The following is a 272,374-nucleotide window of genomic DNA, read 5'->3' on the forward strand; positions in this document are numbered from 1 at the left end:
CAAAAAAACTTGACAGTGACAGACCACAAACCTTTGAATGATAATATATATAGTTTTTAAGCAAGTTTTGTCTGGGAAAAAAACAGGTTATTGTCAGTGAAAGGGGTGGTTGATCACAGAGCTTGAGGAGTGGGAACAATCTCATCAAACTGCCATGGATGGGTGGATGAGCAATGGAGGGCATGTGTGTAATCACCACAGACATCCGTTTATTTTTACCCAACCCTAATGGAAGATTGTATTTTGGCCTGATATTTTGAGATTTCGTACAAGTGAATGGTTTACCTTCAAGAGCTTTGGATGGCGCTGCTGATCTCAAATAAAAATCCTAAAAGAGTGACAAACACTGCTTTTACGTAGGCCTACACTACAGAGTGAAATTCAGATCATTCCTGTAGTGAGGCGACACTGATTAGATTTTTCTTCTTTATTTAGTAAAACTCTGACTGTAGCGTACCCCAAAGCCATTAATAGCCATTTTATGGGAACACTGTTTGAAATGACTTCCTCTGCTTTGGGGCACTAAAGGAATTGATATTAATCAGCATTAACTTTCAGTGCAACAGTGGTTCGATGTCTAAGGGAATTAAAGGTACGCTATCTTTGCTGAAGAACTGAGGTCAAAGGATCAATAATGTGACGCTGAGTGATGCTTTATGGGAAACTGATTAATGGGCAGCAATTGTGCTGATCTCACCTTGAATTGAAGCAGACACACACTCTGGGAGACAGGGCATAATGGGCCCAAGTGCAAAAACACACTGTGAGGCTAAATCATAATATAACCAGGATTTTAGGGTTACGTTTACTTTTCGTTGTATGATCATTTTAACATGTATGTTGCTTTTTCGTTTATATGTAAGCTGTCGTTTAATTTGTGCATAATAGTATTGTGCTGACTTTTTTTAGGCTTCGCTGCACTCCAGATATTGAAAGAAGTGTTAAATGAGGTCTGCATATTTGTCACACATTTAAAAATGGAGACTAAGGGAAATTGGCTGTTGTAATGAGGAGCGTAGAGCGTATTCAGTCTTTTGGAGTGTAAAGACATGCATGTACATCTGTGGTGCAGCTTTACAGAGGGGAAGGAGCCCTTCAGGCACACAACAAAGGGGCTCTTCGGGCTGGGTGATAAAATAGACATGCTGAAAGAGATTGATGCGTATGGGGGGTGTAGTCTTTGGCTCACAGGGACAGCGCTCCCTTCTTGGATTGTTTCTCTTTCTTCCTGTCTCCTCCTCCAACTCTCCCTTTTTCTTTTATTTAGACAGATAAGACTGTCTTAATGGTCAGTTTCTTAAATCCAGCAGCTTTACTCATGTTGTGCATCTGTACTGCCACACATACTTTACCAATAAGAGACTGCAAATGTTAGAGGCTAAGATGGAGAATAGCAGTATGAATGATAATGATAAAATCACAAAGAAGCAAATTAGCAGACTGATGCTATTAGGCAAATGCATATATACAATAAAGACTGGTGTGTTTTTATCATTTTACGTCTTTTTTTCTCATGTTTTTATTCTGACTTTATTGACAGGATTTACAGAGGGTGCTGTCCTTTCCTCCATATCCAGGGGATTATTTGCACCCAGTGGTGTACGCCTGCACTGCAGTGATGCTGCTCTGCCTGCTGATTTCTATCATAACATACATTGTACACCACAGGTATGTGCTTTATTGCAATTAAGCTGCACCAGTGGCCTAAATGATTAAATACAGTATGGATTTGAAAAATAAGCTCTGTGGTTTGTGATTAGTTTATTAGAGTTAAGGATGTACTGATACTGAAATTCTGGCCAGTGTTATATCATATATACTACTTGGGGTCGGTAAGACTTTTTTGACAGAAGTCATTTATGCTCAACAAGGCTGTTTTTGTTTCATCAAAAATCCAATAAAACCAGTAATATTTTGAAATATTATTACAATTTTAAATAACTGCTGTTTGTTTGGGTATATTTAAAATATTTAGTTGTTTCCTGTGATGGCAAAATGAATTTTCAGCTGCCATTACTCCAGTCTTCAGTGTCACATTATCTTTCAGAAATCATTCTAACATCATAATAATATAATAAATCATTTTGGGATGCTTATTAGACTGTCCTTAAAGACTTTGGTTACTAGACAAGTGTGGTTTTGTGTGAAATGTGTGTAAAAACTCAAAAGCTTCATGTTGGACACAGTATGAAAATCATTGCTTTGGTATAAATGGATAAATTAAGAATCCTAATTTTAAGCAGAAATTAGTTTGAAATGAATTCACAGTCAAATAAACATCAGTCAATAAATACCTATAGGCGTTATAGATATTTGCATAATATAATATATTTGTTTTGGTCCAGTTTAATTCTGCAGCCGAATTTCAGCAATGACATTTAGTGTTAATGAGTAATGAAATCTAGTGAAATGTTGTATTTTCCATGCTACCTTTTGCATTGTTAAACCGTTTACAGTTAAATAGTTTTCAGTTTTCCTCTACTCAAAACATGCTATTTGTAACACCAGTACTAACACTGGAAGGTCACAGTCGGGAATGTTTTTGGGACAGACTGCCACCATAGTGCTGTGATCCTGAGTCAGACCGCCAATATTTATAGTATCATCACCCCTGACTGTCACAGATATTTCCAGTGAGTAATGCTTGCTCTGTGGAGAAGGGGCCACTTCTAACCTTAGAGGGACAATGCCAAATTTAGTGAGCCGCTCTACTTCGAGACACTTTGCAGACGGGTGAAAAAGATTCTTTAGTCATAGCATTTTGCTTCAAAGGCAGTTACTTGTTCCCTTTAGTTGTAAGCTGTTTATATATTACTCATGGCGTAACTGTTTCTTCATCTGATATGAGTGTGTGTGTGTGTGTTTGTGTGTCTCTGCAGCATAATCCGAATCAGCAGGAAAGGATGGCACATGCTCCTCAACTTCCTCTTCCACACTGCCATGACGTTTGGGGTGTTTGCAGGAGGCATCAACCAGATCAAGTACCCTGTGATCTGTCAAGTGGTAAGTCTCCCAGTTCTCTACCCTGTTTCTTTGGCCTGAGTGAACCACATTATTCATGCCCTGTGTCTGTGGCTCTCAGCTCAGAGTCACTAGCATATGGCCTCTTTGACTCCTGAATTGGCATGGTCGCCATTTACTAAGGCACAGAGGGCTTTGTTTGGCACGGCTGCCCAGTGTTGAGAGACTAATGCACTGGGGTTCTAGGATTGCCATGGCCTTTCAAAGTGTAGCACTTATTCTTTCATCAAAGACCATTTCCAGCCTGGACCAGTGAGTTAGATTAATTTGATTATGTTTATAGCTGCACGCTTATTAAACATATTTTAGTTAATGATAGCAGTTGATTCACTGGCAGTGAAGCTTAAGAATTAAAAGCATCAGATTTATGATTGGAGGCATAATGAGCATAAATCTGAGATGCAGCCTAAACACAGTATATATACACCGGTGCGGTGAAGGTAAAATACTGCATGCAATACTGTCATATTTGTCCACTTTCACACTAATAAAGAATTAAAAGAAAAATGACATTTGTTAAAATATATCAAATTATAACATAACCATATTAGAAATAGAATTGTGAATATCAATCGATCTTGTTTGTTTGTTCATTTGTGACAGACTTTGCTTTTGTAGTTAATTTCATTTATCCACCTTTTTATAGTGAGACTATGGGTAGGGGAGTATGGGGATGTTCCACTCAAAATGACTGAAATGAATAATTTAAAATCATAAGGTTGCTATTGGTATTTTAATATGTATTACAAGAATTACAATGGTATAACAAGTATATCTCTGTTAAAACTTTTCAGTCCTCTGCATTATTTTCCTCATTTCTTATTTCCGTGAAATCTTCACATCTCTTTTCAGGTTTGTTTTCACACTGATTCTTTAAAATGTAATTGCCTCCTCTTTTCACTTCTAATCTGGTAAATACAATATTTGTTATCTGTTAAATGAACAGAAATTTCTTTGAAATATTCTCACTCATTGTTATTATTAATGAGCAATTTTGATTAAAGCAACACATTTTACATAACATAGACATATAACTATAGTGATATTTAAAAGGTGTATGATATTGTTGACTGGAATAATCAAGCTTTTGGAGTTATTCATGATATGTTGAAAGTAATTTGTTAATGTTTTGTACACTTTTAAATTTCCTTGATCGATGGTGTGTAGAATAATGTCACCTCATTGTACCCAGTATTTAAAAATGCTTATTGCGTTCATAGAGCGAACCTTTTGCTGATTGTTTACAGTGTAATGGAAGTTACTACCATAATTCATGCAAAGCATCATGGGGCATAGGAAAAAGGTGGAGAAATATTTCTTCAATTTCAGTTCATTTTAATTCTACTTTCTTCAAATAAAATTTTTAAATGTGTCCTGTTTGCTACAAATTGCTTAAATTAAATGAAGGAATTGAATTGGTGTTTAAAAAGGAGTTACATTCTTGAAAATAGGTCAGGTTCAGTACTGTAACTGTTGTAAAAAATGACTGATAGAGGAAATTTGATTGAAGGAAACTGCAGTTAAGTCGCACGATAGAAAATATAGTGTTTCATTGCTGGATGATGTCAAATGAAGGCATGTGCCAGGTGAGGACAGAGAGCAAATGAAGAGAAATATGCCAGCATTTGGCCAGCATTTGGCCAACTGAATGGGACAATGTGGTATTTTAGCACTGCCATGCGTTTCTTCCCTAGGTGTATAGCCAGAGTTGGACAAACAGTGTGATACAGAGGAGCACTTGTGGCCAAATGATGCCGATATGATAAGAATTGTCTCCATAGCTGTTCTAATTGTGTATGTGTGGCAATGAATGTATTTTCTGGATAAATGTAGATGCTTTATTTTGTTGTGCAGTACAGTGCCCTCTCAAACAAGCAGGCATGGGCCCATGCCCAAGTGGTGGGCATCAGAGGGAGGGAGGCACGAGTCATACCATGACAGATGCAGCTAAATTAGATCTGAATCTTAATATTTTTGTGATCAAATGTTCTCATTATGTCACAAAATATGTATAATGATTAATGTTAAAAGAAACATTTGCAACCATAATAAAAGCACACTTTGTTCTTTGTGAGTTTTGAGAATTTGTGGTATATACCATATGCATACCAGTGCTGCTTTCTGTGTAAAAAAATAAACAAAAAAAATAAAATCCCTGAAATACAAGATACACTACCGTTGACAGGTTTGGGGTCAGTAGGATTTTTGTTTTCAAAGAATTCAATACTTTTATTCAACATGGATGCATTCAACTCTTAACTTTTGAGTGATAGTAGTTTGAATCTGTAACAGTCTTGTACTGCTAATAGGTTTTAGTGTTTTTAGGGTCAGTGTGTTTTGATGAGTGTGAATGTTTGCTGTTTGAAAAGTTGATTTTGAGACCTGTATGAAGTATTTGGCCCTTAACTGCTGTGTCAAGTTATGTGGTCCTAATTCTAATTATGTGGTTTCTCATTATATTTATGTGAGTTTGCCCTTACATTTATTTATAGAGTATTTGCATTTTCCTAGATATAAACAAAAAATAATAATTTCACGTTCACTTATTACACATTTACACACAGCTTTTTAAAAAGCATGGCAGACAGTCACATCACATAGTTTACATTCAGTGCCCATATAAACGTCATATATATCCTATATGAATGAATGGATGGGTCAGTTGGATGCAGTATGCGCATTGGAGCAAAGAGGACAACAGCATGACCGCTGTCTGAGGAGGATTACCTCAAACTCCCCTCAGTGCATCCTTCCTCAAACAGACACACACACACACTGCTGCTTTAGTTTTCTGTGCCAGTCGACTCTCTACGAGTAAGCTTTCAGTGTTTAATGTTTCATCTTGTTCATTGACAGGTTGGCATTATCTTGCACTACTCCTCCCTCTCTAGCATGCTATGGCTGCTCTTCACTGCCAGGAATATTTGCAAGGAGGTGTGCAAGGCTCCACCCATACCTCAGGACAGGGACCCTCCCAACCAACCACGCCCTAAAGCCACCATCTTCAGGTACACAGCATGAAGACTATGAATTTACTAAAGTTTGAGAATTCTGATTTAATTGTGGCTCTTATTGAATACAGAGTTTGTTTCATTAAAGAGTTGAGTTGATAGATACAATATATGTACACTACCATTCAAAGGTTTGGGGTCAGTAAGATTTGTTCTTTGTTTTTTTAAAGTCTTTTATGCTCACCAAAGCTGTATTTATTAATCAAAAGTACAGTAAAACAGGAACATTGTAAAATATTATAACAATTAAAATTGTTTTCTATTTTAATATATTTAAATTTTCTGTGATGGCATTGTTTAATTTTTCAGCAGCTGTTATTCTAGCCTTGAGTGTCACATGATCCTTTGGAAATAATTCCTATATGCTCATTTGTTGCTCAGAAATTATTTATCATTGTCAATATCAATACTGAACACTGTTCTGCACAATTAAGCAGTGCTGCTTAATATTTTTGTGGAAACCATTATAATTTTTTCAGGATTATTTGAATAGAATATTCAGAAGAACAACATTTATTTGAAATAGAAATCTTTTGTAACATTATAAATGACTTTACTGTCACTTTTGATTTCATTCCTAAATAAGGATATTTATTTATTCATTCTTTTTTTTTTTTTAATCAACCCCAAACTTTTCACAGTAGTGCAATTCTTTTAATTTAATTGGTATGCAATGTATTTGCTGTTTGGGAAAATATCTCTAGACAAAAATCTCACATCTCTAGACAAAATAAAAAAGATTTTACCCTCATATTGTCAGGTTTTATCTGGTCAGTGGTGGGATCCCTCTAATTATAGTGGGCGTTACGGCTGCTGTTAGCTTGGACAACTACGGTAGCAGAGATGACGCTCCTTAGTAAGTATCATATGTACTGGTAGTGCCCAATTAGATGTCAATTAGATGTTGATTGTAATATGTTTACTTGGTTTTCAGTAAGCCAGTAAAAATCACAAATGTCACTGATTCTGGGAGATGTATCTTAATTAATGCTATAAATTACCACAAGGTCTGTAATTAGACCTAGAGTGGTATCGACACTGTCAGTTTAATCATTGTCTCTGTGTTGCAGCTGTTGGATGGCTTGGGAGCCCAGTCTTGGGGGCTTTTATGGACCCACTGCCTTCTTGGTCTTGGTAATGTGCATCTACTTTCTATGGACATTCGTGCAGCTAAAGCAGCACCCGGAGCGCAAGTATGAGCTCAAGGCCATGACCGAAGAACAGCAGCGTCTAGCTGTAACTGAAATCGGCCATTGCCACGCTGTCAGCGGAGAACCAGGTGAGCACGGCGATCACACAGGCTGCACAGCCATCACAGCCTCCATGCTGGCCAACGAACACTCTTTCAAAGCTCAGCTGAGGGCCACCGCCTTTACTCTCTTCCTCTTCCTGGCCACCTGGGTTTTCGGAGCGCTGGCCATATCACAGGGCCATTTTCTAGACATGATCTTCAGCTGCCTATACGGAGCATTTTCAGTCACACTGGGGCTTTTTCTGCTGATTCAGCACTGTGCGAAACGTGACGATGTGTGGCACCGGTGGTGGGCCTGTTGCCCCAAAAAACCAAAGGTGGAGGTCAATGGAGAACCAGCGGGGAGCACTGATCCCCCTACTCAAATTCACAGCCATACGCCATCCCATGGGCAGAACCCAATCCACTGCCAGGTCGACTCGTCCTGCCCAGGTAAACCACTGCTTTCCCCGCACCTACGCTCCCCTTTGCCACACTGCAAGTTGGGTACTCTGCCCTCCACCCAAAACCACACGAGCACCTGCTGTGCCACCCTTCACAGCCCCTCTTCCTTAATAGGGAGCACGACTCACCCGCAGTCCCTCCCTGATGAACTCCGGCCAACCCTTCCCTTGCAAAGCTGCCTGAAGGACAGGTCTAAGACTCGTTCCTTCAACCGGCCTCGGCCCTGCCTCAGGGACTATTCTTATCACATGACCTCCACCAGCATGGACGGCAGCGTGCACAGCTCCCACCTGGACAGCCCCCACAGCGTGCACCTGGACAACCCTCTCATCTGCCACACGTCCCACTTGGACACTCAACTCTCTTGTCACAGCCCCCACCCAGACAACCAGCTGCGCTGCCCCAGTCCCAGTCCTCACCTCGAGAGTCTGGCTTCGCACAACCTTCACGATAGCCTCTCCTGCCATTGCGCACACTTGGAAAGCCAGCTCTCCTGCCACAGACACATGTGCTGTGCCAAAGCAGACCCATTCTCGAGTATATGCTGCCATAAAGCTGACCCATTTGTCAGCCCTTGCCAGGCGGAGGATCCTGACATGGGTCCGCTGGTGTACAGTTGTGCAAAAATAGCCGATAAAGAGGACGAAACCATGCTACATTTGGATATAACCCCGCCGAAGGCCACTCTGTCGTGCTCCCAGGCCACGCTCAGCAGGAAAGGCACCCTCAGCCAGAGAGGGACGCTGAGTCGGAACAGTAGTCAGCATGAGGACTACTTACTAACCTCTGATTCCACAGGTAACATTAGGACTGGACCCTGGAAAAATGAGACAACCGTGTAGGCCTGTGAATGACGTGCTAACCTGTTTCTCTCGCCTGAGCTAAACTACTGTGTAGTCCCAGGGCTGTTACCCAAAGGCCCTCTCTTCTTTGAGCTAAGCTACTGTGTAGTCCCTCTGCTGTGCTTCCCCTCTCTCACCCACTCATATACCTTCTCTTCCCCTTTAAAGAGGTTTGAACCTCTGCTTACCTCTTCTCAGACTTCATCTCATGTCTCATCCCAGCTCCATTCGGTTTGTCCTCTTGCCGTTTTGATATGGCAGCAAAGATCACATGCCATACATTTTAATTTGGATGATTTTTTTATAATCAAACTGATTTTTGTACATGTGTTTTTGGGTATGGTAACATAATGTGAAATTATGTCGTTGTGGATGTGTGTGAATGTGTGCGTTTAGTAGGTGAGAAAGTACTGAGTGCATGTGTTTGTGTCTATTTGCATGTGACAACATGCTTGTGTGTATATAGATAGCACGATTTCCATTTGTGCAAGAAAAGTAAGTTTTAGAGCCAAAATCTCCCACATTTGTGTTTAGCCTTTTAATAAAAAAAATGCTAAATGGATCGCCAAGTGTGAAAACACCAGCACTTAATTAGATTTTTACTTTTAAGGAAAACTGTGAATTCTCACTAATGAAAATAAGATTTATTGATGAACATATATGTGTTACAGTATATGTGCCAAACAGTATAATAATTAAAATGCAACTCTTAAAACTGAGATCTACCCCAAAGTACGAATTAGTCTGTGATTATGTGGATAATGGTGTGTGGTTGTCACAACTAAGCTGTCATTTCATCTACAGATATAAAAACATCAAACAAATAGGCTCCCTGTGTTTCCATGGTGACAAATCATGAAGAGAGGTGCCCAGTCAGAATACATTTTGAACTGCACATGTGATGTATGCACATACAGTATTTAGTTACTGACAATGAGGCGCATATCAGTTCAAATCAATGGCCTTACAGAACGTATTAGTTTTGCATTTATCAAAAGTCTTATGTTGCACTAATGCATTAAAGCATGCTCACCATAATGTAGGAAACAATCATTTACATGCCTAACGAGCAACATATAGCTACATATATTCATGTGATTGACAGGAACATGCATAGCTTACTGGAAACACTCGTTTATTTATTCTGAGGCAAAAAAAAAACAAAAAATGGAGGGCTTCGCTTTCTACATTAGAAGAAAGGATTCTCATTTACAGTTTATATCACTGTGCCAACTCACCTTGCTCACAATAATTGTCTGATTTAACATAATGGAAGCTCATCTGTCAAACGAGCAGTGAGTAAATGAAGACAAAAAGGAAAAAAATGTGTCTCTGCCAACTCATATTGTAAATAATTATCAGGCACGTTGATTCAAAACAAGTAAATCAAGAATAAAATGGAATCTGAACACTAAATTGCATAGCCATTTCAATGACACATGAGAGCAAATTACCAGAATTTTTACATTTCATTGAAATTAATATGTGATTTATTTATTAAATTCTATTTATTCTTCATTTAATAGTTTTAAATTGGCACACCCGATTTACAGTATATAAATTGGCGCAGATGCAACTGTCTTTTTAAAACTTAATATATGATTTGGAGTGCATATTCTGTTTTATTCCTAATTTAAATGGAGATAAACACATGATCACACTTGAAATATGCCAATAGCTACATGTATCTATTTCAATTTTTAAGGGGTAATTAATTTTTTGACTACCATGTGATCATATTTGTCTAATTTTGTTCTTAATAATATGTGGCATTATTTAATCAGAATGCCAAACGAAGAGTAATGTGAAACATTTGGAAGATTCCTTATGTGGTTTATGTTGGGTGTCTTTGTGAGCTCAGGGATCATGTTGCATTTACAACTACACAAGATATACATTTGCATGAAATTAATATTGGCTGTTGACCCCAGAGTGTTTCACCATCCAATTAAAATTATATATATATATATATATATATGTATATATGTATGTGTATACAAATTTCTCAATATAACTCAAATTGCCCTTCAGCTGCCAACCCATGCTTTCTTCAGATGTGTAGCACATGGATACTATCAAGCCCTCTCTTGAATACTTGGAAATGAAATTTCTAGCTGCCTGATTTACCATGTGTTGTGCTTAATCTTTACCCACACGACCCACCTTTCATTTATAGCAAATGAAAAACTGCAGACATTTTTTGGTCAGTACATGTGCTCTGACCTGACCCAAAGCCTTTTTTTTTTTTTTTTACATTTGTCACAATTTTCAATAAATGTATTTTATCACCTGATGCTGTGGTCCTGTTCTCTTGCTCTCTTTTCAGAGGCTTCAAAGTAGTGAGCGAAAATGCAATGCATAATGCCCAAAGTTGGCTGAGTGCTTCCCTAACTAGATCTATTTCTCATTCCGTCCATTCGCAGTGTTGTGTGAAGGCCAGTGCGCTTTGTCAAAATCATTCCTGAATTCGGCAGGAAGAAAAGGCATCAACTTCGCCTTGAGTCGGGCGTGTACTTATCGTGCCTGCGTCTCAGCTCTTGCTGACAGTCTTCAGAGCTGCAGGGCCTGGACGATTGTTTATTCATCAGTCCTCCCCGTTCTGCAGCTGATCCCTGCTCACGCATTCTGTTGTCAAGGATTCTGACATCATCTCGGAACTGTAGGAACCAACAGATGATGAAGAACTGCCAGCATGTCCTTACTCAACCTGTAAAGGAGTTTTTAGCCTTCCAACTAAACAGCTGTGAGAGGTTACCACTGGCACACGCTTGGAAACTTTTCAATGTTTCATACTGAACATTTGCTGCAACACTTAGTTGCCCACAAGGTTTCTTGAGGTTGTGACTAGTAGACTTCTCGAAACAGAAAAAAACCCCCTTTATGTTTAATTGAAGAGGTCTTAAGTCTACTTAGAAACGTGTAAGAATTCAAATCAACAAGAAAAGGAGAAGAATTAAGGAGCAAACGTAGGCCATTCGTTAAAGTGGAAGACAAACGGCAAAAAGCATTCAAGCTAAACAATGAATTCACACAGCTAAATGGGATTTAAGCAGTGTTGCGTTCACTGAGTAACCCACCAGGTGTTGTTAAAATGATACTAGACGAGCATTGCACTCCTCGCTTCCATCTGCTGTTGGATTTCAACACTGAGATTACAGGCCTGACAGAATCAGATCAGGTAGTTTTTGTGTCAGTTGATGTTTGATAAACCTGCATTTTTTACTAAAACTTTGGAGGGGTTAATCTTAAGGAAAGTATTTTGTTTGTTCGATAACGAGGATGAAATATGTGCATTGTGCCGATAATTTAACGATTCTATTTAAAACATACTGTTGTGGAACAAGGAAGTTAACGGGTTAATTAAATAAAGGCATAGTTCACCCAAAAATAAAAATGACCCCATGATTTAATTACCCTATTGTTTCAATCAAAGGAAAACCAGTCTCCTCTCGGCTTATATCGAAATCCTCCGACATTTTTCTTTACAAATTTTTGTTTTGTACTTTTAATTCATGACTGGTGTTTTGTTTTGTTTTGTTTTGCGCTTGCCCACTACGCCTTCAGCCAACGTCATCTGCTAAAACACCACTCTCATGAGTACGACAGTCAGTGGAAGCTTTTTTACGTTTTATAAAGTTTTAATTATGGAATATTTTTCTTACACAAACGCATTGATTGACTTCAGAAGACCCCCCCCCCCAGATTTTTAATCTCTAAAATATGCATTTTCATGTGTGACATGCTTGCAGTGTTTTACTTTTCAAAGTTCTTAATGTTTATGCGATCAGTCCTTGTGCTTTCAAATCCTTTTTTCTTTTATTTCATTGTTGCACTGACGTCTTGTGAACTAAAATTTTTCTTCAGTCAAATAAATTTGATGTACTTTTAGTTAAATTAACATTTTAGGCTAGTTAAATTAACATTTTAGGCTATAAAAAATGTTGACTATATTTAAATTGTTTTGCTAAAGACAAAATATTACTAATAAAAAATGACTCATGAAATTTATTGTAAATTATTTATCTGTGCACATAATTACTTTTTTACATTCATGTGACCTCATCATTAAGCAAAAATATCAGTGCCTCTCCCCTTTTTAATGACATCTCTTCCTTGATTGGAAAGAAAAGTTGGTCGCAATTTCAGATTTAGGTGACTCAATCAAACATTGCTTAGTCATTATATGACAGTCAGTCCACAGCACTTGGATAGTTCTCAGTGTTTGAGCACCACTACAAAATTACAATTACTTCACCCTTTGACATTACTTATTTAGAGTTTCAAGGGACGGTGTGACCTATTTATTTTGAGCCTTATATAGAGGCAGGCGTACGCTTACTCCCTGATGTTCTGGTATGGTTTGAGTGGTAATGGACAGAACGCACAACTCAAGTCAGATGACATACTATCAGAGAGAGTGGGAGGTGGAGGAAGCAGTGAAAACGAGGTACCGAAGAGGAAGGAGGATAAATAGATCCATAGGTGGGGGAAGGCACAGGACTGGAATAGAACAGTGTGGTGAGCTGGATACGTGGACAGGTGTCTTATAAATAGCTTTCTTTGCTTAAAATTTAAGGATGGTTCTTTTTTAAGCGATTCTTGGCCATATGATGTCACATGAGGTAAGATATATCTATATATGTGTAGGGTATATATAAAGAGAGAGAAAGATGTATATATTTTAAATCGAAAATTTACCCACAGGTAAGTTTGGGCAGAAAACTCAGAGTGGCTTGTTGCTGGTATTTTTACTGGTATTTAATAATAATTCCATTTCAAAATACATTACATACAGTGCCCTCCATAAGTACTGGAACAGTAAAGACAAAATTGTTCTGTTGGCTGTGGAGTCCTCTCCAGCTGGTGAAATTCATGTTCAGTCGGATTTAAATCTGGAGATTGACTTGGGCAATATTAGACTTTCCATTTCTTTGCCCTTATAAATTCCTTGACTGAACTGGCAGGGTGTTTGGGGTCATTGTCCTGATGGAATATGAAGCACTTCCCAATGAATCTGGTGGCATTTTCTTGAATATTGGTAGGCAAGATGGTTTTGTACCCTTCCAAATTCATTCTGCTACTGTCATCATTCATTAAGTCATCAGTAAAGTTGAGAGGACCTGTTCCAGAGGCAACCATGCATGCCCATGCCATGACACCACCTCCACCACGCTTTACAGATGAGGCTGTATGCTTGTGATCATTGCAGTTCCCTTTTTTTCTCCACATTTTTGCTTTCCCATCACTTAGATAAAGGTTTGTCTTTGTCTCATCGGTCCATAAACACAGTTCCAAAACTGTTCTGGCTCACCTTTGTGCTTTTTTGCAAACTCTAATCTTGCCTTTCTATTTTTGGTGCTGGTCAGAGGTTTGCATCTTGCTGTGTAGCATCTGTAATTCTGTGTCAAAGTCTCCTGAGGACAGTAAATTGTCAGAGCATCACCCTTTCTGGAAGTTGTTGGTGATTTTACAGACACATCTTTTAGGGTTCATTTACATAGCTTTTATGATTTGTCTGTCATCAACTACTGTTGTTTTCTCAGCTGATCAGGTCGTTGTTGGCTGCTGGTGGTTTCCAAACTCTTGATTTCTCCATGCCCTTTTGTTTTTGCTAGAGCTCTAACTGACTTCCTCTTTTCTTTTAGCATCCAAATTGCTTGCTTTTCTCTCAAAGTCAGCTCCCTCGTCTTCATCCTGGTTTGTGTGTGTCATCATCGATTGCAAGATTCAGAATACAGAAGTAATGGATATAACTGATACGACACATTCCCTGCTTTTAATATCTGAAGAATTAATGCAACAGGACACAGCTGATCACTTAGAAAGACCTGTGAGGCAACTGTTCCAATACTTATGCTCACATCAGATAGAGGGATGAAACTCTGAAAGTGCTGAAGTTCTTAGCTGGTAAAACATCTATGTGTTGAATCACCCAATAATAAAATGTGACATTCTTTAGTTTTGTCTCATACTCATCTTTTAATCATATTTGTAAATGTCTTGACTCCACAGCCAACAGAGCAATTTGTCTTTACTGTTCCAATACTTTTGGAGGGCACTGTATATACAGGTCCTTCTCAAAAAATTAGCATATTGTGATAAAGTTCATTATTTTCTGTAATGTACTGATAAACATTAGACTTTCATATATTTTAGATTCATTACAACACAACTGAAGTAGTTCAAGCCTTTTATTGTTTTAATATCGATGATTTTGGCATACAGCTCATGAAAACCCAAAATTCCTATCTCAAAAAATTAGCATATTTTTAGCAAGGTTCTCTAAACGAGCTATTAACCTAATCATCTGAATCAACTAATTAACTCTAAACACCTGCAAAAGATTCCTGAGGCTTTTAAAAACTCCCAGCCTGGTTCATTACTCAAAACCGCAATCATGGGTAAGACTGCCGACCTGACTGCTGTCCAGAAGGCCATCATTGACACCCTCAAGCAAGAGGGTAAGACACAGAAAGAAATTTCTGAACGAATAGGCTGTTCCCAGAGTGCTGTATCAAGGCACCTCAGTGGGAAGTCTGTGGGAAGGAAAAAGTGTGGCAGAAAACGCAGCACAACGAGAAGAGGTGACCGGACCCTGAGGAAGATTGTGGAGAAGGACCGATTTCAGACCTTGGGGGACCTGCGGAAGCAGTGGACTGAGTCTGGAGTAGAAACATCCAGAGGCACCGTGTACAGGCGTGTGCAGGAAATGGGCTACAGGTGCCACATTCCCCAGGTCAAGCCACTTTTGAACCAGAAACAGCGGCAGAAGAGCCTGACCTGGGCTACAGAGAAGCAGCACTGGACTGTTGCTCAGTGGTCCAAAGTACTTTTTTCGGATGAAAGCAAATTTTGCATGTCATTCGGAAATCAAGGTGCCAGAGTCTGGAGGAAGACTGGGGAGAGGGAAATGCCTGAAGTCCAGTGTCAAGTACCCACAGTCAGTGATGCTGGTGTTGGTCCACTGTGTTTTATCAAGGGCAGGGTCAATGCAGCTAGCTATCAGGAGATTTTGGAGCACTTCATGCTTCCATCTGCTGAAAAGCTTTATGGAGATGAAGATTTCATTTTTCAGCACGACCTGGCACCTGCTCACAGTGCCAAAACCACTGGTAAATGGTTTACTGACCATGGTATTACTGTGCTCAATTGGCCTGCCAACTCTCCTGACCTGAAACCCATAGAGAATCTGTGGGATATTGTGAAGAGAAAGTTGAGAGACGCAAGACCCAACACTCTGGATGAGCTTAAGGCCGCTATCGAAGCATCCTGGGCCTCCATAACACCTCAGCAGTGCCACAGGCTGATTGCCTCCATGCCACGCCGCATTGAAGCAGTCATTTCTGCAAAAGGATTCCCGACCAAGTATTGAGTGCATAAATGAACATAATGGCCATTCTTTTATTGGTCGGATGAAATATGCTAATTTTTTGAGATAGGAATTTTGGGTTTTCATGAGCTGTATGCCAAAATCATCAATATTAAAACAATAAAAGGCTTGAACTACTTCAGTTGTGTTGTAATGAATCTAAAATATATGAAAGTCTAATGTTTATCAGTACATTACAGAAAATAATGAACTTTATGACAATATGCTAATGTTTTGAGAAGGACCTGTAGATATATATACTAAAATAGCATATTCTGTTAAATAACGCAATGATGACTGTATAACAATAGCTTAATCAGTGCTATCCTCCTCTTTTTCCTTCCTTTTCTCATCTTTGTGTGTTAATGCTTCATTTCTGAAGGAATGGGCTGCCATCTCTCTTTCCCGCAGGCCACTTCATGGCTTGAACCACTTCAATGGCAGGAAGTCAGAGGCAGTCTGCAGACAGCTCTGGTACAAGCCTGACCTATTTAAATCCTGTCAAAGCAGGTGGACATGTCTCTCACTTTCCTGCTCAGTGAGGGTCCACGGATTTTGTATCAATTGGTTGATCCCAAACTAATCAGTCAGTCACAGATCTGGGATCTGTTTGATTATGGATATTATGTGATCCACTCATGAGGCTATAAGTCTCCCCTATACATCTCTTCAATACCCCATTTATCACAAATATCCTCATAGTGACAAAGGATAATGACTCACGGCAAATCATAGCCTGGGTAAAGATTTTGCCCTCATTATCATGACTTAGCCTTTATGAGAATGAAGGTGAAAGCCGAACCATGGTCTGGTAAATTAGAGTGTGTATGGGACAGCATCTAAAATAGGAAAATAAATACATTCATTTGGAGTGTCATGTACTGTTAAACTCTATACATATATAGATTCTCATGTTTCATTTGATACATAACATAGCATGACTCTCTGCACAAAATAGGCCATTGTCATTGGAATATATGAAAAGGCCCAGACATTTGTTGGAATAATAAGAAACCACATTTTATTAGAAGAGATATTTAACTAATACCTTGCTTAAAAACTTGTATATTTCTATTTATCAATGCCATTCTATATTTTATTCATGTTCATTAAAAAAACACTATACTTGCATACATCCAGGCAAATGACAACTATATATATTGAAGGAATTTTTTATATTTTAAATTAATGTAAAAAAAGTATTATTACACATGTTGACCAAAACAATGGTTTTATATTTTTCAACAAACTGACATACAATTTTTATTCAGTTTAGGGTTACTAAACTGTGGCTAGCAAATATAAGAACATTAAAGTGATTAGTGAATGTACAGTACTAAATGATGCAATAAAAGTAAACTTTGCAGTTAGAAGCTGCTGTCCTGTGAGAGATGTATGAATTATATTACCATACAGTAGCTCACAGATTGGCATAAAGATCTCTGAAAGAGTTCATCAGTTGTACATCTGCAACATTAGTGAATATTTGCAAATAAAGTGAATGAATTATACTATTGGATTAATAATCTCAGACCAAACAGCAAAAATGGCATTGATAAACATACATTTGCTCTATTGTGAATTCCATAGAAGTGTAGCTGACGCCACAAAAATGTAGAGAATACATTTCTTGCCAGAGGAAAAATGCCTGTGTTTGCACCATACTGCTGAATACCAATGAAGTCAATATTATGCCAATGTGCCAGTAAAACACCTTCTGCATGACAATATACAGGGCTGTCCAAACTCAGTCCTGGAGGGCCAGTGTCCTGCAGAGTTTAGCTCCAACTTGCCTCAACACACCTGCATGGAAGCTTCTAGTATTCCTAGTAAGAGCTTGATTAGCTGCTTCAGGTGTGTTTAATTAGGGTTGGAGCTAAACTCTGCAGGACACCAGCCCTCCAGGTCCGAGTTTGGACAGCCCTGCATTATAAAGACAATGCTATTTTACTAACCTAATGCAATACTGCCATCTAGAGGTGAGTGATCCCTTACAACATCTGCCTGCCAGACCAGATTTAAATTAACATACAAGTGCCAAGGGTGATAAAAGTGTCAAGAATTTTTAGTCATAAAAAATAACCATCTTCTTCAAAGGTATTTACATTTATTAAAGAAGGAACTGCAAGGAGGTAAATACAGTACAATATAGTGTCAACCTGGTGCATCACATTTTAGGCACTTAGCATAAAAAAATAAACTTGTCTCTCAGATCCCAATAAAACCTGTGTGACATGGGCATTACAACAAGGAAGAACGTTTTTGCTTGAGGACAAACATTATTTGGTTGACAGGTGTCTGAGTGAGGACTATATTTTTGCTCATTCATGGTGTGACATACTTGTTTCAAGCTGGTCCATTTGAGCTGAATATTAGTCAAATGTTATGGTTTGCATAAATAGTTCCACTACTTCACATGTATAACAGTGATTGTCGTGTCACAAAGAGGGCGACAAACATACTGAGTGAATATTGAAAATAAAACTTTATAGGCCAACAACATAGTTCTCACATGTTAGAAACAAAGTTAAATGACTGAACATGGGAAAGTAAAGCTTCAGAAAATCCACTGATTTATTCGGACAACTATAAAACTCTGAACACTAGCTACTTAAATCAAGGATGGATTATTACCTCTCTGCCATCAAAGCTTCTTTCAAGCACAATGGACAAAGACCAATTAATGGACACAGACAAATGAAGACATTGTCCTAACAGTTACAGAGATCTCTCGGGGAGACTTAAGTGTGGCAGATCGGAGCACTTGTGGGGTGTTTATCTATATTTAACAAGAAATTATCTTTTTATAATCCTCAAAAATGAGCAAACTCACATAGATTTAAAAGCACCATTGAGTACACCGTCAGCTCTGGACAGTGTTGACATTTAAAACAATAGTTGTATTAAATTTCTAGTAAACCGTGCTTTTAATGCAAAGGATATATTGAATGTTATAATTCAAATAACCATCTCAGCTGTGTTTTGATAAGTTTTAAACTTTCAACCAATTGTTTCTATGAAACAAACCCATTTTGAAAAGACTTGATATTAGGGCTATCAATGAGAATATAGTGTCTGAAACCTCAACTCCTAATTTTGTGGTTTATAAATCAGTTGAAAACAAAAATCAATGTAGCGAGGATAAATAGGTCACAACTTTCAATCTTTGAACTCTACTAAGCACACAAGAATCTTACAAATCTGGACTTTACCATGGAAAAACAGACCCTCTTGTTAAAACTTTGAGGCAGAATGAGGCACTCAAGTATCACAGAAACGAAAATACAGTTAGTGTTTGGTTGGCTATTTGAGGTTTGTTGGCTTGCATCTCAATACGTCATGTTTTATGTTTTATAGTAAAGCATAATAGTACATTACTTCATTTCAAATAAGTAAAAGGACAACAAAAGCACCAAAGCCATAACTGACAGATGTAGGTTCAGAATATCTTTACAGAGAAAAATTCCAACTACAGCATTATAAAGTCCATTATTGCTACTGAAATGACACCGGGTCTGAACTGACATAATGAAGGGAGATGCATGGTACCAGCGAAACATGAAACTGACCCAAATAAACAACATGAGAACAAATACTGCGTATTAATGGCAAACCACCTCAAAGCACACAACATTTTAACAGGATGGTTTCCACAGGAACCAGTTGGGCATGTTTTTAGGCAATATCATGTGTGTCACAATTCCTAAATAATATTTAAAGGGAGGGTTCACCCTTAAAATTCAATCATCATTTACTCACCCTCATGTCACATCAAACCTTTATGAAGATATTTAAAAAAATGTCCACAGAATGAAATTCAGCGGGGTCTGATGTTTTAGACCCCATTGACTTCAATTGCATGGATAAAACTGGTGATACAGTTTTCAGAAAGCTTTTTTGTGTTTAACATAAGAAAAAGCTGTACGGTTTTGGAATGACATGAGGGTGAGAAAAAGGCCATTTTTATTTCTGGGTGAACTATTTCTTTAAAATTTGCAAATCAAATTTGATTTCTTTGAAAAGATCCAAAGGACATTAATTGGAAATTAAAATTGGTTCAGTGATGTAGGTATGACAATGTAGCCAACTTAAACTGTACTTAGATGGTACATAAAAATCTACAATCAAACACAGATTACTTTTTTTTATAAACTGGACCATTCACTCATTCATTCAAAAATGATGGAATTACCTGAGAATTCAATTCAATTGTCTGCAATAAAAGAGGTCTATAAGAGACAGCACCATCTTATACCAGTGATCTTTCTGCTTGCACCATAAACATACAGTGTGTCCAGTTTTCACAGTTCCGTTCTATACACACTCGAGGGTTTTGATTTAAATATACAAGGGTGAAAATTATTTACATACAAACTTGTTTCAGGTACCAAACTCTTCTCTATTACACTATACCCTTTAAAAGATTCTGAAGAAAAATCTATGGAAAAATAATATCAACAGGTTAACTGTTATCTTACTGTACTATAAAAAAAAGAAGAAAATATTAAAAAAACAAATCTGTTTTCTACAATGATGGATGGCATTTGGCCCAATCCAGGGGCTCTTCTAGTTGCATTAGAACAGCTTATTCCAGTCTCTTGTTGCCTCCATTAGATGCCGTTGACCATGGCCAATCCAGTCCTCTTGGTTGTTGAAAACTCGGCCGCAAAACCAGCAACAAAATGTCAACTGCTGCTCTGAACCAGCAGATGAGGACCTCACCACCTCATATTTATTTCTGCTAGTCTTTTTTAACTTCAGTTTCAGTATGAATCTCTCTTGAACAGCACCTCCTACTGGCCTTGATCTTTCACCCCCACTGCCATTGGAAGCATTCTGCTTTGAAAGTGTCCTTGGAGACTCCGACAGGGCTTTAACTGTATTTTGGGACAGTGCCACCTTGAGAACTTCACCTTTGTATTTGTTCACTGACCTCATGATGCTGGCAACTTCAGGAATGTCTGCATCCGGATGGTTCAGCACAACCACAGGCTGGTTACGCCGGGGACATTTGATTTCTTGAAGTGGGCTAAAGGGACAGAGCCTCAGCGTTCTCACAACATCTTTCGCAACAGGCTCCCAAATTGAGGTAGCGTCTTTCTCGGCCGACGACTTGCTCGAGATTCTCCTCATTTTGGAGGAGCTCTCCAGCATTTCCTCAAACAAAGCCCTTCGCATCCGTTTCCTTTGGCTTCGTGGACGGATGGAACAGGGAGCAAGTGGCGACTTCTGTAATGCTACATCGTGATCAGCCCCGCTTTTGATTTGAACATTGGACTGGGATAGAATATGTTTAAGCTGGGATGCAGGGATGAGTTTATGAATGAGACCTTGTGAATTAGTAGAGGTTTTAAGTCCTGTCGACACATTGGTTAAAGATTTATTTGAGGACATTAACAAACAAGGTGACTGTAGAGAGCTTGTGGCAAGGTATACAGATTTTTTGGCTGTGGTGTATGGAGCAGTGGAGAGAAATCTAGTGCCGTTGGGACCTCTTAATATCTTAAGGAAAACCCTGTTTTTGCCAGCATCGTTCACTTGGTTGCCCTGGTTCAAAGTTTTCCCGTCTGAATTGTTTAAAAGTATACCTGACTTGGCAGGAGAAATATATCTAACCAAGTAAGCTTGTCTCCCAGCCTGCAAGGGACTGGTTTTATCTGCAGCATTCACAGGCATGGCCAATACAGGACGAGTTCCAAGTACAGTCTTAGAACTTGAACCACTTGACTCGCTACTAACCGGGGTAACAGGGAGTGGTCTCTGAACCAAATAACAAGTCTGTGGCACATTGGTCGCCTGTTCTCCGGATGAGGACTTGACAGCACCTGATAAGAGAAGAGATGTTTTAAAAGCAGAAGCATTGACAAAGTAGCGGTTTCCACTGCCACTTGGTGCCATCTGTGCAGATGCTTGACCTTTTGTTTCAAGATTTGAACTTTGTGCAGACATGCCGATTCTGCCTCCGTTTAAAGTGAGAGCTACTCCCGTAGCCTTGCTGGCCATCTCAATCCCAGGTTTCACATAAGACACATTAATTTTGGGGGAACAGGACTTAGTAATTAGCTTGAACCCAGCTCCACTTTTCAGCTGAACTGGCACGGCATATGGAGTGTCTGTAGTTTGAAGGAACATCTGCTGTTTTCCTTCAGGTGTCTGCAAGATCCGAAGTGTGGTTTTGGTCGGTCTAGCAGTTTCTTGTACTGTTGCTGAAGACCTCATTCTATCTTTCTCAAGTTGCTGGCTGATTATGGCGTCTGAGTGCTTTTCAAGTATCTTGCCCAAAACAGCCGCACTATTCACGCTTGCTGTGGTGTTCTCGCTCGCAAAGGTGATGCCTTCTTGTTTCTTCTCTCGTGCTGATGAACAAGCTGCTTCTCCTTTTTCTGGAAGCACAGGCATGAGTGAATCATCGACAGTAGCTATGCACTCATCGACCTCAATATCACTATCTGACACTCTCTCTAATGCTTTCTCTCTACTTTCAGAGACCAGATCACTCTCATTAGCCCCTCCCTTGCTATCTTCTTCAGTTGGAAGAGGTGATACTGGCAGAGTTAAGCTCCAATCACCAAAATCCTCCTCGCACTCTTCTTCCTCCAGCCCCTGCGGTGAGTCTTCCTCAGGCAGCAATGAATCAGGAGAGCTCCCGGAAGTGTCTTTAGAATAATTGTGGAAACTAAAGACCTCTTGACTTGGGGAATTGAGCAAGTTATTTTCAACTTCTGCGTTACTATCTTTGGCTTCAGTTGATGCACTTTTACTAGTTTCATTTTGTGCGTTTGCCTCTGTGGTTTTGTTTTTAGTTATTTCAGAGGACTTTACAACACTACTGCCTGAGGCTGGAGTCTCACTCGAGTCAGAATGAGCATTTGGGAAAAACTGAAAGCTCTCTCCAACTTCTGCGGTAGAGGTCTTAATGTCAATCATCTTGCATAAGGTCTCAACTTTGTCAGAATCAGAATCCTGCCCTTCTTTAGTCCCTAAATCAAAGATGGTCTTTTTGACAGGACTTTTAATAGGGAAGTTTGGTTCAGTGCTATTCTCACATGGTTCCTGGATAAGAGATTCTTCCAACATCACTGAAAATGTTGCATCTACAGTTGTTTTTGATGGAAGTTTAGGTTTCAGGATATCATTGTTTGTGGACTTGCCTTCTACAGACATTTCAAGGTCTGATTTTGAATCAGTAACTGCATCAGGACGTGTGGTTTCATCAGCAGACAGCTGTGATCCTGAGGGTTCATCCATAACTGAAGCTAACGCTTTAGCTTCACATTTAGATGAATTTACTTGAGCCATCTGCAAATCTGAAAGTGTGGCCTCAGAATCAGTGGAGGAAAGCTCTTTAGTTGAAACAAGTGTGCTGGCTGTCTGGATATCATCAGTGGAGCATTTCTCACTCGAACAGAGAAAAGATACCTCATGAAGATGAGGCGATGACCTTCCATTGGATTGACGGCTCTGACACAGGGAAAGTGCAGCATCTTTTGATGCTGTAGACAGTACTTCAACACTATGCGAGATTTCAGTATCGTCATTATTAACCTGCCCTGCTTTAGCTTTCCTTGCACTCTCAAAGCTAACTTTGTGCTCCTCTGTCGGGGGAAGATGGTTGCCAATGTGATTTTCAACTTCCTGTGACTCATCTTTTATTGAAGATATCTCATTTGATTCTCCAGACTCTAAACTGAGGAGAGATCCTATGCTTGGTGAGGATGAAGTGCAGGGGCTTCTGGTTATTTTATCTTCATCGTCACCAAGGTGTGAATCAGAAACCTCATTTTCAGTGGATTCCTCTTGTTTTGTCGGTATGACTTTTAGAACTAAATGTTTTTTACCATCTACCATCTTAAAGCCCATGACTTTAGTGGTGCAGTTTGGTGGAATAGAAATTTTATTTTTCACCATAAGGACAGTCAGTCCATTGCTGTTGGTTGAATTCAGAAGTCCTGGACTAATCTCATGCTCTTGTAACTTTGGTTGTGGCGTTGTTGATGGAATGAGGTGTAAAGTTTGCGGCTCACTTTTTAGGGGAGACTTTGTCCATTTAACACTCTCTTTTTTAACCCCAACTGCTCTTTCAAGGAACTGCTGGGTATCCTCCAAGGTTTTTTCAGGATTAAACAACCTGCCGTTATGATCAAGCAGACCTACACCAGGAATTGAGTTACGTTTTGGTATCCACTGCGAGGAGACTGGAGGAGACTTTTTAAGCAACCGTTTTAATCCAGGTGAATTAACTCCAGAACTGTCCTCATTATTTCTCCACTTGTTCATTTCCTCACCGTGTGCCACAGTGAGATGTTTGCTCAGATAATCTCTGCGACCTGCACTATAGCCACAAATCTGACAAGAGAAAGGAAAAGTCCCAGAATGCACCATGTTATGCCTCTGTAGCTCCCCTTGTGTGGAGCTAGTATGTGGACATTTCACACATTTGTGATTACGTTCGTTGTGATGATGGATGTGTTGAACAAAGGTTCCTGCATCTCTGGTGGAGAACTCACACTTTTTACAGAGAAACTGTCCATTACGGCTGTGGCAGTTGGTAAAGTGCCTGGTGAGCAAAAGAAGCGAATACTGCACCCCATCGTTGCAAATCTCACACGTGACCAAAGTGTTTCGATGTCCGATGCGATGTCGCTGAAGAGATGAGAATTCATTGGTGACAAACAAGCACAGATCACAAGGATAAGTTGGAAGAGTCCCCTTGTGTGTTCCTTGAAAATGCTTCAGCAAGTCGTTAGGGCTGTAAGTGGTGTCGTCTTTGCATTCAGAGCAACAAAAACTCAGTATTTTTCCAGAGAAGACTGCACCCTGCTGCATCTTACATGGAGTCTTTCCAGAAGCTTTGCCATCTGTGTGAAGATTTTCAGTGGCTGACTCCTCAGGGGGTGTTTCATCTTGGTCACAATGTTCATTGCAAGAGGCTGTCTCTGGAAGCTGATGTGCCAAATCGAGAGGCAAAGTGTGGTCCAATGAGGTGTTATCATCCTGGCTCAGGTCATGGCTTTCAGGGGGATCATCTGATGTCATCAGGTCAACCTCCATGCTTTAGAATAAAGGCTTCTGCAATATTAAAAAAAGAAACAAGCATTATTATATTGTAATATGGAAATAATACTACTGCACAATTAATGTTTACAGCATTTAAGGAAAATTACCCCTTTAGTAAAAGCTACTATGCTTTAATTTAATGCAACATGTTGAGTGTATACGCTTTGCAATACTAGTATTTGTTTAAAAAATGACAGGCTACATCATTTTGCTTTTAAAGCTGGTTGTCTTGGCATTTCCATCAAGAAAGAAGGACAGACATATTTCAACGCCATTCACCTCAATTCCTTACATGCTAAAAAACTATAGCCTAAGCAGCCTTTAAGTTGTATACTGAATAAGAGGTATAAAAAGCTTTTAGTCATAAAAGCATTTCTATGAAAATATTATGAGCCCATGTGGATTTAGGTCTATCAATTTTTTTAATATTCTACAAATTCTGTGAAAGTCTGTGGAGCATTCTGCAGATTTCCATATAATTTGTGTGTTTCAGAGATGTTCAGAACAGTATACTATCATACCACACCTATTACTGCTGCGGTTCATAGCTTGTATACTATGTATGGCATGCCAATGTTCTGTAAATACATGCATGGTTTCCTACATTTTCCAAAATGAGTAGTACACTGTTTACAATGCTGAATATAGCACTCCAGTGTAAAGAATGAACCAGAGGAAGACATTCCAAATGCAAATTTCTTACATATTTGTGTCTTGACTCATTATTGAACTGCCAAATGTTAGGAGGACATTTTTTTTTACACAAAATTAGAAATGCAAAATATCTATTTTTATTTCCAAGATGATAAATGGATGCAATGTAATGATTCCATGTCACAAATGTATTTGGGTCACCTAACAACTGCTCTAATATTATTTAATAAATTAAATGTTGTTTACTGTAGGGAAAATGCCTAGTATCTCACTATGAGAAATTCTAACTCAGTCTGTACAATGTAACAATGTCTAAATACGTCAATACCCATCAAATCAAATATATACATTTTTTTGTAAAGATTTGACAAATATGTTGTGATTCAAACAATTCTACAACAATCAGTACAATTGGTTGTGATCAAAATTTTCTTTTGAGTCAAGGGTAAGAGAGTTGTTGATATACTTTACACATAGTTTTCAAACTGTATAATGAAAGTGAAAATTGTCTTGATTTCATGTGATCATTTTTACATGGCTGGTGTAAACTGGTTCATTACTACAACAGTTTAATTCAAGTTTGCAAGCAAGCATGTGAAACCTCATAATACACAGAATTTTTAAAACAAAATATTCAAAGGGTCTATTATTAATGTAGTTTAAGATTGCACATATAAACGTGCCATTAGTCAAATGTGTGGACAGCGGGGAATCCAGAAACTAATGTTTAAAATTTTTAATAACATTAAGTATTAACTTATTGATTCACCGTATCAATTAAGATTTAAAAGTATTTTTACATCACATGAAAAAAAAAGTGTGTTATTTTCTATTAGATCTTGTTAACCAAGCAAGAAGTTTGATGAACTGTGACTTATTTAAAACTTTAGAAGATACATTTATTTAACTGGTCTATCTAAATACTCAGGTTAAATTGATTCATATTTGTATGATGACCTCCATACACCTTTTTATAATCTAGAATGAAGGAAAACACTAAACACTGTTAGAAAGTGGGTGTAACTAAGATATGAAGTGATGCATGGCACATAATTTCATATGTAAACAAGTGTGAACTTCATCAGCATGACCGTAATCTCATGCACATCTTTGTCACAAACAGAGTTGATTTATCTCTAAGTTACTCGTTTTCCTCAAATGCTATATTAGCCAAACTTTTGACCAGGAATTCATTACTTCACAATCACTCCACAGATGCACAAACTTTTTAAAAACATCAAACAAACTAGCAACACTCAACAACTAAGTCGTCCATCTGCGAATGATTAAAGTCGGTTATTTAAATGAAGTTGACATCCACCAACTTTGCGCGGATTCGCACAATGCACATTCAACTAAAGGAAGTGCTTTGTCAATCGACTCAACACGATAATTATGGCCGTGCATTTCTGGATGCACACCGACTATCCAGCTACTCTCTTAGCGAACACGTCTACAAATGTCACTCAAAGTCATTCACTCATAAGCCATGTTATTTATCCACATCAACAAAAATAAAGCAAGTCGCCCCCACCCACGCTGGATGTAATCAAACGATTAAAAACAAAGAAGTCAACGCAGGAGCACACTACTCAAAAAAGTCACCGTTATAGTTGAATTAAATGCCATTATGTCTTAATTAATACTGCTGTTTTAAATAAGCGCAGTTTGGAGAAATTTACCTCTTTTTTCTCTTTAGACTGGCAGGTCGGCGACGGCAGCCATGACAGTTCCATCCGGGTTCCGCTCCCTTCGCTGCGCGTGAGGCAGGACCTCAGAGCGGATGAATATGGATTACCTGAAAGACTCATTAGGTCGTCTTTACCAACAAATATTTCGCTTTAAACCTCGAAACAAAGTATATAAATGGAATATAATACTCATTTGATTAATTCATGAATATAACGTGTTGTTTAAAGTAAAGTCCATGCAGTTCTCCCTCTGTATTAGAAGCAGTTAAGTCCATGCTTAAAAGTGGCCATGCATGCTGCTGTTTTGTGGACTCGAGGGACGCCATGACTCACTCTGGATCATGGTGCGCCATCTTGACCTACAATATCATAACATAATGACTAATTTACACACATAACAATTTTACACAAAGCAAGCTAAATTTGCAACGATGAAAAAATCGGACAAACAATTTCCTTATTGCAACTTGGGATTTATCACATTATATTAGATACTTTTCCATGATAGTTATCTAAAAGATTTATGTAACAAATGCTCACAACTCAGGGTAATTATTTTCAAAATAAATAAATGAATACTACAATTAATGTCAATGCAAATTAGTGCTGTCAAACGATTAATCGTGATTAATCGCATCCAAAATACAAGTTTTTGTTTGCATAATATATGTGTGTGTACTGTGTATATTTATTATGTATATATAAATACAAACACCCATGCATATATTTAAGAAAAATATGTTTATGTAAATATATATATTTATATATAATATAAAATATAAGAATATGAATATATAAATGCATATACGAACATATTTTCAAAATATATACTGTATGTGTGTATTTATATACATAATAAATGTACACAGTTCACAAAAACTTTTTATTTTGGATGCGATTAATCGTTTGACAGCACTAATGCAAATATATTCCTAATACTTTTATATTTTGTTCCACAATATATATATATATATATAAATGTTATTAGCTAAATAACTATCACAATGATTGAAGTTCACAAATCAAACAAACATTATCCTTGCATTTCAACTTACAACGCCACAATTCATATTTAAGGTATTAACTTCAGATCTAGAATAAATGATGACCAGGGTCAGAAATTCACCAGAAGGTCACCAAAGATGACAAAACTGCCTTAATATATTTATATTTAATATTTAAAATGCTATTTTGATATATTTCAGAAATAGACTGAAATGTCTGCTTGCTATAACTGTATTACTGTATTATTGTAATTGTTACTGTATTATAATATTCTAAATTCAATAAAAGTTATCATAAACTTTGTAAGGTATGTAAAATCAATTGATCAAAATCAAATGTAAAGACAATTAAAATGTATGTAACATACTGAAAAATATGGTAACATACCTCCAAATATATTTATTTTAAAAGTAGTAAGCAGTAATACTTTGATACACATTGATCAAGTGTTTGTTATGAACAACAAAAGAGGATGAATGAATGAATGAAGTGTAAATTAAGGTGTGGCATGCGTGACTTGTCCATTAGAGATCATAGAGCCCACTGACTTCAATTTGAGATATTATTATTGTTTGTCACTGTATAGGCCATAATTATTCTAAGATCCAGAATGAGGAAAGATGACCAAGATCAGAAATTCACCAGGCCTTGGGGCAATAAGGTGACCAAATGTGACAAAAACGACGTGCCTATTGAAAATATTAGGGATTTTATATATTTCATAATATTTTGTTCATAGTATTAATTTGTCACTACTAAATGCATGTACTTGAATTTGTATTAATTGTCACTACTAAACACAAAACATGGAGCACATTATGTATTATTTGTTAGAAATCATATGTCCATATTAAGGTAAAAAAGAAAATCAATTCCAAAAAACAAATATAAGTAAAAAAAATTAAATAATAAAATTTCTGACATTCAGCTATATTTCGTTGTCTGATCTTTAAGCAGAGTCCAACTGTTTGTGTACACAAATAACTGTTAGTTGTGTTATTTATTTATTTATTCATTTATTTTTATTTATCTTGCATAGAAAATATTTGAATCAGGAACATGTGAAATTTACAAAAAAATATACTAATGTTAAGTCCGTAGGGATGAAGGTTTAATATTATTTTTAATATTATTATTATTCTTGAATTTGTTTTGCTATTGTTTACAAAGGTGTGGGTGTGGTTGAATGCTCCATGTCTCTCTCCTTTTTCTTTTTCAGGGTAAATCACCACCACCTGTAGCTCATTTGTGAGAGCGTGCCTGAGACCAAGAGGATATAGGGGCAGTCCGAACTTTGCTAGGAGACACACTTCTCTCCTGTTCCAGACTGAACTTTGTGCTCGTTTTTCATGTAGACACAATAGTTGTGTATTAGCAGTGATTAACTGAGTTTCAGCATGAGCTGTTGGTGGATATTGTTCCAGGTTGAGATTGAGCAAGAGGTATTGTGGCTCTTTTGTTCAATGTGATTTTAAATGCTAGCCTGTGTTAAGAGGGATGCTGTAGGGGGAGAGTGCCTTTTTTTTTATACTGCTTTTTACCTCTGTTTTTGTAAAGCAAGGGAGGTGAGGGAAGTCGGCAGTTTTTTTTTTCTTTTTATTTTATTTAAGGTTAGTTAGAGCTCCTTAAATTAGTTGGTGAACTATTTTATTTTAGGCCTTACTCTCCACTGAGTCTTTGCTCCCATTTACATTGTATTCTTTCCTGTCTTGTAAACAAAACTCTTTTTGTGTATATATAATATCTATATCTCTCTCTATCTCTCTATCAGCTGGTGTCATTTTTACTCTGGTACAGAGGACTGAAGTGTTCTCGCTGTACATTATCCTGTTCCTTTTTTTTTTTTTTTTCTTTTTTTTTTTTTTTTTTTTTTTTTTTTTTAAACTTTGTTACTTCCCCTTCTGACCCCTAGACACGTAGGGGAATATAACAAGTGGTGGCTCATCCGGGATCCTGAAAGAGTTCATAATTCCCTTTTTCGCAAGAATTTGTACACCGTTTCTGACATCCTCATGGGTGGTATTGAGATGAAGTGTAATCCTGTTCACATCCATCAGATGTATATAAAGTCTGACTTTGTGATTGGGATGGTTAAGCTTGGAGTGTGTTCCAAATTGCCATTTCAAGGAGTAGGTCTTGTGTTGGGGAATGACCTAGCAGGTGGCCAGGTTTACCCCAGACCTATTGTGGTGAGCAAAAGTGGTACACCAGCAGGTGGAAAAGTGGAGAGAGGGTGGACCTTACTGACTCACCCTGGCAAGCCCCTCTGAGTCTCCCAGATGTGAGCAGACTAAACCTGAAATGAGTGCGGGAACTGATGTGAGTAAAAAAAAAAACACAAACTTTACCTTAGGTCAGTTAAGCAGTGTGCAGAAAATGGACCCTTTTCTTGTTAAGTGTTCTGATATAGTGTCAACTTTTGGGCAAGTGCCTGAGGGCCAAATTGCTTGCTTCTGTGATAATGGTGCGCTAGCACAGAAGTGGAAGCCCATTTGTAGTTTATTTGATTGTGACAACCAACAAGTAGTACAGACTGCCATGTACCGTCCTCCAATATGATGGCTTGCACGTGAAAATGTGCCAAGACCTTACTTGGATTGTAGAGGTTGTTTCACGAAACATTAACCTCTGACTTCACTTGCCCTGTGCCCAAACCCTGCCATTCATACAGTGTTTTGTACATGTGGGTTAACTTGCATTTGTTTTTCCTGCAGTTTTGTGAGCTGTCAAGAAAAATGTGGGGGTGTCAAGTCCGTAGGGACGAATGTTTAATGTTGTTCTTGAATTTGTTTTGTTATTGTTTACAAATGTGTGGGTGTGGTTGAATGCTCCGTGTCTATTTTTGCTCTCTCTCCTTTTTTCTTTTTCAGGGTAAATCACCACCACCTGTAGCTCATTTGTGAGAGCGTGCCTGAGACCAAGAGGATATAGGGGCAGTCCAAACTTTGCTAGGAGACACTTCTTTCCTGTTCCAGACTGAACTTTGTGCTCGTTTTTCATGTAGACACAATAGTTGTGTATTAGCAGTAGCTAACTGAGTTTCAGCATGAGCTGTTGATGGATATTGTTCCAGGTTGAGATTGAGCAAGAGGTATTGTGGCTCTTTTGTTCAATGTGATTTTAAATGCTAGCCTGTGTTAAGAGGAATGCTGTAGGGGGAGAGTGCCTTTTTTCTTATTATACTGCTTTTTACCTCCTTTTTGTACAGCAAGGGAGGTGAGGGAATTTGCCTCCTCCCCATGTTCTAGTAACATGGGGAAATATAATCACATTTATTATAATTGTCAGGGTAAAAATCATATAGACCCATAGGCATCTGTGACTGGGGCCTATTTATATTAATAAAGGAGTATTGTGAACGTGTATGAGTTGGCTCCATAGGAGCAATTGTATAAATTGATTGGGGCAAATCAATCAAAGGTGTAAACGCATTCATCAAACCTATTCACACCTACGCCAAAAGTAATCTTTACTTTGATTATCACAAAGTTGAAATTTAAATGCAGACTAGAATCTTTCTATTTCTTGTATGATATGAAGAATATACAGTATATGTCCCTTTTTATGGTTGAGACTATTCCAACACAAAACAATGTTTTAGTCCTAAACTAGCAACTTTTTAGGATCACATTATTTAATACAAACTGTGATGAGAAACCGTGTGGCATGATCATAAATAACTATACTAACAATTAGTATTGTAACAATTTTCTTTTGAAATATTAAATACAGTTTTAAAATGTTTTTAAACATCATTGTGGTTATACAAAATTTCAATACTTGACATTAGTACATAAAATAAAAATACAAAGGAATCTACTTGTATATTATTTTTTTCTTTAAATGTATATCCTGAAACAATACATGATTATAATGTATATTGTTATAAATAATACATTATACAAATAATAATGTAGGTAGAGTAAAATATTTGCTATTTACATTTTTTAAATATTGTTTAAATGTAGTAATGGTTTTATATTTTAAATTAAATAAGAGTAAACTTTGCAAGCTGAATGTAAAATGTATTTACAGACAAACATTAAACTAAAAAATAAATGCATGCATAAATGTATTGTATATAATAGCCTAATAAAGATATGGTCATGTACCTGCAAATATTTTTCTTTTTCAAAAGTAGTAAGCTGTAATACAAAGTTGAGCAAACTTAAATTTTATACAACTTTTTGTTGTATAAACTTATAACAAGAAGTTTAGAACTCAAAAATGGTTGCCTTAAAACTTTTTTTTTTTTTTACTAGGATACTTAAATCATAAGCTATATTTCTATCAACAATCTTACAAATTGTCTTGACGTGTTTGCAAATTGATCGAGTGTTTGTGATGAACAACAAAAGATAATGGGTGAATGAAGTGTAAATGAAGGTGTGGCAGGAATGAAGGTGTGACTTGCCCATTAGAGATCACAGAGCCCACTTAACCTTTTACATGTACAAGTGTTAGGACAGCCCCCTTCTGGACCTTTAGGTGGGCAGGTATAAATAGTGAAATGGTGGCAACCTTCAGTTGTTGGTCAGTAGCACAAGGAGCAGTAACAAAGCATTCAGCTTGACCTACTCATTACATTCTCCAATCAAAAACCCTTGAAAGACATGTGGACTGACTGCATTGGTAAGAATTCCTCTTTTTTTTTTTTTTCCTTTTTTTTTAAAGTATTTATTTTAAGTAACTCTTGTGAAATATAATAAATATTTGGATAGTTTCAAGATTTTAAGAATTTATTTTCTGGAATATTTATATTAATTATATCCACTTTGCATTTGCAAACATGTCAAGACAATTATAATGACACACATTTTTACTCTTAAAGCTCAAGATGGAAACTCACAGGCCAGTAAGATCGCAGGCCGCAGGAAGAGAACAAGTTTCACCAAAGAGCACTCGGAACTTCTAAAAGTGGCTTTCAGCGTGGATCCCTACCCTGGTATTAGTCTCAGGGAAAGGCTATCTCAAGCCACAGGCCTCCCAGAGTCACGTATTCAGGTATGTCAACATCAATATAGAACACAAACTGTTTTCATACATTTCAAAAAGTATAAAATGTTAATCCATCAACATGCTGGATCAAACTTACTTGTGTTTTGTTTTTCCAGGTGTGGTTCCAGAACAAGAGGGCCAGAACCCTAAAGAACAGAGCCACTTGGACCTCACCACAGCTGGATGGTACCTCTCCTCTGCCCAGACCTTTTCTGCCCCATCACATGGCTAGTGTTGGGGCCAATGGCCAACAGAGAGGCATTCAAGAGGCATCTTTCAACATTCAGATGACTCCAACATCTCCACAGCACTTTAGCGTTCCTCCAACTGACTACAGCACTCCTGCCATTAAGCCACGGCAAAACCGGCTTATGGGAACCAGACTTTGTTCTCCCTCCCTTCCCTCTGATCTACAAGCTGTGGCAGACAGCTGGAGCTCTGGAGGAAGCAGACAGTCCTCTCCTGAGTCTACATGGAATCTAACAGCGCAGAGTTTTGGGAATTCCTTCAAGGACGAGAGCCATTTCTTCCTCAACCCACCACCTCCTTACCCTCATGGAAGTGCCAAAGTTGGGTGTGTTAGTGGCCTGGAGTCACTTCCCACCTCTCCTGCCTCTTCTGATTCAGCATTTTGGGACATGGGAGTGGAAAACTACTCTCCCTCTGTGCCATACACCGACTGTGAAAGCCCATGGGTCAGGCTCGCTGAGGAGCAGCCTGTGGCCCCACTTCCAGATCTGTCCTCTCAGTATCTGGAGGATGTCCTTGGGGAAATGAAGCCAGCCTGGTGGAACTTCAATTTCCAGATGGATCTACAGTAATCTTGCAAACATCCATAACCTAAGGAGACGAACACTGTTTTAACATTGGGTTTAACTTGAGGGGTAGGATTCTTTCTTTTGGACTGTATTATGTAGGAAGCATGGTATTGTGCAAGTGCCGGTTACAGAGCAATATCAGATATCCACAGCAGACTTTTTTTATTTATATAATGGACTTTATCTATTTGTTTTCTACCAAGGAATAGATTGGAAACCGTAACATATGGTTGCACAAAGTAATTTAGAACTTATTTATTCTATTTGCTCTTAAGGTATTACAGTGCAGTTGGGATATTTATTTCTACATTAAATTATGCTCACACAACCTATACTGTCACTTTGTAAAATAATGCATATTTATTTTAAATAAAATGTTAAAATGTGTAAATTTGTGTCCTCTGAATTGCTTATACACTTAATTTGATGTATTTTTTTCAGATATTATATGAAATAAGAATTGAATTTGAGGCATTGAGAATTGAAAGTCAACTCTACAGTTGCCTAACACCGAGATCTTCAACCCTGCTCCTAGGGACCCACTCTCCTGGAAAGTTTTTCCAACCAGCTTCAGCACACCTGCCTGCAATTTTCAAGCAGTCTTGAGGACATTGATTGGCTGCTTCAGGAGTGTTTGATTAGGGTTGTAACTAAACTCTTCAGGATAGGGGGTCCCCAGGAATCAAGCTCTTACTAGGAATACTAGAAGCTTCCATGCAGGTGTGTTGAGGCAAGTTGGAGCTAAACTCTGCAGGACACCGCCCTGTGTTACATTGACAACATACAGGGTGATTACTATACCCGTAACAGTTTATAGTGGGGATTTTGATTCGAATCAGTGACTCTTCACCAAAAAAAGAGAATAATATTCATTGATTTATTCAGTGATTTCTCTTTCTGTGGGTTAACTTAAGTGAGTCTTTGATTCGGTCAAAAGATCAATTCACAAAAAATCGGTCTTGCACTGAAAATATTAAATTATTCAAAACTCTTGAATCCATTTAGAGCATTTCCCGCCACTATTCGACATTGCCATTTTACCTCAAAGAACACCTATTTAACGAGTTTATGATTGGTTTTCTATTGCTAAACAACTTGCTCTATCATTCGGGTTTACTAGCACGATAAAATAATTGTCTAGGTATCATAATCCAGGTTTGAAAACCGATCAGTCTCATGTATGCGGAACGTGTGACACGGGTCGTTCATTCTAGGGTCCTGTTTGACACGATAGACTTTGTCAAACGTAACCACTTCCGCCCCTAACCGGAAGTGCAACACACGTGTAAACAGTGGCTAGAGTCACGTTGGACGCCTGTGAAATGATTACATGAATTAACATCTTGAATCCTGAGATCATATGTGCATCGCATTTAAATAAACTGTAACCACAAAAGGTGAGCCTCTATTTTCATGCCTAAAATGCACAGCGACTGCATTGATGGTCATTTAAAGACAAATAATTATTCCAACGTAAAACGGATGATATATTAAATAACCAGTAAGTTTTACTGTTGTACGTTGTATTTTGTTCGTTGATAATTGATCATGTTTAAAGGTTAACAGTGAGTTTGACTAGATACACATGATTCAAACGTGATTTATTCAGTTCAGTTAGTTTAATATTCACTGTTGTGTTATTGGAAGGCTTAAGAAGTAATGTCATTCTGATCCTGAATGTTCAATGGATATTGTTTCAGACTTTAATTCCAAAGAATATTTCCAAAGTAGCTGTCACTTTGCGACTCTTGTCTGGTTTCCTTGTAAGCAGGGTTGAGTCTGTTCATACCTGTACCTGTATATAGGAGACACCTACAGCAGATTATTGTGATCATCTGTCTTAATCTCTCCACCCAGAAAAGCGAAGATGGAGAAGAAAGAACAGAAGCGACACCAGCACAAGCACAGTGGACCCAAAGCACAGAAGAAGAACAGAAAGAAGGAGCAGGGCACTGAACAAGAGCAGGATGAGCGCAAGAGGAACCCACGAGCGTTTAGCGTCCAGTCAGCTGTGCGAATGGCAAAAACCTTCCATAGGTCAGTGCTCAGACAGCTTCATTTAACATTACCCATTATCCACTGTTTTTTCTTATGTTAATTTAACTCAAGAAGTGCTGTGTTTATCTCTGTTGTCATGCACTTTTGCATTGCACTTTTATCAGGAGAATTATGTGTGGTTTCATTGTTTTTTAATCTCTTTAATATTGCTTTGTAGGACTCAGGATATTAAAACAAAGAAACATCACATTCCTCTGGTAGACCGGACCCCTCTGGAGCCTCCACCTGTTGTTGTAGTGGTGATGGGACCTCCAAAAGTGGGCAAAAGCACCCTCATTCGATGCCTGATCAAAAACTATACACGACAGAAGCTTTCTGACATCTGTGGACCTGTCACCATAGTTTCTGGTTAGTTTTGCAATACATAATACAAGATTTATGACTCATAGTTGCCATTTACATCTGTTATTACTTATCAGGTGTCACATATCAAAAATCGAATGTCACATTTATGGTGAGATTAAAACTGATTATATACTGATATATATAGAATCGGTATGCTGTGAGGTGACTTTTTCTTGTTAATGTTTGTAGGCAAGAAACGCCGCCTGACCTTGATTGAGTGCAACAATGATGTCAACAGCATGATTGATTTGGCAAAGGTTGCTGATTTGGTGAGTGCAGGCCTGCATCATCTACAAAACTGACCAGGATTCAACCCATGCAGCAGTTCATCAATTAGAGTGTATTAATTATAGCCTAATATGAAAAATGTAGATATAAATGTTTGGTGCCTTTACCTACACTACCGATCAAAATTTTGGAATTGGTAAAGATGAAATCTCTATTTTTAGAAATCTTTAATGCTACCATCACTGCATTATTTAATACAGTAAAAACGGGATATTGTGAAGTATTAGTGTGAAGCATTAATATTACTATAATTTAAAATGATTGTTTTCTGTTTTATTAAATTATATATTGAATACTGTATATACAATAAAATTTATTCCAGTGTTTGCAGTGCTGAATTTTCAGCATCATTACTCCAGTCTTCAGTGTCACATGATCCTTCAGAAATCATTCTAATATGCTGATTTGGTGCTCAAGAAACATTTACTATTATTATCAATGTTGAAACAGTCTAATAAAAATGTTTAATGCTTTTGTTCTGTTATTACTTCTGTTTCAACGTTATGTTTTCCAGTAAGGCAGTACTGATATTTTGACTTCATTAGGTTCTGATGCTGATAGATGCAAGTTTTGGCTTTGAAATGGAGACCTTTGAGTTCCTGAACATTTGCCAAGTTCATGGCTTCCCTCGAGTCATGGGGGTCCTCACACATCTGGACGCTTTTAAGAACAACAAGACGCTCAGAAAAACAAAGAAACGGCTCAAACACCGCTTCTGGACTGAAGTTTACCAGGTACATTTACAACCTGATATATAACTGACATATCATAAAAGAGGACTGTCTAGTGTCTAAACATAAGTCCTATAGGGTGCCAAGCTCTTTTACCTGTCTGGAATGGTGTATGGAGAGTACCAGACACAGGAAGTTAAGAATCTTGGGCGGTTCATCTCAGTCATGAAGTTCAGACCTCTTGTTTGGCGGATCTCTCACCCTTATGTGGTGGCTGACCGGTGAGTGAACTTAAGTGTTTCTTTTATAAATGTATGTTGCGTTTTATAACCAACAAGTATTTGATCTTTTTTTTTTTTTTCTTTTCTTCTTTTTCCTGGACAGCATGGAAGATCTTACTGATCCTGAGGAAATTAGGTTAAATCCCAAATGTGACAGAACCGTCTCTCTGTATGGCTACCTACGTGGGACATTCTTGAAGAATAAATGCCAGGTCCACATTCCTGGTAAAATATTATTTATGTTTGCCACTGTCTTTATAGATATTCAGGGCTTTTTTGCAGACAGGTTTTGCTTCAGGAACCATATTTTACATTGTACATGTGACAACCCAATATTTTCAGTTTTACAAAACTGCATTTGGACAATTTTAATTCTCTTGTCAGCTAATAATTTGCTGCACAAAATACACTGTGGTAAGTGCAAAAAGTAATTGCTGCAAGAGAACCTAAATTTAATATAAACTGTTATTTTTCACTTTTACGTTGCTTAGCTTTTTCATGATTTTTAAGGATTAGGGCACGTTACATAACCTGTCCATGTTGGTATCTGGTATTGTCAGATGAATTTGCACCAAAAAGTTTGATTGAACATTCAGCCTTTGTTGTCAGCAACAAAATATGACTGACTGGATGTGAAATATTTTTTAAATGACTGGAAACCAATTTTAAGATTTCTATTTCAAATACTGTGATTTTAAACAGTTTCCACAAGAGTATTAAGCTGCACAACTGTTTTAAACATTGATAATAATAACAAACATTTCTTGAGAACCAAATCAGCAGATTAAAATGGTTTCTGAAGAATCATGTGACACTGAAGACTGGAGTAATGGCTGCTAAAAGAATCAGCTATTCCATCACATGAATAAATGACGTTTTAACATACATTAAAATAGAAAATGGTTTAAATTGTAATAATATTTCACAATATTACTGATTTTACTTATATTTTCGATCAACTAAATGCAGCTTTGGTGAGCATATGAGACTTCAAAAACTTTTGAACATTGTATTTATTTTGCTGTGCTAACTGATTATATGGTCTAGATAGAACTACTGATAATTGTGTTGCAATTCCCTTTATAGGTGTGGGTGATTTCTCTGTGGCGGATGTTAGCTTCCTCCCGGACCCCTGCCCTCTACCGGAGGTGATTAAGAAGAGAGCATTGAATGTAAAGGAACGGTTGTTGTACGCTCCCATGGCCGGCGTTGGGGGATTGGTGTATGATAAGGACGCCGTCTACATCGATATGCCCAGTGGACATGCCAGCCAGAAGCAGGTCAGATTTCAGTCGCAGCACGTCCCCCCCATGACAGCATTACCTACAGTAGATTTAATACCAGACGCAATAATGTCTGCAGTTTACAGGGCAGTCACAGCTTATTACACCAAGTAATAACACTTTTTACACTCAATTTTGTTCCATCTGTGAATATGACCTTGAGGTTTAAAGACGATTTGTGATCTGATGGATATTAAGTGTTTTAATGGTGTGAGAAATGTCTGTCCCAGGAGGAGGTGCGGCCCACCACTGAACTCGTTCAGTCTCTTATTGGCACACAAGCCACTTTGGATGCAAAAATGTCTGCCAGCAAAGTCTCACTGTTCACAGGAACTGCTGCGCTGACACCAGAGGAGGTGCAGGAAAATGAGTAAGTTTTGCTAAACAACTCTGATTATATTGTTGTAATGTATACAAGGATGGCCCCAGTACCTGAGCAGCCATAAGTAACAGCAAAGATTGATAATGAAAACACATTTGGCTTTTTTTCTAGTCACACTTTATTTTAAGGTCCAATTCTCGCTAGTAACAAACCATTAACTACGACTTTTCCCTCAATAGGCCTAAACTCCTAATTTGTTGCTTATTAATAGTTTAGGTTTATAAACTATTAATTATAAACTATTAAACGTTTATAAAAAGTTTAGGTAATGGGTGGGATTAGGGATGTAGAATATGGTCATGCAGAATATGTGCTTTATAAGTACTAATAAACACCCAGTATTTTAATAATAAGCAAATAGTTAATAGTGAGAATTGGTCCCTATACTAAAGTTTTTTTTTTTTTTTTTTCTTATGCGCTTGTTTAATGTTCTCTGAATTTATCGTCAGGAAACAGAACCCTATGGAAATCCGAGAATGGGATGAGAAAGCACAGAGAGAGAGGAGGAGAGCTGTTTTTGCTGATGAAGATGAAGATGATGAGGATGAGGAAGAGAGTGATGAAGAGGAGGAGGAGGATGAAGATGAGGATGAAGAGGGGCTGACAACACTAAAGGAAAATGAGAAAGCAGTTGAGACCGCAGCACCTCCTGTGAAGAAACAGAAGTTTGGGGAACCTGTGGAGATGCCTGTATTTGCTGATAGTGATGATGAGCTGGAAAAGAGTGAAGGAGAGGAAAGTGAAGATGATGAAAGTCAAGAGGAGGAGGAGGGTGATGAAGAAAATGAGGGAATGGAAGAAGGGGGACCTGCAAAAAGAAGCTCTGGTCCAGACTCTGGTCTCTGCTCAGAGGAAGATGAGTATGAAGAAGAAGATTCTGATATGGACGAAGACGGAATTGTAAAATCAAAGATGTCCTCCGAGCATCCAGAGGAAGAAACGCTAGACACAGAGGATGCAGAGATGGGTTACGAAACTGCAGGTACTTTGTCTTTGGTTCAGCTCAGATAAAGACATGTTCAAAACGGATATAATTTAGGGTCTAATTTTATTAATAATTTCAGTTAATATAATACAATTAATAATATTAATTAAAAAAAATATTAATATTAAAAATGTAAATTGCTCAGAAACTATAAACGGTTATATTGTCCCAAATACTCCCAACATAATCAGATTTTATTAAATGTTTTGAAATAATGTTTTGTAATTTAATTTAATCCAGTTAAATGGAATTATAAAGTAAATCATTCTTTGTGTCTCCTTTCCTTAAATGATCCCCTGAGCTATGTTTAGTCATTCTGATTTCCCCCAGGCTCTCGTTTGTGCTGTTTTATTATTATTATTATTATTATTAGTGAATTTTACTGCTCTGAAAGCCCCTTCTGAATATGTTGAATGTTTATTTTTTTTGTGGATGTTTGTTGAAGGAGCACTACGGTGGAAGGAGGGTTTAGCCCAGAAAGCATCAGAGGCATATTTAAGACATCAGCTTGCGGCGCCAAACCTGCGCAAACTAGTGTACGGCACAGGTGAGTTTCTGAACTAGTTCACTACAGAATTAAAATCTTGACATTATGTACTCACCCTCATGTCATTCCAACCTGTATGCTGTTTTTTTCTTTAGTAAAAACAAAATTAGAAATTTTGAAGACTTCAGTCAGTCCTTTACCATATAATGAATATTCATAGTGATGTCTGTTAAGCTGCAAATAGGGTTAAATACACTGTAATACATGACCTGTGTGCGGTATATAGTCTTTTCTGAATCTGAAGCCATATTTTATTTAACTAAATTTTTTATTTAATACTTATTTATTATTTACACAGGGAGGAAGAGTTGATGCTATATATAAGGACTGGCATATAAAACTCTTTCATTTGGGGGAAAAAAAAAGGAACAACATAACGATCAACGTTAATTTAAATATAGCACAAATCTCTGGGCTATAATGAATCTGCTATATGTATGTTTGTCAGTGGCGGAGGAGGAAGGGGAGGATTCTAATGATGAAGAAGAGTTGGCCGGTTTATTTAAAGTCAGTCGACCACAGAATAGTAAGAAAGTACGCGCATATGCGATGGACTGCTCTCGCTTTCACCCAGACAGCAGCCATGACTGGGATCAGGAGGAGGTGAGATGCAGTATAAAATCACACTTGCATATACATGTTAATTTATTTGCATAATGCATGCAAATATGCCATTTGTTGTCTATGTCCTTTGCATTTTCTTATGAACTGTGTATTTTCAGATTCTAGCCTCTATCAGGGACTGTTTTGTGACTGGAAAATGGGAGGAGGATAAAGATGCTGCAACACTGCTTAAGGAAGATGGTAAGAAAACTAAATGCAGACTTGGTATCAAGACACATTACATTTCACTGGCTGGATATTGACCACTGAAATTGTATAATGTATTTCCTCCCTTTTGTTTTACTAGATGAACTCTATGGAGATTTTGAAGATTTGGAAACAGGAGAAGTTCATAAAGTAAAGACTGGGAATAAAGACAAAGCTGAGGTATGAAAATCAAACCAGTTTTTAAAGCATCATCATGTGATTTGCATCTGATAAATTCTTGTGGTGCCTTTTATTTATTGCTTATTTGTTATTTAAACACAGGGAGAAAATGATGATGAAATAAATGGTGGTGGTGGTGATGATGATGATGATGAAGAGGAGGAGGCTCCCCAAGTGAAACTTGACGATGATGAAGTTCAAAAGAACAAGCGTTTGGAGAAGAAGAGGCGGCTTAAGGAGAGGTTCAATGCACAATATGATGATGGCGATGCCACATACTTTGATGACCTGAAGGAGGAGATGCAGAAACAGGCTGAGGTCAGAGGTCAAAGTTGAGACTTATTCAGCTTCCTTGTAGAGGAGAGCAAGAAAAGTGTTTTTCGCTCCTTTTATAACCTAAATTAGCCTAAAGCATTTCAATTTTATATTCACTTATTTATTTTTAGTAGTATAATTAGTTTTAAGCTCTGCTACAAATCTATATGCATTTCTTTGTTTCTGTGCAATACAAAATAAGATATTTTGTAAAATGCCCCAGTGTTTTGTCCATGCAATGAAGTTTTGACCTCATTGTATAGTCAAAAACAGCTGAAATGCTTTTCAAAATATCATCTTTTACTCATTTCACAGAAGAAAGAAAGCCATACAGGTTTGGAATAACATGAGTGTAAAATATAACAATTTTAGTTCTTAGGTGAATTCTTCATTTAAGTGAGCATGTTGTCTATTTTATTCAAAATTTTCATTTGTTTTATTAATTAATTTGTTTCTTTGTAGTTGAACAGGCAAGAGTTTGAAGACGTGGATGATGAAGTCCGTGTTCAGTACGAGGGCTTCAGGCCAGGCATGTACGTTCGTGTGGAGATCCCTGCTTTACCTTGTGAATTCGTCACCAACTTTGACCCCCACTATCCCATCATTCTTGGCGGATTGGGCCCCAGTGAGGGCAATGTTGGCTACTTGCAGGTAAGTCTGAAAGGATTTATTTTACTTTCTCAGTGCATATTTTACAACACCTTAATAGCATATTTTATAACTTCTTGTGTAGTTGATAACCTTATGAATAAAGTGAAGGGCACTTGCTTTAACTCCAAGCTTAAATGTCATTACAAGGCTGGAGTGGGTAAAAACATTCAGGCCCTTTCTTTATCTCCTCCACACAGATGCGTCTGAAGAAACACCGCTGGCACAATCGTATCTTGAAAACCCGTGACCCTCTCATCCTGTCTTTGGGCTGGAGGCGCTTTCAGACCATTCCCCTCTACTACATCGAGGACCATAACGGACGTCACCGCTTGCTCAAATACACACCTGAACACATGCACTGCGGTGCCACCATCTGGGGTGAGAGACAAACATTACTCACCTCTCTAGTATTTAACTCTGCATGCTCATTTTCCCTATTTTTACATTCAGGTTACCTTTGCAGTCATGATGCCTAAAATTCACTTGCATTTTTTTTTTTCTTTTTTTTTTTTTAATCTTAAATTTATGAATCTAAATCTGTATTTTATTTAATTAAACGTAGTTTATCATTTTAATATTGCCCATTTATTATTGTCCATTAATGCAATTAATGGCTTATTGCAATTTTAATGGTGGTGCATCCATAATATTTTATTTTCTGGGGGAACTCCATGCCATACATTTATTTTCAGTTTAATTATATGGATATTTTATTAATATTGGTGCATCCGTTTTTGTAATGTATTATATAATAAAAATAATTTTTAAATTTGAAAAAAAAATTTGTCCTCGGCAACTCCATGCCATATATTTATTTTCAATTTAATTATAAATTTGAATAGACCACATATGGATTAGTGGCCATAAAAATAATTATTGACATGGGCATTTTAATATTTGTGAATTTGTCATAATATAAATAAATATATACTGCCCTACAAAGGCAAAAGTCCTTAACTCGCTAGAGTGTGAAACTGAGAAAAATGACTTTAAAGTTTTTTTACTTGCCCAGCCAAATTAATTATAGGTAGGGCACTTGAAATTTGGCAATTAGATGTTTTAGTAATGAAAATGATCTACATTAAAAAATTTGGAGCTCAAGCTTGATTTTTACCCCTATTTTGAAGTAAATGTACTCTGCCTTTGCATTGTCTGCAAAAAGTGAGAAGTCACACCAAGGCAAAAGACTTCCACATTATCAATATTTTGTTGCAGATCACCATTTACATAATCGTTATAGTAACACCTGTATAAAATCTAGTGATCATGGGCTACCTCATATAGGCTATTGTATATAATAATGTGACTATTTATATTTTTTTTGGACCGTAACAAGCAGATTAAAAGTTAAACGTGAGTGGATACCGTTTTGCAACCAATTTATTTGCTATGCTCCGTAACGTAAAAGAATGCTAGACATAGCATAATTGCTTATAATGACTTAATTATATTACATTTTAGTATTGTCCATTTATGGATTATTGGCTTACTTATGAGCATACTTGTGAGCATTTTAATATTGGTGCATCTGTAATAATAATAGTTTTTGTAGTTTTGTACTTTGTAGTTTTTCAACTCATGCACACCCCACTCTTTCTTTCTACTCTTGTACAGGGCCTATAACACCCCAGGGTACAGGCTTCCTGGCTGTGCAGACGGTTGGAGGTGTTAAGGTAAGACACCAGCATATGATGAGAGCGCAAGAGCAGCCTGGGTCACAGCTTCAGTCCTAGTCCCCAGTCCGACAACCACAGCCAGATGAAAGGCTTCCCTTTTTTCTTGGACTCATCCTATCTTATTTCCCCTCAGGCCAATTTCCGCATCGCTGCCACAGGAGTGGTTCTGGACCTAGACAAATCAGTTACAATTGTGAAGAAGCTCAAACTGATTGGATACCCTTATAAAATCTTTAAGAACACCTGCTTTATCCAGGTAGGGAGTCCTGCAGAGTCAGGAGTTTCTCCATAGCGTAGCAGCACAGCACACCAGGGAACTATAGAATTGTACACCTCGTGCTCTCTGAATAATTGGACCCTCTCATCTTTGGTTATAACTTTCTCTCTTTTTTTTGCAACTCTAAGGGAATGTTTAACACCATCTTGGAGGTTGCGAAGTTTGAGGGAGCGTCCATCCGCACAGTCAGTGGCATTAAAGGGCAGATAAAGAAAGCCTTGCGCACCCCGCCGGGCGCCTTCAGAGCCACGTTTGAGGACAGACTACTGATGAGTGGTGAGTCAGACTAGTTTTTCTGTTTATAAATATTTTTTGTTGCTGCAGTATTTATTTATTAGAATTTTTATATAATGAGCTGTGCTTAGGGAGTTCAATGTGCTTTTTATCAGAAAAGTCTGCAAATGTAATGACTCTCAAAAATCTCGGTTGTACATAAACAACCTTGTTAAAATGGAGGGGGTATTATAACTGATTATTATGCTCCTCTCTGGAGAGACGGGCATGTGAAAAATCCTGCAGTGAGGCTTATTAGGTCTACTGCATCTTTTGTTAGATGATGATTGTTTTTATTAGGGCTGCAAAATGAATCAGAATATTAAATGAGAATCATGTTATGGCCTTGTGCGGTTGTTAAACTGCAAAAGGCTGTAATTTACAAAAAATGTGACATGATGCTTGCACTGTGTTTCAAAGTAAAGTTGTTCACTCTGCTGTCTGTATTGTGCTACATATAGCTTAATCCAAGCATAATCAAAAGACATTTAGCATAATTTCAAAGATTATTACATATACAAAATTACATATATGAATCCAAATATACAAATTAAAATTTGCATTGGGGAGCAAAATACAGGTGATTTTCCTCAGTTTCCAACTAAGGATATATCATTTTTCTTTTGTTTACTACTACTGATAATGCGTTACAATCATAACAGCAGTTTTTATATAAAAACAATAGTTTATTATTATTTTATCAATAGTTATAATAATAATTTGGCATGATACTTAAATGGTGTAATATACCTTTCTATATACTCTCGTTCAAAAGTCGGTACGATTAAAAAAAAAAAAAAAATGTTTTAATATATTTTAAAATTCAGTTTATTCCTGTGATGGCAAAACTGAATTTTCAGCATCCATGACTCCAGTTAAACAGTTGTGTTGCTTAATGTTGTTATGGAAACATTAAGTATTTTTCAGGATGATTTGATTAAATAGAAAGTTCAAAAGAACAGGATTTATTTGAAATAAAAATGTTTTGTCACATTGCAAAAGCCTTTAATGTCACTTTTGATCAAATTAATGCATTCTTCCTCAAGTGTTAATTTCTTAAAAAAAAAAAAAAAAAAAATTTACTGACCCCAAACATTTTACCAAGCAGTGTCTATATAAAAACTTGCCAGGGTCACAAAAAAAACAACAGAAATGTGGAAATGATGGACCAGAAATCCAATGACTGTATACGGTTTTTGATTCTTTTAACTAATTGCCCTCACCAATTTAAGATGTTAAATCTTTATCACATTTGCAATTCAAATCACAAAGACAATATTTTTGACCAAATATTGCAGCCCTAAATTTTATATGAATATGTGTAGATATTGCGTTCCTGCGCTCCTGGTATCCAGTCTCGGTTCCTCAGCTGTATAATCCAGTAACGTCTCTACTGATGCCGGTTGGGCAGAAAGACACATGGGCAGGCATGAGGACCCTCGGACAGCTTAAACACGACCTGGGTATCCGCAACAAACCCAACCAGGACTCACTGTACAAGGTAAGCCCTCTTACAGAAAAGTTGAGTCACCAGTGACATTATTATTATTATTATTATTATTATTATTATTATTATTATTATTATTCGCCGCCTTCATCGTCCACTCTGTCTTTGAATCCCTACAGCCGGTTGTGAGGCAAGTTCGACACTTCAACACCCTCCACATTCCCAAAGAGTTGCAAAAGGCTCTCCCCTTCAAGAACAAACCCAAACAGATCCAGGCCAAAGGCAAAATCCCGCGGGACCTGCAGAGACCGGCTGTCGTACGAGAGCCCCACGAGAAAAAGGTGCGTGCTGTTGGACTTGTCCATCTCTGTTTTACATATGTCATGCTTTTGTAACTCCAGTGAGCTTTTTTTTACTGTCATTACACAAAGACGGTTTTAATATCCACTATTAGTCTAAAGTTAATCCACCAAGGAAGCCTCCAGAGTGTTGGCTGCGAAATATCATATTTCTTTAATCCATGTCCCTGGAAAATACCAAGACGGCTTGCTGGCCAATTTCTTTACCAATCCCCTTTGAAATCCTCCTGTCTGAAAGATGACACAGGGGGTTACATCTTTAATCAATTTCTTCTCCTACTCCTTGTTCCAAGATGTGCTAGGCATTGAGATGAGAAAGTAATAAAGAGTTTTTAATCATCAATTGTCATTTAATCAGCAAGACTTTTTTAAAATCATTCCTTTAGAGGTTGGTGTATTAATTTTTACAACTAAAAGGTTTTATTCAGTTGCAAAACAGTAGTTACATGGACAAGTCGCTCAAAGGTTAAATTGCAAGGTCAGGAAGGTTAGTCTATAACTCTCCAATTATTTAGTCATTCTCACTCTCTATTGGATCTTCAGGCTTTTTGTGAGGATCCTGGCTTAATAACCAGCAAAGAAATATTTCACCCTAAAATAAAACAAAAAAAATTGCCATACTTTGACATCAAGAAAGCTGTTTATGTAGAAAAAAATGTAGAAGAGAAATATATTAACACCGTATTTATATACAGCACTTTGCAAAACTCTTCACCAGCTAATAAATGGTTTAAAGTCAGTTATTTCTATCTTTTGCTGTATCAGTTATAAATATCAGTTTACGTTTCCAAACATTCATTTAGCTATTAATTGTAATAATCCAGTGAGATTTTTGTTTGCAAATATCTCATCTGATCATCCAGTCTGTCTGGAATGACATGAAGAAACAGAACAAACTGAGACAGACTAAATCCAAGATGCTTCAAGAAACCTACCTGCAAAGCTACAGTACTCTGTTGAAAGTTTTAGGCACTTGTGTGAAAAATGCTATAAAATTAAGATGCTGTCAAAAATAATGACATAAATAGATTTATCAATTAACTTTGATTTACTAAATTAAATCAACATTTGGTGTGACCATCATTTTGCGTTTAAAGCAGCTTTTGTTCTAGGTGCTCTTAAGTATAGTTTTTCCCATACCTTCGCAGGTAATTTCTTGAAGCATCTTGAAGACGTTGCCACAAAACTTTAATATTTTGTTTTCCAATTCAGTCACTTACAAATTTTGTTAAAAGTGATTTATTTTTTAAGTGTCCAGGTCCAATTGTCCTTTTTGGAGGCGCTGTACGTTGTCTGGTTTCAGCCTCCAGGGCTCACATCTCCGTTTATAAATATGACCTCTGCACCTTTTCCACCAGGTGGCAGCGTTGCTTGATGCTCTGAGCTCAGTCTACGCATACAAGAACAAGAAGGCGAAAGCAGAACAGCACGCCAAGCACAAAGACTTCCTGAAGCAGAAAGAGAAACAGGATGATGAAAGGCAGAAGAGGCTGAAAGAAGAGAGAAAGAAGACCTACCGTGCAATGGGACAGAAAGAGAAGAAGAAACTCAAATCCAGCCTGAAGGGAGCATCCAAGGACAATTGAGTCTACCTCACACCTGATTCTGTTAGACAGTGACTCCAGGCCCATCGGATCGGGATCTGTTATGCTCTTGGTTAGACTGTTTGAAATGCACCATAATTCGATTCCTACACCGGCTGCTGTTACTGAGCTGGCTCAAGAGTCTTACCAGGAGATCCGATGGGTTTTGCTGAAGTCTTTAATAGAAACAAGATCAATAAAACTGCCTGGTTAACTTTTAGTGAAGTGATGCTTTACAACAAGGTTCAATTTTTTCGTATTAGGAACAATGAATTTACAGTGAACATTTACAATCTTGTTTAGTTAATAAATATAAAACATTGTTCATAGTTATTTATATGTATAAATTAATCTACATTAATAAATTATTGACTGTTCATTGTTAATTTGTTTACTGTTGCATTTGTTAATGTTAATAAGTTGAACCTTTTTGTAAAATCCAACCAAAAAGATCCATAATGCATCAAAAATATATACAGCCATTTCTTACTGAAATTTACCACAGTCACATGAAACTGCTTATACTTGTTTATTCTACTTTTTTTTTTCTTTTTTTTTAAATACAAATTGTTGTGTGACTGGAAAAAATGGGAAGGAAATGATGTTTGTTGTCAGATAAAAGGGTGGGATGCTTGTCAACATTTGGTGGAATGAGCTTGTGATGAATTCTTGAGCAGGGGCTGTATGCGCCCACTAGCGTTCTCTGTAATAGCCTAGTCATTGGCACATAGATTTTGTCCTGGACCCTGTTATTTTAAGTGACAACCCTGTTTTTTAGGGCTTATTACTGAGTTGGAGTGAATTTCTGTGCTGTTGTGGGCTATTGAGTCAGACATAATCCGTTGCTTGCTGCTGAGCACTTTCCAGAATATTTGTTGTTGTTTTTCTCACAAAGCAAAATGGCAGGTTGGTGAAAACCCTATGAATAGCAATATTTCAGCATCAGAGGTTGTATGGACAGATGTTCAATAGTGCGGGGAGTGTCTCCATATGTGTGATAGCGATTTATTGATGGGGGTGATTAAGCATGTGGGGTGTTTCGATGTCTTTAGAGGAAGTAAACATCACTGACAGTGTCCTGCACAACCAAGAGTCTCTGAGGAGTAATACATGTCTGTTGTGCACCAGTCTCCAAGCAGTAGCAATTAACAGCACTGTTTTGTTGTTCAAATATCTTATGCTTGAACCAGCTGGCGGGTAGTCACACAAAGCAGACAGACCTTTGACCTATCAACTTTAGGATGGGTGTATCTAAAATAGATTATATCGTAATAATAGACTGTCATGGAAGAATTAGGCCTAATTGAAATAATGGCAGTCTCTGTGAACCGCTGCACATAATACACTGGGAAAAATATTTCTATCATCAGAATGTCTGTAATAAGCACAGGGTGTTTCACAGACAGAAAATGAAGCATACTACATGGTTTTGCTAGTGGAGATCTTTGCTAGTTTGTTGCCAGCAAGGCCCTCAAACAAAACTCTGTATGACTAAGCATTTGATTCCACTACCCTGACTGTGCCAGTGTTGGTATTGTTAACCAAAACTAAAGTGACAAATTCATTTTTGTTAATTGAATTTTTTTTGTACTTTAAGTTAAAAAAAAATACTAAAATGACCAATTAAAAATAAAAGCTAAAAATAAATGCACACAAAAATAATACAAATGACAAAACCATAAAATTACTAAAAGGTAAACTACTTAAATTTAATTCATATTAATAAATATACTATAGTATATATAAATATTATTAAAATAACCCTGCACTCTGGTAAATTCAGTCATTGGCTCTTTGTACAAACCTTTTAAACCTCACTTTATATTCACTGTGGTTCATTTCAGTAAACCGAACAGTAACTGTGTGTTATTAGGGGCTACTGGTGGTTGTTGTTCCATTGCTTCTGGCTGGGATTGTATGGTAACCCATACTGTTGTAAGGAAAGCTGACTGTAGTGGGTCTGAAAACTCTGCAGGCAAATCAAACTTAACTTAGCTTAAATTATGTCTAAGTCTCTTTTATTGATTGTCTTTTGTTGAGTCTAGATATACCAATTTTTCCCAAGGTCGCCCATTTTGTCTCACCATTTTAAATTTTATTGCAAACTGCTGTGTCTTGTCAGTGTAACTAATCAAAGTCAAGCTTCATTGACAACATGTAAGGGTTCCTGAGCAATTTGAGGACACAATCACCTAGTTATCACCTTTTTTTGATACTACAAGAGACTGGGCTCAATAGATCTTCAAATCATGGCAGAAGAAAACAAATCAGTGTTTTTGCCTAAAACAATGTGGATGTAGTAGCAACAGCAACATTTTGTGCCACCTTTAGCAAGTCAAGTTATGGCAGAAGGATGTTGGTTCCAACCCTCACATACTATCTCAGTTTTGCAATGCACATTCTTTTTTGCAACATTTAATCTATTTGGACATGTTTGTGTAAAGCAGGTGCCGAGAAGATCATTGGGTCAGTTTAATGCATGTCGGCAACATGTTACATTGGCTGGAGTTTGACAGGAATCCTTTGTGTCTGTGGTAATGGCTTTGTTACTTTTTTCTGACTGTTATCAACTGCCTGGAATATCAATAAGTATCTCATTTTTCATTCTATAACAGTCTTATCAATCGCTGATGACCATCGGAAAAACACCTGCTTGACTGGATATATATGGGTAAACCGAAACTGCCTTTCCCATGTTTTTTCCATAGTCTTTCATCACAGTTTCTCTGTCTGTCACACTGCACCTCCAATGAACGTTGTGTTTGTTAGGTCTTTGTCGATGCTGCTATAGCTGAAACAGCTCCTTCCTCTTGAACAATGTGCACATTAGCAAGGTCAGCCATGCACTTCACAGTAACCCGATCCCCCTTTACGCCTCTGTGTGAGTGTGCGGGAATTCAGAGAGGTTACTGTTGGTGCTCAGTGACATGGGACATGCAGGATCATAGAGGGACACTTGTGTAGGCTGGAAAATTGGCAGAAAGACTAGCGTTTGACACATTACGGGGTTGAGATGGTCACACTATACAGACGTTAAATTTTTAGTTGCATATCAATGTTTCCATTTGATTAACTTATATTTTTGACTAATAGAAGACCTGGAACAAAACTGATTAAAGTAGTTAATGCAAAAAAATGAACTTTTACTGACCCCCAGGCCATCCAAGAGGTAGATGGGTTTATTTTGGAAAAGATTTGGAGAAATTTTGATTTGCATCACTTGCTCGCAACAGATCCTTTGCAGTGAATGGGTGCTGTCAAATGAGAGTCCAAACAGCTGATAAAAACATAACAATAATCCACAAATCTTGTAAAATAAGTGAATAAATTAAGAAGTGTTTAACTTCAAACTGTTGCTTTCATCTAAAATACAAGTCCTCTATCCGTAATATTGCTTTTCCAGTGGAACAAGTCAATTTATCTGAATCAGGAGTGAAATATGCACAGGTGGACAAGGTGGATTTTGATGTGAGAGGACAACAGGGGATGGACGTTTTCACTGGAGGAAGCATTATTATGGATAATGGAATGTTTTGGCCAGAAGACCTTGTTCGTATTGATGGATTAAGGACACAGCTTTTCACTTCACAAAGCGTTAATTGATGGACTAGAGTCGTGTAGATTACTTGTGGATTATTGTGATGTTTTATCAGCTGTTTGGACATTCTGATGCAGCTGGTCTGAGATTAAGATAGCACTTGAGACCGGATAGCATGTTCCAAAACACTACCAGCAGGTTTTTGTAAGGTTTTGGTTGGAAATTCATTTTGCTAGATTTGGTAAGACTTAAATTATTACTAGTGGGTTACATGATCTTCACTTTAGAATGCTGATCCAAAAAATTAGTAATTTCTTCAAAAAATTTACAAATATTCAAAAGCTTACAATGATGTCAGGCGATATTAGTCTATGGAAGAAGAATAAATAAAATAATAAAAAAAAAGGTAAAATTGTTTATATTTCAAATTTCTGACTTTGCTCAATTCTGAGATTATATCTTAATTCTGATAAGGAAAATCAACTCATCTTTCTCTCTTTTGCCCTCGGCTCAGAATCATGAGTTTATATCCCTGACTTCTGCCTTTTTTTCCTCTGAGTTGACAAACTCACTATTTTTGAGTTAAATCGAGTTATAAAGGCCGAACTAGGAGATATAAACTTGCATTTGCAAGAAAACAAACAAAAAAAAAAAGCCAGAATTGTGAGCTAAAAGGTAAATGTTATTTAAAACGTTAATAGTAACAGGTTTAAATAATATTTCATGCTGTAACTGTAGGGCTAATGCCATATGTCCCCTATGAACTGCATATGTGAATATTATGTAGACCTATTGTTTAAATCAAATGTATGCTTTAAAAGTAGAGTAATCATAGCACTTTTCATCCATAGTCGGTCCATTTAAATGTCTGCGTTTAGCTTCAAATGGAGTCTTTAATGACAGTATTCTATACAAATTATTTGCATTCCGATTCTGGCATCCAAAGGCGCAATTTTTTTTTTTTCTCTTATTCCATGGATTTTACCCATTTCCCTCCACTTGTTACCAGTGTTATTCTGCCACCACAATGCACGCACAGCTGTACGTGACACAACTGTGACATCTACTCCAAATTGGTCTATTTAGTTCTGTATAATTGAAGTGTAATGTGACCTCACCTTTTCTATCGCCCATATGTAAACCGGATAAGCAAATGAATGCAAGTAAAGAGTGTTCATTTACATTTGACCGAAGAAGCTTGGCAGAATATTATAAATAAAAGCTGAGCCATGCTGTTAAATGGATGTGAAGGCAAGAGATACAGTAGCCAATTTGAGATTCACAACAAGAGAAACCATCACAGACAAAGCTCTTCATAGTCAGCCGTGGAGCTTCTCGGCCTGCAGGGATCCTGGAGTAGTTCTCTTCCAGATGTTGTGATCACTTCCTCCTGCAGGAAAAGCAGACCATCAGCCAACAAAACCAACATCAGTCCTGGGGTAATGCTATCAATCTTCTGCATCAAACGCACAGATGGAAGGACAGGTGTGCTCGCCACATCTATGTTCCTCATACCCATGGGGTCTGCAATCGCCTCATGAGCATGTTTGTCAGTCACGCTACGACAGTAGTACTATTCTGTAGTTCCAGCTTACCTTATGGAAGTCGATGAGGTCAGCTAAGGTGGCGTGACGGCTCTGGTCTACACCTAGGAAGCTGTAATAGTCACCCGATGCGTCAACGAGGAAGTGCTTGAAGCCCGAGGTGGTGCGGTAGGACAGCGTGTAGCCCCAGATCCGCTCGCTCACTCTGACCAAGAAACAGCCCTCTGCTGCATTCGCTAGCAAAGCCTCTGACTCCTGCCGTGATATTATTCCTGCAGAGGCAGGAGACGAGTGACAATGAGAAAGACAGATGGAGAGCTGGAAACGGGATGAGGCAGATATGGAGAGAGATTGAGTGAGAGTGTGGCTGGAAGTGCAGGTGTTGTGCTCTGATCTTAAAGTGACGCTGGCAGCACTCTCGTGTTTCCTGGACGAATGGCGTCACTCAGATGGCCGTTAATCTTATCATTGTCCAATCAGAGGCCACACACTGCGGCTCCAATCATCCTGGCACAAGCAGTGAATTATTGAGTTCTTCTGTCTGCCTCTCTTTTCCTCTCTCTGTCTCTTTCATTATTATTTTCTCGATTTAATCGATGTCTTTCCTTCACTGCAACCACTAAACTACTGCCCGTTCCCACTAAACTGTGACTTCTGAGTCCATTTCTAAAAAATACATCAGAGGCTTTTTTACGTGACTCCTGTCAACGTCGCCCCAGTGCATTGAACTCTTTGGAGTGCATCAGCGGTACCCTAGCACCGGTCAAGCGCTGTAATGTGTTACTTGAAGTTCAAACAATTTCAACTCTAACTTCAACTGATCCCGCTTGCCACTGACCTTTTGAAGTGCAGTCAATGGTTAACGGACAGTTTTCATGATGTGTCTTTGCAATCTTTTGCAATCTTTTTCAGTCTTTTTCTTGGTTTCCATCTATGCTTGTAATTTTTCATACATGATTTTGCCTCTTTTGCCTCTTTCATCTGTCAATCTACTGCCATTCAAAGGTTTGTGGTCAGTAAGATCTATAACTTGTAATTAAGTCTCAAATGCTCAAAAATGCAGTAACAGTAATATTGTCAAATATTAATTTTTTTTTTTTTTTCTATTTTGATATATTTTAATATACAATGTATTAATTTGATGTCACAGCTGTATTTTCAGCAATCATTACTCCAGTCTTCAGTGTCATATGATCCTTCAGAAATCATTCTAATATGCTGATTTGGTGCTCAGGAAATATTTCTTATTATCATCAGTGTTAAAAACAGTTGTGCTGCTTAATATGTTTGTGGAAATCATGACATTTTTCAGGATTCTTTGATTATCTGAAAGTTTTGAGCAATTTAACGTGCCCTTGTGGAATAAAACTACTAATTTCTTTAAAAACAAAAACGTACTAATCCCAAACTTAGATGTTTTTATATATTTAAAGAATTTGTCATACTTTTTGCTGTTATCTGACATTTATTTGCCAATTATTTTTCTGAAATTGTCAATGTTTCTGTTGCATCAAGTTACTCAGCAAAATGTCAACCCCCATGTGATGTGTCCTTTGATTTTATAGTTTGTGTTCCTTTTATTGTTAGTTTCAATCTCATTAAATCACCCTACCATGATGCTATCTGCTTCTTGTGTGAAGGTCAAAGTGTCAAGCGTAATGCTTGTAATAAAGCCCTGATGTGAGCTGGGAAGGGCCTTAGGAACGTTCTAGCCGTCTTTACCGTGGAACCAGGGCGCGATGGTGTTGCTGCTTCGCTCATATCCCGCTCGTCTCGGTCTCTGCTCCTCTTTAAACCAGCGGATAATGGATTCACGAGAGTTCGGCCTGGGTGGACGAATCCAGACTGGGCTGAAAGCCAATGGAAGACAGTATTGTGATGTTTAGTAAGCATGCAAATCATTATTTGTTTCACTTTCTGCCATTACAGACCAAAGTATGTGAGCGGATGTGAGCGGTATGTTTTGTCCGAAATGTAATTTCCTCTATATTAACTTCTTGTTCCATAAGAACAATATCACACTTGCAAAAAATAAATGGGATATGGTAGAGATCATTTATTATTGATTTGATTATTGATTTTACCATTCTGCGAGCGACTGTGTGACTGGACTGCAGTAACGTCGTTGTCTGTGCCTGTAATGGCCTGAGGTAAGTTGACCAGAACTAGCTGCGGGTGAATGGCTGGTCTCAGCTGGAGGGGTCGGATGTTCAATGACCGTGCCGTGCCGTCGGTTGTCATCCAATCCATTCAGATGTGTCTTATGGAACAGGCCACTAAGTCCAGCCACCAGACCCTTCTCGATGGCCCGCAGAGACTGGCGCTTGTATTCATCTCTAGCCCGCCGTGCCTTGCACTTCATCTCCTCATCCGCCGCCTTGGAGCGTCGCACTGTGGGAAGCGGAGAGGAATTTGAATAGAAATAAGCTACTTTGTATTAGAGCAGCCAAACTACATTTTTTTTCCCATTCCGTTTGTTCTCTCACATTGTTCCTGCCATTCTTTGTCATCTCGCTTGCTCCTCTTTTCCTCCTGCTTCAGAGAGATGTACAGCTCCCTTGCTCTCCTCTCCTCCATTTGGCGGATTTCTTCCTCGCCTCTCTGTCTCTCTTCCTCCTCACATTTCTGTGAAAAAAGGAGAAAGAATCAGCCCTAGCTAACACAAAGGCACAGAAGTTTCGTCCCGGCTTGCTTTAGTTTTCTCATTTTCGGTGCCATTAAACTTCAAATATAAATGATTAATTTGGTGGACAATGTCATTAACCCAAACATCAGTGCTTTCAACTCCATTATAGATCAGGCGTACAAATGTTGGCCTTGAGTCTCATAGATCACTATCTACATTATGAGAGGTTGCCAACTTTTAAATAATTCATTCTCAGAACATGGAACACATAGTAATTAAGCCTAATTAACCTCAATCTCTATTATGAGACTATGATTAAAGGCCTGGTTGATGAATAAATGCAAGGACCCTTAACTATTGGATCTCTTATCACAATTGAGCCACTGAGATCATGATTGTTATACTATTTTTTTAGGGGGTTATACATTTATTATGAAGGGTACTTTAAAAGTATTTAAAATACGTAGCAGTCACCCATGACTGAAAAAAATAAATGAGTGATTATTAATATATGTATGCGTAAGACGTGTTAATGAGACCAACCAGTGTTTTTTAGAAATGAGACACTGCTATCAATTTTATTAATACAAATTGTTGTTATTTTATATATCTGCGTTTTATTTTAAGTTAAAGGTTTAATAATTATGTGGTGTTTTTGTCATTTTTATTCATTGTGTATAGTTCAATGTATAGTTTTGATTCATTTTTAATGTAGTTTTAGCTTTTTTAGTACATCAAGTTAAACTAAGCAAAAATAATAATTGTTGCTTTGAAACTAGCTGAAACAAAATGTTTATGCATTATTTTATTTCAGGAAATATTTATTTTATTTCAAGTAAAAAATGTTTTTAGTTGTAGTGTATACTCTAATTTTTGTTGTTGTACTCTTTCTGCGCTGGCTAATTAGACAGATGTCTGATAATGCATGACTGGATTCAGCCTCAAGCAAAGGTTTTAGAAATGTGAGTTTTCCATGTATTTTTCAAAAGCACTATTCATGTCTTTATTTGTAAAACTTTTTAATGAGGACAAGTGTACTTTTTAAAATCCAGTTGGCTTTAATATCTGATAACACGAGGCATGACGCTGTATTTGATGTTTTGTTTAGAACTGTCACCCTTTCAAAAGATGCATAAAATATTCTGTGTTTTTGTCATATACTCAAAAGAACATATTCCAGCCAAACCCACCTTCAGTTCCTCTCTAATGCGATCTTCCTCTTCTTCCTGCTTGGCTGCCTTTCTGTCATCCGTCTCCACCTTCCATTTTTCTGCCACGAAGCGAGCCTTTTCCTTCGCCATGACATCTCGAAACTTCTTTTCAATCTCTGCCTCCTTCACACGCCTCAGGAAATTCAGCAGGGATTGAGTGATGCACTTTCCATCCCTCTGTACTTCTATCATTATTACCCTGCCCCCTCCCTTCTCTCTCTGTCTCTCTCTTTCTCTCATTTTTTAGCTGAATCACATCTGTCAATCTTCACCCACCCTAATGTCCCACTGCTCCCTTCCCTTGACCCTGTCCCATGATTCTCTCACCGGAGTTCCTGCACCTCTTGCTGGGCCTGCTTCCTGGCTCTCTCCTCCATCAGTTCTTCCACAATGTCTTCAAAGGGCTTGTCCCCCAGGGCCTCCCCCATTACCCATACCCACACCTCTCCATCTGAGCCCAGAAGCCACTGAATGCCTCTGCGGTCGCCTAGGAAAAGACAGTAAATGGCAAATATGAAAAAAAAAAAAAAACATATTTCCTCTACTTTTCAGACCCATCAGACAATATTCAGATAAGATAATGACAAAATAACTCAGATGGCGCAACAAAGCTAGAAGAGATTATCCTACTGGGATCCTTTGTACGCTGCGGGAACATGACAACTGAACAAGATAATGTAAGAACTTTTGAAAACAAGGGGACATTACCTGTCAGCTCACAGACACAATCAGTGACGCCCTTTGATGCAGTAAGATTGCTCTTGCAGTATGATGTAAACCTAATCTTGCTCATTTGCACCACTGCCTTAAAGTTGAAGTGTGTCGTTTTATAGATGTACTTTCTGAAATTCTTTCTCCTACACCTCTTTAGTATGCAGAGATGACTACACACCATTTGTAGACTGATTTACCAAGAAAGTGTTAACACTGTGGTGCTGTCAGCACAATGCTGCCTTTCAGTATTCAAACCAGACCTACGCAGCAACATTGGTTCTGTGGAGTTTGAAGTGGGACTATATCTGTTTGTCTAAACAAGGGAGGTTGGGGAAGTTTTCAAAACTGTTTTAAAACAATCATTATATCTGCATTTTTCATTTGATGAGGCTAATGGAACACAAAAAAAAAAGTTATGATGACTACTTTAAAGGGCAAAATAATTAGAACTTTTAAAATACTAAATTGAAATATTTCTCATGATGATCAAAATAAATTAATACTTATATTCAGCAAGGATGCATTAAACTGGTCTAAAGTGACAGTAACAAAATATTTCTGTTTCAAAGAAATGCTGTTTTTTTGAACTTTCTATTAATCAAAGAATACTGAAACGGGTCCCCAGAAAATATTAAACCTCTCAAATGTTTTTAGAATTGCTAATAATAAGAAATAATTCTTCAGCACCAAATCAGCATATTAAAAGATTAAAAGACTTGAATAATGACACTTGAAAAATCAGCTTTGCCATCACACAAATAAATTAAATTTTTAAATATTAAAAAAGAAAATAATTTTAAGTATTTTTGATCAAATAAATGCAGCCCTAGTGAATGCAAACTTCTGAATGGTAGTGTACTGTATATATGAATATCAAAGAATATTATAGGACATAATGTATATGTGATCATGCATTGCATAATAACCTATACGGAATTTAGAGCATAATTTTGCATTACTAATGATGACAAATGAACAAATAAATGGTATCTAAAACCAAATAGTGCTAAATCTTTTCTCAGGACTAAGATTTGTTTTGAAAAATGTGCTTGTGTTATCTTTCTTTAATAAATGCCACTTGGTTTGGTAATATGTTTTTTAACACAGGGGTTTTCAGACCTGTCCTGGATGACCCCCTGCCCTGCACATTCTGTATGTATCCATCATCTCACACACCTGGTTCCACTCATCAGCTCATTAGTAGAGACTGCAAGAACTGAATTGGGTGTGTCTGATTAGGGAGATATACAAAATGTGCAGCGCAGGGGTTCCTGCAGGACAGGTTTGAAAACCACTGATCTAACACAAAGACATACATTTTTAAGAGTACCTTAAATGTCAAAATACTTCTTATAACCACTATATTAAAACACTAATGTTTCATTTGTAGACGTTATCAAATAAAGGTACAAAATGAACCCTGTACTCACTCTTCTTTTTCACAGCATGGCTTGGATCTCTTCTCTCCCTCTCATTCCAGCGTCGCACCTGCTCCTCCCGAATCTTGTAGAAGAGGATCTGTTTCTGCTCTTCGTTGAGTTCATTCAACAGGTCAGGCTCTATATACATATCCTGAAGAATCTGCTGCATCATCCTGACAGCCTGCCAGGTATATGTCTCTCTCGACTCCTTTGACCTTTGTCTGTAGTCGCCGCAGACTGTGAGTCCAAGTGTCTGTCTGTCTGTCTCTCAGGATCAATCTTCACTGGCTGAGGAAGACCCAAGGTGTGTTCAGTGTAATGCACAGCTGACCTGAAGCTCTTTTTGAGAGTGTCATAACAACCGTGAGCCCTCTACTTCCTTTCACACTCTATTTTATATACCTCTCTGTTCAACAAGTGTTGATCACAACTGCATCCCTTCCTTTAATCTTGACCCAAGTATGGTCTCTTTCTCTCCACTTCTCGCATGCTGCAATGGTGTTTTGTTCTTGCGTTTAGATCCTTTATGGGGTTTGATTTCACCCTCTCCCCCCTCTATCTGTCTCCTGCAGTGACCCTACAGACCAGGTGTGTCTGACACTGCTACCTGTGTGTGACGGCTTGAAATGATTTTGTTCAGCTCCTTTGCAGGTTAAAATGTCTACGAATATGTTTTTTGATGAATTGACTTGTATAGAAATAGTTTTCTCTAGGCTACACCTGTATGTCACAACACTTATATCAACAATATGATATCAACAATATGCAAGCAATTACTCAGTGACTATTATGAAATAGAATTTATATGTAATTATGGATGCAACATGAACGTTTGGGATAAGTTGGCATATGTATATGTGTGTGTGGGCATGTTATCTGACCTGTCCCTTTCTCCGTACCTTTTCATGGTGTAATCTTACATCTGCGACTCATATTGCCATAGCGCTGCACTAGCAGATGGTGTTAACCCACCCACACCCCCCTCTTTTAACCCTGGACACCAGGTAGTCCTTGAGAAGAAAATAATGGTCTTACAGGGACTATGTTTCGCCTTACAATTATTGGTTTGAAGTATAATTTATGAGCTCTCATTTTCTAGTTTTATTGGTTACATTTAATATACATTTATTTGGTCACATGCTGTTTAATGATATCAGCCTAATTGACAGCCTTATTATTTTTGTGCCAGATAAATACTGCTCTGATTGCGTCTGATCATTATGTTGTTTGATTGCTATATATTAAAAAAAATATTGCCCCTGTCAGTGTGAAACAGAATTAATAAAACTGATGTAGGAAAAAAAATTTGCTAGTAATTTTCACAAATGAATACAAATCGGCAAGTAGCGCGTTGAATTAAACGGGAAATGTATAAAGACTGAAATAGTAAACTTGAAAAGATACATTTAAACAAAACATAGATAAAAACCACCCCCGAAGTCAAAGACACACAGTGTTGGGGGTAACACAAGTTATACGAGTTACGTAATCAGATTACATTTTCAAGTAACGCATTACTTTTTCAAAAAAATTATACATAATTCTAATCTCACTTACACAAAAACAGATTTAGTATTCCTCAAAATTAATAAAAGTGAAAAGCAAACTCCGAATATTCGCAAACCTGCAATAATTAAATGTTAATAATACACAAAAATACTTTATGTATTTAATCTTATTTTACTAACCAGTGTCTTTGCTGCTGACCCTCAGTGATCCAATTCATCAACACTAATAAGGAAAAATTACTTTAGAAATTAGAACATGTGTGATTCTTCTTTTTTTTGTGATTGAGGAGAAAGTATTTTGTAAACTTTTTTTTTTTTTTTTTTTTTGCATCCTATTCTACAAGCAAGCCAGAATAGCAGCACAGCTAAAAGTTCAGTTTGAGTTTTATTAAGTTTACATTTCCTTCAGCCTGAGGATTATTCATTTTACTTTTGGTGTGAAAGGGCTTTTACATTTGGCAAAAATATAGAACAGAAATAGAAAACGTAAAGCAAAAGTATCATAATGCAGTTAGTTACTTTGCATTACTTTTAAAAGTAACTTTCCCCAACACTGAAGACACACTGAAACCAATGCCACCTGGGGCTCCAAATGCTGAATCCTTGTGGAATCTACAAGTTTGAACAAACTAATTAACTTGAATGAATCAGGATTTCCAGAGCTTGGGGTTGGTTTAGGATGAACTGATTCACTATAATGAATCAGACTTTCCAAAGGGAAATATATGATGGAGGGCTATTAGGACAAAATGATTCACTAGACTGAATCAAACTTTCCAAAGCTGCATTTAAGAGAAGGAAGAGAAACTGATTCACTAGAATCAATACAAATGTGACATTAATAAACACTGCTAATCGTTCTGCAAGCTGCATTTATAAAAAACGCTATTGTGACTCTTGAGAGCCAACTGGATTTGTTACAGGAGCAAAATAAAATCAAAATAAAATTATGATATTAGTCTATATGTAAAAAAAAAAAAAAAAAAATGTATATTGATATATACACAACAGATGTTGTCATTTTGCCACCATTAATGCAAACATTCTGAAACTTTGATTGGAAGGGCCCTGACCTTTATGTGTCACATCCTGCAGTTTATTTGCTTGAACAAATAAGAAGTTTGAAGCTCGATACTCTAAGCAGCTTCCCTATCACTGGTTCTGTGTAATGTAATTGACTTTCTGACGTCAGTATTTTCATCTTCATGTCTCTCTTTACCTCTTGTCCCTTGTTGCCCTTTGGACCTGATTTCTACAAGGAGCTTTTCATGTTCTGCATAAAACCCCCCTGACCTCGTAATTACTCTTCTCTCTCCTGACTATTATTCTATTGTCACTTATTCACCCTGGTCACTATTAGCCAAAGGGAACAGGGAACAAGAGCGAGGGAAACAGAATAAAGAATGAGAGGAAGAGAGAAAGAAAGAAAATGAACAAATTAATGCATTTGGTAACTGTCAAACTGAAACGTTTTAGGGAAATTTTACATTCAAAAACAGTACAGCGGTAATATTTTCACATCTGCCGAAACCTGTCAAAGAGGCTTCTGCGTTCATGGGAGAACTCCAACACAAATGCTAATTACGCCATTGGTGTAATAATCATGTCTAACAATGAGACTCGTTATCAAATACAATTGATCAAAAACAAAACCCTGTCATGCCTGTCCAAAGCTCGGTGTTTATACTAATGCAGCTAATTCATGGTGGGCGAATTTGGGCAAAGATCGAGACTAATTATGTCATTTAGCCTTTCGCACCGCACAGCCAGCACTCCGCATGTTTACTTTCCTTTCAAACTCACTGTGGCTTTCCGCTCATGCCTGCAGACTTGCGACCTGAGAGGGCCTCACTTCCATTATGTAGAAAGCAGTGGCTTTTAAAATCGCTAGTGCAGTACACAACATTATCAAAGATGTGTGTTGGATGTTTATGTCAGTGCTGCTTAATAAAACACAAGCACTTTTCATCTTCATCTGATGACCTGTCAAGCCAAATTGGCCCTTATAGACCGTAGAGGACCGGGAGGAGCTGGTTACCATGCGAGCCCATTAAATAATGATTATTTACTCCATCTGATCGCTGTGCATCTTCCATCCAGATTGATAGTTGGTGTTTCTTTAATGCGCCACTGCAACATACTCTGAACTTGTTTGATCTTTACTGATTGAGATCTGCATTGACAGCAGTCTGCATCTGCTAGGAACTGTGGGATTGTGGGTTGCTGTATCCAGCAATTTCCACTAGAGGCCACTGCTTTTCAGTGCAACCACAGTGGGGCGGTGTAACCTATCATCGGTAGTAAGTCTGTGCCCTTGCCTCCCTCTCAAAACATAATTACTACAGTCAGAATTGGTTCAACCGTCCCAAGCCCCATCCGGTAGACTCTTCCTGTGAGTGGTAATGAGAACGGCTTAGATGGCTCAGGAAATGAAAGTGGAGGAAAATGAGAGACAATAGTGACACAGACAGGCTGACATGGCATGTCAATTTGACCTGGGAATGAAACAGAAAGAGAGAAGACACGGGAGGTAATCATATACACATACGCAGAAGTCATACTGTGCTTGGCTTGATGCCTCTAATTCCGTATTCAGATCTCATTTACACTGCAAAGGTCACACATACCTCATTTCTACATAAAACAATGGAGGCATTAAGTGTCTGAAACCAAACCTTCATTTCACAGTGTGTGAATCAGTTTTTTGGCGTCGCAGAAACACCCTGCTGTTTTTCTCCTCGGCACCTCAGAGGACACGTCCCCTTTTGCCTCCTACAGGGGTCATTCTCTTGAGGAAACCTCTGTCAGAGTCTGTCATCAGCGCCAGCTGTGCCTTGGTGAAACCAGCATATAGATAGGCAGTTTTATTTTTGGCTTGTCAAGCTATATTTGGCCAAAAGGTGAAAAAGTAGCAATTTAACATACATTTTGTGTTAATTTTGAAAAAATGTGATAAATAATGCAATTGATCTGTGTGATCTATGTGAAAGTATACATTGGATAGATTGACAAACTTGATTGTAAAATGGATTTCTGTGGATGTTCAGTTATATATATATATATTTTTTTTTTTTTTTATTATTTTAAAGCATCTTTTTTGTGATGTTTATATAACTCATCTACCACACTAATAGCCTATTTGAATTACCTTAATTTGGGCAATTTTCTCTGCGAACATTGATTTATGCAATTAATTAGATTAACTAATCACCAAATGATGCCATTAATTCAATTAAAATTTTCAATCGATTGACAGCTGCACCAAAAAAGTCCCTTGTGCTGTCAACACAAATTTAACAGGAGATCCTGTCATCGCCTGACCAAAGCAGACAGACAAAGAGCCAGACAAACCGTCAAAGGGAGAAACTGTGACACTGATAAATATTTTTATGTGACTGCTGGAAAGATTGTGATAGTGCCCTTCAAATTTATGATTGCGAGTTGTATTTTATTATTTATTGATTTGCCCGATTTTGATTGCGATCCATGAGATGGAGGTAGAGAAGACAGCTTTTGATCACTTTGTCTCAGTAGTCGAGATTGTACACGCATGTGACCCTGGACCACAAAACCAGTCTTAAGTGTCAATTTTTCAAAATTGAAATTTATATATCATATGAAAGCTGAATAAATATGAGTTTGTTACATTCACGGTCATAGGCTAACCTAACGCATCCTCCATGTTGCTATTGTAGTTATTCTTTGACCTATGCAGTGGTGTGAAGTAACGAATTACAAATACTCACGTTACAGTAATTAAGTAGTTTTTATCAGTAATTGTAGTTTAAAAATTGTGGACTTTTACTTTTACTTAAGTACATTTTAAGTGATGTATCGGTACTTTTACTCCGCTATTTTCCTCCGTTTGTGGTCGTTACATGCTTATTTTAATTTTATTTTTATCCATTAATATGATTGGATAGGGAGATAGTGTCTCGTGACTTTCGTCAAATCAAATTATGCATAGAAAACTTTAACCGCCAACTGCTGTCTATCATGGCTGCTGGAAGTGCATTCCTGGAGCATCAATGCAGTCACATCTTCCTCTAATATATTAAGGTAAATTTGGGATTTCTGCTTACTAAATGATTTGTATAACGTTATATGCTTGCCTATCTACACGACCTGAAATTTGGTGTGAGGTTGCGGGTATTGCGTGCAGTGTTAACTCCCGCAAGTGCCACATTCAGTAAATTCCCACTCACTTAAGAGCCGCGCGATTTGCGCTGCTTCGTCTCTCTCACGCGCGTTCAGCTGCAGTCACTTGGATAAGTTTTTGCTTGTTGAACTTGTTGACTTTTGATGAGTTTGAGCGTGTGATGCGCGCTGTGAAAAAGTGTGTTGGAAACACTGTAAAACAGTTTGCAATATTGTACTCAAATTGAGGACCAATCTGCACCTTATTGATGATGACCTGTGGCGTTAATACTGCATCTGTGTCAGCGCGTGATGTAATAAAACTGCAGCTCATTAATAAATTATTTTTTAATTTATATTTTTTTTATCCATTTTATTCAATCTGCCTTCATTTAGCATGTGCACTCGCGCAAGTTCAACACTTTGTTGCATTCAGTTGTGGATGCTGCTGATCACCGAGACCGCCGCGGCTCAGCAAGAGACCTGCGTTTGTGTTTTCTTTTGAAAAATTTTCCCCAGAAATACTTTAATGCATTTTTCCTTACAAATTGTTTTATCGACATAACAATTCGAGTAATGTATATGTACATGTAATGTACATGATGCCATACTTCTAGAACAATGTGCATTTGTTAAAATTGTAACATAAATGATCAAGTCTTGTTTCTTTATTGCAAAACGCTAAAACTGGCACCGTTTTGGATAGAAATGGGCTCTCATTTTAACCCATATCATGGTGTGTGATGCTGAACTATGAGTTTCTAATGGTGTTTGTATTTGCACTGTTCTAAACATTAATATTTTATGTGCAACAACAGCATGCTCTCAGTGGCCTTACACATTATTTTAAATCTATTTTTCAAACTTTATGATTTAAATGGGGATAATTGTACTGAGAATAACTTCTATTTTTTCTTCAACTGAATACTATTTCCGTGCTGTTTTGATGCGTTTTAAAGAGTTGGCAGTCAAAATCAATCTAAACTGCTGGATTATAGATATTCTTCATTCTTTATGACAAACAAGATAATGTGAATTCCAGAATGTACAACGTTTTTTTTAAAGGTGACCCAGGACCACAAAACCATAAATGACAATTTTTCAAAACATCATCTATACAAAGCTGAGTAAATAAGCTTTCCATTGATGTATGGATTGTTAGGATAGGACAATATTTGGCTGAGATACAACTATTTGAATATCTGGAATCTGAGGGAGCAAAAAAATCTAAATATTGAGAAAATCTCCTTTAAAGTTGTTCAAATGAAGTTCTTAGCAATGCATATTACTAATCAAAAATGAAGTTTTGAGATATTTACGGTAGGAAATTTACAAAATATCTTCATGGAACATGATCTTTACTTAATGTCCTAATGATTTTTGGCATAAAAGAAGAATAAAAAATTTTGACCCATACAATGTATTTTTGGCTATTGCTACAAATATACCCCAGCGACATAAGACTGGTTTTGTGCTCCAGGGTCACACATGTATAAATTGCAGTGTACAGCGTTTATTATGACGGGGTAGAATCCACAGCTCAGTACTCACTACTCAATACTCATGAGTACTTTTAAATAGGCTACTCTTTTACTCTTACTCAAGTAGTTTTTTAGACAAGTACTTTTACTCTACTCAACCTACATTTTTTGGAAGGTAATGGTACTTTTACTTGAGTATATATTTTCAGTACTCTTTCCACCACTGGACCTATGACATCCTAACAACAACAAAATTGTTTACAAATTTATTTAACAACGTCCAGGAACTGTTAGAACCTCACGAAACGAATTAGATTCTGGTGTTGTTTTTAAATGGAGCAGTTCTTAATTCCCAGGTCTACTCAGTCAAGTCTGCACCACTGCTTTTACTCGTTTGTCACAGACCAGCACTGACACTGTTCTCTGGGTGAATACAGAAGCGCCCAGATTGAAACCGCAAAAGCAGAGAAGAATCAGTGGAGATGAAACACTGATCTTGAACAAAGGCACTAAGATGTGACAAGCTCTTGCTCTTCTTCTGTCATTCATACAGAGTGTTTTCTCAAACTGCTTTTTGATTTGTGGTGTTACCTTTTGATGGGCTTCTGCTGTCTGGCTCCTATGGATGACCCGGTGTCCTTTCGCAAGTCACATTTTAACTGCACTGACACTGAGTGACAAACACACTGTGTTTGCGACTTTGTGTATGTCTGTTAATGTGTGACAATGCAAACATAATTCCTGCAATGACCTCTCCTGGGATGCTCTCAGCAGATACACGCTTCACCCCAGACTGCTGAAAAGGCAAACATGTCTCATCAGAGTGGACAGGCCAAGGGAGCATCGCACAGCAGCAGTCTTTTACTGCTGTCACTCAAATACCATTCCTTCCCTCCATCCTTCACAATCCAGCTCTCAATTTCCAAACCTTTGATTTATGGTCAGAGAAAGAGAGAGAGAGAGTGTGCGTATGTGAGCTAAGTAAGCTTTGATCTTGTGTTGTTTGTTTTGTGGATTGAATTTATTCTAATGCAATGCTGATGATGTTTAGGCTGCTTTTCACACCTCTTCATCTGCATGCATCCATGCTGAAATAGGGCTTATTTTCACTCTTCCCCTGAGGCCCATGTATGTCTCTTGACTAGATGGATAATGTTATCTGTTTGTCTGATTCTTGGCTGCACCTTTGTTCTACTGTTTGTTAGGGCCATCAATTTAACATGTAAATTAAGTGCTATTAATTATAACAAAACTAATAATTTATGCCCACTGATCTGTATGTAATCTGTACTCCAGCTGCTTTCATGTGTTTAAAAATGTTGGACGTAACAGAATAGAATGGAATGGATAAGATGGAAGCTTTGGGTCAGTAAGATTTGTTTTTTGTACGAAACTAATGCTTTTATTCAGTGAGGACACATTAAATTGATCAGTGACAAACCATAAAGATGTTTGCTTTGTTACCAAAAAAATCTATTTCAAATAAATGCTGTTTTGAAATTTCTATTCATTAAAGAGTGCTAAAGAGTATCATAGTTTGCAAAAAATATTAAGCAACACAATTGTTGTCAACATTGATCATTAAAAAGTTTATTGAGCGCAAATTCATCATATTTGAATAATTTCTGAAAGATCATGGCACTGAAGACTGGAGAAATGCAGCTTTGCCAACACAAGGAATAAATTAAATAACTAAATTACATTTTAAAATATATTAACATCAAAAACTGTAATTTTAATTGGTAGTAATATTTCACAGCATTACTATTTTAAATAAGCTTACCAGCCCCAAACATTTATACCTGTTGTAATAGTTTACTAATTGCCATTTAAATTCTAGAAGAATTAGAAGGTCTGCCACCTGCTAGACTGGAGAGTGAAGCACAGAAAAGCAATGGTCTGTGCTGCAATTTTATTGTAAAGTTGCTTAAATATCTGATGAATGCACATCATCCCAATTTTGTTCAGTCTTCACTGGCTTCCAGTTGTATATTGTATTAAATACAAAATTCTCCTGCTCACTTTTAAATTGTTGCACAACTTGGATCCCCGGTATCTACGTGAACTGCTCCTCGCTTACACTCCAACTCGCTCACTATGCTCCTCTGATTCTGTTTTTCTCAGTATCCCTCAGCATCGCCTTGCTTCAATGGGGGGTAGATCATTCAGCGTTGCTGCACCCAAACTATGGAACTTTCTCCCGCAGTGTCAATAATATTCCTGAATTGAAATCACTAATTAAAAGTAATCTGTTCTCTTTCTACAAATGTGAACATTTAGGTTATACGACTTTAAAGTCATTCCAATCACAACAAACTCAAGCAGAAGTGTGCGCGTTTTTGCTAGGAGACACATGATAAATGAAAACAATGTGTTCTAAAATCGGCTGAAAATATCAAGTATAGCCTGGAATACACTACACGATTTTTGCCCCGATTTTACAAGTTGACGCTAGTTGAGGAAAGTCAGAGCCAATTTGCAGATTACAGCTGACATATTCCACAGAAAATCACGTAGTGTATGATGGTCACAGTCTCCGATTTTTTTTTTTTTTTTTTTTTTTTTTTTTTTTTTTTTTTTTTTTTTTGCTTCAGACTTTGATTCTATCCAGTCGGAGGATATCAAACATGTGTGATATTTTTAGCCGATTTTAGAACACGCACTGTTTTCATTTGTCATGTGTCTCCTAGCAACAAGGTGCACGTTTCTGCATGAGTTAGTTGTGATCGGAACAACTTTAGATCGTAACAAGTCTGGTAGTGTATGATCCTCGGTCATGTAGTGTATGATGCCCAGTTTTCCTTTGTCACTATTTACAAAGTCGGTAAGTGTATATGCCTGGTGTTTTAAAAAATCTGTTCAGATTTTAAAAGTCGTGTAGTGTGTTCCAGCCATTAGTTTGATATCCTCCAACTGGATAGAATCAAAGTCTGAAGCTAAAAAATCGGAGACTGTGACCATCATACACTACACGATTTTCTGTGGAATCTGTCAGCTGTAATCTGCAGACTGGCTCTGACTTTCCTCAACTAGCATCAACTTGTTCAGACTGTAAAATCGGGGCATAAATCGCGTAGTGTATTCCAGGCTCTACATCTCTTTGTTTTCTGAATGTTATTAGTATATGTATTTTGCATCCTGTTTTCTCATTGTTTATTTCTAATATTTTCTAATTTCTAAAACGTCTTGTTTATTATATTGATGTTTTTCTTTTCTATCTTTACTGTGTCCTTGAGCACTGAAAAGGCCCTATATAAATAAAACGTATTATTATAATGTACTGCCATTGTATTGAATTCACCAACCTGGATGGATAATCATTATTAAATTTTTTTGTGTGGGTTTCACAGAAGAAAGCACAGTCAGATGTGTTTAGAACACCATATGGGTGAGTCCGTGATGTCAAAATGTTAATTTTAAGGGGAACCGTGCCCAAAGAGGGTTGAGATGCAAGTGTTATTTTTTTTTCAAAGTGTTAAACACTGTAAAAGTGTTTAGTTAAGTCTTTAATGTGTAATTATCTTGATTTAGAGTTTTTTTTTTTTTTTTTTTTGTAGCAAATATTGATCTCTATGATTAGATTTTTTCAGCATGTCTTGTATCATATTTTCTTGATCAACACTGTACGCCTGTATGTATGCGTTTGTGTTTTAGGTGATAAAACAAATACACCTAAGACTGTTTTCCTAAGAAATATCTGTAAGACTGGTGATGAGCGTTTCTCCCTTGTGTTTTGGTAGACTGCTAATTGAAGCAGATCTAATGTCTGATTTGTTTAAACCTCACTCTGTTGTCTCGGCACGGTTGTGAGTTTTGGACCAGGATGCTTTGTTGTTTTTTTGTTTACGTTAATTAGAATAAATTAAGCAAGTGTCTGGATGCGTGTGTGAAGGAGAGAGAGCATAGCTGGATTGAAGTGGAAATGGCAGTACCTGACAACTGGATCATCGCCAGAGGGAGTGCACGAGAGTTTGGGCCACAGGAGGGTCAGCGTCGCAGTCTACACTGAGAGTAATTTGTACGCTCGTCGTGGGGCCAGGCAGCCATCTTAGAGTACTGTCTAGACTGCAGAGAAGATCCAAAGCCTGTTGGGGCCACACGAACTGCCATTCATGACAAATTACTGTTGCATTAAACCTCGGACTACAGAGGCACAGAGCTTGCTCTCTACACACTGGATTCTTGGCATATTTCGACAAGATTTGGGAGGGAAAACTAACAGTAAACAAACATCTTACACCTGGGAATTTTTCTCTGTTGAAACAAAATTATCACTCTGGCGGTTTTAACCGTGGGAGATGTTGAATTATCGCGTTTGTAAAGACTTTATCAGAGCTTGCACAGCGCACATTTTTTTTTCATTGTGAGAATGGAGCTGGTTGGAAAAACAGCCATGTGGCTATATATGTAGGTCTCTAGCATTGCTGGGCTATGAAGCATTAGTGGGGGTGGAATCTTCTGTTTGGTATCAGAGGTTACTAATGGTGATGTAGTACTAGCGCTCCATCCTATAATAGGAAGCTGCATATAACGCACACTCGAGCACTGATAACAGTACTCCCCCCTACACAACACTATTTTAGATGACTCTTTAATACATTCCACATGTATTCACCCTGCATGTATGGATGGCCATGAATGAGAGGGTGTGATTTAAGGGTCATTCCTGATATGCAGAAACACAGTCAGTCTGAGCAAAATGAATATTACTGTGTTGCATATTAAATGATTAGATTACCCATAAATGAAATGCAATTACTCACCTCATGTGACTCCAAACATAGGGTAACCTCAGTGTAACAAATGGTAAGGCAATTGCAAGTTTTTTTTATTTTATATTGTCATTTTGAACATTTCTTTCATAATTGTTTATTTCCAACAATGTGACCATATTTAGCAGTTTCAGACTTTTTTTTTTTTATTATAATTGTGACTTTTTATAACTATTACCATACCAATTTCAATTTGTAATATTAGTTTTTATATTAGCAGCTTTATTTTTAATTGAGGCTTTATAGCACACAGTGTGATTCAATAGCTTTAATGTGTGTCATTTATATTATAATTTTTTTAATTACAAGTACCTATGTGCTATATTAAATAAAATACATAATATAGTCTTCTGAAACATGTGGATAGCTTTGACAAACTGACTGAAATTTAAGCCATTATTTAATTACCTGTGTGTGTGTGTGTGTATATATATATACACACACATGTATATATTTACACGCATACAAACACAAACACACACACATATACAGTATATATGTATGTGTATATATATATATGTATATATGTGTGTGCGTGTATGTGTTTGTATATGTATGCGTGTAAATATATACACACACTGAGTTCATTTGTAATTTCTTGATGTGTTTGAGGTCGATGCTGAGCTATTTTTCAGCTAACCATGTCTTACAACAATTCATGGCCCACACTGTTTGCCGCATAATGCTATTTTTGTGTCCGTTTTTTTTTTTTTCTAAATCAGCCAAATCTTCAGATATAATGGTTGCACTTCTTGCTGTATGCACTGTTAGCGGTTTATTTCCATCTTCTTCTTCATCCGATGAGCTTTCATAGCTAATATCAAATGATACATTCCTGAAAAAAGTATAATTTGTCAAGTCTGTTTATAAATAGATTAGCTATTCTGTAATTACTTACTGTGGCGCAGTGATACAAATGGTGAAACGGTTGGAGTTCCAGTATCACTTGAATGCCGCACTCCTCTCAGCCAATCAGATTTGTATTATTAATAGCATTTTATATATAAGTGCAGGGCAACATAACATTTTATAATCACGATTAATCGCATGCACAAAATTCAGTAATGCATTCAAAAGTGGTGTATTGTGCACTTTTTCATTTACGAATACTGCTATATAAACAAACGTGCAATAACATTTGGTTTGCAAACTATTAAATTAAAAATTGTAAACCCTTAAAGACAGACGTGCTGTGAGCTGTGATTAACAAGGTTGTTAATGAAGCCACCAGCCCACATTATTTAAACTTTTTTTAATTTTCATATTTTAAATAATCGTGATTCTGTAAAGTAATCTCCACCTGAGCAAATTCTGCCAAAAAAGCACATTAGCGTGCACTCACTCCCATGAAACAATGCAAATAACGCAATAGAATCCATCTTAAACTATACTTGTAAATATCAGTGTTATTTTAGTATCGAGATACTATTATAGTTTTTATTAATATGTTTAGAATTAGTATTTATTTTAATTTTAATTTTGTCATTTTTTATAAATTTTGATGTTTAAATGTAGCTATTTTAGTAATTCAACTAGTATCACTCAAAAATGTAGGCCTCTCTCTAAAACTCACTAGTATCAATATAATTTACATAAACCATTCTGATTTGATTATTACTGATCGTTTTCACCCAGGCATCATTTAAATGAAATTCAGATGCATTCAGTAATTCTTTAGCTAGCATTGGCATCAGTTTTTCAACATTGTGGGATTCGTATTTCAAGTACAAAAAGTACTTCAACTTTGTATACCTAATAGTGAAGAATGTTGATGCGAACTCTAGCTAAACAACTATTGAATGCATCTGAATTTAATATAAATGATGCCTGGGTTAGCATGGCCAGCAATAATCAAATCAATGAAACAACCAATTTAGTACCATATTTTTCATGATAAAAATGCAGACCCATTTTAAGATTTCTTTGCAGGATATGTGCAAATGACTTCTATTTCACATAGATTGCACTGATTTGCAAGTGTGATATTGCTTAAGCATCCCATTTGTAATAGAAAATGTGTTTTGTTATTAAACACGAGAAGTTCTTCACATCCTTCACATCCAAACCAAAGCTATTTAAAATAAGCAATCGGTTTATCTACCGTATCATTGAATGCACTCATTATTCATTATCTTTTATCTATTGAATAATGAAAAAGCTAGTCATCCATCAGAAAGTGCCTCCAGTTTTGGTTTGAACTGTGTTGAATTGTGAAAGAATTTTCCTTAGCAGTTATTACAAATTTACAAATTTTTTACTCACAAGTTGCATTCTGGCGCAGTGCGAACCATCTATAGAGCGTGAATTCATTAGACAAATCAAACCAAAGGTACATTGCTGCAAAAAGAGTAATTTTGAAGTCACTGCAGCTCATTCCAGGTGACAGATACATTTCACTTCTTGCCACTGCCCTCATTGCGTCTATGTTCTCCGCACTTTGTGTTCAGCTCGGCACACATTTCCACCAGCATCTGTAGGTCTACCCCTGTTGTTCTGTGCATTTGTACTCTCCCTAATGTTAGCAGCTTGCCTCAAGAAACATCCTGCCTTTATTAATATATCAGCATAGATGAGAAATGGGCCTGCTCCTCAAACAGATGCAATAGTACAGGGATGCGGCGTTCTACCAAAAAAAAAAAAAACCCCGAGACATGCACACAGGACTCCGGCTCTTTGTACATTACATCAGTGTTTTCATGGATTCCTCCCATCGGAGCGAAGATTGACTTGAGATTGAATATTAAACTGGTGGATGAACATGTGTAATGTTCTCACAAAATGAAAGGATCACCCATTATGAGTTTCAAAGCCAATAGCTCACACAATATCCGTGGAGAGACACGGTGCACAAGAGCAAAACAAATATGTTTGTCTGCCAATTAATTAAAAAAATTGCCAAATGTTGCTTCTGTGGTGCTCGGTTGGAAGAAATTGTTGGCGCAGCCTGCCAGCGGTTGCGTTTTTTTTCTTATTTGGATTATAATGTCACCTCACGCTAAGACTCACCCTCAGAAAATTAGCCCGATAATTCATAAAGCGTTCTGGGTGCGACTCGCTCGTGTTGCCCTCGTTTGAGGTAAACACGACGAGAGACATCAATGACACCGTGCTTTAATCTTTCTGCTGATTAATTCCACCCTCACCTAAAAAAAATGAGCTAGTTAAGGAAACTTTTTTCCTTCCCTTTTGCGGTTTCAAATAGCTGATGCAAAATAATGAGTCTGGGCTTAATTAGCAAGAGCTACTTTCACAGGAGATAAACAAGTAAATGATTAAATCTGTTGATGGTCTCTTTGGATAGAGAGGCTGCCACATCTGACTCCGCCGATCTCTGTTGCCATGGAGACAGACGGTGACTCTGCCGGTTTCTCTCCATTCAGCACGTTCGTTGGATCGTTTCAGGCGATGGTTGCAGATACCTGACTGCGGCGCTCGGCGAGCTCTCTGCTAAAAACAGAAGGTGTGAGATGCACAACATCGATCGCACGGTTACGAGCAGATACTCTCTGATCAAATGACAGGGTGACATTCAGATTTTATTCAGAAACTGTCGTTTTTCTTCTCAAGACCTCAAGCAAAACAGACAAAAATACAGAGCTGGGCTGAGATTATAGAACAGCAGTTATTGGAAAAAAAGCTTCTGCATTACCATGTTTTGCATCTTTATTTTCGTCACTCGGTATGCCATATACATGGAATATATGACATACATATAGTTTTGACATCTATTATATTTTTTCTTCTTTACAGTAGAGAAACAACATTGAGATGACACACTATTTGGTTTCTAAATTGAAGCTTTTTGTTAAATAGTGGCATATAAATCCTCTCCAATACCTCTTTAGATCAACATCCCATCAAAGTCTTCGTTCTCTCGCATCTATTCACATTGTGTCGTCAGTAAGTCAAGAGTTTTAAATTGGGTTGTCAGTAGTTGTACTTCACGATGCAGTAAAATAGTTCCAAAAGTAAGTGTCTTGCACAAGCGGGGATGTTCTAGCCCCATCCACACCGACGTGGAGTTCCAAAGCAATCTTTGCGTTTATCCAATCAGCTTTTGGGATATGTGAGGCAGGCCACACCTCTAACCCCGTCAGAAAAAGAGCTGTCTTTTTTGCCCCCTGCAAACGGGATTTGTAAACCGTCATCCTGATGTCCTTCCCCGAAAGCAGAGCGGCCCTCCTGTCCTCCGGTAGCCTTAGACAGCAGGCTGGCGGCGTACTGCGTGGTTTTCGCCCCTGATCCCAGTACGGTCATAGAAATTACAGTCTTTGCTCGTCTGGAGCTTGTGCCTGATACCAAGGCTGTTGTGTAGGTAACAAGGCTTTTGTGTTTGATTTGGCCCCTTGACATCAGTGCAGACTCAGAGCAGGTGAGTGGCTGTGGATCCTGCACAGAGGAGCCACAATTTGCCACTGACTCCGCCTCAGTCTCAGGATTGATTAGGTTGTAGCTGGAAGATCCCCTACCCTCGTTTTGCAGCTTGTTCCCGCCCCCCTCCCCAAAATCAGGTCCCTGAACGGAGGGGATAATGGGTACAGAGTGGGCTCGGAAAGAAGGGGGCGGAAAGGTCGTTCCCTGGTCGAGACGAGTGCACGGAACGTCGGTGTAGCCCATCTTCGCTTTGGAATGGACGGAGAGCATAATTTGCATATTCAGATTGCAACGGCTAGGTTGATTGCTGTCCGAGTGAGACTGGCACCTAGAGGACGAGAAACCGAGGGAATTAGTACTTACATCTCATTATCCATTACACTGATTTTGTCTGTTACACACAAAAGAAATCGCTCAGCCACTGAGAATGTCGTGAAAACAATAACAACAACAACAACAACAAAAAAAAAATCACAGCAGCGATCAAATTATTTGAAGGTGGCGGGAATTTTGAATCTCAGTGTAACACTGTGTCCTAACTACACGCGACGCGACAGGATTCCAGCGAAATGCAGTTTGGCTGTCCACACTACACGGTACAACGCGACGCGACAGAATCAATCAAATATCACAGCCAATCAGAGGCGTGTGTGGGCGGGCTCTCTCTGGAAGTGCTCTGCACTCGCAGCGAAATGGATACGTTTATAATCATAATAATTCATAAATATTAAACCTTTTTAACATCATTAAATGTACATACTGAGTGACTGATAAGATCTTTGTCATGTAATACACTCGTTGGTTCACAGTGAGTCCACAGTTTTAACGGTTATCTTCGCTTTAAACTATTTTCAAGATCTGAGGTAAACTATCTGTTGTTGGTTTCAGTATGGCTATAAGGTCACACAATATGATATATACTCAGATTAGACACGTTTAACTTTGAATAAAGCACAAAATTATCTGAGATTATCTTTATAATTATAGTTTGTATGTTGTTGTTCCAGCTGCGACGTCGCGGAGATAGAAACCGGTTCTAAATTAGAAATTTTGCGTGTTGCCGTCACGGCTAGTTAGGACAAAACCTCTGATTAACATGGAAAAGATACCTTTTATCGCGTCGCGGCGTGTGTAGTTAGGACACGGTGTAATTATGTATAATCCGCAGCTTGGGCTGTGTGCCTGTGGTAGCATAAATGTTAAAGTTGAGCTTTAAAAAAAAAAATTAAAATTTTGCATATCAGTCGATATCGATTATTATCACGATAAATTTCATGTTTATTACTTTCAAGTTTAAAGGCAGATCTTTGCTCCCAAGTAAAAATAGTAGAAACCAGACCAATTGTAGAAACATTGTGGTTTTAAATGACTTTTTATGGTCAGAACACGACACTTCACACTTTAATGTTCTAATGAGTGATATTGTTTCAATTCTTGAAACAGGTTTGTGTTGCCTGACTTTGACACCTACTTTATCTGCAACACAGTCTGCGTGAAGGCTGAAATATTAATAAAAAAAATTTGTCTCTTAGAAATGCAAATTTGACAGTGGCTTGAGTTGACAATAGTATAGTAGCTTTAGTTAGAAGGCAGCTGTAAATTTGTGTTCAAATGATCAGCTTATCATTAAACTTAAAATTATCATTATCAACAGTAACATCAGTAAAAATTGCAACAACTTCATATTATATGGTGAAACTGAATTATTCTAAATGTTTGAGTTTAACCTTTAACCATTGGTCTTCCATAGTAGCATACATTTAGATCTAGATAACAGTTAAAACCACACATATAGCACCTAAATACCATGGTAAAAAATGGAACTATATGGTTTCTAGGTATTGGTGTGAAAAACAGTAAATGTCCAAATAAATTTAGCATAAATGCACAAATGCTGCAGCTTGATAAAAAACTACTGTAATTATATTCTATTTCTTTAATACATTTAATACATGTCTACATTAATAATATTATAAAATTCGATATGAATATCCCAAATTTATGCCATAATATTATAGTGCAGTTAGTGTTACTACATTTGTAGATTGAAAAGCCTTCTGACTTTATTCTTGCGGACAGCGTTTCACCTGGCTGTAAACTAGTTTAGCTTTCACACCTGGCCCTTTGTTTCGGAACCTGGCACATTTACCCCCTTAGCTCGGTTCTTTTGGGCATATGTGAACATGGCAGTCGCGCTCGGATCCGCGCCAAAACAATCGGTCCGAGATCGCCTGAACGAGGTGGTCTCGGCTCGATTGAAAACGAACTCTGGAGCGGTTCGGTTGTAGTGAGAAAGCAATCCGATCCAACGGACAAACGAACCAAGCTATATCACAATGCATGATGGGTAATTACGTAAATTTTGTGAAAAGCATTCACTTTGTTGTTTTTCTAATACCTCAAAATGAACCTGTGAGTCTGTGGGTGAGCATGCTTCTTCGCCATTCAAAATCAAAGCGCACTTTTTCATTTTCTAATGCCGTCTTATTGCTCTTCTTCGTAGTAGGTGCATTTTAAAAATGTTTTCCCGATGAATCCTGGACTCCTGCTCAAAATTATACATTTTTATAATGTATAATTCCATCCTGAAGGTGACAGCTGTGGAATCCCAGAAAATAAACCGTGGAACTTTGACCAATGAGAGAACAGTTTACTCGCGCGTGACTTGTATTAACAAATTTGGTCCATTTAGAAACTTTGCAGTGTGAAAGCAAACCGTACCAAGAATAAAAAAGCAACATTGTAATAATTTTAATCCGTTTCGGAACAAAGCAATGGATCAACAGGTGTGAAAGCACCCTAAATCAACGCTGTTTATCGAATCCAGCACACCTTGTGGTGACAAACCAAAAAATCTTTTGGTATTTTGCTGGGAGATTGCCGTGGAGTACCACTCAGATATTTCAAAGTGACCCAAGCGGGTTATCAAGGGTTTCTTAGATATAGAATCATAGGAAATGTTGTGGGTTTCTCAACGTTGAGGTTCAAACTGGCACAGTTATCACCCTCTTATCTAAACCTTGACATGATGACATTTCAGTGTAGCTTTGCAAGAGAACCAAGTCATTCTTGCTTTTTATATAAAGTGAATATACATTTACATTTATTCATTTAGCTGACGCTTTTATCCAAAGCGACTTACAATTGCTATATATATGTCAGAGGTCGCACGCCTCTGGAGCAACTAGGGGGTTAAGTGTCTTGCTCAGGGACACATTGGTGTCTCACAGTGGATTTGAACCCGGGTCTCTCACACCAAAGGCATGTGTCTTATCCACTGCGCCATCACCACCCACAATATAAAAGCATCAGACACACAAAAATGCTATGTTTTTTCACTTCCCTGAAACCCCAGCTCATCTGGCCAGTTATTGTCTGACATCAAAGACTGTTAAATAACAGGGCTTAAATAATTGAGCCCTATAACACAATGCACGGGTATTGAAAGTGTATTCTAGCTGCAGGTTAATCCGGCAGATCGCAGCAAATCAAAACAATATCTAAATATAACTGCACCGATGGCACACGCAGTTTCAATCCATATTTCATCTCTGACAGGTAAATAGGTGTCTTTGCAGAGGGTTTTTTTTTTTTTTCATAAAACTGAAAACATTCTGTGGGGGTCCTGCTGTCATAGCGAGGGGGGTAAGCGAGCTCTGCGTGCCCATCTCTCTCTCTTTCCCCCCTCTCCTCACTTCTTTTTTTCTCCATTAGTCTGGAGGGTGTCTCCATGGCAACAAGAGAGAGGTTCAGGGATGGTGTTGGTATTTTAAAGCTGTTAAGTCTAGAAATAGGTCAGTTCAGCCCCAGTCTGTCTCTCTCTGGGCCGGCCAAGACTGGCCTGAGAAAGGTTCAGAGAGGCTTATCAATATTTAATTAGTCGTGAACAATAAAAACAATAGCTGAATAGCGTGGACCCCTATAGAGGGGCTACCCATTGGTTGTTCTTTCATACATGAGCTTAAATTAATTAAGCAAAAGTCTAATTAAGCAAAACAGACTTTACAAAAAACACAGACAGCCCTGCTGCTAACACACTGGGAAAAAGAAAAACCCCCTTTTATAACCGTGTTAGTACGTATGTGCTTGATCACAGCCCTTAAATGAGTCTCCAAGCTCAAAGCTGCACTGTTTAAGAATGTAAATTATGGAAATAGGTCAAATAGAGGGAGTTTGGCAGAGAGTGGAGTTTACAAGTCACTGTGAAGCTGGATCAAGTTGGCATGGTAAAGAAAACATTGCTTGGAAATTCAGGAGTAAGTACTACTTGCACACATACACCCTACTTAACTGAAGGACATTATTCCTGCCATGGGCCCCGTCAATGAAATCCAGTTTCACTCTCTGACTCTATATTGTATGTTCCTTAGAAATCTCATTTGATCTGGTTCTAGACCATTCTATATGGAATAGTTCAGAGCTTATGGTGTTTATCCTCAACATATATGGGGTTTTCTTAAATTATGGGCACCTTTGGGCCTTTGAACCTGACTTAATTTGTCTACTAACAATGTCAAATAGTGTTGCAAATGTTTGGGGTCGGTAAGATTTTTTAATGCTTTGGAAAGAAGGCTTTTAAGCCTACCAAGGCTGCATTTTTCTTGCTTTAAATACAGTAAAACAGTGATATTTTGATATATTATTAAAATATAATGTAATTAATTCCTGTAATGGCCAAGTTCAATTTTCAGCAACTTCATGCAGTATAATTCAGTGTCAACTGAGCTTTTAGAATACATGCGAATTTGGTTGTGCTGCTTAATATATTTGTGGAAACCCTGATAATTGTATATGGATTCTATGACTAAGAGAAAGCTGAAAATCTTTTGTAACCTCGTAAATGTTTTTTATGTCACTCTTGATCAGTTTTCTTTGCTGAATAAAAATCTTAATTTCTTTTTTTTTTAATTAGGAAAAAAACTAACTTCCAAACCTTTGAAAAGAACATGCATCACAAGAGAATTGTAATTTTTCATAATTTTTCTGATCCAACAAGTGTCATTTCCACCACATTTCAAATAATGAAGAAAATTATAGTGATTGAAATCATTTATTTACCATAGCTATAGCCTTTTATATATCAAAAATGCACACAATCAGTTTTTGGTACATTTTGATAAAATTAAACAAATATTCTGTTAAGTCATGTGTGGGGATCATTTCCCACATCTTGTTTAGCTCAAGCATGCTCATTACCGACACTGTCTCCATTGGTAACCAATTAGATAAATTTATGATAAAATTTTTTTTTAAAATTTTCATTATGGTGGACATGACAATTTCTGGAAGACATTTTTACAAAAAATATTTGTTTATATTTATTTCATCCATTGTTTTGGTAAGTTAAATCATAGTTAAATCAAAATGTGATATATTTGTTTTCGAAAGTCTGAAAAAAGTCTTTAAAAACAAACATATTCATAAATAAAGTGTTTGTTTGATAAGTGTTGTAGTTAGATCTTGGGGTGGGAAAAAATAAATCATTGGAAGTTTGTTTGTTGTATTTTATTGCTCACCTTCTCAAAGATTGTGGCATCACCTCATTCACCTCCACTTCCTGCAGATGTTTATAGGAATGAAGAGAATCTCGAGATCCTCCACTGAGATGATGGCATGGTCTAGAGATGGGCGGGGTCCACTTTGAGACAGCTCGATAATTGGATACCTTGTGTTTTAGGGCAGGGCTTGATGAGAAGGAGCAGCTTCTGTAGAAACAGATAAAAGCTTCCGTGGTAAGGAGACAAAGATTTCATATGAGACAGCCTTAGGTTAGCACATGGCTCTAACGCTTAAATATCAGATAATTAATTCAGGCCTTGTGTAAGATTCTTTCTATAAATCAGTGCTTTTAAACAACTATTGTGGAGAAAATATTCCACCATAATTCGGAAATGTAAATTATCATGGTTGCTACCAATTACAATTATTATAATTCTTTTAAGTGGCTTATTTTTGACGTTAACATATGGTGCCATATTGAGAGCTGATTAAATTTCTTCCTCCGTTGCTTTCAATTCTGTGGAGAGGGACGGAGTGTCAGAAGTTTTACAATAGATGTGAAGCTCTGGGAAAGTACCTGCAGCGCTTCCCCATGGAGAGACTGCGATTATGATTTGGTAGAGAAACTTTAGAGTTGCTGAGAACGATGCTGGCTGCCTGCGGAGAGGAGAAACCATGGGCTCTTCTGCTCTGTAGAGACGAACAGGAAATAAAACACATTATTACAGACGAACCAATCTGTATAGCGGATGACCTCAATGATTGTCATGACTCATGTCATTTCCATCCATTTGTGAATGATTCATGGGTGTTACAAAAATGAGAGTGAGAAAATTTAGATGAGTAGTTGCTCAGACGTGCTGGCTGTGATGTCATGAAATGGTAGCAGCTCAGCTCAGCTCATGAATATTAATTAGGATATGCCAAATCTATTTCAAGTGATGTGTTATTGTTTTTGGTTAAACAGATAAGGTCTGTATTGGAGCATTTGTTCATAGCCTACTCTAATTTAAAAAGTGAGCATAGCATTGCATAACATTAGATATGTCCCTAAAATCATATAAAAACAAAAACAATTTCAATAGCACATTGATTCGTTAATTAATCATTACACACTGGGCTGAGGGAGAAATCACTCTAAGCAATAAGTATACTAAGTATCACTTTTTATTTCTCCTCTTTTCTACTACTGTTTCAGTTTTTATAACCATTTCTTACTATGTGTAAGTAAGTTGATGTTTTTATCATGTGTGTTTGGCAGTGTTATTTCTTAGGATTACTGATAAACTATACTGTCGTGATTTGTATTTGTTATCTATTTTAATTTTAGTTAAATAATGTCTGAATGTATTATGTCTGTATAGGTCTTTTATTAAGTTTTAGTTTTATTTAATTTTAGTTATTTTAATACTTCAACAAACTAAATGGAAATGAATTGATATATATATTTATAAATGTGTATGTATATATATATATATATATAATATGTATGTGTGTATGGTTGTACATGTACATATATATATATATATATATTAGTTGTTGTTTTTTGGTGTTTGGCTTAGTGTTATGTTAGAATCATTATTATACTCTTATACCTTTTGTTCTTTAATATTTTGAACTGTTTTTAGCTTTTTTTTCATTTAAATGTTAAGTTTTGAAATTTTGTTATATGCATTTGTCATTTTTATTTAATTTCTTTATTTTTAAAATGTGTATAGGTAGTATTTATAAAGTTTTGGATCTGTTTTTAGTTGTTTTAATACTACAATTGATTGCTTCTGTTGTCCTCATTTGTAAGTCGCTTTGGATAAAAGCGTTTGCTAAATGACTAAATAATAATAAATAATAAGCAAGTTCACATGCCTGAATAATTTTGTGACATTTAATTTGACAACTTCTTCCCTATATCTGCAACTGTTGGGTCATGATGTTGTAGGACAGTGGAAGAATGCATGAAACTCTAAATGAGGCCTGAAAATGACTTATTGGTCCAGCAATAAGATTTTTCCCTTTTGGTTCAGAGTCTGTCCTGATATAACTTATTTTAATTAATCCAAATTGCAGCTGAACTGCAGGGGATGTAAACTATGATTAAAAAATCTGGGGTCAGTACAATTTGTGTAGTGTTTTTGAAAGAAGCAGTTTATGTTCACCAAGGCAGCATTTATTTAATCAAAAATACAGTAAAAACAGCAATAATGTGAAATAGAAATGAATTTAAAATACATTTTAATATGCTTTAAAGTGGCATTTACTCCTTTTATAGCAAGGTTGAATTTTGTCACATGAGCCTCAGAAATCATTCTTACTTTATGCTGATTTGGTGCTCTTATTATCATGGTTGAAAATACTTTTGCTAGCTACTAGAGCTAATATTCATGATACATGTTTTTGTAGATTCTTTGCTAAAAAGAAGACTCAAAGGAAAATCATTTACTTGAAATATAAATCTTTTGTAACAAATGTCTTCACTGTCACTTTTGATCAATTTAATGCTTCCGTGCTGAATAAAAATATTCACTCTTTCTTTCACTTTGCAATAGTAATGGGAGCACATTTGTTTGATTTTGTTTCATGGCTTAACTAGAACAGATAGTGAGCTGCGTGCATCTGGGAGCCATGTGAACACTGTCGCTTTCCGCCAATGATGACAACCGCAACCACTCAGCAAAACATTAAAATCTAATTCCAGCGCCGGATTGCCACTTGTTATAACACACACTAACAAAATGAAAACTCTTTCTCAGAAATTAGAGATGCTTCCTCTGTATTACATTCATAGCTGCTGCAAGCTATTTCATGAAGTGGTTTGGACACAACCAGCTGTAAATGACACCTACAGTTGCTCTTGTGCTTTCTCAGTGTTGTGCAGCATCTCATCTCACTTCCCCTCACTTGAACAGACAGATAAACGTAGGAATACACACACAGGCCAAAGACAAAATGAAGGGATCATGAACTCTGAAGAGAGGCCGTATGGAGATGTTCACTCTGTGATATACAGGCCCCTCAGTGAGGGAAAGCCACTTTAATTACACTTTACATTTAAACTGCAGATTAAGCGAGACACACTCTGATTATTCTTCCTTTCGACTTCCCCAGTCAGGAATTAATCTCAGACAAGATTATATTAATTAACTCCTAAACTATTTTTTTTTCAGTCCGCTCTTAAAATTAAAGTCATTATCTTACAACAACCCAGCAATCCGAGAGCAGCCTGCAATAAGTATCCCGAGCTCCCCTCCCAGTGTCACCAGAGCTGGAAAAGACAGTCGATAATGCAGTTATTCCAGTTAGTGAAATCTCCCTTCCTCTGCTTGTCTTGTGGAACATCATTAAAACGATTGAGTTTGACTTTAAACTAGTCTGGGGCCTTACAGCTGAACAAGCATGTCCTTCACTGCTGCTTCCTTGGGGACCTGTTAGCATTTTTCTTCTCTCCAAAAAGAAAATTGGATGATTTCTGACCACCCTTCCATTGCTTCAACAGGGTGAGAAAACTCAGAGGAAGAGAAGCAGAACAGCAGCGCTTAATTGTAAAAAACTTTCTGAAGGAGGGGTGAAACATGCAAAATCCAAGTGAAGTCTGAACAAAAGATTGGAGCTCCCCCTCTCAGCCCCTTCCTAAATTACTTTTTTAGTTGTCTGCTACTAACTCAGCAGATTTTGGTGACGATTATATAAGCGGTCCAATTAAAGGTTTGCTGTGCATGCTTGGATTAGCAAGAGTGACACTCATCTGATATGCTGCATTTACACACTATTTGCATTTTCAGATAAATGACTTCTGCAAGGAAATGTAAATGTTAACCATTGGGAATAATTTAAGCACGATTCCTCACTCTCATTGGACCTGATGACACACATGGGAATGTGAGCCGTAAACATTTGTGTATGGGATGAGAATGAACTGCCAAGTGGCAGCATTGAGAGACTGATCTTCCAGTTTGGATAATGTAACCCTATTCATCCAGTTCTTCATCAGCTAGGTGGCTGACTGCCTTTGACTGTTGCATCAGATAGATGCAGTGTTTACTCCCCGAGCTGCATGCAGTGTTATTTCTGTCAGCTTGAGGGATCTTCGGAGTAGGTGGGAAAGCAGTAAAGCCGTGGAGGGTATCATTCCTCCAACTGCCTGCTGGCCAATTGTATTCATTACTGGTGACTGTTATGCACAGGGGAATTTATTTGAATCTCCATTACAGCACATTTGGGGAGCTTGATTTCCGACTGTACACGTATATGTTTGGTATATGCACTGGTGCGGAGATGTAGGCTTTTTTTTGGACAAGTGATCATTATGTGCTTTGTCAGCACAAATGTGGACTTCATGCAGATTTGCTCTCTGGGACATAAACAAACAGCAGCTGCGAAACGTCACCTTCTGAAGCTGGAGGGCGCTCTCGAGTCGGGGGCTGGATTTAGACATGAGACCCGAGGCGTTGACAGTACTGTCCCTCAAGTTGCGAATTTCGGTCAGATGCTTCTCTCTTTGTCTCCTGCAAAGTGTTAATACATTTTTAAACCACAAAATTTAATTTCCTGTATTGGGACTTCAAGAGGGTCAGTGAAGCATATGAGAAAAGTAAAACTTGTTTAGTTCGTGACAGGTTCTTAGAAATTTATTTTTTGTATTCATGTTGGTTTTATATGATTTAAACAATATTCCTTAGGTCTTTAAAAAAAACATTGTGTACACATTATGTTATTACATTTTTTTTTTCTTACTACTAATATAATAAATTATTAATTAAAAAAATATTATGTTTTGGGGGAGTTGCATCATGACATTTTACAACCTAACCTTAACTTATCACGACAATTTTGAAATGATTAATTATTTCATGAGACCTTGACACATGACCAGTTTTACAGACAGCTTTTCAAATATTAATAAGCAGTGAAGTAGCATTGTTAAAAGATTTATTCTCTAAGAAATAATAAGCCAAACTATTATGCCAAACTACTAAAGAATGTTTTCTTTTCAAGAATTTCTTTTTTTGAAAATAAAATCATAGAAGAGGCATAAGCCATTGTATATATGCTTTGCAATGTCAATACATTTTTAATTGTCTTTTTATATTTTATTAGTTATATTCCCTTCAAAAACAAATACTCTCAGAATGATTATGTTGAAACCATGTAATTTCAGCTTCCAAGGATGATTTGGACTCACTTGTTTTTGCAGTAAAGAGCCATGCAAGCCACTCCCAGCAGGCTGATCCCCATGGCTATGCTGAAGATGGACAATATCTGTCTCTGATAGGTTTCTGCACTCTCTGAAAAGACAGACAAGGACAGCACACACTCATCTTCAGGCTTTATTCACAGTCATCACTATGCCAGTCTTGATTGAACAAAATAATCTTGTGTAGCTAATTGGCTCTCATAAGCTGGAGAAAAAAGAAAGAAATCACAATAATGGAAACATTCCCTGTGCGAAAGAATATGAACTTTTAGAGATGACTGGAAAGAGACTGTCTTAAAACTAATCGTCTAGTTCTATCATTTAACTAGCATGCAAACATGTGCACACAATCACATTTGATTTAATGATCAGGGACAGAGAGCAGAGAAACATGCAGGGAGCTGTCAGCTAGACATTCATATGTGTCAGAGGTCAGGCAGGCTTGAAATGCATTTGAAGAAAGAATCGGTCTAATGATCAGTTTATAGGCCACAAGTAGTACCCTATGAAATCCGTTTTATTTTTTCCAGATTCCATTTTATTTTTTCTGGATTCTTTTTTTTTTTCCCTAGACTTTTTGATTTTGAGTTTTAATGGTTAAATTAAGTTTTATTCATCAAAAAGCATGTCTAATTAATTGAACAATGACACTTATAATATCAAACAGCAATTCATTTTATGTTTAAAAAAAAATATTTTTCAGGCCCAATGAAATTTGTTTTTTTTTTATTAAATTCAGTTTTATTTTTTTACCAAATTCTGTTTTCCATTAATTTTCTGGATTCCATTTTAATGGTTTCATTAAATATTAATAATCAGAAGCATCTCTAATTAATTGATTTTAGAAAAAAAAATGATAGAGATTATGTTCATGTGTTCATATACTCATACTGAGGCGGCAGAGACTGAAAACACAGCGAGTGTCACGTGCACTTCAGTATGATTCTGTCTGCGTTTTCTGCATTGCGGAAATCATAGGCCGTTACACGAGCACAACTGAACTGAACTAAAATTTGAATTGTTATGACAGGAAGTGGAATGACACCTTGACAAGTTAAAATAATAGCATGCAGGGAAATGAAGTGTTCTTCTATTTGTTCAGTTCAGTTTTTTTCAGCTATAATATCTAAAGGATAATGACCCTCATTAGTACTCATCTGGGAGAAGTTCCACTAGATGTCAGAACATGGATGCTGAGATTTGCTGTATGACTCATATCCTGCCATTCAATTGATTGTAAAGGTGTTCAAAGGAATTCAGGTCTGAGCTTTGTTCTTCAAAGCTAGTTGTACTCCACCAGAATCAGTAAATATCTATGTGTATCTATCTATGTGCACAGGAGCAGAAAATGGCCATTCAAAACTGTCTAGTGTTGGTGGAAAACCGAGAACAGCTAGTGGGACAGCAGGGACCAAAAGACTGGTCCTCACAGGACACTGAGCCCTGGTTTGGTGGAGGGTCTCTGCGAGCAGATGGCTAGACTCCCTCACAAACATACACCCGTGACTGAAATGCTCTCTCATGCCACAAATGCACAGAGCTGACCATTCATGCACACGTGCACTCAACAATCCCCCCCCACACACACACAGTCTCTCTCTCTCTCTCTCTCTCTCTCATGGAAAACACTCCGTAATGGCCACTACTGGACTCGCTCACCATCCAGATTAAAATCACTGAGGCAGTCATTTCCTAGAAGCAGAAATGCATATCAGTTCCACTTTAACTATCTCTCCTTCTCTGACAGTTTTTGAGGAAATCTTGAGGCGAGTGTGTGAAGCACGACTAATGGAAAACTTCACAGGATTCACTCGTTCACTTAAAGAAATGCTTTCAGGTGTCAGGCACATGAGAAAGGACGGTAGGGCAGGGTGTGTAGATAAAGAAGGGGAGAAAGCCTGTGGAAAATCCATTTTCACACAGTTTTTTGGGCTGCTTTAAGTCTGTGGATACTGTGGTTTGTCAGGGTAAAGGCATGTATTTAGCCCTGGGCTGTGTGATATTTCTAATCTCCAGAGACTTGCTATGCAACATGCGACCTCAGCAAGGTGCACACCTTGGGGCTTTGCTGTAATTAACAGCGACATACAGTAGCATCATGCGCAGACGAGTGCAAGCAGACACACACGTATGCGCACAAACCGCACAGACCGCATCGCCCATACAGATGCTGCCCTGTGCCTTTACAATACATTTCTTTTGCTCTGTTTCCATGGAAACTCAAGAACATTAGGCTTCTGTCAGGAACAGAGAGCATCATGTGTGTTTGTATACATTAATGCTGGTCAAGAACTAGAGGAGAAGCCTGTGGGTGTTTATTTTTCGAACATCATCATGATGGTTGGTTTAAATTTATAGGAATTTATTTGAGAAAGAGCCTGTTTTAAATTCATTTTAACCATTTAAATGGTTCTGCGGTGTGACGGATGCATTTCAGTTAAAGTCTTTCAATTCAAGTGTGGTCATAAAATATTTAAAATTATATAGAAAATTAACAGTGAATGATGTAAATGTGTAAAAAATATAATTACAAATTATATATATATATATATAGATCCAAGATGGAGTACCAATCCAAAAGATTTCACATCAAGTAATTCTGTGCACGTTAATGAGGCAGAAAAGAAAAGGGGTTTAAGAAACTATAAAAAAAAAAATTAACTTCCTTACCCATAAACTCAATGCCCAGCTCATCTGCTGCTTCAGGGAGTAATAACAGAGAAAAGTGGTTAAACAGAGGGAGAGAAAGACAGAAACAAGGAAAGAGATGTTATTATACAGATTTCCACAAACAAAAACATATTAAATCACCCAGATAATAACCGTGAATAAAAAGCAAGCAAGATTTGTCTCAACTAAAACTGTTCATTGTTCAGAAAGAGAAAAGATTCTGTAGCGGCATCGTTTCTGCTACAAAAATAGCTTTCTCTTGATTACCCAAGATACGAGCAGCCACAATATTGAAGAGAGTGAAGCAGTTTATAATCAAAAGCACATAAAGGCCTGTTAGTTGCCTGTAGAAAAGATAGACTCCCCTAGAGAAGCTGGATTTTGTCAGAGACGGGCTTTAGAAATGCCTCTATGTCAACTGTAATGCCCAGGAGATGCTTAAAATTGTCTTTTCTAGTTGCAAAATTGTATTAATTCATCCGAAGGCTTCAACCAATATGCCTCTTCTTTAAGGGAGTGTTCTCCAGCAGAGCACGGCACAAGCAAATCGCCTATCTAAATGCAGACTCTCTCTCTCTCCTCTATCCCACTGAAGCCTCAGAACTGCTGGTCCTGATAAAGAGAAGAACACTCATGCTCTTTTCATTTGAATAGTCCCTTTTTTCACGCCACTGTAAAATAATCTAATTTAAATTAAAATGAAACCCTCACACTTAATTGCTTTTCTGACAGAGGTGGTCTAAGGTTTTTAAATAGACTGCGGCTTGACCGAGAAAGATTATTTTAGTGGACATACTTAGAGGGGAAAAAACTGAATTCAAACAGTGACAGAAAACCTTCTGTCAAATGATGAATCGCCACATAGTAGCCTCAATTTTTCAGCGCTGCGTTTTTGCATATATTCATGCGGCAATTTAAACATGATCTGTGGGAAAATAATGAGCCGAAATGTCTATTTTTTTTTTTCTCGAAGCGGTCATGCAGCAGTTCTTAATGAGAATGCAAGGAATGGTAGTTTTAGCCAATTCCTGTTTATGATTTAAATTCGTGGCGAATCAGGATAGAACCCTTGTTTACTGGCAGCAGCACCATAGTGCAGGCACAACGAAGTATGAGGAATCGCTTAAAGGTTGTTTTGAATGCTAATGTAAGCAGAATTGTTGGTAATACTCCTACCCGAGATTTTAAAACACTGTCTCTCCTCTGGGCCTTTTGAATTCGCAGTGTTTTGTGGAATCGGGTAAGATTTTTAAAAAACACAACACGGCTCTGTGAGACAAAAGGCCCAGGCGACGATCCAGCGGTTCTGTCGTATCCCTACTGCCAGCATTGCTTGGCCCATTCATGCTGCGGCTGCCTCTGATTGCCCACAATAACTGCCACATTCATCCAGTCATAATCGCTGTGCTGTCATGAGCCACACACAAAAAGTCATTAAGCACGGATATGCATGCATTCCTCGAATCCTGGCAGCAAGGTCCTGATGTACTGCTCCCATAAACCACAGCCTTCCATCCCTTGTCCCGTCACCCTTGGGAGACATTTACGCCATCGAAGACAGATGGGACCCAGCGCACTGCATCAACGTCAGTCGCCCAGAGACTGAGTGGAAGAGCTACAAAAATGAATCAAATCCTTAATCCTTCTGTTAGTTGGAGCAATAGGTGAAAGCTCCTTTGTGCGGCTTACTTACATAGCCTAATGCTCAAGAGATAAACACCTAAATGAGAGGGGCCACTGTCCCCTGAGCAAGCCAGTCGTGAAATCCGTCTCCCTTGAGTCACCGGCTGAACCCCCGGCTTATCCACAGCTTGGAAAACGGCTTCACTAACCAAACTCCTTCCACACAAAAATGAATATTCTGTCATCACTTTCTCACAAAAAATTGTTTCTTAACACTATGCTGGTCACTCTTGTATGTGCAATTGCAATAAAAGGAGTTAAACCTTCAAAAGCGTTCATAAAAGTGGTTCTTCTAAAGACAATAGCTTTTTGCATAAAACACTGCATTGAACATTTTCCCCTCATGTGAGCTACAACCAGATTAAGTCAGAACTTGAGAACCAAATGAGTAAAATTGATGAACAAATCATTTAGATAATTTTTTGTTAACCTAATCATTAAAAAGATTCCATTTAAAAGAGTAGATTTGTGAATTAGACAACACTACTCGTCTCATTAACTTAATTTTAGGTTTGTTTATTGCACAGTTTATGAAATTTTTTTTTCAGTGAGATTTTTAACCATTACAACCAGATTACTGAATCAGAACATGAGAAAAAAATGAGTAAGATGTGAACTAGGGGTGTAACTGTTCATATTACCCACGGTTTGGTTGTATCATGGTTTTAGAGTCACCGTTTCGGTACGTGCTATATGTGCTATATAGGGAAACAAGGACTATTGTCAAATAAAAATAAAGAAAATAAGAACAAATAACCTAATTACAAGCAACAGCACAAATAAATACAATAGAGCAAATATACAAATAAAATAAACCATGCTTTTCAACTTTTTTAGGTAGGTCTAACATTAGTTTTTAGGTACATAAATTGAATAAAGTAATCAAATGTAAAATAACACTGCATATTTGACTGTATAAATTAAAGATCAATCCTTGTTAAAGTTACAAAAGCTGTTCAATCAAGAGCAGTGAGTGATTTCCTTGTCTTTTGTTGTTTGATTAACATAAAAAAACGTGCTGTCACTTTAAGACAACGCATGGATCTAGTGCACTGATAATGTACGTTCAACTGCATGCCTAACCGTAAGTGAAGAACGCTACGGTTCAATTTTTTACTGAGAACGTTACACCCCTAATGTGAACAAATCATTTAGGTCAGTTTTATCAACCAAATCAATCAATTTGTTAAAAAGATTAAATTCAAAACAGTGATTTTTTCATGAATACTATAATTTGGCTTTGAATTGAAAAGAACTGAAATATAGTGCATGATACATGTGGACCACTTTTGAGGATACTTATATGCATTGTTTTTACAGCTTGAAAACATCAGTCCCCAAAAGAGCATGGAAACTAATTTTTCAACTTAAAGTGCACTAGGTTGTTGTCTCACTCGCTGTAAAAGATCACTCCCCAAAAGCTAGACAATTCATACAACGCAAGCCATTCCGAGAAACAGTCTTGCTGTAGATTCATCGGTGTGCTGGACAGCTCTTTTCTCCACTTTATGCTTCCTTGGCTTCAACTTCCTTTCATATCGGTATAATAGCTCTCGGAAAGTTGAGTCACCGGAAGAAGGTTTTATGAATCAAGGCTATGTGAGGTTTCACAAATCTCTCCAATACCAACCTATGAGAAAACAAACATCTCTCTTCGACAGCTTTTTCAGTGACTATAAACTTTCCTTTGGCTACTTGTGCTCTTCTCTCTTTTTTTAAACCTGTGAGACACTCATCTAGCACAGAAATAGCTAATGACTTTAACATCGACCTAAAATTAGCAAAGCAATTACTTGCATTCAGGGACTTTCATAATGGTGGAGGAAATGTACTCTTCATGAAAAATGGTCATTTGATAACATTTCATAGCCACTTTGAGCCTTGTTAGAATCTGCAATCACATTGTATAGCAGGACAATGAAAGTGAACGGGTTACGCACTATCTGTCAAGCTAAACAAAATCCTGCTCTTGCAGAGTAAGAGAAGAGCTTTCCCATAGAGAAAATAGTATATGCAAATGCTTTCTGATTTTCATGAGAGTATGGCATTGTAGGGTGATGGCAATTTCAGCACTTAGAGCGAGAGGTATAATTAACTACTTAAGCAATACCCGGTTCTGAGAAAACGCCAGAGAACTCTCAGCCCTGGAGGCTAAGAGACTCACCTGATGCTAGAGAGGCAGGAAACTTATAAAACTAAGACTGGAAAGCAAGTAAACAACAAGTAAATTATGTTCTCTCATCTTTGGTTTGCTGTATCATGAAGAATTTTGTTTCCAAAGGGCTTTGTTTTGTTCATGCTAGTAGACTGGAAATGTGTGTGAAATAATTCAATAACTTTGTGTTTATCCGAACCACATTCATTTTTCCATGTGTTCCATTATATTAAAAATATTCCCTCATATTTTCCTTGAAAGAAAAAATACAGTGACAAAAATACATACTTGGGTCTGATAAGATAGAGTCTGTCTTCGGGACAAACTGGTCACAACGAAGTCCACGGTAACCCTCTTTACACCTGCAACGGAAGAAGAATGTTCAACATTTCAGTAATATAAATGATCTGATCTGAGGATGTTCTTATTTTATTAGACAAAGTTAAAGACATTTGTTGCATAGATCTCTATTTCAAACAAATGCTGTTTTATTCAGAGAATTCTGAAAAACAAAATCATGTTTCAATGAATATATTAAGCAGCACACCTGTTTCCACATTGATAATCATAGGAAATGTTTTTCAGTAATAAATCCGCATATTAGAGTGATTTCTGAAGGACCTTTTGACACTGAAGACTAGAATAATGGCTGCTGAAAATTTAGCTTTGACACCACAGCTTCACTATATATTAAATTAGAAAGAGTTGTAGCAATATTTCACAGTATTACAGTTCTTATTGTATTTTAGATTTTTTTTAAATAAATGAAGCCTTGGTGAGATCCAAACATTTTCAGGTGGTAGTGTATATTTCAGGGATAGTTTACATTTTAATATGCTATCTTTTCGTCACTCTTTTATTTTAAATCACCTTTTAGTTGTTTTTGCAGCTCATGTAAAGACAGTTTAGTTTACCAAAAAAAAAAAAAAAAAAAGATTAAAAAAAGAATTTACTGTCACTTACTCACTTATTATACTTTAATTTTATGGAGAAAAAATATTTCAAAGTATCTTTTTTATGTAGTGTGATAAATGACAGAATTTTCATTTTGGGATTAACTACCCCTTTGAACAGTCCTGTGGTGTGACAAATAAATTTTTCAAAGTCCAAATATCCTATGCGATCTCTCAACTAATATAAAGTCATAAAAACAGCATTATCTAATTAGTAGAAAATGTTTAAAATAGTTCTAGAAGGATCATGTCACACTGCTGGGCACCACCGTCACTGCTTGACATGTCATGCCAACCCATTTAGAATACAGATGCGACATTTATAATACTGCGTCCACATGTCCATCCATCATTATGTCACTTTCACAGAGAGATTGACTCAGCATTAGAAATCAGAATATCCAGAAATGTTATAAATTAGCCTCATGAAGAAAAGGACGAGGAAGTAGAAGAGGGAGGGGTGATAGGGACAAGAAAGAAGAAGAAAAATAGGGATAACAAGGCGGGTTTGTCCAGAGCTCAGTGGTGCCTGCACTCACACAGATAACACAGTCTTGACATTTATGTCACATCCCCACTGAGCTATGGGACCGTATGGAAAAGACGAACGCATTTGACTAGACTCTTACTGTGAGATCTATGAGAAACAGGGGACTTCTTCCAAAAGTAACAATGTGTTCTGAATCGGTGTAGAAGAACCACAGAGAACACCAGCTGCCCTCCAGCTAAAGCATTTCAGATGCTTCTAATCTTCTAATCTCTCGCTTGCCCTTTCCTCGCATATTTTTGAAGTCTTCCCTTACGAAAAATAAGTTTATTCAAGTCTACAATTAGGATACTTCTTTTAAACTAAAAAGAGGAAAGTATACTTTTAGTCTACTTTTTATGTACTTCTCAGAAATGGGCTTTATGTACTTCTCAGAAATATACTTAAAATGACATTTAAGTTTACTTGATACACTTTGAAAAAAATCTAAATATATTTGAGTTATACTTGTACTCCCAGAATCCGTGTTTTCATTGTTATAAGGTAGGGGGCGCTAGTACACATCTTCTGTTCAGAATTTAAAAAAAAAAACACAAGTGAATACGAAACCAAAAAAACAGATGCTTCCACATGTAATCTAACACAATCATCAGACATAAAACAGCATCAAAACTGTGTAATGTTATGTAATAAAATGACGACCAATGAAGAGGTACCGTATTGACCCGAATACAAGACGACCCTGATTATAAGACGACCCCCCTTTTTCCAGATGTAGGCCTACCAAATCTTTTTTTTCTCTATAAAAACACATTTTTTCTTAAATTTTCATATTTAAATTTTTGTTTTGAAAGTATGGTAAATACTGGTAAAATATACCAACAATGATATTTAAAAATATACACTTTTTATGTGTACCAAAAAAATAACAGGTAAGTTAGCCCATCTGAATTATATAACATTTAGGCTATCCATCTCATAGTAGCCTACCAAAATTTTATTAACACTAGAAGTGAAATCTTATTGTAGCCTTCAAATCTGGGTACTGACTTATGTTTTAAAATCACTTACAGCGGAAGTTTGTTCCCATCAGGCTAACATGACAGTCACGACCCATGCCGCTGTAAGCTTTTCTTTTTCTTTTGTTTTCACTCGCGATCTTTACAACACACATTACATTACATATTTCATGGCACACTTGTTTTATGCGTGTTATGCCACCTATTGTTATACGACCGCGTTTTTTCAGATGTATTTCCAAGAAAAAAACATTGTCTTATATTTGGGTTAATACGGTAATAGTGACTGTCAAGCTTTGGGGCGTTGATAGACCCCATCTACGTTTTGATTATCATTCTGAATCCAATTCATAGTCTTTTTTCAGGTTTTTGTTCAAAATGTTGTTTCTTTATTTTATATTTATGAAACTTACCCACATTCAAGTGTTTAATAAAGAATGCATAAAGCTGGAATAAAATGTTTCTGTTTACAAGCAGATACTGTGTTCTTTCTTTTGATGTTTTGTATGTTCAGATATTCATTTAACAAAATAAATACAAATTAATATGTAATAGAGACATAGTAGTATACTTAAAGTATATGATGTAAAGTTCACTTAAAAAAATATATGAGTATACTTTCAGGATAAAACTAGTAAGCCCTTTCACACTGCACGTTGGTCCTGGAAAATTGCCGAAGTGCCTTCTGTGTGAACGCAAACATGTCCTGGGATTAATTCCGGGATTGATCCCGGGTTGGGGACCTAGTAACATTGCCGGGTTCAGTCCCAGAACGAGCGCTGTGTGAACAAAAGCCAGAACCAATGCCATAAAGGCTGATGTCATGTAACTCTTTCACCGGGAGTTTTGAAGGCAGCTCAATGTTCACACGACAAAAAATGTGTAAACTGGAATGAAGCAGTGACCAGGGAGCTGCTCACTATCCTCGGTGAAGCTGAAATTGTTCGCCAGTTTAGTCAAATGGTGCGCAGCGCAGTACACATCACATGAAATGTCACGTGCGGGATCTTTACGGGTTGTGTGTGAACGCACGCACAGATTCTGGAAAATCACTGGCAGTGTGAATGAACCAAAATCAAACGATCCCGGGATGATTCCCGAAACACATTACCCATGTATTTTCCGGAATCTCTGTGTGAAAGAGGCTGTAGTTTACTGAGACTACTTCAAAGTGTACTAAAATGCTACTACAAATGTTTAATTAGTAAACTATCAGTATACCTATAAGTTCACTTTTAGTATAATTTCAGTACAAGCTAAAAACATTGATGTAAACTAGTTGTTTACTCAAAGTTTACTACTGTTATACTTAAAGTATACTTTTATATTCAAGAAAGTGGGCCAATTTAGTCCCAAGGAGTATTGAAATAGTACACTTACAAGTATACTACTAGTACACTGATATTTGTATATTACTAGATAAAGTATACTTAAAAATATACTTGAACTTTACTTAAGTATACTTAAAGCTGCAGTCCGTAAGTTTTGCCTCTTTGTCGCCATCTCTGTTTGTAAACCTGAACTTGCAGGTTTTTGCAGAATTATCTTCCTTGCGTGGGTTGTGAGGCGGCACGGCTCCAGCGCGGATGAATCTAATGTTTTGAAGTGTATGTGGCAGTCAGTCACCGCACTGTTGTGGATATTTACTGTACTTCGCAATCACAGATTCTAGCCTATGTCTTGGAATATATGACACAAATAAGAATTTTCACCATATATTGCCATCTGAACAAGTAAGTAACAAGTCTGCCACATTTGATCTGACCAAATGAGGAAAAAAGCATTACCATAAATCGTGCTACCAATGGTGATATAATCTAAAGATCGGTTAGCTCATATCATATTAAACCGTGCAAATTATTATTGTTATACTTTATTCTCAAATTATTAATGTAAACAACATCAGCAGTGCATGACTATGAGTATAGTGTGTATTAACATGTAGATTTCAATTTCTGTACAGTCTAATCTAATTTTCATACCATTCAAATTTCATATTAAGAAATTATTTTAACCCAAAAAGCAAACTATGCTCCCTTCATACTGGTTTTCTTTAAAATACAAATCTTGTGTAATCCCAGGCTATCTGTAATCAGAAGCATATTTAAAACTGGAATATAATTTAATTTGAATTCACATGTGTTTCATAAACACATAATCCTTTCTGGATCAAAATCCGCAATCAAAATGATACATTTAATTATTCTAGCTGCTGTCAGAAAAGGCTATAAATGATCATCCACCTGCAGGATCCACACATGCCATAGCCTAGTAGCCGGGACAACTTCTTTATGTTTACAGACATGACTTAATGACGCAGTGCCATACTCAAATTTCCAGCGAAAACCTACCCGTACCAATCAAATTAGAAAACATTATTATAAACTGACTGTTGTGAATCGGGCTAAAGTAAGGTGATAGTTTTGAACACTGGCTCGTTATGTATGTGCTCAAATATAATTTTTAACCAAAAAAAGTTATGGACTGCAGCTTTAATAAAATAAACTTGAAGTATACTATTTTTTAGTCAGGGTTGCCCCAACAACTGTAGTTTTCCCATGCGCAAATACATATACTGTACAACACACCTCCGATGCTGCAAACACAGACTCATCTCCATTTACCAACAGCATCACACCTTTTATTCGGCACGTTTACCAGAAAATTGCCCAATTCTGAGATCTGCCTGTGATCACTTCTCTCCTGTGCAACGCTAACATAATTTTGACAAGGCATACCATGAATATGACGCTTCACAAAAGGAGACAACAAGCATACAGGCTGAGAAGCATCAAATAAACCCTTAGCAGAATGATCTTGATTTTGTTTCATCTGGCTTCGTCTGCAGTGTGTGTGCGACAGCTGCCTAGACTCAGTCTTGTCTGTGTGTCTGGCTTGGAGAAGCGTGACTGAGGTTTGCTGAAAGAAACAGGGAAGAGTCTGTAAAATTACTGTAAAGAGGGAAAAACATGGTTAGACTGTAATTACAGTCACAGAAACAGGCGAGGAGCATGAAGTGTGGTCTCATCTCCTGCTCCCTTGCGCTCTGTTAGCTCACCGTCTAGTTAACACCGACTCACGTGTTGACGGTAAAATGACGGCCGTGACTGTCAGCAGCCTATTTTTTTGTTTCTCCCCTTTTTTGTCAGACGATACAGTAGAGCTTTTAGGCGTATGCCGAGAAAACAAACCGACAAATGATTTCATGCATCATTGTTTACTTGGTATCGAAGGAAAGAAAAATCAATGTGTGCGCATGTGTTTATGACATTCGAGGAGCCTACAGAGTAAACAACATTTTAAACTAGAATTTCTGCATCTGCTTCATGGCTTTTCATTATCATTCAAGGACATGTTGCTTGGCATCAATGATCGTGCCCCCGTTGGTTAAATTACATCTAGAGAGAAAAAGAGAGAAAGGATATATCTTCCCCGAAGGAGGCCAAGGCAATGAGCAGGACTCGCATTTGACTACCGCCCCGCTTGTTAATTAAAGCTGAAATGTGTAATTTTTTCTATGTTAAAATACTCTAGTCCCAGTTTAATATGCGGAGACGACTAAAGGTAAGCCATTAGTGGGGCTATTTCCCTGAAAAGTGTAAACACTGTGTCTCTGTGGCCCTATCAAAACATTGCTCTGTTTGTTTGAGAATTACGACCAGCCTCGCACAGCAACAGTGGCTCAGCCAATGGTGTGAGTTAAGGGGCGGTGTACTCACTTTCCTGCCTAATAACAGATGGGGGAAACCTCTTTGAAAACAATCATTATTTTTCAGTAGCATTTGGTGATTCTGGTGGCGCAGAAAATAAACTTCAGCTTTGAAGGTATGTGGATGTAAGTTGGAATAAACAGGTGAGCTTGTATGTGCAGAAAAGCGTGTCTGCGAGTGGGATGTGTGTGGTGGTATTTTTTTCCTCCCTGTCAAACAGCTCCCACACAACAGACTGAGCTTGTGGCTTGCATGTGGGTGCTGCATATACTACACCCACATTCACACACCCACATACTATGCAAAAACACATTTATACAAAGATATTGTCATCGCTCGTCAAGACCCTGTGACAACTTTCCTCCATAAATAAGGTGCAATCGGATCCTGACATCCTCTAGTATAATACATATTCATATGTATCTGTCTGGGTTTGCGGAAAGGAAGGGGGAAGTGGGCATTGCAACAGAATGATTTTATTTGTTGAATGACATTGACTGATGTCTGCTTCACCATTTAGGATGTTTGTTTGCGAGACAACCTCTTCAACAAGTGTTTCTTCAACTCAGGGCACGTTTATGTCCCAGGGGTTGAGTTCTGTTCAAATGAACAGTTTACAAACTTTTTTATATGAAGACTGCATAAAACAGTCTTAGAAATATTTTCACCATACCTTCGTTATTTAATTTAGGTGCTTTTCAAATGCCATACATTTTATTGATTTACCCTTGTCCCTGATCCAGACTTGCAATATGAAACTATGAAACTATCCATCATAAATTACGATAGTCTATGCAAATCATGAAATAAACAAATCATGTCCATTATTGTGTGAAAATCAATTATTGTAATATTTAAAACATTTATACAAATATACTACACAGGTACATCTTAAAAAAAAAAAAAAAAAAAGTCAATATTTTTTGTCACTCAATTCAGAAAGTGAAACCCATATATTATATAGATTCATTACACAGAGTGAAATATTTAAAGCCTTTATTTCTTGAAATTATGATGATTATGGCTTACAGATAATCATCATAATTTCAATGTGGCACTGCTCAGGTGTAATGGAAGCCCAGGTTGCTTTGATAGCGGCCTTCAGGTCATCTGCATTGTTGGGTCTGGTGTCTCTCATCTTCCTCTTGACAATACCCCATAGATTCTCTATGGGGTTCAGGTCAGGCAAGTTTGCTGGCCAATCAAGCACAGTAACACCATGGTCATTGAACCAGCTTTTGGTACCTTTGGCAGTATTGGCAGGTGCCAAGTCCTGCTGGAAAATGAAATCAGCATCTCCATAAAGCTTGTCAGCAGAAGGAAGCATGAAGTGCTCTAAAATTTCCTGGTAGATGGCTGCATTGACTGTGGACTTCAGAAAACACAGTGGACCAACACCAGCAGATGACATGGCAGCCCAAATCATCACTGACTGTGGAAACGTCACACTGGACTTCAAGCAACATGGATTCTGCGCTTCTCCACTCTTCCTCCAGACTCTGGAACCTTGATTTCCAAATGAAATGTAAAATTTAAATTTATCTGAAAAGAGAACTTTGGACCACTGAGCAACAGTCCAGTTCTTTTTCTCCACAGCCCAGGTAAGACGCTTCTGACGTTGTCTCTGGTTCAGAAGTGGCTTGGTAGCCCTTTTCCTGAAGACATCTGAGCGTGGTGACTCTTGATGCACTGACTCCAGCTTCAGTCCACTCCTTGTGAAGCTCTCCCAAGTGTTTGAATCAGCTTTGCTTGACAGTATTCTCAAGCTTGCGGTCATCCCTGTTGCTTGTGCACCTTTTCCTACCCAAATTCTTCCTTCCAGTCAACTTTGCATTTAATAAGCTTTGATACAGCACTCTGTGAACAGCCACACCTTTCAGTAATGACCCTCTGTGACTTACCCTCTTTGTGGAGGGCGTCAATGTTCGTCTTCTGGATCATTGCCAAGTCAGCAGTCTTCCCCATTATTGTGGTTTCAAAGAACAAGAGATACCCGGAATTTATACTGTAGGGATGGTCATTAATTGAAACTCAAATGTAAATATTTTGAGATACTGATTTTTGATTTTCATGAGCTGTAAGCTTTAATCATCAACATTAAAACAAAAAACTTTTGAAATGTTTTACTTTACATGTAATGAATCTTTTTTGAAACTTTTTCACGATATTCAAATTTTTTGAGATGTACCTGTATATTCAAAAATAAAATAGTATTAAAATTATATTATATACACATACTACATTAATTTATAGTATATAGGTATATATACAGTGCTCTCCAAAAGTATTGGAACAGTACAAAATTGCTCTGTTGGCTGTGGAGTCAAGACATTTACAAATATGATTAAAAGATGAATATGAGACAAAACTAAAGAATGTCACATTTTATTATTGGGTGATTCAACACATAGATGTTTTACCAGCTAAGAAGTTCAGCACTTTTAGAGTTTCATCCCTCTATCTGATGTGAGCATAACTGTGCGTTCACACCGCCGCCGGCGAGAGCGTCAAAGTGGCCGGAAGTCATTCATTTTCAATGTGAGCCGGCGGCGAGATCCGGCGAGAGCGGCGCGGCGAGTCTTGGACACTGAGAGCGTCGAGGAGAGTTGAAATCAGGTCAACTTTATGGTAATGAGCTATGACGCGGTTGGGCGGCAACCAATCGGAATGTAGAAGTCCTCCGCTTGAAAGGGTTCCAGAGAACGCAGCCTTGTAAACTTTGATTCCGACCACATTAGTAACCAAGGAAAATGGAAGAGAGATGAATTATTGCTGTGGCGGGTTTCCCGATAATATTTGACGTGTCCCTGTTTGTGTACAGGGACATAAATAAATTAAAATTATAGGGGACATTTTCCCGCTACAACGTTTGTTTTTCAGTGGGAATGCAATTTATTTGCTCAAAACAACACCGATTTGACCAATTGCATTAACTTAAGGCTACACTTCAATCTGGGCAGTTTGTAATGTAGGCTGCACACAAATTAATGTTAATTAAAGACCAAGGCTAGTAAATGTCTCCTATAATGTTGAAATTAGACTAGCACTTAACCATGAACACAAATCCACACCACACAAATGGCTTTTAATTGGTTTATTTGGTTAGCAAACATGTAACTACAATTAAGTTCTTTCCATCGATCAATTTCTCACTTTCACATTTAAAATATTTCATGAGGTTAACTTATACTCTACTTGTGGTCAATCTGCACAAGATCAACCTGCTTGGTTCCTTTGCGGCTCCTTTAAATACAAGACGAGCATACGATCTACGTCAAAGCGTCAGCGCGTCCACGAATCTTTTCTACAGCGTCGCAGTCAGGGCGAATTTTGACGCTCTCGCCGGCGGCGGTGTGAATGCACAGTAAGTATTGGAACAGCTGCCTCACAGATCTTTCTAAGTGATCAGCTGTGTCCTGTTGCATTAATTCTTCAGATATTAAAAGCAGGGAATGTGACGTATCAGTTATATCCATTACTTCTGCATTCTGAATCTTCCATTCGATGATGACACACACAAACCAGGATGAAGACAAGGGAGCTGACTTTGAGAGAAAAGCAAGCACCAAAAATAGAAAGGCAAAAAGCATAAAGGTGAGCCAGAAGAGTTTTGGAACTGTGTTTATGGACCGATAAGACAAAGATGAACCTTTATCTAAATGATGGGAAAGCAAAAATGTGAGAAAAAAAGGGAAATGCAAATGATCCCAAGCATACAGCCTCATCTGCAAAGCATGGTGGAGGTGGTGTCGTGGCATGGGCATGCATGGCTGCCTCTGGAACAGGCCCTCTCAACTTTGATGGCCGATGTGACTTGGACCCGGTGAGGCACTGGGGCAGGGTGCTGAGAACCAGTGCAAGCTACCCCGAGAAACCAGTCGTCCAACCTCGAGGGTTCGGGACACAGTGGGATCTCCACTCGAGCCCTATCCTCTCAGTGGCCCGGGAAAGCATAGCCGTGATTTCTGGATCCGACTTCAGGCACTGCTACTGCCGGAGCAGCAGCACAGCCGAATCTTCTTCCCCAGAAAGCTCCGGCTCACCCTCCGATGCAGCGGTCGACATCTGGTCGTCAGGAGGAGCGCCAGGGTAACTGCTGGTGTGCCCCTTGTAGAGGGCCCAGCACGTTCCACTGACAGCTCAACTGGTTTCGGAGCGCAAGAGGAGCGATGGTCCCTCGAGGGTTGGTTCCCTGGAGGGTTTGCCACCACTGTAATCCTCAGACCACCCATGCCACTGCCTGAAGTAGTCCCCGTCTGTCTGCAGCCAGAATGAGAGCCAGATCGAGGCAGAGGCAACAGAGCTCCGTCCCTTTGTCGAGGTAACGGAGCCTGGCTTGCAACTCCAAGATGATCATCTTCCCACCATGAGAAGTTCCACATCCACGAACGTCACCTCAGCATGCTTACTGCCCAGGCATGTGAGGCAGCGATCATGACCATCACCCGGCGCCAGAAACGCATGGGTGACACGTTGTCTCTAGCAAGACCCAACTCGTCTTTACAAAGACGTAACGTCGAGTTTGCCAGACGCAACGTCAAAAGACGCACCCGTGAATGCTCTTTTAGAGAAATCACTCTTTCAGTGTGCTGAAGCGTACAGGGGAGATGGCCGCTTGCAACACAATCAGGGGGTAGTGCAACCTGATGTGTGCAATCCACTCAACACAGGAAGAACCACCACCGCTGAAGCGTGGTACCGCCAGCACGAGAGTCTCCCAAAGAGCGTGCTTAACTTGTTGAATTCCCTCGTCAGCAGAAGTCAGGAGCAGAACAATGTAACCGCTCGGCTCCGAAGCGAAAAGCTGGACATGCACTGCACCTGCTGCCTACTTATACTCACGCTGTAAATAGAGGCAGCTGGATGCAATAATTGCATGCTAATGTGCATTGACTCCTTTAGTTACACTCGAAGTGGATTGGTCTCTCAAAGCGAGATCCCAATTCGTCGGTCACCGACATGACTCGAGTGACCGACTGATAAAGAACTATAACCATAACAGCACAAAAAATGATGAATGATAAAAACACTGATAGCCAATCGGAATCATTTCTGCTTTAAAGAGCTTGAGCATTTAAAGAGAGAGATGACACAACTGCATTGTATACTTAGAATACACTACTATAGTTATCTTTAAAATATCAAAATACTGTATATTCACACAGTATTTTGTATTTGTATTTAAATACATTTTCCCATACAGTATTTTGTATTTGTATTTAAAAAAAAAATTCCACACAGTATTTTGTATTTTTATTTTAAATACATTTTGATGTATTTGTGCCCATCTCTGCATGTCAGCCTGTTGTTGTGGACTCCCAAAACCTAAATATGAACCTTTCATAACCCATAATAGGGGCACTTTAAACACATACATGATTTCAGGGCAAAAAGAACTAAGAAAAATACCAAGATAGAGTGTAAAAAAAATGTGTTTTCAGAGACTTTATATTTTAACATTCAACAGGGCCAAAAGTGCAGTTGAATAAAACCCCACATATAATATACTGTAAGAATAAATAAATATATCTTCTTTTAAGAGCCATATATTTACCCTGAGATTTGTTAAACTAAGAGTTTTTCTACTTTTCACATGCTTTTTAAACCACAAAAGCTCAACTTGAAAATAAACCTATTAAAATGGTAATCACGCATGAGTAGATAAGTCCCCCTAAGCTTTTACTTGCGGAAGCGCAAATACTCAACCGGGAGTTCTCCTGACGACGGCATTGTCATGGCAGAGCACTGGTTAGAGATAAGAGGAAGTAAGGCGTTATGATACAAAACAGTTTGTGTGGAGTCTTTCCACCAGTGTGGGGATCAGCGACCGTCTGAAGGGGAGAGAAATGAGTTAGAGACATCGATGGTCATCTTCACATGTGACTTCACAGCTCTGACACACACACAGGTGCTATTCCGTGAGGCTCTGATAAAAGGGTGATCACAGTTGGGTAAATAAAGCAGGAATCTCTTCCCATGGCTCACCCAACACTAAACTGTTCCTGTCAGACTAGCGATCACACAGGTGTCAATAGGAACTAAATAATGTTTTGTCACACATCATATTCTGTGGGTTTTTTTTAGGTCAGTGTTGATGGATTGTCCAGGTAGGTGTCGGTGCGATCTGGCGTGAAAGTGTGCATATGTTCACAAGGATCATCTCACTTGCACGCCACATCATGACACAAGCCATCCCACGTGCTAAGACACTGAAACTGAACTGTCAGTGCCTGTCTTTACAATGAAAGCATGCATATCTAATTTTTCATCAGATATGGCGAGATAATCCAATGAAGCTGTGAGAGCGGCAGTCTGTCTCAGAGGTGTTTAAAAGCTTATCCCCCTTAATATCATTTACATGGCCCTTCTGCAGTCAGGGCAATATGTGTAATTCTGTTAAATTGCGATATTGTCTTTCCCATCATTCCTCAGTCTCTCAGTCTTTATATATAGACTCTGGTTAATCCTTTCCTTTTTAATCAAGCCGAATACATTTAATAAATGTATTCATCATGCCATTTTATTTAATTTGCTATTCCCCTACAAGGGAGGATAGAGGTGGACACTGATGGAATCAACATAGGTTCAGCATAGGTTCTGCATCTCTGTGGTAATGTTCACCATGGTAGCTCAACGTGTTTGTGGGCTTAGTGCCCACTGGATTCGATGCAACCACAGAAATGCATGTGAAAATAATAGCAATGGGCATTGTTGCCAACGAAATGGTAAATGTTGCTAAGAAGCCTCAGAATCCATTAACGCCCTGCAAAGGAAAATCATTCCAAGGATTCAGAGTTTTAGGTGCATCTCTCTAAAAATCAGAGCATTTGATTGACAACTCATTACAGCTTACCTGTTCCTGAATACACCTTTTCTTCCATTGGAACAGAGCTAAATTTCTATGAATCTAGTTAAGGTTGTTATCGTAAGACACTAATCAAGATTTCATAGAAATCTTTGTGGCGGAGGCTGTATTGACCATATTAAGGTCCTAATTAAATGCACTTCTTATCTTTGTTCTTCAAGACAAGCACAAATGCTTTATCTGCAGCCACCTTATCTGTGTGATGGACGTCTCTTTACTTGAAACTGGAATAACAGAATTACATTTGCTCTGAGTCAATATTGTTTTTCACTGTGTTTTCTCTCAATACACAAAGACGAAACTATATCTTTAAGCAGGCCACACATCTTTTCAGTGAAATTACAGGTTGTATAGAGTATATGCAAACATTATTCTAACCTCTTGTAGGCATCACAGAATGCTAACAAGGTCAGAAATTCACTGGTGGCTGCTAATTTATAGTGCCGGCCTGTTTGTAGTCTTGATGACACAGAGTTGTTATTTAATCATATTTAACTTGTTAAAGCCGAAGGGCTCAAACTTGCCGCAGCCATCATTTAATCTTCAAGTGCATGACATATGCTTACCGTGTCAACAAGAACCATGCCATTTTAGGCCTCTGTTTCTCCCTGAAGTATCCTCAGAAAATTTGCCTCCGTTTAGTGACAGCTCCTCTCTCCTTCACAAGGCACAAGCAGGTGTCTTAACATCCCCGCGAGTGATATTCACAGAGGCAAACCGCAGCTCCCAAGTCTGAACATAAGTGACATACTCTAACCTGGGGTGACAGGGAGCAAAAGGTCCGGGGGACATGGTTTCAAACACCCCCACCACTGCACAGCTTGCGACGCTGCTGAAAATATCCTGGGGCTGGACGAGATGCATCTCGGTTCAGTCAGGAATATTAACAGCACGGAAACGCTTGTATTCTTTCATGCGGCTGCTGCTTGGCTGATAATGCCTGTACAGAGTAAGACAAGCAGATGTAAGATCACTCAGGGGAAACCTGTCTATCTAGCAGAGTTTTGAGTCTTTTTTTGTATTTTCCTGGAAATTTACTATAGGTATTCCCTCTTTGCTTGCCTGGTAAGTACGTTAGACAATTAGACAGGCCAAAGCAGCACTTTTAAGCATCTGGTGCATTAATTAGCAGCTCTTGTGAAGGTCTGAAGACCAAACAAACATATCGAGGAAAAAAACTGATTATTCGCCAATTCATCAAGGTGTATGATAATAAAAAACTTCAGATTTTTAAGTAGCAATGACGCAAAGCTGTCGATCAGAAAGCATTTCTCAGGCACCGTTAACAAACCTGGCGTTCAGAGGCTCTGTGCTTCCTCTTGCGTGAAGGAACACAAGCGCTTTGGGCGCTGGATTTTGGCAGCCATCAGCTCTCGCATCTTTACCTGATCAAACAATCCCCACATTTTCCATTGCTGGCCTGGCACTTCTGCGCTACTATTCATCTGGCCAACTGCATAGTTTTTTCGCGTGTCCTCACTGCCAAAAAGCTGATGCTCTCTGACGTTTTAAAATTGTTTTGTGTAAATAAAGACAGCGTTGCCTTTGTGATTCTGACATTTACTTGAGCAATTCTAATCCTGTCAGCGGCATTCAGGATGACTGAGCTAAAATAATTGAAGATGAGAGTGTGCTCAGAGGGACAGGATCTCACTTGTGTGCCCCACAAACACACAAACATACACACACACACACACACACACACACACACACACACAGACACACAAATTAAACTAGGCATGCTAACTCAAGACACACACTAATTCATGAGTGGCTGTTTAGCAGATTTAGGACACTAGCTGGATCCGCTGGTGATGGATTAAGGTCCTCTCTCACAGAGGTGTGCCAGTTTCTTACATCTCACTCTCCAGCACCTCTCAGGACGAAAAGTAAAGGGCAGCCATCTTAAACCTGTCTGAGCCACAAATACAGCTAAGACTAAAGTGAAAGGCTTGTCACCAATCTCTACCAAGCTCCCTGTGTCAAGGACGAGCTTTTGGGAAGAGGAAAAGCAGGCTTAAGGAGCTCAGGAGTGGCTAAAATCCATAACCTGTCTGTGTACCAGATGTAATTCACTGCAAAATTTTTGTGATACAATGTTAGATATAATAGGCATGATGTCATGGGTCATATATATTTGTGCAGAGCATATTGAGAGCATGGAATGTTCCATACATCTCTGCCTGGGCTTGCTTGTAAGAAAATTAAATCAGAATCTAATCAATAGCAAGTTTAACAAATAACTTTTTATTCTAGAAACTCACTGGTGAATAAATAAGAAAATATTGGTGTGTTGACAAGAACATATGCATCACTGTCAGCTGAGGACAAGTATAAATCTTTAAGGTAGCAAGAAAAAGCACTTTGGGAGGTAGTTTTTCAAGCACAATTTTGCTATAATGAGCTTCCTATCCATAAATTTGTCTCAGTGACCCATTTTTCATTTGTAAGTGTGCGGTGTGTTTCCACAATTGTCTAGAAACCTTTTGTCTCCCTGCCAAAGAGCTGTTTATTTGTGTTTACATTTTGCTTCTCATCACATTGTTATATTCTCATTTTGGGATATGTTCTGCTCGAGGCTATATTCATGATGTTGGCTTACACCTCATAATTTTGCTTTAATAATAAGCATTCCGTCTGTGAATAATAAGATTAGATGCCATATTATGTAAATATGATTCGTCAGTCTCTTTAAAGAAATGAATGATAGGTGAGGTGAGGAGAATTGTCAAAATTGTTAAAGTGACAAAAAAAAAAAAAGAATATTCTGTCAGAATTTATTCACCCTCATGTTGTTCCAAACCTGTATGAATTACTTTCTTCAGTAGAACTAAAAAGTTATGGCAACACTTTAGCATAGGGACCAATTCTCACAACTAGTTGCTTATTCGCATGCCAACTGCATCGTTTTTTCGCTGCTTATTATCTAAACACCTTACTAATAAGCAGCAATTTAGTATTTTTTAAGGCAAAAGTCATAGTTAATGGTTTGTTAATGGCATGAATTGGAGTTTAAAATAAAGTGTGACCAAAGTTATATACTGTAACAATATATTTCAAAAAATAAAAATGATATATAATAATAATATAATATTATATAATATAATACAATATAATAATTTTAACGGATTATTTTCTGCTGACTTGAGAGCTGCTGTGATTAGTTCATTGAGTCAGTGAGTTGAACTTGATTCAATGATTTACTGATTTGGTTCTTTAGTTCAACCCACTTAATCAATGATCTGGTTGAAGCAGTTCTCTAATTAATAGCTCACTGGAGAGGAAGATTGGCATTGGACTATATGGACTACCTCGTGGTACCTTTTTGATGTTTTGACTTGGTCAGTTTTAGACCTTAAAGTCAGCATGAAATCGAAATGGACTTTATTTACTTTACTAGCGCACATTGCTAGTCTTGATGCTAACAATTAATCAGTGTAAATTAATCCGCTGAAAAAAAATAGTTTGTCTGGGTAATCTTTAATCAAAATCTGAACATTTACTTCCGCTCTGGAATGGCGTTCCTTTTTTGATGACGTCAGTTTGACGGATTGGGCAGAATATCCTTAAACACACCCCTCCGACCGTTAGGTTGCTATGAGTGAGAGACAGAGAGGAGGAGCGTTAAAATAAAACCCTGCCCTCAATATTCCGTTTCTGCTGGAAATACGTCACTACACTGAAATAAAGCAGGCAGGAACTTCCGGTTCACCCGGACTTTAACAGACAAACATGGTCACTATAAACTGTCATTGTGGAACTGTGTAAATATCCTTTAAAATAATACCATACAAGTTTGGAATGTCATGAGGCGAGTATATAGTGGGCAAATCTTTGGGGGTGAATTATTCCCTTAAGTTTAAATGCACATATCAGGCTGTGAAAGTTTTCACTTTTATTTTGCAAGTCTTTGGACACCTTATCATTCTCTGACTGTGGCCACTTTCTTGTTAGTGTCTGGTTTGTGGGCTGGGCGACATGGCGTGTCATTGTTACCGTTCATTACCTCCGCATTTCCTGTGCCTGCTGTGACAGAGAGGTAACGCCCCCTCACAGAGAAAACTCATTCCAGCTCCACAGGGAGCACTTTGTCTCCTCCACACTGCTATTGCACCACAGAAAATAACAAACGAATAAATAATACGATTTGTTTGTTTGGTAGGTAAGCGTTGTCTGAAAGGCACTGGAACCCTGACATCCTAATCCTTATTAAAAACCTCATTAATGAGGTCCTCCAGAATTCTAGGTTTAGGTCTTGAATGCAGGTAATATAATTAATCACACACACAAGGGCTTACCGTCAAGAACACATATTTAATTTAAAGACTTATTGCAAATGGAGAGTTTAATATCTTCTGCAGGGGGTTTAACACCCGAATACGGACTCTCAGCAGGTCTATCCCAAAAGAAGAATTTTTGTCCGCTCCCTGATTGGGAAAAAAAAAAGAGACTGATTAGAGCATCTGGCCACTGGCAATCAGACAGACAGACAGGCAACTTTACGTTTCATTAAAACATAATTAAACCATCCTTTTAAGTTCTAGTGAAAACATTATGTTAATTCACCCCAAGTCCAATGACCAGCGCTTTTAATTCAAAGCGGGCCTTTCCTCTATTAAAGCAAATCGAGTTTCAACAATTTATCAGGTCAGTGCGCCTTAAATGAGCTTCTCTGAAGTAGCTCTCAATAACTTTCTTTCTTGTTTTAACTTGTATTTTCTAGACTGTGCAATGGTACTCCACCCCATATTATTGTTATTATTGTTAATACGAAAACAGTAATGATAACAAAATTCAGTAACTTTAAAATAAATCAATCATTTTAATCAAAAAAAATTCCAAAAAAGTTTTTAAACTTATTTTTCAAAAAAAAGATTCTCCCCCATTCATATATACCATTATGTTTGTGGAGATTCACATCATTATAGACTTAACTTTTTTAAAGCATTTCATTATTAAAATTTTTCTTCTTCATTATATCAGGGCGGATGCATAACCATGACATTTTTAACTTTACACCACTCAAAAATATAAATATGGATTTTAATTCAGGATTTAAAAATGTGCTTGTGATAAAAAGGATGTATTTGAATTTTATAATGTATTTTTCTTAAATGTCATTGTCCTTATTTTATTCAACCAATTTATCCCTTAACACTTTTCTCTTTATTTTCCCAGTAAACTAATAAATAAACAAGAGCTTAAGCAATTTTAACCAGAATATCATTATCTCATAATGCCACAGACCTAAAAAAACGCCAGGAAGTGACAGAGACACATGTGTGAGGCACACCAAAGTATTGGCTCATGTGTCATAGACACAGGAAATGTTCCTCTGCCACCATTTTCAAATTGCAGGCTTTACAGGCTGGGGGCGATGCTGCTCCACCTAATAACTTTGTTTGATCCCATAATGCTCAAGTATGCATTACCAATCAGGTCTCTCCTTTCAGGCCTTGCTTATAAACCTGATAAGTGCACGAGCTGGAATCCTAATCACTGATGCCCTTCTGAAAATGAGAAGCAGTCTGTGAAAATCAAATCTGATTGCACTCAGCAAACAAATACATATCATGAGTACGGAACATAATCAAGATTAACCAGAATACGTGACCCGCTTCTGTGGACATGTTTGCGCGTATGATTTGAGCATTAAATCACTGCGCCACCGGAATATCAAGTGATAGATAGGTGACCTCTTTCTAGCAGTAACCAATTTCCACATGAAGTGGGGAAGATAATCTGATCACAACAAGGTGTAAAGATAAAGGAAATCTCTATTGCCCTCTTTCTATTTCAGAGGGGTTTTTTTTCCCCCTGTACAACTCCCCAAAAGCCCAGCTGCTTTTTTGCCTTGAAAGAGGAGTGAGAAATGTCTGACATCTAAATGGGACCCACCTATTTTGCTTAATACCACATAATCAAAATTCCCAATCAGAATTAGTTCAAAAAAAGTTAATAGTTAATTGCTGAATGCATAATACTGGCAGCAGGATCATATTCCAGCTAGCACCACAGTTAAATCCTGACTGTTTCTCTCTGTTAAAGCAATGTTCTAGGTTTAGTACAAGTTAAGCTCTGTTGACAGCACTTATAATATTGATAACCACAAAAGTGATTTTCGACTGGTCCTTATTTTTTTAAAAAGAAAGAAAAAAATCTGGGCTGCAGAGAGGCACCAATGGGGTCCAATCCGTAAACTTCAAATTACTCATTATTTCAATAGTAAAAACAAAAGACATTAACAATATGTTTAAATGTGGTTTTAGTGTGAAACAGCCTCTTAACAACCTTTTCAGTGAATATATATCCAATTTTACAAGATTGTTGCCATGACAACATAATGTAAAATGACCAGAACACCTTTAAAGATCAAATAATATACAAGATTAACAGAAGAATTAATGTACTGTAAGAGCTTTTAAATACTACAAAAAGGCCTCTTTCACTTGTAAGTGCATTATCTTACGCCTCGAATGCTGCCAATTGAGCTTAACTTGTATTGAACCAAAAACATTCCTTTAAGGCCTTTTTCTGAATTACCTTAAACGCACAAACACTGCTTCCTTGGCTCTCTCTTACCCAATTCTCTTTATTCATCTCTGTTTTTTTGTTAATTCTCTTCCTCTTCTCTGTTTTAATAACCTTTCTTGCCTAGACTTTCTGTGATTGCCAAGTTGCTGACATCGTGAGGCTTTTCACCAAAGTCCCTGGCGCAGATTCTTGGTAAACAGGGGTAAACAAACACAAGAAAACCATTAGCCGGTGCCCACAAACTAGAGTTTGCAAAAGACTCTCTTTGGAATGAGCGCTGGCTAGATTCTGTTTGCTTAACTCGAACACACAGGTACACACAAACACAGAGAGAAGTGACACAGAGGCTGCTCATTAACAGAAAAGAGGCGACGGTGACTCAGACACGCTCTCACGGACGTGCCCTCACCCAATTCCTCTAAGACGTTTCCAGATCCTTTCAGGCATTCATTTAAAGCAGGGGAAAGGTCATGTTCTAGAATCGCCACAGAGGATCTCTGACTGATTGATTAAAAACAGACGGATACATGGCAAGCTGCATCGGATCAGTCTGAGATGGTCGTGTTTTTGGTATTTCTGCTGAAAGGCAAGAGAAGGAGGCATATGAAATACAAAGCATAGAAAAAGGAATAATTCGGCGTGACTCTCTCCGCAGATTAATTCTTCAGCGAGCCTCTGCTCAAAGTCCCGGTCTAATGAGGTGCTCTGACCTCAGCTAGGTTTAATGGAATAATAAATGTATCAATGCTTTGAAACCTGCTAGGTCTCTCACCAAACACACACACACACACACACACACACACACACACACACAGGACTCCTTTGCTCATGTGCATCTTAGCCCTCTGTTTAGCACAACTGTATCATTGCCAATCCGAGCATGCAGCACATGAGGATCTTTTGATGGACAACCACAGAATACAAATTCATGCCCCAGGCCTCCATATTCTATCTTTATAAACACATAAATCTTTGTTCCTGACAGGAAGGATACACAATTTTTCAGGGTTTCCAGGTTGTGACAGTAGTTATTTTAGTCATGTGACAATAGGAATTTGTGGGGGAAAAAACACGCTCATGTGAAAGATTAGCCATCATAGAGACCTGACCTTAACCCCATTGAATCTCTTTGGGATATATGCTGGGGGACTTTACCCATCCAAAAACAATTCTCACATTCTATCATTTCGTTGGACCGCCTTTGCTCTTCTAACATTGTTTCCTTTTATTGTGGCATTGTTTGAACAACAGTATGCAATATCACAACATTTATTTCCACTAAGTGTTGCTTTTATTTTTGGTCAAAATCTTGTATCGACAATGGAAGAGTTACACCAATCTGTAAAGACTTTCAATAGGGTGAAGGTCAGGACTCAGTGGTGGCCAATGCATACATGAAAATGATTCCTCGTGCTCACTGAACCACTATTTCACAATTTGGGTTCAACACAATAATGATCCAATTTTAGACTTTTTTTTTTTGGACAGGCAGTGTATCATTGCCTGTGTTAACTCTGTGTTAACTGAATTTCTGTACAGTAAACTTTTTGAGGAGCAAGTTTTAAAAATGCAAAAATAATTGAAACATTTTAACATTTGAAGTCAAACCTCCAAGTAACTTATTGATAGATACAGCACTACTGTTTCTGAGTTTTATATTAGCGGTTCAATAACACCAGTTCAAACTGCCATGGGCGAGTCCTCAGAAGAAAATTACCTTCACAGCACCTAAGTCACGTATCTCCCACACATTCATCCAATACTTCATATTTTCTACAGACTGACTCATTCAAAGTCTCTTGAGCCACAAATTCATTGCAGATTCTTCTTTGATTCTGTTAACATCTGTCACTATATACCTCTTTCAACTTTGATGGTACACTCTGCTCTCATTGCGGTTTATGTTTTGAAGAGCCAACAGTTGATTCAATGCATCCTTTTACCTGGTTATCCAGATAATATGCTGCTGTACTGCAATACAGGATATGAAGTATTGACAAAATGTCTCCAGTTACTCAATCTCCAGCCTTTGCTGGCCTTCCAGCTTCCTGTTCACCCTGAACCATCCTGAAAGACAGAGGCAAACCGGGCAACAAGGCGCTAATTACACACGCTGTTTAAAGTCTGAGGTCGTTAGGCAAAGAGATCGACAGGGCTGTAGAGCAGAGCCGAGTGGATGTATGGATACTGGCTGTACTTGATATTAAAGCTTGTACGGTGCTCATCCACTCTTGTAATTACAACAATTAACTGTTATGATTACCAACAGCTTTATTTGGCACTATGGAGTGGAAATAAGAAGGCTTAATGTGGGAGGATGATTATTGATAACTCCTCATGCGTGAGGGACGGTCAAGGCAGCAAACGATAGCAATAATCCCCCCGATTATCTTGTAGCGGAGATTAACTTTAAGAAAATTAGCTGTGTTGGCTTTGCTAATGATCAGATTATTAGCCACAAACTATGGACTTCTAGCACGGTTGCAGACCTGCATATTTGGGCCCATGAAAGTGGATTATGCCTTGTTTAGGCACTGGGGCTATTATTTATGAGTGAACTTAGCTTAATGGAATGCAAGCAAATCAAGCTAAAAGCTACGGCTAACTCTGTCAGCCCAAAATATTATTCTGCCCACAAGCATATACAGTGAGAGTGAAGTTAAATACGCCAGCATTACCATGGATACACAGTGCTGTCGGAGCAAAACAAACAAACAAATCAAGATGGAAATCCTCCTTGGTATCTGCAGAAATTATGTGTATTCACTTATTATAATAAAATGATCCTAAATGTCAAAACCAAGCCAAAGCTGCAAGACACAGCACTCCCCAAACAAGGTCTTCCAGGCTTGCTTTTTCACGACAAGATCCGGTAACAGCTTCCTGTGCCTATAACGGTTAATTATACAGCAAACAACACCATCGTGTAATCTTTTGCAGAGCAGGGCCTGGTTTGTAATAGCTTTGTCACATTTGCTAAAAGACCAGACACCCACAACTTCCCTCTGATAGTAATTTCCTGTTTATACACTAACACGGCTTCTGGAGCTGTACCTATTCAGCTTGAGTTATTGATTAATGGGCATGTTGCCTCGCAGGCTCAGTCTCATTAAAAAAAGACTGGCTTTCAGTAATTCGAGCCTTGGGCACAGATGGAAGGAGCCTGCACGAGTGGAGCTGAGTCAGGAATGCCAATCATGGCCGTCTCTCTCTCCTGACCCACTGCTTCAGTGCAAGATGGGCGAACTAAATTATTTACAGCTGCAGCATTTCTAGATCAGACTGAGATAGTGTTGGAAAACATCAATGTTTAAAAACATGCCACTGAACGTCCTTGTGTCTGGAGCATCAGTTAGGTCTAATTTTCGGGAACAGCTGTTGTCACCAACAAGTAAGACAACAGCACAGTGCACCATATGAATTTTACAGGACACATCCCGATGCTCATCCATTGTTCCTTCAGAGAGCGGTTTAACATCTTCAACATCACTCAAAGAGAGAGAGAGAGTAAGGAATTGTTCAGCATGTCATCTTTTGAAAAGATGAATCCTGATCATCTGTTCAAGTTCCATCTGCCATTTGTTTTTTTTTTGGTCATGCTGTCTTCTGTAGCATTCTCAGTGCATCTCCTGTAGAAAGACATACATAGGCAAACTGACAAAACGGACACTTTTCCCATGATTCAAGCCTATTATTTTGTGAGCTGCAATACTGGTGGACTGCCGGACGGCCAGCGAGAGGAAGATTTGCTTAATGAGATAGCCCAGAATGACTTGAGTGTGATAGTGCAAATCCTCTGCAGAGAAAAGCAAGGCAATCCTAAGTACCTTATTGATTTAAGGAGTCGCTGGAAAGTTCCATTCATCTCTCTGTACCATGCAACACGATCTCTCACCATCAAACCGCTCTGGCTCCGTGGACTTATAAAAATGAGAAGGTAATGTCCCTTCTCTTTATAGCCCGATGTAAATTCATGTTTCAGGTCTATTTGATGTTTTCATAGTTTTCAATTGAATGTCTTATAGAACTATTAGTCAAATCTCTTGTAAACACTCTTGGTATTGTGATGCATTAACATTATGTACCCTCACAGGGTTTCAAAATTACTGTTTGCCAATGAAAAAATATTTAGGATCACCAGTGTGACCTACCCAATCAGGCCAAATTCCAAGGGGTGGGGATGGGGGGGGGTTGCTTGAGGGTGCATCCTCAGTTGAAACTAATAACACCATATTGGCGAAACAAATTTTGCAAACATGCCAGTAGGTATTTGTGTTTGCACTCTGGAGAGTTTGCAAAGTTTGCAGTGTAGGTTAAAACAGTTTTTGTTCAGTGCTCACATGCTTATGAATCCTCTCATTATAACAAACAAAAGTGTAGACACAATGTAAATTAAAGATTCATTGTGCAGTGTAGAGAAATTCATTGATTATAATGGAAATTTGCGAGAATGCGATGAACTGAGGTGAGTGACAGGTCTTTAATGGTTTTATATGAAATATTTCAGAGTAAATTTATTTCTATCTTTGTATTCTCTGTGTTTTTGTTTTTCACATTATATTGTATGGTACCATATTGTATTTACTGCTGTTTCTCTATTCTATTCACATTTGTTTATGTTTATTGCTTAAATGTCCCATAGGGAAGTAAAATACCATTACATCCCATCCGATCCAATCTGATTCTGGACTATCCTAAGGTAACCTTTAAATTCACAGTTCATTTAGAGTTCAATTCAATTTGGACATGACTGAAAATGGTGATGTCTGTCTGAGTGAGTGTGTTGTTTACTTTTTTATTAGTCCAAGCTGTGCGACACTCAGAATTGCCTTTTAAATACCTGAATTTAAAATGAATTTGAACTGAGGTATGAACTGAGAATGTAAGTTAAAATAATAATTTTAATAATTAAAATCAATAAAAATTAACAGAAATTCATAAAACTCAAAGAATGAACAAACAACAAATCACAGAACAAAGGAATAAAGCGACCAAATGAACAAGACACTTTCCAATTCAACTTGCCTTTCACCTGCATATTTCTGTTCACACCTCAATGAGAACGCCAACTCATGGGAGGTATAAAAAGCCTCCCTCTGCTCTGACGCCTTATCTGCTGATGTCACTGGTTTTAGGCACTATTTGAGCTCATATGTAGTAATAATTTCATTTTTGAACTGTAGATTATTTTCTCATCAGAGAAAATGGCCTTGATTCATTTCTTACTAAAAGGCCAAATAATTAACCCGGCCCACGCTCAGATCTGTGACAGCTGTCCAGTTAGGCTGTGACTTGTGCCAATTGTAATGAAGTGTCAATCAGAATAAGGTACCGTGAGCAATGGAGCGGTTTTACTTATGAGCATTGCGCTCCTGGCGTTACTATGCCTTTAATTTAATAATGCCACACAGGAGCTCTGACAACAGCCATGCGTCAGACATTACATCCCCATTCAGCACAGCCACTGTGGTAAGGGGGGCGTGGTTAGCGGAGTCTGCAGCGAGAGAGAGAGAGGTTGGAGACGAGCGGTGAGTAAGTGGGTCAAGTGCAAGATAACATTCACCTGCTTCTCGTTTCAGTGATTTGCGTGGAGAGACCATAAAAGCCACAGGGAGACAGAAAGTGGCAGAGAGAGACAGGCTGAGGACTTGAGAAAAGGATCAACCACTGTGGACCAGAGAATCGCCAAAGGCCTGCGAACTTATGTTTCTTTGAAGTGCCGAAGAGCATGAGTATTTGTTTTTGTAAAGTATTGAATAAATGACCCGAGCCTCAGTCAAGCCGACTCTGACTTCTTCCTCCCTTTCCTCGAACATTGTTACACTGGTGCCAAAACCCGGGAAGGAAGAAGCCCGGCTGTTGCTGTCATGCAGTCACTGCCAAGTTCGCCGTTTGCGGAAGTGATACACTCGCTTGCGGGCCTCCACCAAGAACACCATCAGGCGCTGCTGGAGATGCGAGATGACCAGGAGCATCATTTCCGCACTCTTGAGCAGGCCCAGCAGGAGGACCGTGAGCTTTTCCGGAGCTGGATGGACCAGGGGGTACGGGCAGGAGGGCTGACATTAAGAAACCACATCAGCCCCACTCATCTCCCGGAATAAAATGGGGCCAACAGGATGACCCAGAAGTTTTCCTCAATCTCTTCGAGAAGTCAGCCGAGGCATGTGGGTGGCCAAGAGACCACTGGCCAGTGCGTCTCATACCTCTGCTCTCGGGGGAGGCACAGGTGGCGGCCCAACAGTTGCCCATCCAAAACCTCCTGGTCTTCACTGATCTGAAGCGGGCCATCCTCCAGCGGGTCGGTCTGAGCCCAGAACAACATCAACAGCGATTTCGGTTGCCAGATCTGGGCGACAGTGGCCTGCCCTTCGTGCTTGCTCAGCAGCTCCGGGACGCTTGCCGCAAATGGCTGCTGGCCGGGGGAGGCGATGTCGCTAGGACTCGGCGAATCCCTGCCAGCTGCTTCTCTCTCTCTCTTCCTCTATTGTCTTTTCTTTCCCTCGTCCTGTCCCACTTCCCAGGTCCCGTCCGGGCATCCCTCCTTGGCATCCCTCCTCCATCCATCCCGCCTCCGGAGTCTCTCGCCGGCCCGAGAGCGCTGCCCAGGGGGGCAGGGCTAACCAGTGCGGGGACCGCAACAGTGCCTTTTTCTCCGCTTTCTCCACGTCAGTCCCTTGACCCACTTCCTGCCACTAGGGCGGCGGGGAGGCCTGGGCCGGCTTGTTGGCGGTGCGGGGACCAAGGGCATTTCATGGACCGGTGCCCAGTGATGGAGGTGTCACGTACGTTACGCAAACTGTAACCAGTATGTACCATCCACAAACAGACTGACTGGTGGAACGATTTAATCGCACATTAAAAACCATGAAGACGCCAAAAATTGGGACAGGTGGCTGGAGCCCCTCTTGTTCGCTGTGCGGGAGGTCCAGCAAGCCTCCACTGGGTTTCCCCCCCTTTGAGCTTCTTAATGGGCGTCAGCCCCGCGGGGTGCTGGATGTCGTGAGAAAAACTTGGGAGGACGGACCTTCAGACAGCCGAAATGAAATTCAATACGTGCTGGACCTGAGAACAAAACTCCACCCTTTTGGGGCGGCTGTCGATGGAGAATTTATTACAGACCCAGGACCGGTAGAGCTGGCTGTACAACCGGGGAACCAGGCTACGTAAATTTGCACCGGGAGAAAAAGTACTTTTATTGCTTCCTACGTCTAGCTCTAAATTACTCGCCAAGTGGCAAGGACCCGTTGAGGTCACGCGGCGAATTGGGGATCTTGACTATGAGGTGACTCGTACAGACAGGAATGGGGCACATCAGATTTATGACCTCAACCTCCTCAAAAAGTGGAGTGAGGTGGAGTCAGTGATGCTAGCGACGACAGTGAGTGGGATCAACCGCTGTGGACCAGAGAATCGCCAAAGTGCTGCGAACTTATGTTTCTTTGAAGTGCCGAAGAGCACGATTGATTAAATTACCTGAGCCTCAGTCAAGCCGACTCCGACTTCTTCCTTCCTTTCCTCGAACATTGTTACAGCCACATTACTCCTGCCATCCAGATGCCAGACACGCAGGGGAGATATGGAGACAGAGGAGAAGAGTCAGAGAGCAACAGAATGAGACAGGGAGCAGCAAATAAAAGACAGGGATACATGGAGAGCCAAAGCCATCCAAAGCACTTTATTGCATAACCATGGGTGACAGGAAAAGATGAGACTTTATATAATCTGATGGATCCAGGATGAAGGAGGATTTACCCTCTGCTTAAGCATGAGAAACTGAGCATGTCCCACAATTGTGACAGACCACAGAGACACGTCTCCTCGTCTGTCATCTCTCCACTGCGCACCCCCTGCTATGCTAAGGACGCACGCTTTTGATAAGATGCAAAAAAGCTCCCCAGAGGTAACCTAGATGGAGCCATAGTTAGAATAAAGCTTGCATTATCTCAGTAGAAGGTAACAGGGTAACCACTTGTGTTCTGCTTCATATCTTCCCACACAAACAAGCATGTCTAGACCCTATTTAGGAGGGTTTCAGCCCCCTTCTTTCATATCAGCCCCCCAACCATCTGCGATTAACTTCGCTGTCAGCCCACTTAAAAATCTGTGATTATGAGATCTCTCTTCATGTTTGCTGAAAAGAGCAGCTGCAAACATATCAGGTTATTTCATTCTGAATATGCCTTTTACCAGTCGTTTAAAAGCTTAAACCTTTTTAAATTAAAGATGTGCGACATCCGTACAGTTAGCGTCACCAATTGAAACATTAAAAAAACTTCAGCATCTCATATTCAGGCTGAAATCTGAGAATCAATCGGACCCTCTTACTTCGTCTCTGCCGCTTTCCCGCTGTGAAATATTGTTCTGACCTTAACCCTCCATTAAAATTCAATTGACAATTTAGTAAGTGTCTTCCTACCAGGGCTCTTCTGTCTCTTCTTTTTGATGTAATGGGATCTCGGCCTCACACTGCGAATGCTACACTCCCCCCAGAATCAGCAAGTTCTTAAATTGATCATCCTTTAGTTTTTTATTCGTTGCCCCTTTCTTTGAACGATGACGGAAATAACGTGTTTCAGCTAACAAAGAGGAAATCGAGACTAGTGTAGTGGCAAAGCCTCAGCAGAGATCAGTAGAGTGGCCCAGGCGTTTCCACAAACACACACCTATCTGGGTTTTACACACTGGAGTGACATTTATGTGCAATTGAAGATTTTAGAGAAGCACTACTGTACTGAACGGGAAATATTACCTCTGCGACTTCTGTCAAAGGAAGAATGCTCACCCATAAATGTTTACAGAGCACACAGGCCCATGCAGATTTATTGTGAGAATAACAGGCTTCTGTGTTCAAGACACACTCCCTATCCTGAATCGATCCTGGCCTTACCTCTCCATAATGGGAGACACTATTGCTAATAGGCTGTAATAAAGTAACTCGGTGGCACTACTAAAATCTCTGCATTTAGCCTCGTCGTGTCGATAGAACGTCTTGATATAATTCAGCATTAATGGTCGCCTGTGGATCAAGACCTGTGAAAACAAAAGCTCCTGACTTTAAGGCCAGCATAAATATGCTGTGCCTTTACAAGTGCATATTAGCAGTGACAAGCCATTAAAGGGGTAAAATTTTCCCAAGCGAGTGAAAAGTGCAACCGTTCGCCCCCTCTCTTCTCAAAAACATCCCCAGAGCTGGGATTTTAAGCATTGGATGATCCATGATTTTGCTTGGGCTAAAGCATTAAATATTTACATCTCGGAAAAACAGTGAGGAAAAATCAGTGCTGTCGTTTGTTTATTGCATCCCCTGGAGAAATTTTGGTAGATGGCTATGGGAAAAAAATAATTAGCATTTTCCCGTGCTATCTATAACCTTCTCTTGTTCTAGATTAATGCAACATGTTCAATTATGGTCTCGGCGTGCCATCGGCTGTTTCCCTCTGTTTGAATTGCAAGTGCATGGGATTATGGAAACTTTTTATAACCTTGCAGCTTCTGAACAATGAATTGCTCACATACAAGCAGCGCCACAGTCTTAGACACATAAAGATTTTACATGTCTAATGCATTCATCTGTCTTCACAGCACTGTTTTAACTGGGCCAATGAGAGGAATAAACAAAAACACATTCAAGGATTTTGGGGATAAACAGTCATTTTTCAAAAGACCCTAATTTACCCACCTGCTATGGCAGAACAAACACAGAAGCAAACAGTCCCTTTGCTCTCAATGAAATGGTTGTTTTCAGGTTCATTGCCAGTCAGGAATATGGCTTTTTTTCTCTCTCTCTCTGGCTATGACCGTTGAAGTATCACAGCTCTAATGTCTCCTCTCTCTCACCTCACTGCAAAACTCATTGAGCTACTCAGAAATTTGAGCCCTTCTTGCTCCAAAGCACACATTAGACTGAACAGTTCATTACCAAATGGAAAATTGATGCTGCCTCTGTCACTTGCAGCAAAGCTTTCAAGACAAAAAAAAGAGGATAAAACAAAGAGGAAAAACACTCTTTTTGTCTGGCAGGAGAGAAGGAAAAAAGAGAATGGGATGAGAAACAGAAAACATATGGTTTGCTGTAGAATTTTGATGAGACTCGTTTGTTTCAGGAATACATTGTCCTCAAACCTGACTCTTCAGAGGCAGCCTGGACTTCAGACATTGTCAGGTTTAGTAGGGAGACCGTACGGGTGCGTTCTGCAAGAGCTACAACGATGTAACAATCACAAGTGATAATTCAGCCAAAATAGGATTGCCTCTCATCTTGTCTCCCTTGCATATTTTGATTTGCAAGAGGAAATGAGAAACAAGTCCAATCTGTTCTCATAGCCATTGTGAGGCTCGACATGTCACTCCTCAGTCTTATTCATGAGCATCCTCTCTTTCTTTCTTTTTTTCTTTCTTTCTTCAACATTTCTAAACACAAAACACTGTGTTGGCAGTGACAAATCAGCCAATCATGTGACGTGAGATCATATCGCACTGTAAATATATACAAGGTGTTATTCATAAACACAGATGATTTACAATCTGGAACAAAACAAACTTATGAAAGATCGGACAATAATGTATTATTATGACTTGATATGTGGGATGTGCATGAAGCCAAATATCTTTTTCAGAAAGGCACGAAGAATGACCCCACATTGAATAACTACCAAATAACAGAACAACATATTATGTAGGCTGATAATTCAGCGCACATAAAACAACAATAACAATATTGAATTTTCATTTTTTTTTCTTATATATATATATATATATATATATATATATATATATATATATATATAAACCTGTTTATCATTATTATTTTTTATTAATAATAGTAATAATAATAATAATAACAACAACAGCAACAAAATTATTGTCTGAAGTAAAATTATTGTTGTTGTTAAACATTTATTTTACATACAGGTTACAATAAAAATTATTTTATGAACTATACAAGGCATATTTGCCATATGGAAACTCTAAATGAATAGAGTTACATTTTTAATAATGGAAAAACTTTCAGTAGACTGAATTTTCAACAATCATAAAATATGAAATATTTGTACAATATTAATATTTTAAAACCTGTTTATCATTATTAGTATAGTAGTAGTAGTAGTAAGCATTTTATTTCACATATAGGTTGTTATAAAAAATTATTCAACAAATTATTCAAGGCATATTTGCCACATGGAACCTATAAGTGGAATAGAGATAAGTATAACCACATCCAGTTATAGCCTAATACAGATATAGATCTGTTTTGTCATTGCAGCAGCTACAGATACACATACAAAGAATGGCTTGACTGCACATCCCTATCTGATATGAGGATATTCACCATAAAGCTGGCAACTTATTTGAGGCAAGTACATGTATACACCACTGTAAGACAGGCAGCAAACAGAATAGGTGGATGGGAGGAATCATAGAGGATGCACTCTTTATCGGTCCCCTTGTCTGCCCCTGTGCCTAAAATGCGGTATTTGTTCAAATAGGCTAATGTGAAATCACAACTTCCTCTTTGCTTTGATTATTTATAGCCAACATGCTCCGCTCCTCAGACTGCAATTCTGCCTCACACATTCTGCCAGGGTTTGGGCACCAGGCAAGCTCGTTTGCATATATTTGCATGTAATTAGCACATCAAACCTTCAGACTTGAAAGGGACGCCTTGTCAAAAAGTATTTTGCATCTCCCTCTCCTCTCCACCTCTCTCTCACTATCTCCCTCTTGCTCTCTTCTGCTTCTCAATCTTAGCTTCTATTATGAATGTGTGATTAGAAGAACAATTATATAAGTTAAACCTCTCTGAAGCTTGGGAATTATACCAGAGTTTGGATATTTGTTGCTGCGACTTTGTACCCAGGAGAAAATTCTTGCAGTCGACAATGTGTGTGTGTGTGTGTACGTGCATCTCAAAGTTCATGTCACTTTGCTTCCACTCTATGTGCTGATTGTTGATTTTTCACCAATTATGAAAGTCAATGAGATGATGAGACAATACCATTGACTCAGTGCATTGCATTAATTAGAGTTAACAATGATGTCGACATGCATCAGTCAAGCCTTTGAGTCACAAGCAAACATGCACTGAGCCATAAAACAAGTGCCCAAACAATTAATGAACTTGCAGTCATTTGCAGAACTTTTAGTGCATTACAAATTTATGGTTTTAGAAACAGTGCTCTATAATGTAGCTCACGGGTCTGTCATTTTTCTAGTAAATCACTGTGACACTTCAGCCCCCTGAGTGTCACATGATTGTACATGGTATATGTTAAGTACAATGTACACCAGGTTGAAAGTGTTTCTGTAGCTCAAATGCTAGAGAATAGCATTAGCAACGCCAAGGTCGTGGGTTGGAATATCATGGAAATGCATGAGCTGATAAAATGTATGGTTGTAACAAAGGGTATCAGCTTAACCACTTAGAAAATGAAATTGCTATTACACATGACCACCATTCTCCTGAGGTGAGTCTGTGTAAAATTAAAGGAATTACAAGATTCTCTTGTTTTAATACAAGAAGATGTGGTTGAACATCAGTTCAGCAGTTTCCATGGCTATGGGTAAGCCTTTGAGAGGAAGACGACGACATGATTTAGAAAAATCGATCACCGATTACCAGGATACAAGTGTTACCATTGGAGGCAGGCAGATCAGTGACGAAGTCTACCCCTAGGTGTGACCAGGGCCGATTCGGAACAGGCAGAGGAAGCAGCTTCCCAGCTGGCAGGTGGCGTGGGCTTTTGGACATGGCACACTCTACACAGCCATATTGGGCCACCAGAAGCGATCTTTTAGCAGCGAGAGGGTGTTGTTGGCCCCTGGGTGGCCAGTGCCCAGAGATGTATGTACGGACTGGATAAGTGATGTGCGTTGAGCCCTGGGAATATACTGCAATCCGGGCGGGCAGCCCGGCGGAGTGGCCATGGAAGCATTGGAGGAGGATTGAATGGGGCTAACAATGATCTTCTCGGGCAGGATGGATTCTGGTTTTTCCTCAATTTCCTCTTTAGAATCGTGGAGTCGAGACAGAGTGAAATTAAAGAGCGTGAAAAAGAGAGCCCATCGGGCTTGACGAGGGTTAAGTCTTTTGGCTTCCTTCAGATGCTGGAGATTTTTATGGTCGGTAAGGACTGTAAATGGATGTTGCGCACCCTCCAACCAATGCCTCTACTCTTCGAGGGCCAGCTTAATGGCGAGGAGTTCTCGATTACCTAATGTCGTAGTTTCTCTCCGCCAGGCTGAATTTGCGAGAACAGAAGGCACATGGATGGAGTTTAGATGGTGTCCCCTGCTGCTGAGAAAGGATGGCACCAACTCCTGAGGTGGATGCATCAACCTCCACGACAAACGGTTTACTGGGGTCTGGGTGTACGGGGACTGGAGCGTTCGTAAACGCATTCTTGAGACACTTGAAGGCTTGGGTAGCGGTAGGATTCCAGACTAGCGACTTGGGTTTGTTGCGATGCAAATTGGTCAAAGGGCTTGTGATGGTGCTATATTCGTGGATGAAGTGGCGGTAAAATTTGGCAAACCCCAGGAACCGTTGCAGTTCCTTAATGGTGCCAGGAGTGGGCCATTTCCGTATGGCCTCCACCTTCCCCTCGTCCATCCAGATGCCACCGCTGTCGATGTTATATCCTAAAAACTGCACTGAGGACTGATGGAACGAACACTTCTCTGCCTTGAGGAACAGGTGGAAGTCTCTCAGGCGTTTCAGGACCTTCAGAAACTCTCGGAGCACCTCATGCATAAAATCTTGGAATACGGAGGGGGCACTGACTAGACCATAGGGCATGACTAGGTACTCATAGTGGCCGGTAGGGGTCACAAAAGCCGTCTTCCACTCGACCCCCTCACATATTCTGATGAGGTTGTAGGTGCTGCGGAGGTCCAATTTGGAGAACACGGTGTTCTAGCGCTGCTGGGACGAGAGGAAGGGGATAACGGAATTTAACCGTTATATTGTTCAGGGCTCGGTAATCAATACAAGGTCTTAATCCTCCATCCTTTTTGGCCACACTGAAGAAGCTCAAAGCAGCAGGGGATGTGGAGGGGCAGATGTAACCTTGCTTGAGTGCCTCCTCAATGTACTCCTCCATGGCCTTCTGTTCGGGGATTGAGAGTGGGTACATTTTCCCACGGGGCACTGGCTCACCCGATATGAGGTCTATTGCACAGTGCCATGGCCGATGGGGAGACAACTGGGAGGCTTTCTGGGTGCAGAAAACGTAGCTGAAGTGGGAGTAACAGACTGGGATGTCTATGGAAAGTTTCTCTGGGGGACTTTCAATGGAGGTGGTATTTACCGTGATCGTCTTGACAGGAGGAGAGACAGGTCTGGGAGTGTAGAAAAAACAGCTGGGGAAGCACTGGTTACCCCACTTCAGGACCTCACCAGTATGCCAGGCGATGTTGGGCTGATGTTGAACAAACCAGGGCCTTCCAACGATGATGAGGATGAAAGCTGTTGAACCCTCCAGAACGAGAAGATGAATTTCCTCCTCATGCAGCGAACACACTTTAGAAAAATAAATAGGCGGACAGGACCTGCACTGTGGTTTACACTCTTACGGCAGAGGGAGGTGCCAGTCACCGACTGTATTTGATAGTTGGTTTTGGTTCGCATGGGTTCGCTGGCTGGTTCTGGAGGGCTTTGACCGAGTGGGTGGCGGAGGAGTGAATTGTAGCTAGGGAGTGAAGCTTGTTCCTCAAGACAGGATTTCATACGTGAAGCGCATCGAATGGAAAGTTGTATTAAGCTCTCTAGACCACAGACATCGTCATAGGCGGCCAGCTGCAACCGAAGTTTGGGTTCAATGGGCGTCAATAGAGATCGCTCGTTCCATCCGCTGGCTGCTGCTAGGGTGTGAAACTGGAGAGCATAATCGTTAATAGACAGAGATCCTTGACGTAAATGATACAGTTTCTCACTTACGGATGTGTCATAGGCGGGCCTGCCAAAAACTTCACGAAAATTATTTATAAAATCGTCGAAGGATTGAGTGGCTGGGCCTCCCTGAGCCCAGAAGGTTTCTGTCCATTGTAAGGCTTTTCCCTTTAAGAGAGAAATGATAAACGCACTCCTTGCCTTTTCAGTGGGGTACAAGAGCGGATGCATTTCGATGGCAAGGGAACATTGCAATAAGAAGCCGTTGCACTCCTCCGCCACGCAAGAGAAGGGTGCTGGTTTGGCCATGGGACTGGAGATCACAGTATTTGAAGAACTGGTGGAACTGTTTACGGAAGTGGCAGGAAGTGCTGGTGGTGGAGTCGGTGTGAGAGCCCGTCGGAGAACATCCACAAGCTCTTGGAATGGAAATGGGGCGCTCTTAGTCTGTTTGTCGGTGTAGGTCCGGTCTTCTGTTACAGAAGAGGGACTCAGACAGTGTGACGTATCGTTAACAGGTATTTATTGACAGGCGTTGAGCATATGAGTGAAACAGGTAAGTGGAGATTCTTGGATTCTTCGGAGGTCAGGAGGAATGTTAATTTGGATTTCCTTTCTCGACAGAAGAAACGGAACTGGAGTTGATCACACACCTCACCAATACTGTGGACAAGGACGAGACTCGGGAGCTGACAGACTTGAGATCGCTGGAAGACACGCTTGGGATGAAACACAGCAGGTAAGTAGACAAGCCGGTAAGTATCTGGCATAGAGATAGATTGCAATGGTAGTCCTCTTCGTAGGAACGAGACCGGACACTGGAGTGTTGTGAGGTGTGTGTATTTGAGGAGTGTATGCATATTCCAAGATGTCATATTATTCTACCTTTACATTACATTTAATCATTTAGCATGAATGTCATCTTATTCTGCAGAGGTTTTTAAAACACATTAACATCTCCTCATTTACACAACATCTCCTCATTTACACAAAGTATTATTCTAGTAAAAAACACACTATGCTGATTCCAAGTAGTTCAACTGGCATGTTTGGTTCCAATATATTTCATATCTAAAACAATCATCTGCACTGCAATTACATTTCTCATACATTTATTATTAAATCTCTCTGGCTCTTATTGCTTGCCTGATCATCCCTTCGTCACATGTGCCTGAGGTCACAACCTCTGATGTGGCTCAGATTTTTGAGTTTGTTTTATAATAGGCTGTGGTTTTATACATTTCAATCTCAGTTTTTCTATCTCAACATGAATCCTGTTTAAATAGACACATATTGCGTGTTTGTAGGAAAAATGGAAACTCAGCAGGACAGTTCTTTTCCTAGGGAAGCATCTGGAACAACTGCCATTGGTTTCTGTCTTTAATGTAATTACAACAGTAAAACACTATAATAAAATATAGTTATGTCCTGTAATATCATAATATCTAGGGCTAAAAATCCCAGTTCAACCATTTCTGTCCAGATAATCAGACTCTACGTCACAAGGCAGAGGTGTCCACTTTATGTGCCACCCATGGCTAAAGCACTGCACTGAATTCTGATTTATTGCATGCTGTAAAATACATGCAGAGGTGAGGGACATGTCCTTTCTTGGTGTGGAGAGGTGGCTGCGTTGGGGTCTCAGCACTTTGCAACATAAAAGCTGACCTCCTTCACCCAGGGGATCTTAAAGGCCTGCTCGATGGTGCCCATCTGATGTGATTATTGAATGTTTATTCCCCTTTTCTCTCATTGTTAGTGCACTTAGAATGATTAATTACGCCAAGCTCTCTCGCTGACGTCTCGTCTCACTCAGGGGAGAAAAACATACACTCATTGCTCCTTCCTCCTGTCTCTTTCTATCACTCGCTCCCTCAGTCCTCTCCATTCAAATCAAATTCAATTCAGAGAGCACTCCATCTGCCATCACGGCCACTATATAATAACAACTACAGCCATGGTAAAACAGACAACAAATAAATAAGAACACCCATAAATTGAAGGAATAGTTAAAGTACGGTTTACCCTGACTACTCAGTAAAACATAATGAGATTTTATGTGGGTGGCACTTTGCAACCTTCCTGTCTCTTTCTATACACCTTTGTCCATATCTTTTCTCATCCCTCTGTCTTTGTCTCAGCTTCAGTTACAAAGCTGCTGAGTTTTACATTCAAAGGGGTATCAAATCACTAGACCACCACTTATCTTTCAGATCTGCGGTGTGAAATTATTGACACAGGAAAAGCCCTTTTATCCAAATAAACCTGTGTCTGTGTTTAAACACGCATGCTTCAATTAAAAAGCTCTTAACTGTCTGTCCACTATGCAAGTAATCCATTTAAACACGCAGAATGAAGCATCAACAGATGTTCATCCTTTATACCAGCTGAGCAGCCAAAAGGGAAGGACAGTACCAGCAGGCACACTGTCTGCATTAAGATTTAGGCACCGAGTTGCTGCCACCTGACATGCTGTTCATGAGCCAACATATTTTGTTTGTGATCTGTTCCATTATCTTGACAAATACGTATTTAACTGCTTACCTATAAACTATACATGTGCCAGTTTCCGGTAATGCGGTATATTGTGGTAATTAACATGCACTGTATTTAGGGCCCTATGATTTCCGCAATGTGGAAAAAGCAGACGGAATCATGGAATCCAGCCATAAAAAAGGAATTTACTGTATATTGCGGAATGTCACATATTTTGGATGGATAAATCAAGCGTAGGTCAGTATACTTAAATCAAAATGCGGTATGGACTAGTGTTTGTGAATATTAAGCTGCAAAAGTACTATTTAAAAATTAATCATGCATGTTCTGCGTGTCTGTGTGAATGAATGGCGCAGACGCTCGCAGTGTTTTCAGCCTCTGCCGCCTACAAAAACACATGATAACATAATCTCTAGAACTGCTTTGAGAATCACTTCATGAGCATTTTACCATTTCTTTTGAGTAAAACTGTTGTCATGTCATATACAAACAGAATAGAAAATAAACGTTTGGTTTAACTTGAAGAAACTGTGACAGAAATATATTACTTAATGTAATGAAAGTACTAATAAAATTATTATTAAATAATTATTTTGAAGGAAACACACAACACAGTATCTCTGAAAAAAATAAATAAAACAATAATAAATTATTTTTTAATTAATTAATTAGAGATGCTTTTGATTGTTAAAATTTTATGAAACCATTAAAATGGAATCCAGAACATGAATTGAAAACAGAATTTGAGAAAAAATAAAACATACTTTAAAAAAGTATATTTTAAAATAAATTTTTGTTCACTTTTAATCAGTTTCATGATTTCAATTAATTAGACATGCTTTTTGAATTATACAATTTTATTTAACCATGAAAACTGAGTATAGAAAAATTTAAATAGAAAAAAAGCGGAATCCAGAAAAATTAAAATGAAAAAAAAGAAGAAGAAATTTGGGAAAAAATAAAATGGATTTCACAGGGCCCTATGTATTGATATTGTGGGCACTTAAAACACTATGAATAATTCTATATATGTTATTATCCAAATTGTTTACATTTTCTATCAACTTGTTAAAATGTATTGTACTGTGTGTATGCAGCATAAAAATTTGGTTAGTAAAACAGCAGATGCGTTGAATTAAAATGTAAATTTACTGGCACTGCAGAACCGCAGAAATACAGCGGTTACCCCGGTTATATAACACAATGCAATGTTCTGTTTCTGACACTTATCACAGAGAATAAAGGAAATCAAACAATTTCAGATATTTCATATTTAGATTATTATTTGGTACTCATTGTGGTGTTTATCAAACAGCACCAAATATTTTTTTGCATATTTTGTCAGCATATTTTTTTATAAGTTTATTTTTCTAAACTGTTTTAATGCAATTCAATACTGTAAAAATTGTTTCAGGAGTAAGAGTCTGAGAATTTTGTGCACTACTACATGCAATTAACCCTACACTGTAAAAAATATATAGTTGAGAAAACGTAAAAAAAAATAAGGCAACTTGATGCAGTAAGACTTTTGAGTTCTCTCAACAATAGTATTTTAGTTCTTCTCAGTAAATGTAAATTAGTTAGTTCATGCAATGCTGATTGTTTTATTTTGCTAATAGAAAAATTATTGTCACAGCAACTGAAACAACAATTAATGTTGTTGAGGTAATTTCCTAGAAGAAAAAAATAATGTTTAAAAGTCACCAAATGTAATTTGGTGTAATTTTGGTGTAATTTTGTTGGTCTGACAAGAGTTTTTATGTAGTTTCAAGAAAATAGCATTTTTTTAGTATTTGAGACTCAAAAAGTTTCGTAAACTGGAAAATGTGATTTACAGTGTAATCTTAAGCCTATAATAAGTACATGGATGTTTACATTCTTGAGTGAAAATGAATGTATTTATGCATGGCATAATTATATAGTCTTGGTTAACATCCTTCCGATGTTATTTGGGCGTTAAAGAGGGTACGAGAGCGGCGAGTCCTCCATAAGGCCAGTGAAAAGGAGAAGAGATGGCTTCCTGGATTAGCACTATGTGTCGAGATCTGACAGCTTAATCGTGACTGCTTCTTCCAAAAAGAAAGAGCTTGATAAGAAACTTGAAAAAGAGGACATCGTCATCATTAATATGATTCATTTTGTCAAGTCATATCCCTTAATACCCCTAACAGCGTTTCCAAGATCCTACTCCTGCATTATACATCTACGTCTTTATCATTTGTCTTCAGTGAAGTGCATCGAACAATCCCTCCTGTCAGATTTCCCTTGGTGTGAAATAGACACATTCTATTTATTAATCCTAACACTGTAATTCTCCGCTCTAGCTCTCTTTCTGCCATCCTTCTAGACATTCACAGGCAAAAAACTGATGAAATAATACAGCGTGTTTTAAAATGTAACTTTTAATTAACAGACACAACAATATATCACATTTACGTATTATAAACTTCCATGGCTAATATTATGAGAAACCGGGTTTTCTCATTACCCTTGTTCACTTTATAAGTGCAATAAAGGTGATGGAAAACAATTCCCAATTGCACAAACGACTGATATTGGAGGCACCCTCTCTGTGCCGTGAACATTAAATTATAAATAGTTCTTATTACAGCAGTACTTGGACACAGCTCTATATTATCTGTGTGCATATGATGAACACCAAAGATCTGTTACCATGGCAATGACTGGGAACAACAATCCCATTAGTGGGATTGATAAAAGGCCAAATGAAAAAAAAAAGAATATAAGAGAAAATTAAGGAGAGAAATAACTGCAAGAATATGGGTAAAACCTCTGATTACATTAACCGGATGTTGCTGTACTGAACATTAGCCGGTGTTAAGCCTTTAGCCTGAGGTAGCAGTGGTTATTTTTTTTAAAAACACTCAAAAAACATTACATTTGAGTGATGAAGAGAAGGCAGATAGGTCTGTGAGATGAAAAGGGGCTTGGGGAGGACTAAAGTGAACCTCTGATAGGGCATAACACTAAACGGATATTCCTAAACATCTGAACATTTTCATGGCAAAGCACCCTTAGATTTACAGCCAGAGATAATCATGTTTCTACTTCTGATTTCTCCTAACAATTCTTGTTCTTTAATGGTTCTATTAATGACTCTTTAAGGAACAACTATTTGAAATTAATAATACAGTTTCAATGTCAAACAATAAGATGATTTTAAATAATTATATTTGGTTAAAAAGGCTTATTTAAAACAATTAATATGCAGTAATATTTTTTGATTTAACTGGACTCGTTGGATGAGAACAAAAGTTGAACAGAATTAAGCTACAGTGCCTTGCGAAAGTATTAATACCCCTTCATTTTTTTCACGTTTTATGTTGCTGCCTTATGTTAATCTGCTTCAAATTACTTTTTTCCACATCAGTCTACACTCCATACACTATAATGCTAAAGCAAAAAGGTTTTTAACATCTTTGAAAATGTATTAAAAATAAAAAACTTAAATTATTCCATTGCATAAGTACTCATATCCTTATCTGGGACAGTTGGAATTTAGCTCAGGAGCGTTCATATTGCTTGTAAAGGTGTTACTATACTTTGAGTGAAGGTAACCTGTGGCAAATTCAATTGAATGGGTATGATTTGGAAAGGCACACGTCTTAATAAAAGGTCCAACAGCTGATAATGCATATCAGAGCAAAAACCAAGCCCTGGGGTCAAAAGAACAGTCTGTAGAGCTCAGAAACAGGTTTGCGTCAAGCCACAGATCTGGGGAAGTGTTCAGAAAACAATTCTGCTTCATTGAAGGGTCACAGAAGCATGTCTGTTACCCTTAATGGAAGAACTTTGAAACAACCAGGATTCTTCTTAGAGCTGGCCTCCTGGCCAAACTGAGCAATTGATAGAGAATGGCTATGGTTAGAGTGGTGACGAAGAACATGATGGTCACTCTAGTTGAGCTCCATGATCGTATATGCAGAGAGGAGAATTCTACAGAAGGACAAACACCACTGCAACACTCCATAGATCTGGGCTTTATGGCAAGACTCAATCCTCTCTTCAGTGTAGACACAAGAAAACACACTTAGAATATGCAAAAAAAGCATCTAAAGGACCCTCAGATTGTGAGAAATAATATTATATGGTCTGATGAACCTCAATTCCAAGCATCATGTTTTAAGGAAAGCAGGCACTGCTCATCACATGCAGAGTACCATCCCAAAAGTAAAGTGTGCTGATTGCAGCCTCATGCTGTGGGGCTGTTTTTCAGCGACAAGGACTGAGGGACTCGTCAGAGTAGAAGAAAAGCTCAATGCACCAAAATATAGAGATAGCCTTAATGAAAACCCAGTCCAGAGCATTCAGAACCTCAGAAGGTTTACTTTCCAACAGGACAATGGACCTAAACACACAGCAAGAGTGGCTTATACACAACTCTGTGAATGTCCTCGAGTGGTCCAGCCACAGCCTGAGCTTGAACCCAATCAAATATTTCTGGAGAAACCTGCAAATGTGCGTCTACCCCATCCAACCTGACAGAGCTTGAGAGGTGAAGAGGTGAGGAGAAGAATAGCAGTTAATTGCCAAATGCTGATGAGCTTGTCGCATCAAACAAAAAAGACTTGAGACTGTAAAGGTGTTTCAGCTAAATAATTAGTTACGGGTATGCATACTTATGCAATGTACTTATTTCAGTTTTTTTATTTGTAATTAATTTACAAAGTTGTGACAATTCTGTTTTTGCTTTGTCAATATGGTGTATGGATTGTAGACTGATGTAGAATTATTATTTTTTAAGCAGTTAACAAAAGGCAGCAACATAACACGTGAAAAAATGAAGGGGTATGAATACTTTCGCGAGGCACTGTAGCTTATGATGCTAACTTTACAACATCGACACTGTTATTCAATTGAATCAATATTCAACTGGCTGAATAATGAAACCACTGCTATCTGTAAAGCCATAATTGAAGCAATGTTGAAAGTTATTGAACTAAACTGAAGCAAAAGTGAACTAGTTATCTTCTGTGGAGCTGCTTTACAGCTAACTTAATGTTTCACAATTGAGCAATTTACAGTAACACTGTTATTTTCCAGTTAAATTAATGCGCAGCACCTTTGAAACAATCTGCACTGTACAAAGCGATACATAAATACTGTAAATGAGCCTGGACTATTAAATGATTGTCATCATTTTTTCTTTTTAGAGGCACCATAAATGCAATACAATAATTGACATACTACATAACAATACTAAACAAACATACAGTGTGTTAAAATATCATTCTTTTATTTTTATAAAATACTATTGGAAAAATAACTCCTATGTAAGTCTCACATGATAAAAATCTATTTATTAGAATCATTTGTACACTAAATGTCTTTAATTTACTAAAAAGAACCAACTCACAGTCCGAGTTCAGAAACTGGGCTACACTGAGACTACTGTATGTTTTTGATACCACAGAAAAGAGCCAACTCAATAGCATAATTTCTTCGGTCCGGTTGCACTAAATGTCTCTGATTCACTAAAAAGAACCGACTTTGTTCAGAAATTGGACTACACTGGCTTAGCTATATGTTTTTGATTCACAGAAATCACTCAATAGCATTAGCATGTTCTTTTGCAAAATGATAGCACTGATTGTGGTGTAGATTTAGTAGCTGTGCTGTGACACCGTTTATATGCATCGCAGGAATATTTTTAAGGGCCATTTACACTGAATGCATTTTTGCATTCTACTCATGATTGCTTTTTCATCATTCCTCTATGAAAACATGCATTTATTATGGCAGCACTATGTTTTTAACACTGTTTTAAAATGGAATCAGTTCTCAATCTTTCTTACAGCCCTATCCTTGAAGAATGCCATGCTAAAGCACTTTAAATCATTCAATAGTTCACACCGTATACTCATTAATGACAGACTCTTTTATTTACAGAAACATCCTGTGCTAAACAGCAGTATCTCACTGCAAAAAACCCTGTAATTATTTGTTCCAAGCAAAGCCACTCATCCCTGAACGAGTTGGACGCATCAAACTCTTCAGGTTACGTCATTCAGCCATTCCAACGCGGCGGATCAGCGCTCTAATTATACCCTTGAAATGTTGGCTTTTAAAACAACTATTGCATGTGCCAAGACGTCCAAAATAGACCACATCGTTCAGCATGACTCCTCCTTTCATCGTTAGAGTAATTTACACTCTGTATTTTAGTGATTTTCAGCATACGTTGTTAAGCCTATCAGTGCAGACAGTCACAACAGTCTTTGTTTTTTGTGCATTTGCACATGGATTAGTAACAAAAAGGGTAACAGCTACAGATCATAGAGTTTGTCATTGAAGAAATGGTTAAAACCATATTAATCTGACACACAAACACACAGACTCACCTGCAGTGTCTGTGTACACCTGCCACTGTTTCGATGATGAAGCAATCTCCCTCATTCAAACAGAAGGCCATCTCCTGACTGTCTTGGCACGGCTTGAAGAACTCCGAACGTACGGTGGAGGTTGTGGGGGCAACTGCATTTGAAAGAGACACAGGAGGGCAAGAAAGATGAGGGGGGACAGAAAGAGATTAATCAAGATTAAACATGTTTAATCAAATGAATCAAACACTAATAATCCATCCATTTCCATAATGTCCATTCCAGTGATAAAATTACATCTGACTGATTTCTCAATATTATGACATGAATGGTGTTAATTGAATCACACGTTCAAGTACGATGGTTTCACAATCACTCCACTGATTTCAAATGAGCCCATGTGAAGACCAATATTCTAGATTCTATTATAGAGCTTATATAGGGTATGAGGGTTTAATGACACAGGCCATCAGAGATAATAAACCACATGTAATAAGCTACAACAGGGATTTTTCAAACGTTTTATGCCACTCTAGCTGTGAGGTACCGTTTATAGAAAGTAGGCAGCTTTTACTGTGAAAATGTATATAATTACATATCATATATACATATTATTAGCAAATATTATACACGTGTAAAATAATATGTATAATAAAATAATTATATTGTGCAATAAAATATTTAGTTGATACTGTTTATTTTAGTATTTACTCATGTACTCATATAAGTACTAGATGTATTAACTTACAGCTATGGTCTATGGCTGTCAATACTATAAAAATAATAAATTCAATTATTAATAACAAAAATTATTTTATAAAATAGTTATGTATAATGAGTCTAATATTTACTAAACCTAATTACTTCAGACTGAGACCCCCTGTTTGAAAAATCCTGAGCTACATTTATTCTAATATAGCATTGCACCATCAGTTCAACAAAGGCAATATTCAAACGAGCTGAAACATCGCCCTCGTATATGAAGCTTTGGGAATTCTGATTCATTGTAGAGAAACAATTTGTTCTGATTGTTCTTTTAAACTAACCAGGATAAATCATATATGTATGCTCTCTTTATCACAGAATTTATGTGGCACTTAACAAGAAGGGGACCATAATGCATTGGCTATTTAATATATTTAATTAGTGCTATTTATGAACATAATCAAGACCGAAGCATAATGAATCATGATGCTGGTCAAAGATATTAGCACCTTCATGTTGTTCTCTGTTTAAATTGCAGTGATGATTCACATAAACAGGACTGCTGTTTATAAAAGACAGCCTGCACCTTTTAATCTGAATCTGAATCCGGTTCCTGTGATCCTTCCTCGCTTGCTTGACTTCAACATGGACATCAACATCTGCTCTGCTGTTAGCAGTCACTCTGAACACAAAACCAAGGCCTGCGGCTGGTACATGTTTACACAGTCATACCGCCACCAATCATGTCCATAAGCAGTAAACAATGCACTGAAAGCATGCACACACATAATCTCCCAGACATCTGCCACATGATGAAATAAAGCAGAGACATTCAAAGACGCCGCTGCCCAATCGAGAGCTTATAAGCATGCTTTCTGGTCAAAAACAAGGCAATCCAAATAGCACCAGACACCTGCAGTAACACAGGAAAGGTCAAATCAATCTGTTGTTCTCACGTATTGATGGATAAATCTCGGGTCACTGGTGCAGAAGACGATGACGGATTAGAAAATTGTTGAAACGAGAAAAGGAGAACAAAGATGCTTCGTTCGTTTGAGAAAGCTGCGATGAATGACTCCATTACGTGGAGTCACACGGTAGCCAAAAGCGACTGCTTTGCACCATAAACAATACAATAACAGCACCAAATGCCTTATCCTGTCCCTCAGACAGCAACCTACTGGATTTTTCATATCCTCTTGTTCAAGCGTCCATAGAAACGGGGAGTTTTATGACTCAGTATAAATCATCTGAGAAGCATTGATCAAATGACCATTGATCTGCACATTTTGTTGTTAAAATGGAGGATTCTGTTGAGTAGATTATTAGTCTCATTTTTCTCCAGAGTGGCATTTCAAACCTGACTGGTATACTGCTGCTGACTGGCCAGTCGATCAGCAATCAGCAGTGTTTACTGTGTGACCCAGGGCAAACTGATCTCTCACCACTACAGATCTAATATAGGTGCTCATAAAATCTGCCATATTGAGCTCATCCGCAGGCGAGGACTGGCAGAACATGCAATAATCGTTGCACAGGAATATATTAAAAGGAATAAAAAAAATCCTGTATTATAAACACATGATCTCTAGGGGGGTGGCGGAAGTGCTCAGCGAATGAATGAACATTGCAATCGATGCTCTGGGATTCGGAAGTGCTATTAGCAATCAGCTTCATTTTAGAAGTGATCATTGATGTGTTTATTAAATCAAAGGTACAGAACGCCTGCAGAGACAGCAATGAAGCATAGCATCCACAATGCATGCTTTATTCCTTTCCTTTCTATTGACAGGTTATTGAAACAGAACAGAAACTCAGAGCATGTGGGCGACGACCCCCACCACTGAGCCTAATTATGTCAGCAGGGAAGTAATGATTTCCTCTGCCCACAACCGGCTTTGCTGTAAAGACAAACTTTTACAAATGTGACAAAATTTAATGGCAGCTGATGTAGTACATATAAACAAATAAAGATGACTACCCAGATCCCATTCTCCGAGTTTGTCATCACCAGTTGAGACCATCAACACTGCGCATTCACACTGTGTACCTCCACTGTGGGACTCGAGAGTGCTCTCTGCACATCAGACACTGTGGTTTCATGGGCGGCCAGCTCATGCATGACATGATAATTGCTCAGCTTCTGGTTATTTAGTGATAAATCCTCCCCTCTTGTTATTCCCAAAATGGTTTGTCATAACATTTGATTCATCCCGGTTGCTTTAAAATTAGCCTATTTTTTCCGGAAGGCAATCTACACAAGTCCCTTGATAAGGTGCATGAAACAGTCTTGCAGCAGTTCAAAATTGAATCAGAAATCCCTGTGGGTTATTCGTCTGAATACATGGTATGTGATGAGCTAATGGACAAAAAAATAACATGTCCACCCTTCATGCACACTGAAAAAGGTAAATATATGAATAAATCCTGCAGTGGGAGCTAATGTGAAACTGCTTATAATTTAAAGTACTGGAGTTCAATTACAGTGAAGATTCAGTCAGCTAGCAACAATTAATATCTGTTTAAATAACTATCAGATCATTTATTTTAAATGCATTAAGAGCACTAAGTAAGCTATTTGAATCTACTGCCACCAAAACAAGGAAACGCCATAATTTATCAAAATTTTTATAACAAATATACACTCACCGGCCACTTTATTAGGTAAACTTGTTCAATTGCTTGGTAACACAAATTGCTAATCGGCCAATCACATGGCAGCAACTCAATGCATTTAGGCATCTAGATGTTGAAGACAACTTGCTGAAGTTCAAACCGAGCATCAGAATGGGGAAGAAAGGGGATTTAAGTAACTTTGAACGTGGAATGGTTGTTGGTGCCAGACCGGCTGGTCTGAGTATTTCAAAAACTACTGATCTACTGGGATTTTCACGCAGAACCATCTCTAGGGTTAACAGAGAATGGTCCGAAAAAGAGAAAAGATCCAGTGAGCGGCAGTTGTGTGGACGAAAATGCCTTGATGTCAGAGGAGAATGGGCAGACTGGTTAGAGATGATAGAAAGGCAACAGTAACTCAAATAACCATTCGTTACAACCAAGGTATGCAGAATACCATCTCTGAACGCACAACACATCAAACCCTGAAGCAGATGGGCTACAGCAGCAGAAGAACACACCGGGTGCCATTCATGTCAGCTAAGAACAGGAAACGGAGGCTACAATTCACACATGCTCACCAAAATTGGACAATAGAAGACTGGAAAAATGTTGCCTGGTTTGATGAGTCTTTATTTCTGCTGCGACATTCAGATGGTCGGGTCAGAATTTGGCGTAAAAAACATGAAAGCATGGATCCATCCTGCTTTGTCTCAACGGTTCAGGCTGGTGGTGTAATGGTGTGGGGGATATTTTCTTGACACACTTTCGGCCCCTTAGTACCAATTGAGCATCGTTTAAACGCCACAGCCTACCTGAGTATTGTTGCTGATCATGTCCATCCCTTTATGACTACAGTGTACCCATCTTCTGATGGCTACTTCCAGCAGGATAATGCACCATGTCACAAAGCTCAAATCATCTCAGACTCAGTTGCTTGAACATGACAATGAGTTAATTTTACTCAAATGGCCTCCACAGTCACTAGATCTCAATCCAATAGAGCACATTTAGAATGTGGTGGTATGGGAGATTCGCATCATGGATGTGCAGCCGACAAATCTGCAGCAACTGCGTGATGCTATCATATCAATATGGACCAAAATCTCTGAGGAATGTTTCCAACACCTTGTTGAATCTATGCCACGAAGGATTAAGGCAGTTCTGAAGTCAAAAGGGGGTTCAACCCGGTACTAGCAACGTGTACCTAATAAAGTGGCCAGTGAGTGTATATACACACACTATTTCATTTTGTGTCTTTGGATTTTTTTTTTTTTTTTTTAAAGAAAGTAAAATGATGTGTAGGCATCTAGAGTGGTTTAAAATTAACTGTTTTCTGAACTGGTTCATTTAAATGAAGAGTCCCACTAACCATATCACTGAAATTAATCAGACTTTCCAGTGCTTCATGTGAAGAGTAGGCAGGTTAACACATTTGATTAACATCTTAACTACACAACCCTAAACCAAAATGTACAGTGATACCACAACTGTCTATATGTGTGAACATAAATATATTCTGAGCCAGAAGAGCAAAAATATTTATCAAAGTAGTCAGGGACACCAGGGGCAAATGTAACACACAAGATTTCTTCAGTAACAGCGATGACACTTTTCAGCATATGTGGTATTCAGTAGTGCTCTCTCTGCCTGAGAAAAAGAATCTTGTCACTTTATGCAAAAATCTGATATTTAATATATTTTTTATTATTTTTTTTTAAAAATAATATTTTTATTTTTGCTGTCTAAAGTTTGATGCCGTCGAGTTTAAACATACGTTTTATTTAACGATGGGTTATTGGTTAAAAGTTGCAAACCAAATGGGTCAGTCGTGGCTTAATGGATAGAGCGTCGGACTTGTAACCTGAGGTTGCGGGTTCGAGTCTTGGGTCCGGTAGGAATTGTCGGTGGGGGGAGTGAATAACTAGGTTATGACTGTACACAAATTATTTCTGACAGCTAAAAGAAATAGTGCCAGAATAAAGGAGAAAACTGTTCAGTATTACTAATAAGTATTAAAGCAGTATGATATTAGTACTCATGTGAGGTGAAGTGGACTATCACTGTGATAGGGACAATTGGTACTCTCTCTACACACACACACACACACACACACACACACTAAAACAGCTGATACATTTGTAACAGCCTGGGAGTTCTGAAGAAAAATGTTTTTGAAGTGCAATTGCCTTGGCCTCCCCTACTTACAGATTAAAATTGTTCAAGTAGCTTTGAACACAAGAGCAAATCATAGGCAGTTGTTCCACTAGCCAGTTCTGCACACAATGTCTTGTATTATGTAATGTTATGTAAAATAGCAGTTCAACAACTCAGCTGTGAAAATAATCAAAAATTGCAGCAATCCCTAACTCTAATTTATAATTCCCTGGCATTCTCTTTTCGGTTTCTATTCTCAAAACACCCAAACTGAAGAGATGAAAGAAAAAAGGATGTAAAATATTAAAAGCACATCACTATTAATCACCTCCATATATCTGACAAACCATGCATATCCATGTGTAAAAACACACATGCTTTGTCATAGCAGAGACGGCCATGCACATTTACATTTGTAACATTTTCCTGAAAGCCTTCTCATAATCACCCTGCTCATTAGTGTGCTTATGCGCTGGCATATCTCTGGGGAGACACCAGAACGAGTTCTTCTTTGCTGTTTACTGCACTGCACATCAAACGCTGCACACACACAGATCTGGAAGGTCTTCTGGGAACCTGGGCTTAGCTTTCCCATCATGCACCACTGCCCACTGCCCTGCTGCTCTCTCCTGAGTGGTGTAGTGAGGCAGGGAGTCTGTGTCTGACCGCTGAGTGTACAGAGCTTCTGGGACGCAAGCACCACACATAAGCCCTGGCAATTCATTGGTGTTTTGCATATTTTGACTAATGTATGTTAATATATTAGAATAAATTATGTAGGAAACTGTATCTGGTGTTCACTAACAAAAATAGTTATTAAGAGCATATTTTTGTGGGTCAAGATCTTGGATTATACAATATTTAGTTATGGTCCTCTAATTTGATTGGCCAGTGGCTTCCCAGGACAGCTGATATACAGTTCAAAACTGCTGGGACGTTTCGCCATTTGTATCACTTTGCTCATCTGCTGGTTAATAGTGTTTCAGAACAGAGTATGTAGGACTATGAAATACATTTTTTATCCCCCTAAATTATGTTTTATTTTTTTCCAAATTCCGTTTTTTCCATGTTAATTTTTCTGGATTCCATTATTTTATTTTGCGTTTTAATTTTTCTAGACTCTGTTTTAATGGTTATATTGATTTTTTTTCACCAAAAAGCACGTCTAAATAATTGAAATCATGAAACTTACAATATTAAACAGCAATTTATTAAAAGTTCAACAACAATTTTATTTTAAGGCCATATGAAATAGGTTTAATTTTTTTCTCAAATTCAGGTTTATTCTTACCAAAGTCTGTGTTCCATTAATTTTCTGGATTCCCTTTGAATGGTTTCATTAAATATTAATAATCAAAAGCATCTCTAATTAATTGATTTTTTTTAATACCCCCAGAAATGCTGTGTTGTGTATTTATATTCTTCTGTTAAATAAATTCTGGTAAATAATTTTTCTGGTAAATATTCCTTTAAATATAATATTTTAATAGTAATTTTATTATTATTATTAGTAGTAGTATTATTACTTTAAGTAATATTTCTGTCATTTCAAGTTAAGAACTTTAATTTTGACGGGTTGCTGTGAAGACCTTTAGTTTTCTGTTTGTATATATATGATATTACCGGCCACTTTCTTTGATAGGGACTGATGTTAAATTATATGCTAAAGTACTATTTCGTCGTCTAGAGAAATTTATGAATAGCCTAGTTCATCATGACCAAACAGGATTCATTAAATCTCGCTCAGCTTCGGATAATTTACGCAGGTTATATCATATTATTAATTCAAAGAATAGTTTGGCCTCTCCTTGTGCAGTATTTTCTCTAGATGCGATTAACTCTTTTGACCAGCTAGAATGGAACTATTTATGGGCGGTTCTACAGCATCTGGGTCTAGTATCGAGTTTCATAAATATGATAAAAGTTCTGTATGCCAATCCAGCAGCCACTGTTCTCACAGGTGCTGTTCACTATAACCCATTCTTTATACATCGAGGTACTCGTCAGGGTTGCCCGCTGTCTCCTCTGTTATTTGCCCTATCCTTGGAACCCTTAGCTCAAGCGGTCCGACAAGCTGAAACTATTTCTCCCATAAATATACGGAATACTCATCATCATATTTCTTTGTTTGCTGATGATATCTTATTGTTTTTGGAGAAGCCGTCACATTCTATTCCTCATGTGCTGAATTTATTTGACCATTTTGGATCTCTCTCAGGGTTTAAAATTAATTGGAGTAAGTCATATTTATTCCACCTCAATTCTAAAATTGATTCCATTGTAATGCATTTAAGCCTTCTTATTTTAATTCAAGCTATTATTTCAGCTTTAAGGGAATTGAATCATAAGAATTCGATATTGACTTGATTAATTGATATTAATCAAAACGTCTAATTTATACTTTATCAACGATTGTCCAGCGAGCGTTAAAATCAGTATATCTTAACAATTCTGTTTATTTTGTGGCCACGACAATAATACAGAATTGGTTGGGTAAATTTATGAGCACAGGTAGCGGCTCTGCGCAAAGTTTTGACATGAATAGTACACAACAGAAGACAGAAGCTTTCTTTATAAATTAATCAAAGTTTATTTGCTACTGTTACCCTACAATACAAATAAGCTAATTAAAACAAAACACACACATACACACATACGGGCAATGAATTATGTGATTTGAAATTAGGTTAAGTAGAGCACTATTTGGTTTTGTTTTAGGCACGTTTTTGCATTTTTTTTGAGAGTGCCCCTCTCTCTCACCTTTTTGGACTGCGCTCTCACTGGGCCTATCATATTTGTTGGGTACTGAAATATGTTTGACTCAGCGCCATTTTTCATGAATGACTTTTGGGACTTCACCTTGTCCATCCAGCAAAGATCTTTACTGATAGCTACTCTCACAGCAGCAAAGAAATTGCTGGTCAGCCGTTGGAATCCTCCTCACACAATGGACAGACGAACCTCTGGACTGTGTATTTGTTGGACATTATCTCGATGGAACTCTCTACTTCTCGTATACATGGATCTAACGTGAAAACTGTTAATTCATTTCATTCAGCTTTTAATGTTGTCTTTTCTAAAATCTTTGTAAAAAATATTTTGTTATTTGCTTATATTTTAATATTAATTAATATATTTGTATTATTATTATTTATTTTATTTTTAAGTCTACCAGGGAGTGGGATGGGTTCTAAATTTGTACAGCTGCTTTTTGTTTTGTACTACTGTTCCACAGAATACAATTCAATAAATAAAAAAAAGGAAAGAAAGAAACAAAGAAAATGTAAATTTCACGGTGGCTCTATGAACAGAATAAAATGTGCTATATTCATGACCAAAAATGATTTTCAGTAGCATCATGTCTTACCAAAGTAAGCCCTGTAGCACTCTCTAGCCTCGTCATTTTTGGAAGTAAATCATCTTTATCATCTTCACTGTAATTCAGAGGTGAAAACTTGTAATTTGCTTGGCATAATGAAAATGCTCAAAGCACAGAGTAAAAATGCTCTTGCAACACTAAAGGCATTAGCAGATCTATATACTTAATCCATAACCTCAGTGTGTTTCAGGCGATCATCGGTACTAGTAATTTATCTCAATTTGTTAAAGTAGCCTATTGTGAGTTTGGCTTTCTGCAGGTTTTCTCACACATAAAGACCCTGTAGGTTAAGTAGGGATGGAAAGGACAACTCTGTATTTTTATAGTGGCACTGTAGAATTTATGCTCAATTTGCAAATTAAATCATTTGCACTGTTCCCTCCACAGAAAGAATGGAGACATTCAGGACCCATTAACAAAACTGAATGTCATGAAGACCATTGAGTTCCAGTATTTATTTATTTTAATTTTTTTTAAATGTAACCAGTTCTCACTCCCCAATACTAGTTGCTTATTGCAGAAAGTTGCTCCAAGGGCCTGTCATCCTGACCGGTGAAGGACAGGGCACGCTGTTACTGTGTGACAGATGTCTGTGTGTACAGCCATCATGAGCTGTCAGTAAGCAGAAGCGTTCATGGCACGCCGTCCCTCTGACACTTTTACGCACATGTCCCCCCACTAACCTCCATTTGTCCATGACAGGTGGCCCCACTGGGTAGGTGTGAGAGGGAAGAGCAAGGTGGAGGCTGTCAAAGGTGACCATGTGCATAGGTGACTTGTGTCATGGCCTGTACATAGTGAAATGCATACAAGAGAGAAATCAGCTCATACAGAGAGTTCAAGTTCATTTAATTAATATCTGAGTAACCACATGGCAGCAGTACTCCTATAATTAAACATTATACCACATTTAATTCTGTTTCTCAGATTTGATGAATTTTACAAATTTGAAATTTGAATACTGAATCATCCAATATAAAATGATGTGTTTAAAAACACAGACTCATCCAACAACTAACAGGTGACTGACTATATGTGAGAGTCACCGAGTCATTTACAGAACCAATTCATTTTAAACACTGATTGATTTAGGAAGGAGTTAGTCATTGAGTCATTTACTCAACCAATTTGTTCAAAACACTGATTCATTCAGGAATGAAACAAATGACTGTTTGAGTGAATCTTTGAGTCAACCAATTTGTGCAAAACACTTTGAAACAAAAGACTGTCTTAGAGTGAGTCACTGAATCATTTACTCAACTAAATTTGTTCAAAACTGATTCATACAGGGCTGAAACAAGTGTATATATTTATGAAAAAGACAATGAATCATTGGAAATAACAAAACAAAAATAGATAATATAACTGTCAATACTATGTCTAACAAGTAAGTTACTCAAAATTGACTTATTGAACCGTTAGATAATAGCAAAATCACACTCAAAGTCATGCTGTTTATTGGAATAACATAAATTTTAAATATCACACCAGAAGAAAAGTGCACTTCTTTTTTTTTTTTACTCATCGCACATACTTGAGGTCCTATGATTTCTGTGATTCGAAAAAGCAGAAGGAATAGCGGAATCCAGTCATAAAAATAGAATTTACTGTATAACACAGAATGTCACGGATTTTGCCAAATTTTGGATGAATAAATCAAAAGTAGATCAGTACACTTTAATCAAAATGCGATATAGACTATAGTGTCTGTGAATATTAAGCCACAAAAATACCATTTAAATATGAGTCCTGCATGTCTCTGTATGAATGAATGGTTTCCTTTACTACACACATACTAAAGCGCACATGATGCTCAGTGTTTTCAGCCTCTACCACCTCAATATACGAGTACACGAACGCATAAACATAATCTCTAGAACTGCTCTGAGAGTCACTTCATGAGCATTTTACCATTTCATTTGAGTAAAACTATCGTAACTAGAACAGGAAGTCGGATCTTTCTTTTTTTAACAAGAGAGAAATAAAAGCTATATTAATGGATGGGTAAAATGAGCCTTGAGTAACTGAAAAAATTATCATATCTAACATGAGGGGGCCTAAATCTGACCAAAAAGTAGTATACAATTCGATTGGAATGCCATCTATGCCTGGGGATTTCCCCTTGTTCATAGATCGAATTGCTGACTCCAGCTCCTGAAGAGAGATCGGTTCAGCCAGGTATTCCGAATCTGAATCTGACAGCCTAGGTAAATCAAGGTTGGACAGAAAAGATGCAAAAGAGTCAGGGTCATCATCAGTGGAAGAAGTATAGAGGTTAGAGTAAAAAGAGTGAAAGGTGATATTAATGTCTTTTGGGTCTGTCATAATGAGCCCAGACTGGAATTTCACAGCTGAAATATTAGCAAACTTTTCATTGTTGCGTAATCTTAGGGCTAAAAGGTGGCTTGGTCTACTCCCTTGAAAATAGTAATTCTGCCCTGGATCTCAGTAATGAATTGAGTTCGGACCTAACCGCCATGATTTTACTGAGTGTATTGTCTGAGAAACAACGCTGATAATCTCTAGTCAGATTCTGGAGCTGTGATTCCAGTTCAACTATCTTTTTGTGTCGGTTTTTCTGAAGGAAAGAAGCATATGAAATTTAAAAATCTGAAAACTTCAAGAGATAGGTTGACAAAACAGAGAAAAAAGTAGGGTCAGGAGTACAAGGGGCATAAACTGAGAGAAATACAATATTCCTGTTCTCCACTATTGTTTTTATATGTTATTCTACCATTTGTATCACAACCTTTCTCTAAAATAGTAATATTTAAAGTCCTCTGCACCAATATTAGGACACCCTTGGTTTTAGTATCCGAAGATGAGTGAGATACCACTTCATAAAACTTATTACACCAGTGTATATCCTCCTCTTTCAAATGGGATTCTTGAACTAACACTATATCAATCTTTCTTCTTCGCAAAAAATCCAGAAAACCTGTACGTTAGTGAGAGCCATTTAACCCATTAATATTACAACTCAGAATATTAAGGTCAGTCATAAGTATCAAACAGAATTACTGCATAATAAGACAAAATACAAGTGTGAAAATAAAACCAGTTGAGTCTACCATTAATCCACCCCCACCCTCCCCGTTACCATTCAAAAAAACAAACACATTCCCATGAACTATGGCAGATCAAACCAAGAACAAACCTTGATCTGCCAGTACCCCTTAATATGGTCCGTGGCATCAACAAAAACCTGCACATTACTGTAGCACCAACATTTGGCCCCATAGTCACATATTGAGAAGAGAGAGAAAGAATACAACTAAAACAAATAAAATATCATAATCAGTAAGCGATACTGTCACAATGAACTATGAATTAAGAAGTGAACATTAAAGTGAACAGTGAAAGACACCTAACCATTTAGAGCATCTCTTCTCCGATTAGACAGCAAATGTTCCGCTGAAGTTCACTGAGAGTTGGTGGATGAAAGGGATCTGAGAAAATATCTTGCTTCTTCTGGGGAGTGTAGCATTTTAGGTTCACCTTGATTGAGAATGACCTTCACCGTTGCAGGAAAAAGGAGAAAATTCTGGATGCCAGCGTCTCTCATCTCCTTCCTAATTGGTGCAAATGCACTTCTTTTTGCGGTGAATGGAGAAAAATCTGGAAAAAAACACAGTGTTGCTCCGTCGGAAGTTTTCACTGGGGCATGAAGTCTGGCGGCCCGCAGAATGAGCTCCCTGTCCATGTACCGCAACAGTTTAAAGATAAAAATCTGTGGTTTTAAGCGCGATCTGAGGAGAGCCTTGTGTACACGTGATGCGCTCGCTCCACTTCAATCTCTTTGCCACGTCGGTAGTGATCTTTTCAAAAAGCCCATAGGGTCGTCCTTTTCGGAACCTTCAGGCAATCCAACCAGATGCAGATTGCTGCGCCAAATTGTGATCCTGCAAGTCCACAACTTGTTGCTCGAGCGCGGCAACGCGTCTATCGTGATCTGCAACAACTTTATTTTGCTCTCTCATCTCCCCTGTAAGAAGATCCAGTTTAGAGCACAGCGACTGAACAACTGACATGTGAGAAGCGAACTCGTTCCGCATCGCCGTCAACTCGGTTCTTAGAATATCCTCAAAGTGTGTAACAGTGTTCGCCATCTTGTCCATCATATCGCTCGCGGTCGGTGGCTTGGATTTCTTCTTAATCGGAAAAGCCGATGGAGACAACTCCTGCTGTTACGACTGCATGCCATCAGATAAAGCACCACCAATGAATAAAACTTAAAACAAAATAAAAAAATCTGCAAAAAGAGGCCAAACGTATGGAGCTCTACTCGAGTGCGACTAGGTTCATGAGCACGTCCCTTTCTTTCTTTTTTTAAAGTGAAGTAGCCTGCCCATTTCTCATTTAGATATTTCTGCAGTTCAGAAAGCTCAGATGACAGCATGTTTGAGGCAAGCAAAAATGCAAACAAACTCGTATAATGGATTGCTGCGCCAGCACAGCACCTTTACATATCAGACAGTTGAAGTTTCAGAGTAAACAGTGATTTTTCGCGCTGCGCTTGCATTAACATCATCACAATAGATATCCTGGTCAGTCTCAGTGTAAGAGGTCTGAAGTAGCATATTTGTTAATGCAGGGACGATTGATGTTGAACATTAAGGAAGTAAGAAAATCAGGATTGAATGGCATAAAACCCACTTATTCTAATGGATGTACACTTTTTTGCATTTAGTGAAAACCTTTTTGATAGATACCATAGAGAATATGTCCCAGTATGCCTTCCACATTGGGTAAATATATAAAGATGCTTCAAAGTTCATTACTGCTGTCTAAAATAACCATAATTGAACAGGAAAAAACCGAGGGAAGACAATTTGTTGCTCTGTTAAGAAGAGCTGAAAGTGTCTAGACAGATGACTTCCCCTGAGAGGAAAAGGAGACTGACTCATTAAATCCCCCTGCAAGGCTAAGACAGGGAAAACTTAAGACAGATTAATGCCAGAAACGAGACCCATTACTGCTCTCAACAGAAAAAAAAAACTTCAGTCAGACAGAATAACTCTCAGAAAAGGGTGGGATCTAGATAGGTGAATGGACTTGTCTTAGCACTTCCTCTGGAAACAATGACAGCCATGGCTGAACAAAGTGTGCCTGACTAAATGCAAGTGACAATTAAGACAAAACTAGAGGCCTGCAGAAGTTAAATGAGAGTCTGCCATGGCAAAAACATATTCAAAATACAGAATCATGATGGACTAGACAGGGAACAAATCTAAATGGTTTTAGTACACTAAAAGCAAACATCCTTAATTAAGTGAAATGTCTCACATGCATTAGTAGAATATAAAAGGCAAATTATGTGTTTTCACAACCTCCGCTATGATCGTCCATCAATGACTTTGAACTGCACAACTTGAAATGGTATGAATTATTAATCCTTTCATTCATAAGCCGGAAACATCTCACAAACATCTCCCAACACCACCAAAAGGGTTCTTATTTTTCCTGAATGAAAGAAAACAGATAATATAAAAATAGATGATGCAGAGGCATATTAGTGCAGATTGTATGCTTTTAACGAACAACGGGGTGGATTTCCATCTAGTCTCTAAAAAGCTATTAACTTCATTACCCATTGATTGTGTGACAGAAACAATAAGTGGTTCATTATGTGATGCATGTATAAAAGAGCAACGAATGTAAAAGCTGCTACCTTCCTGTTTTATTACAGATAAAAGTAATCTTAAATCTACAGAACGTGGCAGCATTTTAAGGCATCAGATGCTCCTGATGTGAAGGCTGTTAAAAAAGCTGTCAATTTATTTATGCTGCCTTCTAGCATACTGTACTTTCTCTTAGTCAAGTACTAAGGCAGCACTGTACATGTTCTTAATGATGAAGGCAATAGGATACGTTGAGCCAGTAGGACACTTGAAAATGAACAAGAGGGTGGCTAACCACACACTGATCCACCCAAGACTGAAAAAAAAAAACAGATAACACCTGCTTGCTTGCTCATATCCATCTGTTTTTAAGTTCAGTGAAAAAAAAGATGCTGTACTAGATGGGAGAAATAGTGATTATAAACATATATTTCATGCAATACTCTGAAAAGTACTGAACTCAAAATAATTCAGTGTAATTAAAATGAATAATTTCATAAATATTTGTATGTTATTGAATTTTTTGCATATTAGTGTAGTGTATAGCCCCATTAGTTCTGCTAACATCAAACTCTTTATAAGATATCAGCCTATGCAGACAACAGGCTTGTGAATCAGAATTCAGAAACATTCAGAATTAACTTGATCATGTATTTTAGATGCTAATTCAATTTCAAATTTGTACTGATGTAGTGAACAAGATGCAAAATTACAACCAGAATTTGAATGCAAGGAAGTAATATAAATTAATTGAAAGTTATTCATAAAATTGTAATTTTAACTAAATAATTAGGTAACACTTGGGACCAATTCTCTCTATTAACTAGTTGTTTATTAGCTTGCCTATCACTAACATATTGACTGTTTATTATTACTTATAAAGCACATGACCATATTCTACATCCCTAATTCTACCCAATACCTAAACTTAAATTATTAGGAGTTAGGAGTTTATTAAGGCAAATTAGGAGTTTATTAAGGCAAAAGTCGTAGTTAATGCTTTGAAAATGCTTTGTTAATGAGAATGTACCTTAAAATAAAGTGTGACCAAAAATGTTTGCCAAGACTAACTTTTTTTTTAAAGGTTTACAAACCTTGAAATGTAATGATTTATTCCAACAGTCAGTCAAATAGAAAAATAGATAGAACGATAGGTAGTAAAATAAATTAATAGAATGATAGAAAGAGAGAGAGAGAGAGAGAGAGAGATACAGACATAGATGAACAGAGCTCAAAACTGAGTGGTACAAGATTCTCTGTACTTATCAAACAAAGGCCATTAATTGATATTTTATAGCACATTATCCCTGCAATGTGCTGATGTCCTGCGGCAGGAACACGAGCATTAAAATCCTCGACTGGAGATCCAGATTACACACTATTGTCTTTTATGAGGTCTTTCTGCACAAGGCAACAAACCCAGGACCCTTTTGCCTTCCCAAGTCTCCTGATGTACTGCAGATTTGGCCAGTTATTCATCATTTGATCTGCTCAAATCGCTCTGACTCCCACACTCTCAAAACGTCAAACTGATTCATGTATTCATTATCCAGCGCCGAGGATGCATGCCTAAGCTCGCACACTCTCTTTCTCTCTCGGTCCCTATATATCGCTATTCTTATTCGTCGTCTTCTTTCTCCTCCTTATCTCCCTCTGTCTCTTATTCTCCCGTGCTCACACGAAGCTACTTTATGTTTCTGCTTGGTCTCATGTTTCTCCATAAAAGGAGGAGTTATAATGATCCATGTCTCTGAAGATACAGTAGATAACAGACTTCTCCTGCGAACGTAACCGATAAGCTTAACCAGCAACTGAAGTGAAGCCTTATCAAAGGCGATCTGCTGCTTTTCACATGCATCTTGGGTAGAGCTCCTAACATGCTGCAGCACATGTTTCACAGACTTCCCTGGGTGTTTGACCAGAGTAACCTTGGCGATAAGAGAACAGCTGCAGAGCCGATCCAGGATGGAGGGGAGTCTCCTTTGAGCTGGGTGTCCTCTCGCCTCTCCTGTCTTATACGCCTCCCCTTTCCCCTTAACTCCTCTCCTGGAGAGAAAGTGTAGCTCCGTCAGCTTCACTGTGAGCACAGCTATATTTAACGCCCAATGAAATATTTATCCTCAAGCTGAGACACAGGAGGATGTGCAGAGCCAGCATAAATAGGAGGGACTGAGATACAAGAGAGTGAAAGAGAGACGGGGTGAGGAAGTGCTAGGAATGAGAGGTCTGGATCGCCTACACAAAAAAATGTTAATGAACAAAAGCAAAACTGACAACTGTGTATGTAGCAGTTTGATTTGCTGCACTTGCTGTACTTTCTCCTTTTCAAATGTTAAATTGTAAATATTCTATTGTTAATTCCTAAGAAATATGTAAACTAATCAAGGGTTTCTTCAACTTTTCAACAGTCTTCAGATTCTAATTCGTCCACTAACAATATTAAAAATTTTCAATTATATATCCTGTTTAATAGAATTCTGTGATGGAAATAAAATTTAAATTGAATGGCCAACTCATTTGTTTTGCTAGCACATCCTAAATTCACAATATTAAAGGAATAATTGACTTAAAATAAAAATTTGCTTAAAATTTACATGTGTTAAAAAAATAGCAATACAACATCAGTAACCTGATGAGCCACCGTGATTAGCAGTAGTGATATGGCTGCACTATAAACAATTCACTTGTGGATGTAGTACCGTAATAAAAAACAACAGCCCCAACTGGCATGACACGCTTGCTACTTGTTCTGAGTAATTGACTAATGCATTGAAAGGGATGTGTTCAAAATAATAGCAGTGTGTAGTTTGATTAGAGAATTCATTAATTCTGTGAAAATACAGGTGCCATTAATCGTCCTTTTTTAAGGAGGAAGGGAAGCAATGTGTCACACATTGTTATAAAATATATGTCCCTCTGAATTGCAAAGTAAAATAGGCCATTCCAAACATTGTTCGGAAGAACAACGTAATGTAATTAAAAGTTGATTGGATAAGGGAAAATGTACAAAGAAGTGTACAAACAATTTATTTTTGGCCTATTTATTGTTTACCAGGTATCGTGGATCAGTTTGAATACATCAAAATACTTGAAGAAATTATGTTGCCCTATGCTGAAGAGGAAATACCACTGAAATGGGTGTTTCAACAAGACCCCAATGTACACGAGTAAGCGAACAACGTCTTGGTTTCAGACAAAAAGGACTGAGGTAATGGAGTGGCCATCTCAATCCCCTGACATCAACCTAATTAAAGACTTGTGGGGTGACCTTAAAAATGCATTTTCTGAAGCAAAACGCAAAAACAGAGGAGCAAAAGTTCACAGGAACTGCAAAACATAGTTTGTTCATCCTGGGCTGAAATATCTATTTCTAGGTGCAGATGCACAGCAGTTATCAAAAACAATGGTTATGTAACTAAATATTATTTCAGTAATTTAAACTTAAGTTTAAAAAATGTCTTTAGTTTATAAGTGTTTTCGTTTAAAGAGAAATATTTCTATTCTGCTATTTTTTAACAGATTTATATTCCTTTTATTTGCCGCCTGAAAAAAACAAAACAGATTTCATAAAATCTCTTAATAATTTGATTTAGAATTGAATGTGTAATTTTTCCACTATATTTGAAATATGGACATAAAAGCTATTGAAAATATTTGCACTTTATTCACTTTCATTAAGTCACTGCTATTTATTTGAACACAACTGTATTTACCCTCAGGTCATCCAAAAACGATTAATTTGTTTCTTCATTGGAACACATTTTAAGGAAAATCAAGGACTGTTAATTATAAGTTAAAATAGATCAGAACAGTTTTAAATAATATTTTGCCCCCCAAAAATTTAAATAAGTAATATTTCTTTCTTACATTTCATATTTCACCTTAAGCTCTTCACTGATGCTGTTGTCTCCTTGGTAACCAAGGACACTAACTTAAAAATGTTTTGGCTAAAATGATGCCACAGTCATAATTTGTGTTAACATTCATTAAAAAAAAAAAACATTTTAACACAGTTCCATTCCAAATGGTTTATAATTATTGCACAATAATGAAATCATTTAAAATATCATAATTAAAGCAATAAGCCACTGGAGAATGTGTGGTACAGTGATTTTACTATAGCTAAAAGCTATTCTTATGATTTTACAATAATTTTAAATTACAAATATCAATCCCCTGGACATAAAAGTGCCTGTAGTTGAAGAAACATCCAATTATGGATTCAAATTCGTCTTCTGACAGAAACAAGTGCTTTCTTATGCATTTTCCCAACCGTAGTGTCTTAATTAAAAGCACAACATGATTTTGTGAATCAAAATCCTTTGTTGGTTCTGGAAAAATAGTCCTTTGAAACAATCATATCCTTAATCCTAACCTTAAACCTAGCCCTAGATATCGCCCCCCTCCCTAAAATTTGATTGGTTGGTTCAAGACTGATTCAGGAGCATGTCCTACTTGGCTAAATCACATTAAGCTAGATGAAACACATATCCTTTTGAATTTAGAAAATCAGGTTTAAGATGAGTAACATTCAGCAAACAACATGACCTAGATCTCAAGCCTCAGTAAAGCAATATGTCTGAAATCAGGAAAAATGAAACTGAAAGGTCTGTCTGAATTAGGGAACCTCAAACCCACTCCCGTTTGCTGTCACTGAAAGGCAGTTCTACGGCGGGAAGCTAGCAAAGGGCAGTTCTCTACCGTTCTATGAAAAAAAAGCAATGAATGAGAGATACTGGAGTGGAAAGATAGCAGTGAGTTACAAGTATAGGTGTGCTATGGTTATTTATTCTTTCAACCTGTATCTGTCTCTTTCCATTTTCTCTCAGAGCGCCGGACAAATCAGAAGAGCGATTCCTCCACTACCCTCCGGAGTGAAATGTGATTCAGCAGTGGGCAGTGAGGTTGTGTATAATCTCAGCAGTGTAAGTGTGTGCGAGATGAAGCAAGCAGGGTGTGATGTACTGCTAGCAGGTGGCCTGGTTTTAGTATGCACAAAAGCAGGATGGAGAACGGAGTGTGTGCACGCCAGTCTTAGAGTCTCTCTCTTCCTGTCTCTTTCCTCCCTTTCCCTTGGCTCTGCTCCCAGCATATGGCTCAAAGATGGGCATCCACGGGGCACGTATTAGGACCCACTGACACATAAACCAACAGGCCTGATGCAAGACTGACCACACTGACCTTTTTCTGCACTGTGGCCAGTGCTTGCTGTTTGTTTGCTTTCGAACATTAGCACCACTGCACAGGCCTTGTATGTGGGTGAGGTGATAATATTAAAGTTAATTAATCAAATGAATCACAGTTAATTGCACATGCATCAGTATTTGCAGAAGAAAGCCTGTCAAGAAAGATAATTTAAGTCATAACATTTCATATCATGCCATCTGCTGGGTATTTTTTGCAGTAGGCCGCTGTTGCCTAGATGAAGGATAGTATTAAGATCTGTCCACAATTTAATCTTCATGTTAGTACTCTCATCCGAACTGTGGTTTGCTTGAATTCGTCCAAACAAACATAGGAGGTGCCAGCTCTCTGGATTCCAGAAAAGAGGATTACAAGGATGAAGCTCAGCACACCCTCCACCTGCTTCCTGCACGAGCTGGGCTGATCCAATCATCCTGACACACTCTAAACAAGTGAGGGGTCACGCTCTTTGCCTCCTTGGAATGTCTATCATGGGACCCCTGGGTGCTGGTGCATTTGAGTGACACAGACTCTGAATGTGTGTGATCCTGTTTAACCTCTGTGCCCTGCCAAGTGCCAGGCTCCCTGCCTGTTTAGTATGCAGACCTGTGACATTCATCCAACCAGAGAACGAAAGATGGACTGCTGCCAGCCAACGCAGAGGAGAGGGGAAAAGGGGAGAGAGGAGAGGAGATAAAAGAAGAGAGGTAAACAGAGGAGATGAAAGAAGAGAGGTAAAGAGAGGACACAAGAGAAGAGAGAAAAGGGGATGAGATAAGAGGAGAGGGAAGGAGATGAAAGGAGAGGAGAATAGAGGAGATGAGTCAAGAAGAAAGGATAGGAGAGAAGACACGAGAAGAACAGGATGGTAATGGGTGATGAGAGGAGAGATAAGCAGGAGATGAAAAGAAGAGACTAGATGAGAAAAGGTGGAAGAGGAGACCAGGAGTAGGTGAAAGGGGATGAGACAACACAAAAGGAGAGGGAAAAAAAGAGGAGATGAAAGGAGAAAAGAGGATGGAGGGATGAGAGGACAGAAAGAAGAAAGAAAAGTGGAGAAGAGGAGACTAGGAGTTGGGAGGAGAGACTAGGAGGCGGCGAAAGGAGAGGAGAGAAGGAGATGAGGCGAAAGGGAATAGAGATTATGGGAAGGAGGAGAGGTAAAAGGCAATTCGATAAGAGAGGGGAGGAGCAGGTAGGAGAGGAAAGGAGAGGAAACCCAAGGGTAGGAGAGGAGAGACAAGACAAAGTAAGGCATGAGGAGAGAAAGTAGAGAACAGGAGAGGAGACTAGATGACAATGAGATGAGAGGAGAAAAGACAAATAAAGACGGAGGAGAGGGAATGAGACGAGTCAAGAAGAGAGGGATACAGAGGAGACGGGAGGAGAACAGAAAACTAGGGGGTGAGAGAGGAGAAGAAACAGGACAAAAATGAAAGGAGAGGAAAAGAGAGAAAAAAGGAGATTCAGAGGAGACGAGGAGAACAGAGGAAAGGAGAGAGAAGGAGAAGGGATTATATGAGTCAAGAGAAGAGGGAAAACAAAAGAGGGTTTGAGAGGAGAGATGAGAAAATAAGAAGTGAGAAAAGCAGAGGAGACAATTGTAGATGAAAATTGGTGGGATGAGACACTAGGACGAAAGGAGAGGAGAGGAGAGGAGAGGAGAGGAGAGGAAACAAGTGAAAAAGGAGGAGATGACGAGTTGGGAGGGGAGGAGATTGAACAAAAGGAGACAACAGAAATGGAAAGGGAGGGGAAGGGAAGGGAAGGGAGGAGATGAGAGGAGAGGAGGTGTGTGTGGAGGAGATTAGGGGATGCGAGAGGAGTCAATATTAAAAAGGATGAGAGGGGAGGAGACAAGAGAAAAGAAAAGATAGGAGGAGAGCAGCACAGCCTATGAGAGGAATAGCCCTTGTTGCTGTGCTCACTTTCTCTCTTAGTATCGCTCCTCTTCCCTCCTGCCTGAGATTTTCATTAACCAACAGCCCTGTGATTTACGAGCAGGAGCCCAGCTGAAGGTGGGGAGTACAGCCTGTGTGCATATGCACTTCTGCAAACACACACGATTCCTCTGCTCAAATGCACACAGATGTGCTGCTACAAACATTCTCTGAAACACAAACACACACATGAATAATCTACTTCGTCAGATATGCATCAGTTGTGTTTGTAAAATGGCTCTTTCCACAGTGGGCAGCTGCAATTATCTTCTCTTCTTTTTTTGATGAAGAACCAAAGATAAGATTTAATCGAGAGTACGTACACATTTGATGAAACTATCTGTCTTCACTTCACACAAATTTAAAGGTGAAGTGTTTTATTCCTGCGCTTCCAGCAGTGACAATAAGAACAGAAAAAAACAAGGACTGTTTTTTTTTTTTTTTTAAAAACAACAAAAAAGACTTACAAAATCTTGTCCCAATGTCCCACTAAATCACACTACCAGTTGAGCCAATGTTGTTATGTTCAGACAATTGCAATTCTGTTTGGTGCCACTAGTGCTGCACAAATTACACACTTCACCTTTATGCTGCAATCATTTCAGTGAGAGTAAATTATGTACTCAGAACTGCGAAGCCCATCTTACATGTTTTCAGCCAACATCAACTCTGTTTGTTCACATTTGAACTGTACTTATAGAAAAACACAGTTGCTTACCAGCGTTGACTGCAGTCAGCTGAATATCCATAGTCTAAGAAGATTTAAGAGTGCACATTTCCTGTTTTGAAATGTTTAAATGTAAATTTTTTAATTCATTTTTTAACCATTTATTAACCTGTACTCTGCATTGAATGATATTTATTTTGCTCATTCTTATTACAGTATATGAGATGTATATCATTGTGGAATTATTTGTTTAATTGCATCTTTTTTTTAAACACTACACAGGCAGATACCAATACTGATACCAATACCACTATTAATATTATTTAGGATAAAATGAGTAATTACAGTGTATTCACTCAACATCCTATTCGAAAGCCATAATTGTTAAACATTTAATAGGCTTACAATGTAAATTATAAAACCGCTGTTGTTGTTTATGATTTGTTAGTAATAATTACAGAACATGATCAATCTAACAACTTTTAATTTAAATAATTAAACTTGGTTTATTTGATAATTGTTGTGTCACATTTAGCTTTGTCTTTATTTAGCATGAATAAAGTAGTTTGTCAGCTCTCTCTGTTTCAATAAAGCCTGTTCATTTTGAAACTTATTTTATGCATTCATTTTCAGAATAAGTATTAAAATCACTAGTTAAAAACACTGGTAACACTTTAGTATAGGGAGCAATTCTCACTTTTAACTAGTTGCTTTATTAGCATATCTATAATTAACACATTTGGCTGTTTATTATTACTTATAAAGTACATGCTCTGCATGGCCATATTCTACATCCCTATGCAATACCTAAAATTAACAACTACCGTACTAAGCAGGAAATTAGGAGTTTATTGAGACAAAAGTCATAGTTAACGGTTTGTTAATAGTGAGAATTGGACCTTAAAATAAAGTGTGACCAAAACAATTATATATTATCATATACACTTAGCATATTTTATATGTACATGCTTCACACTCCATATGAATAGTATTAAAACAATGTAAAATACAGACAATATCTATTTTCCAAAAACCCAAGTCAGTTTGCCACTAGAAGAAAGTGGAATAGAAACAGATATATAGAAAGAGCAGAGAAATAGACACAATGTAGTGAAAGCTCGCAAGAGAAAGACAGACCACATCCTGGAAGGACATCTGAAAGTGTGGCCCTGACACACAAAATGTAGCTTCAGACTGATGGACCTGTTTTTCTAAATGGTCTCCACCAGAGCGCAGCACTCCTACTAGACATATTTATCAAAAATGTTCTGCTCTGAGGCATGTTGTGATTTTCGCAAAAGCTAAGTCTGCACTCAACAAAAACAGCTGTTCAGGTGTGTAGCGTGTGAGTGACACAGGCAAATACGCCGGGAAGATTGTGTCTGCATCACCCGCCAGTCCTGAGGAGACAAATCGAGTTAATTAGCTTCCACTTTTTCAAACCTTGCTCCTGAAGTAGGTGTTTGCTTTCATTTAGCATAATGCCAGCTATGAGTTTGCATGGGGTGCAACACAAACAGCCCTTTCTGTTCCCTTAATCTTGTTCTGCGTGGAGCGTTCCTATTCCACCTGAGCTCAGAGGTCTGTATGCTCACTCACAGCTGAGATGAAATATCTGCACCGAAACGATGTTTGCGAAAAAACGAGATCTGTTCCTCAATTACATATCCGTTCCCCTTCAATCTGCTGCCATCGGTAATTGCTTTCCTTTTCATATTTTTCATATTCACACTAGGAGAGCAGCTTAAAGGTTTGGAAGCCTATTAGTCACATGAGCTGAAGGTTCTGTTAAATTTTCTTTTCTTCACTATTACACAAAACTCTTGACGTAACGTCTTATTATTTCTGTTTCCTTGCATGTTGGGAAAGTGGCATCCAATTGAACTGTGTGTAAAGTAAACGTCTGCTATTAACTCTACTTGTGTCTTTTATTTTGTGTATTTCAAGAGTCGTCCTTGAAACATTGGGTTTGATTTGTTCTAACATTAGTTAATGAAGGAGGACATGTTTTTCCTACATTGTGCAATTTTGTGTTCCTCCATCTGAGTGGGGACGAGAGGTGATAATCACCAAATGAGACCGGCGCCGTCTCATTTTCTCTTGGAAATACACACACACACTCCCTGCGGCTCCCTTTACTCTCACCATTTCTATCCGTTTCTAGCAGAAAATCAGGGTGCAGCCTGGTGCCAGCAGCCTTTACTGCAGCCATCAGTTCACAGCTGAACTCATTGCAGTAGCCGCCCATGATCCCGCTTTCATTTCTTCCTCTATCTGATAGGCTACACTCCATCGCAGCCAGTTCATATAATTAACCTGTCAGCAGGATCAACCTGGGTTACACTTTGCTGTCAAATCTCATATTGAACCCAAACATTCTCACAGCTTCATTCAACCAGAGAAGGACACTTTAATTTCACAAACCATCCCTTACTCTTTCTTCTTTTCGCTCTGCAGGCATGTGTGGCAATTAATCTATTAGACAATAATCCAATAATCTACTAGTATTGGTCCCACTTTATCTTTTGTGGAAGTCTGGACACCATCTTTGGTGTTCCCTTTTCTCGTTCCCTTTGTATTTGATCGATGAATTGTGTGAAATAAGATAAAAATTGGTCAATTACAACTGGTGAAACACTTTATCTTTTTAACTACAGACCTGAGTTTGGCTGTTTCCTTTGCTAATTTTAGTAGAGGTTAAATGTGAAGTGGGTAATTTTTTTTTAGATGTTAATACTCAGATACACCAGTTTAATACATAGAAACAGCTTTCAGTAAGTCATTAGCGGTCTCAAACTCAATTCCTGAAGGGCCATAGCTCTGCAGAGTTTAGCTCCAACCAGCTCCAAATCACACCTGCTTGGAAGTTTCTAGTAATCCTGAACACCTTGGCTGTATCCGAAATCGCCCCCTATACCCTCAAATAGTGCACTATTTGAGGGGACTGCCATTTTAAGTGGTGTTCGAAACCTTAGTGGATGTTCTCGAGTGCACTCATTCAATCCCACAATGCACCGCAAAAACGAGTGTACAAGCGATGTACACTCAACGGCTAGAGAATCCCCAGAATGCACTGCGAGAGTCGCGCGCCGAGTGAATTCCCGCGTCTCACCAGAAGATGGCGCCCGCAGCTGAATCATCCATTCATTGATTTTAGAAGCGCTCGTCCACGGCGTAATACAGTGGAATACAACAAAGGTACAAAATTAATTGTAAATTGACTATTAGGGTTTATAAATAATTTCCGTGACAGAGTTCAAGATAAATCCTTCAATCTTACTATTGGAGCTGCCCGTTTCAAATGATTATTTAACAGGAAGCAAACTATGCAAAAGCGGCAGTCCTTCCGGTGCACTTAGTGTCCGAATTCACTCACTCGTTTTCATTCACTCCTTCAAGTGAACTATATGAGTGGACTAATGTAGGGAATAGTGAATGAGGGTATAGGGGGCGATTTCGGATACAGCCTTTGATTAGCTGGATTAGGTGTGTTTGATTAGGGTTGGAGCTAAACTATGCAGAGCTGTGGCCCTCCAGGAATTGAGTTTGAGACCAATGCATTAGAAGATTTAGCAAATTCTGTGACAGCAATATTGTGAAATATTATATAATGTTCTCATGTACTTCAAAATGTCATCTATTCCTGTGATGGCAATTTTCAGCAGTCATTACTAACAGAATAGTTTGGTGAAAACAAAGTTCAAAAGAACAGCTTTTAGTTGATAAAAAATATTTTGTAGCATTGTTAATGTCTTTACTATCACTTTTGACCAATATAATGCATCCTTATTGAATAAAAGTATTAATTTATGGTAGTGTATGAACATAGGCTATGCCATACATTACACAAAAATTGCTTAAAATATAAACAAATACAGCTTGTTGTAACATTATACTGTCATTTCTTTTTCCTATAAATGTTAGAGATGTCTTACATGTAAATCTTATTATGTGTAATCCCTTTACAGTTACTGATCTCATAAAAATATTATTTGCATTACAAGCAGGATTTGCCAATTTAAAAGCTAAATTTAACATCCAATAACAAAGTTTCAAAGTGAATATTTTAGCAAAGACTTGAGTTGCCTTTCTTTATTTGACGCACACTTGCTTACTCAAAATGGAAATTATCGTGTGAATGTATATCATTTTCATATAAAACACAACTAGCATATGAGAAAAACACCTCTCAAGCACATAAAACAACATACATCACATACAACCAACAGGAAACTTATCTGTGAAGCATTAGTTAGAGTTATTTCCTGTTTGTGACAGCTTTGTTTTGCACTTTTCATGCCACAGCTCATTACATGATCATCAGCCAAATGTTAGACATAGTCAAATGTTTTTTTCCCCACAAATTTACATCACCTCAGTGTTAAAAGTGAACTATTTTCATCTAAATACATTCTCTTAACCCAGTTTATTGTTCAATGACTACTATAAGTACTCAACTCATAAGTAAATATTGAGCCTTCCATGCACCATTAAAACATCCACTCAGATCTGTAAATCTCGTTCCAGCTAACCTATGTGAGAGTTTAGTGTGGCTATAGCAGGCTGAGTTAGAGGTGAGTTAGAGGGTGTTTAGTCGGTATGAAACCATAGCAGATATGCTACATGGGAAAAGAAAAGCAGATTCAGGAATAGAAATGTAAACTAAAATTCAAATACTTGTCAAAATGCAAAGACAAATGGAGAAAAACAAGAATAAACATTGGTGTGTTTTACAAAATGCAGTAATTTGACGGAATCTTTGGGTTTTTCCAGACTTACAGAGTTCCTTCTCAACATGTACGCTCATGTTGTTGCCACACAAGTTTGCTCTTTACTGTCAAGCCCTAGATACAACAGTAAGATACTGCCATACAGTGGTGTGAAAAAGTGTTGGCCCCCTTTCTGATATTTTTTTTTTTTTTTGCGTGTTTATCACACTTTAATGTTTCAGTTTTTAAATGAAGGGAAAACAAAATCCAAACCCACATGGCCCTGTGTGAAAAAGTGTTTAGGGGGCAAGCACTTGTTCACACAGGGCCATGTGGGTTTGGATTTTGTTTTCCCTTCATAATAAAAAACTTCATTCAAAAACTGCATGTTGTGTTTACTTGTGTTATCTTTGATTAATATTTAAATTTGTTTGATGATCTGAAACATTAATGTGTGATAAACATGCAAAAAAATAAAAAAATCAGGAAGGGGGCCAACACTTTTTCACACCACTGTATATATTGTCTGTATTTGATATCTGATGGTCTGACCCAACAAGAGCTCTGAGTTTGATGTTTTATTCCTGTTCTGTTTTATTTTTCTGTTGATAGCTGTATGAGACATGTCCACTAATGCTGAGTATACACCACAAGATAATCGGGCTGATTTTGGGCCGATTTCTCACATTCCGACAATCCTAGGTAATGTCTCGATTATATTGGTGGTTCTAAAGATTATCTTATCAGATTTTCCTGTGGTGTGAGGTGTGTTAAGAGTGACTGAATCTGCCCGGAAGAATGACGGAGGCGCCCCGATCGCGAATTGTAAATATTCAACATGTTGAATATTTACGATCAGAAATCCTGATGTGTGGGGGGAACTACGAGGACACCACACACTATAGGAGCAAAAAGGTTAAATCTAGGATTTTTTGTCCTCATGTTTGTGGTCTCTCATATTTTGAAGATCTTGTAAGATTTAAAAAATCTTTTAGTGTGTACCCAGCATAACACACATATGCATACTTGCCATTTGAACTGCATACTTGGTTTACACTATCATTGGTTACGATATGTTACAATTTGACACTGAATCATAAGTAGAGGTTTATGCTCAGGTATTGCTCTGTAGCTGAACCTTGAAGCGAAAGATATCGCCAATGTTTTATCTAATGGTGTAATTGCAGTGGTTGTTCAGAAAAATCAAATAATATCCAAGAGAATGAACAGCTGCCCAGATGAGAAGAGATTTATGACTCGCCTACAACCCTTATGATAGTTGCTTACTAATAGAACTTTGTCTCTCTTAGATCCTGTCTTTTAATAACCACATTTACGTAAAGAAAAGAACACCATGTGCAGATGTTCCTAGAATGATCTATTAACTTATCAGAACTTGCAGAAATTACATCAACTGTTCATCCATGTGACTATACGTATTAGTGTTTCTGTATTCTAAGTTGAGGCTGGCTCCTCTTTTCTATGGCCTATGGAAACTATCTGGCAACTGATTGAACTCTGAAATTTGTATTCTGGTCTTCATTGAGCATACTGGTCTCTTCATTGGGTAAAAAAACTGTATCCCCCTACAATATATATGATAACATCAGATAACCTAAATCCTCTGCAATGCTTTCTGTCGGACACATAGAAACATAGTTAAAAGTTTTTGTATTTACGTTGGGTGACACTAGTAGCACAGAAACCTCACACTTTACCCTTTTTTAACCATTTTTGTTTACTGAAATAAAGCTAAAATAAAATAAAATATAAATTAGAATTTTAAATGAAAAACTTGGCAACCTTGGCAACTAATTGAAAATAAGATAAAGTATGAAAAATGCTAAAAAAAAAGAAACATGAAATAAAGAAATAAACTTAAATATTAAACAGAGCAGACTTTATTTATATATTTACTTTTTAAAAAGCTAATTGAAAATATTACATGGCCGTTCTTGACACAGTCAAGTTACGATGTAGGACATACTGATAAGGTGAGAATTAACGAATGCTGAAGCACATTTTAATACGGAAACTAAGACAAATCTAAAGTATAGCCATGGATATTTTTCTTACAAAAACCCATTGCTTTACTTCCAAAGGTATTCATTAACCCACTGGAGTTGGATTACTTTAATGATGGATGGATGTGCTTTTTGGTGCTTCTAAAACTCAGCACCATTCACTACCATTACAAAGCTGAGAAGCCAGGATATTATTTATTATAACTGTGTTGTGTTTCTCTGAAAGAAGAAAGGCATATACACTTATAGGATGGCTTGAGGGTGAGTAAATTATGGGACAATTCTTATTTTTTGGTGAACCATTCCTTTAAAGGAACACTCCACTTTGTTTGGAAATAGGCTTAATTTACAACTCCCCAAGAGTTAATGATATGACGCAGCACCTGAAAGTAGTCCCCAGCTATATCATAGGCTACTGAGCTGGGGACTACTTTCAGGCGCTGCATAATATCATTGCGCCTGCTGCACCCATGGTACGACAGCAAAGTTCCTTGATTATTACGCCGGAATGAGAGTATAGTTCCTAGCCATATTTGCCAAGAAAATTGCAACTTTTCATTTTCCGTCGGACTTAGTACACGATGTAACTGCAGAAGAGTCAATCTTTAAATAGGAAAATTATCGAAACTCTTTGGTCATTTTTGAGCGAGATGCTAATGGTCTAATCCGATTCAATGATCTATGCTGAGCTAAAAGTGCTACTGCCAGACCCGGAGATCGACTCTTGGGGAGTTGTAAAATGAGCCTATTTCCAAAAAAAGTGGAGTGTTCCTTTAATAAATACTATGATAGTGTATGATTACTGAATATTAAAACAGCGCTTTAAATATGCCATTATCAAATACATATTTTATCTCCGAGTTGTTGCAGCCTTCCCCACTGGACCAGGGCAAGAACACAACCCATGCAGGCAAACTCAAATTGCAATATGGGATGTGGGCGAGCTGTGATTGTTTGTAATGGGAACGGTGTGCTCTGAAGCGTACACGGGCACCTATGCGAGAGGATGGCATTACTTAAGAATGCAGAGCAAAGAGTGACAGGCGTCAGGGGACACGGAATGGCCCAGACGTGTACGGGACAGCCAACAGAGGCGGGAAATTAGCGAGTGAAAACAGATCCAATGAGGCGTGAAGGAGCCTCTCCTCTCGTTTCGTTGGCAGTAAATGAAGCTCTTCCTCAGTCTAACTTCAGTCACGAGGCTCCGGGGCCCAGGAGGACGAATGAATGAAACGCCCGACAGGCAGACAGGGGAAAAACAGGAATGAGCCTCAGTAGGGACAAGGCAAAAATGTGTTTGTTTGGCAACCATGTTTGCCCTGATAGTTATGAGAAGCCGTCCCTGTCCAATCTTCAGCAGGGACGACTAATGTACATGAGGGCTTTCTATGTAATAGCACTCACAGGGGAGATGCAGCTTAACTGCGGCTGTAAACACGAGTGGAGCGTACGCACATAAATGCGCAGGCAATTGCGTAATCACAACTCTAAAGAAGCTAAATTCATGTCTGTGCACTTATGCACACAATCACATGCATTTTCTGCTACACATTCAGATTCCACTGATTGGCTATTACACGTTGCAGTCATCATTATGAGGCTCTAAACGCAAACAATGCAGATCTGGAGGCAATTTATATCGTCCTTATCATCATCATCATCACAGTTATGATTGCTCTAACCTTTAAGGGCATATGGGGGGAGAAGCGTGGTACTCGTTTTAATTACATCCTCAGGGAGTTTGGTTAACCGCTGTAACTATTGTTGCTTTCTGTACAAATTTCTACTTCCACCTCCAGACAAAAAGAAATTGGTGCCTCTTAATATTTCATTTTCCTCTTTGCATCGTCCCTTTTTATCCTTTTATTTCTCCTGTTCACACAGACTAAATGTCTGTTCGCACATGCACACAAAAACACATGGGAACATTCTCTTAGCTTGAATATTTGAGGATCACATCTTTGTCTGGAGCCTATCCGTCATTTCCAGGAGGTCGTCAATCTGGCAGGTCGATGACAAATGGTAGACACAATGACAGGCTGGTCGTTCTTGCCATATGACATGTATGTGTGTGTGCGTTGCTTGTGTTAGCAAAAACTCTACCATCACTTTGCTGAAATGAAATCGAAATGAAAATAATTTAAGGCATTACTGTACATTATTGTGGTAGATGCATAAAGCCCCAAATAGACATTACAAAACACGACTTTAGAAAGTCTGAACAACATTATCATCAATCTATTTCTCTCTGATTTTAGGGTAAGGTTATGGAAAGGCCTTCAATGAGCAAAAAAGGATGATGATCCTGCAGATGTTCTACTTTGTTAAATCACATCATGACTGTTTTGTGACCCGGCTCAAAAAAAAAAAAGAGAGCGAGAAGACAAAAACAACCATTAGGCTTGTGCAGTACCAGAGCCCTTCACAAGCACACACCTCGGCACTGACTAACACTGACAGTCAAAGGGATTCAGGCACCAGTGTTGGATGTTGCTTTTCAAAAGTAGCAAAGCACAGATGTCACTTATCATTGGCAAAATGTGTACTCAGATCTAGTTAATTTTGATGTCTGTAATGCTGCTCCTAAAAGCTTCTCAAACTAAAACAGTGTAATTACTGAATGAAAACAATTGACTATTTGCTCAGATCTGAATTCTTATTATCTCAATATTTACAAATGGTACAAAGAGATACAATTATGCACACTTAAGTAAATGTTCTATGACTGACTTTAACTACGTCTCCCTCCAAGCACTAAATTAAAGAGTCTTTCATTTTGAATGCTGTCATCTGTTGCAAAGTTCCACCTATTTAAAATCATGTCACTGGGCCTCATTTATAAAATGTTGCTCAGAAACCATTCTAAATTTTATCTTACGATCATCTCTCAAATATGCGTGCGTGTGATTAATCTCTTTCAGATATGAAATCTATGAATTGCAAAATATTTTGAACTTACATCCAACTGAATAGGTTCAGCTCTCTGCTTGTAAACGACTCCTAATTAATGTCGTTAACATATAAAAGATCACCAGTAATCATCCAAATCCTTTAATTTAGAACAGTGAGCTGCAAGAACAGCTTACATTTCCAAAAACCTGCAATAATCCGACAAGAAAAAGTACATACGTCTGCTCAGACCCTGACGTGATGCTAAGCACTTTTCCACGTCAAAGGCAGTTTTTACAAAAATGAGCGTTGGCGTGGATTTAAGCTTACGCACACTCTAAGAACAAATCTGTGCGCATGCACGCTTTATAAATGAGGCCCCCAGTCTTTTCCTATCGTATACAAATGGTATTTAAATACGAATGGATGGATGGAAAGATATAGGCAGGTATATAATGATAATTATACAGAATGATAGTGAGACAGACAGACAGCTATATATATGGATAGAAGGTCTGAAAGACAAATTGATAGATAGGACAATGATAGATACATAGAACAATAGCGAACGATAGCTAGACTTACAATAACTAATAGAAGGAATGACAAATATAGATCAATTGACAGATAGATGGATAGTTCGAACAAAAGAATGATAGATAGCAATGACATGGACAGACAGACAGAATGAGAGACAGATAGGTTTATGTGTTTATTTTAGAAGGCTATTGCACTGTGCTGTAGCTACATACAGGCACCAATGACGCGAGAACAGGAATGAAGTGACAACCACGCTGACACAGACATGCCTCCAGTCACAGCGCTGCAACTCTGATCCATAACGGATCAGGCAGCTGTAACATGTTCCCAGTCAAACACACCTTTAGGGGCCAGAGCAGACAGGTTCATGACCAATGCACTAGTGGGACAATATATGACGTGTGCAGGCTGACCAGAGTCGTCGCTAGAGTTTGCAGAATCAAAGAATGTCAAAGATCAGAGACAGAGACTACTCAGCAGTGACACACTGCCGGAGCAAACTACAGCAGCCCTATGGACAGGTCCCAGATCAGCAGGAACACACTGCCTTGAGCCACAGTATAACACTGCTTACTACACTGGATTACTATGCATCCCAAAGGTGCGGATTTGAGGCTTTGTATGAGAACACACCAAATCCTCACTGGATTTTCAGGACAATACAGTATGTACTCATCTCTTCACCAACTCGTAAATTCCTCTCACAGTGCACAGCAGAGGAAACAACCTGCTGCCGTGCCACTGCTGAGTCATACTTTAAGTCCTTCTAATGTAGTTCTCTCATACTGCAACTGTATATGAATCAAATCAAAGTTTATGGGATTTCACAAGTACACTGATTCCAATTGAAATATTTAATCTAGCATAAAGACTCAAAAGTCTGACTTGACTATAAAGAATTTTCTTTTGGCTTTACAGAAGATTTCACAGTTATTTTGCAATAACGTCCCTTTAACCCATAGTTCATTCTGTAATTTGCTCTGCCTGAACAGTATTTACAGTAATTTATGAAGATAACTTTTATTGAGAACTTTTAATCTAGTTCACCTTGAATGTTGAACAAGTCTCAGTGTTATTCCAGTTCCTGTTTGACCCGGGTATACTTCACTTTTACGTGTCTAAAAGTGGAGTGGAATGTTGTACGTGGACTGTCCACGCGATCATAAAAATTGGGCTGCTCGAGGACGGTGTGCGCAAAAAATGCATAATATGGACAGTGCGCAGTGCTGACCGCAGCAGAAAGCAAATGACCGAATTATTCTTTGGGCTTTACAAACACAAATACCAGTGGAACAAGGTGGACAACTGAAATGAGAAAGCAAAAATATTTTCCTACAAAAATGTGATAGTACTGGTTCCTTCTTGCTATATATAATATAAAAGGGCTGGGTACTACCACAGATTTCACAATTTGATTCGATATGGATTCATTTGGAAATATTTTAGATTTAGAAATATTTCTGTTTTTCTACATGATGTAAATTATACAGAAAACCCTATTATTTATCTTGCAATATTAAATTAAATTGTTTTAATTCAACATATTATTAGATATAATAATCAACACACAAAAAACAAGTTTACACAAACATTTAAATTACAGGCAGTTTTAATATCAACTTTCTAATGATACAATTATGTTTGTTTTTGTTGACAACATGATAATGTTTTTATGACAGATTTATTTAAACATACAATAAATAATTAATATACCAAAAACAGTTCAAAATGTTATGAATATGTAATTAGTGTATTTATTCAGGCCCAATTGCACAGTGACAAAGTGGAAATTATCTAAATCAGCTAATCAAAACAATTTCATAACACTGCCTCTTTCACATGATTTCTTTTTTTACCTGCATTTCACCGTTTCTATTTCACATTCAGTGTGAAAACACACTTGAGATCCGATTATGCAAAAAAAAGAAGAAGAAAGAAAATTGCTTCTGATTGTTGACTTCTGCTTCTGACTATTTTATTTTTGTACTGAATATCATTTTCTCATTTCAATTTTTGACGATGCACTGCCTCCTTTTCCTCCAGACAAATAGCGACCATTTACTTCACTCTCTGCACATCATATGTGCTCCCTGCTCATCAGGGAAACACCACGCCTCAGTAGACCTTATGAAAACTTCATTATTTCAAAATTAACTCACCTATCATTGATTATTTGGAACCACATTTAGCCAATGAGATTTTTTGGTCTATTATTTCGAACTGTGTGTAATCAGATACGGATTTTAAAAGGTGTAATGCACACCAAAATATCTTGTTCACAGCATTTCTGTGACCTAGTATCATCCACTTGAAATAATCCCAACCATAATCATATCACTGGCAGGAATTGTTATCTCCTCCCCTCTGGGTAAGGAAAATAAGTGTTTTATAGCTGTCAAATATTATGTGTGGGTTCATGCGTGTATTTGAGGGTGAAGGGGAGGAGAAGCAGTTTGCGCATATGTGCGTATGTGACATTTCTATCCGAGCCGAGAGGTGCCTTTCTTTGAGTGCTGTCTTGGACTCACCAGGAGATGAAAATAATTTCTACCCAGCCAAAGAAAAGTCACTAGTCGTGTCTCAACCATCATCTACATACGCCTCAGTGTGACTCACTTTATCTGGTGACAACTTATTTTTTTATTTTTATTTAGCAGTTCCAGTGATAAATATTCACATAGAGCTGTCAAATGTTTTTGATGCGCCTATCAGATTTTAGTGAAAAAGTTTGTTGTTGATCATGACAAGCGTTCAATCAACATTGCATCTCAATCATACGTTATCTAGTCGAGGTTCTGCTGTGTTGTTGATCTGATGCTGTTGTTGGTATGTATTTTATGTGACAACTGGTTTTCAGGGGCCTGATATGAGTGTGCTTGGGTCTTTTGTAACATCGCAGTAAACTGTGATTATAGCCTCTGGCTAACCGCCAATCAAGCCAAGTGCTTCCAGACTGCAACCATAAGCTATCTCAGCCAATCAGATTGGGGCTGCTATTTGGTATCAGAGGGAGAAACTGCACTTACTGCAATGGTTGCTATGTTGGGTTTCCAAGGAAAAATAATCCAAAAAGGAAGGAAAACGAGATTAAATTTCATTGTGTGTGGAGAAGACTGAAGATTGGTGAGTCAGAGGACAGGAAAAAGAGAGAGAGTGAGGAAGACGAAAGACAGAAATAGGGGGAGATAAGGGAGGAATCAAAGACTGAGTGAGAGGGAGAGATAAGAGAAGAGAAAGAGAGAATGGCTCCCATTTGCTGAATCTCTCGCCAGACCTTTGAGTGAAAAATTACAACCAGTCACCGCGGGGCATGAGTGACTTCCTAACCACTTTAATAAACTGAGGAAAATGTGACTGCACAGTTAGATAGTCTGTCAGTGTGTTAATGAGAAAGGAGCTTTTATCAGAGTCAAGCTACTCCAGAACCACCTGGACACATTTGTGTAAAAACCCATAATCACCCATCTAACAATCTCTTTAATAAAAGAACAAACAGCCTTCCCAGCAACCCTTGCAATTTACCTTCAAATAGACACAGCAAGACAGAATACTTATACCAAAACGAACGAGAGAAATCGCAGCAATAAATATGGGAAATAAAAATTCCTGAAAATAATACAATCAAGAAATATATTGACATATGACAACTCTCGGAGGATTTGGCATGGTAATGTACATGACAATGTTAATGTATTTGGTTTTGGTGGAATAGATCTGCTACACTGCTGCTGATGCTGCGGCCGAGCGAGTACCAAGACTTGCTACTGCCAATACATTCACAACATGCTGCTGTGAGCATATAAGAAATACTGCTGCTGCACATATAACATATATGAAATAACTAGGGCCCTATGATTTCCGGGATGTGGAAAATGCGGACAGAAACGTGGAATCCAGCCATAAAAACTGAATTTACTGTATAATGTGGAATGTCACGGAATTAATCAAAAGTAGATAACTTAAAGGAACACTCCACTTTTTTTGAAAATAGGCTCATTTTTAGTTAAACAGTTGAGTTTTACCGATTTTGAATCCATTCAGCCGATCTCCGGGTCTGGCGGTAGTACTTTTAGCTTAGTTTAGCATAGATCATTGAATCGGATTAGACCATTAGCATCTCGCTCAAAAGTGACCAAAGAGTTTCGATAATTTTCCTATTTAAAGCTTGACTCTTCTGTAGTTACATCGTGTACTAAGACCGACGGAAAATAAAAAATTGTGATTTTCTAGGCCGATATGGCTAGGAACTATACTCTCATTCCGGCGTAATAATCAAGGAACTTTGCTGCCCATGGGTGCAGCAGGCACAATGATATTATCCAGCGCCTGAAAGTAGTCCCCAGCTATATCATAACTAGTTACCTAGCTGGGGACTACTTTCAGGCGCTGCATAATATCATTGTGCCTGCTGCACCCATGGTACGGCAGCAAAGTTCCTTGAGTGGGTGTTGTTTTACACTGCCATTGAGAAATTTTAACCAAAGTATGTTATAAACTTTTCATTAAGACCAAAAAAGAATTATATCAACTTGTGGAAAATGGGCATCCGATGACCCCTTTAATATTTTGTGGTATACTTTATATACAATGTATATCAGTTTATTTAATTTATAATACCAATAAAATACATATTGGGCCTGTCAACAGATTAAATTAATTAAAAACAACAATTCATGTGATTTTCCCCCTTGTTATTAATAACCTAACACATTCAGTTATTTTTTTACGGAAAGAAAACAAAATATGTGCGAGTGTTAGTTTTGGCAATTTGTGTGGATGACACTTGTAGCAAAACACGCATATATAAAGACTCCATACAGGGGTGGATTTCTGCAGCAGTGCTCTTTACTCATCTCGCTCACACTTCTCCATAACAAAACAACACTCTGCTATTTTTGCCTCATCAGATGACTCAGCCAATCAAACCAACTAAACCCAGTTATAAAATACAAGAATTGTCAAACTGCTAGAGTTTGAGAGAAAGCTACTTGGTAACTTTATCACCCACATTATCGATTGACTTTAAGTGAGTCATTATAGTAATGGTCATTTTTAGTAATATTAATGATGCTGAATGATGACACAAGTCTAGAGGGAACACATTTCTCACTTGAAGGACTAACTTGAGCCTGAAATAAGATGTCTACAATCATCTCTGCTTTCAGATGGATTGAAGAGCTCATATGCTTTTTTGGAACGGCACCCAAAGCTTATTTTTGGATACTCTCTTTGGGGTGACCCTTGGCTAGACCTTCTAAAGAGTCAGTGCTAGAACAGGTTTCAAGAACATTTTTCTGGCAACGGGGAATCAGGCAATCTATGTAAAGCACAGTCAGGGCCTCCCTAAATCTGCTCAGAGGTAGCACAAAATCCCGCTGAGACTGAAGAATGGAGCACAAAGCATGCCGCTAAATCACCGTGTTATTCCCTGCACATGCTTGTTTGATTGGTGCACTCGCTTGAATATAAATAGCTATAGAAAACGTCTGGCCACATTTTGCTCATCTTCTGTGCTCACATGTGTTTGTGTTTGCCATCTCTCTGTCTATTTCTCAGAAACCTCTTTTCTATGCTGCTCCTTTGTGCTTAATTCTCATGGCGAGTTCAAATAAACCCATAAGAACACTGAATGCGCGTGCACTCAATACGAAGCCCAATCTGCAAGAATGCGCCCATTTTAGCTCTGATCAAAGAGGCCTGACAGGAACTCGCTTTATTATTCACATGCAGCAAGGTCTCTTGTACCCATTTTACAAGGCCTCTAGTACCCATCTGAGTTAAGTGATCCGTGTTCTGAGGTCGAGACACAATGTTTGGGCAGGAAGTCGGCGGTGGGTTAAAGGCCTGTGGGCAGGATAGGAGTGACAGAGGTGCAGGGGTGGGGGGAGGTGGACGTGGGGATGTTGAAGGCTAGAAATGAAAGTGAAAATTAATCCCACCAGTCTGCCAGAGCCAGAGTTGGAAGGTGAGAGCCTCTTAATCCATTTCCCGTGCCACCTCTGCCTGCCCTTGCGCTCTCTGCACCAGGTTTCAAAATGGAAGGTGACAGACTGAGCAAGAGCGGGCTGCAGAGAAGGCTAATCGGCCAACCCTTCCCAACTGGGGCTCCTCCATCTCCCTTAGGGCCAGGAACAGGCCCAAGCCTCCAGCAGGAGATAGATATATATAAATAAATATACATGCACGCTCACACTGCAGATGCAAAGCAGCGGGTGGCTGATGACTTATAGGCAGATCTGGCAGCCTGGCTCCTTTTCTCCAATGCACAGAGTTACTCATGTGAAACTCGGGCTCAATCAGGAAAGTACGCTGAATACAGAAACAATCATCATTAATCACCGCTCCACCAGCTCAGGGTGAGTTTCCAATTAGCATTTGGGCACTGGTTTCCCTGCCACCAATATCCCAGCATGCCGTGTTTGTCTTCTCCCTTACAAATCTATCTAGCTTCGGGCCGCGCACAGTTGCAGAAGTGCCTGCGTGTTTACTTTTTTATTTACGATGACAGCCGGCAGCGAAGTTCGAATGGTGGGTGCATGGTCCTCCAAGACCCGTGACACAACTTCGAACTCATTTGGCTTCCAATGGCGAAATTAATGACGCAAGTTATCAAAGTGCCAATCAAGCGAACGTGAAGAAAAGCACAACGCTGACTTTGTGAGTTTTTAACAAGTATCTAATAAAAGTGCTCTCGACGCACCATAAAACAATATACCGTTACTTATAATAAACCATAAACATTCATTGCTTTCTTATTCACTCGAAATAAACCGCAATTGAGCAGAACGGTTTATGAAGATTGGCGTGTGATGGTTTTCCATGGCTCCTCTGAAAGTGGTGGAGGCGAGAATGGCAAGAGGTTTGTCGAGCTGAATGGAGGCACAGAGTCTCTGTTTGGTGCTGAATGGCATAATGTACTGCACTGTGCCCAATCTAGTGTTCTGGATGGAGTCGCCCTTTGTCCGGATATATCCGTGTGTGAGCAGACACAATGTCTATTCAGACCTCAGGTCTCTGCTGGGCTTTCCACTCTGTCTCTCTTTATCTTCTCTAGTATAAACTTGCAAGAATGTCATGGCGGGTACAGTCACTTCAATATGCTTCAGATAAAGCCTAACTCGCTAACAGGGATTATGAGCATCTCCGTCGACCCTATCATTCTGAGGGGATCTCTTTGCAAAAACAGCATCTAGAGGCTATCTGATAGATGCCAGCTACAAAAGTGCCAATCTCCATATCACCTTGCCTCAGTGCTAGCTTATGAAAGAGCACTGTGTAATCTTTGTGATTACAGTGTTGAATTATAGCATATGATCATCCAGTACATTTAAGCAAGCCAGCAGTTCCCCACTAACAAGATAATGCTACCTAAACCATTCCAACGTGGTTAAATTATAAAGATGGAAGGGATTCTTTAGCACTAGATAGAAGGGAGCTGTTGCCATGGAGAGCAACTTTGTGATACTGAATGCAGATATCAATTGTTTTCTGTTTGCCTGAGACAAGGGGGAGCAAGGCATAAAGATTTTGATGCAAAGTCAGTAAAGGACTTTACCCAAGATAAGATGTTTAATAACATGATTTATACAATGATGAAGGGAAAATTCACTGTTGACTATGCAGCAAGCGTGACATGCTGTGAATAACAAAGATGGCTTTGTTTCAATCTCTTTTGGTGAAAATAAGAGAGTTAGTAGTGCGCGAGCAACAACCAATCAGTCTAGGGGTTATTTTTACTTTTATAAAATGCATTTATCTGCCTATCTATTAGTGCTGGGCAATGATTAATTGCGATTAATCGCATCCAAAATAAAAAAAATTGTGTACATAATATATGTGTGTGTACTGTGTATATTTATTATGTCTATATAAATACACACATGCATGTATATATTTAAGAAAAATATGTTTATGTTTATATATTAAATATATTTATATATAAAATTAATTAGATGAATATAAATATATACATGTAAATACATGCAAATATTTTCTGAATATATACTGTATATGTCTGTGTCTTTATATACATAATAAATATATACAGTACACACACATACTGCATATTATGTTCACATCTATCTATCTATCTATCTATCTATCTATCTATCTATCTATCTATCTATCTATCTATCTATCTATCTATCTATCTATCTATCTATCTATCTATCTATCTATCTATCTATCTATCTATCTTTATTTTAAGGTCCAATTTTCGTCATTTACAAACCAGTAACTATGATTTTTGCCTCAAACTCCTAATCTGCTGCTTATTAATAGTTAGTAAGGTAGTTGTAGGGATGCAGAATATAGTCATGCAGAATATGTGCTTTACTGCTAATAAAAAGAGAATATTTTATTAATAGGCATGCTAATAAGTCGTGACGTGACGTATTGTCAAGTATGGTGACCCATACTCGAAATTGGTGCTCTGCCTTTAACCCATCCAAGTGCACACACACAGCAGTGAGTAGTGAACAAATCCACACACACACACACACACACACACACACACACCGTGAACACACCCGGAGCAGTGGGCAGCCATGCTGCGGCGCCCGGGGAGCAGTTGGGGGTTCGGTGCCTTGCTCAAGGGCACCTCAGTCGTGGTATTGAGGGTGGAGAGAGCGCTGGACGTTCCCTCCCCCCACCTACAATTCCTGCCGGCCGGGGGCTCGAACCCGCAACCTTTCGATTACGAGTCCGACTCTCTAACCATTAGGCCACGACTTCCCCTAAGCAACTAGTTAATAGTGAGAATTGGTCCTTATACTAAAATGTTACCTATTTTTTATGTACTGTTGACTAACCAAACCTTGTAGTCCTCAAGAGTCCCCAGACTTTAGTTTGAAAGCCCCTGGATTAATTGAAAAGTTGTAGCAACTAACAGACTAGACTTTTTGTAGTTAAAATGCCTTATAGGGACACCGGTATTCCATTCTAAACACAACATATGTTTATTACTGACTATGCTGGTTGTTTCAACAGGGAATATCTCAGGGCCTAATAAAGATGACTCAGATTAGCCCAACATGTCATGCTGCAGAGGGGAGGGTGGAGGGAAAAACATAATTAGCAGCAAACAAACAGCGTTAGTTTAGAATGAGGAAGTCGTAGTGTGATTTTCATAGAGAGTGCTGGAGTCTCAGAGGGATGTGTGTACACTGGGCCGTTTGACCATTGTCAGCACCTCTCCCTGAGATCAGACAGGCCGTATGCCAAGAATCAGAGAGCAGAGTCTGACGCAATCCTCTTAGTACAAACGTCAGTTCACACATGCATACACATACATTGTCAAGGCTGCCAACTGGAACTGCAAACACATTTCTAACATGAGCATAAAGAGAGGGCTTACAATTGGGAACTATGTCACTAGCAAAAACACAGCAGGTTATTGCCCAACAGTGTTCACAATACACATGCAAACAGACACTTGCTGCCTAACGGAATCTGTCCTAAGTGAGCACACTAGCACCAGTCAGATCTTGTCACTTGGGCCCACTGGAGTCTTCTGATCAGACCCCATTGATCTGCAGGCTCCACAAGACCTAACCCTATGCTTGCTAACTATCCATTTATCCATCAATAGCATTGTAAACTACATTGTAAAACCATAAACGGTTGTGATTAGGTTTCACGTAATGCCACAGATGCCTGAAACATAATATAGTATATGTACTTTCACATTGCAGATATATGTCATGACATTAGCACATCCCTCTTGTGATGTTTACGGAACATCATTAGCACATCTAACTTGATACTACATACGGTATGCCATTGTCAAAATGTTTTTGCTTTGATCTAGCAAGTGTTACTGATAACATAAAACAAAGAAAGAGATGCATTAAGGGTTGTCTTTGTATATTTCTTTATAATAATTCTGCATTATGAATCAAAATTATGTCAAAAGCTTTCAAATGGATTCTTTTCACATTCCTAGGGTTGGAAAACAAGAAGTAAACTACAAGCTAAGCAATACAGGTAAATGGAAGATTTTTGTGGTAAAACGGTTGAAAATTTTACTTTAGGCTAATGGTTAAACGGTCGATATGTGCATCCTTAAGGTAAGTATGACAAGATGAATATGTTAATTCAAATTAAAAAGTTGTGTACATAGATTGGCATAGATTTTGCCAGTAAACCAAATCTGTTGATAAGCTTTGCGTATAAAAAAAGGTTTGAATCCAGTACATTTTTAAAATCTTCTTCAGCAACGTATCTAATCTGCAAACAAACTGCTGTTTTTAAATGTTACTGGTATCCATCCATTCATGAAGCTGTACCCCCATAGCTCTTCACTGCCAAACATAGAGCTTGGAAAACTTGCCTGTGTCAAGGGGCATGAAACACTCATTTATATCACTGGTATCACTCACATTTCCATGTACATTCACTGCCAGTAAAATCAGCACTCTGGGTGAAGTGGGCTGTTTAAACTTCACTTGTCTCCGCTCACCTGAGAGACTCTTGACACAAATGTCATTTTGAGATTGCTTGTTGTTTTTTGCAACTGCTTATTTAGGCACCTTTGTTGTTAGGCCCAGACAAACCACAGAGGCCTACAACTACTGCTGATACATTGTGTGCTTGAATATGAGTCCACCAGCACAGCTGAGACACTTGCCAAATAAAGAAACCCTCAAACAGAAATGTCAGGTAATCTTTAACCTCCAGCAATGAGGGAAAAACAAAGCACGCCACCATTATATTTCCCATTATGCTTTGGTTGAACCCCCTGCATACAAATCAATTTATTTCATGTCTTTCAGAGTTCATTGACTGAGCAGACAAGCCATGAAAGAGCTCCTAGGAGAATATTCACTGTCTGGGAAATATAGTAGCATTGTTTAGAAGCAAAGTGCTACTTTACATTCTGAATACAGAGAGTACATTTGAAGTGGACAACATCTACAGGCATGTATTGACATCTATATGCAGCAGATGAATGTGTTTGTGAGGACATGCCCTTGAGCATTTCTTTGTTATGGACATGACATTTTCTTTCCTTCATAAAGAAGTGCACCATCTTTTCTCTCACTTCCTGTGTGTTCTCACCCTGACCCTGCTGCTTCTTCTGCGACTTATTAAAGTGGGGAAAAAAACAGTTCTTCTGAATATAACTTGGCTCCATAAAGGCTATAAATTAGTGATGTAGATGTACACTTTCCCTGTCCCTGTCCCCAAAAGCGGTGCTCCTCCATGCATGAGCTATTAGAGGAAGATGTGAGCTCAGTCTGGCCTGAGGCTGACGGATACCACTGAATGACGTGGAGATCGATGGCCAATCGCTGAAACGTGTCACGGAGAAAAAATTATCATGGATTCTAGTAAGAGGACTGATACATATCGCTCTGCATTTCAATGAGTCGCTCAGAGGCCAGGAGGTCCTCCAACGAAGCGACACTGAGACTTATAGACTCCCCCGAACATTTCAGCTGACCTTCAACCTATCAGAGAGGCACGTCAACGATAGCGCGCAAAGACAATGCTTTAGATTCCATTTTCAGTGGATGTTTATCTGTGGAGCAGCAGTAAACTGCGACGTCTCACCTTGCGCTGAGCAAAAACAATTATTCCTGGAAAGCGGGAAGGAAGGAAGAGATTTAGACACTGACAGACTAAAGAGATTTGGTGTGGCTCTGTAAACTAAGAACAGCATGCATAAACCGTAGCGGGTTGCATGAAAAACGAAACGAAAGAGGTTCTATCAACTTACGCACACACAAACACACTCGTATGCTGACACAAACAAACATACTAGCTTATAGGGGGTGCTTTGTCTTCAGCTGCACCAATAATCTCATCAAACACGCTTTCTGTCTGCATTTCTGTTCTCTCTCTCCTCTTTCCCAAATAAACACATCACATAGACAAAGCCCATTTTGTGAGCTACTTCCTGAATTCATTACAGATTCGCTCGGAAAAAGGCCAAGCAACATTGTTGCAGAACCTATGTGAGGGATGCGGCGTTCTGCCACATTCTGCCTTAACAAGAGAATAATTAGACAAGAACTGCTTGGTAAACTTGTCTGCCAAACCAGTGAACCATGGGGAAACCAAAGCCAGGCTTCATAATAGAGCATTTTGTCCTCATTCTCCAAGGTGCATCATTTCACATGCAATACATTAGTTGTAAATGACTGCAAGTCAGTTCAAGTCTATAATTGAGAGATGATCACAGATTCCTGTGACAAGTAGCAAACTGGGTCTGCCAGAGAGACTGCAGGAAGAAGAATCTGCTGCTGTGTTTTTAACAAGTATGCTGGCTCATTGAAATTCCCTAATATAACACTTGAAGGGGTCTTATTCATTAATAATGTGCAAGTACTTTTGTGTTTCTTAAACTATGGTCACTTTTGGCTCTGTGGACTCTTCAAAAATAATCTCGCTTAAAGATGCTTTTCACACTCTAACCAGTAATTTGACTACTAACAATGTCTAATTGGGGACATGCATCACAAAGTAATGTTCCCATCTTTGAGTGATATCGAGCACATCTCAAATTAAGTGTTACATTTAATGGAATTCTGTGATTCTGAAATGACTTTTTTTTTAATAAAATGGCTAGCTTGGTGTGTATCCAAAATGCACAAAATTAATTTTTTTTTTTGCATTACTTGAAAAAGTTTGATTGAATGCAAAATAAAATATTGCTCCCAAAGCAATTTTTACCTTGGTTTTTCTTTGTTTTCTGTATGCTACACATCTCATATTTTTGGCTTTGTTGTCTTCTTGGCAAACAAGTAAAGTCATTTTACGAACAAAAAACTTTATCAACCCGATCAATCTTTTTTTCACAATAAATACTGAAACATTTCACTATGTTTTAGCTATTCCAGTTTTAAACGTGATGATTGTTATTTTTATAATGGATTCTCATATTTTATATTCAAAAGTCTGGGTCTGGGACAAGAAAATTTGTTAGAAAAAAAAAAAAAAAAATGAAAGATGATGAAATGTTTCTAAAGGTCATTGCACACTGGGTCCGAAATTTTCACACGGTAAAAATAAAAACTACCTCACGTTGTCTCAATCATGTTTACACACACTGCCTCCGAAACTTTTGTCCGTCATAAAAAATTTGAATCAGGTTTGATTTTCTGCGTTTCCACATCCGTAGCAAGCGTTTTCATAGGAAAGGATGACGAATACAAAAAATTAAAATAAAAAACACAACAACGATATAACGCATATGAACATTTCTGACTCAGTGTGCAAGGACCTTAAGACTTGAAGTTAACAAAAAATCAGTCCCTGAGATACAAATGTACCTCAAAATTGACCGCTTTATGTGAGCCAGATTCACAACAGGAGCATATACGCACATACATTAGGTCTTACTCTAATTCTAATGTAGATAACTCTAAATGAGGGTGTGCATGCCTATATCTATGTGGTAATTATCATAATACACGCCCAACATATAAGGACTGCAAACATATGCTTACTCTCTCTAAAACCACACTCACATCAGAGAACATGATTATATAAACTCTTTTATAAACCCATAGATTGATCTATAATGCACATAATTGTTGTTACACCAAAATAAGAAATAACCAATAACTAATAGGCTCTTAATAAAAAATTAAGAGGCTCTCTTAATTATTAAATTTCTAGTACTAACACACAAAAACAATTTAATCTCAATGTAACTCAAATTTAAGGAAACTGGAAGTCTGGTTTTTGCTATGTGTGGATTCTGTTGGTTGTAAATTTGATTGGATTAAACATAATTAACTTGTAAAAGTAAAGTTACTGTCATGCAAACAAATACATGCACACACATGATCAGTAAATGAAACCTGCTGTCTATCTATATCCAGTTATGGAAATAAGATGCACGAAACATAGTGTGCTGGAATTAAATCCGACAGCGCTGATGAGGACGTCATTGCCTTATTCCTGTGAACCTAGCTCAGACTGCAGATGAGCTTCATAAATACCCTTGTGGCCTTACAACTGCCGCCCCCTTCCTAGTCCACATGCTCATTAAAGACCTCCACTACACCTGTGGAGCTTCAGATTCGTGACTTTCACCTAACATAACCACACAGCCAAAGAAAATTAGGTGACAGTTCAGAGTGAGGAGAAAGAGAGATGGAGAGATCAAAGAACAAGAGACGGAGAAATACAGAAATAATGTATAGCAACTAGGGATGAGTCACAATGCTTGACATTTCATCCAACGATAAACTAGCGGATACGTAATGCCAACAATTTGATCTAGTAATATTGTGAAAACTATTTTAAATGGCAACTGCTGAGATATTAAGATGGCTGCCAGTCAGTGAGGAGGAAGTGCAGAGAGAGTGAGAAAAAAAGACACATACAAACTGTCATAATGTGGCAAAATTCCCAAAGGATGCAGTGTGAGGGGGCGCTATTAATGAACGTGTGGGCTAGTGTTGCTTTCGTCAACAAAAATTATGACTAAATATTGTCGTCAACGAACCTTTATCACGTGACGAAAACGAGACGAAACAAAATGTTATAACGTTATTTCGTCTCGTTTAGTCGCGTTATTATTATTATTATTTTGCAGTATTTCTGTTTCCTGTGTCTCACTTCTGGGGCTGCATCAGGTTGCACTGCGCAGACACAGGCGACGTCACTTCCTCAAGCCCCACTCGCGGCATTATTTAGATGAAGGCAACAAACATGTTAACATGTTTGGTTGGTAAAATAAATGTTGTAAATTCAAATCAGAGCGTTTTCCTTGTCTGGCATGGATGTATTCTTAAGTCTATAAGGTAACAATAATATTGAAATTTTGTGCTAGGTACTTATACTCTATTGACTGGGTTAAATAGAATTACTAAAAAGAGACTAAAATGCCATTTTCATAGACTAAATGTCATCAGTTTTTGTCGACTAAAACTAGACGAAAATAGTCATGGATAATTCTGACTAAAATGCTCAGACTTTTAGTTGACTGAAACTTGACTAGACTAAAAGGAGTATGAATGTGACTAAAACTAATAAAAACTAAAATGACAGCTTCACACAAAGACTAGACTAAAACTAAAATTAAAACAGGCCGCCAAAAACAACACTAGTGTGGGCTGAGTAGGACTCTTAATTTAGATCAGGAGTGAAGGTGAGAGTGTGGTGTCGAACATGTCGTCAGAAACGGCAGGAGGCCGCTCAGCCTGGTGTAAAGCACTTGAAATGTGAGTGAAATATTTCTCATCACCACAAACCATGTTAATCCGGTGGATCAGCGCTCATCTGCCCCCAACATTGGGGATGGCTAAGCACTTCAGCTGGCAACATTGTAATTCTCTTTTGAGATGTCACAATGGACCCACTGAGCTCAGTGACGTGTTTCGGCTTTAATTCAGCAGGATAAATCTAGAAAACGTTTATTTTCTCTTTTAATGTACATTGTTTAATCCAGACTGCACTGGATCACTGTATTGTCTGTTTTATTACATTATTATTATTATTATTATTTTAATTCAGAGACAAATGAGGAACATCACAAGCAATTTATCATAAGAGCTGACGATATTTGCATTATAGAACAGCAAGTTTCATAAGTACACTAGAGTACAGAAGCTATAGGAGAAAAAAGCAGAGAAAGCAAGAACAAAGAGGATTTTTTTTTTAAAATATAAGATGTCATAGAATGTGCCTCTGTTCAAGGCTATGTTTTAGTTAAGTGCTCACATAAGAGGTCTCTTTTCAGCTTCTTGAACACATTATGTTGGCATCTATTCTTTTTTTATTATTAAATGCTATTTATTTAAAAAATAATAATAATATATTTGTGGAAAACAAGTTGTATCCAAAACTAGTTATATCCCCAGGATTACTGAAACATTTAATTTATAAAATAAATCAAAAGCCGCACAAATTATTTTATGAGGGATATCGTTTCCATTACAAGTGTAAGTGTGATTGTGTTCTCGTTTTATTTGTTAGAAAGCTAGCTAGTTTACTGGATGAATGAGTCCATAATCTTATTTAATGTTGTGTGAGAACTGTTACAGTAATTGTGAAATTAAATTGTTTAGTAGTGTTGACAAGAATTAACTGCACTGTATAAATGGTTATATTGCTTTCAACTCTACTGCCTTTACAAACAAATTCATATACAGCTGCTGAGGGAATGACAGTAAATTTGGCACCTTCCTCTTCTGACTGCTGCAATCCATCTCTCTTAATTTTTCCCCTTTTGTACAGCAAAGTACTTTTCATTTGCTGTTTGAGCAAAAGGAAATGCTGCATTGACATTTGCTGTTCTCCTCTTTTACCTTTATATCAGTTACCCTGCTGTTGTTTACTTTCATAGCAAACCCAGAAATACAAAAAGGGTCCATGCAGGGAGCTAATAAAACACCTAAAGGAATAATTAACCCCCCAAAAATGTTTGTCATTATTTACTCAGCCCCAGATTGTATGCTGTGATTTTTTTTATTGTTCCTGTAGAACACAAAAGCAGAATATCTGAAATCATAGCATAGATTTATATGAGGAACAGATCTAATTTTTGTCATTATTTACATGTTCAAAAGGTTAGAGTTAATAATACAGTTAAAACAGTAATATTATGAAATATTATTACAATTAAAAATTGCTTTCTATTTTAAATATCCTTCAAAATATATGTTATTCTTTTGATGTCAAAGTAGATTTTTCAGCAGTCATTATTCCAGTCTTCATACTAATATTTGATTTGATCAAGAAACTTTTCATATTATCAATGTTGAAAAAAACCTGTGCTGCTAAATCATTTTGTGGAAACCATGATACATATTTCTAAAGGATCTCTGATTAACAGAAATTTGAGGGACAGCATTTATTAAAAAAATAGCTATATTTTGAAACATTGTCACTTTTGATTAATTGAACACATCCTTACTAAATGAAAGTATTGATTTCTCTTAAAAAATGCTGCACTATTTTTTAAGCTGAACATGATCACAAATGAGATTTCAGAGCTTCGGGGCAGAGGAAGATAATAAATGAATAATTTAAATGATCATTTTCGTGTAAACTCTCCTTTAGCCAGATCATTGCACCCTTGGGGCAGCAGCAAATTATGTCATTTGAGCCTGGCTCTGGCTTTGAAGGTGGGGTGCCATTCAATGTCCCTCTCGAGTGACATAACAAGTGCCTTCTCACACTGGGGCCACAGCTGGACTCCACCTGGATCTCCTTGTGAGAATACTTTTCACCAGAGGACCAGGAGGGGTTAAATGGTGGATGCAGACCTGCCTCTCAGTTTCATAAAAATGGATTCCGCCCTGTACTCCTGGATTTGTGGCAGCTGGCATGGCTTACACTGGCCTCAACTGCAAGGCCACAGGCTTAATCTTTGATCCCTATTATTCATTTTTCTTTTTCTGTCTCCCTCTCTGTCTTTCATAACCTACCACCCCCTCACTTTTCACTCACAATTCTCATTTTGTCTTTCTTTGGTGCGGCTGTAGACTCTGTGGTCATTTGGCCAGTGGTGATGCCCAGTCAGATGACTTACTCCAGTCTGCAGTACTGATTATAGAGGAAGATAAAGGAGGAAGTGACAGACAAAGACAAACATAAGAGAATCCAGACCAAGGAGGTCTATGATATCTGGAGAAACTACTTGTTAGTATTCCCATTTATCTGACAGTTGCTCAGCACAGAACCCCTTGGAAGTATACAATTTGAAATCTGCCATCTTCGCAAATCTTTGAGCAAATCACCTGAGCTGTAAATGCCATGTGATTAATCACTCTGGAGCTGAAGGAGAATGACATCAGGACATGCTAATTAGCCGGTGGGCACACAAATACACATACAATCCCAAACTCTTACTATGATGCTGATTACCATGAGCTGTCATGATAAATGTCAGACAGAAAAAAAAAGAAAGAGAACAAAATTAAATATATAATAATAAAATATATTATGGAGCTGTGCGATATGACGATATATATCGGATGGACGAAATAAAAAGTCTATCGTTTCATAATATGTTCTATCGTTTATTTCGTGGTGACGCAAAATACATTGTTTACGGTAATACTTTTTCATCATTTGGATGACGGCGATCTTTACACGCCACCATGGGGCGTGAAGGGGAGACACAACCAGGTGGGGAACGACCAGAACAAAACGAAGAGCTCGTTCCTAAACGAGGGACTACATCTGTAGCATGGGCACGCGTTTTTAATCACTGCAGTTTTAAAACAACCGATTTTAAGCCGTTGAAACACAAACAACAGAACTAGATCTGTGCGCCGGCTTTGTTTCTGTGTGAGAGGACCATATATTTATTTATTTTTTGCCACTTTATTGGCTTTGAACGATTAAAAAACACACTTATATGCATCAGAATCCCCGTCTTTGCAAGTATACTCATAAACACAGCAATTTAGGTCTGAAGAGAGAGTAAACAGCTGAAAGAGAAAACGCATAGGTAACATATTGGATCTGGACTTCGGTCTGAAAGGGGAAGCTGTCCAATATTCGTTCTGTCTGCCATTCATATTAATCATAGCACATTGCTAGAAAATCTCTCACTGCTCTTGACTAAATCACTTCTGTAACTTTAATAAGAAGAAATTAAAAAATAATAATAATGATATATTTATACATATGTATAGAACCTATACATAATACACGTGTTAATTATAGCTATCATCGATACATAGATCGATAGATAGATCGATAGATCGATAGATAGATAGATCGATAGATAGATCTATCTATCTATGATAGCTATAATTAACACGTGTATTATGCATAGATTCTATACATATGTATAAATATATCATTATTATTTAAAAAAATAATAATAATTTTTAAAAATAATGATATATTTATATACAGTGGTGTGAAAAAGTGTTGGCCTCCTTCCTGATTTTTAATTTTTTTGCATGTTTGTCACACTTTAATGTTTCAGATCATCAAACAAATTTAAATATTAATCAAAGATAACACAAGTAAACACAACATGCAGTTTTTGAATGAAGTTTTTTAATATAAAGGGAAAACAAAATCCAAACCCACATGGCCCTGTATGAACAAGTGCTTGCCCCCTAAACCTAATAACTGGTAGCAGCAACAACTGCAATCAAGCGTTTGCGATAACTTGCAGTGAGTCTGTTACAGCGCTGTGGAGGAATTTTGGCCCACTCATCTTGGCAGAATTGTTGTAATTCAGCCACATTGGAGGGTTTTCGAGCATGAACTGCCCTTTTAAGGTCATGCCACAGCATCTCAATAGGATTCAGGTCAGGACTTTGACTAGGCCACTCCAAAGTCTTAATTTTGTTTTTCTTCAGCCATTCAGAGGTGGATTTGCTGGTGTGTTTTGGATCATTGTCCTGCTGTAGAACCCAAGTTCGCTTCAGTTTGAGGTCACGAACAGATGGCTGGACATTGTCCTTCAGGATTTTTTGGTAGACAGCTGAATTCATGGTTCCATTTATCACAGCAAGTCTTCCAGGTCCTGAAGCAGCAAAACAGCCCCAGACCATCACACTACCACCACCATATTTTACTGTTGGTATGATGTTCTTTTTCTGAAATGCTGTTTTTTGTCTCGTCAGTCCACAGAGTATTTTCCCAAAAGTCTTGGAGATCATCAAGATATTTTCTGGCAAAACTGAGACGAGCCTTTATGTTCTTTTTGCTCAGCAGCGGTTTTGGTCTTGGAACTCTGCCATGCAGGCCATTTTTGCCCAGTCTTTTTCTTATGGTGGAGTCATGAACACTGACCTTAACTGAGGCAAGTGAGGCCTACAGTTCTTTAGATGTTGTTGTGGGGTCTTTTGTGACCTCTTGGATGAGTCGTCGCTGAGCTCTTGAGGTAATTTTGGTCGGCCGGCCACTCCTGGGAAGGTTCACCACTGTTCCATGTTTTCGCAATTTGTGGATAATGGCTCTCACTGTGGTTCGCTGGAGTCCCAAAGCTTTAGAAATGGCTTTATAACCTTTTCCAGACTGATAGATCTCTATTACTTTCTTTCTCATTTGTTCCTCATTTGTTTGAGGACCGTTTGGTCTACTTCACTTTGTCTGGCAGGTCTTATTTAAGTGATTTCTTGATTGCTAACAGGTGTGGCAGTAATCAGGCCTGGGTGTGGCTAGAGAAACTGAACTCAGGTGGGATAAACCACAGTTATGTTTTAACAGGGGGTAGGGGGGCAAGCACTTGTTCACACAGGGCCATGTGGGTTTGGATTTTGTTTTCCCTTCATAAAAAAAACATTCATTTAAAAACTGCATGTTGTGTTTACTTGTGTTATCTTTGATTAATATTTAAATTTGTTTGATGATCTGAAACATTGAAGTGTGACAAACATGCAATAAAATAAAAAATCAGGAAGGGGCCAACACTTTTTCACACCACGATAGATAGATAGATAGATAGATAGATAGATAGATAGATAGATAGATAGATAGATAGATAGATAGATAGATAGATAGATAGATAGATAGATAGATAGATAGATAGATAGATAGATAGATAGATAGATAGATAGATAGATAGATAGATAGATAGATAGATAGATAGATAGATAGATAGATAGATAGATAGATAGATAGATAGATAGATAGATAGATAGATAGATAGATAGATAGATAGATAGATAGATAGATAGATAGATAGATAGATAGATAGATAGATAGATAGATATAATTAACATAGTGAAGACTAATTAATTTACACAATGTAACGTTTCTTATTTATTGTAGTTTTTTTGTCCTATTGCTTTCAATTAATTTCTTATCCTTATTTCATCACTGACTGTTTATTTATCTTCAGTGAGCTTGAGTTTTTTTTTTTTTGTCTCTTTTTAAGGCTTGTATTAGTTTGATATTCACATTGGTAACAAGGATTATGAAAATTCTATGGTATCAAATATTTTAATATCATAAAACCTTTTTAAAAGAAAAAAATTACTATACCGTGATATATATATATATATATATATATATATATATATATATATATATATATATATATATATATATATATATATATATATATATATATATATATATATATATATATATATATATATATATATATATATATATAGGTATCATGATATACAATTAGTCATATCGTGATATAAGATTTTGGTCATATCGCCCACCCCTAATATAATATGTTTATGACTATCATAAGCTGTGTAAAACAGAAGGGGAAAAGTAAATGTAGTCATATAATGATATAAATAAAAAAGTCATATGAAAAACAAACTAAGTTAACTCTGAAAAGCCAGGGTCTAGACAGTTTAATCACAGCATCAACCATCTGAAGCTAACAGGCCCGTGCTAACCAGCCAAACATTAACCGCTTTGGCCCAGACAGTTATGGCAAGTGGGAGTTTAGCAACAAAGCACGTGTTCTCTCATGCCCGTTTGCAAGACCACACAGCTGTGTAGCCGAGCTGACATTTTTAAACAGGTTGCTTTTCATAACCCGTCACAGCTCAATCCTCCAGCTGACAACAGACCCACGCTCTCGCAGATGGAAAGAATAGGCTCCAAAAAGAGAAGTGGGAGGAAAAGAAAGAGAGAATGATATAGGGGGATGGGAATAAGAACATAGCACCACGCGCCATTACTGTCTGTCGTCCTCATTATCTTGTGATTGTCTGTGGTTGCGTGGGGTGTTCTTTTGAATCTGAACTGGAAACACTTTTGTCAGCTACTGTTTGAATTTAGTCTCGCACAAGGGCTGCAGACACATCCTCCTCACTACAGCTAGAGAGCAGCAGTTCGTCTACAGAGAACTCTGTGTTAAGTGTACTCAACAAGACATATGCTGTGAAATTAGAGAGAAAGTCAATAATTTTATTTTATTGGACTCCCAAGCACACCATGAGTACACTGTGTACCCCATAAAATGCACTTTTTAACACCGCTCCGTGGAGTGTACAAAAAGTGGTCTCCAGCGTTGAACCCAATACTCTTCCTTTCAAGTTGCCAAATGGACACAATAATTACCCTTCTTAACTCACCCACCGCATGAGACACGTAATTGTCTGAATCTCTTATTAAAACGACAAACAAATATAACAAGCTCAAGCGTAGAAAACGGCATACGGCGGATTATCTCCAGATTTGATAAAAATCTCATATTTCATGCCAGGTCTGACCTCTGTTGCGACACTGAACTGTGCGACTTCCTGTTATATGTAATAGCATACTGGACAAGTTCCTTATAGATTTGGATGCTCAAATGGGGTTATGAGTAACTGGGACCATGCATGAAAATGAAATGAAATTACACACATGTATCTGTGATGCAATATTTAATAAGCAAACGTTGTGGTATTTATATGTGCTGTGGGACAAGCCTGCTCTCGTCCAGATCCTAAGCTGACATTGTATGTATAATCATAAAGATGAAGCGTACAAAGAACTTTTCTTTTATATCAAAGCTGCATAAAACTCATTCGTTCTGATTGCGGACGCCCACATAATTACAAAGACTCGTGTAGTGATGTGTGCATCATTCCATCACCCCATGAACCTCAAGCTCACATCGCGATAATCGTTAATTAACAATGACGCCATTATCTATTGCAAGCCAAGACTGTCATCTAACATTTCATGTTTTGTTTGAGGTACCGTAATCATTTGAAATTGCTCCACGGAAATGACTTGCAAGAGTGAGAGATCTCATTTGGGGAGAAAATGACTCTTAATTTTCCCCCTCAGTCCAGCTATTCACATTGTCAGCGCCACTCCGAGGGCCTGTGCATGGTAACAATGTCAGAAACTATTCCGCCTCGTCTCTGCTAGCTTTGAAGCTCTCTGTGAGTTGTGAGCCCTAAATGCTATATGCTATTTCCACTCCCAAAAGTCTTTTCTTTCAAAGAGACTATTAATTCCAGAACAGCTCTTTGGTCACCAACAGTGCATGTTCAAAAAGAGGGTAAAATATTCATGCTGTTCAATCATAAATATATATATGGCGTATAAATATATTTATATATGCATTCACAAAAACTTTATTCTCATTTTCTGTGTGGGTCTTCAAAAAGACGAAGACTATTCCTCCAAAGCCATAGAAATCTTAAGCAGCCTCATTTGTCAGCAGAACTGGTTGCCCATGGTGCACACGGAATACCAAAGCACTATATGGGTTTCATTTCGTGCTCTGGCAGAATACCCTTGGTTCTTGGAAATATTTAAATGTGTGGGTAGTCGGCACAGACTAATAAGGTGGATATGGGAGGGACAACAATGGCTTAAATCAAAGATCCACAGTGTGGAAGAGCTTTACTCCAGGGGTCTAATGTGGTAGATAAATAAAGTAAAGCACAGGGCATGTAGCCGCTTGAAAACTTGTGTCAATGATAAAAGAAAACGCATTTCTTTGCGTCTACATGGCAGATTGTCTGTGCTTAATAAAAGACACAGAACATCTACACAAATGTTTATTGCTTTTAAATACAGCTGTAATCAGTCTAAGCTAATTGTGATTGTGTTAGACAGCTCAGAGACGCTAATTCACAGCACAGCTGTATAATTTAATAGGCTTGACCCATGGGTCATTGCCGCCAAGCGGATCTCTTGTTGTCATGTACGAACGCGGAGGATCCCACTCCTACAGGACTCCAACCAGTGGAGTTCATTATCAGAAATGGGCATCAACCATCATTCTCCAACACTGCAGGGCCTAAGGGGAAATAACACTGTTTGATCCCACTGTCATTATCATCTATCCCCACTCCCACACCCTGACTCTTTTTCTTCATCAAGTCAGACTTTTCACACCCTCCCCCCGCCCCACGGCAGCCATCACATCTCTGATTCAGCTGAGAGTCTAAATGCACTGAAAAAGTTACATTTTGGTATAGCTAAATTATCAGACTTAATTCAAGTTAAAAATCAAGGAAATAATAGCTTTGTCAGATCACTAAATAAATGGTACATATTTGTATATATAGATCAATATATTAAAAATGCATGAAAATATTAATTAGCACAACTGTTTTCAGCACTGATAAAGCACCAAATTAGTATATTAGTAACACTGAAGACCGGAGTAATTGCTGCTGAAAATGCAGCTTTGCCATTATAGGAATAAATAAAAATGTATTTTAATTATTTTAAAATAATTTATCAAAATATAATAATAATACATTAAAATAGTGAACGTTATATTAAATTCGCAATATTACTGTTTTTACTGTTTTGTGATAAAATACATAATTTTATATGCAGCCTTTGTATGCTTAATAGACATCGTTCACAAAAAAATTATAATTTAATAAATGTACTAAAAATTCTTACCGACCAAAAACTTCAGATCACTAATATGCCCATTCAAATATTTAAACACACTGATATTAAAGGCATTATTCACCAAAAATCTTGCTTTCACCGCTGTGGTGGTGAAGAGCAGCTTGGACATTCTGCAATAAATATTCCCTTTGTGTTCCACAAAAGAAAGAAAGTCATACAGGTTTTAAAAAGACACAAAGGGTGAGTAATTAATGGCAGAATCTTCATGTTTGGGTGAACTATCTTTATAAAAGCACACTTTACAGTGTGTCTGGGAGCAAGTTTTACTGACTGACTGCAAGAGACGCAGGCAAATGAAGCCAGTCAATGCTGGATGTGCTCAGTATTTGTTAATGAGATGGGGCTTGCAGCACAGTGCAGAAATCCACCCCCTACAGATGGAATACATCACGCTTGAGGGAGCAGGCTATTACTAATTAGCATTACATAAGGGCCAAATAAATACGTGTTCTCAGAAATAAAGTGATGAAACCTTGAACATTAATGAATTACAGCTCTCATCTGAAATTTTCCGATATCACCAATATTACAAAGCCTGACATGAAAGAATCTCATACACATTCACGAAACAACTCCTGAAGCTGAATATAAAAGGTGAGGAAATTTAATTGAAAACTAGCTAACAATTGTCCTAATAACCAACCCTTTTGCTGCGTGGGTTAGCATGTCAGCTATGCATGTGTCTGCCGATTCTCTTATCTTATCGAGAACATGAGGAAGGAGGAGAACACTAATTCTGTTTTTCTATCTGATGGCATACAGCAAGCTTCTCCTGACACACCTCAGGAGTCAGTGCGGTTTTCGAGACACACATACACAAACCTGTGCAGCCATATAAGCACATTTGTCATGTCTTTTGCAAGGCAGAGCTCATGACAGCTTCGCCACACTCCACCCATGATCAGAGTCGCAACAATTCACGCACATCTGCTTATCCAAGCACACCTAAGATGCCGTCAGGCAGTTACGCATTTCAAAGCTGCCCACAGCACATTGACAATACCGCCAGCTAGTCACTTTAATTGAATGTGGGTGATACATATGACGAATGTGGGCTACTTGCCTTCGTGCAAGTGTATATATGTATGAGTGTGTTTGTGTGGGTGGGAAAGTCAGATAAGATCTGCTTCCGTCAGTACTTCTCTGGTGGAAATATCATCATTAGTCACACGTGGATAGTCACTGGTCAGACATTTAAGGCCGCTGATATGCACAATTATTGAGGAAACCTGCTTGACTTGGTTAACCTGCGCATTTCTAAAACAAAGTATTCTTTTGAGTTGGATCTTTTCAATGAATAGGTTCATAAACACGTTGACAAATAGTAATTCTCAAATGAACAATTTACTGACTCACTGAACAGAGAAAAATATCTTTCAGTCTTGAAACAAGCAACTACTCACTCGCAACCATTTCTTTTGGACATGTTGTCTTGTTAACGGCTCACATTTTTCTGTGCTGGTTCATTGAAACAAAACATTCAAAAGAGTCAAATCACAGAAATGTTTTGTATTTCCCATCCGTACCGAATGCTCAGTGGCGCATTTGGTATTGCCCACTACATCAGGGGTAAGTAATCTGGCCGAGTTCCATCAGGCCTCCATTTCCCTGGTGTTTTCTCCTGACGTTTGAGAAACAGAAGGTTCAGCTGTGTTGTCCCCTCTTCGGTTATGATGAAGAATAGACACTCTATCAGTGTAAAATGAAGAGGTGATGGTGAGTGTCAACTAACACGCCAGGCAACATGTCTGCCACAGGCACTCAGGGTGCCTCAAGTCTCAACAACCAATTTGATTTAGTCCAAAAAAATAATGCAAAATCACTTCAAAGATTTACCCCCCAGTCCTTTGGGAGCCCCTTTCCTTGCCTGCTCTTTCCGCCTGGTTGACAGATGAAGTCTTCTTTTTGTTGAGGTGAGTAGGACTGTCCATTCATTTAAGCGTGTCCACAGGCAAACACACACTGTGACACATTCTGATTACTTCATACTGACTATTTGGGCCTCTTGACAGAATAAGAACCAGATGAAATGGGAGAAAACTTGAGGGAGTCTCATTTTATGAAAGGCTCTAAAAAAACAGCAATATGATGAATAAATGAAAATATGAGATCTCCATCCAGACAAGTCTTGAAAATACCATATCCACTCATTTTATTACTGCAATATGAAATAAAAAAAATATGGATTTGCAGTTCCTGAAGTACCAGTGTGGGGAGAAAAAAAGTTTAAGATTAGTTTTTAGTATGCCACAATCATTCAGTGCTTGATAAAAGGAATAAAATGGTGCCTGATGAAACAATTGTTTTTTTAATTAATTCATGACTATTAATCTTAAATTTTTAGAAACTTATTTTTATTTCTACCAACACATATGCACATTAAATATTTGATTATGTCTAGAGCTCACTTGATACACACACATTTGTCATGACTTTATACAGCCTCAAAAGCAAGCCAGAAAACAGTTTCCTTAAAAGATGCCTTCCTACTAAAACCTGGGCATTCTGCTTCAGATACAGAAGAAGCTATAGATGAAAGAACAGGCCAATCACATTTCAGTATACAAATAAATGTACATGACAACGAGTCAAAATTCTGTATGCAAATATCACTGATGTCAGCACGTAAACACGTTGAATGGCAAACATTCAACAAAGTTAAAGTTTCTTTTCAAATTATTCATAATTGTTTCCTAGTAAATTGGAAACAAGCAAAGATAATAACAGTATTTCACCCAGCTGCTGCTTTTTTCACCACTTTAAAAGACATTTTTAAAACTTTCTAGACTTAGAAAATAGACCCATTTCATATTAGGATTCCAATTATTATACTATTATTCTTTCTAATATTTTGCATTCCATGTTTTTTTTTTGTTTTTGTTTTTTTTAAATATGTTGATATGTTTTAATTAAAGATTCTAAAAATTCAATTGTTTTTAAGACTCTACTGTAATACTCTGCTGTAAGGTATTAATGCTTGTACATGTTCTCTAAAAAATTTAAAATATTGTGAGCAAATGGGAGAACTAAATTTCTTCGAAAACAATTTATTCAAAGAAAAAAAGAAAGCTAAAACTTTAGAAATTATTTAAAGGAGTTTGAATTGAGTTTGCATGTTAAATGGTTCAAACTGAATTCATTGCAGAAATGTGTGGAGAATAAAAAGAACAGAAATATCAATCGCCTTGTAAGCACTGTCATTAAATAGCATTAAATTAGTGTATGTATAAGACACTGCATCTGTTCAGATGGTTCAAACGAGACTCTAAAAAAAACTAATTTTAGCCTCTAAATGAATATTAAAGTATAGTAACACAGCTAAGGAATGTTGACTGCCATTAATGCTCGCTATGAGAAAATTCTGAGTATATACAAATATGCAGTCTAATTCAGGGACTGCGGATTTTTCAGGAAACCATCTCCACCTTGGTGTTATAATACCTCCAGTCCCTCACCGAGATATTAAATTATGGATTGTGTGCCTGTGAAATATGACATTAAAGAGCAGCATCGACATGCTTACGGCCAGCACTCTCCTCTTGATACTGACAGTAATTGCTACTCCATAGTGTAACATGCAGCCCTACACGTATACTTAGGCTAAACTATTCATTAAAGATGAGCAGTATTAAACATCTGAGAGTGTTCAGTTCATTGCCGTTATTGCGGTCAATCAGTATGTGTGTTTATTATGTAAGTGTGCAGTATTTTTCCTTGCAGTCGAAAAATATCTCTCTGAGTGGACAAAAATGCATTATTCAGCTGTACTTTACCATATAGATACTCAAATGAACAGTTTGCTGACATACACTGACAGACTCAACTATCCACACACACTTTTTCTTTTAAATGGCCGACTGCACTGTCATATAGATTACTACTTTAGTGTGCTGAAGGTCAACCAAGCAATTCCAGAGGTTACACCCTACAGTGACTCCATTACACTCCAAAATTCAAAGTTACATAACCTTTTAAAGGGCCACATGCTTAAAGCATGTAAGTTTGAGTTCACTTTGAGCGATCCAGCTAGACCAAAACAAGAGGGCAAAAAAGAATAGCTCTGATGTAACGTCACATCTAATGGCAGTGACCCATGCTGTTCACTCTGAAACATGCTGCAGCGCATCCTGTCTTAGCGTGCAAATTCATGATTGGATGGAATAGAGGATATAGCTACCAACACTCAATACTCTCACACGCAACTAATCTGGCAGACTAACAAGCTTTTAATTGGCCTTCTCTTTCAGATGAAATGTGTTCCCAGCCATGAAATGAAATGCCTTTAATCAGGCTAAAGGAGTTAACTTATACTGTAGATTGCCCCATTATACTATCAACATCTGCATTTAACATTCTCTGTGGATGTTGAACTAGACAGAAGTGAATAAAGAACAAATAGCAAAATGGTCATTTTCTGAACTACGGATCTCTGAATTCACATTGAGATTTCACTTTAGATTCTGAGGTCTCTGGCAGTTTTGTGGCAATATACTTCTGTTAAAGAGTCCGAGGTCAGAAAGATTTGAATTTTTAAAGAAATTAATACTTTTGTTGTTTGATAAAAAGAGACAGTAAAGAAACTTAAATTTTAAAATTTTAAAACTTAAAGATTTTTTAAAAATAAATGCTGTTCTTTTGAACTTCCTACTTATAAAAGTATCCAAAAAATATGGTATCGTGGAAAATATTAAGAATTACGATAAGAAGAAATTTCGGTAACACTTTAGAATAAGGTTCCATTTATTAACAACATTAGTAAACATGAACTAAGAATGAACAATACTTCTACAGCATTTATTAATCTTAGTTAATGTTAATTTCAGCATTTACTGATGTATTATTAAATTCACAAGTTGTGTTTGTTAACATTAATGTAGTGTGAACTAACATGAGTAAACAATGAATAACTGTATTTTCATTAACATTAACCAAGTTTAATAAATAGTGTAATAAATGTATTGTTCATTGTTTGTTCATGTTAGTTAATACATTAACTAATGTTAATAATAATAATGTTAAATGGAACCTTATTCTAAAGTGTTACCGAAATGTCTTAATAATGATAAATGTTTCTTGAGCATCAATTCAGCATATTAGAAGGATTTCCTTATGAGACAATGAAGACTGGAATAATGCTGAAAATTCAGCTTTGCCAACACAGGAAGAAATTATATTGTTACATATTTAAAATATATCAAGTGGAAAAAGTTATTAAATTGTAATAATATTTCACAATATTCCTGTTTTTACATATCATAACACTTTGGATCTTTTGGACAGTTCACATATAGGTTTTATATAACAAACATGCCATGGTATAAATGTTTTAGTAAATGCAGGAATTAATATTAAACTAGATTAAAATCTGTAAAAATACTTAAGTTATTTATCAACTGTAAATGTATATGTGTGAGAATGTGAAATCCTTTGTTCAAAATATCAGATTTACATTCTTCCATTAAAGCACAAGTTGGTTTTTGGATTATTCATGTAGCCAGAGTGTAATTATTTGGAATTTATATACATTTTTCAATGCAGCTTATCACTAAAACTGTTATGCCGATAATATAATTTGTAATAAAAATATTTCTATTAAATCAGAAAAGGGTCCCAGGCTTTTTGAGCTCTCAAATTCAACAGCTACACTGACATATTAACAAGACATGAAATACTATCCACTTTGTAGATGGTGCTCAAAAATCTAATGGAGAAAAATATCCCTTCATCTCACAGGAAACAAAATCGCACAAACATGATTAGCTATGCAGATGATGGCAGTCAGACTGTTCACCTTCGGGTATGAAAATGGAACCTCCTGACTCATACACAATGGCTTTGCTACTGTTTCAGGATGTCAAATGTAATTTCTTGCCTCAGAAGGTCATGAATTGCAGATGTAACATTAATGTCAACTTTCAAATTCCTTTTAAATCATTTCCAGAGCTGCATCCTAGGATCTCTGTTGACACCAGAGCCCTCAGAATCTGAAGAAGGTAAGATTGTGACGCTCATGCACCCTGACTGTTCCTTCCTGCCCCTGTGAGCTTCAACTCGATTGCTGGCAAGAGATGTGTAGGAGAGCGAAAAAGAGGTGCACATGACTCATGCTCATTCTGTGCAATCTATAGATACTCTACTGAAAGCCTTTTGCAAGAAACATTATAATAAAAAAAATCTATTATTTATATAAGTTCATGTGCTTTACAATATTACCTTCTTATGATTCTGAGAGCTATACACACTCACACACTGCTGTTCAAGTTTGAGGTCAGTAATATATTTTTAAATTATTAATACTTTTTCCAGTAAGGATACATTAGATAGGTCAAAAGTGACAGTAAATATAACAAAAAGATTTCTAAGGTCAAGTTCTTCTGTCAAATCTTCATTAACCAAAATCAGCTTTTATACTTCAGTAAACAGCGGAACATTTGAGTTGCACAAAGACCACAAAACTGTCTCATGTAGCTCCAGTGGAGGACAGTGACTGGATGTAAAACTTCAGGTGACACACAGCTGAAAACCTGAAACACGCTATATGCGTATGTGTATTGCAAGGTAGCTCTCTCGCACTGTATGATGTGACAGAAAAATAGTTGTCAAGTATGTTCCGTTCACACAGCAGGTGCATGAGTTTAGTTATAGAATGTGGTTGTCACTTCCGTAAATAACCAAAATGTGTGTGATCACAACCGATGTACAGGACTGACAACAGTATTCTGCTGCTTTGTGAATGTGGCCAATGTATTACTGTTTGTATTAAAACATTGACAATAAATAATAAGGAATGTTACTTGAGCAGCAAATCAGCATATTAGAATGATTTCTAAAAGATCATGTGACATTTTATGGGTGTAACAGTACACAAACATGAAGGTTCAGTACGTACCTTGGTTTTGACATCACGGTTCGGTATGTTTTCGGTACAGCAGGATGATTTTTTTTTTTTTTTTTTATTAAACAGTGGTTTACTGAAGAAATTGCTATTTCTTTAAATGAATTCAATTATAATATTTTTTTTAATAAAAATTAAAATCTACCTCAGCATCTGCTCCAAACTATAAGGAGCCCTTTTACCTTACTATAAGGTTACAACAGGCCCGGCGCTAGAGGGGGCATTACCCCCTCAGAAAGAATTTGTGCCCCTTCAGTTTTCTTAACGAACTTATTTATTTAAACCATTAATGGATGATTAATTGGAGGAGCATGGGCGCACTGTGTGCAGAGCGCATAAAGTTGTAGGCCTATTCGATTTGAGCAGATCAATCAGCGTCTGACTTGAGGCAGTGTAGCTAGCCTATCAGTAAGCTACCGCAAGAGCGAATCGTGAGCAGATGCGGGTTACGGTCATCACAGTTTCTCCAGCGCGGCTGGCTGCACGAGCTTTGATGATGACAGCTAATTCACGATTTACCAGACTCACTCACTGTAGGGTTATAAACTCTTTTCATGTTATATTAAAGCTATAGTGTATTGTGTCATGTTTATCAAAATAAAACAGATAAAAAAGTGAATTCACACAAAAGATTGTTCTACATTGTTCCAGGTCCGGAGTCAAGGGGGGGAGGGGTTCCTCTCCCCTTCTTGCTGAACGTGTTCGAAAGTGAAAGTGAAATCAGAAAAAATTAGCACACATACGAAAGCCATTGCACGCTTTCGCGAGAATCAGCAACTGCACGCAATCACAGAGTGTATTAACCCCCCCCCCCCCCTCCCCCCCCCCCCATGTTTATACATGTATGTATGCATAAACATACATACTCTACATGTATATATATGTGCTGTCAAACTTTTATTTTGGATATGATTAATCGCGATCAATCGATTTAACAGCACTAATAAATATTAACACACACACACATATATTTCTTTGGAAGGGAGGAGTCATCTGGTGACTGACTCAAAAAGCTCCTGTGTATCCCAAGAGCAAAGATGAGTAAATGGCACAGAGATGAATGGGAATGCTAACGGAAAACTCACTCCAGGTATTGTAGATTGCCTTGTATGGGATCATTTCAAAAGCAGTTATACCTTAAAGACTGTCTGCTACTCAACTGTGTCTTTTGTATTTCTCGACTCCCCTGGTCTGCTCCTCCTCTTCACTCAGGGGCATTCCAGTGTCAAGGAGGTCACAGCAGTGCAATCTCCAGCTTTCTAAGTTCTAAGAAAGCAGACATGGAAAAGCACTTCAAATCTGGTTTACCCTTGACAACCCTGAGTGCATTCTGGGTCAAATGAGTGTACTGGCCAGACTGCAGGCAGTTGTCAGCAATATGAATAATTCTGTCAGTGAAGTGCTTCTTCCCTTGTTAACGGTGGTAGGAATATTTTTGATTAAATATACAGGTTGCGAGGTTGATTCACCTCTTTTCTTCATTTATAGGCCTTGCAATGTGCGCACGGTTCCCTGGCTCATGATATGGATGCTTTCCTCACAGCAGTGCCCGTCTGCGTGAGAGCTCACGCATTGCATCAGAGGTTATTCTTTGCGACATCACCAGGCACGCAGAAGTCTGAGAGAGTAATCTCTCTAAATCGCCGACCGCCACAGGCTGTCCCTGTGACGTACAAATAAGCACATGTGCATGCAAGAACGGCTCCCTTTGATGACATATATGAAGCTCCTGGGGTATTGTGTCATCAGCGGTTTACTGTGAAGTTTTGAAAAATGGAACAACAGAGGCTCTATGGCTTTCTAACAGACCTTGCTTAAAACAAGCTGACTATGAATTTGTAATGCATGCTATTTCATTTGAGGTATTCAGGCAGAAAAACTAAATGAAACCAATAATTTATTACACACATGTATAATGTATAAATAATAAAAACCACTGACTGGAAATTAATCATAGCTTTTCTATAAGATACTTCTGCTGGCAGTAAGTCAAACTTCCACTCAAAGTCAGAAAATCCTAAGTGCCAATGACCCCTAAAAGGGGAATGTCATTATGGCCGAGAACTTGGCCACAGAAATTGCGGCATTATAGATCCCCGGCTAAAGGTCAGGTTATCACTAGAAGGACAGAGCAAGAAGACCCAAGTAAACTCTATCAAAACTCTTTTGCTCAGCTGTTCACTCTCTATCGCTCTCATTTTTCATCTCTTAGCTGCCTGTGTTCATTGCTGGCAACATTTTTTTCCACTTTGTACAAATTATAACTTGAGTGTGTTACTTCTTATAATTTGTCTGACTGAAACCCCTTTTCAAGTTTAAGTGTTGGCAAGATTATAGTACATTTTAACGCTATCAAATATTCTGCAGCATAACAAAGAGTAAAATAAACAAGCTCAAGGTTGAAAAACGTGTTCTCTGTGACTTTCGGTCCGTGTGAATTGAATGCTGACAGGAGGAGAGTTCAGCTTCACTGGAGGCGCGTGATCGACAAATTTTAAACTCGTGATTTCAAATTATACTGCGCTTTATGCTTTTGCCCACTGTCATATTCATGTAATTTTCACTGTGTGCTGTAAAATGAGTGTTACCTTGGCTTTACCTGAAAAAATATGATTCCCAATGCACACAAATCCAAGAATACTGAGTGATTTAAAATTTCTTAAATGTTAATTAAAATAAATAAAATTATATCGGCCATCAGACACCCTGCTTTCCGGCAAGATATCGGCATCGGCAGTAAAAAAAAAAAAAAAACAATATCGGTCAACCACTACTCATAATACAAATGCATCAGCAAACAAGTGACCAATTATGAGTGATGACGCCACTGCACACATTCTACCAGTATGGTTCCAGCCTGAGAACGGTTTGTAACGGTACCTTGCCGAACCAAGCTCAAGTGGAAATATAATTGTAACCGTTCCTTACTGTTCTTAGAAACATAAAGACTGATTCAGACTGAAGTGACCTAAGACCCCAAAGCAATTCCACTGGCTTAGCAAACTTTTAATGGACAGTCTGGTCAGTGATTTGAAATCCTATAAAAATGCTTTATAGTGTATGATATCTGAACCATTGCAAATAATTACAATCATTAATGTCTTTTTTAAATATGTATACAGTATAAGCAAAAATATAGAATACTGTATGAAATTGTTCAGTGTGACACCATATTAAAATACTCAGGGTAAAAAAAAGAAAAAAAGAAAAGAAACAATGCTTTAGCTTAATTGTGAGATCACAATGTAAATGTAACTAGTGAAAAAATCCAATATATCTAAATGAATAAATAAACAACTTATCTTTCTAAAAACACACAGTGCGACAATCAATCTTATAAGCAAGTTCTTTTAAATGACTCACTTTTTAATGACTCAAAAATGAGTCTCAAACGGCAGACTTGCTCACTGAATCAATCTGAGCAGTTACTAGATTCACATCTGACTCAATCACTTTCGGTCAATTCTGACTGGTGCTTCCTGGAAAGTACTGAAAAGAGAACTGTTAAATGAAACCATGAAGGGACCTTGAAGGATCTTGAAGTGGAATTGGAACCAGAATTGTTAAAATTCCTTACGATTCCCATTGCTACACAGCACTAGAGTAAACCTTTATGTAAATGTCACAATCTACTTAATGAATCTGATATTATGCGACATCAGCCTTTACCGTAAATGATTAATGCACCTTAGCAAGGTGTTCCTTTCTCTATCTGTGTCTTTCTTTCTTGTGTTAATCACAGTTGTAGCATTTGTTCTGGTGTACTGCCACAAAAAGCTTTACATGCCTGTATAGAGAACAAACACAATCTGTCACAATCCGCTTTCGTTTGGACAACACAAAAACTTGTAAATCTACTGCATTAAATTATTTCTAATCTATATATTTGATGCATTTCCAGACATAAAATATGTATTTGCAGTGTACTACTGCAACAATAAGAATAGCTTCAGATCTATTTTATGGACAACAGAACAAACAGCCTCCACAGGGAGCAATGAAACAACAAGTTACGAGAAAACAAAACAAATTTTGTAAATCTACAAAACTGTGAGAGGAAGACATTAACTTGTCAATCAAGAGATCAAAAACGCAGTGCCAGCCAGCTGAATTGTGCCACTTATTTCCACTCGTCTGCCAATGAATTGTATCTCTGGATATTATTCTAATTACACAGCTCTGTCTCTAATGCAACAATGGATCACAGACCGTGATTGTGACTAGCTTTTAACCGCCACCGGGCCATAATAGGCTCTGTGAAATCAAGTGCGGCCCGGCGCTAAGATAATGTATACGCTTCTCTCACAACGCAGAAGATGAATTAGAGCACATGGCCCCATTGGCTTGCCAGGCTTGGGGGAATTCAGGATGGAAATGAGCCGTGAGTGATGTGATTTGTTGGACGATCCGCCGGACCCTTCAAGCGTCTGCCCACTGCAGCACAGCGACACACTGCAATCAGCCAGTGCAAAGCCCCCATTATGTTCCACCATTACTGCCACACAATAGCAGGTATTATCAGTCATACGAGCGAGTGACTTTGACTTGTGTGTGGAGGAATTGGTAGTGACGGTTTTAGTTGTCGCACGAGTAATAAAGGTAGATGTGATAATGCGACATAAGCCGTAATCATAAAGGTTGTGGCATTTGTCATTTCTGCCAGTGCGCTTGTACATGTGTCCGCGGGGCTTTTCGTTGCACGTATGTGTAGCTTTGTGGATTAAGTATTACAATGCACAGCTGTGCCCAGACTGATTAAATGGCTCTGTATTAGTGGTCCATAGCAAACGGCCCCATCTCCACCTGTCAATGTTTCCAGCCCTGAAGTTTTAAGCGTTCAGCGTCGCAGCGGCTAGAATGGGCTCATAACCTCTGCAAGTACCTGCTATAATTGCACACTGATTATCATTACTCATGCTGCCATTACTGCAGCACGAGTGTCATTAGCAGGCTGCCCTAACGCCATTTCTGATGGTTCACTATTCCCTTTTGTTCGAATTTATATTCCTGAGTGCTAGCTCGAAGCATTGTCAGGCCAAATTGATTGAGTGAGAAGCTTTTTTTGTAGAGTTGAGGAGCTTTTGTTATGCAAAACGTGTCATTTGCGTCCGCTAACATACAGTTAATGTCTCTTACTTTCGGTGGATTTCATGGTGCACGAAACTTGAATCTCCATTTTGTGCTTTAACTGACCCTTTCGTTACAATCCACCCTCTCATTCTGAAGCAATTTTAGCAGTTAGTGCCCCCAAACATTCAGACCGGCAGGTGGGGCTAATCCTAGATTAGATGAAATGGTTGGCCATGTTTGTTTACTGAGCAGAGCCATCCAGAGACTCTCCGAGAGAGAGATTGAATTTAGACCGAGTAAAGGCACCCAATCTCGGCACTTAAATTGACATGATTTGTTTTGCATTTGCTTCAAGTGAGTGGAATATTATCGGCTCTTAGTGGGCCTGGAGGAGCCTGAGATTCAGAGAATTGTCTGATTTTTTCCAGTTAAGTTTTGCTTATAAGATATTCCTCTAAGCGGGCCTTCATAAAAGTCATCACCTGCTGCTCTTTGCTATTTCACGTCGACTTCTCAGTATAACCTAATTCCTGGAAGCACTCTAAAAGTCACACGTCTGATGGCATAAACCAAAAACAACACAAGGTTTGACATACTTCTCTTTGTAACAGAACATCTACTGTCTATTTAAGATGTTGGCTAGCTTAAGTTCTTCGTCATCAAGGACTTCAGGGATATAGGAGTGATAGCGCTGCATGTTAATTTATTTCTATTTACCTACACTGTTATTGTTCAACCTGCATGATCTCTAATACCTACACACATTTATAGTTTTTCATTCATGTTTGTTTATCCCAAGCAATTTCAAGGCTTATTATAGTATATTTTATCAGCATATATGGCCCCTGGGAATTGAGCCCATGACCTTGGTGTTGTTAGCACTATGCTATACCAGATAAGCTACTGTACAGGAGCATAGCCTATACATTGTGAGCATTGTACGTCCAATTTAAAATATTTACTGTACTGTCTGCTTTTTGTCAGAAAAAGTGTACAAAAATTATAATTTTAGGGCTAAAACAGCTTGTCACTGGGGCAGTACCCTAAAATAGCCTGGTAATACCAAACTCTGCTACTTCGCAGACAGAGTCTGGAAGGGCATAATTGACAAACCAGTGTTTACTTTCTCGTGGGGGGCCCTTGTCTGAAGTTTAAAATCATTGGTGTACCCGTAAGCCAATCACATAACGTTTGGTTATGACGTATGTTATGCGCCGGCTCAGCCGCCTCGAACTTCCACTGTAAACACAGGTATGCGGCGAAAATAAAACCATTGAGCGAAATACTGGAGTGAAGATGGCTGTGAACGACTTTTGCAGATTATGTGAAGTAAATCTACACATCCACGGTACAATTACTGCATCTAAACTAATATTTGACAGTAGAGACTCCCCAGTTTCTCGCTGATGATCGGTAACAGTTGATAAATTAAACTTTTCCCAAAACCTGTCGGGAGTAGGGCCACAACATCACCTTCAAAATGTGAACCAAACACTCTTCTTGTTTGGGCTTCAGTTGGCAAATGCCGGGAATATTCTACACAATAGAGCGAATAGCATCCCGTGTCTCCATGTCCGCTGTCGTTTTAGATTTACCTAACCTAAACTACAATCTTAAATGTTTCGCTTGGCGTCTACGTCATGGCTCTCAGCCCACCCTCTTTTCTTTGGTTGGACAGCTGGTGCGGAGCCGGAGATAATCTGGGGAGCTGGTTTGCTATATCAGACTGAGTACAGAAGCGAACTGAAAGTGAGCGGAAGTACAAAGTCTGACGTAGTCAGGCTAGCCCTAAAAGGGTTCAAATTAGTATATTAAGGCTTCATATTAGCAACGTAAAGGTGCATATTATTATTATTAATAATAATTATTTTATCCAAAGCGACTTACAAATGAGGACAACAGAAGCAGTCAATTGTAGTATTAAAACAACTAAAAACAAATCCAAAAGTAAAAGCTAAAACTTTAAAAATACTACCTATACACATTTTAAAAATAAAGAAATTAAATAAAGATGACAAATGCATACAACAGAATTTCAAAACTTAATGAAATGAAAAACAACAAAAAAATAAAGCTAAAAACAATTCAAAATATTAAAGAACAAAAGGTATGAGTATAATAATGATTCTAACATAACATTAAGCCAAACACAAAAAAACAACAACTATATATATATATATGTACAACCACACACACACATACATAAATACATATACATACACATTTATAAATATATATATATATTATATATATATATATATATATATATATATATATATATACAGTGCAAAAAAATTGCTCTATTGGCTGTGGAGTCAAGACATTTGCAAATATGATTAAAAGATGAATACTTTACTTACTTTACTTTGACTTTTAGTCATTTAGCAGACGCTTTTATCCAAAGCAACTTACAAATATAAATATGAGATAAAACTACAGAATGCCATTATTATTAGCCGTTTCAACACATACAGATGTTTTACCAAATAAAAAGAACAGCACTTTTAGAGTTCATCCCACTCATTGATGTGAGCATAAGTATTGGGACAGTTGAACATAAGGCAGATATAAAAGATTAAAAGCTATTATTTAGTTGCAGATCCCTTGCACACAATCACAGCAGTGAGTCTGTGACCCATAGACATCACCAGACTCTTGGTCTCATCCTTTGAAATGCTTTCCCCAGCCTTTAATGCAGCCAGTTCCAATTGTTGTTTGTTTTGGGGAGTTTCTGCCTTTACTCTCCTCTTCAGCTGGTGAAATTCATGTTCAGTCGGATTTAAATCTGGAGATTGACTTGGGCAATCTAAGACTTTCCATTTCTTTGCCCTTATAAATTCCTTGACTGAACTGGCAGGGTGTTTGGGGTCATTGTCCTGATGGAATATGAAGCACTTCCCAATGAATCTGGTGGCATTTGAATATTGAATATTGAATAATCTTGAATATTGGTAGGCAAGATGGTTTTGTACCCTTCCAAATTCATTCTGCTACTGTCATCATACATTAAGTCATCAGTAAAGTTGAGAGGACCTGTTCCAGAGGCAGCCATGCATGCCCATGCCACGACACCACCTCCACCATGCTTTACAGATGAGGCTGTATGCTTGGGATCACTGCAGTCCCCTTTTTTTCTCCACATTTTTGCTTTCCCATCACTTAGATAAAGGTTCATCTTTGTCTCATCGGTCCATAAACACAGTTCCAAAACTGTTCTGGCTCACCTTTGTGCTTTTTTGCAAACTCTAATCTTGTCTTTCTATTTTTGGTGCTGGTCAGAGGTTTGCATCTTGCTGTGTAGCATCTGTAATTCTGTGTCAAAGTCTCCTGAGGACAGTAGATTGTCAGCATCACCGCAGCTTTCTGGAAGTTGTTGGTGATTTTACAGACACGTCTTTTAGGGTTCATTTTCACAGCTTTTATGATTTGTCTGTCATCAACTACTGTTGTTTTCTCAGCCGATCAGGTCGTTGTTGGTTGCTGATGTCGCTGGTGGTTTCCAAACTCTTGATTTCTCCATGCCCTTTGTTTATGCTAGAGCTCTAACTGACTTCCTCTTTTCTTTTAGCATCCAAATTGCTTGCTTTTCTCTCAAAGTCAGCTCCCTCGTCTTCATCCTGGTTTGTGTGTGTCATCATTGAATGCAGGATTCAGAATACAGAAGTAATGGATATAACTGATACGACACATTCCCTGCTTTTAATATCTGAAGAATTAATGCAACAGAACACAGCTGATCACTTAGAAAGACCTGTGAGGCAACTGTTCCAATACTTATGCTCACATCAGAAAGAGGGATGAAACTCTAAAAGTGCTGAAGTTCTTAGCTGGTAAAACATCTATGTGTTGAATCACCCAATAATAAAATGTGACATTCTGTAGATTTGTCTCATATTCATCTTTTCATCATATTTATAAATGTCTTTATACTCCACAGCCAACAGAGCAATTTTGTCTTTACTGTTCCAATACTTTTGGAGGGCACTGTATATCATTTAATTTCCACTTAGTTTGTTGAAGAATTAAAATAACTAAAATTAAATAAAACTAAAACTTAATAAAAGACCTAAACAGACATAAATTCAGACATTAACTAAAATTAAAATAAATACAAAACACTGCCAAACACACATGCTAAAAACAACAACTTATTTACACATAGTAAGAAATGGTTATAAAAACTGAAACAGACGTGAAACAAGTAGTGGAAAAGAGGAGAAATAAAAAGTGATACTTATATCCTTTGCCGGAGTCGATGTTCTTTACACTCTTCGGTCATCACACAAGGAGGCCTTCACACGACAATTGCTGCGGTAAACTAAGCTTTTTTATACCCATCAAACAAAATACTAATTGAATTTAGCTGAACACACTTTCCTTATTTTTCCACAACAAATGGCCAAGCAAGCGCGATATCAGCACGTCTCCACACAGTAAACAAAACAAGCGTTTCCTAACAAGGACAACTGCGCTAAACACTAATAAGACAAGTAAATACAATTACGAGCTACTTTTAACTTCCACTGATAAAGACGGCTTCTCTCAGAGTATTTCTTTACACTGTTTTCTGCTGGCGCTTGAACACACTTTCCTTATATTAGTATATAAGCATATATTATTAATATTAGCATATTAGTACCCTAAATGTTAATAGTTTAAGGTGCATCTTAATTAATTGTAATTTTAATTGGCATATTAATATCTTAAGAGGTAAATATCTGGAGTGGACAGAAAAAACTGCTCAAAAAACAGATCAGATTTTTAACATGATTGCCTCTGCTGGGAGAGATTTTGTCCATATATTCAGTATGCAAATGACACATTATGTCAAATGCATTACTGAGCCTTACCCTGTGCAGTTACAGTCCTGCTGGCAGCCTTTTCAGCTCTCTAACGACACAGAGACGAAGGCTTTTATGTTGCATGTGGGGGTCACTGAGCTTTGATCATGCTTGATTGACAGCTGAGGTGCAGGGCACCTTCCAACAGGGTTCCCTATAGAATCAATTATCAGTTGTGCATGTCTGGACCTGACGCTTCCTCTAAACGCTCAATGTGGGGGCCACAGGTCATCGAATCCTGTGCTTTTAATGTTTTATCCTTCACCCTTGTGTTTTTTTATTGGTTTTAGCAGTTTAATCTCTTCAAAGCTCATGCAGACTGAATATGATGAGTAGCATCGTGGGTCCATTTTTCTCCTAAGATGGCCTCACTAAGATGAAGAGAGGCAGAACTGCTTGGGAAAGCTAATGGCTGTCCATGAATCTTTAAACAGACTGAAGGATCCGAGTTTCAATGAGTATGACTTCATCCTGCGCTATGGGTGATCTTTTTGCCTGGACTAATGACTCGTGAATGAAGCCATCATAAAAACTGCTATTTTAATGGGAATTTTCAGGAGTTCTTTGGATCTGAGAGGATGTAATAAACAGAATGGTACATGGTACATGTTTGGTTGTATGGGGTGAGGAGGAGTAGCTGGTGTACCTTTAAATGGCTATTACTAAAAGAAAGATGTGCAAAAAATACTTCTTAGGTAAGCTTGTCATTGGGATGGGTCCCTCAAACGTACACTTCTGTACTTTGTCTACCCCTAAACGTTGTGTATTAAAGTACTAATATGCCTATTGATGCTAATAATAGCCATTGTAAGGAACTAATATATGCACCTTTAATGCACTAATATGCACCCTCAATGTACTAATATGCACATTTAAGACTAATATGCACCTTTCTCCAATGTTGTTTTAAATCGGTTTGATTTTCTTTCTTCAGTAAAATATAAGGATTTTAAATAGCCATGCTGCTCCTTTCCATGCAATATAATAGAGTTGAATAGGGACTGGGTCTGTCAAGCTATAAAATGACAAAAGCAGCATAAAATCATCATAAAAATATCACAAATTGGGATCTTTATGACAAATGCACTACATTACATTAATTCTTCGGAAGCTTTATGGGAAGATCACATTAGAATTGAAGTTCATATTCTTTAAAGAGTCATATGGACTACAAAATGACTTGTCAGCAAATGCCAAACGACTACTTGTGTGTCGTGTGATCAAAATAGCATTTATGTCTTATTAAAACCTTGAGAAAATGGTAAGATTTTCAGTAATTAATGTGAACTGCAGATTTCATATGTCTTTAGATGACAAGCACAGTCAGACTACAGAACAAAAGTACGGTTTGGAACAATACAAGGGTGAGGAAATTATAAGAGATTTTTCATTTTCCAGTGAAGCACTGTATCACTTCGAACTTTTAACCTTACTGCCTGTCTTGGAGTTATTTTTGTAAATTGGTCAAACTGCAGGGGCGCTCCCTGCTAGCACACTCAGTCCCATGAACTTTCAACCACACACAGGCCGCAAGATATACATCACAGAAATTGTAACAAATGGCACTTGCACTCGCAGAACCACCCAAGTCTCATTTTGAGCACACACATGTATATCTACACTCACATACGGGCACACGAACATACCTCCTGGCAGCAGTCCCTGGGCTGTTTTTGCTCTGATGGAATAGTAGAACGCTTATTGGAACTGCTCACAGTGGACCGACTCTTCAGTACAGCCATCACAGATGGTAGAGAGAGGAGAAATCACCTCCTCAAGTTGTAGAATTACAGCTTAATTGGCTTCTAAAGCAGAGCCCGGCCATGTGAAACAATGCAACTCCAAACTTGACCTCTCCTCTGCACTCTCTCCACACACACAAACACACGTAGAGAAGCACAAACACTGCAGCTTCCGCTCTGCCACTCCATTCGAGGTCTCAGATTTCAGCACTGGACAGCTCAGTGTCTGCCAAAGCACTCTGGAGTTGCATTGTTTCAGCACCACCACCATTAGACAGCTCTCCTCATGTTAACAGCTACTGGCAAAGAAGATCTTTTCCTCTTTGTCCTCTTTTCTATTGACAGGCCTGATGTTTACACACTGTGGTAAGTGAGAACAGGTCAGAGAGAGAGAATAGGAAATGAATATAGTGGGCTAGAACAGATGTTATTGCTTACTCAAACTGCAGACTTCTTGTATTTTTTATGTAAAGCTCTGAGCAGAGAGAGAGCAGGGCACAGGGCTTTGGCGTCACATTCTGCACACTTTTTAGCTGACGCTGAAGTCTTGGCACTAAGCAAATTAAGAAATTCCTGCTACACCGAGAGAATATTTTGTCAGGTAACCTAAAAATGTGCTTCAAATGTCTTTCAAAACGTGCATGTGGTAACAAATAAACTAAACGGTTTATTCCATCAACTGGACTTAATTTGACAGAACAAACATGACACTCATAGGCTAAAGGTCAGATCGGGTAGAAATGGATCTTTAAAGCAACAGTGTACTAAAAAATGTTAAATTAATCTACTCATGAATCATTCAATGAGTCTAATTTGTAAACTGGATCAAACGGTTCACTGAAAAGCTTACCCCTTCAAAAGAATGATTTGTTCACCAATTCAGTCATCATGTTCAACTCACTGGCTCAATGATCCATTCACAGTGGTTCTCGAGTTAACAGCTCACTGGAGGTAAAGATTATCAGTGAATAATGTGTTAAATCTGTCTGTTGCTCACAAAAAGCTATCATGTTGCTTGAACTCGGATTATAGTACGCAAGTTGTATGGACTGGTGCTTTTAGTGTTATTTGTAGGGCTGAGTAAACATTGATTTTTCAGATTAATCATAATCCTGATATTAATTATTAAAATCCTAAAAAGATTGACCCTTTGCTCTACATGTGCACAAGCCAGCTGTTTAAAGGGATACTTTACTCTAAATTGATGTGTCACCATTTACTCATCGTCTTGCTGTTCCAAACCTTTATGAGTTTCTTTCTTCTGTAACATAAAAGACGATATTTTGAAAAAAGGCTCAATGGTTTTTGTCCATACAGTGCAAGTCAATAGTAATCAAAACATTGCCAATATTTTTGAAAATATCTTCTTTTATGTTCCACAGAAGAAATAAATACATTATGAATTTGTGTCACCTGAGGAGAGAATCCTTCTTGCTTACTTACACTTTCATTCACATGGTGAAACTCAAGCTGCTGCTGTCATTTCACTTTTTGAACCTGTCTTCAAAAGTTGTGTTTATTTATTTTACTTGTTCAGTTGGCATCCATTTTGGTTGTGTTGGATTTTATGGCTTTTATAACATTGTTAATGTGGACCCTGTTAATTTTTAACATTAATATTTTCACAATGCACCAAGTTAGAAGATTCACAGTACAATCTACAGCATTAACTAAGAAAGAAATTATTTCATAAATAGTATATGGACAATATAACTGGAATATATCAGAAATATATTTTTGAAGCTTAAAAGCCATTGTCACTGAACAGCCTGGAAAAGATTCTTCAAAATATATATATTTTTTTGGTAAACAGAAGTAATAAATAAATACAGGTTTAAAAGGACATGAAATTAAAATCCTTCCTTTAAATGTAACAACTACACATACACTACCTTTTATTTGGTATCAGTAAGATTTTATTTTTGAAAGAAATTAATACTTTTATTCTACATGTACACAGTGAACTGATTAAAAATTACATTTAGAATGTTACAAAAAAATTATATTTCAAATAAATGCTGTTTTTTCAAATAAATCTCATGTTTTCTTAAACCTAAACTAAGCATTTAAAGAATGCTGAAAAAAATCCACAACATTGTTTTGTGACAGAAATGTTTTCAACACTCATAATAAGAATAAATGTTTCTTGAGCACCAAACCATTTAGAATGATTTCTGAAGAATCATGTGACACTGAACAGTGGAGTAATGGGTGCTAAAAATTCAGCTTTGCCATCACATGCATATATTTTAAATGACATTACAATATATTATAAATAATAGTAATAGTTCACAATATTACTGTTTGACTGTAGTTTTGACCACATACATGCAGCTCTGGTGAGCTGAGACTTCTTTACAGACCTCAAACTTTTGAACAGTGTATTTACTCTACACTGTACATTATCTTCCACACTGAAAGCATCCTTGTAACCACATTGATTAGTGTGATCTTTATTTAAAGCTATGCTTTAACTTGCTGCATAGTCCAACAGCTAATTGTTGTCTTGCAGCCTTGACAAAATACAATAATTTTAATAAAACACTGAGCCTGAATCGAAAGCCAGCAGCTGATGTACCTAACCGAGCGAGAAGCAGTAAGGGGATGATAAGCAAAAGTAATGGCCGAAAAAAACAACATATCACCACAGAGAGCACGAAAGAGACACTGACAACCATACGAAGTAAAGGGGGATGAAGAGGAACTGAGAGAGACATACAAGAGGGGACAGAAAGCAGGATGGATAGCATTCCGTCCTCATCAAGAGACGAGTAAGGGAGAACAACACAGAGAAACAGCAGACACATGGGAACTCGGAGGATACACTTTACTCAGCACAAAGCCCCAGGGTTTTAGGACCAGCAGTAAATGGAGAATGACATTTTAAACAGTATGCATAATGAATAAGCCCAAGCGAGGAGAAAGACACAACCAAGGCATAGCAGCTGCCACCGCAGCCAGTGATCGAATGAGCGTGTGTGGCCAGACTTAAATACACCCTTACCGCTGACAAGGTGCGCTTCGCACAGTGTGCTGAGATTTAATTCACTGCGTAAAAGAGAATATATCACTTTGATCTCTGCACTATGAGGAATGTGGACTCTGGCATTCCTTTATGTCTAAGGCAAAGTGCTGGTCAAATCGGAGCATCAGGCACAACAGTCGCTGAAGTGCTCTCATTACACAAGAGTGGGAGAGTGCGTTTTGTGATCTGGGCCCTTTGATTCTTTCATTGTCTATGAGAGGATCCAGTGTCAATCAGAAGAGCCCCAAATGTTCCTCCAGGCCAGCAGGGGGCGATAGCGAGCGGTGCAGTATCACAATGTCATCACATCCCAACATGCATCATTCAGGCGTCATCCGCTGCTAAGCAGACCTCACAGAGGCCGACGCTGTCAGACCTAATCCTCTTAAACTAGATTTACAAACTGCAGTCATGGTGTAAACATATCATATAGCATGAATTCAACATGTCTATTGTGTAGCTAAGATTTAAGCCTCCACTGTAGGTGAAATGAGTAAACAGGCAGAAATAACATTGAAACAAAAACAGATGGATATTCTTTCAAGCATACACTGACAGCACACAAACCTGAGAGCAAGATGACGAAGAACATCACACCGCCAGGCAGCAGTGATATTTCATACCAGAAATTTGCGCAAACACAAATCAAACAGAAGGTGTAGGGTGGGGTGATCAAATAACGTGGTAAGAAAATGTGACAAACAAGAGTGTGAGTCCTGGGATGGGGTATCCCTCCCTCTGCTCGAGTCAAAGTCACCCTTCAGGACCTGTGACTACAGACTGATGGAAAAAGAGCAAGCGGGATGAGGCTTTAATACATTTGATATAAAATATTCAAGCCCGTTGTATTAATCTACCTTTCCTTCAGGCCCTTAGAGCAATGTTTGTCCTATGCAGTCCTGACAGAGGACAAAAAGGGAGAATCTCACCTGCCTCTACCAAGCGACTCTTTAAAACCTAGAGAAAGCTTCAGTATACATAGATAGTATTTCAAGCAAATCTCCACAACAGTTGCTTGGCTGATGAAGCATTCCTGTAACTCTTTACTGATGAGTAACACATTTTTAAGTATGTAAGCAGTAATGTGTCTAGTCATTCTAGAGCTTCAGCAAAGTTGATCTTACTGGTTGATCACAAGCTGAGATGTGATGGGAAAGGCAGCAGACAGAAAAATGTGAGTGCATTTCACACTTTTAAAGGCCCTGCAAAAATCCAAAGATTATTTTGCATGCATCGATATTAAAATTGCAACAACAAAAAAATTGCAAATACAAAATAGATATGCTGATAATTATTTTCATGTTGTGACAGATAAACAAGAAATGGAAAATTAATTTTGTCATTAAGAATGGACATAAATTGAGATTTATTAAAGATTACATTACTTAAAAGTGTTAAGTTAGTGTTAAACTAAATTAGTAATTAGTATTAATTTAAGCCTCGTTCAGACTGTAAACTAGTGTTGTCACGATACTGGAATTTCTAACTTCGATACGATACCTTGAAAAATATCGATATTCGATACCATTTTCGATACCACGGAGAAAAAAACTGCCTCAATATTAAGGGGGTAATTTTTTTAATTTAAAGATAAATGTAACAAGTCAAGAACATGCGGTATATTTTACATGAACAAAAAAATGTCTTGAGGTACTGCATTTGTTGATTTATTTATTAATCTTTTATTAATCTTAGTTAAATGTTAATTGAAACTAACGTTTACTAATACATGTACTAATTAAAATCCAAAGTTCTATTTGTTGATATACTCATTTGCTTCATAACCAAAATATTTCCAGATATAGGGCCCTATGAAATCCGTTTTATTTTTCCCCAAATTCCGTTTTATTTTTTTCTACATTCAATTTTTTCCATTTAAATTTTTCTGGATTCCGTTTTTTTCTGTTTGAATTTTTCTGGACTGTTTTTTTTTAACGGTCAAATTAAATGCTATTAATCTAAAAGCATGTCTAATTAATTAAAATCATGAAAATTATGCAATTTAACATTTCATTTATTAAAAGTGTAACAAAAATGACACGTTTAGGGCCGTATGAAATGTTTTATTTTTTTCTCACCTTATGTTTTATTGTTACCAAATTCTGTGTTTTAGCATGTCTATTATTTGAATGCATACAAACAATTTTTATTTATTCTTACAGTAGCCTTATGAAATGTGTTTTCCCCCTCAGAAATTCTGTGTTGTGTATTTAAATTTTACTGGATATCAGATGAAGGCATAAAACAATTTTAATTAATTTATATTTGAATTAATGAAAATTAAACATTTACATTTTTGGCAAATGAAGGGGATTTACTATTAAAATAAAAATATTTTGTGATTATTTCTTTAAATAAATTAACAGTAGTAGTATTATGTACATTCTACTAAATAATAGTAATATAGCCTATTTCTGGCACACAGTCTTTCATAGGCTAAGTTAAACCGAACTTTTATTTTGACGGGTTGCCGTGAATACCTTTAAAGTTCTGTGTGTGTATGATATGACGCTAGTTTTACTCAAATTAAATGGTAAAATGCTCGTAAAGTGCCTTTCAAATCAGTTCTGGAGATATTGTTGATGAATTTATGTCCTCATTGAGATGGCAGAGGCTGAAATCACCGCGAGCGCCACATCAGTAAACAAAACCGCACGTGCAGCACATTCACACAGAGATGCGCAGAACATGCGGATTCATATTTAAATCGACTTTTGCAGCTTAATATTTACAGATACTAGTCCATATCGCGATTTGATTTAAGTGTAATGACCTACTTTTGATTAATTCATCCAAACTTTGACAAATTCCGTGACATTCCGCGTTAAACTGTAAATTCCGTTTTTATGACTGGATTCCGTGCGCGTTCTCTGCATCGCGGAGATCATAGATAGATCCCTACAGATAGCGCTCCTGCTGTGTTCTTTAACAACCAGAGCAGTCATCTTTCTATTCACTTCACTTTTGCTATTTAACCAGAGCGAAGGAGATGAGTGCGGTCACGTGTGGTGCTTGTCCACGCGCCTTTGGAGAGAAGTGAAAGTGACAGCTCGGCTAGTATCGGTGTATCGATACTTCGGGAAATTAATATTGGTACCGTTCAGATATTTCAGTATCGATATTTATCGAAATATCAATATTTTTGACAACACTACTGTAAACCCAAATCCGATTGAAATCAGATCATATTTAGATAGTCTGAACAGCAATGAACTACATGAAATCTGATTTGGACAAATCTGTTTCGAGCTACACTCGTATGTGGTTTGGAATCCTATTCAATTCCTATTCGCATGCCTGGAAATCCATTTTAGTCTGACCAGTCAGATCGGATTTAGCGTAGCTTTTTCATGTCCTCACGCCATGTAAAACGTAAACACATCAGATATTTTTGCAGAAAACATGCTGAACATCGCGAAGTGCAAGTCAAACGGAAAAACACAATATAGGCCTACTGGTACACGCACCTCTTTGAGTTTTGAAAGTAGCGGAGACGGCAGCACGGAATAAAGCTGCACATTCCAGCTTCCTGCATTTCAGCCACTGCCTCGTAAGATGAAATATAATAATACAGCGCAAGTGTGACGGCAGCATGTTGTCATGTCGTAAGACAACACCTGTATTGCAAATTGTATTGCAGTTACCGTTGTTTTTAGTGTAGACATAACAACGCAACGGCATTACCATAAAAACCAATGCACATTCCGTAAAAACAAAAGAGCGCCCATGGACACACAAATCGGATATGAACAGTTGCGATACGCTGTGTGGACAGTCAGTTATTCAAATCAGATTCCATCCGGATATGCACAAAATCGGATTTGGGCTGACAGTCTGAACGAGGCTTTAGCAACACTAAATTAGGTAGTGTTTCTATTTTTTGTGTGTGAGCATATATAAATGTAAATATACAACATCGGCTGATATGTATCCACTATTGGCCTAAATAAACAATATATCATATCATATATTTCGCCAGCATACATTGCATCTCTAGGTCTAGTTATGGCATCCCTCCCTCTGCTCGAGTCAAAGTCACCCTTCAGGACCTGTGACTACAGACTGATGGAAAAAAAGCGAAGCGGTATGAGGCTTTACTACATTTGATATAAGATATACATTGCATCTCTAGGTATAGTTATGGCATCTACCAGCAAGGGCTAATGCTAATCCCTTCTTCAAAGAAAATGTATTTTCTTCTATATTAACAATCAATATATGAAATTATTTACAGTATATTGAAAATGTACAGAATAATATATTGTGTTAATATATTGAACAATACACAACAAATTGCTGCTTTCCATATATTATATATGAATGTGTGTGTGAGTATATGTATTTCACATTTACACCCATTATCACACATTTTCATACAAAACATTTGACTTTGCAAACAATTAAGTGAGATAAAATTTTGAATATTGGTTCAGCTTTATGTCAACCCATGTGTTATCTCATGGAAAATAAATTAACTGAGTGTGGTTTAAATTAAGCTATTACATGTAAAAATATAGTTTTTAATTGTCATATACCGTATTGACCCAAACATAAGACGACCCCCCTTTTCAAGATGTACCTTTTGGAAAAGGCATTTGAAAACCAAATCTAGTGTTTTATTAATTTTAATTTTTCTTAAAATATTTTCATATTGCATTTTTTTTCCTATTTTAATTTTTGTTTTGAATGTATGGTAAATACTGGTAAAATGTACCAACAATTATATTTAAAATATACACTTTTTGATATGCCATACAATTAACAGGTAGCCCATCTAAATTATATTATATTATTATAACAAGTGGGAGGCACATATGCAAACTGTTGTAATTCCTACACCGTTCACCTGATTTGGATGTAAATACCCTCAAATTAAAGCTGACAGTCTGCAGTTAAAGCACATCTTGTTCGTTTCATTTGTAATCCATTGTGGTGGTGTATAGAGCCAAACATGTTAGAATTGTGTTGATGTCCCAATATTTATGGACCTGACTGTATGTATATATATATATATATATATATATATATATATATATATATATATATATATATATATATATAGCAAAATTTCACCATTACCCCAATCAAATGCTTTATTGTGACAACAAGCAGATTGTCTGTAAAATTTGTCTGATTAGTAAATAGAGAACATGCTTCTCTCCTGTGTGTATGGTAAGTATATCATTGCATCTGTAATGAGAGATGACACTGAGAGCCCAAAGTCACGGCTAAAAGCAGAGCTCACTGATGTAGCCCTGGAAGAGTCGAGCACATGCTTATCTAGGACACCAGATCCACAGCTGGCCGCATCTGGACAAACAGGCGTTGCCCACATACATGCACAGCACACAAATGCAAATGACAATCTAGAAAACACACACACAGTATTTATTGAATAGTAGCAAACCACACAGCTGTTGTGGATTACAAAAAACCCAAGTGCTGATTTTTTCCCCCCCATGCACACCAAGCTCGTGATGTGTTCGCCCTGGGCTTCACCTAAAGCAAGTATGAGCTTGCCTGAACCACAGTCCCTGTAAATATATTTAGCTCCTCCCATTCATGTAAAACACACACTCTCTTTTTTCCTCACACACACACATACAAACCCTCACTCTCTCAAATGATCATGCACAAAAAGTAGTGGCAATCTAACCAATCTTCAAGCAATCTACCACAACAAGTGTCTCTGCCTGGCCTTTGACATTGAGCATTGAGAGGCAGGCATCAAAGCCCTTACCTCTCTACTGCTCTATTATAAACACGCTACCATGAGGCTGTTTCGCTGCTCTCAGGACAAACTGAGCTTCCTGACAGAACAAAAAAAATCATCCACTGTCACAACCCATGTCGCACAGATTGCTCTCAGCAGACTGCATGCTGAAAACAGGATCTCACAAATACATCTATAGCTGTCACAGTACACCTTGAAGAGATGAGAAGTGCTCTCAATTTGAGAAAAAAAACATGTACAAAAGCATTAAATAGCACAATATTACTGTTTTACTGTATTTTGAATGAATAAATGCAGCCTTGGTGCGCACAAGAGATCTGTCAGAAAACATATTGACCCCAAACGGAGGTGAATAAATACATAAAACACATTCATCGCCACAACCAGCATAACAGAACATTTTCAGCACACACTGCCATGCTAAAATCATCATCTCACACACATCTATAGCTGTCACGGTGCACCTTGAAAAGATGTGCACTGCTCTTGAAGAGGAAAAATTATTATTTTTTTAACAAAAAGGGGAGACTGTTGGGCAGAAATGGAAATCCATCCATTTACCGTGACTCTCAAATCTCTAAGCCATATCTATTCTCAATCTTTATTATTCCCTCTGAAGCTCACTGGCCTGGCTGGACGAACGGATGGATGGCAAACCACATCCACACTGATGTTTGCCATCACAAAAGAGGGAAGGGAGCCAATCACAAAGGATACATTAACAGTCCTTCCATCCAGATGGCTGAATGAGTTCCAGAGGGGAGACACACACACACACACACACACACACACATGCACAGATAAGACAGGTGTGGGAAAGGCCACTAGCCTTAATTTTAGTTGAGACGGCATGCTCGAGCACATCTTATCATATTCCTGCAGAGCAGTATGCCACGCTGGGATCAAAGTGCTCATATTTAATGTTGAAGGGTCTGTATGCACAGCACGCCTACAGCCAAGCCACGGAGCGAGAGCTGGAAAGCAGATCGCAAAATATTTGCAGAGATGTGCATGTTTGACAAGGTGAAAAGGGGAGTCTTTGAACTCTTCAGCCTAAGTGCTTCATGAACTCTAGGTATATGTGTAAACATTAGAGGTTGTATAGACTCATTTAGTTCTGCCAGAGTCGACATTTTGGGGCTGTGACGACTAAATCTGGATCACATGAGTTCAGCTGAATTTGTGCAATAATTGGCAACAGCAGGAGCAATCTTCCCCTAATCACACACTACATCCTGGTAGGGATACAGGACATTAGTTTTGTATAGTAACCTTTAAAAGCCAAAACATTATATATGATTAATACCAGTATATAATATGTAATTTTACAGAATATATTTCGATCACATACTTTTTATATGTATATGATTTTTATTTTTCATATGATTTTTATGTATTTATTTTTTACATTTTTATTTTGATTAAACAGCCAGTCACCAACTTGAAAAATTTCTTTAAAAAGTACCATTTATCCAGAACCACCACAATAAATAAATAAATAAATACATTTTATATATTTTTCTTTTCAATTAAAAAATGTTTTTTGCCTATTTAAAACATTTTAAACAGAAAAAAACAAACAAAAAAACTGATTAACACTTATGTAAATATCGAGATATTTCGAAAGTGTTTAAAAGTTTTTCGTCTCACCTCAGAGTGTACCAAAACCACCACAAACTTTTTTTGGGAATATAAAAAAAATTAAATAAATAAAAACAGCAACTTTGCACTCGTAAATATGTTATACTGTAAGCAAATCACACTGGCAGCTGACATGCTCCAGTGCTCACAGATAAGTCAAAAATTCTTGCAAGCTGAAACTAATCATGTCACGAAGTGGCTGACAGAAATGACACGACTGAGACATGACTGTTTGTGCACGACAATGCAAACAGCATGAATCTGGCAATGGAGTTGATGCACGCTTTTGTTTCTCACCCACGTCATCTCAACTGCGTGGACATTCTCTCCCCTCACACGCTCTCCGTAAACACAGTGTTAGACTTGCCAAAAACAGCAAAGACCGCTGATGCTGCAAGGCATATGGTGAGTCATTTTCATAAGGTAAACACTGACCTGTGAATATTCTACTATCTGGCTACTTTTCTGGAAAATTATTAGTCATGTGAACCCAAGTAAACATGCGAGTTAGCTTCTTACACTTCCTATTAACAATACAGAGTCTCTGATAATCTTTCAGATAAGCCTGTATATAGGTACCCATAGTGCTGGGTGATAAACGATATCAAGATCACAATATAATTTATGTTGGCAACTATTATAAGCTCTGGACATATTTACTCGCTATGCATACATCTAACAGTTGATCACGCAACAGAAATAAACAAGACAATAGCCAATCAGTGCATGCTGCTAATATGTCTACATGTTCTGCATGTTTCTGTGTGAATGAGAGCCATAGTTTCATCTACTACACAAACTCAAACACACAATATTCTCAATATTCGAGGACAGTCATACACTTCATCTAAAGAGCTGCTCTGAGAGTCACTTTACAAGCTTTTGTGAAACTAAAGTTTTTTAGAGAAAACTGCCAAAATAAAAATATGACAGAAATATATATAATAATAATAATAATAATATTGCTATTTTTAAGGAATATAATACAACCACTTATGCAGTTCTGTTGTACAGCATCTTATTTGAAAAAAAGAAATATCTATGTTTTATTGCGAAAAACATTGTTATATTTTAAGTACATTTTAAAAGATTAATTTGTTAATGTTTTATTAATTAATTTAATTGGACACCATTTTGATAATTAATTTGTATTAAAGCATAGCACAATAAAAAGGAAAATACAGATTTTAAGAAAAAATACAATGGGCCCTAAATTAAAAGGTAGCTACTCTGTAGAGTCTGATTATGAACAAATAAGTTGTCTATGTTTAACAAATATGTATTCCTGATTACATATAGTAAATTAATATTGTGATAAATATCACTATCATAAGATACGGAAAACATATTGTAACAGCACTTCAGACCATACTACCCAGCCAGGTACCCACTAAAAACACACACATTTTCACATACCACACTTCCAAGAAGCTGATGGCAGCACAATAAATCTGCCGTCTGAAATCCTTAAGTAATGACATCTGGGCCAGCACCACAGGGGAAGCTGAATGCAATTGCAGACATTTCTGCAGTACACTACCCAGTAAAGATTAGTAAGTGTGCCGAATTAACGAAGAACACCAAAAGAACCCACTTCTTCTCTATAAATATTTTTTCTATGACAAAGAAAATTTGAAAAATGCAGGGAAACGTGGAACACACTGAGAAAAAAATTACCGGTTTAAAAAGCAATACAGTAAAGAATAAATCCGGAAATATTTGGCAAATCTGGAGGAACAAATCATTCCCGACACCTGAATTTGTAGCTGGGTGTGATTTGAACAACGTGTATATTCAGGTAAAAGGAACAAACTACATGTCATGCTTGGCAAATGACTGCAAGTAAGGCATCACTCCAGAGCACGCTAACGTCAAAGTGCATCTTCCTGCGTTTTTTTACCAAGCTATTTTTATGTGCTTTGTTGCATGTTGAGCAGATCAAACACATTCACTGCACTGGAGTTCCTTTCTGTCTGTCTGCGACAGGTGCTTCAAGAAATGATTGGTATTGTTGGTGTGTAACTCAACTATCAATGATTTAATATTTCACTTCAAATGGAAAGTGAGAGATGTTGTGGAGAGAAGATCCTCAGCAGAGCATCCTATTTTATAATTCACACTGCTGCCTGACAGGTTGAGAAGCCCTTCGTGTAGCTCAAGTCGACGAGTCCCTGAGACTCGCATTTCTTCCGCTCATTATTCAGGAGATGTGCAAACTTTGTTTTGGGGTGGAACGCAGCGTGCCGGGGTCACGGATCGTTATTGGGAAACAGAAGGGAATGAGGAAGGGAGATAAACATGGAAGATGGGAGATTAGAGGAGAGCCAGAGTTTGGGGTTGAGCACAACATTGAGCTTGGTGTCATTTACATTATCCCTTCGAAGCTTTTACCATGCCAGGATTACACCAGTGAGCCCAACACTACAGCTCTGCTCACTTTCATCGCCCACACACACTCATACACACATAATGTATACAAAGAATACAAATATATTAAATACAAAACTAAAGCTACTTTTACTCTCTCTCATAATTTTTCTGAACACAAATGTATACAATCACAGCTCATTTTCCAAACAATGTGTACTAGTAGCAATAATAATCATTTTCTGATTACATTGTTTACAGTCTCAATTTATCATGCATTCAGAATTAATTTTATTGTTTCATCTTCTCCTTCTGAAAATGGTTTTTAACATTCGTAGCCTGTAGGTTGCTCTTAAAATCATTTTATGCATAATTCCTCACAAATTAGGCCCATTTGTAATTTAATGCTCAATATTACCGGCCTCATATATATATATATATTAAATAATACATAAATGAGGTACACTGGGGAATATATTCTCCTTTATTAAAAAGGTCTTAAAGTAGTAGTAGTAGTTTGATAAGAATGTGTCATTTGTTGTAAGCAAGAATATAATTAACAGAATATAATAACAGAAGGATATAATTTAAAGAAGCAATATTCTAGGCCACCACTAATGGGGTGAAACTGGGGAAGATTCTAGGGAACTGGGGAAGAGGCCAACAGGTCCACTAGGGTGCTCATAACAATTAAAGTAAGGTTGATATAGGAAACATAATAACTAATTTAATGCATTTCACTTCACAACACATTTTTAAAATGACTATTAAGCAAATCAGTAACAATCATTTATTTGTATTATCCATATCACCATGAAAATTATTTGAATAAATTGCTCTTTTTTGTAAGCTTTTAAATTTTACATAAAACAAATATTTCTCATATATTAACATTAAAGTGACTTGTGACTGTTATCATTAAAAAGTAAGCTATACTATCTAAACACTGTGTACAGTGAAAAGTGCTAAACAAATAAATGGACTAGAATTAAAATATATTAATTTACCTTTTTATTTAACAATTTGATAACAATTGTTATGCATTCTCCAGCCCAGGAGAATGATGCAGCACAGCAGAGCAAGCCTGCAAAGCATCTCAATGCAGTCATTTGACAGCACCTGCTCTCCCCACAGGCCAGTGCACCAACTCTAGCTAGAGAAGAGTGTCAAAATGGAGTCTCCATCCACAAATACATATAGTACCTTTCTTCTCTAAGTACTTTAGCCTCTTATGAGCATTCCAACGTACCAGGTGCAGAAAGCCTAAACGTCACTTCTATCTATGCTTATCTATCCATTCGGAGGCAAGCTGATAACTTGCGTAATTCAATACAGAGGATATGCAATAACTGAACTGTAATCCCCTTTACTCTGCCACAGCAGTATGCAATAATGTCATGTCATATCTTGTTATAGGACAAGATGTGAGTTTCAGCCTATGAATGAACGGGTAGGTGGTGGGAAAGGCAATAAGAGACCAAAGAATAAGAGATAAACATAGACAGCACGGTCCTTTTCTTACTCAGAACTATTGTAAGGCTTCAGAAGACTTGATAAAGTGCTAAAAGTCACATGGACCACTTATATGGATCTTATTTGAAGCTTGAAAGCAACCAGGACCTTCTTTAAAAAAACTCCTTTAGTGTCTTCACAGAAGCCAGCCAGCCATACAGGTTTGAAACAGGGGTGTTTTTACTGGGCCACAAGCCCCAGTGAAATACAGCTGCGCCCCAGTAATATATTGCTGATAAATCCTTGTTTGATGATAGAGATTGCATATGATTCATTCAGAGAGTTCACTCAGGCACTGAATCGTTTACAGCTGTTTCACACACCAAAATAGTACCGGGATACTTTAAGAGACAAAAAATAAAAAGAGCACTGGATGAGATGTATATTTACAATCCACTGTGGGAAACAAAACTTGCAAATGTCTTCTATTGTTTGTCAACGATGAAAGAGCTCTTTATTGTGCATGCAGCTTCTGAACAACTCTCTACTGCAAGCAATGACAACTTATCAAAATATAGGGACACTTTTTTTTGATAGAGGATCTGTGCCCCAAACACAGATTTGGTCACCAAACGAGTCCAAACTAGACTTGACCACTATAGAATTTTCAGTCTTTTCAGTAGAAAATTACCAAAAATTACCAAATTCGTTTTCACTTCCTCAAGATACTGTTTTTCTATGCACTGGATTGTTTTGTAAATCTTATCTATTCCTATCTGTGGATTACAAAAGGATAAGAAAAGTGCTGGCTGCCACAGCATAACGGGTACAAGCAGGTTGTGGCATTGTGTGTTTGCCCATGAAATGCTTCATTATATCGCTTATGTTGCGGTGAAAAACATGCACACATGACTCCATTTCCCAGTGCTTGGAATGGGACATCCCCACCACTTTTAAAAAGATGCCTGATCAATTATTTACACTTCCTGCCACATGCGTTCTACAAGTTTCTCTTTCTGTGCATTAATATTTTAGCCTACACTGCGACATCCATCCCCCCAAACTCTAGGCTTCCCAGTGGACATTTTGTCCACATAAATCACACGGTGACATTAAGGAAGCCTAAGATGGCCTTCACTGCCACTTACCGCAAGTACACATAGGGGCGCATTAATCTCGCCCTCTCTCCAGACAGTGGAGAGAGCCCGGCGCTCATGGTGTACTAAAATGTCACTAACAAACAAGGCCGCTCCGAAGAGGACTGTCTGTAAGTGCACAGTTACACAAAGACCACAAGGACAACTTGGAAGTCCGCTGAAAATGTCACGACACTTTTTGCTGATAAAAGTCAGCTAATCTGCAAGATAAAAGCAGCACTTCATTTCGCAGTGGCCTGGAAAACATCAGGTTGTGTGAGAAGTTCTCCCTCAAGGTTCGTCTTTCACTCTCTGAGCCTCTAAGGTTGTGATTGGTGGTCGAGCATCACATGGCTACCCTGTTGCTGGTATCTGGGGAGAGCAGTGTGGCAGCAGCAGCTGGAACTACGCTCCTCTTGGCCCAGACGAAAGCCTCGCTGACCTCCCATGAGACGGCACTAAATGGATTTCTGTCTTTAATCCCTGTGTATGATTTTATGGTACACCTTCCCCTCAGGAGCCACAGTGGTTGCGGGGTACACCGTACTTGAGTGCGTGCTATGTGTTAGCACGTCAAAATTATTAATCGCCACGTCAGAGCTTTTCTCATCCTTGAGCCTTCTATTTTAGCAGCCAGAATGTGATTTTCTGTTTTTCCCCAGGCTTTAGCCTGACATGTTCTCGGTGTTTCTCTCCCGATGCTGCTGCGCTTTCATACCTGACAAAATCCGCTCAACCACGCCGGCTTCCGACTGTGCCACAGAAGGTGTGCATGGAATCACAATGATGTGTCAGAGAAGAAGCATCCCCGCCCCCCAAAGGCAGATAGCCAGCTGCATTTAGAGCGCCAGCCGCCCACTGCCTCCTTATACAGGAAGTAATGAGGCTTGGCCCCTGAGCCAAATGAACCCCGAACATAGATAGGACATAGAGACCAACTGTGAAAAACACATAGAGGAAACTCAGGCATGAAGACAGAGGGAGAGAGGGAAAAGGAAATAAGGATAAGGAGGAGGAGGAGGACAGAATAAAAGGATAATATTAGAGCAGGAAATGTAAAGGCAGAGGACGATGTGCATCAGGGTGAAAGAAATGGAGTCGGAAGGCAGGGAAGAAGATGAGCAGCTCAGGTTTCAGCTCTGCGGCTAATGGACGGCTGCATGTCATCCTTCAGAACAATCGGATAATAATACAGATATGAATGAGAGATGCACTCTCATTGGAGCAATTTTAAAACAATGTTAGTGTCTCGCTTATTCAATTGGGCTCCTATGAAAAATACAACATAGTCTCTCCCGGTGCATTACCATACAAGTCCCACCAAAACATGAGATCATTTTGCAGTCGTAAAGATGAATGCATTTGCACATGGCCGCTACCAGTGCATTTCATCATGTTCCCTCTCAGATGATCCTCAGAGAGAAAGTCCAAGCAGGAGCGGAACGGGCTTGTATTATATTATACAGTGATGTATTACCCGACACAATATTGCACATTCAAAATCCAACTTACAGTCCACTACTCTTTCTCTATTTGCCATTTCTATTCATAAAACAGCTTGACCCAACAATAACACCTCCCTTGTTTGATGCAGATCTATTCCAAGAAGCAAATCTGTCCTCCAACCAGCTCATATTTCACAATATAAAGAAATGTCACATGTTTTCGGAAAGCTCTGCACACTGTTCAACAAAGCATATCACTGCATTAATGCGTCATACAACTATGTTTTCTGTCCACTGTTGTCATGTGGGCAAACCAGGTGCATTGCCATGGACCCTGTGAGTGGCATTTTACTGTATTGTTAATCAAATAAATGCAGACTTGGTAAGCATTCAAAAACATTTAAAAATGTTACCAATCCCAAACTAATATATATTTTGCTTACTTGTTTTTCAGTAGCCATTTTAATATTTGTTTTTGGGGCAGGAATTGCCACTTGAGAAACACTGCTTTATGTATATAGTGTATAGACTGGGAAAAGGGCCCAACCCTAAAAGCTTTGTCAGAAGGCCTGTGAATTTTAGCAATGACCCTGGCACAGACAATGTCAACGTATTAATAAATAAAAAAGACAGACATGTGGTCTGCAAAAACCTTGGCCAAAAGCATGGTTTCTCGTCCTTCCCTGGCCCCAGGGTCAGGGCCCTCCTTTGTCCCCCCACCCTTGCCTTATCAGTATTTGCTCCAGGGCACTTTCAGCTCAAGAGAAAATTCACTGAACTGTGAAAGAGAGAATGTGTGGTATTAAATTATACATCAGATTATCTTTATACAAGCAGCTTGCTATGTTCTCACTGTTGACTAGGGTGTTGGGTTCAGTTTACATATTCACACATAACTATAGAAAAAAATACATATATATTTTGAAATAAAAGTCAGCTATGGGAACATTGCCTAGGGGCATAAAGAAGCAAATATTGACTTGTTTCCCTAAAGAGAACACACAAACCATGGATAACTGCTTAGATTTGTATATGCTATAAACTTTCTGTGATTTACGAGATACAATTATTGAAGAAGAAGTGGGAGCACTAATGTGAAATGCATTTAAGTTATCTCTGCAATTGTCTTCTTGTTGCAAGGGGCTGTTTAAAGACCCAGGACTGGATGACATTCAAACTCCACGCTAACTAATTGGTGCTGACACAAAATTGATGGCCTGCTTTTAACACCTTGCTTTATAAATAAACAACGTTCCAGATTTGATTACAGAAGTACATCAAATTAGCATGCAGACTAATGCTAATTCCCCATTCCCTAATAAAACAGAATTGTTCAGTTACTGAAAATAAACTTGCATTTTGTTAAGATAGCACATTCTTTCGAGATTGAGTAAATTGTGCAGTGTTAGAGAATAACTAACCCACACTCACTAACTCAGTAGCCTGAAAGCAGGCTTCTTTCAAATTAGTATAGGTTAGATTTTCCAGTAACAAGCTGCTTTTACCAATGTGTACCATATAGTTTGACCAAATGTGGGAACAAACATGCTCCTGAAATGTCTCTCACATGCAGCATTGCAATATCAGGTTCATTTTATTGAACTGATTTGTTCAGGGGTCATGTGAATGAACAGATTGGGAAGAAAAAATGCATCGTAGTTGTTTAAAAAAATACTTTAACATTGATAAATTTTCAACATCGATACTAAAAAGAAAAGCACCAAATCAGCATATTAGAGCGATTTATGAAAAATCACTTTACACTGAGGACTGGAGAAATGGCTGCTGAAAATTCAGCTTTGCCAACACAGGATAAAATTGATGACTTAAGATGCAAAAACCTCTTAGTCCATCTTAGATTTTTCTTTTAAATTAGCATTTTTTATCAGGCTCCTATGAAAATAACATGGGACATTTTCGAAACTAAGGTATTCAATGGCTGACTAATAACCTTCTCATTGCAATTAAAGTTAAATGTACCTAATCATAGGAGACTGATAAAAATACAAATTTATAGGGAAAAAACTGAGAAAATTCTCAGACAGACTCATAGGTTTTTGAATCTGAAGTCTTCAATTGCCTTTTAAAATATATTCAAAATAGAAAATAGTTCTTTTAAATTGCAATAATATTTCACAATTGACTGTTTCTACTTTATTTTACAGTATTAGTATAGCAACCCTAATTAACAATGCTCATTGTTAATTAGCCTGCCTAAAAACCTGTGCTGATCAGCTGGCCCCCCATCTTCACACAGATCTTCAACAGATCACTGGAGCTGTGTGAAGTCCCCTCATGCTTCAAACGCTCCACCATCATCCCCATCCCAAAGAAACCCAAAATTACTGGATTTAATGACTACATACCTGTGGCTCTAACGTCTGTAGCCATGAAATCATTTGAAAGACTGGTTTTGGCTTATCTGAAGGACATCACTGGTCCCTTACTGGACCCCCTGCAGTTTTCCTACAGAGCAAACAGGTCTGTGGATGATGCAGTCAACATGGGACTGCACTTCATCCTGCAGCATCTGGACAGACCAGGGACTTACGTGAGGATCCTGTTTGTGGACTTCAGCTCCGCTTTTAACACCATCATCACGAAAACCCTTCAAAATAAACTAACCCAGCTCTCCGTCCCCACCTCTGTCTGTCAGTGGATCAACAGCTTCCTGACAGACAGACAGCAGTTAGTAAAGCTTGGTACATTCACATCCGGCACTCGTACCATCAGCACTGGAGCTCCTGAGGGCTGCGTACTCTCCCCACTGCTCTTCTCCCTCTACCCCAACGACTGCACCTCTAAAGACCCCTCTGTCAAGCTCCTGAAGTTTGCAGACGACACCACACTGATCGGCCTCATCCAGGACGGTGACGAATCTGCTTACAGACAGGAGGTTAAGCAGCTGGCTGTCTGGTGCAGTCTTAACAACCTGGAGCTTAATACACTCAAAACTGTGGAGATGATCATGGACTTCAGGAGAAACTGCAGTGGAGTGACTGCAGTGGAGTCATTCAGATTCCTGGGCACCACCATCTCTCAGGACCTGAAATGGGATATTCACATAGACTCCATTGTCAAAAAGGCCCAGCAGAGGTTGTACTTTCTTCGCCAGCTGAGGAAGTTCAATCTACCACAGGAGCTGCGGAAACAATTCTACTCTGCCATCATTGAATCCATCCTCTGCACTTCAATAACTGTCTGGTTCAGCTCAGCTACCAAATCTGACCTCAGAAGACTACGGAGGGTAGTCCGGACTGCTGAGCGAATCATTGGTACAACCCTCCCCACTCTCCAAGAACTGTACTTATCCAGAGTGAGCAAAAGGTCTGGTAAAATCACTCTGGACCCCTCACATCTGGCACACTCCCTCTTTGAACTGTTACCGTCTGGTCGACGCTACAGAGCTCTGAGCACCAGAACAATCCAGACACAGGAACAGTTTCTTCCCTCAGGCAATCCATCTCATGAACACTCAACAATAAATGTGGAACACACAACTATAATACATTATCCATTCACCACACTCACTTATTTTATTTTTATTTTCTCATTTCTAGTTTGCACATACTTGACCTGTACATACATAGTTGTCTATATTATATATTGTGTTTTTGCTGCTTCGTACATTGCCTATTTGGATTTGTATATATTCTTTTATTATCTGTGTCCTGTCCTGTTGCTGTCTTTCTGTTGTACTGTGGAGCTTCTGTCACTACAACAAATTCCTTGTATGTGTAAACATACTTGGCCAATAAAGCTCATTCTGATTCTGATTCATTTAAAAGCCCCACTATTTTTATTACAGACAAATACAGCTAATTCAATTGTAAAATACATTAATAACTAATATACCAAGATGTATGCATTTAAAAGAATAAGTAGCCTGATAGGTAGCCTTAATGTAGAAAACTAGTAGCTTGACAAAAATATGAGTAGCTTGTGGCCTGACAGCTACAATTTCAAAATAGCAATGCTGACACTGAAACTGACAGTATTATCATACAGATGTACAAGGACATACATGGAGTCATATACACACAGATTACAATGCAAATACTATTCCCATTTGTAGTGCTCTCATATCTCTCTTCTTCAGTTCTCTCTAGTGAGTGAGTGTGTGTGTGTGTCTGTGTGCACGCACTCCCTGCGTGAGTGTCTTAGCGTGTATCCACTGCCTCAAGTCTACCTACCATACCTACTGCAGTACTCATATCTTTACTTATCTAAATGGAATCTCCACCCTAAAACCTGATCTCCACTGACAGGATGAGAGCAGCCAGCACCCTCTCCAGCACTACACTTCCTCTTTTGCCTTCTATCTGTCTCTCCTCCTCTCACCTTGAATATCTGCTTTAGATCAGGCAAAATATCTCTCTAACAATAGACCTACTTTAAATGGGAGAACATGCTAATCCTATTGGGGGGAAAAAGGAAGCTGCAACACTGGGAGTCATTATTCCTGAAAACTGATATGAAACAAACAGAGCAAGTGGGCAGCACCGTGTCCACATGATACAGAGAGGATAAAGACAGAGATGAAAAACAGTTGCCTATGTGCTCTCTCATTAACATGCAGAACTAATGAACTCAGCAGCAAGCACGAAGACTATTAGACTGCTTGACTGCCTCTTTTGTAATACCGGGAAGAGAGCTGGAATAGGTATCTATCCTCATGCATAAGAAGCTGGGAAGGGATTTTATTGGAAGCAAGCAAAATAACGAGACCTTACCAAATAATGAGGTTATATGGCAAAAAAAAACCCAAGGTGTTTCATAAAAATCACGTCATCACAGACAGTGGGACAAGCTCACACGCACAAACATATCTACACACCTACATCCATGCATGCATTCAATCAAAATGTTTAGATGATCACACTTACGCGTTCTGAAGCGATGGTGTGGGCGAGTAGGCTTGGTTGAAGGGCCCTTGGAGGAGCGCCCATGGTTCCAGCGTTGACCAGGCTTGGAGGGGGATGCAAGGGTGGAGGTCGGTTGGGCCGCTTGGGTGGTGGTTGTGCTAGTCATAATCGTCGTGGTTGTTATGCTCGTGGTGGCTGTACTCGATGGCCCAGCCCGTGCAGAAGGAGATGCATTTCGGCTCCCACCTTCCCCGTTGGGTTTCCGGACAGTGGTGCTGCGTGGGGTCACCTCCTTTCCGCCCGGTGGGGCAGGATTGGTGGCTCGGGTGGCGGTGGTGGTGTTGGTCAATCGCGTTCCCACTCTGTTATGCAGGTGTGGAGCTCTGTTTCCCGAGCCTCCCCCTAAGGCTCCACCACCTCCTCCACTGCTGCTACTGCTACTGGCCGTGTGGTTTGAGGACTGCCCAATTCGAGTCCTTTGCACTGTACCTGTACCCTCAGCTGCTCGGGTCCCTGTACCCGGAGCTGCTGAGGGCGGGCCGGAAGTGGTAGACGTGGAGCCATCGGAACCCTTGGGCAGGGCACTGGGTTTAGATAGGAAAATGGGGTCCTGTCCGATGTGATTGGCATCCACCAGGTCAGTCGGGACGTAATCCTGCACTGAGCCCACCACAATCCATTTTAGAAGCATCAGGCTGAGGCCTAGGCCCACAAAGCCCATCAGTAGGGGCACAACGCAAAGCCAGGTCTGCTGGCGGGGCCACACCGCACAGGGGCCACAGCGGAGGGGCCCTGGGGCCCGGGGAGAGGCTTGTTCACCCCCGGGCTCCTCCAGGGTCATGGTCTCCATGGTGGCCCCTAGTGCCGTTCTCTCACTCATGCTTCTGGGGTTCAGGGCCCAGCCAGGAAGTAGTGCAAGCAGCGGAGGGGGCTGGGGAGGGAGCCAAAACTGGGCATCTCATTAATATTCATTTAACACTCTTCCACAGCTACAGATACATGCAATACTGACTACTCATATGAATAGCACAGCAGACATCAGCCTATATATATATAAACACATAAATAGTAATGCTTTACAAATACAATAAACAAACCCTAAGGCTCAAAGACACCAATAGTCACGTACACACGCACACATACACACACATACACACACACACTCGATCAGGAACCAAAGAGGACTGGGTTTGGGAGAAGAGCGGGTTTTGGGAACGAGCCTCTGTTTAGTTCAGCTTACGTAGAACCAAAGGTAATTCCCAAGATGCTCCATATATAGGGATGAAAAATAGAACAAAAATTAAGTTTTGCAGATCCCTCGGTGTTCTGCCTGGAGTCAAATTTTCCTTATAAATCCTAGAGTGTTTGAGCGAGGGCAGCTCCCTGCTGCAGATCTTCTCTCACAGCTGCATTAACGCATCGGTCGTCGCGGCTGGCACAGCCCTGCCTCTGTATGTGTGTGTGAGTGTGTGTATATATGTGTGTGTGTGTGTGGAGAAGCTCAGGTAGCGGCAGAAGCACAGCTCCACTCAAGGGACAGCTCTGCGTCTCTCTCTCTCTCTCTCTCCCCCTAAAGGGCACTTCGTCTCTGGCTACGCAGCTTGGATCTTCCCTCTAGTCTCTACAGCGGTGCATCAGTGGACACGGGCAGCCGGTAATCCACCCCACAGGAGAGAACAGCAGAGCGGGGAAGAATTATGTACTCTGATCAGGCAGAGACGGCTGCGAGGGTTAAATCCATCAGATCCTTTTCCCAATCCCTGCCCTTAGTTTTCCCGTTCTGTCAGTGTACATCCGAGCCTCTGCCCTGCATCCGTCATTGCACCAGAATTCAAAGGCAGTCCTGTCTCTGAGCTTGCTACAATCCCACACTGAAAGACTCAGACCTTGGCAGAAACACAGGCACACAGAGTGTGAGAGAAGCAAGCAGAGGGAGAGAGAGAGAGCGGAAACAAGAGAGAGAGAGCAAGCGATAGAATGTGCGACAGAGAGAAAGCAGAAGAGGAGGGAGAATGAGTGGGTGAGCATGAGACTGGGAGAGAGTGAGATAGAGAAGGGAGGGGGGGGAAGGAGAGAGCGCTGCTCTGAAAACTGATGCGGCTGCTTTTCTTAGAGGCTGCAGTGTGTGTCTGCATGTGTGTTTTCTAGAGTGTGTGTGTCTCAGAGAGGGTGTGAATGATGCTAGTTATAAATTTCTTGAGCAGCCACTCTTTTCCCTTCCTGGCCCTTCCATCTTTGTTGACTGCATATGTCCAGACTGACAAACATAAACTGCCCAATGACTGTACTTGAGCTTGTTTGTGACCAGACAAGGAAGAGCAGGGAGGGTGCTGAAGGAAAGGAATAAGGGAAGGGAAACATGAAGTGAACAGGGAAGGAAGGAAGAAGTGAAGAAAAGAAATGGGAAAGAAAAATAGGAAAGAAGGGAAGGGGAAGGAAAGGTGGGAGGGGAAGAAGGAAGTAAGGAAATAAGGACGAAAGAAAGGATGGAAGGGAATAAAAAAAAGGAAAAGTAAGAAGAAAGGAAGGAACAAGGGAAGGGAAGAGAGAAGGATGGAATATGAGAATAAAACGGAGGGAAGAAAGAGAGGTAAAGGAAATAAGATATAAAAAGAAATAAAGAAAAAAAGAAAAGAAACGAAAAGAAAAGAAAAGGAAATTTGTTTCAGTACCACATTCAGCAGCAATAGTTGTTGAGAAAGAGCAGCACAGGTAAAGTAGTTCAAATCCTCCCAGATGCCCGTCTCACAGACACACCCCTGAGTGCCTGAGGGACGGCATAAGGAGAGGCTTCTGGAAGATAGATAGAGACATACAGTCTTTGTGCCATTGTAGGGCGACTTGTCTCAAACCAGAACACTCAGAGGTAGAGGGCAATTGAAAAAAAAAAAAAAAAAAAAATGTATGGCAGTGACTTCTATCCTTCAGTTGTTGCTTGGATTTTGAGCGTCGTTGCACTCAAAAATTAATGTGATTGTGGAGAGGCAGGGTTTAAAGGCCTGTTCACAATTAGATAAATGTTCGGTGCAAAAATATGTTGTGATAAACATTTTAATTTGAATGAACAACAGTGTATGTGTTTTTTCAGACCCACAAAAACTTCTGCATGCCTTCAAAGCAACAGTTTTTTTATGGAGAGGTTTTCTAAATATTTTCCCATCGCACGGCGAATAAAACTGATCGTATCAAATCATATCAAATAGAGAGAAACTGTTGTTTAATAAAATTGCATTTTCATTGTCATTTGTAACACACTGGTCTGAAAAGACAAACTGCCTGTTAAAAAAATTGACAGATTTTTCATGCAGAAATTTTGTGCAGAATTTTCGTAATTTTGTCATCATTTACTCCAAATCAGTGCTCAAATCAGAGTTTCTTTATTCTGTTGAGCACAAAAGAAAATATTTTGAGGAATGTTGGTAACCAAACAGTTGATGGTCCCCACTGACTTCCATTCTATGCAAAAAAATATTATGGAAGTCAATGGCTAGCATTAACTGTTTGGTTACCAACATTCCCATTTTGTGCTTAACAAAAGAAAGGAACTTTTTAGGTGAACCCTTTAAATGGTTGGAGAAGTACAGTATTCATCCCCAAAGAGAGGACTGTCATTTTCAGAAAGATCCAGTTACTCTGATTAAACATTACAAGGTTAATAATAATAATAAATCATTATAAAATCTATAGCATGCAATTCAGAAAAAAAAGTTCATAAATTAATTATCAGCATAAAAATGACACCAATTCAATATCTAGCACTGTCAGAAGAAAATTCTGCCCAAGTAACTTCCCATCAGTGAAGTAAACTGTACTTTTTACAGTGAAAGCAAAGTGTCTTACTTCCATTTTCACATCTTGAACAAATAAATGGATGGGCCTCTTTCAACTTGATGTTGAAACAGATTTTCGTTTAGACTTTTTGTTAAAAGCCACTTGCACAAAGAGAACTGTAGGGAGCAGAAACAAGCTTGTGAAGTTATCGTCATGGCAACCAGATACATTATTTGCTTAAACACATTCTACAATGAAGCATCTGCAAATTAACCTGAAATACTGAAGAAACAGCTTCCTTTTTATTCAGTGTCACTGTCACCCAATTGAAAACAACAAACAATAAAAACAGTAGCTACTGACACTCAGAACAGAACAGAGGAACAGAGAAACAGAAACCGTGGTTTTTTTACAAGACGACACACCTCATGAAATCTGGATAAACCCAGGCATCTTGCCATCTTAGGAAAATTGCATAATCACAAAATACTGTACACACACAAAAGCACAACACAGAAACAGACCACTTATCACACAATATAGAAGAAGGTCCTCATTCAAGCAGATCCCTCTGCAAACAATCAATAAGAAAAAAAAACCTTTCCTCTGGGGGGCACTAGAATGTGAACTCACACCCACCGTGAGTGTGACCTGGGGTGGATTTAAACAATTTTACGCTCTGATTGACAGCACTTGATTGACAGGTGGACATTTCTGCAGGACCAATTAAATGTGTGGTGACCTCACATAGGACCTCTTTCTAATAAGATAGGAGAAGCTCAGAGAGAACACGGTGCGAAACTAAGTAAACAGGGCACACGGACAACTTTGTTTGTCAACCGGAGCACCAAGGCGAAACAAAATAGTGATTGACAGGGCAAGAATGAGAGAAGAAGAGAAAAGCAGGTACATCAGATGAGAACAAGAGACCACCAGTGATGCAGTTCCTTAGGTGGAGGATGCAAATATTTACATAAGACATGCCATCATCTTCAACACCGGATGACGAAGTCAATCGCACATTTAAGAGAACAGCATTTCTTCTTCACTCAGCATCAGTTTTGAAATGGAAAAATTTAGTTTACAACACAATTCTGAATGATTTTGAGCCTCAGTAAAAGAGACATGGACTGTGTAATATCATGAGCACAATATTCCCAATGTATTGGATCTCTATTCCTCTGCAGAGCAAATGAAACCAATACCACTGGAATAGACATTGCAAATGACAGGACTGTCAGTATACATCTAAACATTTATTAGTGAGTTACCGCATGGATTTAAATAGCAAGCGGGTTCTATAAAAGATTTATTGAAGCCATTGACAAAATAAAATGAAAGAGACTGTGCCATTAAAGGAAGGCAATCCTCTGTTGGGTTAATGTCTTATTAGTCAGTGCAATGTAGTAATCACTTTCTTACTGGTCATTTCTTAACCTTTGGGTGCAGTTGACCTTGAATTGAACTGGATCCATCGTTCATAGCAAGCCTTGCCAGAATAACATAATTGCATTCGAGAGATTTGAAGAGATTCCGTCTGTTCAAAGGGAAGAGTCTTTTTTGCATTACACTCGAGACTGGACTGAGATCCACCCACATTCACACAAACCCACACATTTACATACACACGAGAAAACAGAATGCATTTTCTTTAACATACTGGTGGGAAAAGCTTTTTAAAAGCTTTAGAAATGATTAATACAACATGATGCACAAAATATAAGATGCCCAGGCTTTGGAAAAAATAACATAAATAATAATAATACATACAGTACCTTTATAGCAACTTTCGTACATTAAATGCATCTCAAACTGTTTTAAAATATATGTTAGAAAATGAATATAAAAGGAATAATAAAACACAAACAAGTAACAAAAGAAAAATAAAAGCAACCATTAAAAAGATTTTTAATTATTCTTAACAATAATAAAGATACACAACAATTACTAAAGGTATAACATATGTTATTGTCAACTTAAAAATGGGGCCTACCAATTGGTGAAAATTTACCAGCCAAAAATATTTTATATATTGTACAGGCATGAAACTTTGAGCATTTAAATTTATTTAATTTAAAAACAGGCAGAAAAAAATTAGGCAAACACCTCTAATTGCAATTTGCATTAATAATAATAATAATAATAGTAATTATAATTATTTTTATTACTTAAATTATAAAAATTAAATCAATAAAGAATCACTAATATCACTATAATAATAATAATAATTATTATTATTATTATTATTATTAATAACAACAATAAAATTACAATACTATTATAGTTGTTGCTTTGTTTTCAAACTATTAAACCTTAAGGCTTTTATTTTGTCCGAAAACTGCAGCGAAACTTCTAATTTCATTAAATATTTATATTTAATTACAATTATAATGCACTCATTGAGATTTGATAATCTCGCTAAATCATGTTGCATTGTTACACTTAATAAAAAACTGGCAAGTAACACTATTTCATATGCTCGTCAATATTGATTTTTACTCTCATTTGGTGCTTGGTGAGTTTAAACTTCATATATATTTAAAAAATGTGAATGCTTGGAGCTTGAATCTAATAAGGTCTCTGCTCTTGGATCTTGTAAGTTCTCTAAATGCAGAATTTTGGATCAGCTGTGGTTAAATCCACTAGTAGTTTCAAAATGTAGTTTAGTTGTGACAAAAGTTGCGTGTAATTTCAAACAAATACATACATTTTTATGTAATATTGTGTCAAACTGCAATATGAAATGATTTCATTGCAATATAACGATGCGCTTGCCTCTCCCCAAGTTCACTCTGTCCCTTTTGCTCAGAAACCTCTTAATCAAAGAACCCTCTTAGTTAATGATGTTACAATGAGCCGCTGGGGCGGGAGGCCCTCTAATGCATCTTCAGAGAGTGCAGTTACCATGGCGGCTGTGAGTGACAGATTGTCACGGCAGCTCTAATAGATGTCTGTCACTAAGAAATACCACTCTCCTGAATTAAGAACGAGCGCTAGGAAGAGTAGCCCTTTTGAACGAGGGCTTTCCTCCTCCAGCATCAGAGCGAGAGAGAAAGAAAACACTCCATGCAGGTTAGAAACAAGACCTCAGACTTGAAAAGCCTGGCTATTCCCGCTGAGTGTCTCACAGTCCAGAATAAACATGCACCAAAAAGTGTACACAATCAGATGTACAGAGCATTCACAGAAGCAAACAGAAACCGATATGGGTTCCCTCAAACTCCGGTCAATGGAGAGTCTGGGAGGCCCAGCTGGTATTGGCGAGATCAGCGTGAGGCAAAGATGTCCAGAGAAGACACTATGGAGGAGGGGACACAATCTGCTGTAGGGAAATATCAAGCACTGACCACTTATAACCAGCAGGGGTCAGGCATTTTCCATTTTCATCTGAGACCTAATCATCATCACTCATACATACAGACAGACAGACAGACAGACAGACAGACAGACAGACAGACAGATAGATAGGAGACAGACAGACAGAAAGAACTACAGAACAATATTTATAGACAGAACAACTGACTGAACAATAGATTTATATCTTAACACAAGATATATAGATTGCTAAAACGATAGATAGATGCCATCTTTTTTTTCTTACTTCAACCTGTGCACACACGGCTCTGGTCTCCAGTGACTTATCGACGTGCAGCTGACCCGTCTTTTTGGGCCATAGTTGTGAGGATGGATCCTCCCTAGAGAACTTGTTCATTGGGCCATAAATCCCTCTTACACTGAAAGGCGGCTCTATCGCTTTCCAAGTTGAGAAAGTCTATTTGTCTCTTCTATCCCTCCCTCTGGCCCCTCCCTTTCTCTCTCTTTCCATCTCTCCTCTTCTCTCAACACTGATTTTCATTTAGATGCTGTTGACTCAGTTGGTCATACCCTTTTGCTGAATTCTCTTTGATTTAGCTCTGACACTATCTCTGACACATCCGTCACCCTTCTAAATCTTCCACTGTATGACTCTGAGCCTTTTTACAGTATCAATTTTATTATCCTACTGTGCCAAACAACTCATCTATAGAAAATTTGTTAGATCTTGCTTGGGATAAAAATTGCAGGCTCCATGTGAAAGAAAGCAATTGGATTTGTAAGGCTGCGTCCTCTAAAGCTTTGATGGGCTGCAGCATGTACTATTCCATTTAGTTTCCAGGTTTACTCCCTAAAGATGACCTTACTGCCATCTTTTTACCGATTTCAATGAAAAAAGAAGAGAACAAATAAAAAGGATGAAAATGGTGCTACATTGAACGGTTTAACAAAGCGGTCTCAGCAATGCCAATTAAATGCATAATTAATTGTGAAATGCTAATGCCCTGCACTGTCCTGGCACCATGTGTGCATGACAACATTTAGGCCTTGAAATGAATGGTAACCAAGTGCAAACAGCAGACGACTTAATAGAATCTAATTATACTTAACGACTTTGATGCAGCGTTCAGACAATGATATATTAACATTCATAAAGACGCTAAATGACACTATACAAAAAGAATAGATGTGTGCTGTTACATTTGGATAAATTAACCTTATATCTGAAAGGGGAGAGGCTGTAACTCAATCTTTCAAAAAGCTGCAACAAGGAAGACTTTTATTCATGCGATGCCTTTGAGAATCATTTCATAAACAGGAAGACAGTTTCACAATCTAATGACCATTGTTCCCTTTTGTGAATGTTTCTGTGTGCGTTGCTTTAATAGAAGCTGGAAAGCAAAGATTTATGTAAGAGGAGAGCAGTATGAGTCTGCATACTGAGTACCCTGACATCACCAACAGAACTGGCACAGCTTAATGGACCCGTGAAATCAACACTGACACTCTCGCCATGCACCATACCACTGAGAAGACTCCAGAATATGCTTTTGTAGTTGTTTACCTGTTTTTTTTTTTTAAAAGTACAGTCCAAATTTTTATGCATACATGAGATGAATGAAGTGGTTTAGATAACAGTCCACTTCGAAACAAAGCTGTATGTACCAGATTGCTGTTTTTGTTTGGAAAGTGAGTGCTTTCAAATCTCTGAAAGAAGCTAAAGGCTTTGTTCGAGGCACTTGTTTGCAAGAAAACTGTATAGGTATATCATATATCATGATAATGTTTTACTCAAACACAATAAGCCAATTTCACCTAAATCAGTATTCATTTTCAGGACTAAATCTGAAAATTAAATGCCTGACCATGAAAACCATGGTAATGGACGGAACAAAAAATCTGATGCTGTCAAAATTGACATAGGCATCTTGGAGTGAAGGCGCAAACAAACAGACATGCAATGTTTTCTATATAATGTGTAATGTGTTTCTTTATACTTCAAAGATCTTGCTTTGTTCAAATGTCAACTTTTGTAGGAAGATTACACTTTTTGTATAATTTCCATTTTTTATATTTGTTTTATTTATTTTTTTGCTACCTTTAAGTACATATGATTTTTAAATGCTTTATTCTGTTTATTTAGTAAAAAGTAGTAAGTTATCACAATGTCTTATACATAGCTAGTGCTAATGCTGATTTTGCATAAATTCAGTAAAAAAATAGCATGTACTTCGTAACAACAGCCATTCTATTCTGGTAATGTCTTCATGGGGGCCAAAAAAAAGAAATACTTTTCATATTTTCCAAGTGCAAAATGCAAATGCAAAAACATCGATACATGTTAAATTTACTCAAAATCAGGAATAGAGAGAAATATGAAAATATATTGTCCAGCACTAATTTCAAACCTGTCTGACTGTCTTTCTTCTGGAACCCAAAATAAGTTATTTTGAAGAATGTTGGAGTCCAAACAAAATTGAACTCCACTGACTTGCATTGCATGGAAAAACACATTCTTTAAAATATCTTAGATGACAACTGTCATCTCTCTCCCTCTCTCTCTCTCTCTCGATCAATAATTAATTGAAATACATGCTATAATTCATTAAAATAAATGTGTCTTACTGCACTATTTCATCTCTGTGTCTGATTTGAAGCAGGCAGAATGCTAGCACTAACTGATGAAAATAACTGTAATTTTTACCCATTCGTTCAAATATCGCGCTGCAAAGAGCAAGACAAGTTTTAACTTGTTTATTACTTGGCAAATGACCATGGAATAAGCGGGATAATCAATGGCTAGCCGTACATTAAAGGATTTTAATGCGCTTCGCGTCAGGCAGTTCTTTGCCTCCACGTCGTGCATTAAAATCCTTAAATGCACGGCTAGCCGTTGATTATCCCTATGTCCGACAGGAGTTCTGCTCCGACTCTGCTGGGGTGCAGGCCATCAGCATGTAAAAGCCTAGGACGCTCTTTTCTGGGAGCGTCCTAGGCTTTTCGTGCTGATGGCCTGCACCCCAGCAGAGTCGGAGCAGAACTCCTGTCAGACAACATCTCCAGGACGCTATGCTCCATCTGACCAGTGAGCCAATTCTCAAATAACTGCTATGATGAATTTTGTTCTACCCACTTAAATGACAGAAGTACTTGCGTTGTCCAATGTATACAGACTGTGTCTGTTCCCCGAATAGCGAGGTCAAAATATAAATTTAATGCAGGATCTAGAAAAATTCTGATCGTACACTCGCACCCAAAGCAGTTATTGTAAATGAGATCTATTGGTTAATGTTGATAGAGTGCTAATTGTCGGAGATTTTAACATTCACGTTGATAATACAAATGATGCGTTAGGACTTGCGTTTACTGACCTAATAAACTCTTTTGGAGTCAAGCAAAACGTCACCGGGCCCACTCATCGTTTTAATCATACGCTAGATTTAATTATATCGCATGGAATTGATCTTACCGATATAGATATCGTACTTCAAAGGGATGATGTTACTGATAATTTCCTTGTATCGTGCATGCTGCGTATTACTGATAATAATTATATGGCTCCGCGTTATCGTCCGGGCAGGACTATTGTTCCAGCCACCAAAGACAGATTCACAAATAACCTGCCTGATTTATCTCAACTGCTCTGTGTACCCATAAATACACATGAACTAGACGAAATGACTAGCAACATGGGCTATCTTCTTGAGCACAAATGGAGAAAAACTAACTTGGAAGTTTTTAGAATTGCGTGGAAATACAGTATGTCCACCTATAGACAGGCTCTAAAAGCTGCCAGGGCAAAGCATATCCGCAAACTCATAGATAATAACCAAAACAATCCAAGGTTCTTATTTAGCACAGTGGCTAGATTAACAAATAAACAGACGCCACCCGATCTAAATATTCCCTCACAGTTGAATAGTAATGACTTTATGAATTTCTATACTGATAAAATAGATAACATCTGAAAGACAATATCAAATGTATATTCTACTGCGTTTAGTATTTCAGCTTCATTCATCGCACCCACAGAAAAACTGCAGTGCTTTACAACTATAGGACAGGAAGAGCTAAATAAACTTATCAGTGCATCTAAACCAACAACATGTTTATTAGATCCTGTACCCACTAAACTACTGAAAGAGTTGTTACCTGTAGCAGAAGAACCGCTTCTCATTATTATTAACTCATCGTTATCTTTAGGTCACGTCCCAAAAGCATTCAAGCTGGCGATTATTAAGCCTCTTATTAAGAAACCACAACTAGATTCTAATGAACTGGCAAATTACAGACCCATTTCAAATCTTCCGTTTGTCTAAAATTTTAGAAAAAGTTGTGTCTGCTCAATTGTGCTCCTTCTTGCAAAAAAATGATCTCTATGAAGAATTTCAGTCAGGTTTCAGGCCTCACCATAGCACAGAAACTGCAGTTGTTAAAAATTACAAATGACTTGCTTCTTGCTTCAGACCAAGGCTGCATCTCATTGCTAGTATTACTTGATCTTTATGCTGCGTTCGACATAGACCATGACATACTCATAGATCGCTTACAAAACTATACTGGTATTCAAGGGCGGGCTTTAAGATGGTTTAGATCCTACCTGTCCGATCGCTACCGCTTTGTTCATTTAAATGGGGAGTCATCTCAGTTATCCCCAGTAAAGTATGGAGTACCACAAGGAACTGTCCTAGGTCCTCTGCTATTTTCAATATACATGTTGCCCCTTGGTAATATTATTAGAAAATACGGGATTAGTTTTCATTGTTATGCTGATGATACTCAACTATATATCTCAACAAGACCAGATGAAACTTCTAAACTATCTAAGCTAATAGATTGTGTAAAAATTTTTAAAGATTGGATGACCAATAATTTCCTCCTATTAAATTCAAATAAGACAGAGATATTACTTATTGGACCAAAAAACAGTACACAAAATCTCTTGGATTGATATTTGCAACTAGACGGATGCACTGTTACGTCCTCTAAAGTCAAAAATCTGGGTGTTCTATTAGACAGCAACTTGTCCTTTGAAAATCATATTTTCCCATGTTACAAAAACAGCATTCTTCCATCTTAGAAACATTGCCAAGCTTCGAAACATGCTACCTGTTTCTGATGCAGAAAAGCTATGCATTCATGACCTCAAGACTGGACTATTGTAATGCACTGCTAGGTGGTTGCCCTGCATCTTCAATAAAAAAGCTACAGATAGTCCAAAATGCAGCGGCTAGAGTTCTTACCAGGTCAAGAAAATATGATCATATTACCCCAATTTTACAGTCTATGCACCAGCTACCTATTAAGTTCTGTATCATTTACAAAATATTATTACCTAAATGGTTTAGCTCCTGCGTACCTAACTTGTCTTCTACCACGCTACAATCCAACCTGCTCCCTAAGATCGCAAAACTCTGGATTTTGGTAGTACCTAGGATGGCAAAGTCCACTAAAGGAGGTAGAGCTTTTTCACATTTGGCTCCCAAACTCTGGAATAGCCTTCCTGATAACGTTCGGGGTTCAGACTCTCTGTGGTCATTAAACGCCACACTGGCGTCGTTGTGCTGTGGCTGCCGTCGCATCATCCAAGTGGATGCTGCACACTGGTGGTGGTTGAGGAGAGACCCCCCCCCCCACATTATTGTAAAGCGCTTTGGGTGTACAGCAATACACAATAAAGCGCTATATAAATGCATCATTCATTCATTCATTTATTCATTCATTCAGACACACTCTCTCTGTTTAAATCTAGATTAAAGACTCATCTCTTTAGCCAAGCATTCACATAATGCATTTTATAATCTTGTTCTGCAGTTATACCTGATCAAATATGCATTATTATTATTCTTTAGCTTGGGTTGAACAAATCATTTTTGCTTAGATGGAACAGCAGCTACGCTAATTATGTCTCTATTTGTTTCTCTGTTTCTGCCACGGAATTAACATCCCATAGTAACTAGGAATGACAGAAGCTTCAGTCTGGATCCAACCCTTAAATTATCTGAAATGACCGAACACCTGAGAAAAGATGATGCCAACACCTCAGAGGATGCCAACACTCAGACAACATACAGAATTACCAAATTTTGCCATAAGTTAAATATATTAGGGTTCTGCAGTATATAAATATATTGTGGAAACTTAATTTCCTGTAGAGCTGCTTTGCAACGATTTGTATCGTAAAAAGCGCTATACAAATAAACTTGAACTTGAACATATTTTGTGCTCTAAAGAAGAAGGTAAGTCAGCAGCATCAAAAGGTTATTCCACAAAATGGTATGGGACCAATAAATAAACAAATACATAAAAACAATAAAAAATAAGAAACATGTTAGAAGTTAGAAGACCCCTGGTCTATGCTTTTGAATGAATGAAATGTATTTTACTTAGGGTCAAATTTAAAGATTACCATTCATTATGCATGCATTTCACAGTAGACAACATTATGTTGTTAAAATGAAACATGTTACAAAACCCTGACCTCTGGTCCAGGCTATAGACGGAATAAATTTATTATACTTTGAGCCTCTTTAAGAATGACCCTGACTACCATTCATTATGCCATATGCATTCCATAGTATGCCTCTATGTGGCCATGTATATACTGGCTTTGTAATGAGGTGTTGTTGTTGTTGAAAATGTAAAAAGGTAAGAATTAGACTAATTAAAAAGCAGTGAAATTCACCGGAAGAACAGCTGCACTCTTAAATAGAAATTAGTTACGTTGTATTATGTGATTAAAAGGCAGAAACTATCCAAGCTGGATAACTTAATGACTGCCACCTCAGCCTGCATACACATCAGACGCATAAGCAATACTTTAATCATTTAAAAGGAACTGAGATTAAACTAAATTAGCTCAAGCATCTTTAGTTTACCTTGAATTATTAAAATAAAATTTAAATGTCTTCTTTTTGTGTTTTAGCAGACTGTCAGACTGTTTAACAGACTGTTTTATAATGCCAAACATTGCATATAACCTTTCAGACTGGAATCAACAGAAGTAGATTAAATTTGATAGCCAAAATCGATTAAAAAAAGTGTCTCTTCGAGATTATCTATGCCATATTCTGCAGAAATTCTGATGATGTCATGTTCTCTGAAATCTATACATTTTTCTGTAGGGGTGCTTCTATGTAGAAGCACCCCTACAGGAAAAGAGGTGCAATCTTTAGCCTCCTCTTTAGGTCAATTCAGAAATGACTAGGCTATTAAAAAGCAGGTACATGTTTTAGTGTACAGCAAAAGCAAATGCACTTACAATGTCAAAATGGAGTTATGACCAAAATCAGATCTTTCAGGTTATGATCTGTCCTATGACAGGCTCAGCTATGCTCAGATTTTGAGAAAAAATGGAATGTGAAAATTTATGTCAAAATCAATCACAAGTCAAATTTTCTCCAGTGTTGGCATAGTTCTGCCTTTGCAGTGCAGTGTTGGCCTGCTTGCCATGAAATAACTAAACAAATGACAAAAAATAGTTCTAGTAGTTCTAGTTACATCATTTTATTTGGGTAGAAGGAATAACAAAATGCTTTATGTGTCTGACTTGAAGAAGCATGAATTTTCTGCAGGCAAAGACAGTGAAAGTCATATTGTAAAACAGAGCATCAAAGAAAACCTAAGACTATATAAATGTGTGAGTGCCTATTTTTATTTTACATTTTAAAGGAAACATCACAAATTCTCAACTGTAAGTACCGCAATAACAGAAAGCGGGAGCTGTCAAGAACCGTTCAGTGAGTTGCAACTTACTGTTGTTTCCTAGTGTCACTGTTCTCAAGCCTCTATTGAATAAAGTCTACTCCCAGTTCGACCTCCAACCTGTCAACAAGCATTTATTGTTCTTTGCCTAACACTTCACTACACTTGCCACATGCTGATCTCTACAATGAGCAGACTGAAGTTCATCCACTTGTGTTCTACTCTGAACTTATCATACTTAAGGACCTGCTAACACAAATTCTTTTGAAAAAATTATTTGGCCATAAATTATGTGATGCTTATCAGAATTGCAGACTTTAGAGTCATGAAATGTCACTTACATGTAGAAGGCAATGGAACAGTTCATTCATGTAGCTCTCTTCTAACTCTTCTAACGAGCTGGTTATCTGAATCAGGTGTCCCAATCCAAGTCTCTGGCTGTGTCCAAATTCAGGGTCTGCATCCTTCGGAGTACTCATTTGAAGGATGTTACGTCACAGCGCCGCGACGAAGGCTGTCCAAATTCGTAGGATCCTTTAAATGCGGCCCACAAATACGTCCTCCTTTTCCCCGAATTGGAAGGATGGGTGTGGTGGATCCTTTCCCGTCCTACCTATCCCATAATTCTTTTCGGCAGAGCGTAATGGCGGACGAAGCGAGCGGTAGCGGAGTGGGAGAGGAGTTTCTCTGGCAAAACAAGCTAAAGTTTATGCTTCGGCTCAATGAATTTGTAGGAGAAATTAGTAGAATACTTAAAAACAAATAAAAATAGGCTATAATGGCTTACCTGGATGTGACTGTCTTGTAGTCTGATATAAAAAACTCTCCGACAACGAGCAAAGAAAGTATTTAATTTATTTAATTGCTTTATTTCTTCCAAAAGAATTCAAATGAGGAGAATAACTCTTTGTTTGTCTATTTTCCCGCTTCTTGCTTGGCGCTGTCACGGTTGCTAGGCAACAGGATATGAGCAACGGGTAAGGGAGGGAACTGAAAGAAGGGTAGGCTGTCCAAATTCACAAACACCGACGTCCGGGTTTTGCGGACGTCGGAGGATCCCTCCTCCTTCAACCGGGTAGGAAGGATCCTAAGGAGGATGCAGACCCTGAATTTGGACACAGCCTCTGTCTAAGAGAGACTTGGATTGGGAAACGCTGCACTAAATACACTAACAGATCAAGATATAAAGAATATATAATATAGCCCATGAATTTAGCAATATGCTTCTATCTAGAATACATTTTCTGACTATTTTTCTTTAAAAATCACAAAATTTAAAACCTAATAATTTGCTTCATATCTAAAGTTATGTTTTTGTTTCATATCTGAAGTGTCATGCATTCATCAACTGAGAAAAACTTATACTAAAAGATCGATCATTGGATTTAAGAATCAATGCTGATGCAGATTTATTAAAATCATGAAATCAACATTTTCAACCCAGCGCTAGGATATAGAATACATTTTCAATAAATAAATAAAAAATTCATGATAGATTTTCATAGTTGTAAAAAGTCCCATAAAATCAAAATCAAAAAGTTTTTTGGGTGTTAGTATCAATATGTTAGTCTTAAGGTTATCCGTATGCCAGTGTGCTCCAAAACGTCTGCCAAAATGGCTCAACGATTTTTTTGACGTCACATCGTACTTCATCTTCTCATCAAACTTTCTGTCCAATCAAATGCTCTCTTGAATTTGAAGCGCCTACACCATACCCTACACTATAAATAGACGCTGAAGCCATGGCTGAAATAGGTCACTTGTTCACAGAATTAGTCTTTTCTGTACAGTGAATGGAACGTAGTACACTATATAGGGGAAGAATTATGTATATATATATATATATATATATATATATATATATATATATATATATATATATATATATATATATATATATATATATATATATATATATATATATATATATATATATATACACACACATACATATATACATGTATATTATATATTGAGGAAAAAAATAAGTCTGGTTTCACGCTGTCACGCTAACCACCGCACAGCACACACACTCTGCTCCGATCCAGAAACACCATAGCACGGAGCGGATCACATGCGTCGGCGCAGACCACAAAACGTATCGGACCTATTTGAATTCTACACAGAATGCTATATTTTATAGCAATATGGATGAGATTGTGGCTGTCATACCCTGTCAAATGCGACATTACGGAGCTCAACGGCTCTGAATGGCTTTAGCCCAAGCTGTGATATAAACGAACGCTATTGGCTATTTTAAAAAGGGGCAGTTTTGCTTGATATGTCCCGCCCTGTCTTCCTGTTTCAGTTAAAATGACGTCAACACATAGAATAACGCAACGTATTTCAGGGGACCTTTAAAAATCTATTTTTTTGTGCTATATTAATTGCTGAAGTTTAAGAATGCCCACCAATAACAAAAAACTAGCAGTTTATTTTTAAATGAGAAATCAAAGTGCTAAATCAAAGAAAGAAAACTCTGAATAGACTTGCAACCCACCAGTTGTGTCAAATGATGGACTACAGGTGAGGATGCTCTGTGCCCTGATCCATTTACACTGGCACAAACGAGCAGAAAAAAAAGGCTTGCAAACAACTTTAGATGGATATACTTACAAACCCATGAGCATGACCTCAGAGACAGAGTACACAGACCCAAAGGACATGGGAGAACACACCAGTCCTATATGCAGTACACATCTCCTTTGTCTCCCTCTCTTCATCTCTCTCTCTCTGTCCCACTGACTGAACATGCTGGCGTTACTAGATTAGAAAGTGATTCAAAGCGGCATTTCACACATGCACATCCCTGCAGGCCCATAAAACAGCTGCAGGAGTGTGCATTCCTAGTGTGTGTCACACCTCTACCACATACGTCAACCTACACACACATCAGCAGCTCAATTACACATAGAAACACACAAACATGTCACAAATCTTAAATCCTTCATTTTAACAGGGGAAACCACTGTCCCTGTGCATCTGCAACCTGTGCTACTAAGAGATATAGGACATACAGCCTCCACAGTGAAATGTACTAGATGAGAGAGAGTTTCACTCAAGCATCACTGAAAAGGATTAGATTTTTTTGGCAAAGACAACAGAAGCATTTGCAAGAATGATACCAAACACTGCCTTGAGAGGCTGCCACTCCTGGATGAGAGAGGTACAATTTGTATCAGAGCGAGACAGATGTGTTAAATAATACACTATCCAGAGATGGAGAACTGTATAAATGAATCAAAATGCAACGCTGAGAGCTCAGAGTGGCCTGTAATGAGGCATGGAAGCAGAGTTGTGATAAACTGCATCCTGTTTAACTGTTTAACCAACAGCAGCTGCATGTATTTGCACCAATGTGAAAAGGGCCTGACAAAAGGACAAAACTTGGGATATTAAAATAAGAAATTGAAATCTAGTATACTATTAATAGCTTAAACATTCAGAACTTTCAGTGTTGGGTTTTAATAATCCTTATTTTAATACATTTTATTCATATTTTTTCCAGATCTAACTTTCCTTGACCTGCTAGACCTTGATCAAGCTTGTCATGGCTGGTAGAGCCAATATAAAAGACCACCTTAAATATGATTTTTCTTGCAAAAAATAGACCAGTTTGGCAAAAATTGTGATAAAAACTTTTCAAAGAACACAACTGTTCTAGAACAAACAGTACTTGCTTTACATTTCAAACCACTGGCCCAGTTTTACAGATTGTCCGTCCCACTTGATCTTCACAAAGTTTGAGAAAACCAGAACCCACAAGTCATACATCAATCACAAAAACTAAGGAGTAAAAAGCTTTGAACTGTGCTACATTACGTATTCAGATAAACCTGTTCCACTTTCACACAGCTCATCCTATTTTTACAGTATTTTCAACTAAATAATTGCTGGACTAAATTAAACTGAAAAATCACCAAAACTCGCTGCACCTTAGGTCCAAAAAGGCTAGGTCTGAAGACGACAGTAATCCAACATGTCAAATAAAGAGTGAAAGGAGGTAAAAAAAAAAAATTGGTCAAAACTTGACCTTTATTACCTTTATTATACCGTAGAAATTCATGTTGTAACCAAAACGTTTGTCATTTCTAGTAATGCTTTAGACTAAATTAAACAGATTTTTAGCAATCTCTGCTACAGTATATTTACATAATTCAGTTTTGTCAAATGGCCAAAACACTAAGTATTTAATAGCATTTTATGTTGATTTATTTAAACTCTTTGCAGTCACTCTCAAGACTTCATCATCTTTAATGATGCTTGGCCTTCGTTTGTTTAGAATCTCGGATCAGATTCATTCTGGCAGCAGCATCTCATTTCAAGCTTGCTGAAAAATTTTGGCTACTTGCATAATGCTGTAAATATATGTTTAAATGGATACTTAGTGGTGAAATTGACTGTCGTTATTGCCAGGATGTAAACAATATAATAGCATATAGTATATGAAGTGGTTTAGGTTATGCAGAATGATTTTTTAAATCATAAATCAATACAGTTCTTTAGGAAGTGCAAAAAAACCATGGCATTAGAACGACTCCAAGTACAAATTTATTGATTGCACATATTCAGTTAAAAAAAGTTGAGAAAGTCAGGAGCGCAATGAAAATGTATCAAATAATGCATTTTTTCTTAACAAGGAGACATCTACAAGCAAAATAACAATTTACTTTATTAGAAAATAAAAAGTGCATTAGGTTTTTAAATATTTCTGTTTCAAACTGTATTGTGCTGATACTACTAAATTCTATATATTGAAAATTAGTTAATGTTTTTAGTCTTTCCTTCTTGTGACGGAGCAGCACAGAAGGAAGCTACAAGAGTATGGAAATAAATGCCAGATACAAATATACAGAATTGTGCCACAGATACCACAGTGTTTTATCAATTGCACCGTAATGCACAGGAAATTGAAGATATGTCCACAAAATGGCTCTAGTATGAGTTCTTTCGTTATATTTACAACATATCATATAAAGCAGTACTAGTCCATATCGCGATTTGATTTAAGTGTAATGACCTATTTTTGATTAATTCTTCCAAATTTTGACAAATTCAGTGACATTCTGCGTTAAACTGTAAATTCCGTTTTTATGACTGGATTCCGCGATTCCGTGCACGTTCTCTGCATCACGGAGATCATAGATCCCTACAGATAGCGCTCCTGCTGTGTTCTTTAACAACCAGGGCTGCGTTTCCCAAAAGCATCGTAAGCTTAACGATGTTTTTAGCCGCGGGTTTTTAGTTTTTAGGCACGGGTTTTTAGCCGCGACATGTGAACGGCCCCAAAGTCTGTGTACACTGTACACAACAAAGCGACTTACAAATCATTTGAACTTTGTGTCAGCACGTCATAAATAGAGCATCGTAAGCTTAAGTTGATCGTAGCTCCATTGGTTTCAATGGGCCTACGATGTACTTAAGCTTACGATGCTTTTGGGAAACGCAGCCCAGAGCAGTCATCTTTCTATTCACTTCACTTTTGCTATTTAACCAGAGCGAAGGAGACGAGTGCGGTCACGTGTGGTGCTTGTCCACGCGCCTTTGGAGAGAAGTGAAAGTGACAGCTCGGCTAGTATCGGTGTATCGATACTTCGGGAAATTAATATTGGTACCGTTCAGATATTTCAGTATCGATATTTATCGAACACTAGAACCCATTATAACTTTTTCTTAACAGTACATAATGAACATGAATTAACCTCAAAAGCTAGGCTATTTTATAAGAGTGCCACTTTGAATTACCATTGTGTTTGAAATGTGCTATTAGGGATACACGTTATATCTTTCAGCATCGATTTCGAGATGTGCGCATCAGCGATAGTCACATCACAGGATATGCGAAGTTTAGTAGGCATATACTGATCGTTATATTTAAACTGATTGTTTTCTTTACTCACACACAGGCACTGCACACCAGACACAACAGCTGTACAGAGATATCCATTTTTAAATAAATTTAGTAGCAGAGCTACTGCAAGTGATTTTCAGTGCTGGAAATCCATTTATCCTTTGCTGAAACTTCTGTGTCATCGAGGAGAGTGCTGATCACGGTTGCTTAGCAAAGGCATACGCCACGAAAGCGCAAGCTCCCGAGCGCTTTGGAAAGAAGTAGAAAGCGGCACGGGTTTTTAGCCGCGACATGTGAACGGCCCCAAAGTCTGTGTACACTGTACACAACAAAGCGACTTACAAATCATTTGAACTTTGTGTCAGCACGTCATAAATAGAGCGAGGTATCAGTTAGAGTGGGGATTTAGACCGGGAATTTGTCGCGTCGCACATCACATCCAGTGTAGACAGACAGCATCACTAATTATGGATTCTACAATATATCATGACGTCGCGCGCATCAGGTGTAGAAATAGTAAGAGCCACGCAGATGCACGTGAACACTGAATTCAGGTCACTTCTGCATCTAATTGTGCCTGAAATGACACATGCGCGCGAAATGATGTAAAAATCCATGTCTCTGCAAGTATCCTTGTAAACACAGTTGCTTATGGCTTAGGTGAAGGTAAACAACTGAGAACGAAAATGGAGCTGTATTGACAGCAGTTTAATGTTCCTGTTCCTGCTTTCTGTGTCATGAATGTTAATCAAACAACAAAACACAGAGAAAAATCACTTTTGTAGCTTTAATACAAATTTATTAGATTTAATTTATACAGTTAAGACTATGCAGTGTTATTTTACATTTGAGTATTCAATTTCTGTACCTGAATACAGATAGACTTACCAGTTTATTTCATTTTATTTTCTATGCTGATTTACTCGCCTATAAAATCACCCCAATCATTGATTTAATTTTTTTTTCCCAAATAGAGATATTCAAATCATCTGGTGATTTTTTTTTTTTTTCATATCGCAATATATATTGCAGAAAAACAAAATATCAGAATGTGAGTTTTTTTCCCAATATCGTGCAGCCCTATGTGCTACATAAATAAGCTTGCCTTGCCTTGCCTAGTATGGCAATTCCTGCTTTTCAATCCACAAATTTAAGACCCCTTAAAATAATAATTAAGATGTTTACTACATTTTAAGATATTTAAGGACCTACTAGGACTTTTTCTATTGGCACACATGCTCTTAAATACGTTAAACAGTCTGCACACATATTTTTAGTTGTAAGTACGAGTTAAATGCTAACACTCTTTTAAAGAACAAATCCAACAAAACCCAAATCTTACACCATAAGAAAGAATGGGACCACAAAAATGTCTTACAATTAACAGCAGAATGGTGAATATAAAGAGAGGCATAGAAAAGCATTAATGAGCAATCCTGAAACCCTACTTTATGTTGATTGCATAGACCTTTCTAATAATAGACTACAGAACAATCTAATCTTCTAAACCAAAAATGGAAAAATCAAGGAACTTTGCTTTTATAACGATATAAAATCATTTAGTGAGATTCACTTTAGTATGAGGGGCAACGGACATCCTGATTGCCATCTTATTAATTAAGACTCTGGCAGTCCTAAAATCTGCACTGTAAATCATCATCATTCCAGTCTGAAAGGTAGAGTTCATTTTGGATGAGCAATTCCTTTAATTATTTTCATAAAATCTGCATTTTATTGAGAGAACAGGCTGAAATACAGCACTATTTGTCTCCTAAGTCTCATAAGACTTTCTTCTGTCCTCAGCCTCATACTGTCCAATGTCAGCCTTCCCAAAAACCATGTATGCCAGCACCTCTGACTCAGCCATTGCTCAACCACGTCCCAGAATTTCACCACCCTGATGCAGGAGCTTAGAAGCCAAACACTCCAAGGGCATCAAATATGTGACACTGCAGAGCTCTGATTTAAAGTCACAGCTTACCTCTGTGATGGAAGCTTACAGTACAGAGCAAGAGATTTTGCAGAGAAATACTCAAGTCCCTCAGAAAGCAGCTGCAACACTGAACAACTCTGCACACCACATCCATGACCTGCCCAGCTTCCACAGAGATCCCTTAGGAGTCAACTCCCTGCGCATGTCTTTATCCTGTGTCCCAGATTTGGAGAAACTCTGACTACTAGACCCCCATCACATCTGGATGCGCATGGACACAATTTCTTCTCCCTAGAAAATTCTAAAATTTTACATGAATATAATTGCTTTAAATTGCCTACCAATACTAAAAGTTAATAGTGCATAGATAATCCATTATTTATAGCCAAATGCATTCATCATACTTATAAAATGTAATTTCATTTTGATTAACAGTGAAAAATATTTTGCTAATCAGTAAGCAATCATTAATTGTACTTTCTGTACTTGTCTAAATTAGATGTCTACTAAATGCCACTAAATTGACAGAAGCCATTAAATTATCCAAATTATTATTGTGTGTTATTCTATTATTATGACTTATATACTACTCAAAATTGTATTCATATTTTGAGTGAAGTTTTATTTTGATATTTTCAGGGGGTTTTTTTCAGTTTTGTGTTGTCATTTTTTATTATTATCTTTTAAAGGTATCTATTTTGCTTTGATTTATTTTGATTTGTTTTATTTGTTTAGTATTTCGACTTTTTTTTCTTTTCTTTTTTAGTAAAACTTACTTCAGTTTGTTGCCAAAACATAATTTCCCATTTTCTAAAGTTTAAGTTTGAGTGCTTTCAAGCCTAGATTTTTCATCTAATACTTAATGAAAGCTTTCATTTTAGTTAAAAATATCAACACTGTACTGCACCAAACATCTCAAGGACACCATTAGAGAAAAACACCCAAATATGAATTTACTAATTAAAAATGACAAGCTATTTGTTTGCAGAATATATTTTACTATCCAAATATCAAAGTGATCAAAATATTCAAAGTTATTCAAAGAAAGTTGTCTTTGAATAACTGCAAACAACCATCACATATCTCAGGGCCGGCGGGAAAGTGGCTCCCTGTGGCAAAATAAATGTCAGAGCACAGCAGAGAGTACAGGCCTACTCAAAACAAAGTGTGTTTGAGCACAACCCTTTATACAGCACACATATAGATGAAGTGCAGTGAAATAATACTGAGTTCATGAAGCTTTCTAGGTCTTGCTCTGTGTATCCCTAATGGGGGGATAAAAGGAATCCCATCAAAAGATTCTCATGCAAGACTCTGCTCGTACTGTCTAACCTAGCTGATTATAACTGACAAGTAACTATTGAAAGCTCCAAAAAGTCAAAATGGTCTTAAACCAATGCCCCTTTTGGGCTCCTGCTGAATTGACTTTAAATTTTAAAGTTAAAACAATATGACACAAACTAGGAGTCTGAGAACAAAGTTATTGTTGGTTAGACAAACATGTTGCTTGCTAAGGCTGCAATCAAATAAAGTTGAAAGAAAAAAATGATCAAATTGAGAAATCATTTGAAATGAGTCAGAATTACCTGGCTTTTTAATTTTTACTAATGGTGTCTCTCATTTAATTTATCTGTTCTCCCTCTCCGGAACTATTACCATGAGTGATGTGCTAATAGCAGAATGTGCACAACTGCAGTCGGTACAGAGGTTGAATTTTTCTACAGCACATATTATGCTAATTGCACACTGTGTGCGAATGAGTGTTCCCAGCTGTGATAACACTGATGTTGATAAGTTTTGCACTCAATCACAAAGTAAAACAGTCTTTAATTAAATAATCTTTACCTCAAACTATTTCTGTAATTTAGCTATTTAGCAGTCACATGCACTTAGTTAGCAACTTAGCAAAATCATTACATTTACGGCTGCTTTCTAACCAAAATCCATAAAAATGGTGTTTTATTCTTTATCTTTTATGTTTGGTCTTCATGCTTGTATACTGTGGTAGTCAATAAGAAAACTCAAAGCATGCTAGCTGGGGAACACAAGAAAAGATTTTTCTCTAGCATCATAAAAGGCCGCCTACACTCTATGAGAGCGGTCATACATGCAGAATTAATGTAGGACAGAAGTATAAAGGCTTCCCTTGAGGATCCATGTTTCATCCACTGAATGAAAATTGAGGATTCATCTTTCATCTGTTTTGGTGTTACAGAAAATTCTCGCATTGAAAATGACTAATTTATATGTCCCAAACACTGAATACACTTGATGAAACCCATCCAGCCATTGTAATTCCCAATTTAAAATCCACAAAAAAAAAAAAGAGTCTGAATACAAATGATCTCCACACAAAATTGTTCAGCTCATGAAACAAAGCCCTATGTGGTGTAGGTTTGGTTTTAACATTGCTAGGGACACATTAAAATCAATCAAACTATACAATACACCATGTTTTCACCTACACAGTAAAGTCGCCTGTTGCGGTTTTTGTTTAGAAAAACTGTATTTGGCCTCCATTGTGGACTAACTAAAACACCCAAACAAAAACAAACAAAAAATGTATATATTTTGAAATATAATTTATTCCTATGAAAGCAAAGCTGAATTTTCCATCGACCATTACACACGTCTTCAGTCTAATGCCAATTTGAATGTTAATTGTTATGAATGAAACATTAAAGCGCACAATAGAATACGATACTAATATTACAACTGCGATCAGAAGAATTAGCGATTAATCAGTAGTCTCTCCATGTTGGTAGAAACCCTGAATCAAACTCATTCAAACGAAATTTGCAAACAACAACAAATTAACTGATGGAATGAGTAGAACTGCTTGATTATTCAGATTCTCTTGAATGAAACTGTCATACATCAAAACAATTTCATTGCCCTCACACAACCATTCATCAGCAATACTGATGCATAGTCTCACAAATACCCATGGACATACACATTATTCAGAGCTCCAGAACACACAAACATACACAATCCACAGTCTGTGGGAGGACATACAATGCCTGTTTTTAACCTCACTGTATGCAAGCCTGCTGTGCCTTTGTTCTTTTTTTTTTTACTGTTCAAAAATGTAGTGAGTCAGTATTAGCAAATAACTGTCTCTCTGTTTTCTTAACTCAGTTTATCAATGACATGTCTGTTTTTACTAGAGGTAAAAGTCACAGATATCCGCCTCTCAGCACGGTCCTTACATATGCTATCATTGATTTGAGTAGTTGTGAAAAAAACAGCAGGGTGGTGGTCAATGCGGCAGAACAAGTGACTAAATCAATTCCCGTTCCCTCTCCCAAATCTAAAAGCTAGATTTCAAAGAATCCCTGAGGATGATTTTGTATCCTTCACTCACTTTCAGGTATACCTCAATACTCAGTCAATGTACTCTTCTGCTCATGTGGAGTTGATCGATCTTACTTTCTTCAAGTGTGAAGCACTCTTTTAGATTAAAAAGCAAGCTTTTTAATCTAAAAGATTAAAAGATTATGGGGAAGTCGTGGCCTAATGGTTAGAGAGTTGGACTCGTGATCCAAAGGTTGCGGGTTCGAGTCTCCGTCCGGCAGGAATTGTAGGTGGGGGGAAGTGAATGTCCAGCGCTCTCTCCACCCTCAATACCACGACTGAGGTGCCCTTGAGCAAGGCACCGAACCCCCAACTGCTCCCTGGGCGCCGCAGCATAAATGGCTGCCCACTGCTCTGGGTGTGTGTTCACGGTGTGTGTGTGTTCACTGCTGTGTGTGTGCACGTTGGATGGGTTAAATGCAGAGCACGAATTCCGAGTATGGGTCACCATACTTGGCTGAATGTCACTTCACTTTCACTTTCACTTTTTATTAAACACATTGACATCTTCAGAGCACCACAAGCACTGCTTATTACTAACTTATCTAATTTTATCTCTTTAACTGAGGCTGCTGTGGGTAAAACATTTAAAATCAAGTTGTTTTCTCATTTCCTGTTTTTGTTTATCATCACACCAATTGTGTTTTTCCCGGAAGTAATTACCAACAGTAATTAAAAAACACATACAAAAAAATCATTAACACATTAAAAACAATCATTAAGAAGAATGTATGTGTATGTGTGTGTGTGTGTGTGGACATGTCCCCATATGTCCTTGTGGGGACATTTTTTGCTTCCCATGAGGAAACAAGCTTATAAATCATAAAGAATTAAGTTTTTGTAAATCTAAAATAGCAGAAGGTTTTGTGTGAGGGGTAGGTTTGGGGATGGGGTTAGGGTAAGGGGATAGAATATACAGTTTAAAAATTTCTATGGAATGTCCCAATAAAACATGGAAACCCAACTATGTGTATGTGCATGTATGTGTTTACCTACCTAACCATATTTTGGGGACAAGTTTGTAAAGATGCATAATGTTTTCAGGAACAAGGTCTGTGTATCGAGTTCGATACTTTAGGTACCGACCGAATTGCCTCGATGCCATTGAGTATCGAAAAACGTCTTGTCGTTCGGTACCAAATTTCAAAACCTAAGGGGTTAATCTCATCAGCGTCAGTGAGCCAATAAGCCTGCAGCACTAGGTGTGTTCGACTAGAAGCGGCGCGGCGCAGATCGATCCGTGTTTGACATCCGTGAGAGCATTTTGAAAGCTTACGAAGCAGTCTGCTCTCTATAGATCTCATGGGACTGTAATACAAAGATTGGTCTGAACAGTCCGTCCACGTCAAATCGAACACACCTACTAGTTTACACCGGTTACACTCAGAGATGTGGCTCACACGTGAGGCTGTAGTGTGAATGCGTCCTAGCCCCCTTAGATGTAAGGCTACATTTACACTGGTGCGTTTTTGTTTTAAAATGAAAACGATCCTCATCATACTAGCATTTCCACTGCATTTCCCAGCTTTCCACTATCTCCAACAAAGGACAAAGCAACAGACCGGAAGTCATTAATTTCCGATGGAGAGTAGTGCAGGAGCTGCGTGGAGTTCCAATCATATGCAGATGTCCGTTCACGACCGAAGGCACGCGTTTCATGACCATTCATGCACACTGTAGCTACATAAGTCAATAAATAAGATTTATATTCCGCGTTTACTCAAAACTCACTTTAAACCACCATCAAGTGTTTGTAATAACTTCCGATTGCCGTCTAATGTGTGTTTTGGCCATGTAATGTTGCTGAAATATGTTATTACCTCAGTCAGAACAGCGATTATGGAAGGCAAGGCAAGACAAATTTATTTACATAGCACATTTCATACACAATGGTAATTCAAAGTGCTTTACACAATGATTTAAATGATGATTCTGTCTGAGCTATGCATTTTTACTCTCAATGCTGCATTTCAATAACGCTAATGGGAATGAGAATACCAACGCCGCTGCACTGGAAGTGTCTGGACCCCCCAAGGTTGTGTAGTGTGTGCACAAATATTGAGGAGGTCTCAGACATGACTCTGGGATGTTGACTCAAGGACATGTGAGCCGGAGTAGCATGAACATTCAAACTATCGAATCAGACAAATGTGTGCAGAGAGGACCAACCTGCAGCACACTTGCAGCAAGGGGACACCTCTTGCCAGAGCCTAAGTATAGGATGCAACCCACCTGGTTGAATGGGCCCTAACTCCTAGAGATAAAGCTTGACCGTATACCTGGTAGGCTAGGGCAATAGCATCCTTCACCCAATGCCATAGCATATGAAAAGCTGCTCTGACTTACGCCACTGGCTAGTGCGGTGGATGTAAATCTGCAGAGCATGTACTGGACACAGTAAGTGAAGTCCTTCTTGCTCCAGTGTCGTGAACGGCGGAGGGCAGAAGGCTTCAAGAATGACTAAATGTACGGTTGAGAATGTAACTTTGAAAGATAATAGGCTGAGGATGCAAAATAGCTTTGACCAGCCCAGGGGCAAAGTCAACACAGGATGACGAGACTGACAAAGCCTGCAAATCCTCAATTCTCCTCAGAGAAGTAATAGCCATGAGAAAAAAAAAAAAACATCTTCAGAGTAAGAAACCTGACAGGCACCAACTCTAGATGTTCAAAAAGGAGTCCCAACCAGATCCTTTGAGCACTAAGGCCAAGTCCCACGAAGGGACTGTCACTCTTGTGGGCGGCCTCAACAGCTGAGCTCTACAAATGGGCCACTAGAAGGTGCTTTCCCACAGATACCCCATCAATCAGAGCAATATGTGGCAGGCCGAACTGGCGGCCACATAGACTCTGAAAGTACCAGGACATGTACTTGAGGACAGTTTTTCTCGCAGGAACTCTAGCACTGAAACAACTTGACAGTGAACTGGGTCTGCATGGCCACAGATGAAACGGGCGACAAGAGGGTGTTTTCCCACAGACACCCTGTCAATTAGAGTGCGACAGGCCGAACTGACCTTTCTTGCAGGAACTCCAGCACTGAAACAACCCGGCAGTGAACTGGGTCTGCATGGTATGTCATACACCAACTTTCACAAAGTACCTTCTGAGGGCATATCTTCTTCTAGTGGACGGAGACCTAGCACTCAGAATAGTCTGTACTACATCAGCTGGATACCCCTCATCTCTCGTTGGCCCCCCTCAGGGGCCAGAGATGAAGGTTCCAGAGCTCAGGCCGGGGATAACAGGGTTTCTGCTGGATTTTTAAGCTCAAATTTAAGACTTTTTAAGACCTTTTTTAAGACCTGCTCAAATAAAATGAATACCATATGAGCGGGGTATGTCTATAGTACCATATTAAACTGTAAAATGACTGTAAAAATCATGATTTACAATTCAGATACAAGTTTTCACAAAAACAAAGAGTTTTGTAAAATGATAAACTTTACATTTCAGCCTTTAAACCATTTTTAAGAAAATGGATAAGTCAAAAGTATTAATAATATTGATTTTAACAATTATCATCAATAAATTATTATATAAATTAAATAACATGAATTAGGGAAATTGCGAAATTGGCAAAATTGGGCGAAATTGGGATTTTATCGATAACGATAATAAGATGATATTTTGCTGCGTGTGTTATTGTGCTGCTATCTTAAAGATTACCATGGACCGCTGACTCCTGAATTTTTTTTATATTCTTTATATTCTATGTGGTCAGTTCACAGCAGTGATAGAAATTAATATTTTCCAACAAGTTTTATGGGCATTTTTTACCTTTAAGACATTTTTTCTCATCTTTTGAGTCAAATTCTTGCATTTGGGCTATTACCAAGCATATGAAATCAGTATCAACCAAATTTATCTTTGCAATGCATATGGCATTTAGATGTTTTTACACACTGTTTAATGCAGCTCAGAGGGACATAGAATGCTAACCTGCGGTTTCAAATGCATAAATTATGTTTTGATATTTGAAACATAAAATATTAAAAACTGATGTTTGAAATTATTAAAAAAAAATGAAGATACTTTAAATGTGAAATTAAAACAGCCAACAGGTGGCAGTAAGTCAGCGTTAATAAGGGAGTCATTGCGATTGAACCGAAGCATTTAAACGTTTGATTCATTCAGGAGCGAAACACCGTCATGTTGCTCAGAGACGCAAAACAGTGATGTAGCTGTTTGGAATTATTTTTGTTGGAGAAAGAGCAAAAGCAGGAAATATGATGTCTAAAACGTAAGTCTCTTAATATTAACTTCTTGTTTATTGAACTGTTGCATAAAATCAATATCACATTTGTAATCAAGCTTATTTTTGAAGAAAAAAAAATGGCACTCTTCCTGTGATATTAACTATATGAAATGATATAAATATAGGCTATACATTTTCTGCCCCCATATCTTAAATGATGTGATCATTCTAAATGTATTTTAATAGACTGAATTGTGCAGTGAAACTGGTACGCGCACTAGTTTAACCTATGTTAACAGATTCATTCTCTGACAGCAGGTGTCACGTTTGGCTGAAATATGTGATGGAAACCCTGGATGAAAAAAAATAAATAAAAATAATTCCCCTGTGCCTGAGATTCAAGATCTCTCCTGACCAGAATTGCCCATGGCGAGCCATCAAGGAGGGATATTAGATCTGAGAACCATACTCTGGTCGGCCAACAGGGCACTATCAGTAAGAGGCAAGACCCTTGTTGACGGACCTAGGCCAGGACTCCCGGGAGCAGAACGATCGGAGGAAATGCGTAAAGACGCAGTCTGGGCCACATATGGGCCATAGCGTCCAGATTTACGGGAGCTGGAGAAGTCAGAGAGAAGTAAAGGGGACATTGTGCTGTTTCCTATGAAACAAAGAGGTCCACCTCCACTTTGAAAATTTGTCTGACTACGTTGGGGTGAAGTTTCCATTCCCCGTGCTTCCCAGCTTGTCTGGACAGCGAATCTGCTCCCACATTTATCTCGTGTCCAAAGCAGAACCTGCTGCGTTAGCCTAATCAGGCGGAGCAAATGCAGTCTGCCCTGGCGGCTTATGTAAGTGACTACAACAGCCTTGCCCCCCCGCACTAGGACATGGTAGCCCCTGCTGGAGGATGTATTTCACCGAACCCCCAACTGCTCCCCGGGCGCTGCAGCATAAAATGGCTTCCCACTGCTCCGGGTGTATGTTCACGGTGTGTGTGTGTTCACTGCTGTGTGTGTGCACTTTGGATGGGTTAAATGCAGAGCACGAATTCCGAGTATGGGTCACCATACTTGGCTGAATGGTCTCATGTATAGTATGCCCAAATATTTCCCATAGATGCAGTCGCCATGAGACCTAGAACTTTCTGAAAGTAATGTACAGTAACTTTCTGGCCTAGCCTGAAATCCTTCAGGGTGTTTAGAATAGATTTGACATATGCAGGAGACAGCTGTGGCCACATTGCAATCGAATCCCGTACAACACCTAAATGCATTGTCCCCTGGGAAAAAGAGAAAATGCTTTCCTTGGCATTGAGTCTCAACCCCAGAGACTTTAGATGAGCAAGGACAACATCCCAATGTTGAAGCGCAAGCTCTTAAGTCTAGGCTAAATCAGCCAGTCGCTGATGCACATGCTGCATCCATTTATTTTGTTTATGTGTGGGGGACAAGGTGACAAAGCTGGACGGAAGAACCCGATACTGATAAGATTTGCCCCCAAAAGCGAACCCCAAGAACTCCCTGCATTGTGGCAAAATTTCTAGATGAAACTATGCGTTGATTCTCACCAACCAATCCCCTGTGTGCAGAGCAGCACCAGTCTGACCCACTGAGTGAAGCACTTTCCCTCCAAAACAAGTGTAGATGTTGCTCCACATGGCTTGTAGGGAGCGTTAGTTCTTTTTTTTTAAGAGCAATGATAGAGCGAGAGAGCGAGTGATAGCCCGCTAACGTCTCTTTCGCCTAGGGCATCATAATGTTTCCTCGTGCTTTTGAATCCACGATAGTCGAATAAATAGTCGACATAGACAGCGCAAAGTCACGGGATGAACATGGCTTACTCAATGAACAAAATATCTCATCATGGAGATCACCAAAGAAGGGGAGAGACCATCGCTGTGGCCCCTCCCTTTGACCACCTGACAGAAACCTGTCATCTAGTTTGGAGCATTTTTTTTTTACCTTTTTTGGTGACACAGCTTTAATCTGGTCACTGCACAGGTCACCGAGTAGCTCCTCATATGCTTATAATCACTAGAGAAGCGCTTGAAGGAAGCACTCTCAATCCATCTCAACAGAAGCAAGAGCTTCAGGTTCCTCTGCCCGGCTGGAGCAAGAACCTTCAGATCTGGCAAAAACATGAGAGAGGGGAACACCCGCTTCTTAATCCTCAGCCATATTAAAGCGCAATCTTAATGAGCACGCAGTGGCTCATTCCCCGTGAGAGAAAACAAGCCTAATGCGAAGCACGCGGGTTGGAAGTGAACCGCGGTGCTCACATCTGCCGCTCTGGAAAGCGACAGCAGCGTGCTTTTCTCCCAAACACTCCAACTATACTCATGTGAATTCTCTTCAGACATCGGCCGTGAAGAGCGAGGCAAGCATCTCTTACAGATTAACTCGACAAGAATAGTAAGTTGTTTAAACTTTCACTTTCAACATGCTTTCTTTTGAATGATACTGCTTTCAGCAGCGTGACACACCCACACACACACAAAATGCGGTCTCTGAAGACAAAGAAACCTGAAGATGTGTCCGTTTCATGTCTATTTATAACCCTCAGGTGCACGTAATTATAATATATACCTGTGTCCTTCAGCAAGTAGGAAATATACAGAAATTAAATAAAGTTAATATAGTTGAATCCTTAAAGCTACATAAGTTATTGATTTGCACTTTTTTCTTTTGTTCTTTGATTAACAGACGTCACAGCAGCTGGTTAATAGGTTATTTTGGCTGCTATTACTTTAAGAGCTACCCCTGCTGAACATGACATGGATCTGACATGCATCATATTTTCTCGCAGCATCGCCGCCGCATTTGAGCATACAACTGCACAACGTACGAGCACAGTATAACAGCTGACAGTACAATTTGTTTTTACTGACATAGGCCTATGGTCTGACAACATCTCATCTGACCACAGTTCACTTATGTTCTACTGAAGCTCCCTTGTCACCTGTACCTTTTCTGTGCTCGTTTGACTAGCTCCTGGCACTGAGGCAAAGTTAGGGTGCGCGTTTGAAAAGTCTCCCATTTGATGTGGTCGTGAAGACGTTCTGCGTCTAAATAAACACAATTATTTTCAAGAAAAAGAGACAGAAGCAGCAGATGAGAGTGGGGTGACCAACCCTAGCTATGCCCCTGCAATAACTGCATTAAATATTTTTAACACATTAAACTGAAAAAAATAATTGCCTGCATTAACACACTAATTTCTCATTTTGACAGCACTAGTGGAAATTAATAACTGCTAGAAGAATTGTTGGTAACACTTTCTTTAATGCCTCTGTATATAATGCATTACTATACTGTAACCACAATATTTATCTATTCACAGTTAAACCTTTAAAAAATATAATGCATCAAAATACATGTCATTTGTTGTATAAATGGAGGTTTGGGCTTGGGTTAGTCTATAAAATGTCTAGCAAGACTATATGGTCTTTGTATCCATTTAGCCAAATAAAAAATGCTGAAAAATGTCTTCACAAATATGACGAAACATCAAAAAAATACTTAAGGACATCTAAGTGTTAAAACTATTTGAAACACTCATAAATCATGTTCTGCAAGCTTCATTCACACATTGAATAAATTACTCAAAGACTGCTGTTCTTTTGGTTTTAACGCATACTCTTCCACAGAACCTAACTCTATCAAATTGCTGCTCATTTGTATCACCAGTGGTCTTTGTTCTTAGACACTGGGAAGCTCTCATTGAAAAAGAATGATGTCCGGTTGCTAAGCTGCTGCAAATTAATGTAAACAATGTGAATGTCAACAGGTTTCTGTGAGTGTACCACATGGCATTGCTCAGTTCACCAAACTGGACTAAGGGAAATACAGGAAGTTTGTGAGTTGCTAACAAATGAAATCCTAAATATGACAAATTTAAAAAAGTATAAATTATTAAAAAATAAAAACAAATAAAAATAATACACTTAGTAAAAAAACAACCATGAACATGTAAATGTGTTGTTAAATTATTGAAATATTAACTTAAAATGTTAGGGGGTAGTTAGGAAATATTTTAGGTCAAAGGAGTGCAGCAAAGTTTGGAAATCTCTGTCTTAGTATGACAATCATTGCATCTATGAGAAGTCTTCACTAATACAGCTTCAAAAATCTGTATGCGTGCAAGTATATGTAGAGTTATATGTAGAGACTTGTTCTCCAGAGTGAACATCCTTTCAGTTGGAGGGTCATTTAAACCATATGGTACCCTAGATGGTACAGATGTCATCGTTTTGTAGCCGGGCACTTGGGACACAAAGGATATTTCCCCTAAATGTCTATCTTCCAAAGCAACAAAGTAAACAGGGCTTGACTTTTGAACATCTTTTTTTGGAAAAGCAGACCTTGAGTCAACAGTGATCACATGATCAGGTTAAATTTAAATGTACTTAGAGCTGTTAGCTACAGTTTATGGTATTAAAAAGAGACAGGATACACTTTTGCCATCTCAGTCTGCATTGGAATTCTGCATTTGTCGGCCACATAAGGATGTCAAAAGTACCCGTTACAAGTAAAAGGAAAAATACAATAAATTGTGCCTCACAATAAATTTTCTACATTACATTGGTTAATTTTCTGAAATTGGATGGCACATGCGGATGAAGTGAAACACTGAAATATTGTGAAATATCTGAAATATTGTGAGCTGTTTGGGCCATGTTTGATCTTTAAAGGTGCAGTCATATTTATGTTGTCTTGGACACCTAGTGCCAGCTACTTTTCCTGTCATTACATTACATTTGAGCTGATAGATCCATATAACTTTAAAGTGTCAGATAATGAATGCAAGGAACTCATTGCTCATTTCATGCTTTCCGGTTACTCTATCTATCTATATGAAATAAAACTGCAAGTAGGAAATATACAGAAATTAAATAAAGTTATCAAACACTAAATTAGATATAGATGAATCCTTAAAGCTACAACAGTTATTGATTTGCACTTTTCTTTTGTTCTTTGATTCACAGACATCACAGCAGCTGGTTATTAGGTTATTTTGGCTGCTATTACTTTAAGAGCTACCCCTGTATGGGATTAACTTTGTGCCAATTAAAATGAATGTAATTTTTCAAGAAAAGTATGCAAATATAAACTGAAACAAAATAAAATGTCTTTGAAACTGAAAAAATAATTGCATGCAAAAAAATTTACTTCGTTTTTAATACACTGCATGTTTTGTGACCGTTTTCTCTTCTTTCATTCGTTGATCCCTACTTACAAATATGCTTCCAGAGTTTTCATTTACGTTTCTAAGGTTTTCATTTACGATTCTGAAGTTTTCGTTCGCAATTCTGGCACAAATCTCTTGTGGGGGTGGGGAGATCATGGAGATTTAATTGTTAAAGTACTGTATATAATACTGGAAATATTGTATAATGTCCAATGTCCTCGTAGGATATTTGTTTATTGCTCATGATTCTTTTGCATTGTAGGGTCTAATTAGGTTGAGCTGTTACCATTTGAAATAAAATTCTCTAATTATTTACTCACATTTATGCCATTCCAGATGTTTATGACTTTCTTTCACGACATAAACACAAAGATTTTTAAGAAAATAATCAATTTCTGAGAATCCAAATGACACAAGTGGATTGTAACACATGAACGTATGACAGTTGAACAGAAGCGATTGTTAATAGTCAAACGTTTTAATTATTAGTGTTTTTCTTATCTGTTGTTTTACTTCAAAAAATATTGATTTAACCACTAAGTTCAGATGGATTACTGTCATGGTCACTGTATGTGGTTTTTAAAGCATCTTTAGGACTCACAGAGATGGATTATTTGCCTAAAAATCTTAATTTGTGTTTACCTGTCCAGTAGAAAGAAAGTAATATGCATGAGGGTGAGTAAAAGATCAGAGAAGTTTTATTTTTGAGTGATCTATCCCTTTAACAATCATATGCTGTTGGGATGCTAATTCAAAATCAGCATCGACTAACAAGAATAAAGTGCAACCTCTTGTGTACTTGTGAACTGTGTTTGTTTTAATCTAGCTCCAAAGAAATTTAAATATTTGCATAATATCAGGTGTCTGAAGATCAAGATCCCAGTCATTCAAAGGTGATGTGTCTGAACAAAATAAGATTCTTGTCTGATGAGGGCAATAGATCTCTGGTACTATCACTACATCCTCTGGGTCAGCATCAGAAGTTTGTTTATGGAAAAGTAACTCCGGTGAAAAGTAACTCCCTGGAAACTGAGAAAGATGTATTATAGTCTAACAATACCAGCTGCTTTGAACTCCCATGACACATTTCAAACTTAAAATATTTCAAACAAATAAATACTCAATATAATTATTTAATTTGATATGTATTAGTCATTTTAACTTAGTAATAAATACATCAAAATTATGCACCATTTATCATCTGTTATACCGTTGTGTAACCATTAGATGGCTGTATAGCCCTATATATCCATGACTGTGTATACCCTAGTTGCTGGAAACTGATTTCAGTCATAATTGTTTGTATGTATTAGGATTTGCATTTGGATGCATATTTAGGCATTACTAAAGACTACTTTTTGTCAGTTTGTTTGCCCCCCCCCCCCCAAATGTTCATCTGAAGTGACCATTTTTGCATTATTATTAGTCAAATCTGGACACAGAAAAAGCATGGTTAAAAAGGCTTTACATTGCCAAAGTTGACAGCGCAGTGATTGACAGTGCACTTGTAAAATAGCATCGGTCACTGTCAGATATAGTACATTTAGTACTGTACATTACGCTATGTGCTGGGGGGGAAATATGAACTAATCGAAGCAAATATGATCTAATTGAAGGCTATAAATGTAGATAACCAGGTCCAGAAATGATTGGGCTACATCAAGACAACTTACCATGAGTATCCTGATAACGACAATGATAATGATGATATCATTCGCTGTGCTATTCCTAAGAAATCATCTCAACAGTGTAGTGTAGCAGCAGAACAATATTGATAAAATAATAATACAAAATCTTCATATATCATTTTATATCATTAAAATGAAATAGGAAGCCGCTAAGAGACACTCACATCCACACTGGGGGCGTAACACTGACGTCTTCACTTCCAGGTCAAGAAGCTGTCAATCAAACACTCAGTATCCAATGAGAACACACCGCTGCTAGCCCCGCCCCCACAAGAGATTTGTGCCAGAATGGCGAACGAAAACTTTAAAAGCGTATTTGTAAGTACAGATCAACGAATGAAAGAGGAGAAAACAGTTGCCAAACATGCAGTGTATTAAAAACGAAGTCAAAAATTTTGCATGCAATTATTTATTTTTTCAGTTTCAAAGACATTTTATTACGTTTCAATTTATATTAATATTTGTATTTCTTGAAAAATTACATTCATTTTAATTGGCACAAATTTGATCCCAGACACGGATCTGACATGCATCGTATTTTCTCACAGAACGCCGCCGCATTTGAGCATGCAATTGCTACCGATATGACTTTAAACACATTTCTCAAAAAGTACTAATTATTTATAGAGTAATTTTTTTAATGAGGGGAAGAAAAGTTTACTGACAGCACCTAAAATGTTTTAATGTCTAGCTTCATTTGAATCTGAAGCTGCTGCTTTATTATCTCACTTCTGTCATGGCCTGGCAGTGTCAAGACCAAAATAAAAATACACATTTTCTATTTTTGTTGCTAACAAACAAACGCCACACACACACACACACACACACACACACACTAAAGGACATGTCCTTGGATAACCATGAGAGTTCTGCACCGGTTCACCCTTCTCAAATTGATAACAAGTTTGGAAGGAGAATGAAAAAGTAATTGATTTTTACTTGTCTGATCAGACAAGTGCAATGCTCAGACCTCCATTAGATTCCTATAGACCTTACAAAACCATTACATTATACAAATTGGTTCAAACTTAAATAACCAGCCGTGAAATAACCACAAGTTTTATTCCTTTAGCCAATGTGCAAATTACTTTCTCAACTTGTTACGAAAGAAACAACACTGTTTTGCATGAGGTATTTTGTCCTCCTAGCTGTTTCATCACATGCCGCGAGAAGTAATTTTCTCAATAAGACAGGAGAACAGGAGCAGAGTGCCACTGAGTAATGACTCACATTAGCGGCCATACCAGCAGACAGTCTTTATCTAGGCATCTTCATCAGAACCCCCCACCACCACCACCACCACACAGAGCTGCCTGAACTGCATCCGTCCCCCCAGCCGAGCTGTATTCACCTCGACTGAGTCAACCTTCACCTGGTCGTCCACTATTTTTAACACTCACACAAACTCCCTGGTTCACACTGAGCAATGCAGTCTGGCAATTACGAACAAGGGGAAAAAAAAATGCTTTTTTATTTTCATGTCTATTTAATTATTTATTTCTGGCTTGAGCTTTAAGCCATTTAATATGACAGATGATTCACTCTCTTTTGTGCGAATTGCTCAAAAGCCTGAGTCGGGTGTGGAATTTGAATAAAGCTACGACGTCCTTCTGCCACCCCTAAACATAAAATCCTGCTTGTGGTCTGTGTGTTCATTCATTGAGTCTCTGAGGCAACACTAGTGAACATATGGGCGACATTTCTACGTGATTTGAGAATGTGTGTGAGTGTGTGTGGCACTGTGCATGTGCTGATCTTCCCACACTTTGACATTTTGCACAATGGAGGTTCTTCCTTGAACAAGATGATGGCTTAGCTGAGATATGATTCAGTCGCAGTCTAGATAAATATCAGCTCATCTTGCAATATTGCAATATCACAGCGCAGACTGTGTGGTCTGGTAACACAACTAAAAACCGGTTATAGCAACTGCTTGCATTAGCAATCACAAGCTTCTGAGGTGACAGACCATAACCCTTTTCGCTGCTAGCTATTTAATGCAAAGAGGATATCAGGGTCATGCATGTAAGCCACCTGTGCTCAGCTGCAGTGCATGGAGCTGCTCTG

At 38.1% G+C, this 272,374-nt stretch overlaps 6 protein-coding genes across 6 annotated transcripts in view; 3 read left to right on the forward strand and 3 right to left on the reverse strand.

Moving 5' to 3' along the window:
* Window positions 1–8,570, forward strand: part of LOC306858146 (adhesion G protein-coupled receptor A1-like) — a gene marked incomplete at both ends in the record, with an annotated part of 13,793 nt that extends 5,223 nt beyond the window's left edge. The window contains 5 exons of the mRNA XM_079398545.1: window positions 1,541–1,668; window positions 2,880–3,003; window positions 5,878–6,029; window positions 6,793–6,888; window positions 7,103–8,570. Of these exons, the coding sequence (XP_079254671.1) occupies window positions 1,541–1,668; window positions 2,880–3,003; window positions 5,878–6,029; window positions 6,793–6,888; window positions 7,103–8,570 (1,968 nt within the window). The remainder of the gene's footprint in view (window positions 1–1,540; window positions 1,669–2,879; window positions 3,004–5,877; window positions 6,030–6,792; window positions 6,889–7,102) is intronic.
* Window positions 8,571–18,037: 9,467 nt separating this feature from the next.
* LOC306857926 (zinc finger protein 518A-like) lies at window positions 18,038–27,413 on the reverse strand. Its single transcript, XM_079398205.1, has 2 exons — window positions 27,333–27,413; window positions 18,038–25,008 (listed from the first exon to the last, which is right to left on the reverse strand). The coding sequence occupies exon 2, from the start codon at window positions 24,988–24,990 to the stop codon at window positions 20,515–20,517; it is 4,476 nt and encodes a 1,491-aa protein (XP_079254331.1). The 5' UTR covers window positions 24,991–25,008; window positions 27,333–27,413; the 3' UTR covers window positions 18,038–20,514.
* Window positions 27,414–28,956: 1,543 nt separating this feature from the next.
* Window positions 28,957–34,165, forward strand: LOC306858147 (uncharacterized protein; the record flags this gene model as incomplete). Its single annotated transcript, XM_079398546.1, has 6 exons — window positions 28,957–29,007; window positions 29,566–29,594; window positions 30,259–30,548; window positions 32,958–32,978; window positions 33,178–33,350; window positions 33,461–34,165. The coding sequence occupies 6 exons, from the start codon at window positions 28,957–28,959 to the stop codon at window positions 34,163–34,165; spliced, it is 1,269 nt and encodes a 422-aa protein (XP_079254672.1).
* A 1,257-nt stretch (window positions 34,166–35,422) lies between these two features.
* LOC306857337 (ribosome biogenesis protein BMS1 homolog) lies at window positions 35,423–50,198 on the forward strand. Its single transcript, XM_079397242.1, has 23 exons — window positions 35,423–35,559; window positions 36,020–36,199; window positions 36,378–36,568; window positions 36,755–36,834; window positions 37,399–37,587; window positions 37,663–37,805; window positions 37,909–38,030; window positions 38,892–39,085; window positions 39,319–39,458; window positions 39,920–40,452; window positions 40,901–41,002; window positions 41,451–41,605; window positions 41,725–41,806; window positions 41,913–41,992; window positions 42,095–42,310; window positions 42,770–42,958; window positions 43,156–43,336; window positions 44,573–44,631; window positions 44,768–44,890; window positions 45,040–45,187; window positions 46,510–46,685; window positions 46,811–46,972; window positions 48,349–50,198. Exons 2-23 carry the CDS (start codon window positions 36,030–36,032, stop codon window positions 48,574–48,576), a joined length of 3,663 nt encoding a protein of 1,220 aa, XP_079253368.1. The 5' UTR covers window positions 35,423–35,559; window positions 36,020–36,029; the 3' UTR covers window positions 48,577–50,198.
* A 3,210-nt stretch (window positions 50,199–53,408) lies between these two features.
* Window positions 53,409–59,799, reverse strand: LOC306858148 (SH2 domain-containing protein 4B-like; the record flags this gene model as incomplete). Its single annotated transcript, XM_079398547.1, has 8 exons — window positions 53,409–53,501; window positions 53,707–53,927; window positions 55,378–55,505; window positions 55,740–56,046; window positions 56,142–56,280; window positions 57,472–57,625; window positions 57,820–57,979; window positions 59,637–59,799. 8 exons carry the CDS (start codon window positions 59,797–59,799, stop codon window positions 53,409–53,411), a joined length of 1,365 nt encoding a protein of 454 aa, XP_079254673.1.
* Window positions 59,800–75,041: 15,242 nt separating this feature from the next.
* Window positions 75,042–235,173, reverse strand: LOC306857632 (pro-neuregulin-3, membrane-bound isoform-like). The gene is made up of 9 exons (XM_079397658.1): window positions 233,322–235,173; window positions 136,411–136,543; window positions 93,383–93,456; window positions 89,257–89,286; window positions 86,575–86,677; window positions 85,780–85,897; window positions 81,976–82,088; window positions 81,416–81,604; window positions 75,042–76,227 (listed from the first exon to the last, which is right to left on the reverse strand). The coding sequence occupies exons 1-9, from the start codon at window positions 234,178–234,180 to the stop codon at window positions 75,576–75,578; spliced, it is 2,271 nt and encodes a 756-aa protein (XP_079253784.1). The 5' UTR covers window positions 234,181–235,173; the 3' UTR covers window positions 75,042–75,575.
* Window positions 235,174–272,374: the final 37,201 nt, after the last annotated feature.

The sequence above is a fragment of the Barbus barbus genome (genome assembly GCF_936440315.1).
Source record: "Barbus barbus genome assembly, chromosome: 38".
NCBI lineage: Eukaryota > Metazoa > Chordata > Actinopteri > Cypriniformes > Cyprinidae > Barbus > Barbus barbus.

Bases quoted from the DNA above. Each gene is read 5' to 3' on its own strand.
- LOC306857926 (XM_079398205.1), bottom strand. From the start codon at position 24,990: ATGGAGGTTGACCTGATGACATCAGATGATCCCCCTGAAAGCCATGAC.
- LOC306857337 (XM_079397242.1), top strand. From the start codon at position 36,030: ATGGAGAAGAAAGAACAGAAGCGACACCAGCACAAGCACAGTGGACCC. The intron at 44,891-45,039 runs GTAGGGAGTCCT...TGCAACTCTAAG, and splicing joins AGAACACCTGCTTTATCCAG to GGAATGTTTAACACCATCTT. The intron at 46,973-48,348 runs GTGCGTGCTGTT...CTTTTCCACCAG, and splicing joins GAGAGCCCCACGAGAAAAAG to GTGGCAGCGTTGCTTGATGC.
- LOC306857632 (XM_079397658.1), bottom strand. From the start codon at position 234,180: ATGAGTGAGAGAACGGCACTAGGGGCCACCATGGAGACCATGACCCTG. The intron at 89,287-93,382 runs GTATGTATTTTT...TACTCCCTGAAG, and splicing joins CTCTATCTTATCAGACCCAA to CAGCAGATGAGCTGGGCATT. The intron at 86,678-89,256 runs GTAAGGAAGTTA...CTGTCTTTTCAG, and splicing joins GCTGGGCATTGAGTTTATGG to AGAGTGCAGAAACCTATCAG.